Genomic DNA, 288,358 nt, shown 5'->3' with positions numbered 1-288,358 from the left:
TAAATATACATATACGTGTACGATACGATTATCTGAATTCTCAGTGTAACTGAGGGTTTTACGTTACTTAATAACACAAGAAACACGACAACTTTATCTTTTTCCGTCTGCTCCTTAACAATAAAAGCCCCGCACCGGAACACTGGTGAACTATTATCTTATATTAGGTTGTTCAGCTGTAGTAAGACGGCATTGAAGGCCTAGATAGAAAATGCACGGCCCGCCACTGCTCAAACTCAAGCATGTCTTAAAGACTTTAAGACATGCTTTAGAGCAACCTGATAATAAGGAGTTGCAGTAATCCAGTCTAGAAGTAACGAACGCGTGAACCAATTTGTTTGCATCTTTTTGAGACATGATGTGCCTGATTTTTTAAATATTACGTAGATGAAAAATGCAGTCCTTGTGATTTGCTTCACGTGGGAGGTAAAGGACAAGTCCCGATCAAAGATAACGCCGATATTATTTACAGTGGTGTTTGATACCAGGGCAATGCCATCTACAGAAACCACATCACCAGATAATTGATCTCTGAGGTGCTCAGGGCCGAGTAAAATTACTTCAGTTATGTCTGAGTTTAACATCAAGAAGTTACAGGTTATCCATGTTTTTATGTCTTTAAGACATGCTTGAATTTTACTGAGCTGGTTGGACTCCTCTGGTTTGATCGATAGATATAAATGAGTATTCAATTCAATTCAGTTTATTTGTATAGCCCAATTTCACAAATTACAAATTTGTTTCGGAGTGCTTTACAATCTGTACACATAGACATCCCTGCCCCAAAACCTTGCATCGGACCAGGAAAAACTCCCAAATAACCCTTCAGGGGAAAAAAAGGGAAGAAACCTTCAGGAGAGCAACAGAGGAATCAGAATCAGAATCAGAAAGGTAATCCAAAGACTGCAGATAAGATCCCTCTCCAGGATGGACACGTGCAATAGATGTAATGTGTACAGAAGGACAGTATCATCTGCATAACAATGAAAGTTTATGGAGTGTTTCCTGATAATATTGCCCAAAGGAAGCATGTATAAGGTAAATACAATTGGTCCAACCACAGAACCTTGTGGAACTCCGTGACTAACGTTGGTGGTTATCAAGGCTTCATCGTTTACAAATACAAACTTAGATCGATCTGATAAATATGATTTAAACCAACTTAGTGCGGTGCCTGAAATGCCAATCGACTGATCCAGTCTCTGTAAAAGGATGTCATGGTCAATAGTGTCGAACGCAGCACTAAGGTCTACCAAGACCATTACAGAGATCAATCCTTTATCTGATGCCATTAGGAGGTCATTTGTAATTCTCACCAGTGCTGTCTCGGTGCTGTGGTGTTTTCTAAATCCTGACTGAAACTCCTCAAATAAACTATTATGATGTAGAAAGTCACACAACTGATTTGCGACCACTTTCTCAAAGATCTTGGAGAGGAAGGGGAGGTTAGAGATCGGTCTGTAGTAAGCCAACACCTCTGGATCCAGAGTGGGCTTCTTCAGGAGAGGTTTAATTACAGCTACTTTAAAGGAATGTGGTACATGACCTGTTGGCAAAGACACATTGATAATATCTAATAGAGAGCTGCCAATTAAAGGCAAAACATCTTTAAGGAGCCTTGTCGGGATGGGGTCCAAGAGACAGGTAGACGTGTTAGAAGTAGAAAACATTGAAGATAATTGGTCAAGGTTGATGGGAGAAAAGCCATCCAAATATACACCAGGGCATACAACGGTTTCCAAGGCCACTCCACTTGAGGAAAGATTGGCACTGGTTAAGGGCAAGAGATTATTAATCTTGCCTCTAGTAGTTAAAATCTTTTCATTAAAGGAGTTCATTATGAGAGTTTCTTTGTAGTTTGTCTGTGCCCAATGGCCACCCGCAACTCTTTTTCTGCACAAACAAAGTTTGTGCCATTGTCAGAGCGCATGATGGAGACCTGGCCTCTTCTACTTGAAAAGCGGCGTATGGCGTTGATGCAAGAGCTGGTGTCAAGACTGTCTGCTATCTCTATATGCACTGCTCTAATGGCGAGGCAGGTAAACATGACACCGTACCTTTTGACAATGCTCCGGCCCCGTTTGACTTCAAAGGGGCCAAAATAATCTACGCCCACATTGGTAAATGGTGGCTGGTCTGATATTAGGCGATCTTCCAGCAGATTCGCCATCTTTTGCTCTCCCACTCTGCCTTTGACTCTCCTGCAGACTGCATCTTGAGATAAGTTTTCTGATGGCTGAGGTTGCTTTCGGAATCCAAAACTTTTGTCTGAAGTGCGACAACATATAGTTGCGCCCACAATGTTCAGTCTTTTCATGCAGATCGAGCAAATTGAGGGAGGCGACTCTGGAGTCTTTTGACAGAATTGCTGGGTGTTTGGCACCATCTGTCATGGTGGATTTATCCAGTCGTCCTCCAACTCTTAAGATGCCATCTTGCAAAGTGGGATCAAGCTTGTATAGCTGACTATTTCTCTTGACAGTTCCACTACCGTAGAGGGCCTTCGCTTCATCAGGAAACCATTGCTTCTGACTATATCGGATAACTTCCACTTCTGCAGCCAGCAACTGTTCCCAGCTCAGTGTGTTCTTTTCTATGTCAGATTTGACCTTTTTTATTTGTTGCTGCATGCGTAATTTCAGTCTTTGTGGATTTTCTTTGACCTGACCGATAGAGTGCTGTAATTCTTTTCTTTTGTCCCTCAGGTGGATCAGAGTTTCCTTGACTCTTAAAATCCATGCAACTGCTCTCTTCAAGATGGCGTCGCGACAAGTCGCAGAGGCTCACCGCTCTCCCGTTTGGTGTTTTTTTTATTTATTTATGTGTGTGTTTTTTTTCTCGTCCTGCTGGGCGAAATACAGCTATAATAGACAAGACCTACTAGAAATCGGATTACGCAGCAAAAGCACCGTCACAGCCGAGTTTATCCACGGAAATAACATCCCGGTAGACATCGCCAGGAGACCCGGTACTCCGTGGTTCAACATACCCGGAACCAAGTACCGCAGACGGAGGAAGGAGCGTAAGCAAAAACGAGGCTGCAGAGCCGGACTGCGAGAGAGGCTAAGGAAACGCCCAGACAAACCATCGCTACCGAGTATTTTCCTAACAAATGCAAGATCTCTGGCAAACAAGATGGACGAGCTGAGACTCCAGGTTGCAACTAACACCACGGTGAGGGATAGCTGTGTGCTAATAGTCACCGAAACCTGGCTCCACTCGTCCATCCCGGACTTAGCTATCGAACTAGCAGGCCGCACTCTCCACCGACGCGACAGAACAAAAGAGGCTACAGGCAAGTCGCGAGGCGGGGGCCTCCTAATATACACAAAGGACACTTGGGGGGAAAACACAAACATAGTGAGTAACCACTGTTCCCCAGACGTAGAATATATGACTGTTAAATGCCGGCCCAGATACCTACCAAGAGAATTTAATGTTGTATTGATAACCGCAGTGTACATTCCACCCGATGCTAACGCTAGCGTGGCGCTAGGTGAGCTGCACGATACAATTAGTAAACAACAAAACACATACCCTGAGGCTGTCCACATTATTGCGGGGGACTTTAACCATGCTAACTTAAAGGTAGTGCTTCCCAAACTCTACCAGCATGTTAGATGTGTCACCAGGGGAGATAAAACATTAGACAAGGTATATTCTAACATCAAGCTGGGCTATAGAGCCAGAGCATTAGCACACCTAGGCCAGTCAGACCATGTGTCCCTACTCCTAATCCCATCCTACACCTCCATCAGAAAAAGGGTTCCCACCACATCAAAGACAGTTAAAACCTGGCCTGAAGGTGCCACTCCACAGTTGCAAGACTGCTTTGAGTCCACCGACTGGGGGGTCTTAGAGCACGAGGACCTGGAACAGTACACTTCAGCGGTCCTGGGTTACATCAAGCACTGCATAGACTCCGTCACCGTGGACAAGCGTATCCGGTACATCCCAACACGAAGCCGTGGATGACGGGAGAGGTGCAGCGCCTGCTCCGAGAGAGGAACACCGCCTTCAGCTCCGCAGATGGGGAGCTATACAGCACGGCCAGAGCCGACCTGAAGCGGGGATCAGAAGGGCCAAGGCGGACTACAAGGCGAAGATTGAGGACTGCTTCCAGAGTAACGACTCCAGGCAGGTGTGGCAGGGGGTCCAACACATGACAAACTACAGACCCAGCCACCCCTCGGCCGACGGGGGCGACCCTCAGTTGGTGGAAGAGCTGAACTCCTTCTACGCCCGCTACGAGGTGGGACCAACGGAAGCAGCCACACCACATCCACCAGCCCACAGCAGCCTCATCCTCACGGAACACGAAGTGAGACGCACGCTGAAGGCCGTGAACCCGAGGAAAGCAGCAGGGCCGGACGGCGTCTCGGGACGGGTGTTGAGAGACTGCGCCGACCAGCTGGCGGGGGTCTTCACCAAGATCTTCAACCAGTCCCTGTCCCAGGCCACCGTCCCATCCTGCCTGAAAACCTCCACAATCATCCCGGTGCCAAAAAAGAAAACCATCAGCTGCTTAAACGACTACCGTCCAGTGGCACTCACCCCCATCCCCATGAAGTGCTTCGAGAAGCTGGTTCGTTCCCACATCATCTCATCCTTCCGCCTGCCTGGACCGTCACCAGTTTGCATACAGAGCAAACAGGTCCACGGATGACGCCATCGCCACAGCTCTCCACTCTGCCCTGTCTCACCTGGAGGGGGGGGGGAGCTACGCACGGCTGCTCTTCATGGACTTCTGCTCGGCATTTAACACCATCCTTCCTGACAGACTGGTGACAAAACTGTCAGACCTGGGATTATCACACTCTACCTGCCGCTGGATTAAGGACTTCCTGTCTGACCGCCCCAGAGGGTGAGGATAGGTCCCCACACCTCCACGGCCCTCAGCCTCAGCACCGGGTCCCCCAGGGCTGCGTGCTGAGCCCCTACTTTACTCCCTCTACACTAATGACTTCACCGCCCACCCCAGCAACTCCATCATAAAGTTTGCTGACGACACCACTGTGGTGGGCTGCATCTCCGGGTGACGAGACGCTGCATCCGACGAGGTGGAGCAGCTGTCTGTGTTGTGCAAAGCGAACAACCTGCAGCTGAACAAGCTCAAAACCCAGGAGATGATCATCGATTACAGAAGGAAGAAAACTGTCATCCAGCCCCTGTACATTGACGGGACTGTGTGAGAGAGTCTCGGTCTTCAGATTCCTGGGCGTTCACCTGGCTGAGGACCTGTCCTGGAGAACCAACACCACGGCGATCGTCAAGAAGGCACAGCAGAGACTCTACTTCCTGAGAATACTCAGAAATTACCACCTCAGACAGGATCTGCTTGTGTCCTTCTACCGCTGCTCCGTGGAGAGCGTCCTCACCTATTGCATCTGCGTGTGGTTCCTCAGCTGCACAGCCGCAGAGAGGAACGCGCTTCAGAGGGTCGTCAACTCGGCCCAGAAGATCATCGGGTGCCCCCTCCCCTCCCTGCAAGAACTGTACAGCTCTCGCTGCCTTAAGAAGGCAGTCAAGATCCTCAAGGATCCATCTCACCCGGGCAACGAACACTTTGTACGGCTGCGCTCAGGCAGGCGCTTCAAGACTATGTATACCCGGACCAACAGACTTAAGTTCAGCTTCTTTCCGAGGGCCATAAGCGCACTAAACGCTGCTAAGTTTTTAGAGAGTCAAATGTCGCATCCCCGTTCAATATGAGGAATCGTGCAATAAAAAACTTAGGTTTACACTAAGAAATATGCCTAGTTTACATACGTAGTTTATTATACTTATTTTTATATTTATATTTACATCCATAGATCTCATTTATACTTATGTATAGTTCCCCTATGTCTATTTATGATTCATTCTGGTTTTTATATTGTCTTGTTTATATTGTCTTGTTGTTTTTATATTGTCTATTGTCCTATTAGCACCTTGGGATTGCATCTAAATTTCGTTGTTCCTTTGCACAATGACAAATAAAGATCATTCATTCATTCATTCATTCATTCATTCATTCTTCAGTCCGTCCCAACTTGAGTAGTACTGAAGCAGTTTGTTCACAGGGTCAGCACTCTCCTCGGCAAGGATCATATACACAGCAATGTTTCTGACCTCTGGATCTTCCTGCGTGTCTTGCTTCTCATCATCTGGCCTCTGTGGCCATTCACTTTCTGGCCACAACAGAAACAGTGGTCATTTTTTCCACATATCGTCTTCTATGAAGCTCTTAACATTCATGCCTCTGGTGGCTTCATCAGCAGGGTTTTGTGATGTTCTGACATACCCCCACTGTGACTGTTTGGTAGCCTCTTGAATGAGAGTAATCCTGTTTGCCACAAAGGTTTTGAAGCGTGACGTCTGGTTGTCAATGTATCCCAGAACCGTTTCAACAGCTTCTGGATCTGCTGTGTCTCTTCTATCCTCCGTTGTTCTCATCAAAGCATAAGAAGCGACACTGGGAGACGAGGTGGCTCCAAAAAGGTGGACTGCCATCCGATACTCCTTTATCGGCGCACTCAGGTCGCCGTCTGGCCACCACAGAAACCTCAATAGGTCTGCATCTGTCTCTGGAACGCTGACCTGATAGAACATCGGTTCAATGTCCGCCATTATGGCTACTGGATTCCCACGGAACCTCAGTAAGGCACCAATGAGTGTATTGGTGAGGTCAGGTCCCTGCAATAACTGTCCATTCAATGACACATCTTGAAAAGAAGCAGTGCAATCAAAGACGACACACATTTTCTTTTTCTTCGGGTGGTACACCCCATGGTGAGGAACATACCACACCCTGTAGTCATCACGGTCAAGCTGCTCCTCAGGAACTTCAACGGCGTAGCCTTTATCCAGTATGGTTTTCATGAAGCCTTTATAGTCTTCAAGAAAGACATAATTATTTTTCAGTTTTCCCTTCAGGCTAGCAGCTCGCTGTACTGCCATACAGCGGTTACTTGGCATGTTAGCTGCTTCATGTTTCAATGGAAGTCCTAAGAAGTAATGTCCATCCACAAACTTTGTTGTCTGTTGCACTGAGTGCATACACTGCTTGTCTTCTTGCGACATCTCTTCCTTGTCATCATAGCGCTGTTATGGAAAGTTTGTGTTGTACTGCTGAACCATTAGCTGTTCTAGTTCCAACACTGAAATTCGGTTTACGCTGTAGTGAGCTGACTCCATCTTGGAATCAGTAGTCTCGTTCTTTGTGGGTCCACACACCATCCAGCCCAGGACAGTCCTCACAGCGTAGGGCCCATCATCCCGACTATTAATTATCTGCCCGGCTCCATTGCCTTTGGGATGTTAGCTCCAATGAGAAGTTCTACCTCAGCATCAATGTGTGGTAAGGTTACTTCATGCAGATACGGCCACTTTTGCAGATGTTGTTGAATCGGAATGTTTTCCTTTTGGACCGGGATACTGCTGTGCGTGAAGACTTTGGGTAGCTGGACGTACCTTGTGTCCTCAAGGCTGCACACCTCCAGTTCTGAGAGCATGTGACTGTTGATGAGCTTCTGCTCACCAGGTTTATCTTGAGCCATAGTGCTCAATAATATCTGAGTCGGTTTTCCTTTAATGTTCAGTCTCTTTCGAAGCTCGTCTATACAGAACGTAGATGTACTTCCAGGATCCATAAAAGCATATGTCTCTATACACCTTCCACCTTTACAGGATCTCACTTTCACTGGCACAATCAATAGCATGCACTCTGTGTTTCCTGTCCCAGCATAGCCAACTATTTCCGGTTTAACGGAGTTCTGGGCTCCTGAGACCTCTTCATTTGAAGTTATGTCCTCACTCGCCACTTTATATGAAATATTAGTGTTGGCTTCTTTCGCTATGTGAAGGATGTCTGGGTGTTTCTGTGAGCACATTGTGCACACCATCCTCTTCTTGCACGCTTTGCTAAGATGTCCACGTGTTAAACATCCATAGCATATTCCCTTTGTTTTCAAGAATTCTACATGATCCTTGTGCGCTAGCCCTTTAATCTTGCTGCACGATTCAATTCAATTCAGTTTATTTGTATAGCCCAATTTCACAAATTACAAATTTGTCTCGGAGTGCTTTACAATCTGTACACATAGACATCCCTGCCCCAAAACCTCACATCGGACCAGGAAAAACTCCCAAATAAACCTTCAGGGGGGAAAAAAGGGAAGAAACCTTCAGGAAAGCAACAGAGGAGGATCCCTCTCCAGGATGGATAGATGCAATAGATGTAATGTGTACAGAAGGACAGATTTAGAGTTAAAATACATTCAATGAATATGACAGAGTGTATGAATTGTTCATAGTAGGCATATTCCACGATGGAGACCTCCACGATCCATCAGGCAGATGGCGGTGGGGAGGAGGAGTGGGCGGAGTCTCAACAGTGGGCGGAGTCTCAACAGGACAGTGGCGTAGTCAGGAGCAGGAATTCCACGACCCAGACCTCGATGATCCATCAGCAGATAGGATCTATGCCGTCTCAGAGGGTCCGATGACCCCATGAGACGTGAAGTCAAAAGGACTCCGGGGAGAAAGCAGAGTTAGTAACGTGTGATTGAGAGATGAAAATTCATCCTTAAGGAGAGAAAAAAGAGGAGATAGGTACTCAGTGCATCCTAAAACATCCCCCGGCAGCTATAAGCCTATAGCAGCATATCAAGGGGCTGGACCAGGGCAAACCTGATTCAGCCCTAACTATAAGCTCTGTCAAAGAGGAAAGTCTTAAGTCTACTCTTAAATGAGGTGACTGTGTCTACCTCCCGGACTGAAATTGGAAGCTGATTCCATAAAAGAGGAGCTTGATAACTAAAGGCTCTGGCTCCCATTCTACTTTTTAAGACTCTAGGAACTACAAGTAGTCCCGCATTTAGTGAGCGTAGCTCTCTAGTGGGGCAATATGGTACTACAAGCTCCTTAAGATATGATGGTGCATCACCAATCAAGGCTTTGTACGTTAAGAGAAGAATTTTAAAAGTGATTCTTGATTTTACGGGGAGCCAGTGCAGAGCAGCTAGTGCAGGAGTGATGTGATCTCTTTTCTTAGTTTTAGTGAGAATACGAGCTGCAGCATTCTGGATCAACTGGAGGGACCTAAGAGATTTATTTGAGCAGCCTGATAATAAGGAGTTGCAGTAATCCAGTCTCGAAGTAACGAACGCGTGAACCAATTTTTCTGCATCTTTCCCTACCATCCAGCTGGTTATGGTCAATGTGAGTGGTTCAACCGCACCCTACATAACCTCCTCCGCACTCTGTCAGTTACAAAGAAGAGGGATTGGTCATGCTACCTGCCACAAGTGACTTTCTCCTACAACACCACAGTGCGACAGTCCAGTGGTGAGTCTCCATTTTCTTGATGTTTGGGCAAGACCGTCAGTTACCTGTCGATTACAATTTGGGCAGAGTTCAGTAACCTGTAGCGGGTAGCGCTCATGACCACCAAACCTGACTATGACATGCTTAAAGCATGCTACATAGCCCCTTGAGGTTATAGCTGCTCGCCGTAAGAAGAACTATGATCAACAGGTGCGAGATGTCCCTCTGCAAGAAGGTCAGTTGGTCTACCTCCGGGATGTTGGGGTTAGAGGCTATCATAAAATCCAAGACATCTGGAACTCGATGGAGTACAAAGTGCTGAGGGCCCCAGCAGTTGGAGGGTCGGTGTACACCATTAACCCACGATGAACGACCTTCAGAAGGTAAAACATGTCCACCGTTCACTAATCAAAAATAAATTGCCTCATGTTATTGACTGCTATAGTGAGCCAACCACAGAGACGGAACCCCCTCCTATGGATGAGTCTTCACTGGACAGTGAATGGTTTGCATTGGTCCCTGAACGTACTGCTGCACCAGTTGATCACCAAACAAATCTGAATGCTCACGCCTCGCTTCCAGCAAATCAACCATTGGATACAGTTCAGAATCAGAATCAGAATCAGAAACAGTTTTATTGCCAGGAATGTTTACACAAACGAGGAATTTTTTTTGGTGGAAGGTGCAACATTTGGACATGACAGACAAACAACAATCAACACGACAGAAAGACAACAAATAATGTGAAAGTGTTTGGGTGTGTGCTTCAAGTGGTGTGTTTTAGTTAAAAGTGTATGTTACGCGTGGCGTGTGTTTAAGTTAAAGTGCATGCAAATAAAGTGGCATGTGTGTGGAGGAGGCCTCAAGTTAAAGTGCATGTTAAAGTGACGTGTGTGGAGGAGGGAAGAAGAAGGAGGTGGGAGGAAGAGGGAGGAGGAGGAAGAGGAAGGAGCGGGAAGAAGGAGGAGAGAGGAAGGTGGAAGAAGAGGTGGTAGTCCTGGGGGTGACAGTCAGTCAGTCCCGGGTTCCATTGATGAGCCCGACCGCCGACGGGAAAAAACTTTTGGTGTGGCGGGTGGTCTTTGTCATGATGGACCGCAGCCTCCTCCCCGAGGGGAGGGACTCGAACAGGGAGTGTCCAGGGTGGGAGGGGTCAGCGACAATCTTTCTGGCCCGCTTCAGTGACCTGGAAGTGAACAGGACCTGGAGGGAAGGCAGATTGCAGCCGATAACCCTCTCGGCCGAGCGGATGATGCTCTGCAGCCTGCACTTGTCTTTGGCTGTGGCTGCAGGGTGCCAGACGGTGATGGAGGAGCAGATGATGGACTCAACGATGGCCGTAGAATTGTACCATCATTCTCCCTGGCAGGTTGAATTTCCTCAGCTGCCTCAGGAAGAACATCCTCTGCTGGGCCTTCTTGGTGATGGAGCCGATGTTCAGCTCCCACTTGTGGTCCTGGGTGATGATGGAGCCCAGGAAGCGGAAGGACTCCACAGCGCCGACGGGGGAGTCACACAGGATGAGAGGGCGGGTGGGGCTGCATTCCTCCTGAAATCCACAACCATCTCCACTGTCTTTAGAGCGTTGAGCTCCAGGTTGTTCTGGCTGCACCAGGTCACCAGGTGGTCAGTCTCCCACCTGTAGGCGGTCTCGTCCCCACCAGAGATGAGCCCAATGAGGGTGGTGTCATCCGCGAACTTTAGGAGCTTGACGGACTGGTGACTGGAGGTGCAGCTGTTGGTGTACAGGGAGAACAGCAGAGGGGAAAGAACACAGCCTTGGGGGGAACCTGTGCTGGTGGTCCGGGAGCCTGAGACGTGTCACGTGCTGCTTCCTGTCGGTCAGGAAGTCTGTGATCCACCTGCAGGTGGAGTCGGGCACGTGCAGCTGGGAGAGCTTGTCCTGCAGCAGGGACGGGATGATTGTATTGAAAGCAGAGCTGAAGTCCACAAACAGGATCCTGGCGACCGTTCCTGGGGAGTCCAGATGCTGGAGGATGTAGTGAAGGGCCATGTTGACTGTGTCGTCTGCAGACCTGTTGGCTCTGTAGGCGAACTGCAGGGGGTCCAGGAGTGGGTCGGTGATGGTCTTGAGGTGTGACAGGACCAAGCGTTCAAAGGACTTCATGACCACAGAGGTCAGGGCGACGGGCCTGTAGTCATTGAGTCCTGTGATCTTGGGTTTTTTGGGGACGGGGATGATGGTGGAGGCCTTGAAGCAGGCTGGAACGTGGCATGTCTCCAGGGAGGTGTTGAAGATGTCGGTGAACACCGGAGACAGCTGGTCAGCACAGTGCTTCAGGGTGGAGGGGGAGACGGAGTCCGGGCCCGCTGCTTTGCGGGGGTTCTGCTTTTTAAACAGCCTGTTGACGGCTCTCTCCAGGATGACGAGGGTCGTCGCTGAGTTGATGGAGGGTGCTCCAGAGGTGTGAGCCCCTGATGGGCTGGGGGAGGGTGGGCTGATGGTCTGTGGCTTGTTGATGGGGCTGTGGGGGATTGTCTCAGGACTGCGCCATTGTCTTTCAAAGCGGCAGTAGAACTCATTGAGCTTGTCTGCCAGAAGCACATTGTTCATGGAGTGGGGTGATTTGGGCTTGTAGTTGGTGATCTGCCTGAGCCCTCTCCAGACAGAAGCAGAGTCGTTTGCTGAGAGCTGCTGTTGCAGTTTCTCAGAGTACAGTCGTTTAGCATCTCTCACCGCCTTGCTAAACCTGTATTTGGACTCTGTGTACAGGTCCTTGTCCCCACTCCTGAATGCCTGGTCCTTCTGCAGTCTTAGCTTCCTGAGCTCCGCTGTGAACCAGGGTTTGTCATTGTTATAACTCACCCTGGAGCTGGATGGAATACACAGAAGCTTCTGTCCTCACAGAAGCTGATGTAGGAAGTTACAGCCTCTGTGTACTCATCCAGGCTGTTGGTAGCAGTCCTGAAGACATCCCAGTCAGTACAGTCCAAGCACGCCCGTAGATCCTCCAGAGCCTCACTGGTCCACTTCTTGAACTTCCTCACCACAGGTTTGCAGAGCTTTAGTCTCTGCCTGTATGAGGGAATCAGATGAACCATGACGTGGTCAGAGTTTCCCAGTGCAGCTCGAGGGACGGCGTGATAGGCCCTGCTGATTGTTGTGTAGCAGTGGTCCAGAATGCTCTTCTCTCTCGTAGGGCATTTAATTAACTGTCTATATTTAGGGAGTTCGTGGCTGAGGTTTCCTTTGTTAAAATCCCCGAGTACAATAACTAAAGAGTCCGGGAAGGTCCGCTCCACACACCGTATCTGTTCGGCGAGGGTCCGCTGTGCCTCTTGCACGTTTCCCTGCGGCGGCATGTAAACTCCGGCCAGGATGAATGAAGCGAACTCACGTGGGGAGTAGAAGGGTTTGCAGTGAATGATAAAAGATTCCAGGTCCGGCGAACAGTGCTGTAGAATCACCGTTACGTCGTTGCACCAGCCGTTGTTGAGGCTCTTCTGGTATCTCTGAGACATCCACGAGAAGGATCACACGCACCAATGCCGGGAGGCATCCTAACCTACATCACCTACCCCAGACCGCCGTGAGTAGGTCAGCGGGGGCTACGGACTCTCAGATATCTCTCCCTTGTGTTTCTGCCATTTTTAGGCCCTGACAGTAGGTATCAATCGTTGGGACGACGATTCAAAGACTAGGGGGTAGATTGTAGTGGGGAACGCTCCCCAGAGAAGAAAGGGTAGGCTTTTGAACCCAGCCCTTAGGCTCACCACACTCGGAAAATAAGTTGGAACGTTTTTCTTCCATCCATATGTGTCGGATTCAGTTTTCCTTCACAGGTGACACAAGGATTCACCTATAGGCTACATCTTCACACAAGTCCGTTTGACAAAATAGTGTCATCAAAATAATAAGGAAACTGTAACAGTCAAGAGTATTAATAACTGTATTTTGGCTTCTGAGCGATTAAACATCTCTCTTGTTCTGCCTGTTTTGTGATATACATGCCTAAAAGGTGCCTAATATTTCTAGACTGAAGTAATATCGGCATTATAATTATTATAACTATGAGGATTTTTTTAGTTGCCTATTTTGTGGAGCCCCCTCAGGACTTGGTGCCCTACGCACAGCGCGTAGTGCGCGTTATGGGAGCGACGGCGCTGGTCGTAGTGTATAGCATGCCGCACAAACAACAATGCAGCTAGTGGAGGCGGCAAGGTGCTCAGTGTTGCCAGATTGGAAATGGTGAAGTATCGTACCAAAGGCTCAAAATGGTCGTATTTGGAGGATAATTATCGTGTATCTGGCAACCCTGAGATCGATCGACCAATGACTGTTCTCTATACCGTCAGAGCTTGCGCAAGAAGGTGGAATGTAAGGGAGATACCATTTCCAAAACTTGTAAGGGGTAAAAACTTGTTTGTGAAAGACCCAGAGAAACACAAATATCCGATGAAGCAAAATCCCGGACGTTTTTGGAATCCCTGCCGGACGCATTTTTTAGGTCTCATAAAGAGGACATGTCCGGGGAAAAGAGGACGTCTGGTCACCCTACCTAATTTAACATTACTGTGGAATTCACAGTGTCGAAAATGGGCTTCCATAGCATGGAGTCTCTGAGGCAGAGAAAACAAGCTTCTCTGGTGCTTTGACAGTTGATACTATTGTATCTCTTTCCCGATGGCAGCAGGTGAACAGGCTGTGGCTATGGTGGGGGTCGTCTTTTATTATCTTTTGGGCTCTTCACAAGCTCCTCTTGACTTGACCATGATTTTTCTTTTTACTTTTTCAACATTAATATTATTTTCGATACACTTTCCAATGACTTTCTTTGACATACTACACTATATGGGCATTGTACGACCCCCGGTTCGTACCCAGTCTGTTGACTGTTGACGATCAGCCCACGGGAGGTCAAAGGGAAAGTAAGAATAAAACGTAAATAAGTGTACATCATACATGGAATACAGCTGTTACGTTAGTACGTTGGTTAATGTGGGAGAGCAGCAGCATCACTATAACTTGTTGGCAAACTGATGTTACGGGAGACGTGAGTTAGCTGTTAGCTCTCAAAACTGTCGGCCTATGGTAAAAAAAAGTAAGATTGATACAGAGTATAGTTTCCCCGCAATCATCTGTAAATACAGCATTTTAACTTCTTTTTTTTTAAGGAATTTTTTGAAATTCATAAAACTATATTTTCCCATAAACAAGTATGCATGGCTCTAGCTCAGCGGGGGATGGGTTGATTTCAGAAAACGACACCTCTTTGGAAACGTCAGAGCCAGTAGAATTGAGGGTTATAAACCAAGACAAGATTGACAGCACTGGAAGCCAATAGAATCCTGAAAGGCGTCGCGATTTGTGAAATGTAAAATCTGATAGGCTGAAAGTAACTTCCCTACACCTGGTCACATTTTACCTCTGCATGGCCAGGAAGAGTTGAATGAGGCACAGGGTAGAGTGAAACATATATCAGTGTGGATTTAGCAGGAAAACTGTGTTTTGATTGTCCTAATCAACAAAGTAAGAATAATTTACTGATTGTAAAAGGATAAAACAATTCATGTGGCTTTGTTCTTTGGCTGATATCTCGCTGATGCTTTGGCGTAGAGGGATTTGGAAGAGATGTGTGGAATCAATGTGGAATGGTCGTGCTTTTTGTTACCAGGCTTTTTCTGACAGCACCCAGCTAAGGGTCGCTGGTTCCGGAAACGTGGAGTTACAATATTGATTTCTCCAAGACCAAAGGAAAGTTAGTTAGTTAGGCCTTTGTATTCCTCTCGGAACATAGGCCATTGATGAATTGTTTCCACCCTCGTCTGTCCTGAGCCATCCTCTCCAGCTGTTTCCACGTCAGCCCCTTCTTCTTGAATTCCTGCTCTGTGCTCCTTCTCCAGGTGTTTTTGGGTCGTCCTTTACCCCGTTTGCCTTGTGGGTTCCATGTCAGTGCATGTTTTGTTATTGCTGTTGTGTTTCTTCGTAGTGTGTGTCCAATCCAGCTCCATTTTCTCCTTAACAGCTGTATATCTACTGTTTCTTGTTTTGTGCATTCCCATAGGTTGATGTTGCTGATTGTGTTTGGCCAGAAGACTCCCAGGATGCGTCTTAGTTCTCCAGGTTTCGGAGCCATAGAGCAGCACGGTTTTGACGTTGGAGTTGAAGATTTGAAGCTTCGTCTTGAGGGAGATGTTTTTACTTTTCCAAATTTTGTTTAAGATGTTAAATGCTGTTCTTGCTTTCCCAATTCTTGTCTTCACGTCATCCTCTGTCCCACCATCAACAGCTATCACACTTCCCAGGTAGGTGAATTTGTCGACATCTTTCAGCGTCTGGTCCCCGATGGTTATTGGGTCCGTGTTCTTGGTGTTTAGCCGCATTACTTTGGTTTTTGGTCCATTTATTTTCAGTCCAAGTCCAGCTGCCGTTCTTTCTAGCAGTTCAGATTTCTCCTGCATCTGTTGGTGGCTATGGGAGAGTAGTGCGATGTCATCCGCAAAGTCGAGGTCCTCCAGATGTTCTGTTAGACTCCACTGGATGCCAGTCTTTTTATTGTGGGTTGATTGTACCATGATCCAGTCAATGCACAGAAGGAAGAGGAAAGGGGAAAGCAGGCAGCCCTGTTTCATGCCAGTGAGTACTTTGAATTTTTCTTGTGCGCATCCCTGGAAGAGTAGGTTGCATTGCATGTCCCAGTACATGTTCTTAATGATGTTGGTATACTTTGGGGGGATTCCATAGTGTGCCATGAGTTTCCATAGCATTTCACGGTCTACACTGTCAAATGCCTTTGCAAAGTCTATGAAATTGACATGAACAGGTGTTCGCCATTCTATAGACTGCTCAATGATGATCCTGAGGCTAGCAATTTGGTCGGTGCATGATCTTTTATTTCTGAAACCAGCTTGGTTTTCTCTCAGTTCATCATCAACCCCCTTATGCAAAGGAAAGTTCAAGAGCAAAAAACTGTTGCATCATTTATTTTTTACAAATTATTGGGGAAAAAATGCATTATACACATCTATTACACACATTGCTTTGCTGCATCACCTTTCATGTTTTTGTGCAAAGTTTCTTGATCAATGTGCTGAACTTTATTTTTAAAAGATGCCTGTGTGGAATCTTCACCCATGACAGCTGTGTATTTACACATCTGGAAGCTTGGCCACATGGAGCTTAGAGGACACAAGTCCAGATGACACAGGGGAGAATGTGTTTGTGTGTGACCTTGACACTGACAGAGCTTTAGCCTCAGGCGTTTTTTTTATAGCTGGGGGGAACGCACACAATTAAACTTACACATACGTTGGTGATGCACAGATGAAACACTCACACACACACAAACACCCACATACACACACAAACACACACAAACACACACACACACACACACATATGCATCCACAGGGACGTGGATGAAATATGCACAGCTATTATTGGTTACACACACAGTTCCCAGTGTAGCAAGCAGGGCTGTAGATCATTAATATGGCATGGATTGGACAGAGAGGAGCAGCGGAGTGGAATAACTGTGTGTGTGTTTGGGTGTGTGTATATGTGGGTCCGGTTAGACAGGAGGGAGAGAGGAGGCGCTTTAGACAAACAAATGGAGGTGTGAGACGAGGACTGACAATGGTCCCTGTACCAATGTAAGCGTGTGATAAATGTCATGCAGGATCTCGTGTCAGAGAGAAGCTGCATTTGACCACAGTCTTAAATCTGGAAGTTAAATCTGACACACACTTTATGCCACTTAATTAAACCCAAGGCCAAAACGGCAAAAAGGGACACGACACCCGTGTATAAACTTTTGTCTGAATATGTAATAGTCTCAAGAATACAATTGATATTGTTTTTCAATAACATCCCCTAGTTCTCATAACATATTTCACAGGCTTCCGGAAAAGAATATTTATTTAGCATTTTTAAGCCCCACAGCACAGTTGTGGTGGAACTGCTTCGCAGTGCTGAAGTGGAGGCCCACACAGATTGCTTGTTACTGTGGCTTCATGCATCTCAAACTGCATGTTGGATTCAACTGCTTTGATTACCTACACTGTTTCAGTGTTCCTGTTGTTTTTGCCACAGCCTGAAGCCATATGTTCCTTTGCAGCTCCACTCTTTCTACTGCTATATACGTCTCTGTATATGATAGAATCTTCAGTGCATCATTGGCAGACTCATTGCGCCTATTCAATAACATTCATAGCCTAAAATCACGTTCTGTTTTTATATATTCTTTATTTCAGCATAAAAAGACTCTCGATCAAATTTGCCGTCACAAGATTTACCAAACTAATGTTCACACAGTTTTCCCTTTCCAATGCTGATTTGTCATTAATGAATGAGTTTAGCATAACTGAAACCTTTGATAAAACGGTTGAAGACATTTAGATCGTTATGCCCTTTTCTATATCTATCTATATAAAAGTCAATGTATAACTTTGAAGGATTTGCAGATCAACAAACAGTGTTTATCAAAAATCCCTTTGCTTATTCCTTATTTGTTTTAGTCTTGACATTAAATTCTTGGATAAAATAAAAAAAATGTTAGGACTTTATTACACAACAAAAACAATTGAGAAAATTAATAGAAATCATGAGACAGAAAGGGAGAAACAGGAAGGAAAGCAAACACTTCATGGAGAAGGTTACGATGTGAAAGACGAGCATGGGGAAGGAAAGAAGGAAAATAAAAAATGAGGGAGAAAGGAAAGGAAAGATGGAAGAAGATATAGAGCAAAGAGAAGAGAGCCAGATAAAAGGATGGATGGGTGCATGATGGAGGGAAGGGAGGTGAGAAGACAATTAAAACAGTCAACAGACACTTTGGATTCCCCCGACTGCATATCATCATTACACACACACACACACACACACACACACAAAACACAGTTTACAGGCGAAGTGAGACGAGCGGGCCAGACACGAAGCTCTTTGGTTGCCGCGGGAAACACTTCCTTGTTTGCCCTAACGCCCTTACTTCCTGTCCGCTGAGACGTTTAGAGAGCTGTGTGCGGGTGGGTGTAGTTTTTTATGTTGTATGGCTAATTTTGACAGCATGGGAATGATAAAGTAAGTAATGGTCCCGGCAGACTATGTGTGTGTGTGTGTGTGCCCAGAGAGTTCCATCCATTAGTGATAATGGGAAAACGGAGCTGCTATTAGCTGTTAATGGACAAACACAAAACCACACGACAGGCTTCCTTTCTCTCTTTCTCTTTCTCGTATGCATGCACGCACATGCGCACACACACACACACACACACACACACACACACAGATGACTGCTTCAACAGAGTGCTCATTCAAGTTAGTAGAAAGATGAACATGTGTTCCATCTCCACGATCTACTTATTGAGTAGCCATAAAGCCTTAAGACGGCATGTTCTCGACCTTTGTTGTGTATCCCATGCTCATTGATGAGCTGTTGCACTGATAGGGCCGTCTGGGTGAGAACAACTACAGGTTTCCCAAGATGCACGTTTGTGTCTCTACAAGTACTGCACTTTTACAAATCCACATTCAAGTTTCTTGCAACTTGCATTAAAATGCGTTTCAGAAACCGAGTCGCACTTCCGACTTGTTAAATACCGACGCTAGGTCACTTCCAATTGCAATTGAATGCTGATACGGCTTTCAGCGACCTGTTAACCACAGTAAGCCCAACCTAATGCATAACCTGCTTTATGGTCTATTTGAATCTAGAATGTACCATAATTTACCAAATCAACATTATGCTGTATTGAAAAAGACTTAAAACTAAAGATGGAGCCGATAAACTCACGTTTACAATTACTAAGGGAATCCGTTAAGAGAGAAGTAAACTTGTTTTCTCAGCCATTTTCATCAATTTTCAACTATTTTCAGCCATAGTGAGCTATTTTCAGCTGTTTTCAGAAATTTTAACAATTGTCTTTTATATGTCAGCTTCAAAGTTTCGATTTTTGGCAATCCAACCCATTTTCTGCAGGAAATGCTTTTTCCAGTTGTCATTTCTTCTTCTCTGCCCTTTCACCTCTTCATACCCTATTTTCTTTAATTCTCTTCATTTTCAACCTCCTCCCTCTTTCTATTTCTCTCTCAATCTTGACATATCCTCTTAGCCCCTTTCCCTCACCCATCCACTCCGGCTATTTCCTCACTGTCCCTCGCAAATTCCCCCATTTTTCCGTTGTCCATTTACCCCTTCTTGGTTCCTTCTCCTCCTCTTCTTCTCCAACCGCTTTTATCCATTCATGTTACTCTCTTCCCCTTTATGTCTTTGCTGCATACCTCTCTTCCCTCTCTATTTTCTCCCTCTCGCTTCTTCCTCCTCCCCTCCTACCCCCTTTGTGTTTTCCTCATTTTCTCTTTCACTACATATTTTCCAGTTTACCTACCTCCCTCACCTTCCTGCTTGTCATATTTTCATCCTTCTCTGCACCCTCTTGTGCACGTCCATCCTCCGTCCATCCATTTTCATCCTCTTTCCTCTCTACTTTCACACCTCCTGCTTTTTGTACTCTTTCTTCCCCCTCATCTTCCCTCTTTTCCTCTCCTACTTTTCTGAGAACATTTTCTCCTTTCTTTCTTTGCCTCTTCCTCCTCTCTGATCTGCTGCTTTTACTTTCTCTCTTTCCTCTCTTCTCCTCTCTCTAACTCCTCCACTGCAACTCAAAAGTTCTCCTTTCTTCACTTTTACCCCCTTCCTCTCCCTTCTCTTCGGCCCCTGATATAATCTCGTCCTTCCCCTTTACTACTCCTCTTGTCTGTCCCACGTTATACAGTACAAGGTGTTCTCACTTCTTTCCATGCTTGTTCTTCTCTCCCTCCTGTCCCACCTCCCTCCCCCCCCACACACACCTCCCTTGCTGCCCTGCTATTAAGGTCAGAATGGTGCTAAGTGTCTATCAGTGCTGATGAGGCTCAGGAGACTCCTTTGTTCTGAATGAGGGTAAAAATTTGAAACAGCCACAAAAGCAAATAGCATGACTCCCCCCCCCCCCCCCCCCGCCACATGTCCATCCCCTCCTCTCTTTCTTCAACCCGTCGTTGTTCGATCAATCGCTCCTTCTCCCTAACTACTCTATTGATCAGATGCTCTAAAAACATCTTTCATTTATTAATTATGAGAGAAAGTCTTCCTGGGATTTCTCTCTCTGTTTGGTCCTGACCCCCCCCCCCCTTTTCTCCTCCCCCTGTTCCATAAATGTCAATTCCTGCATTTTAGGTCTTATCTCAAAAATATATTTGACATTTTAGTGTTTTACTCACATTTTCTGCCTATTTTGACTAATGATTTGTTTATGTCAAATTTGTTTCATGTCAAATTAATTTGGTTATGGTACACGTTTTTCTTGGCTTGAAATAAAGGTAAATCGAGTTTTTCACAAATACAAATGAGTTTCCTCCGTAGGGTAGCCGGGCTCAGCCTTGGATATAGGGTACGAGCTCGAACATCAGGAGGGAGCTTACTCCTTCACGTCGAAAGGAGTCAGCTGAGGTGGTTCTGGCATCTGATTCGGATGCCTCCTTTAGAAGTTTTCCAGGCAAGTCCAACTGGGAGGAGACTCCACGGAAGACCCAGGACACGCTGGAGGGATTATATAATCCCGGCTGGCCTGGGGACGCCTCAGGATCCCCCAGAATGAGCTAGAAAATCTTGCGGGTGAGAGGGAAGTCTGGGTCAGCCTGCTGGGTCTGCTGTCCCCGCGACCCGACCCCGGACGAAGAGGATGAGAATAGATAGATGGATGGAGTTGTGTTGTTCCACTGAACTTCTTTTCTTTATGCAAACTCAGGACTCCTATGTTAAAGTCCTTGACTTTGTATGCCTACCATCCACCTTGTCCACCTACCTACAACTTCATTATTCAAGTTATTCTGCAAGTTCATTCATGTTTGTATTTGTTTTGTGATATCTCTGAGGAATCTTATTTTAAATATTATATAGGTGAAGACTTCAAATAAGCCCAGTTGTCTGTGATATTCATTTATCTATGTTGTTATGTTATATTTTATTGTTTGAATTATTATTAAGAATTATAAATTTAAAAAATCTATCTGCAAATAAACACCAAACCTGGGGATTTGCTTGTTGTTACTGGTCAGTGTGGCTATTTAGCTGTGAAGCGAGGTGTGGTTATAGAGTTAATGTCCCTCAGTGTTGGGCCGGCTGGCAAAGTAGAGGCATTCCAATCTGTGTCCAGGCGACAAAGGCCAGTATAGGCAGGAAGACAGGAGAAGTCAGTAAACCGTAAAGAAAAAACATGGACAATTTATTGTTTTTTTATTACCAATGTTGAGTGTTTTCTCCTTGTTGTCTCCTCCTCGTTGACCCCTCCTTGTTGTCTTCTCCTTATTGTTGTCCTCTCCTTATTACCCCTCCACCATTGTCTCCTCCTTGTTGGCATCTCTGTGTTGTCTCCTCCTTGTTGTCATCTCTGTGTTGTTGCCATCTCTGTGTTGTCTCCTCCTTGTCATCCTCTCTGTGTTGTCTCCACCTTGTTGTCATCTCTGTGTTGTCTCTTCCGCATTGTCTCCTCCTTGTTGTCCTTTCCGTGTTGTCTCCACCTTGTTGTCATCTCTGTGTTGTCTCTTCCGCGTTGTCTCTTCCGCGTTGTCTCCTCCTTGTTGCCATCTCTGTGTTGTCTCCTCCTTGTTGTCCACTCCATGTTGTCTCCTCCTTGTTGTCATCTATGTCTTGTCTCTTCCGTGTGGTCTCTTCCGTGTGGTCTCCTCCTTGGTGTCCTCCCGTGTTGTCTCCACCATGTTTTCTCCTCCGTGTTGTCCTCTCCATGTTTTCCTCATAGTTTCCAGAGTCGGTGAGTCTTCATTGATTGGGTACGCGAGCGCTGACAGACTGACAAATAGCCTTTTTATTAATGGCCTGTCTGTGCCTGGTAGCCAGAGATGGCAGAGAAGAACAATTCAATTCAGACTGTATGTCTCCCTGCTGGGCCATTTTCATTATAGGCATAAAAACACTGATTAAAGACAAAAAATAGACATCGCTCTCAAACTCACCCTGTACCACAGAGCAGTCTTTTCACGTGTTCATATTGTTTACAGTCTGTTTATGTACCAGGATGATATGATATGATATATAACAGATATATAACAGATTCGGGTAACATTATTATTATTATTTTTAAATAAAAGATAATAATAATCATCTGTTCTATATTTCATAGTGTCAAGTATTACCTACAAATGTAGGTACATGTGATCAAATGTGAATTATTGGAGATTGCAAGACTTTGTGCTTAAAATAGCTTCAAATGTACCGATCGCGTGTATGAATTGGCCTATATGAGTGTGTGTGTGTGTGTGTGTGTCTGTGTGTGGTTCACCCACACAATCTTGATTTTCTTTGTACATTATGTTTAATTCAATTTAGTTTATTTTATATAGCCCAACATCACAAAATACAAATTTGCCAGTCATTATGTGACGGCCTTTGTGTAGTCTGTAAGCTTTACGTTATTTAAATATGTGTTTTAGGCAATTCAGTGAACTCCAGTGCATCCAGGCAAGTCACATATTTTTCAGGCTCTTTTTTTGGACTGGAAAAATGCGAAATAAAAGTAATTGCTAAAACAACGATTGGATTCTGATCTGATTCTGATTCTATTTTATTAAATTAAAGTGATTAACTCAAGAAAGTAGCACGAGGTTTACACAAGGGTTATCATCAAATCTCACGTTTCAAGTGCTTCTGCACATATATATCTGGAGTGCCTCCCAACCTTTGCCAAGGTGGGTCTTAAAGACACAAGCGCTAAAACGGAGTGTTTCAAACAGAGTATATTAAGACAGAAATTATGAGAAAAATTTAGATTTTTTCAACATTCAAACATGTCAACATGTTCTACTAGAAACCCCAAACAAGTATGAACCTGAAAATGACCACAATATGTGCCCTTTAATGAAACAACTGTCCTCTCTGTTTCTGTGTAATGTTGTGTCCTTTGATACTAACACATTTTTTTTTAGTTATTCTCAAATACAAGAGTATACATGTGTGTGTTGGATTCTATTAGTGGTAATGTATTTGGTGTTTCAGATCGTATTTCCTCCCATAGAACACATGTTTGCTCTCTTTTTGTTGTCCTCTGCCTCACCCGACCCTCAGGGGTGCTGTTCCACGACAACCAATTAAGGACTAATTAATCAAGCTCCAGTTGATAGGTAATATCCTGAACCACTCGGGGTGAAACTGTGTGTGTGTCTGTGTGAGAGAGAGAGAGAGAATGAGTCAAATTGAGGGGGAGTGTAAAAGAGACTCAGCAAGAGTGAACGTGAAAAAGTGAGAGGAAAGATGTGATCCCCATCAATTTGTGGGAAGTGAATATGTTCATGACAATGTGACAAATAAAGGCAGGATAAAATCAGCCCCATTAGCTCCGTAGCTCTGGTCCATCATAACATTTTACTACTGTGGCAGTCCTTTTCATTTCAGGGACTTTGTCTCCTCAGTTCACAGTTCTGAACTAGTGTTTTCTTCTGTGGAGGCTGGAAGATCTGTCAGTTTACCGACAGTACTCATTTACCTCATCACCAGCTACACTAGCCGAGTTGAGTGCATCGCCGGGTCGAGTGGCCACGCTAACTTTAGACATTTCTTTAATAAGAGAGAAGAGAGAGAGAGAGCTGAATGTTGTCTATATATTTTAATAAAGCAGAGATCACAGTTTAAAGGTACGGCATCAGAGAGGTGGTGGATACTGTTGAACAGGGATGAACTGGGACTGAAATTAATGCCGGGATGCTGTTGTCTTTATGGTATAAAGAGAATCAAAAGCCTCTATTATGCAATTGTCAATTTGTCGAGAAATCTTTCGGTGAGCTGGGTTAATGGGTCCAACAAACTCATGACTTTTAACCACGATACCAGCATTCAACACTGTGTTGTTGTGGTTTTGTTGAACCCAATGTTCGTGACGTTTTTTTCACCACCAAACTAAGTTGGCTTTGTTCCCTGAACCGTTTCTTTTTGTAACCTATGTAGTCCTGAAAAAAAGTAGTATCAAGCAATACTTAAAAAAGTAGACTGTTCATCTCACTATATACAAAAGCAATGGACTAAGATTGTGAATAACCCCAAAGTGCCGTGAGACTATGTTTCATAACCATCTCCCTGAATCAAAACAAGACTCCACTTCTATAATTTCTTCGGGGATTTCCTAAAATGTCTGTTCTCTCGGATGGCTGTTTCCATCAGGAAAAAGAAAATCAACCAATTAGAACTTGGCTCCTGTGATTCTTTTTACATAGCTGACTACCTTGGAAACGGCTACAAGCAAACCATAATCCACAAAGTGTGGACAAAATGGACGCAGACTTAAAGGAAAATTGCATTAAATATTCCTTAGATTCATTAAAAAGGGTACGTACAGCCTGAGTGTGGAAAGGAGATGGCGGCCAACAAGGTCAGTTATGCAGTCTCTACTGATTTACTTCGGCAAAATAACACCCTGAACATAAAATAGCTCTCATTAACATAATGTAAATCAAAGTGATGTCAGATTAATACACTGACCGCAAACCCTGTCCGCACAAGCTTTTCTGCAGAGGTACAAATGAGGCATAATGAAGTGAAACGGAATAGTAACAAGAGCCGTGTCACTCTCACTGCTGTGTGGTGCTTTATTCGGTAATTGATGGATGCTGCATAAATACATCGGTGAGCTGCACGTTGAACATATACAGCAGTGCTGTGGTGCAAACACATGGAGCAGTAATCTGCCCTGCAGTGAAACTCTGTTGGCCCTCTAAAATTAAATGCGATCACCACGGGAGGGGGAAGTGGGGGGGGGGGGGGGCCTCCGGCTGACCGAGTGGAAGTATTGATAGAAGCAAAGGAAAGAGAAAAACACACATACACACACACATACACACATACAGAAGCAAAGTGTTAGAGCCGCTGGCAAGAGGCCACAGCAAGCCTATTGATCCATTGTTGTTTTCAGCCATTCTCTACAAGCACTGAAACACACACACACACACACACACACACACACGCACACACGCACGCACACATACACACACGCGAGGCCAGCGATGCTATTATGGTGGGTTCTGTTTGTTTTGTTTGGTGTTTTTCTCCATTGGTGTTTTTCTTCCATTTCATCATTTCTAATAGCTGCTTTCACGTGGACAGAACACACTTTTAGACTTGTTAAACACATCAAAACACAAGACGGTTGGCAAGCTGTTTGACTCTAAACATGTAATTCTGCTCTTTATCAATCATGTCTGAGGCTTTACTGATATTGGACTACTTCAGATGAGGTGCCTGAACACCTGTAAGTGCATTGTAGCTCATTGTAAAATCGATAGTTTCACCAGTGGGAGTTCACCGTCTAATTAGTCTGAAGGATCAGTATTGTTGCTATATTCTATACCTGCAGTTCAATGCACATTAATGTATCTTTAATGTGTAGTTTAATAGCTATATGTTTTATGCAAGAGAAAATATAGCAATTCCTTGACATTTTGTGTGTAAATCGCCTCCATGAATTGACCTCTGAGCCCATTCCCAAGATTACAAATTAAAAGTGTGGTTTCAGTGTTACAATTTGCAATTCCCCAGACAATCAGAAAAGCAGTATTTTCAGTGGCTTTGATTAGACATGTTGCAGCCTTTGGTCAAACAGAAATAATGCAAAATGCATTATTATCTGTCGAGGGAATTAAATGTGATTCTGCTAGTCGCTGTTTACATCCCCGGAATCCCCAACAACAGTGACAGAAACGAGGCACTGTATAGCTCACCCAGACGGCTTCAGCATCATCGATAGAGATTTCAACCTTGCAAACCTCAAGACTGTCCTTCCCAAACTACATCAGCATGTTGATTTCCCAACAAGAGGGGACAACATTTTGGATCTGGTCTACACCACCGAGAAAGGAGCGTATAAGACATCACCCCTACCCCACATAGGACTCTCTGAACACATCACCGTCATGCTAATGCCAGCATATAGACCAAGAGTGAAAGTCCCCAGACCGGTCCTGAAGCAGGTCAAGGTGTGGACAGAGGGGGCCTCCTCCGCTCTCCAAGACTGCTTTGAAACAACAGACTGGGGTATGTTTAAACAGGCATGCACATACAAACAGGCAGGCACATTCACTTCCACCTTTAAACAACTCCGTGTTAGCCCCTACCCTGACTGCCGGGAACCTCGGGGTGATACTCGACAGTCAGCTCTCCCTGACAGCCAACATTACTGCGACAACACGTTCCTGTAGGTACATGCTGCACAACATCAGGAGAATACATCCTCTGCTTACTCAGAAGGCGGCACAGGTTCTGGTCCAGGCTCTGGTCATTTCATGCCTAGACGACTGCAACTCCCTCCTGGCAGGTCTACCTGCTAAGGACATCCGAACTCTGCAGCTCATCCAGAATGCAGCAGCTCGACTGGTCTTCAGCCTACCGAAATTCACCCACTCTACTCCGCTCCTCCGCTCTCTCCCTCTCCCTCTCCTCCTCACTGCTATACGCCATTCAAGAGAGGCTACAAGGCTGTCTCTCTCCCTCCGTTAGGGAAATCAGACCATGCCGCCATTTTTCTGCTTCCGGAGTATAAACAAAGGATCGCGCGGGAAGCGGTAGTGACGAGGAACGTAATGCGGTGGTCTGACCAATCAGAGGCTGAGCTACAGGACGCTCTGAGTATCGTTGACTGGGACATGATCCAATCCAGTTCCAGTGACGTCAGCGAGTTTGCGGAAGTAGCAATGAGCCTCATAGCAACGCTAACGGACACCATCGTCCCCACGGTAAAAGTTAGGGTCTTTCCTAATCAAAAGCCGTGGGTTGATAGATCCATCCGTGAAGCTGTGAACGCCCGATTGCTGCCTATAACTCCGGTCTTGTATCCGCAACATGGACGAGTACAAGGCAGCGGTCTATGGACTGAGGAGGGCGTGAAGGACGCCAAAAGGAGGTACCGAGACAGAGTGGAATCACAGATGGAGCAGCGCGACACCAGGCGCCTATGGCAGGGGCTACGGACTATCACAAACTGCCAGAGCAGACCCCGCGCAATGGTGAGTGCCGACGCATCCCTAGCGGACGACCTGAACTCATTTTATGCACGGTTTGAGGCTAGCAACAACAGCGCTTGCTCGCCGGCTAACAACAACACCGTTAGCGTAGCCGAGGTGAGTTCTACCGCTGGGGATGAACACACACTCTCTGTGACCGAGCACAGTGTGAGGAGGGCTCTGTTGAGGGTGAACACCAGGAAAGCTGCAGGTCCAGATGGCATATCTGGGCGAGTACTGAAGACCTGTGCTAACCAGCTAGCTCCAGTGTTCACCACAATATTCAACCTCTCCTGGCTGAGTCGGTGGTCCCCGCCTGCTTCATGAGATCCACTATTGCGCCTGTGCCCAAGAATGCTTCTCCAGCATGTATGAATGACTGCCGACCGTGGCCTCACCTCGGTGGTCATGAAATGCTTTGAGAGGCTGATAAAGGACTACATCTGCGCCTTCCTCCTTCCTCCATGGACCCGCTGCAGTTTGCTTATCGCCCAAACAGATCCACGGATGATGCTGTCTCCCAGGTACTGCACACCACACTCTCTCATCTGGACAGCCAGAGGGGGCTATGTGAGACTACTGTTCATTGATTATAGTTCAGCTTTCAACACCATAGTCCCTCCAGACTGGCCGGCAAGCTGATTGAGCTGGGACTGAACACCCCTGTGTGCTTGGATCCTGGACTTCCTGACCGCCAGGCCACAGGTGGTCAGGGTGGGCAGACACACTCCAAATCCCTCACCCTGAACACAGGATCCCCAGGGTTGCGTCCTCAGCCCCTACTGTACTCCTGTACACACATGACTGTGTGGCCAGGTTCAACTCCAATACCATCATCAAGTTTGCGGATGACACAGTGGTGGTGGGCCTGATCTCACAACGACGAGAAGGCCTACCTGGAGGAAGTTGCTGATCTGTCACTCTGGTGCCGGGACAACAGCCTCATCATGAATGTCACCAAAACTAAGGAGCTGATTGTGGACTTTAGGAGGGTACAACAACAGAGGACGTACTCACCACTGGGGATTAACGGGACTACTGTGGAGAGGGTGAGTATAAATACCTGGGAGTCCACATCACCGAGGATCTGACATGGTCAACAAACACAGACACTCTGGTGAGAAGGCAAGGCAGCTCTACCACCTCAGGCAGCTGAGGAAATTTAAAGTTTCCCAGAGGATCCTTCAGTCCTTCTACTCTGGAGCTGTAGAGAGCGCCCTGACAGGAAGCATCACAGCCTGGTTTGGCAACTGCTCCGCTCAGGACAGGAAGGTCTGCAGAGAGTAGTGCTGCTGAGCGCACTATTGGAACTACACTCCCACCCTGCAGGACTTGTACACCAGGAGGTGCAGAACCAGAGCGGCAGGATCATGAAGGATCCTCACCACCCCAACAACAGACTGTTTCAGCTGTTGCGGTCAGGCAGGCGCCCCGTAGTCACGCTGCAAGAACAGAGAGACTGAGACGGAGTTTCTTTCCTCAGGCCATCAGGACTGTGAACCTGACCTCACCAGGACCCCCACATAGACCCACACAACTGCCCTCTTAGACACACACACACACACACACACACACACACACACACACACTTACTGTAAATATTGTGTTGTTTTTTATTTGTAAATAGTGTGTACTTGTTGCCCTTGCACATTCCTGCTGAGCATTGCCACTTTCATTTCACTGCACACCCTGTGTGTGTATGTGACAAATAAAACATCTTGAATCTTGAATCTTCACCGGTTACCGGTGGCTGCCCACATCCGCTTCAAAACACTGTTTTTTGCGTAACGTGCTGCATATGGATCGGGCCCCGTCTACATCCGGGATATGGTCAAACCTTACACTCCAGCCCGTTCACTCCACTCGGCAACAACCAATCGACTTGCGACTCCTGCAAAATCAAGATTGTTTGCTGTCCTGGCTCCTCAGTGGTGGAATGAGCTCCCCACTGACATCAGGACAGCAGAAAGTCTCCACATCTTCAGCCGGAAACTAAAAACACATCTTTTCCGACTCGACTATATCTGGATTAAAAAACAGATTTGCACTTCAGTGGCACTGAAATGGCACTTACTTACTACTTACTTACTACTTTAGTAGTTCGACTTTCTTGAAGAAATGTTACTTTCTGGATTATTATTGTTCTGAGTTTGTACTCTTGGTTGAATGCACTAAGTCGCTTTGGATGAAAGGGTCTGCTAAATGACATGTAATGGAATGGAATGCAACAACCACACAGACATTGAGGAGTACACAGACACTGTTACTTCCTACATTGATTACTGTGGCAGCTGTCTCTAATTTGGCCTCGGCTGCTGGTCATTGGCAATCAGTCAGCAGCCGAGGCCGCGCTCATAAAAGCTCCCAGTGGAGAGTGGAGCGGGAGGAGTGAGCAGAGGCGCATGTTTTGCGGTCTGCTCGGTGTGTGTGTTGCCGAAATAAACATGTCTTTGAGCAGAACCTCGTGGTGCTTGGCTGATCCTTGGTGCTGGAGGGGGAAACCCACGGGTAACGGACACGGTCCTGTTACACTGGAGCCCAACGTGGGGCCCCCTGGAACCCAGTGCCTGAAAGGGATGGAGCCAGACCAGGAAGAGGAGCTGATGAGCAGCTTGGGCCAGATGCTTGCCAGAATAGAGGAGATGGGGCAGGCACAGGCGGAGGAGAACCGCCTGTTCCTCGAGATCCTCCAAAACCCGCCGGCGCGGCGGCCACCTCCCATTCCCCAGGACCCGTCGGCGCTGCCGACTCCCGAACCCCAGTACCCGTCGGAGCTGCCGACCTCCGAGGCCCAGGAGCCGTCGGAGCTGCCGAACCCCGAGACCCAGGACCCGTCGGAGCTGCCGAACCCCGAGACCCAGGACCCGTCGGAGCTGCCGAACGCTGAGACCCAGGACCCGTCGGAGCTGCCGACCTCCGAGCTGCCGACCCCCGAGGTCCAGGAGCCGTCAGAGCTGCCGACCCCCGACGTCCAGGAGCCGCCGGAGCCGCCAACCTCCGAGCCCCAGGACCCGTCGGAGCTGCCGACCTCCAAGCCGTCGGAGCTGCCAACCCCCGAGGTCCAGGAGCCGTCGGAGCTGCCGACCTCCGAGGTCCAGGACACGTCGGAGCTGCCGACCTCCGAGCCGAGGGGCCCGGCGGCGCTGCCGACGACCCATGTTCCCCGGGACCCGTCGGCGGAAGGCCGACCCTGGTTCCCCGGGACCCGACGCCGCTACCGATCCCCGGGGCCCGTCCCCATCTCGGCTCCCCCAGAGCCCCCTCCTCCGCCCAAGCTCTCATGGGGGGGGGGGGGGGGGGGAGGGGGAGTAGGTTAGGCCGGATGGAGCCCCGGCCTAAATCTGGTGGTGGGGAGTGTGGCAGCTGTCTCTAATTTGGCCTCGGCTGCTGGTGATTGGCAATCAGTCAGCAGCCGAGGCCGCCCTCATAAAAGCTCCCAGTGGAGAGTGGAGCGGGAGGAGTGAGCAGAGGCGGATGTTTTGCGGTCTGCTCGGTGTGTGTGTTGCCGAAATAAACATGTCTTTGAGCAGAACCTCGTGGTGCTTGGCTGATCCTTGGTGCTGGAGGGGGAAACCCACGGGTAACGGACACGGTCCTGTTACAATTACATTGATTGATGATGGGAACCAGTCAATTCAGTTTATTTTGTATAGCCCAATATCACAAATTACAAATGTGCATTAAATGGCTTTACAATCTGTACACATACAACATCCCTGTCCCAGGACCTCAGATTGGATCAGGAAAAACTCCCAAGAAATAGAAAAAACCTTCGGGAGAGCAACAGAGGAGGATCCCTTTCCAGGATGGACCTTCTGTACACATGGACAGATGTCATGTGTACAGAAGGAAACATTAGAGTTACACCACATTTAATGTAAAACCCATGTAAAGACCACTCAGGCTAACCAGAAGCCATGGCTGACAGGGGAAGTCCATCGGCTATGAGGGCCAGAAACAACGCCTTCAGAGTCGGGGATGAAACTGGCCTGAGAAGAGCGAGAGCCAAACTGTCCCACAGCCTAAGGAAAGCAAAACAGGATTATACAAAAAAGATAACCTCTCACTTCAGAGACAGCATAGAAACACAGAGCCTTTGGTGGGGTATTCAATTCAATTCAATTCAATTCAGTTTATTTGTATAGCCCAATTTCACAAATTACAAATTTGTCTCGGAGTGCTTTACAATCTGTACACATAGACATCCCTGCCCCAAAACCTCACATCGGACCAGGAAAAACTCCCAAATAACCCTTCAGGGGGAAAAAAAGGGAAGAAACCTGGAGGAGAGCAACAGAGGAGGATCCCTCTCCTAGGATGGACAGATGCAATAGATGTAATGTGTACAGAAGGACAGATTTAGAGTTATTCAGACCATCACGGACAACAAACCCAAGCCACAGACCTGCGACAGCAACATCTCTCTGGTGAATGACCTCAACAGCTTCTTTGCAAGGTTCAAAGCACAAAACGACGCACGTCCATGTAAGACTCCGCCCCCTCCCCACGATCAGGTCTTGTGCATGTCTGCTGCCAGCGTGAAGAGGTGACTCTCCACTCTTGATACCCGCAAGGCAACAAGTCCAGAAAACATGTCTGGTCGTGTGTTGAAGGACCACGCAGAGGAGCTTAAGGATTTCTTCACATATGTTGTTAATACTTCTCTGAGACAAGCTGCCATCCCATCGTGCTTCAAGGCCACCACCATCATATCTGTGCCAAAGAAATTCACACTGTTCTGCATTAATGACTATCGCCCAGTGGCACTTACTCCCATCATCATGAAGTGCTTTGAACGGCTAGTCATAGCACACACAAAATCCATTCTCCCCCCCCACGCTAGACCTTTTCCAATTTGTAAACCGTGCCAAACGGTCCACTGAGGACGCAATCTGCTCTTCTCACATCCAGCCCTCGCACACCTAGACAAAAAAGACTCATATGTAAGAATGCTGTTCATTGACTTTAGTTCAGCATTCAACACCATCATCCCACAACAACTCGTCTGCAAAGTTGACCATGCAGCTGGGGCTCAGCACCTCGCTGTGTAACTGGCTGCTGGACTTTCTCAGTGATAGACCACAAGCAGTACGGGCCGGCAACAACACCTCGAGCAGCATCACACTGAGCACAGGGGCCCCTCAGGGCTGTGTGCTTATTCCACTGCTCTTCATCTTGCTGACTCATGACTACATAAACACCTAAAGCACCAATCACATGGTGAAGTTTGCAGACGACACAACTCTGATGACAATACCCCTATATTGGAGGGAGGTGAGCCTTCTGACCATGTGGTGCGGAGACAACAACGTCCTTCTCAACAACAGTAAGACCAAGGAGATTGTTGTTGACTTCCGGAGAGCCACACTGAACATCCACCGCTGACCACCAATGGTGCTGTCATAGAAAGAGTGAGCAGCACCATATTCCTGGGGGTGGCCACCACATCGTTGGCAAAGAAAGCCCAGAGGCCTCTCTACTTCCACCGCAAGCTGAGGAAGGAAGAACCCCTCCACCCATCATGTGCACCTTCTACCGTTGCACCATTGAGAGCCGCCTGACCAGTGGCGTGCTGTGGGCCTGGGGCCTGGGCCTTCAGTGAGGTCCTACACAGTCCCACCCGAATTAATCCACCTCTTATTACTATCATTATGATGCCATGGCTTTAGACACGATACAGTTAGACAGAGAAGCAGTATAACCAGACGTTGCGTCACCTTGAAATTGACATTTTTATTCAGAGAATTGCAGGGGAAGAGTACAATACAGTACAACTAAGAGGCAAGAACATACTTGAGTGCAACAGAGTTATCTTAATATTCTTCTTCTATCCATTTCTGGTCCACAAACTTTGAGCTTTAAGTCCAACTTTTTTTACAGTGTGTTCACTAAACAGCGCATTGTCACCCAAAGCAGTTTCACCGTGATGATGAAGATGAAAGTTCCTGTTTACCCAAACACATGACACAATTAATGAGTCTTTTCAATATTTCCCTCTTGTTCTTCACCTTTTCATTGTGCAGCTCCGCTGCCCTGCGCGCTTGTTCGTTGATCTGTAGATCCACTCGGGTGTCCCCAGAAGTTTTCAAAGCACCATTGCTTGTAAGTGCGCCGAGCCGTACTTTGGTGTCTCGTTGCTGCCTTGGTTAGACAACTCAAGTTTGCAAAGCCAGTGTGGCTCCAAACATCAAATCGACCACTTGCAAATAACAGGCATTCCTAGCAGTCCGGTGTGCAGAGCTTCTCGGAGCCTGTGAGCCATTGGTAGCGCTCGTAGTTGGAACTCTGAACGTGGCGAACGAACCCCTTCTGTGACGGGCTTTGTAGCGTCGTCGTCGGTCTTAAAGTTTGTCTTGAGAATGGCGTTATAATTATATCCTCGACCAAATCGATATCTTCTCCTCCTTCCGCCATTGTGGGTTGAAAAAACAGCTTAGTCGTACGCGAATTAATTCGTTTATCAAATTCAGTTTCCTAGTTCTGAGGTTCTGCATATACCTGCCCATAGGCCCCGCCTCTCAATATTGGTAATCCAATCAAAAGACGTGCACGCACTATGCCTGCTAGCTGGCTCCTGTGCCGGTTCCGGGGCCAGCTAGCAGGCCTTCAGGAGCCAACTCTAAAGCTGATTGGTTGACACAACATTTTCATTCCCATTCACTTTAAGCTATCAGCGCCCGCAATGTTGATTCTGAAGGCCTAAGTGCAGATTTTAGCCCCCTGGCAACACACGATGGCTGAATATGATTGGATAAAAGATCTAACGTAAAGACCAGCCCTCCAAATTTCAACCTGGGGCTGGAAGCAGTGCAACCAAGAGGAAAGCTATGAAATGAAGAGTATAACTCTTCCTATGGGGAATAATTGAATACATATTTGTGGGAACATTTATTTTAAAAAAAAATTATATTCTGATGATCTTTAGGCCAGCAGAGCCTTCTCTGCTGGCCCACCACTGCGCCTGACTATGCAGCTGCATCACTGTGTGGGGCGGAAGCTGCTCGGACTACAACCGGAAAGCCCTGAAGCGCATCGTGAATGCAACTTGACGCATAATTAGTGCCTCACGCCGCCTCCCTACAGGAGATATATAACACCCGCCTCACCCGCAAAGTGGCCATGATTGTGAGCGACTCCTGCCACCCCTCACACAATCTCTTTAGCCTCCTGCCCTCTGGGAGGAGATACCGGAGCCTCTGGGCTCGCACCACCAGGCTGTCAGCAAGCTGAACTCTCTCCCCACTCTCCCACTCCTACGCTATTAGAATTTTACTTTTACACTCAAGTCAAATGCTGCAAAAAAAAAACCTCCATGTCCGACTGCTGCTACTATACAGACACAATTTTTTTTTAATAGTTCTTAATTTATAAATGATACATTTCTAAATATTCTTTGTTGTTGTTAACTGTTTGCACTTTATGACCTTATCACTTTATTACTTGTATTACTATTATTATTACTCACGTTGGACAAGAGACAAACACTCTTTCAATCTTCTATATGTTCAACAAATGGAAAAGTGACAATAAAAATTACTTTTATTTTTTACTTTGAAAATGCAAACCAACATGTGTGTGTATGTGTGTGTATGTGTGTGTGTGTGTGTGTTGGTTGCCCTCTCTTCTGCTGTGACGTCAACCCGTATGCTCTTTTGCAGTGATTCTAGCACCCAGTTCCCATACCCCCTCTCTCTGATCGGGAATTAGATGATACGATGGGACACACACGCATACTTTCAGAGATCACACAAAAATCCATTTAGTCAGCCCTTGAGTCGTGTGTTGTACAGACCAATCAGCGAGCAGCTATTGGCAGCTACAGGGCGTGGTTTAGGTGTGTGTGACGCGCGGAGAAGCGACGGCCGTCAAACAATGCTGTACATAAACAGCGGAGTTGCACTGGGGCTAATAGTGCAGAAGGGGCTACAGAGAGAAGCACATCTAAGTGAGTTTGTAGCTACATAAACTATCAACAAACATTACAAAAAAGTCAACTAAATGCAAAATTACTGCAATATGCATGCTGCTGCCGTACAACAGGGGTATTCAACTAATGTTCAGCAAGGTCCAGATTGACAAAATGTTCTCATGCAAAGGTCATCACATCATGCGTTATGATTTAGGCGCATCTGTATTGCAGTCGTCTATCAATTATTTTAACATCTCTATGTTTGACCGTCAAATCAAATAAAGATAGAAAGAAATAATATCTCAACAAAATGTATTCTCAGTTTTCAAATTAACTGGATGAATTATAAATAATATATTCATCTTTATCTCTCATTTCAAAAAGATATGGCCTGGATTAGAAAATAAAAAAAAAAACGATACAGAACGGTTTGGAAAAATGTTTATCTTAAAATCAAGTACTACAAAAATATGTAACTTAATTATCTTTGCCCTGTAGCTTTAAATTCCGTTCATTCAGGTATCTAGTGTTAAACAAAAAATCCACGCAATTATAAAATGTGTGCGCAGGGACTAAATCTGTTTAAAAAACAACTTGTTTCATCTCTGTTCTCTCTGTTGACATTATTGTTGGACATCAATGAATGTGTTAGGATTCTCATCATATTGGGCTCTTTGATCGTTTATTTTTCTGTTCCTTCATTTCGGATGTGAGTTGGTACATTTGCTCCAAAGAGCTGTTCTTTGTCTAGTAGCCAAAGCTTTACATTGACACTTTTAATTATCATAGTTTTGAACTTTCTTTTGGAAGAATTAACATAGAAGAGTCTGGTAAAAGACTCTGTTTTTGCTGTCCACATTTCTCTTGTTGTAGAACAACATGTGAAATAACTTTTCCCATTCTGTCATTCTCGTTCTGATTGTTCGGCCTCTCCTCCTCAAGTCTCTCCCGTCTGTGTATGTCTCACTCAAGCTGCGATGGTTATCAGAATACGCACATTTGATTGGCCGAGTAGCATAACGTGATGTAATTTACAATGCGTGTAATTGGACAGTGTGTTTCCTGGACCGCTGAACGAGTGCCGTAAAGCTGCGTCGGTTAAAATATAAGCGCTCTTTCAACATTTATCAATCGGTTATAAGTTCAGGGTCTGTATCCGCATTCGGACCACAGTCCGCCTGTTATTGAACCCTGCTGTACTGTGCGGTCAAGTCGCCATCTGATCACATGACCAGACGAAAGGATACACGGTAGCTAGTTTAGGAACAAAATGCGTCAAGACAAGCTGAGCGAGCGGAGATGCCTTTCAAACATGAAAGAGCCAGGAAGGTTTTTCTTGATGGAAAATACCTGAATAAACTGGCTTCCCTGAAGAGTTTAAATGGACAGAGGATATGTCCAATCACTTGCCAAGTGCCTGCCCTTTTTCAAGCGGTTTCTGATGACACGTTTCACAATTCGCCCATTGTAACAAACCTTATGGCGCATCGGATTACCAGCTCACGCTGTTGTACAATTAACAGTGCTAGCTCATTAGCCATTAGCTAATAATAGCCTTCAATATAATAAGGGGAACTGTGAGAGCAAATTATTCTTGAATTGTTAGTTTTTTGCCGTCTGCCTGAAGCCATGTGAATGAAGCCAAACCGATATCCATACCCAAATCCAAGAACCCCTTTAAAGGCTGGAGGAAAGGGAAAGATCAACGTAGTGACAGAAGGACAGGAAACTGGTATGGCGAAAGTGAGTCTGTGAGCGAGCGACTGTCTCACTCAGAGATCCGTCGATCTAAATCACATAAATGGTTTTATTCATCTTTCTTCTTCTCTCCTTCGCAAATCTCCTCCATCATCTTTTGCTTCAAACATTCTTATTGGCCCTCCTCATCCATCCATTTCAGACGCACGCACGCACTTTAACATGGCCTCTGGTCTGTTCTCTACTCACAGGCCAATCAATGGAAAACATGTTGAGCTCTACACAGGCAGAGCTACTATGGATCCAAGGTCTAATTGCGTGGCTCCATGGAAAAATGGGCATGTGTACGTGTGTGTGTGTCGGTTAGTGTTTATTTTGACACCTGATTTTGCCAGCCGAGCGAGGTTAGTGGAACAGTCAGTGTCCATGTGACTCTGCTCTGCAGTAATGCAACAGTTTGACTCTGCTCAGTGAACAACTGAACCACTAACCTTCTGTTGTTCCTGCTCACCGAGTACAGCTAACTGATGTGAAGAGCAGCAAATCATTCAAACCACTAAAATGCCTTGTCTGGGTCGGAGAGGTGCTATAGCTAAAATGTTCTAGAACGTACAGTAGTGATATTTGTTTTGCAAACATCTAGAGGAAGACGTCGATGGTCAACATCCTATACATGAACTCAATCATTTTGATAGTGTCACTGTAACGGGTTTGATGTCGTCACCTGTGGGTTTCCCCCCAAAGCACCAAGGATTAGCCACACAAGGGATATAAAGGCAACACCTTTATTTCTCTTTAACGCTTCAGGATGCAGACTGCGCCTCTGCTCTGCTCACACACACCTTCCCTCCCCAGTCCCTACTGATCCTTGATAGGGACAGGTACACGCAAACCGAATCAGACACCCCCCACACACCTCCACAGGTGCCACACCCCCCCCACCACCCGATTTAGGCCGGGGCTCCATCCGGCCTAAACTACTCCACCTCCCCTGCATTAGAACGGGGCCAGAGGAGGGGGCTCTGGGGGACCGGGCTCAGGAGGAGGGGCCAGTCGGGACAGAGCCCGGGGAACTGGAGCCGCCGCCGGGTCTCGGGGAACAGGAATCGGCCTTCTCGCCGACGGGTCACGGGGAACAGGGGTCGGCCTTCGCGCCGACGGTTCACAGGGAACAGCGTTGCAATATGTTCACTCAAGTAGATCCCATGCAAAGTCAACGTACAGACACGAGTGGTTGTGATAGACGCACATTTTAACCAGGGCAGAATGTTTAACGCAAATTGGGCGAGTTGCAAAAATTCGCCTCAAGTTGAAATATTTCACCGTTGCCGAATATTCGCAACTCGAAAGCCAATCAGCTTTGAGACGCTACACCGTTGGTGAATCTAACTGGCTGCTGCTGCTCAATGGCGCTGGAAGCAGCAGTTATCCAGACGTAGTCGGTAAAAGTCACCGAGCTATGTGAGCCTACGGGTGATGTTAAGTATCAATATATATATATATATATTATATTAATGTTATGAACAAGTATAAAGCAGAACTAGTGGTTAGCTCTTCCGTGGTGGATAAAGGAAATGACAACGAGCCACAGAGATAAGCCCCGCCCTTCGCGAAGATTCGCAGCGCTTTTGGTGTGAACGCAGCAAATGGTCGATCGAGTCAACTCACGTGAGTCAGGTGTTGCAAATATTCGCAAGGCGTAACCTTCTGGAGTCAACCGACGCACCGGCACGTTTGAGACCATTTACTCATCCGTTTCCTTCCTTACCGTGAGCTTGTATGCGAGGGTGACGCGGTGCCGAAAGTACTTGTCATGCGAAGCCTTTCAGCGTGATTTTTCAATGCGTTTGTCTGTCAAAATTTTGCAGAAAAAACAACTAATGAACACTCAAGAAATCACAAAGAACCTACCCACCACACAGCTGAGGTTCATTAGCATGCTGTCAATCAGAGAAGCTGAAGAAAACATGGCGCGAACAGAGCTTCATAACAAGAAGCAGCTGCAGCAGTTTAGCGAGCAGCGCGGAGGATGACGGCAGAGCTTCAGAGCAACGAGGAGGAATATGCAGCCAAAAGAGACCATTTGAAGACGGGTAAGTGTATTTACTAAACGTTACGGTGTCTGTTACGATGTCCGTTACTGCGCGGTGCTGACTAGTAATGGATTTTACAGAGAGGATTCACCAACGCCAGGCCCTGCAACACAGCCATACACATCTGCCTGGCCAACAAAGAGGTCTCGTGCCCCGGAGGACCACCAGCCAGCACGACACGTCATTATAGTGAAGCCATATTGTAAAAATAGTTTTTTTCTGTTTTCTATTTCTCAACATGTATATTATGTACAATCTTTTAATTTTTTAAAATGTATAATACATATTTGAAATGTTTTCTTCTTCTGATTGTCATTTTTCATTTGCACACACCCCATGCAACTTTATCTGCAGTATGAAGTCAGTGCAATTTGTTATCATTTTTGAAGAATGGTGTGACAGACCACATAGTTTCTACTCAAAAAACAATAATACAAAATTTGGTTTTAGACATTTATTTACATGTATCTTCCATTTTATTTATTTCACTGCTTTTGTGAACCCAATACCTTTGGTAAACCAATTTCAAACACCGAAACACTTCGTCCACATGTGTAAAGGTATGTTTTCACAAGAGAAATGAAGAATTAAGGGCCATATTATCTCTTTAAGCTTGTGCCTTAAGACAACTGTGCCTCATTATATAGAGAGCTGAGATGGTTCTGCAATTGTTGATGTAAAACATTTTTTTGATGTGTCATATGCAAGTGCCTTTAAAAGGTTAATTTAATAAATTGTGTAAAATCGAGAAAATGACCCCAGAGGGTTAAGGCCAAAACGATAAACCAAATTCCCCACACTAGCTCGAAAATAAGGTTATAAGGCCTACCGTAGCAAAAAGAAAGACAATACTCCCTGACTAACCACAAAACAGGAGAAAACTAAACTAGTAGAGAACCCTCAAACAGCTTCCGCAAAATAAAGGAAAGGAGATAATGCCCCCACAAGTCTTTGCAACAGAGGAGGATCCCCCCCCCCCCCCCTCCTGGATGGACAGAAGCAATAGGTGTCATGAGTACAGAATGAACAGCATAACATGACAGCAGCTGCACGGTGAGATGGACTACACTAACATTCAACATGAGTGATGAAAGAGAGGGTTAGAAGGAAGACATTCAAGTGCTGCCAGGACATTCAAGTGCTGCTCGGAAACATTACACCTTCTAAATGACCCGTAAACATAAATGTATGTGTGGAAAAATACAAAATGTTGGCACTACTCAAAAACTGAAGGACATATAAGAACAACAATATAAGAGACTATGCACATATATATTAAACAGAAGCTGGAAGACACAGACAGGAACAGTGAGACACTAACACTGGACAACTGGTACGACAAGAGAAGCACTGAAAGACAGACAGCTACAGGGACAGCATGAGACAAGTAGACAGAGAGACAGGAAATAAAGACAAGGCAGGACAGTCAGAAAAAAAGAGGACAGATAGAAATGGACACAGTATCAGACGGAACACAGAGTCTCGTCATTTATCTGTTCTTCTTCGTCTCCATCCCCACAGATCAGCGGCAGGACGAGACACAAACTTATGATTTGCCCTCTCCATCCAGCTCCATAACTCAGCCCTACGCTTGCCGCTTGCTGTCATGGCGAGAAAACCCGAGCCGGTTTCCAGAATGAAATATGACCGCCTGTGCCGTCCCTGCGGCCCTGTCCAAAACAACGTTAGGCTGGAAAAATGGCAGGAGGAGGCACGGGGTTAATAGAGCGGTCCTCCTCTTTTAATTGAAAAAGTTAAACGAGGCGACAGGGGCGAGGATGTTATTACGGGGAATGAGACGGGAGCAGAGAGATGAATGGCGGCCTCCGATGTTGGGTTAATGAGGACACAGGGGAGCATGTAGCATACTGGACGTGAGGGTCAAATCTGTGTTTGTGAGTGTATGTGTGTGTGTGTGTCGAAAATCAGAGTCCACAAGGATAAAAGGCGGCATTTTGTAAACGAACACTTTTCATCTGCTCACAAGAGCTGATTGGATTTTTTAAATACTTTCATTGCATGCGTACGTGTACAATAAATCTATTTATTGTATACTGTCCTGTACTAACAGAATGGTGTAGGATGGGCCTAGATGAATGGCAATTAACGGCCCCTTCACACCTGCTTTGTTTGATCCAGACTTACTAACTCTTCAGTTTGAACCAAACCAAAAGAGGTGGTCTTGGTCTGGATCAAATCTAGCCGTGGTCCTTTTTATTTGTTTGGCTTCTTTTTTGGTCTGGATGGTTCACACATTCGAACCAATTACAGGACAGTCTGCAACAAAATGAATCGGCGCAAATAATTTGTTTTCATCCATTTAAACTGAGATAGACAACGACACGGTGAATTCACCCCGCTTAAGTGGTTCACTGTGATCTGGTGCTTGAGCTTCTCTCTGTATCTTGTTAACCTGTTTGCACTTCTCTTCCAGTTTAACATCCTGGATAAATCCTTCTTACTCATTTTGTAGATGCTGTTGTCTGCTTTTCTCTAAAATCATTTTTTTCAAGTTTTTTTCACATAGTGCAGTTAGTGACAGTGTGGACTCCATGGTAACGTAGCTCTGACAGCTTGACGGAGTAGCCGTTGGGGGTGGGGCTTAGTGAAGGGTCAATTGACAACATGCCAACATCATAAGCATGCCAAGTCTACAAACCAATCAATGGCAAATTAGTGACGGAGGACCGGATGTAGGTATGTCGTGTATTCTTCTTTAGTGTGAAACCAACTAACTGGATCAAATACAGACAATGTATGAAAAAAACACTTGGGAATATGACTTCAATCGTTACTTTGGAAAAACAAAGCTTTACAAAGAGAAAGCAACGTCGAGAGTCATTCTTGATCTTGGAAGTAGTTATCACGAACTGCTTTTTCGGAGCTGTGAATATAAGTGGATGGGGCTTGTTCAGATCAATTCAATTCAGTTTATTTTGTATAGCCCGTTCTCACAAATTACAAATTTACCTCAGAGTGCTTTACAATCTGTACACATAGACATCCCTGTCCCAGAACCTCACATCGGATCAGGAAAAACTCCCAAACAACACTTTTACGTTGAAAAAAGTAATGAAACCTTCAGGAGAGCAACAGCGAAGGATCCCTCTCCAGGATGGACAGGTGCAATAGATGTAATGTGTAAAGAAGGACACATTAGAGTTAAAACATGTAGTAGTAGGCATGGACCACGATCCAGACCTCCATGATCCATCAGGCAGATGGAGGTAAAGAGGAGGAGTGGTCGGGGCATCTGCAGGGCTGTGGATGAAACAGCCCTGCAGTTACCTTCCAAATACCTTTTGGGATACATTTTTTTTTTTCAGTTTTCACTTTTTTCATCCCATTGTGAGAATCTGTGAGGGCATACACATGACAAAAAGTACACTCTATGGTAAATAGGAAAGGATTTTAGAAACAGAAAATGTCAGTATTATGCAGCTCTTGTTCTCATAAGAGCTTTGCATTCACTACCTCCATAGAAATTCAGGAAATGGAGCAAGTGTCAAACCAAACATACCATATTTCCAATACTTGTCTCTGATCATAAGCAGTAATATACACATAGGTGTCTTTTGGGTAAAATGTTGTTAAACGACACAACCAGTTGTTTCCCAAAGTTAAGAGAAACAGTCTTACATGAAGGGAGATAATCTAATAATTTAAGGGAATAATAGGTCATTTGAATCTGATTTAGGAAAATGAGGGAACATTTGAAATATTTATATATATATAGTGTATATAATTTCACATTCATACTAAATTATACTATTTAGTACAATCATACTAAATTGAGGGAACAAGTTACGAGTTTTTCTTTGTAGAATTAGCATACATAAATCAGAGGGACTAGTAATATATTAATTCCCCACAGAATAGTAAAAAAATGTTAATTCTTGAGCACTCACAGATGGCAAAAACAGATTAATCACCACATTGCCACAAAATGAGACAAATCAAGCGCTCCTTTTATTTCTGTTTAATATATGAAACTGATCCAACTCCCCTCCCCCCCAGCCCCCTACCCCTTCCCTTAGGCCTTGTCAGCTCTCACAGCTGAACTGCCCCCTTTACACGCCATTATTTATTGATGGTAAGAGGTCTACATAAAGCATTAGCCATGTTTGTGATAAACCATTAGTGATATATTTCATTTCTCAGTAGGAAACTGAGGAGCGTTGGGGGCCGTTAATATCCGTTAATGTTGAGAGGCGGCGGAAGGGGAAAGAGGTTCCTCCCTCTGAGGTGATTAGACCCATCCATTTAGTTAGAGGACTCACACACACACATTTTCATCCACAGCCCTCTGTACATACAACAATACACACATTTGAACATGCAAACGCACTTGCATAAACTTGGGTATATGATTTAGTCTTTGTATTGCGCACACACATGCTCTTTTCTTAGTAAATGGAAAGTGACTACAAACTGAAATCGGTATTTCGGAAAGAGTAAGTGCATTTACTGTTTGACATACTTAACAACTGCCACACAACTGTGTTTCCCATTACAGAGGGTTTTTTAACAAGCAAGACACAGAAACAGTCCACTACTAAACACATAACCTAACCGCACTGTGTGAATGGCTCATCGATATCCCTTATCAATATGAAGCTTGACACAACACTATGGAGGACAGAAAATTGAAAATGGATAAATACAGGAATAATTAAATAAATGCTTAAATAAATCTATAAATAAATAAATACCCGAATAAATAAATACATGCTTAAATAAATGTATAAATAAATAAATCTATAAATAAATAAATACCCGAATAAATAAATACATGCTTAAATAAATGTATAAATAAATAAATACAGGAATAAATAAATATAAGTTATACCTAAACAGGACATCATTAAATAAATCTATTTCTTCGTTTCTGTATTTTTTCATTTATTTATGTCTCTATTTATGTGTCCACACGTATTTCTTCATTTATTTATGCGTGACATTTAGGTGTCCTTTTAGGTGTCCTTATATGCCAGTGAGCTGGGGCGGTCCCAACCTTCGTCTAAAGCATGATTGGTCACAGGAGTGTGATCGCACCTGGTATGTTATGCTCTACTACTTCTGCCTTGCACATGTTGTTGAAGTTGGCACGCTCACGCGAGCAGAAGTTAGTCTAGACAGCTTTTTTACTTCAGCCATTTATCAATTCCAAGTACACTATACGGCTCTATTTATGTGGACACATTAATAGAGACATACAATATTTATACATACACACATATAATATTTTTAATAATTATTAAATATATTAAAGTCCAGAGTTTTGGAGCCCTGGCCGAAAAAAAGACTGATTTTACAGTCATGCCCATATGGTGTTAACAGATCAACTATTTACTCTGGGGCCAGTTTAAGTTGTACTTAAAGGTGAGTGATAACATTTGTTAGGTGTGATGCGCTCCCTTTTGTTAATGCACGTTAAAAGCCCAGCAGCAGAGATCTGCTTCAGTCGTAGACAATTGTGGTAGTTGATTATCGTTGAATAGACTGGTCACAGATGAGGTTGGAGTCGAAGATCAATTTAGTATAATTATTTTTTGAAAATGAATCATGGGAGGAAAAGCACAGTTTGCTGGACTGCAGAATTTTGTCAACTCTCTGAAGAAAAGATATGTATACCCTAACCCGCCTAATAGAAGTGGGGGTGAGACACACATGGGTGTTATCGTTATGTCCATTTACGGATTTAAACCAGTTTAAATTGAGGTTTTAACCTAGAGGTCAGTTATTTACATTTCAGGGAGAGATGCTAAGCACAGCCATACGAAACATATACTGTAGGTCCATGTATGGAGATGGTCAGAATATAGGCATGCAAGACATTGATCTCTAAGTAGAAAATAATTTGACGCCACTGATGAACTAGCTACACCTGTTCGACTAGAATGTGTCCAGTCACACAGAGTTCATTTTATAAATATCAGTCGGTGTAATTCTACAACAAAGCTGGAAATATACAGAACACTAATACATTGTGTTGAGACCTATCATAAACTGCTAACATTACATACACTGTTATCAATCTTAACATGTATACAGGAGATATAAAATAACTCCACACCAGGAACGTTGCTTCTGTCTTCAAACTCGGAAGACATTATTGTGGAGTTTTCTTTGAATACAAGACAATTTCCTCTGTGACAATCTTAATCATTCATGAGGGAAGTTATCTGTCCAATACATTGTTGAAAGGACCGATCCTCATTCAATTCCAATGTCATTCCATGCTAGTCCCCAGTGCAACTGCACGGCCTGCAGTGTCTTTACATCCCAAACTAGACAGACTGGGAGTTGCTCCACTTACAGTAGGGCAAAAAAAGACATTAAGACAAAAACTGATGTCCGCGGATATAATCACCGCTCTAACACCTTCTGTCCAGTAAAACGCCCCTATTGTCAACCGGGCACTGCAGCTCGGTCATCAGTCATCTCTGGTATGGTATTCAAAAACAAGGCCACCTCATGAAGTCGGAGAGCAGTTTACAGAAGGGAAACGGATCCGACCCAAAGTCTTGGGAGAGCGATGGCCATTCCCATTGTCAGCAGCATCCGCAGGTAGACAATTTGAAGAGTGTATCATACAGTGGCGGGCCGTGCATTTTCTACCTACGTAGATGCCGTCTTACCTAATGTAAGATATTAGTTCACTAGTGTTCCGGTGCGGGGCTTTTATTGTGCAGGAGGAGACGGAAAGAGAGGAGTTGTGGGTTGTGAGTCGTATTCACATGACACTGCAACAAGTGAAATAAAATGTTACATGAAGAGCAACACCTACAAATACATAACTGCAGACTGCAGAAAGGTTACATCAAAACGCGCATGGCGGGATGCTGCGTCATTAACGGACAATGATTGTAGTCCACACCACCGTAATAAACACAATGACAAGAAACCATTTACAAGAACCAGTCACATTAATATATAACAAAACATGACAAAACAATCAGACAGTAGCACTAAAACCCCTCACACTCAATAGAATCAGAAATAACCATATAATAAAAACAACAGAGACCAATTGGATTGGATTCAATCTATTGTCATTGCACAGAGTACAGGCAACAAAATGTATTCTCTGCATTTAACCCATCCTTAGTTATTAAGGAGCAGTGGGCTGCAGTGATGCGCCCGAGGAGCAACTGGGGGTTCAGTGACTTGCTCATGGACACTTGCAACTAAAGCATAATAACTAGAGCATCTAACCCAGTGGTCACCAACCTTTTTGAGCCCAAGATCACTGACCTCCACCTTCATGACCGGCAAGATCTACCTATTGAGGCGTTGAGAGAAAACGACGGTCCAGACTGGACTTATGACTTGAGGCTTTTTATTTGGCCTAATTCTAATTGAATGAAATCAAAACACATTGGTCCAGCTTTCAAATTGATGAAACCAGGAACACAGAATTTAAGTGCAATATAAAAAGTAAGATATTTGTTCACTACACACAATATGAACAAGAAAAAACACATTTCAATGAGCAGCTGGATGAACTACCAATATAAATGTTGTATTTATTTACATTACAACACGACACTGACAACATGATCAGTCAGTGCAACTCATGTAAGTTCAGCTCTCATCATAATGCCATCAAGTCATGTGACTCCAGTCAGTGTGATGGCTGTGACTGAACTCTGTCTGTGAGCTTGTAGTTAGTTCATAAGCACAGACAGACAGTCTGAGGCCGTCTGTGAGCTGCTGTCAGTAATCCAGCTCCTGGTCTTTGATTTGGTGATTTTCTCAACTTCACTGACGAGTTTTGTGGTATTCATGAAAGTTTTATCATCTGGGACTGGTTCTGAAGTCAGCCCGTTGGTGAATACATTCACATCAGCTCTAAAGACATCCTCAGATTTAAATAATTATAATAATAATAAATATGAGAATCACCATTTGTGACTCCTGCATCTGTGCTTTTTCAAATAATAGAATAAATATAATTGCAATCACTTTCAAGTAAACCAGATTGCTCCATCAGACAAGAAAAAAAGATCAATGTTGAGCTTTTGTTTTGAAGGACAAAAGCAGAAAAACCGATCTCACGGAGGTAAAACCTGGCAAGTCGCCAATAATCTCCGCAGTTGCGCATGCGCAGGCGTAACCTGTAAATGCCGTAACGTAAACATTTACACTAAGGTACAGGCATTACAACATTTATTTATTGATGACGTAGTTGTATGTCCTTGTACTTTGAACTTGTGTAATATGTAAAGTTATGAATAAAGGTCTTTCTGCATTTCCCCTGCGCCTCACTTGTGGTACACTCCCCTCTTTCAGGAGCACAGCTGACAACACGGCTGTCAGAGAACCCGCTTTCAGGCGTTCATTAAAATCAGGCGGAGATCTTTTCTGACGTCGATGTTCCAGTCAGGAAGAAAATGTTTCAGAAGACACTTCAGAAAATGTTCGAGAACGAGGAACAATGTGTTTCTGATTTTATTTTCATTTTATTTTGGAGATCGACAGGGAACATCTCCGAGATCGACCGGTCGATCGCGATCGACGGGTTGGCGACCACTGATCTAACCGATGACCTTGGGGTTGCAGGACGACCCCCTTACCCCACTGAGCTACAGCCGCCTTTGAACACTACGCTCCTGCAGAACACTCACCAAACCTGACAACAAGTCCGCTTCTCCTCCTTTCCGCCATTAAAAGTTAAAAGCAAAAAACTTAAACTGTGGTGACTTCTTGACCCCCGCTAATCTATCTCCTTCTCCTCTCAGTTGAACTGCATGCGGGCCCACTAACCAATCACAACGCATGCTAATCTGACGTACTTTCATGAGCTTCGAGAAGGCCAGAAGACCTAAAAAAATACACCCAGTATGTCAAACTAACGATATGAATGGTTGAAGATTATGTCAATCAACGATAAGGTTCCCATGTACTTCAAGCAGGCTGGACTTGTCTTGGCCTGTGTGAAGGCCTGAGATGAGCTGTTCTTCTTCCATAGAGACTGTCGAGGAGAAATCTGATTGGATAAAAGCTACGGTTAAAATAAATTGCAGTGGAAGCAGCGCTGCCGGATGGAAGCACAGCAACAAAGGAAGACAGTAAAGTATCTCAGATATCTCACCAAATGCGAAAGACACGTGGTGCTACTTACTGAAACATGGTGCTACTTACTGAGGCTAAAGTCAAGGGGCCGTGTCTCTTTTGTTTAATTCACTCCATATATTAGATGAAAAACTTTAGTATGATTAACTGTGATCATGCTCTGCAAGATGTGTACTTATACCTATGAGTGTATCCATGGTTATTTTTTTAGGTAGGAGTGCACAATAAATCCCTCTGGCCAGTGGTGCGTTAACCTACACACCACCACACTCACGAGTTAACACAAACACAATGTCAATCACAATAAATTCAAGGAAGCAAATTGGACTTTGGGCTCTATGAACAGGGCTTATTCAGCACAGTAGGTTGACGTGTCCCAGTAGGAAAGGCACAAGTACGAACAATAAAATGGACGTACGAACAATAAAATGGACGTACGAACAATAAAATGGACGTTGGCTGATTTACATGTAGCTGCTTCGGTTTCTTAGTCCTGGTATTGGTCATTCTGTGCCACTGTCACGCTGTCAAGGCTTCGTGGAACAATGGGTCAAAGGGTTTGGGATTTTTTAAAGTGGGGTTGTATACATAGTCATTGTGTTGTCTACAGCAGAGGGAGGTCAACACTTATGGCGAAACAGACAGGAATATCAGCGCGGGTGCAAATCAGTGTGTTGCTGTGTACCTTGCGATGTAGATAGGGTCTTCATGTCTAGTGCTGTCCTCGGATCACGGTGACTGTATCTCCTCTAAAATCAACTCTGATTGTTGAGCACAACACAGGACAATTATCTTTGAAGCACAGCATAATTCCTCTTTAACCTCCGTCCTGTGTGTGTGTCTCTGGACTTTTGGCGGACAAGATCAGATATAAATTAGTAATGATGAGCATGCTATTGGTGTGTCTCTGTTACTACAATGTTCATCTTCACAGCTCATTCTCATCTTGAACCCCTTCAAAACCACAGAGAATGTGCTTACATTATAGTCCATCAAAGAAAAAGACACCTGCGAACAAAGTAGACATTGTATTGCACTTTCAAAAGATCAAGCATTTGATTAGATGCAGATTCATAAATCATAAACGATGTTCATACTGTCTTAATTTAACACCTAGAATTGTTAATGGGGAACGGACTGCAATTTTTCAGTTTGATGAAGTCAGACTCTTTTTAAGTGTATATATATATAATATAATCAAATATGCTGTACGTGCGTGATATAATATGGAATATATCCTGGTGAGTAAAATGTAACAACTTTTGTTACTTTTGAACTTTTCCTGCAGCGCCATCACCAGGTCCAAGCACTGCGTTCTCGCAGAACAGCTAGGACGGCTCTTTGTCTGAATAAACATGTTTAAAATCACAAAATCTTAATTTCATTCATTGTTCTATGAATCTGTGATAACATTTTTCATTTGTTTTCATGAAATATCTGTTCTTAGCAACTGAAGCCTGGCACAATTTGTAATGAAGAGGGCTGTTTGTCCTAGAATATTCTAGCATTGTTTATGTGTGTTAGTATTTCACCAAGAAAGAGCCACCTGATTAAATGCTTTTTAACTTTTTAGCTCATAGCAAGGCAATGGAAGAGAATCTCAAATATATATATTTTAAAAGCCCCAAATAACTCAAAGCATCAGTCAGCCTCTGCCTGGAGCTTTGCAGTGTCACTGTGTAATAAGTCAACTGCTAATTACTGAACATGTGAGATTACAACCTGAGTCTGTTCCAGTTGCCGGCTGCTTGTCAAACATGCCTTCAGCAGAAATCAAATGGTCATCATAATCTTTAAATATTACAACATCTCAGGATGAGAGAGGAGGAGAAAGAAGGAGGCTGGGAGAGGAAATCTAATGTTCATGTGTTCGTCATTAGGTACAATAACAAAATCTTGTCTTCAGGTTAATGTTAGGACGAAGTTTGAAGAAGGACCACAGAATTCCAACAACCCATGGAGCCAGTTAGCATTTAATCTCCATTAATCACTCCTGATCACTCATTGATACTGCATGACAACAAAAGCAAAGCTAGATTGGTTGATTGAATAAATATCACAGACAAGAGACAGAGAAAACAGAAAGTTATCTTCTTAACTGTGAGAATAGATCTGATCAAATATTTTACAACGCTGATCTATGTTAGCTTGCTGATGAAAGCAAATGCTCTTTCTTTTTTTTAAAGGTCACAATCTTAAAACGTTTTTCTAATCTCAAAGCAGCTATGAGAAATATATTTGTATTAACAATGGATTACATGACTAATGGTATGTAAAAAGGTTGAACTGCCAGATTCCTGTTCCCTTCACCTCAACAGTACATTGTCTTGTTATCTATTGCTTAGGTTTCCCATTCACAACTTTGCAATTTAGGTTTAGTTTTGCTGCCCCTATGGGTCATTTTTGGCCACAGCAGGAAGCTGTTTTCAATCGTTCGTGGAGACCAAAAAAGGAAGTGAAAATGGGACTTCACATTTGCCATTTGGCCCATGACACAACTCAACATAAATGTTAATTTATATATCTGCTGGACTGTTTGCTATAACAACTTAAATCTCAAAAGGTCATTTGTCAGGGCTTTTGTTAACAGCTTGTTTCTACTAGTTCTGCATGTTTCAGACTCACACATTCCAGTATTTAAAACAGAACAAGTGGGGTAGCTGTAGCATTTTTGAGATGTTTGTTAACATTTTCATTACTTCCTGACAGCAATCAATGGATACAACGCTCCGACAAAAGGAAATCGGAAATATGTGGCTGTCGCGGGACAAGCTCCTCCAATTTCCATGTTTTAAGCAGACCTATATGATTGACCATGCACATTTCTCGGGGTTGTGATGCTCAAAACTATTTTGATCCACCCTTTTACAGCCGCAACAGTCATGATGGAGTAGGCCATGACTGTATTTCCGCTGTTTTAAAGCTAAAAGGAAACAGATTTAAAAATAACTTAATCGAAAAGTAAACTCGCATTGTATCATCGTTATCGTGGAAGATATTATTGTGAACATTTTCCAGCTAGTTAAATCTCCAATTCTTACTCCAACCTTATATAGACTATATTAGCCGAGTCCAGTCCCCACAAGATGGATAAAAGGGTTTTGCTTGTTTTAATTAGTCTTGGGATTTCATCAAATATATGTTTTCTGAGCTGAGAAGATTCTTAGACTGCTAGCCAAGTAAGAAATTACCGAGAACAAAATAAATGGTTCATTAGAAAGATGATTCATCCCCCCAAAAATATATACATTTACCATGTTGAATTAGATGGAGAAAGCTGAATATCTCCAAAACTACCAGATGTTGGCGCCAAGCACCTAAAACTGGCCGCCACAGGAAATGTTGAATTCTACATGTAGAGCTGATAGTGGAACTCAGAATACATCAACCATTGGCCATTGTTCTAAAATAACCAGTGATAGCAACAATCAGTCAGTAAACAGTCAGGACATCAGTGCTTTAACTTGTTAAACTGTGAAGTTAAAAAGCAGCTACAGTGTGTGTCTGTGTCTCTGTATGTATGTGTGTGTATGTGCGAATCTATGTGTGCGTGTGTGTCAGCAGAAAGACACACCCTTCACTGATGTCCACTAAAGTATGTCGTTGAGTTGAGAGTAAATGATTAAACAATTCAGTCTGAAAGTTAGAGCAGCGATGTCGTGTGTGAGCTAATATTTGGATGGATATTGATTGTCATTTTACAGGTCATTTCCTCTGAAGATAATTAATATCTGTTTCTCATTCATGCTACAGCCCACAGTTTCTGTTGTTTAACCCCCAGGCTGAATTGGCCTTGTGCACGCAAAGGCAGACTGGTTAGCAGAAAGGCATACGTATGAATCCACTGGAGGACGTATCAAATACTGAGCGTATCCATATAAAGGTTCTGAGTACTTTAACAATAACCTTCTCTCCGAAAAAAGTATCTTTATATTATATTAATTCAATTCAATTCAGTTTATTTTGGATAGCCCATTCTCACAAATTACAAATCTGCCTCAGAGGGCTTTACAATCTGTACACATAGACATCCCTGTCCCAGGACCCCTCACATCGGATCAGGAAAAACTCCCAAACAAACCTTTCACAGGGGAAAAAGGAAAGAAACCTTCAGGAGAACAACAGAGGAGGATCTCTCTTCCCGGACTGACAGGTGCAATAGATAACATGTGACAGAAGGAGTCATTACAGAGTAACACCACATTCAATGAATATGACAGAGTGTATGAATAGTTGGTAGTAGGCATGGACCACGATCCAGACCTCCATGATCCATCAGGCAGGCGTCTGTTGTAAATATGAGTATTTGCAAGAGACGACATATATATATATATACTAAATTCTCATTGCTAATTAATTTTATTACTGCTATGTTTCTTTAGTGGCCCAGAACGGACGAGAAAACAGGTGTGTGGTTTTATTTGTCCCGGGTAACATGGAAATTAATATAATGATAGATTAATTCATCATTAAAAAATCCTATGTTTCCGCCGTTATTCATCAGTATTTCACAATTAACAGCATGTAAAGACAGCTGGCAGGAGGGAATAGACCCTAACGGGGCTGCCACGGGCTAGCTACCCGTGGTAGCGGGAACCAGCACGAACAGTGTATGAGTCCCACCCACCAATGGCTACGAAAAATTCTAAGGAAAAAATATCCCCTGAGTCAGCGAGAGCGGGGGCGGAAGATGACTCATCGGCGGATAACCCGGTTATTGACATAGGAACGGAACAGACTGCGAGTTTGATGATCAGCATACCCGAGACTGCAACAGCTACAGCAGGACACAAGCTCCAGAGCTGCATATGTGGCTGGGCAAAGGTTACTTCCACTAGAGGCCTAAAAATACATCAGGGCAAGAAAGGGTGCCTAAAGAAGGGTCAACAGGGATCTTGCATCGACAGCTACTTTCTGAGAAGCAGGTCAAGTCAGTCGACTGAAGTTCAGCAGCAGGGCCAAAACCACAGTCTGCAGGACATCAGCATCCCTGTCCCAGAAGAGGACGAACCTTGCACAGGAAACCAACCTGAACCCAGCCCAGCAAGACCTGCAGTGGAAAAGAAGATCCAGGGGCGAAGGCCACTGATCAAGTGGCCAAAATCCTGCGAAAAGGCACTGTGGATGGAGGTCTACATTGACCTCTGCAACATCTTAGCGGGGCTCAGAAGCACCACCAGGAAGAAGCTGGAAAAAATGAGAGATCTTATATACAGCTATGGATCGGAAAGGTTTGGAGCAGTTGAAAGAAAGAGATCTGAACCGACAAGGAAATAGATTGCCTAGTCAGAGAGAGAAGGCAGCTGAAGAAGCAGTGGAGGAAAGCCACAGATTAGGAAAAGGAGGGCATCAGCGTCTTGCAGGAGGAAATCCGGAGTAGATTTGGGACACTGAGAAGAGCGGAAAATCTAGTAAAGAAGCGCAAAAGGAAGGAACAGACAAGACCACGCTTCTACAAAGACCCCTTCAAATTTGTGAAGAGTCTCTTTACAGCGGAGAAGAGTGGAAACCTCTGTGTCAAAGGCAGACCTGGAAAACATCTGGAAAAGTCCTGCACAGATGCCAAACGCCACGAAGAGGTTATTCTCCCATCTGACATGCCACCAATCAATCCGCCAGAGCACCAGCTAGACATCAGCCCACCCAGATGGAGCGAAGTTGAGAAAACGGTGCATAGAGCAAGGGCTGCTTCAGCCCCAGGTCCTAACGGAGTTCCATACAGGCTCTACAAAAATGCACCAGATGCCCTGCGATTCCTCTGGAAGCTCATGAGGGTGGTCTGGCAAAAGAAGGAGATACCAACATCCTGGCAGAGAGCTGGAGGAATCCTTATCCCAAAGGAAAAGGATTCTTCAGAAATCGGCCAATTCCGCCAGATCAGCCTCCTAAACATCGAGGGGGAGATATTCTTCAGTGTGGTTGGTCACAGGCTGGCAGGACACCTGCAAAGAAACCATCTGATTGACACATCAATCCAGAAAGCAGACATCTCTGGCTTCTCCGGTTGTCTGGAACATGCGAGTATCATCTGGCATCAGATCAAAGTTGCCAAGAGGGAGGGAACAGATCTGCACGTGGTGTTCCTGGATCTCGCCAACGCCTTTGGCTCAGTCCCTCACAACCTCCTTTGGACCGCCTTTGACTTCTTCAGGGTCCCTGTAGCCCTAACAGGCCTTGTCAATGCCTACTTCCAGGACGTGCAGGTGTGCTTGTCAACAGCAGAGTACACCACAGCATGGCAGCATCTAGAAGTGGGAATTATGGCCGGCTGCACCATCTCCCCGCTAGCCTTCACAATGGCCATGGAGATGATAATTCGAACATCTCGGTGGGTGGTTGGAGGACAGCTTATAAGACCTGGCCTGAGGCTGCTGCCTGTGAGAGCTTACATGGACGACCTTACCACCCTCACTACAACCAAGGCTTGCACTGTACCAGGGCTCCAGACTGCGACCAAATGGTCGCATTTTGTGCCTAAAATTAGACACAGTGCGAGTACATTTTTCATCAACTCGCGCATGCGCGACCAGTAAATTAGCTGATTTTTTTGTTGTTGTTATTAAATATTTTTGTTGCTGACAAACTTGTTCTACACTTCAGCCCACTATAGTTAGCGGTAATGCCTGAATGACTGGTTTGCTAATCGACATTAACTCCAGAAGAAGAAGAAAGGAGACGAAAACCGAAGAAGAAGGCTGGCCTGTGTGTGAGAGGGGGGGGGGGGGGGGGGTGACCACGGTTATAGGCTAATGTGTGAAAAGAGGCGCATCGGAGCCGGCGAGGGCCGCAGAGTGAGAGGTCCACGAGGATCCTCACCAGCGGCGCGTCCCGTCCCGCGAGTTGAATCTCTGGGTCGACTCAGCCGACACTCACATGTCTGCCCCTAGAGACTGATGCTCACGCTAAACACATTCCATCGGGAGCGCGCGAGGGTTTTGATAAAGTTAGCGGAAGGATTTAAGTGACAGCATCCGGTTTTGCAAAGTTAGCGGAAAGAACCACGTGAAACAACATCCGTTTTTCAAAATAAGATGTCGACAAATCATACACGAACATATAAAAGTAAAAAATGAACTGATTTTGTATCTTTATAGATCATTTCTGAGATTTAGCTTAAATTATGCTAACATTAAAACATTTTTACTGGACCAAGGAAGAGTTTATAAAAATTAGTCAGTCTTTTGTATGTTAAGAAAAGTCCTGTTTATAGATTTCCCCAAGAGTTCCAGGAAATGAATGATGCAGATGTGTTCCATACATATCTGAAATCCCCTACAATAGCAATCAAACTATTTTAATGTATCAATTAGGACATTTTTCAAAGTGAAAGTCCTAAATGTTTAAAGAAATCGGTCATTTCTTTAATGTTTGAGTTGCTTTATATATGTATTTCCTCATAGTCCTCATAGCAATAATGCTACACAATAAATAGAATGCTTCAATCGACACCGTGATCGGTGATCGGTATTATCGGTGATCGGCAGATTCTGATTTCGGTGATCGGCACCAAAAACCTGATCGGTGCATCTCTAGAAACCAACAAATGTTTTGATTGGCCACATCGAAGTGCAACATGCACATGCTCAAGGTATGTTATCTCTTAAAATATGTTTAAACTCAATACAGTAACTTCTGAAGAGTTCTCTGTTGTGAATGTTTTGCAGTTCATGAAGGCAAACAGGCATAAGATTGTATATTGTCAAATTATTTATCAGTAATACAGTAAAAATGATGGGAAAACTTTGCAAGTCAATTTATAGTGTGCGCCCCTAAATGTTCTGCTTGCGCCCCTAAAATTTTAAGTTAGGGGCCACTGTGCTCCTAGTAAAAAAAGTTAGTCTGGAGCCCTGCACTGTACGGCTGCTGAGAAAGCTGCAAGATAACATCGAGCTGGCTCGGATGAAGATTAAGCCAAGCAAGTCCAGAAGCATCTCCATCGTCAAGGGGAAGCTGTCAGACCAACGCTTTCTCATTGGCGATGAGCCCATTCCAACTGTCTCTGAGAAACCTGTGAAGAGCCTTGGCCGATGGTATGATGCCTCCCTTAAGGACCAAGAGCAAGTAGTTCAGCTCAGGAAGGATAGCCAGCGGCCTGAAGAACATCGACAGAACCGCACTACCTGGCAAGTTGAAGCTCTGGTGTATGCAGTTCGGGCTCCTTCCACGCCTCTTATGGCCACTTACCATGTACGAAGTCCCGATCTCAAACATGGAAAAGCTGGAGAGGCTGGTCAGCACATATGCAAGGAAGTGGCTTGGGCTTCCCAGGTGCCTCTGCAGTATAGGGCTCTATGGCAAAGGAGTATTAGAACTGCCCATTTCTAGTCTAGCAGAGGAGTATAAATGTGCCAAAGTTAGACTGTAAATGATGCTATTGGATTCGAGTGATCCATTTGTAGCCCAAGCTGCACCCATCCTTGCTACTGGCAGGAAGTGGACCCCATTGGAAGCAACCAAGCAGGCTAAGGCAGCACTCAAGCACAGGGACATCGTGGGCCGAGTGCAGCACGGGAGGAGTGGTCTTGGAGCCGGAGCCAGTACACCGGCCTGGAACTAGGCTACTCCGTTCCAGAGACGCAAGCTGGTGGTCCAGGAGGTATGTCAGCAAGAGGAGGCAGCAAGGTGTGCAAAAGCTGGTTCACAGGCAAGGCAGGGGCAGTGGATGAATTGGGAGGGAGTGGAGAAGAGGAAGATCTCCTAGCAGGAGCTGTGGGAGATGGAGGCATTTAAGACTAGCTTCACCATCAGGGCCGCTTATGATGTACTGCCGTCTCCCAAGAATCTTAGCCAGTGGTACGGAGAAGACCCCACATGCTCCCTCTGCCCGACTCCAGCTACACTAAAGCACATCCTGGTGGGCTGCAAGACCGGCCTCACTCAAGGCCGGTACACCTGGCGGCACAACCAGGTGCTACAATGTCTTGCGGCAGTGCCGGAGAGTCGACGGATGAGCGTCAATGCCCTTCCTCCACCATCTTGTAGGCCAGCAACAACATTTGTCCGGGAGGGCGGGGGCCAAGCCACTCTCACCACTTCAAGACCAGAAACTGGACAGCTAAGTGGGGCACAGGACTGGAAGATGCTGGCAGAACTAGGCCAGAAGCTCCGCTTCCCAGCAGAAATAGTAATAACAAATCTGCAACCAGACCTTGTGCTTTGGTCGGCCTCACTCAAGCAGGTTTATATCATCGAGCTCACGGTGCCCTGGGAGAGTGCGGTGGAGGAGGCCTACGAGCTCAAAAGGATAAGGTATGCGGACCTTGCAGCAGACGCACAACAATGAGGCTGGAAAGCTAGGGTCTGCCCAGTTGAAGTAGGCTGCAGAGGATTTGCAGCCACCTCGACATCCAGGCTTCTCTGAGAGATGGGAGTTCAATTCAATTCAATTCAGTTTATTTGTATAGCCCAATTTCACAAATTACTAATTTGTCTCAGAGTGCTTTACAATTTGTACACATACCTGTCCCAAAACCTCACATCGGATCAGGAAAAACTCCCAGGGGGGAAAAAGGGAAGAAACCTTCAGGAGAGCAAGAGAGGAGGATCCCTCTCCAGGATGGACAGGTGCAATAGATGTAATGTGTACAGAAGGACATATTTAGAGTTAAAATACATTCAATGAATATGACAGAGTGTATGACTAGTTTGTAGTAGGCATATTCCACGATGGAGACCTCCACGATCCATCAGGCAGATGGAGGTAGAGAGGAGGAGTGGGCGGAGTCTCAACAGTGGGCGGAGTCTCAACAGTGGGCGGAGTCTCAACAGGGCAGTGGCGTAGTTGGTAGCAGGAATTCCACAATCCAGACCTCGATGATCCATCAGGCAATGGAGTGCGGGGGAAGGCCCACAGGCAGGCAGTCAAAGACCTTTCCAGAGCTGCTGAAAAGGGAAGTCAGTGGCTGTGGATTAAGAGGAAGGACTCCGCCTGGGCTGTTGGATGAGTGATGACATCTAGGGAGTGAGCCCGGGACGCCGGATCTCACTGCTGAATCCTCTGGAGATGTCGTTGGTCAATTAGCGAAACATCGAAGAAGGACGGTGCCCACTTGATAACCCATAGGATGCCATCAGTCATTCGACCAGCCCACGGAGTCTCTAGTATGCCGAAAGGGATATTAACACCTTGTCCTACATAACAGATCACTTTAAAAAGATGGTGTTTTAATTGCACTTTTGCCCCGGAGGCCACGTTGTGGGAATAGCCCCATGCCAACAATGCTAAGTCCCTCAAATGTGCTAAAACAAAAATATGCAAGCCCAAAGCATTGGCATAATTACACAAATTGAATGCCAAGTGGTTCTGATGGCTTGTTGTGGTTGTTTAGGCATGAGGTCTGAGAAGAGTTACATTTAAGTTAAGAATTGCAGGTTAAGCCCACCAGAGGCAGAGTAGGGCCAAAAAGTTGTGCTTTTTATAATAATTAGCCATTCACTCCACAGAGTCAGTATTCTCCGAGCATTTGTGGTTTGTTTTTGGGATGCTGACGGACAAATGGTTAATTTAGTTGAATTGACTATTGGACTAAATTTGGAATCAAGGGCCATCAGAACAATGAATACATCTTTTAAGTCTCGGTGCTACAGCCACTAGTTAATAGCTGGTAATAATAATCACAGATGTAAGTGGTTCTTCAGGAAATAAATGTCTAACTGCTAGCTTGTCAGAGAAGAAATGGAACCTGGTCAGGATCAAGTGTTCAGGAAGCATCACGGCATCACATTTCAAGAATCTTTCTGAAAAGATAATTGGATTTGTTTGCCAGATAGCTTGTAGTGGACATTTTTTGGTACATAGGTGTTTTTTATAATTATCAGCTATGTTAAACTATGTAATAATGTGAAGTAACACATAACGTAAAATTGTAAAATCAATACTCCCCAGTGCCACCAGAAAGATTGCTAATTCGGTGTGGCTTGCGAAGAAGCCAGGCTCATAGAGCCTTGCTGCAGCAAAGCCGCACTGACGGTTCTCTTACGGGCTTATTAGTTGGAATGCTTCAGCAGTCCAACTAATGTTCTTCTCTTCTTTATTAGTTGGAATGCTTCAGCAGTCCAATTATTGTTCTTATAATGTGTAGTAGTTGAAATGCTTCAGCGGCAGGCACGTGCACAGATAGACCCCTAGTAGTGCTCAAGCACCTGCCCTTTGGCCTGGATGAGAAAAGTACCCTTTCTGCTGGATCCACATTTTTTCTTCATTAATAAGTATTTAAGAATAAAAATTACTCTCTGTCATCAATTCCCCCCAAATGTGTTTCAATATCTGACGGGGCATTTATTTGAGTTCTTGTGAGAATTTCGCCCCGACGTGCTCCGCGCCGCTCACGAGCCCCCGCTGCTTACCTCCCTCCGCCTCCTCACGGCGCGCCCCCTCCACTTAGAGCGCAGTGCTCCTCGCGCCACGCCAAACGGGTCAGCCTACTTCTCCTCTGACCCGCAGCATCAGACAAACAGGTAATGACGGTGATTGTGCAACCCCAAGACGTTGTTTGGTGATAAATTAACCAAGTCGACATTAGCGCTGCTGAAAACATGACGTCGCAACTGGTCCGTCAGTTCCTAAAAAAATAAACAAACAAAAGACTCCCGAAATCCATGATTTCAAAGCCTTGTCCAGCTGTTTACTGACGTTAGTTATGTTTAGAGAATAGAGAGAGGGAGAGATATACAGGCAGGTATCTTCTTTGTGTTGTATAAATGCCATTTAGACAATTTCGAAAGTATGTTGAACTTAATAATTTATTTTATAAATGTCACAAGAATTCAATGCTAGCTCTGTCATGTTGTCGTCAAGACAAGACAGTGTTTCCCTGTGTTTCCTCTGTTTCCCTGTCCTTCTGTCTCCTGTGTGTTTACCCTGTCTGTCTAGGGCTCACCAAGAAGGTGTGGCTGTCTCCTCCCTCCCCTGGGCGGTGATTGCCAGAGCAGCTGTGACTGATCATCAATTAGGACGCTGGCTACTTAAACTGCCCTCATACCCCTTTATGTTGTTGGATCGTTTGTTTCTCTCCTGTTGCCAGACTGTGGTTCTGCTCAGTGAACAATTAAAAGAAACCTTTTTATTTGGAAAGAAAGACTCCTTGTGCTGCTTTTGGGTTCCTGCCTTGCTCACCCCTTAACAAGCTCTCGGTGTCATGCTATCCTTGTGCCACAATGTGTTATGTGGTAAGATTCTCTTTGTTTTGTTTGTTCCAGTTTTACAAAGATCAATCTTGTATGAGCATTGCAGAGGGTGAAAAGAGTAAACGCAAGAAAAAACAACACTTGTAATAACTACTTACTAACTGAGAGTGAGGTCATGCCCGGAAATATCAGACTGAGTCTTTATAACGTTTTTACAGAGGTTTAATATTTCCCGGCATTTCCCACATTTCCCAAGGGGTCAAGGTTAGTAAAGTTGTTTATTATATGGCATTTTTAAAAAATAAAAACAAATTGTGTTTCAGGTGTTGCTAGCAACCAATTACTTAACTTCAAGTTACAGTGATCAATAGAAAAATCATTTGCCGATGGTTGCCCTTTTTTTTTTTTTTAGCACCTGCCCCCAAAATGTCTGTGAATGTGCCTGTTCAGCGGTATTCATATTTTTAACTTTTCCATTTTTTAAATTTTTTAATCTTTTTATGTATTTTTTTATTTATTAGATCCAATGGAGAAAATCTTCAACTTTAAAAAGCTTACAGTATCTTCATACTTTCAGCTAATTAAATAGTTAAAGTTTTTAAATAACCTTCACCTATTACTGTATATTTTTTATTTTTTCAAATTTAGAAAATTAATGGTTCCACGGTTCCACCTTTACATTTTTTACAAAATTGTTAGCTACAACTTTTTGCTTCTGCTTGTTTTGATAGCTCTTATATTGAACTATCCCCGTTTGAGATGTGTTTTTCAGCTCGTCTTGCCGTTTTCAATGAGTGCGTGTGTGGTAGAGCTGTGATGTCTTCGCCAGAGTGCAGAGCCGCGCCAGGAAAAAAAAAGATTTTTATATCGTCATTACGACCGCAATTCTTACTCTTAAAAGAGTAAAAGGGGGTTCAAAAAAGTCTGGATAGAGCGATGTGTTTTGTGGACGAAGTCTCAACACTAGGGATGTATTTAAGAGTATTTATTTGACAGTCACTTCTGGTTGCTTTAAAGTTTCTGTCGACCTCCAATAATCAGACAGTCAATCTAATGTCTCGCAAATAAGATTAGTACTTACAGTCTCCATTCAGTGAGCGTAAAGCTCCCAGTTTGTGTGTTCTTAATCACCACCCCGATGGCGTGATCTCTCCTGCTCAGCATTTCAAAAGACTGAGCTTTGCACCAAGAGAGGCAACAGCTGCTTTCTGCTTCCGGTTTAGAGCCCCACCCCCAGTTTTAGACTTCAGAATAAGAGCCTAAACAGGAAACCAGCTAGGATCTCAAGGGAAACGCACCTCTACCACAATAAAACCAATCTCATTCATACTGTCCACATCCTACAGTTGTGATAACAATAAACCTCATAAAATCAACATTACAGTTACACATATAATACAGTGATCATACTTGTCTATGCTTCTTAATACATTAATCAGAATATTCCTCCCTAATATCCACTCTGTAAATTATCTTTCTATATGCATTATTTATAACATAAGACTTCCTTATTTACATGTGCAAGTGTACATAAAATCCACTACAACCTAACACTCTTTAGGCATTATTTACTGTAGAGTGGTATGGAATATTGTGCTTGTCGTAGACGTGTGCCAATGGAATTCATCAGTTTCCCAGATTTTTCTAGAAAAGCCTTAATGAGGGAGCAAGTCCACCTTTCTGCCCCATAGAGTGTCATTATAGCTTTCCCTCCAAAAAGATTTCTCACAGACAATCTAACCTTATTTCTAAATCACCGCTAGAAGCACATGTCTTACACTACAGTCCCACCATTTACAGTATCTGTTCATCAAGTCATCCTTCCTTTAATAAAACGGTTATCTGACTTTTTGATAGTTTGATAGCTGTTCGCTAGATTTAACTGCATGATTTACTGGCAACTGTCTTCCCTTTGAAGTTATCACTATGGTAACCTTTGCTGTTTGCAGCACCCAGGTGTTCTAATTATTGCAGTCTGACAGAACCAAATAGACACCAACAGATTCTTATTTTTGATATATAGAGCTGCGGAGGAGAGATAGAGACTATGCCTACTACAAACTATTCATACACTCTGTCATATTTATTGAATGTGTTGCAAATCTGTAATGATTCCTTCTGTACACATGACATCTATTGCTTCTGTCCATCCAGGGAGAGGAATCCTCCTCTGTTGCTCTCTTGAAGGTTTCTTCCCTTTTATTCCTGTGAAAGGGATTTTTATATTGTTTTGGGAGTTTTTGTGAGGTCGACAGGGATGTCGTATGTGTACAGATTGTAAAGCCCTCTGAGGCAAATTTGTAATTTGTGATATTGGGCAATACAAAATAAACAGAATTAAATTAAATTGAACTTGTTGCATGTATCGTTCGCATTAAAGGAGGCAGAGGAATAACTATACATGAGACACACTGAGCAAAAGGGGGCGGAAGAGAAGGAAGCCATCGTTAGCTGCTAAGCTGTCAACCGGAAGTGCTGCAATACGCTTACCGGAAGAAAGAGATGATGTGTATATATACAACTCTCGGTAGAAGCCACACCATCTAAATTTTATGCGAAATTTTATAGTTAGCAAATGTCAAAAAAAGTTAGCACATGTTAACATTGTATTGGAAAGCATGTTAGCTTGCTGATGTTAGAGCATTTAGCGCAAAACAACCCATGTAAACCGTCCGTAGCTACAAAGCTCTGTTTGTAACTGCATTTCAATTTTAAGTTGGTTAACATGTGCAGTTTGTTGTTTTATTACATACTTTATTCCTGTGGACCTATAATTAATATAAATAATAAATCAAGAGAGAAGTAGAGTACTTTTCTCATAGACTTTCTCAAGAGTTAGATAACACTTCCGTATCGGCTTCACTCAGGTTACCACATAATTAACCCCCGAGAGCCCTCCTAAATAGGGGGCTTGGGCAATAGCTTAGGATCGACCGTGATAAACAATGCACGATTCATGAACGAAATAATGATGTTCCACATCAAATTAAACAGCAAAACCTGGGCTACAGAACATATCATTCTCCAAACATAATTGAAACACCAACTTTATGACTTAGAGTATATCAATATTAATATCTTGCAAAAAGTATTGACCACTCGCCAGTTTGTGGCAATACAAGTGAAACGAATAGTCTGGTACAAGAACAAATTCAAATGGCACACATTATTCCAAAATGCCAGATTTGGAGATCTCGCCTAAACTGTCTGAACTATAACCTTTCAAATGTTTCTGCTTCCTTTTTATCAAAGTCAAACTTTGCAGAAGGACTGTTCACCTATTGATTTGGTTGATGTTAAAACCTGAGCTGCATCATTCCAAAGAGATAATCATCCTTAACGCGCTTCTTTTAGGCGAATCTGAAACATTTTTAACCTTTTAAGTCCTCACCGATTTTTTAGGTTTCTGCCCGAAATGACATACCCAAACTAAAAAGGGTGTAGCTCTGCAACCACAAAAGCTATTTGAATAATATTGGTGTTATAATAAAGGCAACCCATGTACGCTTTTGTTCAGATGTGTAAATATTCGTATATATGTTAATGGTTAAGAGTAAATAAAGATGAAACTTCTATTTTCATAGAAGTTTCAGGTTCGATTAGAAAAAAGCACTTTCAGGATGAATATATCCTGGAAGGATGCACAGCAAAGGCCTAAAATCACCCATATAATAACACAACTTGTGAACAGGCTCTCTGCAAAGTTTGACTAAGGAAAAATAAAGCAGAACAATAGTTGGAGAGTTTTTAATAAAGAGAATTTAGGCGAGGTCTCTAAAAGTTGCATTTGGGCACATTGGAGCACCATCTGTGCCATTTGACTTTTCTCATGTACCAAACCATTTATTTCACTCTCACTTTTACTTTTGGTGTTCCATACATCCAAATACATCATTCTGTGGCTTTAAAACAGTAAACCAAAGATAAAAAAACGATCAAACAAAGTGGTGCTGTGCGCGTGCGTGCTGCGCGTAAAGTCGGTTTTTAGATCTGTCACAGCGCAGCTGTTGCGCGCGCAGATATCTCCGCCGGGGAAGGGCGGATTTTAAATAACGACAGGTCTTTGGAATTCTTAGAGCCAATAGAATCGATTGATACCAAATATACAAAATTGACAGCACTGTGAGCCAATAGGAGTCAGAAAGGCGTAGCCATATTTGAAGTGTGAAATCTGATTCGCTGAAATTTAACTTCCTGACAGCTGACTATGACGCTTCCCCAAAAGTCCGCCTGGTTTTTAAAGGGACCTAGACACACACTGAAGCCATGCCAGCTGGAATGCAGAGGAGAGAAACGTTTTTTCTTCTTGGCTCATATCTCCGTGATACTTTGGTGCAAAAGGATTCTGTAAAGATATTTAGAATCTGTGTGACGTCCTCTTGCTTTCTAACATCTCGTTTTTTATGATTGCACGAAGCTACATGTCGCTAGTTCCGGAAACGTTATGAGAAAAGAGATCACATTACTCCTGTATTAGCTGCTCTGCACTGGCTCCCTGTAAAATCAAGAATAACTTTTAAAATTATTCTCTTAACCTACAAAGCCTTGAATGGTGATGCACCATCACATCTTAAAGAGCTTGTAATACCATATTGCCCCACTAGAGAGCTGCGCTCACTAAATGCGGAACTCCTAGAGTCTTAAAAAGTAGGAAGGGAGCCATAGCCTTCAGTTATCAAGCTCCGCTTTTATGGAACCAGCTTCCACCTTCAGTCCGGGAGGTAGACACAGTCACCTGTAGACTAAAGACTTTCCTCTTTGACAAAGCTTAGGGCTGAATCAGGTTCACCTGGTCCAGCCCCTGGATATCCTGCTATAGGCTTATAGGCTGCTGGGGGACATTTTAGGATACACTGAACACCTATCTCATCTTTTCTCTCTCCTTATGGATGAATTTCTATCTCTCTATTGAACAACATCAATGTATTTGCTCATGTTTATTATAATGTTATAGACAGTTTTAAACACAATATCAAAAATGCACCCAATTGGGTGCATTGGGGCTTTTAAAGGACAAATCTTGATCAAAAATAACTGAGATTATTTACGGTGGTGCTGAATGCCAGGAAATGCCATCTAGAGAAAGTATATCATAAGATAACTGATTTTGTAGGTGTTCTGGGTCTAGTAAAATAACTTTGGTTTTGGTCTGAGTTTAATATTAGCTTTTCTCCCATCAACCGTGACCAATTATCTTCAACGGTTTCTACTTCGAACACGTCTACCTGTCTCTTGGACCCCATCCCGACGAGGCTGCTTAAAGACGTTTTGCCTTTAATTGGCGGCTCTCTATTAGATATTATCAATGTGTCTCTGCTAACAGGCCACGTACCACACTCCTTCAAAGTGGCTGTTATTAAACCTCTCCTGAAGAAGCCCACTCTGGATCCAGAGGTGTTGGCTAACTACAGACCGATCTCTAACCTCCCCTTCCTCTCCAAGATCCTTGAGAAAGTGGTCGCAAATCAGTTGTGCGACTTTCTACATCATAATAGTTTATTTGAGAAATTTCAATCAGGATTTAGAAAACACCACAGCACCGAGACAGCACTGGTGAAAATTACAAATGACCTCTTAATGGCAGCAGATAAAGGACTCCTCTCTGTCCTGGTCTTGTTAGACCTTAGTGCTGCATTCGACACCATTGACCATGACATCCTGTTACAGAGACTGGAGCAGTCGATTGGCATTTCAGGCACGGCACTAATTTGGTTTAAATCCTATTTATCAGATCGATCTCAGTTTGTATTTGTAAACGATGACGCCTCGATAACCACTAACGTTAATCACGGAGTTCCACAAGGTTCTGTGCTTGGACCAATTTTATTTACCTTATACATGCTTCCTTTGGGCAATATTATCAGGAAACACTCCATAAACTTTCATTGTTATGCAGATGATACTCAACTATATTTATCGATAAAACCAGAGGAGAGCAACCAACTGCGTAAAATTCAAGCATGTCTTAAAGACATAAAAACATGGATGACCTGCAATTTCTTGATGTTAAACTCAGACAAAACCGAAGTAATTTTAATCGGCCCTGAGCACCTCAGAGATCAATTATCTGGTGATGTGGATTCTGTAGACGGCATTGCCCTGGCATCCAACACCACTGTAAAGAATCTTGGCGTTATCTTTGATCGGGACTTGTCCTTTAACTCCCACGTAAAGCAAATCTCAAGGACTGCATTCTTTCATCTACGTAATATTTCAAAAATCAGGCACATCTTGTCTCAAAAGATGCAGAAAAATTGGTTCACGCGTTCGTTACTTGAGACTGGATTACTGCAACTCCTTATTATCAGGCTGCTCTAATAAGTCTCTTAGGTCCCTCCAGTTGATCCAGAATGCTGCAGCTCGTGTTCTCACTAAAACTAAGAAAAGAGATCACATCACTCCTGCACTAGCTGCTCTGCACTGGCTCCCAGTAAAATCAAGAATCACTTTTAAAATTCTTCTCTTAACGTACAAAGCCTTGATTGGTGATGCCCCATCATATCTTAAGGAGCTTGTAGTACCATATTGCCCCACTAGAGAGCTACGCTCACTAAATGCGGGACTACTTGTAGTTCCTAGAGTCTTAAAAAGTAGAATGGGAGCCAGAGCCTTTAGTTATCAAGCTCCTCTTTTATGGAACCAGCTTCCAATTTCAGTCCGGGAGGCAGACACAGTCACCTCGTTTGAGAGTAGACTTAAGACCTTCCTCTTTGGCAGAGCTTATAGTTAGGGCTGAATCAGGTTCAACTGGTCCAGCCCCTTGATATGCTGCTATAGGCTTATAGCTGCCGGGGGACGTTTTAGGATGCACTGAGTACTTATCTCCTCTTTTTTCTCTCCTTAAGGATGAATTTTCATCTCTCAATCACACGTTACTAACTCTGCTTTCTCCCCGGAGTCCTTTTGACTTCACGTCTCATGGGGTCATCGGACCCTATGAGACGACATAGATCCTATCTGCCTGATGGATCATTGAGGTCTGGGTCGTGGAATTCCTGCTCCTGACTACGCCACTGTCCTGTTGAGACTCCGCCTACTGTTGAGACTCCGCCCACTCCTCCTCCCCACCGCCATCTGCCTGATGGATCGTGGAGGTCTCCATCGTGGAATATGCCTACTATGAACTATTCATACACTCTGTCATATTCATTGAATGTATTTTAACTCTAAATCTGCCTTCTGTACACATTACATCTATTGCATCTGTCCATCCTGGAGAGGGATCCTCCTCTGTTGCTCTCCTCCAGGTTTCTTCCCTTTTTTTCCCCCTGAAGGGTTATTTGGGAGTTTTTCCTGGTCCGATGTGAGGTTTTGGGGCAGGGATGTCTATGTGTACAGATTGTAAAGCACTCCGAGACAAATTTGTAATTTGTGAAATTGGGCTATACAAATAAACTGAATTGAATTGAATTGAAGTCGTTAGGTTCATCCAGGTTTCTATGTCTTTAAGACATGCTTAAAGTTTAGCAAATTGGTTGGTTTCATCTGGCTTGATTGATAGATATAATTGAATATTATCTGCATAACTGACAGTTTATCAAGTGTTTTCTGGTAATATTGCTAAAAGGAAGCATACATAAAAACTAAATACCATCTCCTCCACCGACCTGCCCCACCATTACCACTAGGCAAAAACAATACAAAGCCTTGGTAATAAGTACTACACTTGGCACTGAGGACAGATTCATTTTACATATATTCTATTGTATGTACTTGATTTAGCAAATTGTTACATTGCAGTTTGTATCCATGTCTGTCAAAAAAGTAATTTTGTCCTAAGAGACATGTGTGGTAAATTGGTCATTGAAGTCCTGTTGAGCGTTTGTGCCAAATTTTAAGAAATATTCGCTAAAGGCATTCCAAAAATATCAAACATAAAGCTGCAATAACTTATAAGTGAAGACTATCATACATTTCCATTAAAATGTTTTAAACAAACACACGTCACTATGCCATTTATCTCAACTGTATTGCCCAATGTGACCTACTACTGCTTCTATTTTTGCTGATGTCAGGTTGTTCTTTTTTATCTGTCTGCCATTCAGTAGATTATTTATGCATATTATTGTTATGACCGTGATTGATTAAATAACAATGAATATGTTTGTGGTGTTCAGCTCAATAACAGCAGTACATCTTTGAACACACATATCTGAGGCCTCTTCTTTTTTACTCTATTTCTCTCCCTGTTATGTTCACACATTTCTCTGTAATGAATTAGTTTTCCCCTGTGTGTGTGTGTGTGTGTGCGTGTATGTGGTGTGTGTGTGTGTGTGTGTGTGTTAGTGTGCACATGTGTGGTGTGTGTGTTAGTGTTAGTGTGTGTGTGTGTGTGATTGATGCTGGACAGCTCCAGTCACGCACCTGCTGAAATTGATTGGCCGGAGTAACTCCCGCAATCAGTAAACAGTGATTCCCCCCCTTTTTACTTCTTCCTCCTCCTCTTTCTCCCTTGTGTTGTCTCTGTCCTATTCCTCCCTCTGATTATATAGCCTCCTTGCCTCTTCTCCTTCCTCCCTTCGCTTCTTCCTTCCCATTCCTTCGTCTCCGCCACAATCCTCCTCCTCTTCACCCCCCTTCACTTTTCCACACCTCGTTGGTCAACCCAGGTTGCCTGGCAACAGCTGTTTTCTCTCTCTCTCTTTCTCTTTCTCTCTCTCTCTCGCCCAGGTACGGTGGATACGTGAAAAGGGGAGAGAAGAGAGAAAAAAATGCATGACAGAGGGCCAGAAGGGAGTGAGAGAGAGACAGAGAGAGGGAGGGAGGGAGGGATGGAAGGCTTGCTTGGGAGAAGAGTGAAAGGGATAAAAAGATAGAAAGTGGTCGGGATGGAGTGATACAATACAATGGACTCAAGTCTGTACATTTGCCAGGAGGTACTTTATAGGGAGCGATTAATGATGCTGTCTTCCGACGTCTGTGTGTTCATGAGATTTAAGTTGTGATGGGAACGCAAAACATGAACGTCACAAAAGTAATGTGTTTTGTGATTGTATTAGTGATTGTGTCCCTGATCGGTTGCTGCACCAGTAAGTACCTGGAACTAATTTTTCTGATTATTCCAACACCACAAAGATGCAGTATGAGTTACTTTTAAATTATAAAATATCACCATTTGGAGTCACACATATTTAACAGTGATTTAAAGTAAATGTCCTCGATCTTCCAACAGAAAATTACAGGCTCAGCTTTTAATGAGTTCATATGCTCCATACATCTGTTTTTTCCAGGGTATCAAAACATATTTTGATGAAACACTTTATTTAAAATTTTAGAGGAAAACACAACTCCAAAAAGCATTTCTGTTTTGAAAAAGAAAGACTTAATTACCTGCTTAGTTTCGTGTGAATATGTTAGACTTAAATATGGACATGATGTGGGAATATTTTTTGAGAACGCATATTCCTCTCTTTAATTTAGTATATATTGTTCTTGAGCAGAACTTTTTACATTTTCACATCACAGAATTTGTATCCTTGTAGTGTGGAAAGTTGGGTCTAACTTCAGACCAATATAGAAGAAGAGAAGAATAAATTGACGATTGAGCTGACCTGAAGGTTCTTTAAGCTCACAAACACACACACACGCACACACACGCATACACACGCACACACATGCACACACACAGAGAGGGCTCAGTCCATTGTTGGTCACTGTCTGAACAATGAGTGATGTACAGTCACTGCTGTCCTCCATCGATACAGTGGACATAACAAAGCACTGCAGTCATTTACACACAACACACACACACACACACACAGAGAGAGAGGGAGAGCTCATCTTCAGGGAGTAACAGCTTCAATCTGGAGGTTTCATGATGCATTATGAAATGTGTATCCTGAATTCCTCAATGTGACCTTGGATATTTAGCGCAGGATTCATTTACAGCTGTCTGTCTATTCTTCACCTGCTTGAGTCCAACCTCAACTCACGTCCACGCTCCAAAATAAATCAACTTCTACCGAGAGATTCCAATACCATGTTGCCATCCCGATAGCGTATCTGCAGATACACAGTACCGATACCAGTGCTCTGGGTAAGGAAACTGTTCCCGTCAGTGATTAAATATGTATGATAAGCAGGCGGAAACCTCCGGTTCTGTTGAGTGAAACCAATGCGGAAGTGTCTTAACACTTGCATTCTCTATACTGACCATAAAGGGGCTCTTTTGGTTGTGAAAATACGATATGATGTTATAATTTACCTTCACCCAATAAAAATGTGTACTAAATAGAGGCCAAACGCATCATGGTGTAACTCAACTCGACCTCTGCACTTTAGCTGTTATCCCCGGTAGTTAGCCATGCAGGACTGGGCTGCCCACCGGCTGCTAACAGTTAAGATTCGGTAGCTCTAAAAATAAATTAAACTACTCCCTCACACTTCATATACATTATTAATTCTGTTTGTTATATAATTTATATTTGATAATTTATATATATATATATATATATATAATATTGGGCATTTTTTTTCATGTAAGAACTTATCAATTTGAAGTATCTAATTCAAATAATATCTTTTAATTGTGTTGTTTATATCTAACCCAATTGGAAGACAAATTGGTTGATTCTGACCAGTTTGTGTTCGTTTTTTCAAATCTTTTTTTATAGTAGTTTTGTTGCTTAAAACTAATTGTATTATGTGTTCTATGGAGAATAGTTTTAGATCTGTAACATTTGGCAAATGCATGGCAGGTTAAAGTTGGAGGTTTGTTCCTTACCCACATCTGGTTATGAGTGCTTGTTTGTGTGTGTGTGCGTGCGTGTGTGTGAATATGTGTATTTGTTTGTGTGTGTGTGTGTGTAAAGTACATAAATTGCAGTAATTTCATGCTCCTCTAGCTTAGGCGGAGCTCAAGCCTCTGATCGTCTGTCCACCCGCCTCCCTCTGCTCTAATGACTATCGATTATTAATTGACTCTTTCATTAGAAGTGAGCGCCTCTGATTGGTTTCATATCACAGAGATTACATGAAAATATGATCAACCTGATTCATGAGCTCATTCTGCTTTTATTAGAAGTGTTAGACTGCTGCAAGTGAGCGAGAACAAAAGGAACACCGATATTTCATCCTCTCACAGTAGAAGTTGTATGTGTTTTTAGACAAATACACAATTATATATATAAAGATGTAGAATCCCTCGGAGATCAATTATCTGGTGCTGTGTTTTCTGTAGATAGAATTGCCCTGGCATCCAACACCACTGTAAAGAATCTCACCGACAAAGCCTTGATTGGTGATGCACATTTATATCTTAACCTTCTTGGGTCTGGGGTCATTTTCTTGATTTTACATAATTTCTTGAATTCACCTTTTAAAAAGGCACTTAACATAACCGTGTTTTACATACAAAATTGCAGAACCATCTCAGCTCTGTATATAATGAGGCACAATTGTCCTTAGGCACAAGTGTAAAGCGATAATATGATATGATATGATATGATATTCCTTTATTCGTCCCACAGTGGGGAAATTTCAAAAATCACAGCAGAAGTGCACATCAGAGCATCAATGAAAATAAATATAAAACACAAAACTAAATACTAACACTAAATATTAAATATACAGGGGGGAAATTAAGTAAAGTGCTGAGTATAGTGCCGAGTTTGCCAGGATCTCCAGCAATCTACTGCAGTTTGTTGTGCAGTCTGACAGCAGCAGGAAGGAAGGACTTGTGGTACCTCTCCCTCAGACACCGGGGATGAATCAGCCGGTGGCTGAAGGAGCTGTGCAGAGTGTAATATGGCCCTAAAGCTGAAAATGTAAGTTTGATTAAAAGAAAATGTTCATATCTCTTGTGAAAACACACCTTTACTCATGTGGACAAACAGTTTTGGTGTTTGAAATTGGTTTACCAAAAGGTATTGGGTTCACAAAAGCAGTGAAATATATTAATAACAAAGGTAGATACATGTAAATAAATGTTTAAAACCCAATTTTGTATTATTGTTTTTTGAGTAGAAATTATGTGGTCTGTCACACCATTAAACAAAATGATAAAAATGGAACTGAGAAATTATTTCATACTGCGGATAAAGCGTCATGGGAAAAATGACCATTAGAATTAATTTAATGTATTATACATTTTTTTTGTATTAATAAATTGTACATAATATACATTTGGAGAAATGGAAACCAGAAAAAACTATTCACACAATATGGCTTCACTATAATGACATCATGTCAAGCTGGCTGGTTGTCCTCGGGGGGCACACAACCTCTTTACTGGCCTGGCAGGTGGGGATGGCTGTGCTGGAGGAGATGGTGGTGGTGAATCCTCTGTAAAATACATTACTAGTCAGCAGCAGTCTTATGGACACATAACGGACAGCGTAAAGTTTAGTAAATACAGTTACCCGTCTTCAAATGGATCTCTTCTGACTGCATATGACGAGAACAAAACGTGGACCCAAAAGCAGCACACAGGAACGGTTCAGGTTTATGTTCAAAAAAGTTTTTAATCAATCCGAGAAGAAACACAGTCTAGGAACGGAACGGAAAACGATTTGACAAAATCATGCAGGAAGACCAAAGTTTAAAGAGGGCAGAGTCCTAATTGGTGGTTGGTTCCAGCTGCTCCAGAAATCACCGCCATGGAGAGGGAGGAGACAGCCACACCTCCTTGCCGAAAAACTAGGCTGACAGGGTAAAACACACAGGAGACAGAAGCACAGGGAAACAGAGGAAACACTGGGAAACTATTGTCTTGTCTGGATGACAACATGACAGCATCATCCTCCTCGTCGCGGGAGTCGAAGCCTTCGGGCTCTGAAGTTCTGCTATCGCCATCATCGCTGCTCACCAAAACAGCTGCAACTGCTTCCTTTGTTGTGAAGTCTGTCCTCGCCATGTTCTCTAGCTTCTCTTTTTCTTTGTGATTTCTTGAGGGTTCATTGTTTGTTTGTTTTACAAAATGTCGACGGACAAACAAATTGACAAATCCCGGTGAAAGATTCTTTGTGTGACGAGTACTATCGGCACCGCGTCACCCGACAAGTCCATGCCCCTATCCCTTTGTGTGAATCGCGTAAGGAAGGAAACTGAAGAGGAAACCCGACTGATTCATCTAGAATTTTAAACGGATTTCTGCTCTGTATTATCGCTGAGAAAATAAGATTTTGAAAACGTAAACAGTGTCAAACGCGCCGGCCCATCGGTGTAGACCCATATTACCCCACCAGAGAGCTGAAAGGACCATATTACCCTACTAGCAGTGGCGGTTCGTCCATAGGGGGCGCTAGGGCGCCGCCCCTCTTAAAATTTGGAGATGAAAAAAAAAGAAGAAGAAAAAAAAAATCTGTCAAAAAACATTATATGCCAAATCATTTAAATAGTAAATATACCGTGTTGACGCGCTAAATGTGTGTGGGAGACCGTAAGCCCCTGTCAACAACCACTTAAGTTAATGTGAAAAAATATAATATATCGCCATTATCACGGAGAGAAGCCCCTCCCCTTTTCCGAGGCGCTGGTCTAACGTGTGTCGCATCGATACAACATTTCAGTCGTTTTGGCAATGACCGGCTTCACATTGGCGGATGAAACTGGAATCTTGGGCGCACAAATGTGCGCCGCGATTGGATTATTCGGCAGATCAGAGACCCGTATGTTCCCTCAGCCCAGAGAGCAGTGTTGCCAGGTCCGCGGTTTTCCTGCGGAATCGGGCCACTTTTGAAGTGTTGCGCGGGTTGAATTTTTTGTCCTTGGTTCGGGTAGACCTATTTTGCATGCAAATTACATGAATATCTTTAAATAAAAATCCATATTTCAAATGAAATAATTTATTCATACCCAAATCCTACCAAACTGACTCCAGATCAGCACGTACACATTTTATTTATGATAATATACTGTATCTAATTACACAAGACCATTTTAGGACCTAGGTGAAATAACTTGAGGGAAAACTGCTTTTAATGCTGGCAAACTAAACATATGTTGTTACTTTGTAGATATTACAATACAGGGCTGGTTTTTGGGCTGGTTGTGTCACACAGACCTGGCAACCCTGCTGCCCAGAGCTCCACGGAGGTACGCGAGCAACATAGCTAGCAGAAGCTTTATGTTAGTATGGCGTCGGCGACTGAAAACTCTGGTATCTCTACACCAAACACCTTTCAATCGACGGTCAGATATTGACAAGAAGAGGCTGAAAGAGTTGGGACCCGAACATCCGGATTTAAAAATTCTGCAGCAAAGCGCTGACCACGGGAGGACGTACACCCGGAGGTTCTCCTCAAGCCTATATGCTAACCGGAGCTGGTTAGCTGAATGCTCCATGAGTAATTCGTTTTTTGTTTCCCCTGTCTGTTTTCTAAAGTCCTGGGACGGAAACTCTCTGGACTACAACGGGGTGAGGGATCTACAGAGCTTCAGACAAGTGTAAAGCACGAATCTTGCCGCAGTTATCTAGCTAAGAACATGGAGCTAACTCGCTAACAGCATGAAGCTAACCCTGTTTGCAGACCGAACTGGCATCGAAAACACAACGAAGAAGTTCTGAAAAACAGACACATTCCCTCCAGAATAATGGAAACAGACTGGTTACAGACATGATTGACTTTAACCAGAGTTATTGAGAAGTTTGACCACTTTAAAGAGAGGAGGCTACTTTTCTTTACATATAGTGGGTCTACTCTGTCAAACAGTTAGAAATGCACTCTGTCATTTCTTGTTTTCAATGTATTGTATTTTATTTTTGTTTGTTGTTCAACGATATTATTGAGTGTTTGTGAATTTTATTTTAATGAGCTATTTTTATTTAGCGTTATTTTTAAAAATCTGTTTCCTCGGAAATTGCTTTCCATCTGTTGCACTTCCTGCTCCTGAGTCCGTCTTTCCGTCACAATGGTTTTATATTGCCGAGGGTGAGTTGAGTGAAAAACGATTTTGCACTATTTTGGCTATATTCTTTAATAAAAATTAACCGTTTATGTTACATACAGTAATGGAATGCTAATACGATCCCGGCGTCCAGCTGTCGTGTCATTTAGACTGTCAAAATATACGTTTGGTGGCGGTTTCATTGAGCCACTTTCTAGCTCATGTAGTTATTTATTTTGTCCATTAGGGTCTCTGTTTTCCCTTGTATGTTACATGTCATGGTTTTGATGAGAATTGTTATTATTTAGATTTAATGTGGTCCTGTCTTCCATGGACAATGTTTTTTTATTGCTGAGGGAAGTGGAAGTGCAGAGACAAATCAGAAGGCAAATGTGTGTGTTCTGTTGTCTTCTGCAGAATAAATAAGTGCTGGGAAAATCCACCATCTGAGCCGACTTCTTCCATGCCCGTTCCACATCAGTTACATCTGCTCTGAACCTCTTTCATGTGAGGGTGAAACTCTTTTATTTTGCAAACCTCTGAAACCCAACCCAATGTTCCTTAAAGCTGCTCTGAACCTCTCATGCCCAAAGTCACAGTGTGTTGATAGTTGTTGTTGGACAGTGTTGAGCACGCTGTGTTCTTGAAATAAAGCTTTGTTTTTTACAATATTCTACTCAAAACCTCTCCTTCTCATTGTTGAGTGATATTTAAACCACGTCGCCCAACTGCGCCCCCCCCAAAAAAAATGTCACCAGCCGCCACTGCCTACTAGAGAGCTTATAGGACCATATTACCCCACGAGACAGCTGCGCTCACTAAATGCAGGGCTACTCGTGGTTCCTATAATCCTAGGATGGGAAAGTAGGATGGGAGCCAGAGCCTTAAGTTATCAAGCTCCTCTTTTATGGAACCAGCTTCCACCTTCAGTCCGGGAGGCAGACACAGTCGCCTCATTTAAGAGTAGACTTAAGACTTTCCTCTTTGACAGAGCTTATAGTTAGGGCTGAATCAGGTTTGCCCTGGTCCAGCCCCTGGATATGCTGCTATAGGTTTATATGCTGGGGGACGTTTTATGATACACTGAGCACCTATCTCCTCTTTTCTCTCTCCTTATGGATGAATTTGTATCTCTCTATTGTACATTACTAACTCTGCTTTCTCCCCGGAGTCCTTTTGACTTCACGTCTCATAAGGTCATCGGACCCTATGAGACGTCATAGATCCTATCTGCCTGATGGATCATCGAGGTCTGGATCGTGGAATATGTCTACTACCAACTATGCCATGGCCCTGTTGAGATTCCACCCACTGTTGAGACTCCACACACTCCTCCTCTCTACCTCCATCTGCCTGATGGATCGTGGAGGTCTCCATCGTGGAATATGCCTACTACGAGCTATTCATACTCTTGTCATATTCATTGAATGTGTTTTAACTCTAATCTGTCCTTCTGTACACATTACATATATTGCACCTGTCCATCCTGGAGAGGGATCCTCCTCTGTTGCTCTTCTGAAGGTTTCTTCCCTTTTTTCCCCATGAAGGGTTGTTTGGGAGTTTTTCCTGATCCGATGTTAGGTTTTGGGACAGGGATGTCTATGTGTACAGATTGTAAAGCACTCTGAGACAAATTTGTAATTTGTGAAAATGGGCTATACAAATAAACTGAATTGAATTGAATGTCATATTTATAAAATATGTTGTAACTCTTTAACAATGATCATTCTGTACACATTACATCTATTTCTTCTGTCCATCCAGGGAGATGAATCCTCGTCTGTTAATCTCCTGAAGGCTTCTTCCCTTTTTCCCTGTTCAAGGGTTTTTTCAGTTTTTCGGGGGGAGTTTTTTCTGATCCGATGTGAGGTCCTGGGACAGGAATGTCATATGTGTACAGATTTTAAAGACCTCCAAATCTAATTTGTCACTTGTGATTTTGAGCTATACAAAATAAACTGAATATTATGATTTTGTTTTTGTTGATGGTATATGACAATAGAGGCTTTTTAATTTGTTTTATTTATCTTTACTCCAGTCTAGTTTCTTTTCTCTCTGTCTCTGTCTTCTTTCATAAAAAACAAGTCTTGTGTTGTAGATGTCAAATCTGTGTGGCATTTAACTCCATCGTTGGCTAAACAGACACTTTTTGAAAAGTTTTGTGAGGCTAATTTAAGTACTTGTGAGAAACTCGTAGCCAGAGAGAGAGAGGACCCAAATGCCAACAACTTTTCCACAGAAAGATTTAATCTTTTATTCAAGACAGGTTACACACGCAAACTAAACAGCAGACAAACACTAACTAAACAGTAAAAACCTACACTAAGAAATTAAACAAACAGAGTTTAAATACACAGGGAAGGTGCAGGTGATTAGACACTGGGGAACGAGACACAGGTGGACACAATGAGGGCGGCGCTAGCAATCACACAGAAGGAAACAATCAGGGACTGGGCAGACAATCACAGGGACAGGAAATGCAAGGAAACAGATGACACGAGAGACAGGGACTTCAAAATAAGACACAAAATAAGAAGAAAAAAACTGGATCATGACAGTACTAACAATTGAAATGAAATGCAGCGACATCAGGCCCGTGCACAGACATTTTGGGGGGCAGGTGCTCAAACCAAAAAAGGGCACCCATCGCCAAAATGATTTATCCATTGATCACTGTAACTTGAAGTTAGCAAGTAATTGGTTGCGACGCAACACCTAAAACAGATTGTGTAGTGAGAGCTAAACAAAAGGATGTTTTCTATTAACAATTACAATTTATTTTCATTAACAAAATCATAGGAGTGGAAAAAAATACCATACAATATACAACTTACTAACCTCGACCGTTTGGTCATACGGGAAAATATCAAACTTCCGTAAAAACGTTATAAAGCCTCAATCTGATATTTCATTATTACTCATACAAGATTGATCGTTGTAAAACTGGAACAGACAAAAAACAAAGAGATACATACCACATACAAAAATGTGGCACAAGGATATCATGACACCGAGAGCTAGCATAGTTTAGCTGCTATTTTCTAGCTGTGAATTCTTGTGACATTTATAAAATGAATTAATACATTTAACATACTTTTCAAAATTGTCGAAACAGCATTTATACAACAACACAAAGAAGATGCCTGCCTATATGTCTCTCCCTCTCTCTCTCTTCATTAAACATGACACACGTCAGTAAACACCTGGACAAGGCTTTGAAATCATGGATTTCGTACGTTTTTTGTTTGTTTATTATTTTTGTATATGTGTGTGTATATATTCAATTCAATTCAATTCAATTCAGTTTATTTGTATAGCCCAATTTCACAAATTACAAATTTGTCTCGGATTGCTTTACAATCTAGACATCCCTGCCCCAAAACCTCGCATCGGATCAGGAAAAACTCCCAAATAACCTTTTAGGGGGAAAAAAGGGAAGAAACCTTCAGGAGAGCAACAGAGGAGGATCCCTCTCCAGGATGGACAGGTGCAATAGATGTAATGTGTACAGAAGGACAGATCTAGAGTTAAAATACATTAAATGAATATGACAGAGTGTATGAATAGTTCATAGTAGGCATATTCCACGATGGAGACCTCCACGATCCATCAGGCAGATGGCGGTAGAGAGGAGGAGTGGGCGGAGTCTCAACAGTGGGCGGAGTCTCAACAGGACAGTGGCGTAGTTGGTAGCAGGAATTCCACGACCCAGACCTCGATGATCCATCAGGCAGATAGGATCTATGCCATCTCATAGGGTCCGATGACCCCATGAGACGTGAAGTCAAAAGGACTCCGGGGAGAAAGCAGAGTTAGTAACGTGTGATTGAGAGATGAAAATTCATCCCTAAGGAGAGAAAAAAGAGGAGATAGGTGCTCAGTGCATCCTAAAACGTCCCCCGGCAGCTATAAGCCTATAGCAGCATATCAAGGGGCTGGACCAGGTGAACCTGATTCAGCCCTAACTATAAGCTCTGTCAAAGAGGAAAGTCTTAAGTCTAATATTAAATGAGGTGACTGTGTCTGCCTCCCGGACTGAAATTGGAAGCTGGTTCCATAAAAGAGGAGCTTGATAACTAAAATTTGTAATATATATATATAATATATACAATATATGTATGTGTATGTGTGTGTGTGTGTGTGTGTGTGTATGAGTGTGTGTTAAGGTAGCAAGAGCAACATTTGATTCAAAGCTTTAGGATCTTAATCTGTATGTCTGTTTCACAGTATTTACAAAGCCTTGAGATGTGTGTTTGTGTATGTATGTGTTTGTGTGTGTTAGGTCCTGCCAGGCCTTAAGACCAGTAGAAAGGTCACTGTTGAAATATCAGCAGTGATGACGGCCCATCTCTCTCTGTCTGGTGTCTTCATGTGTCCACAATCCTTACTATCCGTCTGTCTGTGTATCAGGCGAAAACATCATTTTATTGGGTAAAATGTCTGACAGTTTTAGTTTGCCACACTGGATACATTACTTATGTAATAATATGTTATGTATGTAACACAATGCTGGGACGAAATGTGGCTCAATAGAATGGTACTGCTGAGATAGGGAGAATTCAGCATTCACCAATTAACTTCACGGCGCTCTTAACTGAGCTGATAATCAACAATCCCTCAGGCCCTCAATTATTAGAACTATCAAGAAAATGGTCACAGACATCTATTAGAAATCTAAATATATTAATATTGATCTGCTGATATATTTACGGGACAATGTATACTGAGCTAGTCATTAGTGCAAAATGAAACCTGTCACGATGGGTTTGAAATGTTCCAAAGAACTGGTTCTGCACTACTTACAAATCATTTGGTGACAAACACGTATAAATGATGGGCATGTGCAACAATGAACTGATAACATAGCGTAAATTACAGCATTTACAGTGAAATACGTTTAATTTACCTAATCTAATGGTTTTTAGAAACAGTTATGGCTGCAGTTCATATTGTACTTCCAAACAGACATTTTATATAAAAGAACATATTATAGTCACATTTTGTTAATTTTTTTTTTACAGGAAACAATATATAGGCCTTTTGCTGTAGAAAATAAACAGAGCCCCCTCTCCCCCAACGTCTCTCTGACTCCGTCAGGATGCATGAGCTCCGCCTCGGATGCTGCTTGCTGCTGCGGTTCATCTGATTACCGCGATACAAGAACTGCGTCTACTTAAAGCGACACGCACGTCTTTCATTAATTAGACTATCGGAGGGGAGAGAGAGAGAGAGAGAGGGAGAGAGAGACTCCGGGGATGCAGATAAGGAGAGGGAGCAGCATCCGCCGGTCGCCACCATCTTCTCCGCCCTTTCGCCGCTTCGAGGTTATGACACCGGCTGTGATCTGAGCCTGCAGAAAACAAAACCAACCTCCAAGAACCCCTCCTCCTCCTCCTCCTCCTCCATCCTCTGCTCTCAACTCTGTGATGCGCGGATTGCAAATGCGTCACACTCTGCGTTTTTCCTGCGTGCGTCGTTTTCATCCGCCGACGTTTCGCAACCTCCTCGCCTCATTATATTCGGTCATGAGATCGGTTGCAAAACACGCGGCCTCCCGCGCTCCACTCCTAGATACACGCGTGGACTCTGCAGTTTCCGTGGTATCTATTACAACGCGTGTATAAACCCGCTGTTCGCACGTCCACGTTCGCCAGACCGACCTTTTTTGCATTTCTGCGCCCTCTGTTCGCCGCCTATGCGTTTCCGCTGTCGTGCCACCGCATCTCCTCCTCCTCCTCCTCCTCCTCACCCCCGCATGGCCTCTGAAATCCACGTGAAGCGCGCACCGTCGTCTCCGCGTCCACGACCCTCGTTATACCGCTAATGCGGTGCGCCTGGGTGCTCGCGGTCTCCTCGTCCTGGCCGGCCGGTGATCCTCTGGTCCGGCGGTGCCGGTTTCCGCAGAGAGGCAGGATGGTGCGGATCGTCAGCGCGCTGGGGCTAGCCATGTTCAGCGTGGCGCTGCTCATCCTGTCGCTCATCAGCTATGTGTCCATCAAGAAAGACTTTCTGCTCAGCACCCCGAGATATGGACCGAACGGAGGACCCAGGATGTCCATGTTCCACGCGGGGTTTCGGTGAGTGCCGGGTGGGGTGGGGGGACGCCCGGCCAGACTCTAGAGCTGTAGACATTTGAGAGCATCGCGTCAGCTGAGTGTTTGGATTTTATTTTTCGTGCATTCAGGTGTACACATGCTGACAGGGTAGAAAGAAACAGCTGAATGTGAGAGTTAAATGTGCCATTTCATTGAGCGTCTTAAATCCTCAAGAATGATGTTCTTTACTGTTTATATCTCTAGTTTCCCAGTTTGAGTTGGAAGATTACAGTAATCGAACCATTGAATACGTAAACGTTGCCTCTTGAAAAGGAGCAGCAGTGATCCGCCTCAGATGGAGACCTCTCTGCTGCCTTTGGCCTGGCAGCTCTCAGACTGCTGCTGCTTTTCATGCAGTACTTGTCTATCGTTTAATTAATCGACACCGTATTAAAATGCTCATTCTCATTATTTGCACACTGTGAGGCCAAACATATGCAGACAAAATACAAAAGTGTGCATTTGTTTCGGGGCTGTTTTTATGGTTTGAGCTACACCATTTCAGTAGTATTCTATGGTAATGTTGCAGCATATAGGGTAATCTATAGTACTTGATTAGACACAACAAATGAGCTTTCAACTGTGTTAATTATAGCTAGACAGAATAACAATGTTGTTTTCTACGATAATCCAATGATAATGTTTTGAGAACAATTTCTTAAATTCCGCTGCATCCTTTCCTAGGTCGGGGCCCTCAGATCGGTCGTAGAAGATCTCTATGTTCACACCAAAAGCGTTGCAAAGTTTTCGCGCAACGAAATCCCATGTAAAGTCAACGTGCAGACGCGTGTGGTTGCGATAGACGCCAAATTTATCGGGGCGATGCGTTTTAGGCGCTTTGGACGTTGCAAAACTAGTTTCATTTCAACTTTTGAAAGATTCGCAACACTTTTGGTGTGAACACGACATTAGGTTTGCCAAATAAATGTCTTCCATCATCCTTTTAGTTCAACATTCATATCTGCAGTTCACCTTTGAGCCACACAAGGAAGCCTGAATGTTTTTAGTGTTGCAATAATTATTAAAAAAATTCTAATATGAACGGCTATCGTACATTCAGTTTGTTTAACTTATGAGAGGAATAAGATATAATCAGAATCACAATCACAATCAGAAACATTTATTTGCTACGTGTGTTAGACACACGAAGAATTTGACTTGGCGGCTGGTGATGGTCATGTAAGCTCTGCTGTTATTTAAGGTTTAAACAACAAACCTGCTCTTGGCCTGTTTTGTCATGTTTAAAAAGTTGGTCCCCAATAAAGAAAAGTTTAAAGGTCAAGGAAAGGTTGTGCTTATGGTTTTTAACAAGATAACATGGTTTTCCGCCCGTTCACCATCACATCGCTCATACTCTGTTTCCTTGGCCTCGCTCCTTCATTAAACATCGGTACAGCAGTGAGCGTTAGTCGTGTGCTTTTGGCATCATTCATTATTAATTAGTTTCCTAGGAGGCTTGTGAAACTTTGCTGCAACAGTTTGGAAGAAAGTTCTTTGCTGAAAAAAAGAGCGTTGCCATGACAACACATCACTAGTTAAATAGGGATGGATATTGTTCGGATTTTATAAATACTAGTATTCTTTATCGATACGATTCAGTTCCATATCATGGCTGTAGCCTCAGTTCGACTATCTACAAAAAATTCCCAAATCCATAAACTCCATGAACAGTTAAACAAGTAGCTCAGCAATTATCTTTCATTGATTAGCCTGTTCTTCTGATCAAATTCTGTGTGACTTCCCTATGTTACCTGCAGTGGACGAGGACAGACGGCTGCTCCACAAACAGATTGATGTGTGTTAGTCACGTGTTGTGAAAAACGTCTGCTGTTTCCTCTGGTATACTTGTGAGGGTTTCATTGCGTTTGTGACAGCTATTCAAGTAAAATATAGCCATATTTTTGTTTTGTTTGTTTTTGTTCTAAATTGTATGACTATTTCACAACTGCTCTCCTTTATGTTGGAGAGGTTAGATGTGTCTTTCCCTTAAAATGCTTTGGAATACATCACAGACCATTCCATTTTCAAACGGAAAAAGTAGTTTCTGGGAATATAGTCTTTAGGTAGTGCACTGTTGGGGGTTCCAGGAGGAAACTAAATTCATGCTTTTTTTGTGATCTTAAAATATTATTTTGTACCTGATTTAGAATATTGTAAAAAATATCACTGCAGCCTCTTGCAGCGTAAGTGTGGATAATAAAGTTAATACAGATTTGTTTCGGGCAATGTTTGAGTCACATTCACCCCTTTTACAGTCTTGTCATTTAAGACTACTACTACTTACTTCTCCGCTACCAAGGTGATTCTTGCCACTCGATTTCAAAGTCATGGTTTGATTGACTTCTGTTGTGACACATCTTGTATCACTTCCTGCTAGCACACATGGTATCTGCACAGACTGCAAAACAAGTACACTATGAAAATTTGAATTTAGTGGAATTGGGTGACTGTGATTCTGCTGCACAATTGTTTTACACATATTTCAGTTGGGCCACGAGTAAAATTATTTAATAAATCTTTGTTGTTCTTCACTTGTTTGGTCAGATCCAGAGGGTGATACTTAAAACGGTATCGTTCTGATGAAGGTTATGAAGGCCAGCGAGCCGCCCTTGGATCTAATTTACAGTATAGAGCCGCATTTATTTTCTTCCCGCTTGTAATCATTTTCCTCCTCGCTTTCTGTCACCACTGGACCAAGGTCACACTCAGAGTGAGTTAGAGGTGAAGGAGGGAAAGACACGTTTTAAAGGGAAAACACTCCCATTGACAGATACCTGCTGCAGTTGTGTAGAATGAGAGTTTATGATCAAGTGGGGACATTTTGGTTTTGCTCTTAATGTGGTGCAGCCAGTTGATGGAGAGTCCATTTGATGGTCTGTCTTTTCTCTGATAAATGATTTTGGCCAGATTACATATACAAAGAATATATTCAAAATTATCTTGGTGACTCCCTTACCTGTAATCTAGCATCACCACCAGGCCCACATTTCCACTGGACTCTAAAAATTTGCATAACGTTTTATTAATCTCTTCATTATGAAAACTACAAGACAAAACTGAAATAATTACGTAGTTGTAAAGGATAACAGTAGTCCCAAGCTGGGCTTTATGAATTTAGTTATCAATGAGCTATCATTTAGCTGTCTAGAGCACAATCACTACTGTCTAATCTTTCCTACATCTCTCGTTTTGCGACCGACCCAGATTATAAGATGTTCTGCAATCACCTGCCACAATCTATCTTCTTCATTGCCTTATCCTTTAATTTCTTTATTGTAAAATATTTTTTGCTGGGAGACGAAGAGAATCAGATGCTATTTTGGATGATGATATTTGCAAGGACGCTGGTCAAAACACACAGTAGATTCACATAGATAAAGTTCCAAAAACTTTAATAACAGACAAATGTTTCAGAGATGATGTGTCCCAACCGCAATGTGAAGTTGCATTTATGAATTTGATAAGCAACGTGGTGCATTGAAATAAATGGTAATGCCAGCATGCTAACATGCTCACATTGACAATGCAGACATGTTGATGGAGCCAGGTGTAATGTTTACCTTGAACATCAATCTTTTTTTTGCATGTTATTTAGTATGCTTTTTGCAGGGAATTAATACAATAATTAATTAAACAAAAGTATTGGTCAAATCAACATTCATATCGAATGATGGTGCTGCATAAAACGTTAACAAATTATTACATTTCAATTGAATTCTGAACAAAATTTCATGCCATAAAATAGTTCAAAAATCATAAAAGCTATTATATTATAGGGTTAATGTTTCATTGTTACAATAATATAATATCAAGTAAGCATTTGAAATGCAATTTACGACTGCATGCTAGGTCTTTTTATAGTCTACTATAAACTATTTTAGGTATTCCTCTCTGTCAGATAAATGTAATTGTACTGGTGATAATAAAGATGCGAATGAATTTATTTTTTTGTTTTTGTTTTACCTTCCTCCTGCAGCCAGATGCCTCGCAAACCTGACCTAAGGTGAATACAGAGTGCTGACACTTGAATTTAAAACACAAGGATTTACTTTGTCTATCCTTTTCCTTTATTTAATATGAGAGCTTGATCTACTGTATATACAGGACTGCCTCAGAAAATTAGAATATTGTGATAAAGTTCTTTATTTTCTGTAATGCAATTAAAAAAACAAAAATGTCATGCATTCTGGATTCATTACAAATCAACTGAAATATTGCACGCCTTTTATTCTTTTAATATTGCTGATTATGGTTTACAGTTTAAGAAAACTCTAAAATCCTATCTCATAAAATTTTAATATTTCCTCAGACCAAGTAAAAAAAAAGATTTATAACAGCTGAGTGTTTGTCAAGGCTCAGGAAACCCTTGCAGGTGTTTCGAGTTAATTAGACAATTCAAGTGATTTGTTTAATACCCTACTAGTATACTTTTTCATGATATTCTAATATTTAGAGATAGGATATTTGAGTTTTCTTAAGCTGTAAGCCATAATCAGCAATAAATCAGAATAAAAGGCTTGCAATATTTCAGTTGATTTGTAATGAATCCAGAATGCATGACATTTTTGTTTTTTTAATTGCATTACAGAAAATAAAGAACTTCATCACAATATTCTAATTTTCTGAGACAGTCCTGTATATATATATATATATATATATATGTATATATATATATATATATATATATTTATATATATAGATCAAGCTCTCATGGAACAATCTTTTTTATCTATCTATCTATCTATTCTGATACTGAGCATCAAACTGTTTCTGTCACTAACAAGTTACAAAGGAGCAACAACTCCATGACCCTGATTACTCGGAAGGCTTTTGGTGGATGTGGTGTTGGATTTTAAACAGCATGAAATATAGAATTGAGGAGATTACTTAGAGTAAAAAAAACACATTTTCAAAATCTTTTTAAAATTGTTCTCAGATCTTAATTTGTGGAATATTTTTCAGAACAGAATACTGTGTCACATATCTCATTAATGCATGACATTATTGCGTATACAGTCTCAAATGAACTATGCAACTTGCTAAGATGGACAGAACACCTGCTACCTTATTGCTCATCTTCCCACAGAATGCTGGGTTGATTTGATTCTAGACAAGAGGCTGTGTTTACACTGAGCTCATAGTGTAAATATAAGTGTCAGAATCAGTTTTTCACTGCAGCTGGTTTCCTAAAGGAACAAACATATCTGCTGAATCAAACTTTTTTTGGAGTAATTATTAGTTTTTTAGTTTTGTTTATGGTTCTATTCTTTGATAATAACATGAATGATCTGCATATTTGTGGATTAATAACAACATTCTACTGAATCCTCAAAGGCCCCAAAAATGTGTTTACAAAAAAATCTTTTAAATCTTTTCTTCTGCATGCATATTTTGAAAATTCAGAATATATTCAAATAACCCATTTTTACTCCCAACTCGTCAAAATGCCAGTTTGGTTACAGTGGTAAATTACTCTGTTGCACCATTTAGCATCTGTGTGCACTCGGCACTCGGCTTTAAACCAATACCAATGTAAAACCATTGAAAAATATGTTTTTTTGCGAGAAGCCTGAAAAATACAGTTGTTTAAAGGAGATGTTTTCACAGTAACATTAAATTATTAGATGGTCAGAGCAACTGACGTAGTATAAAGAGCGGGACATTGTGCGTGTAGGTTGGACACATCCGACAAACACAGAATTTTCACCCAGGAGACAGCTATCCATGCTCCATGTGAAGCTAAGTCAAGGTTAATTTCTCTTACTTTAGGTTTATAAAGTAACTTGCGTACTGAAACTTAAAGCAAGTGTGTTTGTTTCCTTAGCCTAGCCAAGTCGTTTTTTCCATAAATAAACTTAAAAACTAAGTAATCTGACATTGTTTATTTTCCTAAAAGACACTATGCATGTCACGAGTGGAAACTGACACGCTATCCCTGACACTTCCAAACATGATGCTCGAGGTCTAACTGGAGCGTCATAGTTCAAGCCTAGTGTCGTACTTGACGAGTTGAAAGTGAGAATGTGGTCAATTTAAATGTCCAGCAAAAATATGAATTCAGTTCCAAAGTCTTGATACAAAGTGAAACCTTTCCCAAATGCAATGTGCTCAACTTTAGTATTCCCACTGTATTCTTCAGGAAAATTCAAGTTGGTTACTACAGTACATCATGCTGATTCCGGACTCAGCGCTGCACCTCTCTGGCTTCAAAAATGGCGAACGATGCAACAACAATAATAAGCTGCTGGTTGTCTGACTTGACATCAGATCCAGGTCAAACAGTATTTACGCATATTTTTTTAAGGTTTATCTTAGACTGGTTGGGCATCACAGAGGTGCTGGACAGTATACAGTAAATCACAGAATGTTGAAATGAACCTTCTCAGTGTTCTGACGCTGTCTGAATTGTCCTGATTGAGTAAATTCCACTTCGCTCTTCATGCGAAATGTACCAAACTGACTCGCAAAATACTATTTGACCAGCTGTGTCTGCCATAGCAGTCTTGTCCTGAAACTTGACATTTTGATGTTAATCCGAGGCAGAAGATTATGTTAAAGAGGAAAGACCTCTGTCTATATTCACTTTCCATTGTAGAAAATCTCTTGTTCATCTCTTCCAGAGTCGGATGCAAAGATTGTTTTCAGTGTTCAGCTTACCACAAAGACAAAAGACATGGGGAAATAAATACCTCCACAGACAACTCCAAAGCTGTCAGCCTGTTTTATCTTCTCAGTGAAGATACGTGTTACCCTTTGGAGTTCTAGGTAGCTTTAATACTGAGCGGGTATCACATGGAATCTGGACATTTCGGACACTGAGGAATTTCTAAAATACGTAATGAGATATAATGAAAACACAACCTCCCCATGTTTTGGGCTGTCGTCCTTAGTGTTACTGCCTAGATGACTGCAGGCAGATGAAAATTAAAAAACACAAATTACCTCAACTATGAGATCTTGTATGAACATCCCTACAAAGCAGAGCTCCAGTTGAGAAAAAGGGTCCTTAACTGTTTTTAAAATGTACATACCTCATATTGACTATAATGTCAGAATTTATTTTCTTCTTTTGTTGCTGATGTACCTGATGTATTTTTTTTTCCCACATTGAAACTCGCGAACAATATTTCCTACCTTTCAGTGAGTTTGTATTTTCACGACATACAACACTCAGTGACTATAATGTCCAGATTCCATCCACAATGCTAAATTACGAATTCTACTATGGTAAAAAATTACGAATCCTACTATGGTAAAAAAAAACAGTGTCTGCCTCTGAGTTTGAGACGGATCTCAAACTTGCTGATTCCACCATGAGGACAGGACTTTTGAGATGCTAGGAGTCATGTCATGTCCCCAGCAGTTGTTGGTCAACAAATGCCTAAGTGCTGCTTAAACGACAATGTTTCATTTTCAACATTATATTTCTACACCAGTTTAATAAACAAGATGCAAGTAAATCATTGGAGTTGTTGAAAGGTGGATTCTTTTGAATCTTTTGATCGATCGAGGCAATACGTTTTCCTCTGCTTCCACTCTTTGTGCTAAGCTAAGCTAAACACATCTTGAATCTTAGAGTGTTGTGTTGAGAGGAAAGACAGACAGACAGAATGTTGCTTCAGGAGACAGCAGTATGGACAAGAAAGAGTAAAATGCATTCAAAATGTCAAGTTTCCCATGGGAAAATCTGAAATATTGCTTGCGAAGTAAATGATTACACTGGTATTCTCCTGGTTAACTCTCAGTTTATATATTTTCACTGGAAGAGTTAGGTTTTAGTTGAGACTTCTTGCACTTAAAACACTGTTCATCTTATCAAGTAGGTCAACCTCATGTTTAGTCTTTAAAATTAGAACAAATTTACCAACGAGTGGACTTCATTGGATTTCTCATGGAATATAAATGTCTCGAAATGTGGTAAACAAGGTATCATTTCAAGATGTGGGCAGTTGTTTTCAAATCTTATCGAAAGTGAAATCAAATTAAACTAAATTTGGTTGAAGGGTCTATGTTTCACTCAACATACTGTCGTGATCATGCAGAGGTTTGGACCCAAACGCAGCAGGCAGAGTTTCAAAATAAAAAGGTTTCCTTTAATTGTTCACTGAGCAGAACCACAGTCTGGCCACAGGAGAGAAACAAACAGGAACAGGGACAAGAACCAGACAGGAACAAAAACGACCAGACAAAGAACAAGCAGAAAGACACAGGCTAAATACACTGGGGAAAACGAGACACAGGTGGAGACGATCAGGGCGTGGCTGGGGACAATCAGGAACGAAACAAGCACAAGGAAGGAAGCGCAGGGAAACAGGAAACGAGACAGGGACTTCAAAACAAAACAGGAAACACTCCAAATCATAACACATACAGTCTCAAATGAATTATGCAACTTGCTAAAATGGACAGAACACCTGCTACCTTGTTGCTCATCTTCCCACAGAATGCTGGGTTGATTTGATTCGAGACAAGAGGCTGTGTTTACACTGAGCTCATAGTGTAAATAAAAGTGTCAGAATCAGTTTTTCACTGCAGCTGGTTTCCTAAAGGAAGAAAGCCCCCAGATATCTGCTGAATCAAACTTTTGGGGAGTTATTTTTACTTTGCGAAGAGACCGTGGTACTTATTCTGAAATATCAGTTATCACTCATTTCCTGCAGAGCCCAGTTGAAGATGAACTGTAATTGTACAGTTTATCTACAACAGCATCAAGAAACACGAGTGGTCAGGTGATCTCACTACCAGTTTGAAAGTATTTCCACACCAAGTTTCAATTTACGTACAAGATATTTCAACAAAACCAAGCAGGTAGTTTTGTTTCAAATTTGTATTTTTGTAGTCTTTTTTGTTTGTTATCTTTGTCAATACTTTATTTTTCTTTTGTTAAGAAACATACAACAACACAATAGCATAATTGCTGCTACTTGGATGCAAGAAAAGTGTACAATCTTATATCTATTTAGAGTAAATTGTTGTACATTTACACACTTTTGTCCACAACTCAAAATAATGTGGTTACAATAATATTGCTATGGTATTGGCTTGTTTATAACCTGACTTCTTTTATTTCTTGGCCTGTCAAACAAATTACTTTCATGCTTTGCAATGCAGGTAAAATGAGGATATTTTTGCATTACCTTCAAACCTTGTTTTAAAAGAGCTAAAATGCTCAAAACATTTTAAAATGAAAAAAGATGAAGCCGACCATCTCTGAACATCTGAAGACTAGATTAACCTCTGTGTCTCCCCTTCGTCTCACTCGTCTGTGTAGCTCCCAGCTGGCGTTGAAGTATCTGGATCCGGCTTTCACTCCTTTGACCAACGCTCTGAGCGAGGACCTGCAGAACTCCTCAAAATGGACCTACAACAGTTCTGCTTTTCTCCAGCTGAAGTAGGTTACTCTGTCTGTGGTTAAGTCTCAAGTCAGTCAAGACAAGTCAAATTGGAGTCTTAGGTCTTGTTGAGACCAGTGTGTCATGTCGATTCTCCAGTCGTATCAAAGCAAGCCCAAGACAATTCTGAAGTAAGTCGAGACAAGTACATGTCTTCAGTCTTGACAAAAGCCAGTCTGAACTCAAGTCTACTGTCCTTGAGGGTTGGTCCAATTCAAGTTTCAAGTCAGCGTTGACAAAAATGTGTCCAGTCTCAAGTCTTTCGAGACAAATATATCTTGAGACTTTAGCCTTATCAAAGCTATTATAAAGTGTTAAGTCCGTAAGGGCAAGTCCTAGCCAAGTCCAAGTCAAGTGGAAGTTCTGGTAAAAGCAGACATATTTTTTATGCAACCAGGGAGTTGGGATCCTGTTCAGATAAACTGATTATCAGATGAGAGAAAGCATAACAAAATGAAATGCTCACACATGGTGTTTTATCGGTTTTGTGGGGGACAGATGGTGAAGAAACAGAGTAGCAACAATACAAGAGAACACCTGCATCAACATCAGTAGTCTAATTAATTTGCACATTAATCATTTTTAATGCAGTTTTAAATGCACAACTGATATTAACTGTGTTCATAGTTCATAAGATCTGTACAGTACTAACTGTTTAAACCCCCCATAGGCTTTCTTCCTTTAATCCACTATTTGTCATTATTTTTTAAATTTTGTTATGGTCAATGTGCCAACTGTCTCAAGCAGAGTTGTGACTGTACCATACACTGAACAGACCTGACAAATAAGCTTATATTCCTTGATAAGCAACATTAAAGAGCAGTCATAATTTAAAAAACTAAACATTCTAAATCTATTTTTATGGCTCAGTAGTTATTTCTGCTGTTCTGAAAGTATGCGCTATTATATTCTATTCATGCATACAATGATGCAAATATCTCAAATTGGAACATATAGTATCATTGTATTTATATATCGATATATATATATATATATATATATATATACATACAGTATATATATATATACACTACCGTTCAAAAGTTTGGGGTCATCCAGACAATTTTGTGTCTTCCATGAAAACTCACTTTTATTTATCAAATGAATTGAAAATTGAATAGAAAATATAGTCAAGACATCGACAAGGTTAGAAATAATGATTAATATTTGAAGTATTAATTTTGTTGTTCAAACTTCAAGCTCAAAGGAAGGCCAGTTGTATAGCTTAACCAGCATAACTGTTTTCAGCTGTGCTAACATAATTGCACAAGGGTTTTCTAATCAGATATTAGTCTTCTAAGGCGATTAGCAAACACAATGTACCATTAGAACACTGGAGTGATAGTTGATGGAAATGGGCCTCTATACACCTATGGAGATATTTCATTAGAATCCAGACGTTTCCATCTAGAATAGTCATTTACCACATTAACAATGTATAGTGTGTATTTTTGATTAATGTTATCTTTATTGAAAAAACAGTGCTTTTCTTTGAAAAATAAAGAGATTTCTAAGTGACCCCAAACTTTTGAACGTTAGTGTATATATATATATATATATATATACATATGTTTAGTTATTTTAGTAACTGTACTTTGTAACTCTGATATCTATTCATTCAAATAGCCAATATTTCAATGCAGGTTTCGCAAACTTACATAAAAAAATAATAATTAGCAGGACATGGTTCATGTTTTTTCTGTCCACCTTCAATACATTACAATCCAACACCATTATACTGCATAGGTATTGCTATTATTGAGTCTACAAAAATGTCTTGCAGAAACGAGATCTCCCAATACATCGACATTCCCCACAACTTCACACTGACAAGAGACTCAGTCCGAATCGGACAACTGATGCACTACGACTACTCCAGTCACAAGTACGTCTTCTCAATCGGCGAGAACTTCCGCTCGCTCCTCCCCGAGGCCTCTCCGATCCTCAACAAGCACTACAAAGTCTGCGCAGTAATCGGCAACAGCGGAATCCTGACAGGCTCGCACTGCGGCGCCCAGATCGAGAAGTTTGACTTTGTCTTCCGATGTAACTTCGCACCAACCGAGATCTTTAAGAAGGATGTCGGGCGGCGGACCAACATGACGACCTTTAATCCCAGTATCCTGGAGAAATACTACAACAATTTACTGACTGTGCAGGACAGGAACAACTTCTTCCTGAGCCTGAAGAAGCTTGACGGCGTCATCCTGTGGATCCCTGCATTTTTCTTCCACACGTCGGCCACGGTGACAAGGACGCTGGTCGACTTCTTCGTGGAACATCGAGGTCAGCTGAAGGTCCAGCTGGCCTGGCCCGGAAACATCATGCAGTATGTCAACAGGTAAAGCACCCAGTAAGACTGCGGAACATTAATAAATATCCCATCCATGTTTTGGTTCTCCTCTGTCTGCCACCACTAAGATCAGATCTCAATATGCAAAGTAGGTATGCTGAGCTATCAGACTGGTCTCTGTGCATCTCTAACTATGTTCATCTAAGTCAATGTTCTGCTTGTCTTGTACACAACTATACACCTGGTGAAGATAGGCAATGCTGTCTACAAAAAATGGTAGCACACATTTGTTTTTCAGTAAAAACCTGTTAGATTTTCCATTGGTCTCTCTCTTGCTCTATTTTTATGTGCATTTGATGTCCTCATCTCTGTCCTGTTTGTAGTAGGTTGTGTGGTTGCATTGTATTGTACAGCAAATTGGAGATTTAGGTGCCAAAGACAGATTATAAGGAAACAGCTATTTAGTGAAAGGTAAGGCACAGAGCTGGGACTGTGAGTGTGTATTTGTGCGTGTGTGTGTGTGTGCGTGTGTGGAGAGGGATTTAAGTCTGGTGCTTAGTGTTGTTGCAGCAGAATAGGCCGCTCGTACAGTAGCCTAATCTTCACCAATCCCATTAAACCTACCTGCTGGAAGAATTACCACATTCAAGCAGCTCAAGTCGGCTTTCAGCACCTCAAGGACTCTTTGGAGGTGGTAGTATTGAGGCCAGTCTGGAGAGGCCCCCCTCTGTGATTCTGCAGAGCAGGATTGTCTGGTCAGCGGTGGTCATATTAGTTTTTTTTTCTTCTTCTCAGATTCGACAATCTGAAATCATTGCTGTCAACAGTTTATTCTCATATTTTTGATCGTTGACTTAAAAATCTATTCTCTTTAGTTAAAAACTTATGGGAAAAGTACATGCTCTAAATCTAAGGAAACTGGAAGTTCTTATACCTGGTGTGGACAATGGACTGTGGATGGATGTAGTCATTGTGATGTCCCCCATTCGTTTGTGGACTGCAGTTCTGAGGCTTGGTGCCATCCTGGAACAAGGCCGTCGTCATGTTGTTTATTTTCACAACTGATGAACGAAAGTCAAAGTATTTGGAATGATGTGGAGTGACGTAGATATGTCGTATATGGCTCTGGTACAAACAGCGACCTGTCAATTACAATAAGACCACCCCGAAACATACTCCGCTTTATGGCCTATAATGTATGTGACCATAATTTACTAATTGAACATCATGCTATTTTGAAAAAGACTTGAAACGAGAGATTGAAACCATAAACTCATGTTTACAATGTTTACTGAGGAAATAAATCAAGAGAGAAGTACGATCATTTTCTCATAGACTTCAAAACAATCTGAATTGCTGGTCAGTGAAATACGTTTTTAGACATTTCTACATCGACTTCATTCGGCAGAACCAAAGGTTGCCGCATAGTATGGACAGACACTGCAAACCGTAAATGTCTGAAAGCTACAAAAACATCCAGAAAGGCTGTTCCATTCCATAATGTCAGGAAAAAAGTATATAAAGAGACACTATTTGTTGCGTATACCACCATATATTAATGTAAATTTAGATTAATAATGGCCAAAAATAGGAAGCATTCTGTAGAACCTCATATAATCCACAAAGTTAATTTATGTTCCTTTTTTTGAGTCACCCTGGAAATCCTCCGCCCCCACTCATTCTCTGGTGGGGGGTCTATGGAAACTACCCACATGCAAACGAATGGGAGGACTAGCATTTTTGCCACAATGCCTGATTTGGTGTGAATGCAATCTAACACTCCACGTTGGAAAATACAAGGTTCTATTAATGTGTAAATGTTCTCCTCACTTGTGCTCAACAGCTACTGGAAAACCAAGCAGCTGTCGCCAAAGCGCCTGAGCACCGGCATCCTGATGTACACGCTGGCATCCTCCATGTGCGACCAGATCCACCTGTATGGCTTCTGGCCCTTCGGCTGGGACCCCAACACTGGGAAGGAGCTGCCGTACCACTACTACGACAAGAAGGGCACCAAGTTCACCACCAAATGGCAGGAGTCCCACCAGCTCCCCGCAGAGTTCAAACTGCTCTACAAGATGCACACGGAGGGACTGCTGAAGCTCTCCCTCTCCCACTGTGCTTTGGGCTAAAAACTGCAGCAGGTGTGGCGCTCCTTTCGGATTTTCCAGCTCTTTTCGATGGGCGACAGTTGTCGAAATGAGGCAAACAAGGCTAGATTTCATTATGGTTTGTGGTCGGTACAATTGGTTCCTGCACCTTTTTCAGTTCCAAAGCCACCTTTGACTAACGTTTGTACAAACTGCAACTTCTCAAGTGACAAGGAGTCTATTGTTTTTTCTACTTCTCAAGAATCTAAAGACGACTATAGTTTTAGAAAAGGTGGCTGCGGATAGACTTTTGGGCAACGTTGTTTTTATGGCAGAATATCACAATCTTGAATTGCTTCATGGTGTTTTTAATTGCTCGTCATTCTTCGGACTGCGGCTACAAATCAGACCGACATGAACACTGCGTCAAAGAACGTAGAATCCCTTCTCCAGTTCTATGAGGTTGATGAAGTTTGGATTCTGATGTAGAGATGGTCTGAAAATGGAAAAGTTAAACCTGGCATAGTTTTTGTTGAAAATCTTACGCAGCTCCACGCAGCAACACGCTGAGTTGAAGCGACCGCCTACACAAGCCCGTGAGTTGTTTTAACGCAATGCTGCTTTCGGTCTGAACACCCAGTGAGACAGCAATATGGTTATTTGTGGTTTGATTGGCAGAGGTACTAAAACATTCTTATGCATCCAGCATTAGATATGTAGTGTGAAGAGGGAGAGCAGTGATATTGGCATATTTCAAATCAACTTAAATCTTGTCACTACTTTGATTACTACAGTAGAGGATGAGGGCCACGTTGAAAACTCTGAAATATTGTTAGTTTTTTTAATTCCGACTTCAAACTCTCTCATTAAGAACTAAAATACATGTTACTACTCATGTCGCGCTGATCCTCCTACATAGGTATAAAGACTATGAGTTTGTCACCTTTGTTAGATGTCAAAACATTGGGACCTACCAGGAACAGTACAGAGGAGGACAGGGCAGGAGTTGTGTTTGCTCCATTGCTCCATTCAATTTAGGCATGTGGCAGAAGCTTTATTTCCTGACGATTTGTGCAAAAATTTAAATAACTTAACACACATAAGTCACATGGAGAAACATCTAGTCACAGGTCTATCAAAATATTTGATTTGTCATACAGATATCAGTTGGTTTATTCTTAAATTTGCAGTTGAAACTTTTAACACCTTATGAATTTTCATATTTACACATACATCAGACACACAATTTGAGTTGTTTTTGAGTCCAGTATTTTCTCTCTTTGAGATCTATTTTCTGTCTCCACCAAGTCCTGAGAGAAATATATGTCTCTTTAGCTGCTAAATGTTCCACTTTCTTCACCAGCAAGTCATTAACTGTTTGCCATTTAACCCTTGTGTTGCCTTCGGGTCATTTTGACCCGATTCAATATTTAACCCTCCTGTCGCCTTCGGGTCAATTTGACCCGATTCAATGTTTAATGTCGGTGTTCTTTCGGGAGTCAACAAACAAACATAAAGTACCTCACACTTAAACTTGGAAAACAATATTAATTCTAATAATTTTCTGGAGATTTTAATAGCTGGGGTCATATTGACCTCAAGGGTAAAATATGTTAGTAAATATAAAGGTAACAGGAGGGTTCAACATTTAATCGGGTCATATTGACCCGAAGGCGACAGGAGGGTGAAACATTGAATCGGGTCAAATTGACCCGAAGGCAACACAAGGGTTTAAAGCCAAGAGGAGTGATGTTTCAGAAGAACCTTTTCTATGGCACTGCTCAAGAAAAAATTAATGTATAAACTTAATGACTAAATGTATGAATCAGAGCCAGGGCTATTCAACATCTGTTACAATTTAACACTTTACCACCGCAACATTTAGCACAAATCTTTATAAAGACCGAGTCAGATTGTGTGTCCATAAAACATTTTTAACAGACGAGAAGAAGCACAGAGAAGGATGTTGGATTCCACACCATACATGTCAAATGTGTGGATAAAGGAAGGGCTGCTTTCTGGATTCACAAACTGTACAAACTACCTTGGCAACAAATCTGAAGAGTCGATGTTGGAAAAAAGCAGAGGCACCACAAACAAATGCTACACTCAATTCTACAAATGCAGTTTAGGACAAAGTTGCATTTGAGTAAATGTTTTAAAAGTGAAAGCCTTACTTTGTAAAGAATACTAATGTAAGCTAGCTGGTACTATGCATCTTATCAGGAAGATTCACTTTCAGCCAGTTTGCTGCCAATTCTTTCTTCTACGTTGTGGTAATGTTTTTGATTTCTTTCCCCTCTTTTGTGTGTCTTGAAAATTAATTAGGGTTAGATGGGTTACTTGGTTATTTATGTTAGTATATAGCCTCACAGACCCATCAGTATACATGGTACTATGGTATACCCACCTTTTTCCAGTGGGTTTACAGTATACCCACTTATCAGCCATTGGAATAAATAGAAGATAATACTCACTTACTCTCCTCAGTAAATGACCCATCTACTTAGTATACCCAGCTCTTCTACACCATTGCCCATATTAATGATTTGCCACTTCAGCAAGGTGGCTCCATTCACAGTTATTCATTTTTTTAAATACATGTGCTGCTGCTAGGGGGCATTGGTGAGGGACTCTACTGAGTTTGAGAGGATTTGAACCTGGGAGGCCAGGGAAATTGTAGTTTCATGTTGCTTTGTCACTCATAGCGTGAACATAGCATTTCCACCTTGTTACAAAAATGGCAAGCTACCTTGGGAAGACTGGTCATCAAGAAGTTTGGGAAGAGTTCCAAATTGCTGATAAATTACAGGTCGAACAGGTTGGGTGTCATACAGTTATTATTTATCGGATGTCAATGGGTACAATTGGGACCAGAGCGCTGCCTGTCAGAGTGGGTCAATCTAACACTTTCAATATTGAGGGGGAGCGGGCCCTTTCAATTTAGACTGATCCTAGTTTTATGTAGAAATCTGATTGGTTATCTTGATACCACAATAACTGTATTGGTGTTCAAATTCTGCTCATGCCCCATAAAAGGCATCTCCCTATCTCAAAGTCTGCACTTTAAGTCCTACTACTTCTCCTGCTTCCTGTATTAGTATTGAATGATTTCGGTCAATAAGAACATCATACTTAGGGGTCCTGGTCTTTAAATTCAAGATGATAGTAAGTTAAAGGTACTATAGATAATGAAAATAGGAAATAGTTAGCTTTAAACAACGAATTTAAAGAACAATTAAAACACCTTATGTATGCCCCATACTGAATGAAGCACGCTGCTTTCATCTTTGAAGAAAAAACTAAATGTAAGCGTTAGATGTGTAATATGTCCAACACAAGACAGCGTGAAACAATGGGAAGCCATGTATTCTCACAGCCATGAATTTAAATTTGTAGATATTAACTACAAATGTTTTGTATCAAATTGTTTTTTTGGGATTGGTCTAAATTCTGGATAAAGTTATCCTGGTTGAGTCCACAATTGGAGCATTTTTGTTTTGTGGTATGAAGGTTTTTCTCGTCGATAAAGTATGTAATAAGTGGTTGATTAGAATTAATGATTTGTAATGCTCAATGATATTTGGTCCTGTGGGTATTTTTACTCATAGACACATGGTTTTCAGGCATATCAAATGTGAATTATCATATCTGACATGTGCTTTATTTTGTCATGTATTTACATATTTCCTGCAAAGTGTTAATGAGACAATAAAAAATGTGAGAAACTGGGACTATTTTTGTAATCTGCAGATAAACTTCAGCTATTTCACCTCCTGTTGTTTTCTAGGAATTGAAATGTCATTTTCAGGACAAAAAGATTGTTTGCATAAAGGTTCAAATCATTCTTTACTGGTCATGTTATTTTCTGACTTGAGCACAGTACTTAATTGACTTAGAGTTATTAGAATGTAAATACATTTTATTTTGGTCCTCTTTTGTCACATTTTATTTTTGTAATATACAATATCAGTCCGTATCAGGTAACATTTTTCCAGAATGCACTTTTTGCATTTTTAATGATTTTATTAAGGCTGGCTCCATCCATATCAATATGTCTGTAGAGATTACTCTATGAAGGGTAATATATACTAAAACCACATTTAGATATACACAATATGCTGTAGTTTAACAAATATATTTTATTCATCCAATACTTGAAAGAAAATATATATACTCTGTATTTATTTCATCATCTTGTCATTAAAATTAATGAAATGATTGATTTGAAAAAGTGAATCCTGTCATGTTTGAGTGGATGTTAACCGGAAAATGCTGTCCATTTTATATATGAAAATTAGTGCTGTGAAAAATAACGCGTTAACTCAGTTAATTCAATTACAGGTTTAACGAGTTATTTTTTTTACGCATTTAACGCATGCGCAGAATGAGCTTCCAATCCGTCTGTTGTTGGTCGTCGGGACGAAAAAAAAGTCACTTGCAAAATGAGCTTCCAATACACCACTTCAATCTGAACTATGTCCGCTCTCATGCAGACGGTCGTGCTGTTCATCGGTAATGATCCTTCCGCAGGTTCACCTACGGAAACCTTGTTACGACTTTTACTTCCTGTAGATCAGGGTCTCAACACGTCGATCGCGATCCGCCAGTCGATCGCGGCGTAGTGTTGGTAGATCGCATGACATTAAAAAGATTGGCCCGCCCCCTGACATGTTCTCTATCGCACGTCTTTGTTCTTTTATTAAACTAAACGTCTGTTGTTGATCGTATCTCCACAGCAGCATGTCATTTCTGTCTCTTCGCGTTGCGTTAACACTTATCGATCCCCGTCTCGCGCGCCACAGAGCTCCGTGCGCGCGCATCGGGACCGAGCAAAAAAAAAGTCACTTGTCAATCTGTCCACCTGTCCGGGCCGGTGAGGTTTCAGCTTTGCAGCGGTGTCCCCGCCGTCCCTTTCATCACGGCCCAGTTCATGAAGAAAACCCACACAGTCAGTTTGCCTCAGCAGCTGCTAGAGGAAGACTAGAGGCCTTTAGATTGTGTCATGGTGGAGTTAATGGTTGACAAACAAGAGAAAAATGTTCTGTTTAACCCTCCTGTTACCTTTACATTTACTAACATATTTTACCCTCGGGGTCAATTTGACCCCAGCAATTAAAACCTCCAGAAAATTATTAGAATTAATATTGCTTCCCAAGTTTAAGTGTGAGGTACTTTATGTTTGTTTGTTGACTACCTAAATATCCCTTTAAATAAATAAAAAAGTTGATATTTCTTATATGTTTGACACAGTGAAAAACAGCCTGGGGTCAAATTGACCCCAAAGAACACCGACATTAAACATTGAATGGGGTCAAATTGACCCGAAAGGTAACAGGAGGGTTAAACATTCTGTTTAGGATGAAGATGTATTAATGTTCCATATGGAAAAAAACTGCTAAGAAACTGCTGAGTTGCAGCACCATTGTATAGAAGAATGTATAAATGTATATATCCGTCTTTTGTCATAAATCTCTATGTTCTCACAAAATATACCGAAAATATCGGTAATATGTGATTAATCATGATTAATCCACAAAAACCTGTGATTAACTCGATTAAAATTTTTAATCGTTTCACAGCCCTAATGAAAATATTTGATTTTCTCAATACGGAATTAGGAGCATATATATTGCTGAAAGAGCGATCAGTGCTAACCTGAGGGTTGGGACAGCGACCCTCAGTAACCGTCATATGAGTGCAGTGAAGAGAGCTCCGCAGCAAGTGGGGCATGATCAGATGCATTCACGTGCACTAAAATAGCAAGTAGAAGCTCGGATAACAACACACAGGGAGGGAGAATGACTCATATGCTTAGGTTGACATTATTCCACGATACAAAGCAAATAGTTCCTTGATAAAATGAATGAATGAATAGAGAACATTTTTAAGTTTGATCCTTTTTTAGCCATTGCACTACAAGCCCTTTTATCCTGAAAAACCAATAGCCACTCAAATGCAGACATGGGGCTAAATATGCAGAATGCGCGACGTTGCCTTCTTAGGCCGGGCTAGATAGGATTAGGCGCTCAGGAGAGAGATTGTTGTTTGCTTACCTGTCATGAATTCTTATTTACTCCTATTGGTTTTGTTTGTAATAAGTCAGGGACTATGTTTATGCAGCCGTGGACCGTTTGACCGTACCAACACAGCCTTTCTCTCTCATTGCGTCAACCACCTCCATGAAAAGATCGGCGCTGCAATATTTGCTCATATCCAAAAACCTGATGACATCCAAGTCCTTGATAACGTTTCAAAGTAGGTTTTTCTCCTTCCGACTAGAAATCTGGTCTCTTCTTTGGGCCACACCAAAATGGAACACATGCTGTAACACATTTGGAATTTTCGAATAATTATTGTGCATGTAAATGTAGTCAAAATGAATAGGACTGGATCAGAACTAAAAGGCAACAGTGTATCAATCCCCTTTGTCTGGACCAAAGCAGTGTGTGTGTGTGTGTGTGTGTGTGTGTGTGTCTTCATATTGTATGTGAACAGTCAAATAGTGCTGTTTTTCTTTTTTCTTAATTCAATTCAATTCAATTCAGTTTATTTTGTATAGCCAAATATCACACATTCTGAATTTGCCTCTACATTTACAATCTGTACACATACGACATCCCTGTCCCAGGACCTCACATCAGAGATGTGACAACATGAGAAAGACAGACACACAAACAATATTTAGAACCTACTTTCTGACAATACTCCTCACTTTAAAAACTGAAACAACAAATATTTAAAAAACACAAGCGTGCATACACACAGTTATACACACTTTTTTCTGAAATGCAAACAGAGATGATGTCAGCCAGCAAGGTTGTTAGGGAGTGTGGTCAGAGGTCGGAGGTCAGGGAGCATCTTCTGAATTGTGTGGGGGTTCTGGGAGCAGTCAAATCGAGCATTGTCAAAAAAGTTGTTTAAAAAAATTGTTTTGTTTCATGAAATAAATAACAAAAACATGTACAACCTTAACGATACAAATAAATAATTAAATGCAAAATAAATAGAATGCCCAAAAAAACTAAAGTATATCTAAATCTGGGATATGATACTGTAAATATAATGTGTGTGTGTGTGTGTGTATGTGTGTGTGAGAGGGTGTGAGTGTGTGTGCTTGTAACTAACCTCTACTCACTTGCACATAAACTAATCATTCTTTTGCCTCCACAGTCCTAATCAATTACTAGCTCCTACTGTTGAATAATCTCATAATTTCTACACCAGTAGATCTGGAATATCAATAATGATCACAACGACATTTCAATTAACAACCAAAATTACAATAGCAACAAAAAAGATAATAACAAATAAAAAAATTAAGAAATAGGTTTAGAAATTATTTTATTGCCATATTTAAGGAATAGAAACAACCGTCACAAGAATGTAGGTCAGCGTGTATGTAAATGCGAGAGGTCAGATGGCGTGCGCCGTGGTCGGCTGACCTCTGACCTCTGACCCTGTTAGCTGTTTCAATTTTTTTGGGAACAAAAGAAAAGATGCAGGAGTCAAACACTGCATTTGAAATGGGCCTTGGTATTCTCACAGAATGGGATTATCCTTCATTTGAACAAAGCAATTTGTAAATGTTCAGACGTTTGATATTTTACAAGTTGATGTTTGGTACCGTTGAGAATAATTAGACAATGCTGTTAAACAAATATTGTGAGAATTAAAAAAGCATGTAATAATTTTTTTTTCCTGTAATGAACTTATTGTGTAATAAATGTGTTATCCTTTTTATAATATGTTACTAACGTATACTTTTTTAAATGTATAAAGTGTTTGTTGTGATTCGGCAACAAATGTTTAATGAGGAAACTTTATTGATTTGATTGACAATAATGCCATTTCTAAAAGAGGAGAATTAAAGAAATTTCCTAAAGTAAAGTAAAAACGAGCTTAGACGATTGAGAAAAGAAGTGACATGAAAGTAAAATAAAACAAATGGCATTTTGTTGTGTTTGTTAGAGTTAAAAGATAAAGAGGAACAACTTCATTGATTCTCTCAGAAGGAAACAAGTTCACTGCACTTAAAGAAGAGGGACAAATATTAAAAAATATAAATATAATACACGTTATACAAAACGAAACAACAAATAGTTCAGAAATAAAATAAAATAGATAAATCATTTTAACTGTAGAAATGTGTGTTTTGATGTTTCTTTGGGAAATAAATACTTTATACTCACTTGATAATCCAGCGACAACAAGGCGACATATGAATGAGCTTCATTCCGACACGTTGGTCTGGGATCTGCCACGTGTGACTTTATGAAATGAAAGAAAGGGTAGAAGACTCTGTCATATTCACTGAATGTGTTTTAACTCTGTAATGATTCCTTCTGTACTCATGACATATTGCATCTGTCCATCCGAGAAGAGGGATCCTCCTCTGTTGCTCTCCTGAAGGTTTCTTCCCTTTTATTCCCTGTGAAAGTTTTTTTTCTATTTCTTGGGAGTTTTTTCTGATCCGATGTGATGTCCTGGGACGTCGTATGTGTACAGATTGTAAAGCCTTTTGAGGCAAATTTGTAATTTGTGAGATTGAGCTCTACAAAATATACTGAATTTGACATGGGTCTCACTTGCACATTTTTTTTTTTCAAACAACAAAATAAATAGTCTAAAACGTTGTCACCCTTAGGCTGAATAAAATAACTCATAGTATAAGAGCAACTAATTCGGTCTAAACCCACAAAGAAGATAAAAAGATTCAAAGAAACAAGATCAGCTCGTAGTCTGAAATGAGAACTGACCACTTTAATCACATGGTGGCAATCAATAAGGTGCATCACTAACTTCACCATGATCAGAAGTGTAAAAACTCTGAGAGGAAGAAAAAAACAAGGCGGCTTCGGTCTGCAGCCGTCGTGCTGATTGTCGGTGCCGTCCTCGGAAATCAATAAATCAAATGTTATGATTAAAAGAGCAACATGCCAGAGGAAATTAAATAATCATGCGGGGAGGAGGACGAGGAGCAGGAGGAAGAGACCCCCCGCCCCCCCTCCCTCCTTCCTCCTCCTTTGGTCCTGTGGTTAATAAGTGATGACTCTGTGCTGTGATTTGGGGAATCACTTTGTCAACAAGGACATATATGATAAAGCCCTGTGCTTTGTGGCGTTTGGATATATTTGATGTGTGAAATAATGTTGACTGAGCAGTTTACAAGTTGGATTTAGAAATATTTTATGTTTGCTTTTTTAACTGATGCTGTGTCGTCATGATTTTACTAGCTAGTGTATTTACGCACCCCCGTGCATAAAACACGGCATAAAAAAACTGAATATATAAAAATACAACACAGTGAAACTGACTTTATTCCATCTTTAAAGCATCCAGTTCATCAAAACATCAAAATCATGGACAGGTCTTTGAGAAACCATTATGTGAAAAATACAAAATAATTTAAGAAGCTTTACATGGTGAAACTCATTACTGGTATATTGTTTTTCTTTTCCCCAAAATGTATTGTGTTTGGGATTTTTTGGGTGGGGGAAATTTTTGTTTCATTTGCATAATTATCTTTTTCAATAAACCATTGAAGTCATGTCTTGTACTGTCAGCATTTGGACAGAGGGACTTTCTGCAGTTAGAGAATGGAGCAACAACCAAGTCAAGATTAATATACACACAAAAAAGAGAATTTAAGAAATGATGGTGGAAGTCCTATATTTCCCCTTTAATGAGAGTTCGTTTCATTTAAGTTCAAGAAAAAAACTTTGCTCTTGGCCTTTAAATATCAAATGTACGCTTCAGGTCAGCGGCCTGTCCAAAATCACTCATGGTCTCTATACTGTATCATACCATACACACACACACACACACACACACACACAGGTCAGTGCTGTTAATGAATGTGTGTGTAGGAGAAGTAACGCTGCCCTCAGATCAGCGAGCTGCTTTTCAGAGAGGAAAACCGAGCTCACATTGAAATATATCAGTAATATTGATCTGAATTAGCATGAGCTGCCGCTGCCTGTGGCCATGTTCTCTCTGATGTTCGTTATAACATACAGCTGTGTGTGTGTGTGTGTGTGTGTGTGTGTGTGTGTGTGTGTGTGTGTGTGTGTGTGTGTGTGTGTGTGTGTGTGTGTGTTTGTGTGTGTGTTGATGTGTGCACTGAAACTGTAGGCTGCAGTGTGATTGAAGTGTTTTAATGGGCGACTGTGGGTCAGTGGTTAGCATGCATCGTCTTTCAATCAGGGGATTGGTGGTTCAATCCCTGCCCTAGTCAATGTGTCTTTGAGCAAGACACTCAACCCAGAATTACTGTGTGTATAGTGTACGAAAACATTGTAAGTTGCGCTGGATAAAAGCATCAGCTGAATGTAATGTATTGAAGGAAGCCGATGAACCCACTTTAATAGTGTGAATTGTAATATATATATATATATATATATATATATTCTCATTAAAAGGATGTTTCATACCTCATCCTTGTCTGATTTGAAAATGAAAACAACAACAAAAGTGTGTCTTAGATGTTCAGGGGTGAAATTGATTTGTATTAAGTAATTGTAAGTAATCTTTCTTACTGTATATCTCTGTGAACACCCTTGAACTATGATTATAAAATTAACAATTTGGGGGGAGATCTAAACTCTACAGCCCCACACACACTTTGTAATGGTGGGTATTTTATAGTTTAATTCCAGAATTTTCATATTCTAGACATTTCATTTCGAGTAATTTAAAGCCATTGAATGATTGGCACAAATTATTATTTTACAGTAAATTTAATTAAAAAGTTGACTGAGAAAACTCTAGACTTTGTTTTGGGGAATAATCTGAAGAGGTGGGAGGCACAGGGTATTTAAACTCATGACCTTAGTATTTCTAACTTCCTGATATCTTTAAAATTAATTATTTACATTTGCACATTTCATAATGTGCACTTTGTGTTAATGTCCATGTGTTGGAAATATATGAGCTTTTAACAATATGCTAGATTTACATTTCTGCAATGACTTATGGCGTTTGTTTCAAATGTTGTGACAACTGATTATACGAGCATCTTGGTAACAATGAAATGCACTGTTTAATAACATGTTAACATCATGTATATGGTTGTCTTTCCGCTCGTGTGTCACAGTCGGTGTGCAGCGGATGTCGTCATTTTATTATTTCGTCATTTTATTGTCCGACACATGTAGACGGTTGTGCTGCTCCACTCTACTCTTTTAGAACATTCCGCTGAAGGACTGCAGTTGAAAATTACACCGGCACAACTTGACTTTCTTCTTATAGGATAGAAAAGGCAATTCAATAAAATACATAATGCGAATTCATGAAGTCAACATCAATGTATTTTACTTGTATTTATTTTTTATTTCTTCTTTTTCTTTTTGTGTGTAATATCAAATAGTGATAATTAATCTGTTAAATCGTCAACCACCGATTACATTTGACCCTTCACACTGTGAGGCATTTTTGGTTGTCTCTTACGGGATTTAATTTAATTTAAACAGTCTGATTTTTATACAGTCTGATTTTTTTGTCATGGTGTTTGTTGTTGTCGGAGCAATGTGACAGTTGAAGAATGCACGGACACGAACACAGGTGCGAGATTAAAGGCTGTTCAATGGCTGTTTGTTTGGAGTAGCGAGAATGGCGTGCGCCCACATTTGAATACAGCGGGTCGACTCCGCACGCGCCATTGTGCTCCCATTAAAAGCCGGTTTCACGGCCAACAGAATCGCAACAATTAAAAAAAAGTTTCAAAAGGCTTGAAGGGAATAAAGGAGGAATAGAGGGCGGAGAAGGAGGGGGAGGAGGAAGAAAAGGAATAGACGATAAGGGGGAAGTGTGCTTTTCTTTTTTTCAGTTTGGTAACCAAATGGCTAAGAATAGATACAGCAGTATTATCATGATCATTGCACATCGGTTTACGATCTAAAAATATATTTATGTCATTTTTGTATTCTATTATATTTCCACCTGTCCCTCTCCTAACACATTTGTTTAATCTCCCAACTATCATCTCAGTTTACGTAAACCATTTAAAAAGCTGTATTATGTCTCCATATCCTTTAAAATAGTATGTATATGTTTGTGTAGGTCTATAATGCTCCCTACTATTCCTATATCACTGTATATGTAAATTGCTCCCTCATTTGTATATATTACATACATTATTTACACAATTACATATATAATCATATCTAAAAGTTTTATATGTAAATGTATTTTATCCCTATATATAATATATATATATATATACATATATTATATATATATATATATGTGTGTGTAAATTAAGTTGGTTTAGTCATATACATCTTCATAACAGCTGTATTAGAATTACATCCATATTTCTATTTATCTTAGTCTCTTATTTAAAAATGTGTTATCATACATTTCTACAATTATAATGTCCCCCACATGCCTGCATAACTAAGCAATATATCTTAGTTTATCTAAAAAAATCTTATCATGTCATTGTTTCTTTCAAAATATGTAACTCTATCATTTATTAATGTATATTATTTCTTTATATGTATGTCCATAAATCCCTATGTTACCACAAGGTTGAAACAAATATCTACATGTTGTCCAACATGTACATATTTAGATTAGATATATATATATATATCTTATATCTTATATCTAGATTAAACTCAACATTATATTATTATACTAGAATGTTAAATGTCTATGAATAAACGCATGTATCTTTGTAGATATCTGTATATCTGCTATATATGCGTGTCTATAAGTCTCTCTCAATAGGAGCTGTTATTGTATTCGCTGTTATTAACCTTAATGTATCTTCATTAAAATATATTTCTCAATTGTATTTATATAAATATAGCTCAATAATGGGATATACATTTAATTAAAACCCAATTTCTGCATCTCTCCTCTTAACTCGTCAACGTGTCATTGATGTCAAACACCAAACAGCTGCCATGGAACACCGAAACACACCCGCAACCAACCACTGCAGGAGGAGGAGGAGGAGGAGGAGGAGTTTACAGCCTGACAGATGGACCCCCGTTCAAAAACTGCTAGGTCATATAAAAAGAGAGCGAGAGAGAGAGGGGGGGGGAGGGGGGGAGGGAGAGAACGGAGACAGGGAGAGTCAGTGGGGCAGATGCGAGGCAAAGCGGAGCAGTGTTAGTCACCAACGCTACAGATTAGCATGTGGTCTCCAGCACAAAGCTGCAGATCAATACTGCTGCTCTGTACACAGCAGATGGCCCGGGACAGTGAGAGGGAGACAGAGAGAGAGGGAGACAGAGAAAGAGAGAGAGAGAGAGAGAGAGAGAGAGGCGTTTTCACAGTTATGAGTTTGTGTCTTTTCTGGAGAAGACAGTTCTCGTTTCTCAGTGTGTCTTTCAAAAATAATAATAATAATAATAACTGAAAGACTGAGAATCTAAATAAACAAAGCCCTTGTGATAGCAAAGAAAATGTCAGTATTAATAAGTTAGTAATATAACTAAATAATAAAGGACAACTTTAAATTGTGTTTACAAAAGATGCATTACATGTTAATTTCATTCCATTCTAAAGAAATATTTGTGAATTTCAGCTTTTTTTAAAAATACTTCTCAATGGCCTTATGGTTGAGCCTTTTTGACTTCTAAAAGGAAATACACAATATAATATTATTAGCATTTAATAAATGTATAGTTTAGTCTGAAATAATAGTCAAACATTATGCTTCAGCTTGAAGAAGAAAAATAATTAAACAATGAAAGAAATGTATATGGTTTTGCTGATAGCATAAACAAAAAGAAAAGAAATCCTGCAAATAACCTGAGAAATGTAATTTGTCACATCGTTTTACACAAAAGCGAGACTGAGTGCACAGAGCAAATAAACAGGCTAATGATTATCTCAGCACACAGACAGTCAGTATGCTACGGTGATGTCACAAAGGTATGCAAACAACTCGATGGCCAAACTTTTACTTCCAAACTAACTTTAAATGTTAAAATTAAATTGTAATCAGGTCCAGAGTGTTCCCTCTACACAGCGATACATTATTCAGTTTCATCACATTGGACATTTTAACCAAGCATGCAAGAAGTGCACAACACTGCAGTCTGGGCCTGGAGAACATACACAAACTGACTAACCTATGCTCACAATACATATCTTACCAACTTAAAAAGATGTTATTATTGTTCCTTTTTTTTCTTCTGAATGAACTGCATTGAGATACATTTAAGGTAATATTCGGTATGGGCAGACAGTGTTGAATGTACCCAAGTGACCAGCGTGTTCACGACCAGATCTATCTTCATTCTCTGTGCCTTTGAGCTCAGCTGTTGTTAGAAACACGTCAATGAGCCCTAATGTTACTTCATTACCATGAACACGCACACTGTAGTTTATTTTTCACTCAGTCCTATACCCACCGTCCTGCTGGCGCAAAATAATGGCTTGAGCCTCAAATGTGGAGTCATCCGCTGCTGAGAATAGTCCCAGACAAAAGTGCTGTTTCCTCCTGTCTGAGTTACGTTTGAGTGAAAATTCTTCAGTGCCCAGCTGTTTTAGGAAATGAATGAAAAATTAGATTATGGTGAGCCACTTTGAAGATGTGTTTCTTGACTTAGGGCTGAGAGCCACAGACAGGTTTCTGAGAGAGTCAGACTCTAGGACATTGCTGTTTTTGATTTGTTGCAGGAATGAAAAGTAAAAAAGTCCTTTAAATGATGTAACGGTCAGTTGTGTTTTTTCCAGTAAATCGAGATCTAACAACAATGTTATAAAAAAGTAATGAATCATTTTTCCACATGAGATTCCTGTCTCCTCTGTGTCTCTGTGTGTATGTATGTGTGTGTGTGTGTGTGTGTGTGTGTGTGTGTGTGTGTGTGTGTGCGTGGAATGATTTGTTGATAGTGTCTTTTGCCCTCTGAACACTGATGAGACTGTCATAACACTGAGGACACAATAATAACACGGAGGACACTGTAATACACCGAGGACACTGTAATAATACTGAGGACAGTGAAATAACACTGAAGACACTGTAATAACAATGAGGACAATGTAATAACACTAAGTTTCAGTGACTTCATGGGGAAAAGTGTTGGGAACTTTGAGACCTTGATAGCAAGCGTGTGGCCGCCAAGACTCATGGGAGTGAGGTGTTGGATATAAAGAAGTACTTCAGTTTAACCCTTGTTAATATGTCAAAATGTTGACATTTTAGTATAGTCCAAAAAATATGGATCATGTTTCTGCTTTTGTTTGGAAACTAAAACCTTCTCTGAGGGGGAGGAGCTATTATCTACTGACCGGCTCTGATGTCAGCATTTTGCTTACACCTCCGTATTGACTACAAACTCTATCATTTCCTCCTCCACCTCCTCTTCCTCTTCCTTCCCCTCCTCTCATCCCCCTGCAGCTGCTCCTTTACAGTCCCACCCACCCCCAAGCCCTCCTCCCAAGTTGGCCATTTCTTTATCCCTCCATTCCTCCACCCCCTCCTCCTCCAGAACATATCTTTATCATCTGGATCTTCGCCTACATCTTCACTTCCTAAAATCCACATTGTTAACCAGCCCCCCCTCCTTCCCCTACCCCATGTTCCCCATTATTTGTATGTATTCCTCCTCCACCTCTTTGCCTTCCCTCATCCTTCTCTCACCTCTAGTATCCTCCTCCTCCTCCTCCATCATCTCCTCTGCCTCCTTTCTATATTTTCCCTTATTTGGTCCTCCCACCTCCTCTCTGCAATGTTGATCATCAGGGGGAAACAAGAGAGACCATCAGCAAGACGCCAACAAGTTTTAGGAGACAGACAGTCGTACAGACGGATGGATGGAGAGACAGACCTCCCTCAGCAGACCCCCTGCTTGTCTTCCTGACAGCTGATCAAAAGGAGAAAATGGGTCAGGCTTCTGTTCTTCTGTCCTTAATTACACAACAGTCTTTAAACAAAGCAACATCTGCCCAACTACCCATCCCACCCACCCACCCTCCTCCTCCTCCTCCTTTTCCTCCTCCTCCTCCCCATCTCATCATTTCCCATCCCCTCTACCTTCTTTTCTTCTTTCTTCCATCCCTTCATCCTTCCGCTCATCACACAGGCTCAGTAAATTTGGCAACACTCTATTACACTGGTTCGTAATTTCACAAGTGTTTCCAAGAAATGTTCTCGGAAGAACTGTAAACTTTGGTTGGAATGATAAAGACAGTGGTTCACTTCCAAATTAATGAATTCAAAATGATTGTTAGTGGAGAGTCTTTTAGTCAATGCAAACCAGGTCAGCTGAACATGCACAATGTATATCTTACTACAGGCAAGATAACAGTTACATATACATATATGTACATATACACACATATATATATATATATATATATATATATATATATATATATATATATGAACATGAACCTGAATCTGTTATGGATGACTCCTTCAGTAGGTATCAAAGATTTTGGTAAAAAATACAGATGTTTTCTACAGCATCAACCTGAGCGTTTTACAGACGGAATGCTACATTGTTAGAAAAATCTTTATATATATATATATATATATATATATATATATATATATATATACACTACCGTTCAAAAGTTTGGGATCACTTAAAAATGTCCTTAATTTTCAAAGAAAAGCATTGTTTTTTTCAATGAAGATAACATTAAATCAATCAGAAATACACTCTATACATTGTTAATGTGGTAAATGACTATTCTAGGTGGAAACGTCTGGTTTCTAATGAAATATCTCCATAGGTGTATAGAGGCCCATTTCCAGCAACTATCACTCCGGTGTTCTAATGGTACATTGTGTTTGCTAATCGCCTTAGAAGACTAATGGATGATTAGAAAACCCTTGAAAACCCTTGTGCAATTATGTTAGCACAGCTGAAAACAGTTATGCTGGAGATATAAGCTATACAACTGGCCTTCCTTTGAGCTAGTTGATTATCTGGAGCATCACATTTGTGGGTTCTATAAGACTCTCAAAATGGCCAGAAAAAAAGAACTTTCATGTGAAACTCGCCAGTCTATTCTTGTTCTTAGAAATGAAAGCTATTCCATGCAAGAAATTGCAAAGAAACTGAAAATTTCCTACAGCGGTGTGTACTACTCCCTTCAGAGAACAGCACAAACGGGCTCTAACCAGAGCAGAAAGAGAAGTGGGAGGCCCCGGTGCACAACTCAGCAAGAAGACAAGTACATTAGAGTCTCTAGTTTGAGAAATAGACGCCTCACAGGTCCTCAACTGGCAGCTTCTTTAAATGGTACCCGCAAAACGCCAGTGTCAACGTCGACAGTGAAGAGGCGACTCCGGGATGCTGGCCTTCTCGGCAGAGTGGCAAAGAAAAAGCCATATCTGAGACTGGCCAATAAAAAGAAAAGATTGGTATGGGCAAAAGAACACAGGCATTGGACAGAGGAAGATTGGAAAAAGGTGTTATGGACAGATGAATCCAAGTTTGAGGTGTTTGGATCACACAGAAGAACATTTGTGAGATGCAGAACAGGTGAAAAGATGCTGGAAGAGTGCCTGACACCATCTGTCAAGCATGGTGGAGGTAATGTGATGGTCTGGGGCTGCTTTGGTGCTGGTAAAGTGGGAGATTTGTACCAGGTAAAAGGGATTTTAAATAAGGAAGGCTATCACTCCATTTTGCAATGCCATGCCATACCCTGTGGGCAGCGCTTGATTGGAGCCAATTTCCTCCTCCAACAGGACAATGACCCAAAGCACACCTCCACATTGTGCAATAACTATTTAGGGAAGAAGCAGGCAGCTGGTATGCTGTCTGTAATGGAGTGGCCAGCACAGTCACCAGATCTCAACCCCATTGAGCTGTTGTGGGAGCTATGGTCCGCAAGAAATGCCCATCAAGCCAATCCAACTTGTGGCAGGTGCTTCAGGAAGCGTGGGGTGAAATTTCAACAGATTACCTCAACAAATTAACAGCTAGAATGCCAAAGGTCTGCAATGCTGTAATTGCTGCAAAAGGAGCATTCTTTGACCAAAGCAAAGTTTGAAGAAAAAAATTAATACTTCAAATACAAATCATTATTTCTAACCTTGTCAATGTCTTGACTATATTTTCTATACATTTTGCAACTCATTTGATAAATAAAAGTGTGAGTTTTCATGGAAAACACGAAATTGTCTGGGTGATCCCAAACTTTTGAACGGTAGTGTATATATATATAGTTATCCCTTTAATTATGTAGTTTCGTTCCTGGAAATTATGAGTATTGGTAAATTGCAGATCCATAAAATATCGAACTGATTTGTAACATTCACAGAAAATTAATTATATAAAGATTTTTTAAAGATGTAAGCAACTTTACATTATCTCATTAAGTCATTTCATTAATTTTGGTTTCACCCCGGACATAAAAAAACAATGGTCTGCTGGGTGAAAGTCCTGTGTTTGTTTGGCCCATCCACCCTTCCTCCCATTTACGTGCACTGGTTTTATTTGCTTGACTCGTTAAACCACTTGACTTTCAATAACGATTGCTTTATGTACTTGCTTGCTAGTGGTGTAACGTATCATTGTTGATCAGTGATCCGTACGCACTCCCCCTTCGTGGTTCGGCTGTGGATTAATTACACAGTTTAATGTTAACCATCACAGTGGGAAATTAAGTTTTATTGACAATCGTTATCCGTCAATACTCACTTAAATATGCGATCAGGGCATCGACATTGATAATGTACTGGCCGATCTCTTTTAATGTTACATTGTAAACAACCAATTTGTGTTGAAAAAGACGGGTAACCGTGGCAGAACCGCTTACGGCCATCAAAAAAAGGTTCCATTCGGTTCCATTTGGATGCATTCAGGCTCTGTTCAGTGAAAATGAGTATTGTTTTTAATGTTGTGTTTACAACAAACATGTTTAGGGATCTCTCCAACAGTTATATTTGCTAATTTTTTTCTTTTGTGTCCAAGCTGTGATCAGATCTGTCTCTAATAATCCTTGATGCGATCCGTTGACCAAATGCAAAAAGACCCAAATAAATGAAGTCATTCAAAATGTCCCCGTAGGTTTGCAGGAATGTGCAATGCCAACATTGTGTCTTTTCTGCAAAAGTGTGTCAAAATATTTGAAGAACTTTGTGCTAGAAATATTTAAGAAGTGCTGCACACATCTCTAATTTGTTGAAGTGATTCTTGTGTTTGGTGTTGTGCTTATGAAACAGCTGTTTCCTCAGTTGGAGACACAATCCTCCTGTCAGAGTTTTTAGCATGGATTGAAGATGGGGATGCCAATCATAAAAAAAGATCAACTAGGAAAAGAAACAAAACCAGAAAGAGAGAAAGAGAGAAAATATGCTTTTGACTTAATAGAATACTGAAAAGATTGGTTGATCTAGGAAAAGGGCTTCTACACTTATGTAGTACAATCAATCCTGGTGTCATTGTTTGTTTTTGTGTTTTATCATAATTTTGATGACAAGGCAGGCAGAACTATTTGTAATTTAATTTAAAATAACTGTCAGTACGATTGCTTTTGTTGTTGTCTCCTCAGTTGTTACTTTGTGATGATGGATCGAAGCCAGAGAGACAGAGACAGGGGGAGAGAGGCAGGCAGAGTTATTTAGTAGTCATTTGTCCTTGGAAGTGTAATGAATTGTAAAGTGAACCGGCTACGGCCATAATGCTGTTTCAATGCAGCTCCCACGCTCATCACTCCAGCCAGAGACTGTCGATAACATCCCAACACACACCAACTAATCATTTACACTTCAGCAGTCTGCACTCAACGCTGTGAGCTACACAGCTGCAAACATCTGTCCAGCATCACACAGCAGACACAACTATACTCCTTTACCCTATTGTTGCTCATCTCCTATTATGTTTGATCAAATATATATATATATATATACATATATATGTATATATATATATACTGTAAATATATGTATATATAATGTTACATCGTGATACTTCACAGAAACCCTGACATGGTTATTTATGTTCACACATCTCTATCCTAAAACAAGGCTCAGAAACATCTGATTATGCATAACAAACATGACATCATGTCATGTTTATTATGTTGTTGTCATATTTGTTATGTTGTTGTCATTACATATCATATATGTTGCTATTGTCACGTTTTTGTCATGCTATGCCATTTTATTGTCATGTCATTTTACTTTCATGTCAGTTCATGCCATATGATGATCATGTAATGTTTGTTGTTGATTTATGTATTTTTTTTCATGTTGTTTCTGTCATATCTTGCCATACAATGATCATGTAATGTTTGATATTGTCAGGTGATTTAATTGATGTCTGTTTTTGTCGTGTCATGTCCATTTCATACAGTTTCATGAGATCTCATGCCATGTAATTAAGCTATGTTATGAGTGCTGTGTCTTCACCCGGTATGAGATGGTTCATGTCACGTCACACTATTACACAGAATTTTATATCAAGTCACATCACATCTTACATCATAACATATCAGGTTATCCTATTCAGGGTCTCTGGGGTGCTGAAGTCAATCCCAGCTGACATTAGGCGAAGGCAGGGTACACCTGGACAGTTCACCAATTTATCACAGGGCACATATAGAGAAGACAACGATTCAAGCTCACATTTACACGTATGGGCAAATTTAGAGCCTCTAAAGACATTAATGGATGCTAGAGCCATTTAACCTAAGCTGCAAATCTTTAGACTGTGGAAGAAAGCGGAAGCTGGAGAACCCGGAGGGAACCCGCTTCCACATGCGAAAACTCCACACAGAAGGACCGCCCGGGCCCCTCTTGTATGACAGGGCTAGCCACTACACCACCATGCAGGTTATGTTTTATTATATTTCATGTCATTTCAGTTCATGTTTTGTATGATTTTGTCATGTCATTTCACATAACACTCTCTTGCCATGTTATATCATGGCAATTCCGATACGATTCTGTGATAATGTCTTAAGATGTCACATAACATTATGTTGTTCCATATTGTGTCACGGCATAATGGCATAAACATTGCATGATGTGTTGTGTCTTGTCCTTTAACATGTTGTCCTCTTTTAGTCACACTGTGACCATCTCATGTAGCAGCAGATTGATTCACTATCTCTCTATCTAAGAAATTCATGAATGTATTAAAAAAAGGGATCAAATCATAACATTCCCAGCAGCACCGTCTCTGTTTATTCATTTTTTATAAATGATGCTGTCATGTTATCTTACATCAGTTGCTTCCTGGCATAATGCATCATATTGGGTTTTCTTGTTGTATTGTTCTGTAAAGTTGCTGGGGGGAAAGTCCAATATTCAAGACTTTTAAATTAAGCTAGTATTACAATTACTTGTTTGTTTTTTATATTGGGGGGGGGGGGGGTCAAATCTAACTTTAAAGACAAATGCTGACAGAAATAACCATTTTTAGAGGTTGGAGCTTTGAAAGTTAAAACACAAGAAAAAATGTTCCTCGATGTAGAGGAAGGTTTTGTTGTCAGTTCTGGTTTTATCATATGCTTATCATGTGTTATTTTCTGACACCTTAGTGGAGCAACAATTGGAGGCATGTGATGAGCTGAGAGATGAGATGTGATCAAATTTGAATGATTCCTTTGGGCAAATTGCTTCTTTGTAGCAGCAAAAGAGAAAAAAATGCATCCTCCATTAGAATTTTGCTTCACATGTCTGTCTTTACTTTTTCTTGTTGGTTTTATTCATAAGTAAATATAACTTCTTTATATTATATTAATGAAGCAGGAGCTTAATCTACTGGAGGATAACTTTGATGAGGACACCTTGAACACAAAGTACAATGTCTGTATAAAATGTAAAACAACTAAAAAGAGCAACCGCTCCAAATGGTCCATTTGGTGACTGTTCTGGAGCTATTGAACACATTAAATATAAATAAAAAATGGAAGCACTTTAAGGACTTTTTTTGGTTTAATTTTTGAATAACTAGATGATCCAACACCGAACGATGTGTCTTTTCTTTGTATGAAATTAGTTAAAGTTGGGTAAAGACACGTTTAACTGACTATTTGGTTCCATATCCACACAATAATTATTTTTCATAACGGTCGCATTAATAGCCTATTAGCATCGTATAATAATGATTTTCTTTTTCCCAGTTCGAATCCAGCACAGAGCAGCTGCACGGTCCCCGCCACAGCACACACTACTGAAGGCGCCCATTGCTCAGCTGGCCCCTTGGACCGCTCTCTCTCGATATCTATAGGCGCTCCTGGCCCCTCTGACTGGTCAGCTTCCCCGTCAGTCACGCGGGGGGTGGGGGGGGGGGGACGCCCCTCCAACCGAACCCGCCTCCTCCTCTCCTCCTCCCGTAGCAGGTTGGGTTGAGTGGTCGGCTAGGGGACCGTGGACAGCTCCCGTCTGAGGAGCAGAGTAACGCAGGAGGAGGAGAGGGATGGATATGGGGGAGCCACCGCACAGGCACGTAGGATCGAGATAAAAAAATAAAAACACTTTTTTTTATGGAAACCTACCGGGGGAAATACACAAAGACACGGAGCTGGAGAGGCCTTAGGAGGACGGGGAAACAACCGAGGAAGTGAAGGAAAAGGGGGAATACGGCGACTGACCCATCCCGGCGCATCAGGGTAGAAGCAGCGAGAGCAAGGAGGAGAAGAAGGAGACCTAATTCCGCTCGACCCGATGGACTGAGAGGACAGATGAATGAAGACTGCCTACACTAACGCCTACAGATGCCTGGCCAAGGACCTAGACGTCTATGCCATGAACACGGACATGACAATGGACGGGCTTGGCAGCCTGCATGGCGGGGTGGCCGTGGGCTCCATGGTCCCTGACGTGGAGTTGATGAGCGGCCACAGCCCGCACCACGGTCGCGGGAGCTCCTCGGGGGGACACGGGGCGGCGGCGGCAGCGGCGGCCACCCTGCGGATACACCAGGACCTGGCCGCCGCCGCCGCGTCGTCCCGCTCCGCCATGGTGTCCGGTATGGCTACGATACTGGACGGCAGCGGGGAGTATCGTCCGGAGCTGTCCCTGCCGCTGCACCACGCCATGAGCGTGCCCTGCGACACGTCGTCTCCCGGGATGGGGATGAGCGGCACCTACACCACCCTGACCCCGCTGCAGCCGCTGCCCCCCATCTCCACCGTGTCGGACAAATTTCACCACCATCACCACCACCACCACCAGCGGCTCTCGGGAAACGTGAGTGGGAGCTTCACCCTGATGCGGGACGAGCGGGGGCTGCCGGGCATGAACAACCTCTACAGCCCCTACCACAAGGACCACATGTCCGGGATGGGTCAGAGCCTCTCCCCTGTGCTGGGCAACAGCCTGGGTTCCATACACAACACCCAGCAAGGTCTCCACAATTACGGGACCGCGACGCATGGGGGCCACGACAAGATGCTGAACTTCGACGCGCACCACACCGCATCCATGCTGGCCAGAGGGGACCACCATCAGCACCGAGGCCTCGGTGGCCCGACGGCCGGAATGATGCCGCACCTGAACGGCATGCACCACCCGGGGCACCCGGCCGTGTCCTCGGCGGGCCACCACCCCCACGCCCACCTCCAGTCTCCACCCCACGGGCCCCTGTTGGCTTCCACCAGGGAAAGACCGCCCTCCTCCTCGGGGATTCAGGGGGTGAACAGCTCGGGGCAGCTGGAGGAAATCAACACCAAGGAGGTTGCACAGAGGATCACAGCGGAGCTGAAGAGGTACAGCATACCCCAGGCCATCTTCGCCCAGAGGGTGCTTTGCCGCTCACAGGGGACCCTGTCAGACCTCCTGAGGAACCCCAAACCCTGGAGTAAACTAAAGTCAGGCCGGGAGACCTTCAGGAGGATGTGGAAGTGGTTGCAGGAGCCCGAGTTTCAGAGGATGTCGGCCCTCAGACTGGCAGGTAAGAAGCCAATAAACTGCGCTGCCACGCTGGTGGGTTTGTTTGGTTTGTTGGGGGGGGGGGGGTTAGGACAAGAAAGAGAATCTAAATATTCCCCATTCAAAAATAAAAAAAAGAATCTAAAATGATTCCCACTATGACTTTATTTGCTGGCTTTGTTTTGGTGTTTCCTCACGGCTTCTTTCCCGCAATCCGATTCAGATGAAGGAAATGTATTTAGAATCACCAGTGTTATGATTACCATTATTGATCAATAACAAAAAGGGATCGATGGGAAATGACAAGGTCACGGGATTTCCCTCCAACTGTCCCTCTCTCTCTCTCTTTCTCTTTCTGCAGCGACCCAGATTCTGTTTCCCTGTCCTTGCATGTTAAGTGGGGAAACACATTGCACTTGTACTAAATATCAATTACATTATTATATGCTTTGCATTTTCGCCAAATAAAATATCACATGAGAAGAAACAAAGTGGGAAGATGGAAAGAACGTGCTTTCACTTCAAAATAATTTAGGAAACATTTGCACAAAATGTAGGAAATAATTTAATCGATTAGTCAAACTTCAGGCGTTCAAACGTTAGAGTTATTCTTTATTCTAGGGTGCAGGGGATTCTATTATTTAGCCACTGTCATTGGCCCATTGAAGGCTGCTTTTATTCTCTTGCGGTATTTTTTGCAGGCAGAGAGGTGTGATAGAGCACTCGCAACGGGCGGAGAGAGAGGGGGAGTGAGTTTGTGTTTGATCGCGAGGGGCGCTTGAGGCGATCAGACGGGCTGTGTGACATAAACATGACGATCTGCAGCATCAGTGGGTCTGCTGCCCCCTCTAGTGAGGAACGAGGACCCTGGTCCTCTGTCGTCGACCCCCTCATCCCCCACCCTGTCCCCACCCTGTCCCCACCCAGCCTCTATTGTCTGCAGGGGACGACAGCAGTACAACAAAATAATAATAATAATAATAATAATATATAGGTATATATATAAAATAGCAGGTGGCTTTTCAGATAGGTATGAGAGTTGCATTCTTCTCGTTGTTTCTTTGAATATTGTGTAACATGAAGATAGTTTTGTGGGGGCTTTGTTCGACTGCGAGATCACTATAGAGTTCTTTTGATGGCAATTTGGACATGTATTTATGGACGTATATATTTCACTTCAGTAGAATCCACAAGTGAGAAATGACTAGTGTTTACCTTCACCTAATTGTACGTGCGTATGTGTGTGTGTGTGTGGGGGGGGGGGGGGGGGTTCCACAAGTTCATTTGTGCAATTGAATATATTGCACTCTTTTCCAAATCCAGCCATTATCTAGCTGCCTTCTGATGTATGCATAAACATGTTCAGACATAAACGCAAATAAGAAAAAAAATCCATAGATTTCTTTCACAGCGGAACACAAGATGTATTATTTATTATCGAGACCAGTGTATGTCAAACTGACAACAAATAGAAATTACATTTCTACATGATTTAAAAAATATAATAAATTATACTACGATAATCTAGGTGGAGTTTCCTATAAAATCACTAAATGGAGAGTGTTCTTACTATGCCTTATTTCAAAAGTGGGAGACATTATGTCTGATATGTTTATAATTGTATAACGTTTGGCATATTGGCATATTGGCATATTAGCATAGTATGTATTCTATTTAGCATTGCATACTAAATGTATTCCTTTCATATTTTTATGGAGGGACATTTCAAACCCAAACTATGTATCGTACACTAAGTTAATGAACTCTGCGTTTGTATTCAGTAAAACTATTAGTTACAAAAAATATCTAGTAAGTGTCTCCTTTGTTTCCTATACAGAAATAATATGCACTTTATAATATTGCTAAATTATTCAGAAAACTACATAAAGTAATAATAATACTGACGGGAACTCAATAATAACTTTTTTGAACTAATTTGATTACCAATATCTCTATTCCTAATGTTTTTTGTGTGTTTTCATAGGGACCTTTATGGATATTGTATTGTATTCTAAAGTCACGTAGTTTCTCATATTTGATGGCTGGTTCGTGTCACAATGTTTGCTCTTAATATCTGTCAAGTCTCCTTTTAAATTTACTTTGGCTTTATTTACGATGTGAATGTAACATAGTTTCAAGTGGTTGAACAGTCTTTTCTGAATAGAACAGTATAAAGAATATTCTCTACTAATAGGTGCATGGTGTTTCCTTTTTATTTGTGAGTGACAGCTGATTCTCCAAAAACAATTGGAATTTTGCATTTAATTAGCCTAGATCCAGTGAGTGGATTTTTAATTTTACCATCCTTTTTTTTACCCCTATATTTTAAAAGTGTGTACATTTAAATTGGATTATCTCTGCAGGATTTGTCTGTTAATTGTCTGACGGAGCTGCGCTCATCGGCTTTCCCTCTCATATTGTAAAACACTCGCTGGCTGCTGTGTGTATAATACTGGTTTATTTTGAAAAGGCAAAGCATCAACAAATCAAACCTGAAATTATTACAAGTTTGTTTTAATAATACTAGTTCCAACAGTTGCAGTGGGCTACCCAGGTTTAGGTTGGTTAATACCAAAATGACAATTTCTTGGATTGAGGAATTAATATTTGTTTTTACTCCAAAACCGTTTTTTATTTTTCATTTAAGAAACTAGACAACTGGAAAGCTTCCTGATTGACATGCTGTATTTTCTTAGAAAGGTATAGTGACGAGTCCAACACAGTCCGTTTTGTTCAGCCAAGCTTTGTACAGTGATTTCAAAAATGTAAACTCCTACAATTCCAACACATTTTTAAAAGTAAAAACATTTAAAAATAAGACACTGCGGTTTGGTAAGAAGCTTGTTTGCTTGTAAGATACAGAAACATGCCTAGGTATCAGGAAGTAACATTGTCATTGTTCACGGACATGCTGAATGTCAACCTCTTTTACATTGGGTCAGAGCAAGTGATGAAGTATGTCACGTGACCGTTGTTGAAAGTAACGTGGTATAACAGATAAGAATGTCTTACTTAGAGTGGGTAGAAATCTTGGTGAATGAAACAAAAATTAATTTCACCCAGGAGACTGCTGCTCATGTTCCGCGTGACACCAAAAGTCAACATTGACTTTACGCTTTTTATGCACGGTTGCTGCGCTTGTTTCCTAATGTTACGTAAGAAAGTCCACTATGAGTGGATGAATGAGTATGCTTATTTACGTTACTTTGTTATGTTTTTTTCCGGCTGTTATGCTTCGTTGTTACATTATTATTCAAAAAGAAAACTTTGATATCAACATTTATTTGCAGGAACTTAGAATGTTAACTTCTTTCCACATCTAAGTGGCTAGCCGTTGTAAAGCTTTTAAATTCAGGAATTTTAATTAATTCACTTCTGTATTTTGGATCTGTTTTGTATGAATTAAGCATTTATCTGCCACAACATTGTTTCCCCTTATTTCAACTACAAGAGAACAAAACATGTTTAGCTTTCCTTCAAAAACATACTGGAAGCACTACTGGCAGCAAAACCAAGGTGACGACCAGAATGATTGGTGACTCGCTTGATCTAACAACAAACAGCATTTTGTAGGTTTTGTAGGTTTTCTTTCCTCCATTTTGATGGAACAAGGCAAGCAGTTTCCCATGCTTCCAGTCTTTTTGCTAGGCTAGGCTTCTTCATGCCAATTAAATGGCTTTGGAGATGTTGGAGTATGAATGGTTATGACTCAAACTGTAATTGCTATTCTGTTGTTTCATAGAGAATTGGTAAATATTGTCCAGGTTTTTACACCAGTAAAACTGTAAAATCTCTGGTGCAGTATCTTTTAAGTCATTGTAGTTTTTTTCTAAAGTTTTTTTTAGCCAGGCATTATATTTAGCTTATTTCATCACTCTCTCTTCTCTCTTTACAATGACTGTATAAACAGAGGGAGCCTCAAATCCTAGATCAACAATGCTACAAGCAACCAATAGAGTGGAGGTCAAAGGTCGGAGCTGCAACACTCTGACAATAGATGGAGCAAATATTCCCCTGACCCTGAGATGAGCAGAGGAGAGGGAGGAGCAGCATGCAGGGTGGAGAAAGAAATGAGAGAGCTGGGAGACTTTGTTTTTTACATTTGCTGTGACATTATTCACATTCATGTTCTGTACATTCATAAACGTGAACATATTTATGATTAGCCTTCCTGTTTTGGTTCTCTCTTTCAGTTCACTTCTTCCTCTCCACTTTTCCCCCTCAATATCTTTTTCTTCCTCTCTAAATTAATCACTTGATGTAGTCCTGTTCTGAGCTGAAACAATTATTTCATTCATTGATTAGTCTATTGCTAGAAAGGTCAAAGTAATATTTAAAGCAAACACAACAAACACTGTGTAGTTCCAGTTTCTTCATCTGAAGATCATGATGCTATTTGTCTTTGTATTATATAACAGTAAATTAGATATTTGAAGAAGACAGATTGAGCTTTAAGAAACTGATGGTCAGCTTTAACCATCAAGTGTAAACATTTCAAATGCAGCAACAAATTAGTCAAAACTTAAACACCAATTACAATTCAAGTATATAATGTACATTGTACATAAATATAGAACAACATTAAAAAGATCTGCCCTGATAACCTATCCAGCTTCATGATAAAAGTATTTTGCAGAAAAGAGGAGCAGCAGGTTAACTGTGAATGTGTTCCTTTTGTCAGAGGCGCTCCTGTCTTCAATGGGGGGACATGTCCCCCCATTGAAGACAGGAGCACAAGGAACTTCACCTATATAGGCATTGTGACAAACAATAGGAACTGATTAATTTCTTAGTACTTTCAATGATATAACATGTAATGCTTTTGTCTGAATAATTTCCCAAATAAGTTTCATAGAAAGATCTACACTAGTAGGATTCAACTGGAATACTCCCAGTTAATTAATTCCAAATAACTGCAAGTGTGTCACTAAATTTGCGATTTTTTTGATGACATTCTTCTATCATATAATCCAGGCATTCATTAAAATGAGTTTTGTTTCTCAGATAATCACATTTGACAGACAAGTACAGTATGACATCGTCTGCATAAAAGCAAAACTATGTGGTGATCTCGAATCAGCTAGTATTTATTTGTATTCATGTCATTTGCATGCAAAATAGGTCTACCCAACCAAAAAGGACAACAAAGCTAACACGAAGCATGATTTTAAAAGTAGCCCAATTCTGTGGGCGCAGACATGGCAACACTGGTTTGCTGGCAGAACACCTCGAGTTGAATATGACTATTGCCAAACAATGAACTGTTAAGACACTCTGTTGTTTATGGGACTGTTCTTGTCCCGTGTTTCTTTTTGTGTTCCTTATTTTTATAGAAATTGAGTCATAATTGCTGAATATTTATATTTGTTGATGGTTAGATGTGAATTATTTCCTGTCAAATTTAAACTACTAGTTTATTTAAATGACCACACATACACTATATGGCCAAATGTAGGTGGACATGAATGTCAATATTAGATTATTTTCATTGTTTGGGCAATAGCCCCTTTAATTTGGTTTCAGACCTCTATATCAGAGTCTGCATTAGTAATTTATTCCATGATTTAAAAAATCTGAGATTTAATGGTCATCTTCCTACAATTGTTATCTAACAACAAAAACTGCCACAAAAAATGTCGCCAAGCTTGTATGAAATCCATGTAACTGTACAGGTTTGTTAGTCGACATTCAAATTAACTACTCCTAGAAACCCCTATCACAGTTTCTGTGTCCACTTAAATTGTCAATGGTGGAACAAATCCGTCAGTCACTACTGATTGGTAGGGTAAAGCAAAAAGGTCGCTGCACCGAGGTTCCAAACTGATTAATGACACCTTCAGCATCTATCTATCACATATTGATGTAATGTTTGGGTGATTTTGGTCTTACATTGTTTTCCCTTTAAACCCAAACTGTCTATTTGTTGAAGTAAACGAAACCAAATTTGAGTGTCAGAATTCAGAATTTTGAAGAAAAAGAAAAAAAATGGTAAGCATATTACAAAACGTATTCTATGATAAAAGAAACACAAATGTGTCCGTCTACTAAATGTCTCTATGGAGCTTTTCCTCTTTTCCTTCTTCCCCTCTCCATTTTCATTTAGAATCTTTTTCTATCCCTCTCCTCCCTTGGACCTGTCTCTCTCTCTCTCGCTCTCTCTCTTTTGGGGGGAAGGTATTATGTGATCGTCGAGGGAATTGAACACAAGAGCAGAGGCAGCAGCGGCCCAATGAATTATTGATGGGAATCTCGGCGTGACCCACCTCGGTCTGCTCACTTCACTTCTTCTTCACCTCACAGCCGGGTTAACCAGGCAAAATAAAGGGAGGGAAGGGAGTGAGAGAGAGAAAGAGAAAGAGAGAAGGAGAGAGAGAGAAAGAGAGAGAGAGAAAGAGAGAGAGGAGGAGTCCATTGTTTGGTTGGAGGATGCTGCCTGCCAGTGACTCCGAGTGAATTATGGATGAAAAGACATCGATGCTCAAATCAGTGTTAGAATAGAATAGCTCATATAAAAGCTGGAGTACAAATAGGACCCATGGTCAGCACAAACGAGAAAACAAAGGGGGAAGTGCTCTTATAGTTTATATGGTAATTCAGTATAATGTGCATTTCCATAGCACTTATTCCATCAGTACGTCGACAGAGTCATGTCATACCAGCCCGGTCTCCGAAACATTATGTTCCCATACAACAAAACTGCATTGTGCAATTGAGAGAAACCTTTTTTTTGTGGTTTATGTTTGCATTTGACATATCAAGAATGTGTATAAAATAAGTCTGCGGAAGTCCGCGAAGGGACTTGGTAGGGGTGATAGACGAGTTAAAAGACACAGGGCTTTCACTCAGGAGTATGCTGTTGGTCTCTTCTGTGACTCCTCTGTGAACCAATAATTTTGGATTCCTACCTTTGGAAACCTTTTGTTTGGTTTGGTTCAATGTCGTAGTTATTGTAAGCCAAACAATGATAGGGTTTTTTCTTGGGAGTTTTTCCTGATCCAATGTGAGGTCCTGGGAGAGGGATGCCGTATGTGTCCAGATTGTAAAGCCTTCTGAGGAAAATTTGTATTTTGTGATAATGGGCTATACATAATAAACTGAATTGAATTGAATGTTCTTTAAACATAACCAAATAGTTTTGTCACCTCAACATAACCAAGTAGTTGTGTTTCCCTGACATAACCATGTAGTTTCGTCACGGTAACTTAACCAAGTAGTTTTGTCACACAAACACAACCAAGTAGCGTTTTATTTGTTTTCTTTTGTTTCAATTTACAATGCAATTGAGAGTGTTTGGTAGTTTTGGAGAGTGTGGGAACATAATTGTGTAGGACAGGGGGTTGGTCAAGCTCACTACAGCGCTGCTCTCATTGTCTCTTTTTAACACTCATCGACATTAATTCAAAAAAGCCCAGCCCGCCATGTTTGTATCACTTTTTGATCAGTGTCAATGGAAATCAACACACTACAAAAAGCCAACCAGAGAGGGGTTTATGCACGTTGAGTTGCTAGAAGGCTTATTGTGTTGGTGAAGAAACATGTTTTTAATAGCGTTTGGAGACTATTGCAGTTCTATGGCAAAGATGAAGATGTATCAGGCTTTGGATATACACACAATGCTAAATGAATGCTCAATTCATTGCCGGAAAAATATCGGAAGACCTATCCTATAATGTCTTTTATGTTACCGAACAGAAAGAAGAGAGTCCACTTAGAGTCAAATTGTGCTGAAAATTCGTAATGACTTAACCTAAATATTTTCCATTTCACGCATCCGGCTGCAGGCAGACACAGTGCATTATTTATGAGCCGGACCCTGCTTTATGACACAGATTACCAGCAGTTACTGCTTGTGTTTGTGTGTGTGTGTCTGTGTGTGTTTGGCTTTACAGTTTCAGACTGTGGGAATAAAGTTTGTTTCCGGTTTCAGGGTTTTTGTTCTGACCTCCTGCATATTTACAGGCTGCTATTGATCTGTATTAGTGGATTTCAGGCTGCTGAGAGGAGACTTTTGATGTTTGTTTGTGTGTCAACGTGAGAAGATTTGACAGACCCGGTTATTTCTGTTCGCTCCTGTCGATAGCGATGCTGGAGGCTGGAAACCGAGACATGATGAAGTGTGTTTACAGGTGTTGGGGAGTACGACTGCGGAAAACAGAAAAGTTGTAACAACTTTTGTCTCAACCGATGTCACTTAGGTCAGTGTTGGTTGGGGCTGAAGAATTTTGAAAATAAAATAAATAAAATAAAATTCCTTTGAAAGAAGGAATTTTACCAGACACACTGACAAGTTTCTTGTTTTATCGTTGAGGTGTTTGGAAATGTTGATACTTTTGTAATTGAACGACAACAAAAAAGACTATGGATCAGGAGACGCATGTGCATGTGAGAGTGGATGCACTCAGAATGTATTATTTATTAATATTTGCTGAATGAAATCAGCCAATCAACAAACATCTGCCCACTGGTGGGCCTCAGAGTGCGGAAGTGCTGCCAACTGGTTTTATGGAATTGAAATTAAATGTATTTTGGCACTATACAGTTATTTTTATGCTCAAGACGTCACATGGATGAAGGACATTAGATTGCTGTGCATGAGCTCAATGACCAATTATGTTTGAATATGACATCATCTGGTAAACACGTCTTTTACCAGTTTGCTAGCTAACGTCCCAGTGACACAAAATGTATCTGTTTTTGAACAGAAATGTGATGTGGGAGACAAACCTGCAACAGTAAAATCCCTAAAGCATGTGGTGGGGAAATATGATCCGGAATACATTACATTTGAATTCATAATGGCAGGCAGAGATTTGTAAGAGTTTGGGTTTATTTTGGTTTTATACAGCTGAATGTGGCATAACACATATTTACAGCCCAGTCTATTTGTTCACCTTTTTTCTTTTGCTAGGTTGGGTTTTTAGTTTTCTTGTTTATTTATTTGGGAAAATTATACTTTTTGAACAACCAGAAATGGGTCTTACGTTACAAAGATGAGCACCCCTGGCGAAAAATGATCACCTCTTACTGCAAAGTAAAAAGAAAAAAAGTAGAGCGTAGAGCCCACACAGCAGCATCGCTCTGAGAGACTCAAGGGAATTCTACCACATGCAAGATAAGGGTAGCTGAGCTACCACTAATGCTAGCGAGCTTCTTCTCTGGCTCTAATTGCCTTTTTATTTTATTTTTCCTTTTTTTACAGTAATTGTAATGTTAGCAAGTCCCAGTAAAATTAGCCTATTAAAGCCTAAGGCTGTCTCTGTCAGTCACATGACCCTCGCCGTGCAACTTGTAGTAGTCCCATGAGATCAGGCTATTTATTGTCCCAGAGAATCATGAGCACTTACGTATGAATACCAGTTGTAAATGTGAAGGCCTGAGATCATATGTCATTATCTACAAACCTTTACAAACCATCGCTGCAGCGCCCAATAAGAAAATAAGAGGAATAGTGTAGTGATTTTTTTGTTAAGTCTGTCCACACCAATCACGGCAAGCCAGCGAACTGAGTGGCTCGGGGTTCAGAGAAGAAAATGGTCCTGTCTCCGCTTTATTACGGCAGTCAAATCAAACGTGACACCGAAGCTTGTCGCACGATCACACACACACACAAACACACACATGCAGACACACACACACGCACACACACACACACACGAACGCACACACATACACAACCACACACACACACACACAGTGCAGCAGAGAGGACAGTATCACAACTCATATTCAATTTATATCACTTTTTTCCACATCATTTAACCAATGCATTTCGAAAGCAGTGGTAATATCTTTCCACAGTAGTAATTTTAAAGATCTGTCTGTCTCAAATTAAAGACTACATTTCCCATCACTACTGCTGTTTTGTGTGTGCCCCACACCCAACGAGAATGAACATAAGTAACTCAACTCATTTGTCTACATCTGTCTTTCTCTCCTTCCACCCAGAGCAATAATTGTACACCCTGCAGCTCAAGTTGCTGTTTCTTAATCTAAATACTGTATACATATATATATATATATATATATATTTATATATTTATCTTACCTTGTCGATCACATGACATTGTGGATCAATCTGCTGCTGAAAATATAGTCCCCAAACAATACACTTTCTTTGTTTTGTTGGAGTATTTTTTGATAAAAGCTACAGTGCCTAGCTGTTTTAGCGAATTAATTGAGTTTAAGATAATGCCATTGTGATCTTCAAATTTTAAATGGATAGCCAGAGTTAAACCTTGAAAAGTGGAGTTTCAGAAATATGGGTGTTTTACCAGCCACGGAGGGTGTAATGAAACATGCTTTTTCGGTAAGGATCCAGTGTTATGGTACTTGACTAATGATATTTGACTCTTAACCTTATGAAGGTGACATACTTCACTACAACACTTCTTTAAATGGTTCGTTCTGAACCCCAGTGTGTTGCCTCAATGTAAGCTACATATAAAAGGTCTGGAGTAAAGTGACGGGAGGCGCTAACACAGGAGCTAACACGGAACAGACTCTAGCTGTCACACAAAGAAAGACACATTATAATCACTAATTGGCTGCATCTTGATTGGCTGACCAAATCCAAAGGTATCAATACCACTAAAAAACAACAAACAGTTTACCAAAGCGCCGTAAAAAATAAAATACATATATAAATCCAAAGTAGCCCATTGTCATATCTTAAACCAAGTTGTTTTTGCGTCTTATGTTTACTTATATGCACATAATTCATCTTTTTCTGAGATGATTTCACACACAACACATGTGTACACACACACACAAACACGCACACACACCTACTGTATATATCCAGTAATGTACATATGGACACTGTAGGATCCTGGGCCATACTTGATTTGACAGCGATGCGTTTCAAGGCATCCTGTAAATACAAAATGTTCAACGTTCTACTATTTCAGAGTCTCGGGTCCAATCAATATTGGGGACTCGTGGCAATTTAGGTCAGACGTGAACTAGAATGGAGGTGCGCAAGAAAGTCCGAAGCTGGCTTGTTTGGGTCATTCTGGGTTTAGAAGCAATGTGTAGACCAGAGGCTGATCACTGTTATTAAAATATGTCTCAAATATTCCGTCGGATTAATTTGGTGTTTCCGTGAGGCACGTTAGAGCACCTTTTCAACAGACTAAGCCAACAGAACGTCACTCCCAAACCCCATTCATTCTTCTCTGTTGCTGTTTTTTTCTGTCTTTCTTAGTAAAGAAAATATATATCTTCCTCGTTTTGAATTCTCTCCCTCTGTCTACCTTTGCTCTGTTGGTTTCCTTCCTGTCATTGTGCCTCCCTCCCTCGGGTTTCATTAGTATTGGTGTCGCAGCCCTGCTGAAATAACTCTGTCCAGAGGCGTAATGAATGACGACAGGCGGGACGGAGCCGTCAGGCAGCATGGCAGGGTTTACAGCGAAAGACAAACAGTGTTTTTAAAAGAAGAGGGCAATAAACACAAGCTCCGCTTTGACCTTGTGCTTCACCAAAATCCTATTTTTCCCTCTGAGAATGACAAACAAACCAATAAATTAAACAAAGAACAACATTTAAATTATATTGTCGCGATTATGATGATTATTACTTTAATGGTTACTGCTATTATCAAGAATTACTATGTGTATTTATATATACACTCTAATAATAAAACAGATCTACTGTAATCTATATATAATTGAAATAATAAAATAAATGAAAAGTCAATTATGCAATTCAATTATTAGTCTCTGCCACTGTCCTCAGAAACGTTTGCGAACAAGACAATTATATTTATTAACACGATAACAGTTATTATGATCATTAATAACAATTAATAAATAAGATTCAATATACATTTACAAAATATATATTATAATAGGAAAATAAACTATATAAAGAATGATGTACTTTGAAGATGAAAATAAATTAGATATTACAAATCTATTTCCTATTATTATTATTTTTATTAATGCTGTTACTGCCATTGTTGTTAAAAGAGAAACAAATTCATAATAGTAAAATAATAAACAATGACATACCGAACACCATTTAAATGTTTATCACTTGTATCTATAGTCTGATGTGTCTTGTCTGCTGCTTCGGCTGACAGTCCTCTGTATGTAAATGTGCAGATGTTTATCTATAGCCGATCAATATTCTGATGGTCAGATGCAGAGACCGAACACAAACAAGGTAGTAGACACATATTCTGTTTGTTGTCCTTGTTGCACCGCTTCTCTGTTTGTGTGGTTGTTTTCTGTTATTTCTGTTTCTCTCTCTGTTTGGGAGTCAGTTTTTTTCTCTGAAGTGTCTGTGTGTGTGTCTGTGCGTGTGTGTGAAAACGGCAGTTTTGGGCTCTGCTGTGCATGCGGATAGATGATGTGGATCGATGGCTGTAATCCCGAGCAGATTAAAAGAGCATTAATACTGGCAACGATAACGTAAACGGTGCGGAGCCAGATCTCCATTGATCTGCAGGAACCTGATCCAGACCAGTTCCTGGAAGAGATGGGTGTGTGGGGGGAGCGGAGGGGGAAAGTGGGGAGAGCTGGCATTAGACAACAGAGAGAGGGAAACTGTATCTGAATGGCTTATGAGGATAATAATAACATGGTCACTTGCAATATTCTATGCAAGTAAATTTAAATACTATATGCCAATAAATCTCTAAATCTACAAATCTACATATGTGGATAATGTTTCTTGGCATCATTAGGATATGATTGGGGTTGCAGGTTTCTTTTTAAAAGTGAACATGGATTTCACTATTCTCTTGGGAATGTCGTTCTTTTTTTCAGTTGTGAAAAAGGTCAAAATGTTCCATTCATCTGTTTGTGTTTTGTCAGTTTTCACGTGCCTGTTGGGCTTTCAGGGCCACCGTACCAATCATGTTATTGAGGTGCACGGCCATAAAACAGCGTGCACAGGTATGGAAGCAAATTAGCTGGAAGCGAATGAGCAACATATGGATTTTGACAGCCAATGAATACTTTATAATGTAATTCACTGAGTTCTTAGCATTCAGGTATTTGTCTTTGACAACCATATCTTAGTTTATGTGTCTTCAATTCCCTCCAAAGTTGCTTCAATTGCATCCAGGCCGTATTGCCTATCCGGGTAGCTATGTGGCTTGTTTTTCAACCTGAACTTTTGGGTCTGACCATTCAAACTCAAGCAATCTGAATATATTTATTTAGAAATTCTGAATCTTGAATTTGTGGATTCAAATTAAAAAAGAAGAATTCAATTCAATTCAGTTTATTTTGTATAGCCCAATATCACAAATAACAACCCATTCAATGAATATGACAGAGTAGTTGGTAGTATATGCATATTCCACGATCCAGACCTCCGTGATCCATCAGGCATCAGTCCCAGCCAGGTCCAATGGTCCATTGGACCCAATGAGACATGAAGTCAAAAGGACTCCAGGGAGGAAGCAGAGTTAGTAATGTGCAATAGAGATGAAAATTCATCCATAAGGAGAGAGAAGAAGAAGAAATAGGTGCTCAGTGTATCCTAAAACGTCACCCAGCAGCCTATAAGCATATGAGAAGCATTCAGCTTTTGAAATTGCAACTTTAGAAATTAAAGTGAATGGCATGTCTGTAATATAGCCAATATGATAGCTTATTCTGTACATAGAAATTCACATTCATTTTTGACATTTTATAGAAGCTGAACTCATGTTTTTGTTCCAGCATTCTTTGCTATATATGGGTTTCACCTCCATTCTTTGATGGTATTGTGTTGACCTGTTGTCTTGTGGTTTGTCTAAACCAAAACGTGAAGCACTGTCTGATGATCAGATCGTCATTATTTTTTTTCTACTCCAGTTCACCTGCTGCAGATTTTCTAGGAAAAGCATTGAAAGCAGCCAGTGTGATGTGTGTCAGACAAATGGGTTTGAAGGGAATCCTCTATTCGATTGTGCCGCATAACTGGATTCATTAAGCGGAATCGGTCTGTTATTGGATTATGCTTCATATTGGATGGATGTCATCCAATTGTAGATATTGCGGCCTTTAATGGGGACAGGTTTGGTTGGACTGAGTGGGCGGAAACATGTCGGAAAAAAAGCTGAAGATGGGAATAAATACTCCTGGTGAAGGGAGCCGAAACAATTAAAACCACTTCATAAACGATAAACATAAGAGAAATAATACAATAGAGAGAAACAACTAAGCAATACAACTGAGAATGAAAAAGAAAACACACCAGGGTCATCTCTGAGCAGCTTTTTTTCTCTCAGAGCAGGAAACCGGGTCAACTTGTATCGTTGGCCACCGATCGTTTGGAGACAAACACAGCGGTGAGCGGATTGCCAGGATGTCTGTTTATAGCATGCCCTACCTCCTTTTGATCAATCACAGATTACAATACAATCTATTGATCAGAAAATATTATCTTTCTACCTGTGTTTGTTCTCTGGTGCTGTGAGACTTCAGGTTGCCAAAAAACATCACTGATAGGAAAAGGTACTGAGAGGCCAGTTAACTCATCATCTATTAGTCTCTCTCTCTCTCTCTCTGTGTGTATGTGTGTGTGTGTGTGTGTGTTTGTTTTACAAAAAGAGCTTCCCTCTGACTTATCAGTGAGGACTGTCAACATAAAGCAGGTTAAAGGTCAGTGAATGTTTTCCCTGAAGAAGTTTTGAAACTTTGTCTCCAAAGACTTTCGCTCTACAAATATTTGATTTTATTATGCTTTCATTAATTTGAACCCATTTTTAAAAAATTGCTGGAGTTTCCCTTTTTATTTCTATTTGGGGCAATTCCATCAGAGTTTTTTTTACTACATTTCCAATCATGCTTTGTTTAATTAAATTAGTAAGCATAAAGTTGTCTTGAAGTCATTGGCTGGTTCTGAAATCACACTGTGCTCTATTATAACCCTGCGTTATAAAAACAAAAACAACAACTTGCAAACAGTTAATACAACACTAACTCAACACTTGTTTCCATTCGCATATTGTATGTACATTTTGAATTTTCACTTTGGAAAAGCTTTATGGAAACGGCAAAATTCTGCAAAACCTCTTCAATTGCGCAAACAAAGTTTTTCAAGCGCTTGAGTTTTATTTTACCTTAATGGAAAAAGAGTGGCTGCACTTTTTTCGTCCCTGGACAGCATGAAATATGGCCAACACTCGCTGACATCGAAGAACAATTTGAAATGTTCCAATTCAAACAAAATCCTGAAAACTCTTCCTGTCATTTCTCATTGATGGGTTAGAATGTTTATCTTCTTGTTTCCGGTTTGCAGACTCTACTTCTTCTACTCTTAACTCTGGTTGATTACAGACATGCATAAAACGTAGTATACAACAGAAGTTTCTCATCAGATTACTCAGTAATTTTTCATCTTTCTTTTTTTTTCGACATTTCAAACGTTGGCTTCAAATGTACTTGTCAATCGAATGGCAATAAGGATACTGACCCATTATCATTTTCATAGTTGATATGTAGAGACTCTGTGTAGAGACATCTGTAGAGACTCAGCAACAAAAGTAGTTTCGTGGCTGTCGTGTTTGTGTCCACCTGTTGGAATAAAGTCTAACATGACTCTATTTTAGCTCTGTTTTTGGTCTCCACCAACTCCTTAGCAAAATGTATAGCTCTTCAGCTGCTGAATGCTCTGCTGTGTTCACCTGCTAGTCTCTGTGTCTGTCTGCTGTTTGGTACTGAGTAGATTGTGTACAATAGTTCTTTCTGGTGAGTGTTTTCTGAAAACAATTATGATGAGAGCAGTGAGAGTGAACCAGAACAGGTAGTTTGCGGGCCAGAAAACCAAAAACAATGAGCTGGAAGCAAAAGCTTTATAGAGATGCAGGGGTGGGGGGGATTCACTGGGTTTGTCACTATGAGCAGCCTCTTTCACATGAGTAGCCGTGTGATCCATCTCAAAAAAGAAGAACAAAAAGAGTGTAGTAGCCTTTATTAGCCCACAACCCCCATTATCGGGGGCCAATTTAGTTGATGTGGTCCCGTTTTTGTGTTCATGTGACGCCCCGTGACCTTCCCCTGGGGCAGTTTCGACTTACATGCTACGTTGACATATCTAATACTACGGGTCACAAAACTTGGTACTTGATTAATTTTGTGTCGCTAAAAGTGCTGTCAGTCTCACTTGGATGGCTTGAGACTGCTCCCATAGGCTCGCACGATTACAAGGAGGGTTCTAAGACTCACATCGGACTGTGTAAGGGACAGAGTTCTGAAAAAATATGATTCATATGATTCAATATTTTATGATGATTTGAGGGAACAGAGCATTATTTTGGTTTATTTTGTGTATGTTACTGCTGTATGTGGATGTATTGAATACCACTAGTAATATAAAAGTGTAATAAATTGCGTGTTACATGAGAAAATGGAAATATCACAAACAAATCCTATAGACCCTCAAGGTGAAAGTCCACATGACGTTGAATTTTAGAGGTCACAAGCCACAAAGGTCACAAGTCACGAAGGTCAGACACCGCCTGACTGCTTGACTTGCTTGATCAAGGCCTGTTTCTGGACCAGTTTATACACTAATCTTATCGACATCATCAAGATGGGGAGACAGATCAATTTATTTGTATTGATTAACAATGCAAATAAGAGCAAGAGTGCATCTTCGTAACTTGCACATTGATTTATACTTTATGTTATTTGTGTTGCTGTTTAAAACATTTTTTATATAAATGTCTGTTTGTTTTGCCACCTTAGAAATTCCTGAATGGTGAACAGAAATAGAGAGTGATTGAGACTAAATGGAAAATGAGAGAAGAAGACAGAGAGAGAGGTGGATGACATCAAACTCCTCTGAGGCCATTTCCTCATCAGCTCAATGACATCACTGAGCCATCGGGGGCCGTGATTGGTCAACCCATCTCTCCTGGTAAACAACTGGAGATACATTACAATGTGTGTGTGTGTGCGTATGTGCGTGCGTGCGTTCGTGCCTGCATGCGTGTGTGTGTGGGGGGGTGTTTGGGGGGGGGGAGGGGTGTAAGCGGTCACCGAGACCTTTGTCCGGTGATGTCACCACAGACTGTGTGGACATTCAGATTATACACTGATAAACCATCTCTCTGGACACACACACACACACACACACACACACTGAATACTCACTCGCTCTCTCAGCCTTTGTTCCTCAGTATAATCGGTCATAGAAACAGATTTATGTATTTGTCTATATTTGTGATGTAGTGCAGGATGTACTCAACCGGAAACTCTTAATATTATACTCTAAACCCTTCATATTTCAACTAAGTTTGCATGAGGATGGAATAATTAACTCACGATCCAATATCTTTTGTAACATTAAACATTAAACAGATAGAAGGCTGGTGTAATTTTCCTTTTCTTTTATTGTGAACAAGACTAAAACCAACAAGTCCCTCTCTCAATACTTTCTGACTTCCATTTGTTCCCACTGAAGATGTACAGTACATGCTCACCGATGCATAGTTATTTTTTTAATAAAGACATTTTCTAAAACGGCTCGTCCAACGTTGTTTTTAATCAGGCGTCGTTCACACAGACAATATGGTGTGTTTGTTGGGGACTATTTTCAGCAGCGGATTAATGCACATCCGGCGCGCCAGGGAATATTTGTGTCAGCAAGACAGCGTATGTGTAACTGTCAAAATAAACTACAGTGTTTGTGTTCATGGAGCTCTGTGGCACAAAGGCAAGAAGAAAAACTTATGACACCGGACATTTTCTTTTAATGAAACAGTGGTTGATTAAGCAATCAACAAGGATTACTATCATTGTGGTCATCAATTAATCACACACATATTTTAGGAACAGTGCGGCATTTAGCTAAATTCCATCATTTGCAAGCGAACATACTCAAAATGACAATGCTAACAGCAAGTACAATGTTTGAGTATGTTAAAGGCTGATTTTGGTATTATTCAACCACAAACCTTATTTCCCATGTTTTTGTGTCTACGTGACTAAGTCGCTATGGTCCAGTATTAAGGGAGAGCGCAGCAGCCAGAAGCCGTTAAACAGGCTGCAATGCAATTGCTTCTGGAAATTCAACTTTGTCAATGTACGTTTGTGCCACCGACAGACTCAGATTGTTATATAGAAGTGTCTGACAAAATTATGGAAAGAACCCTACGGATAAGCAAAACCTGTTACTGGACCTTTCACTTGATCTCGTCTGTTTGTTATTGTGTTGAACAAAGTATTGCACAAGGAGAAGTCTTGTTCGGAAAATTGCGAAAGGTGACTTGTTGCCAGAAGACAACTAAGGAAACGGGAGTGCGAGTCGGAGAGTGGAGTGTCAGTGAGTTTGTAATGTTGCCGTACTGAAAACATAGCGTGGTGTTATCCTATATACATCTGTTCAATGTAACAGCTCGATTTCCAAATGAGACTTCTCCTCGAGAGACACAGAACATTGCAGCCCATTTTGCGGGCTTCCGTCTTTAGCGTTCTCCCTCAATACTGGACCAATTTCAGAAATTGGTAACCCTGTTAGTCACTCAGACACCAAACCATTTTGAATAAAAAACTAAAGGCCCCTTTTTAAGCTCGGCTAATCGACGCTTAACACAAAGTACATCTGAGGGTGATGGGAATGCCATTTTTTTTTCACAATAATGTGTCCCTAGGGGAACATGAATAAATATTATGGTAATCCGTCCAATAGTTGAGACATTTCACTAAAAAACTAAAATGTCAACTTCAGGTGTAACTTTGGCCTCTAGAAATAGCGGCAACAGGAATTTGCAACTGTTTTGTAACACATCAGAAGCACATTTCATTGGTTAATTAGAAAGAAGAAGAAAAAATAATCAATAAGAAAGATCGACATCAGTCCTGCTTAATTTCTCGGCTGATAGACATACAACACAATACTGCTTTGTTAAAGGATTCTTTCAGATTCATTCATGCTCTGTTATTCTGTGTGTGTGTGTGTGTGTGTGTGTGTGTGTGTGTGTGTGTGTGTGTGTGTGTGTGTGTGTGTGTGAGGGAACCAGAGACAGAGAGTGTCTTTCGTCTGTTGTTCCATTTCCGGTTATCGTCTAAACACGGAGGCATCAGGGTGGTGCATTAAGCTCAACCACACACACACACACACACACACACACTAGCTTATAGTGGAGTGCTGATTGCTACGATGCTGTGTCTCTACTCTATACATCTCTGTGTGCGAGTTTAAGTGCTGAGATATGAATCCTCGAGTGTGTGTGCCAGGCTGCCATGTCGAGGTTAAGCATCTCAAGTCTGCACACTGTAATGTACTGCAATGTTCCTACGTCTAGAAAGGGTATTGTTTTTTTACATCCATGTGGTCATAGTTTTGGCCTTCATTTGTCTCAGTTATGGTAACTAATGAGTAACTCGCCAGCTCTATTGTAAACGTCTCCGCTTCAAACCAAAGCTCTGGTGATACAAAGTGTGCGTTTTGGTGCTAAATACTGTCTTTGGTGATGATTTTACTTGCTTGGTGGTAACTGTGCAATAAAGTGGTTGTTTCGACTAACTGACTGAATATTATATGGTGATGTGGCCTATGACCATTTTTAGACATTGATAGTGGAATCGTGTAAAGCTTGGAATCATCAGTTTAACTTTCGCAGTAGTTGAGTAATAAGGACTCCTAATAATCACTCAAATGACTCAAAGTAGAATCTGTGAGGCCGAAACTTTTCATTAAAGGACAAGGAAAACTAAACTAAACCAAGACATTTTGTTGCATTTTTGTGATGCTTTATTCAACAATAACCACGTGTTTAAAACGACATCCGTAATCCGTGAGAAAATACATGGACCATAAATGTAATTGAGAGTGCAGTCTAGTTATCGAAGGGACATAAATATGTATCACAGAGAGTTACTTGAGAACATGGATGTCTTTAGAGGGAATTACTGTGCTCTTGGTTGTTCTTTTGATGGTCCCATTGGTCCCCATCCTCGTATCCAGATTGTAATTTGGCTCTATTAGCGACTGAGAACATGATTTTACCTGCACAAAAGGCTTAAAATGGCTGATATTAAATGAACATTTGATTTACTTGCCAAGACTGAGGCCTTGCTGATTATTGTCCTCCCCAACATCCGGTTGTCCAAAAGAATGTTACAAGTCATTATATCATTTCCTCTACTCCATTGCATCCATTATTTCTTAAACTCTATGAACTACCATTAATAATATAATATAATTATTGTTGGATTACATTTTTTAATCAAAAAGAAAAAACCCTTAAAACTGGGCAAATAACAAAAAACAATCACCTGATGTATACCAGATGAGGGCCTTAAATTACTGGATACCTATAATGGTATTTGGTGAGATTTTACCCATTTCAACTCAAGTGTGCAGATGATCTACTAAAACCCATTATAATATGTTGTTATCCATTAGTTTACCCAATGGTTAACCCAAAATGTGCTGATGAACAACTGCATTAGCAAATATTCAGTTGTAAATTGTAAATATTTAGTATTTATTTTCCTTCTGCATGGATTATTTTCCTTCTGCATAGATTAGAACATGTTCTAATCCAGGCAGATAACTTCAATATAATACAATCTACTAATGTAGATGTTAATATACCACAAACATAGGGTAAACCTATTAATATGTAGATTGAGTTAAAGTCGTGTATGTGTAATTTGTTGATTAAGGGATTTAGGAACTTTTAAGGGGTTTGGTTTTCACCTTTTCAAATCAGTGGCTTAAATAAATTAACATTTGACCATATAATATTCAGAGCATTAACATAGCAGGAAACAAATATTTGCTCGTATGTAAAGACAGTTAGCAGTGATAACAATGTCGCTCCTGTCAGAACTGTTGCCGTTGTTTGCACTATTAGCGCTAACATGAGCCAAATCCTCATTCGTTGATATGTTCTGAATTTGTAATATAGCAAACCCTGAATTCCCCTTTGGGCTATTTTGTAGCACAATCTGTAAATTGAATTTATGTGGGGATGCTGACTATCCCCGATCATGTTGTTAAAACCATGAGGCTCAAGGTAGAAATGAATGACAGTTAACAGTCATGATTATTTAAGGGTCGGGAAAAGTCAGCGGTGACATCACAACGATATCACACAGTCGCTGTCACACAGCTGTAATCACGTCACAGCTGATTAATGATTTCATCAAAACATCGCTCAGCTCTGCCGGCACATGACCGAGTGTCGAAATGTGGCGCCACACACAAGCAGTGAAGTGTACGTTGAAGGGCGACTTTACTACTTACCCTGCACTTATATGCCCTCTGCGTAATGGATACCAAGGCTTAAGTGGTAATGGTGCAATAAAAAAATAAAAAAAGATAGAGAGAGAGAAGGAAGGAAGGGGAGCGATGTGGAGAAAGAAGAACGAGGGAGGGAAGAGAGAGACGGAAAGGTAGGAGGAGCGGGAAGATGAAGGAGACACAGAGTCAAGGAGACAGGAAGGAAGGAAAGGAAAGCATCAGAAGAAAGAGTTTGGGTAGAGCGACGGGAAAGACGATGGAAAGAGAGTTAAAGAGGGATAATGGAGACGAGAGGGGGACAATGAAAGAGAAAATGAGGAAGATGCAAAAGATACATTACAGATGAGAAGTAAGAACAACAACAGGCCAGAAAAAAATGATCGAAGACAGAGACGAAGAAGGCAAAGGGGGAAAAGATTACGATGGCGGAAATAGTAATTGGCCAGACAACAAAACAATACTAAATGACACACAAAGAGGCATAAGAGATGCTGTATAAAGAGAGAAACAGAGCTCTCCAGCTGATGGCGGCCATAAATGATTCTTTCTTTTCCAGAATGAAGTCTGTCTGGCTGAGTCTGTATAGCCTCCTGACAGACATCTAGGTTTATATTCAGCTATATTGATCCTCTTGCTCTCCCTCTCTCTCTCTCTCCCCCCCCCCCCCCCCCTCTCTCTCGCTCTCCTTTTAATCTCTCATTTCTTCTCAGTCTCTACCTCTTCATCTCCATCTCTCTCTTTTACTTCTGTCTGCGTCTGGCCATCAAAAAGCTAACTGAGGAAAAATGTCCAACATCTAGAAGGATGTTAGCTCAGAGTACAGAGTTAGATAGTTAGCTCAGAGTACATCGATTCTGGTGATCTGGTCCGAGCTCTGGACTTTCAGTAAAGCGGTAGCTATAGTTTTGCGCAGAGCCTGGTAATGAGGGAGCACCTGTTTTAAGGTCAGACAGCTGCCAATGTTACTGTGACTTTATGGCTGTTTAATGTTTGTCAGACTCTATGATTTGATGAACAGGTCAGGTTTGAATGTGAATGACTTGATGACAGCTATACATAATAATTAAAACGCCCATTTGTTCTACTTTATCCATGCCATGTGCGGTCGCTTTGTCATGATTCTATTTATTGTTTCTGCTCCATATCATGTGATCAAGGTCCTTCGCCACATACAGTATGTAAAGGGAAAACAGAAAAACAGGTGCAGAATGATAGCTTCACATAACTTTTCTAAGATATAAACATTCAAACAAGTGCGCATCTATTTCCATGATCCTGTGTAGTTAGTATATAATATGCATTGTACTTATTAAATACATATTAGGTATTAATGTCTATAAATAGATTCGGCCTTCATTTACGGATCGTATTTCAACAGGCTTCAGTTGAATGCACGTTAACATTTCAGAGAGAAAAAGAGGCAGATTTTCAATGTGTCATGGTGGGTTGCGAGAATGTCAAAGTGTGGCGTGTGGATTCCGAAAAACGTGTCTATATTTAGGTCAACAGACTGTCACTTGTTGTTGTGAGGAGCTCCTCAATTTCCATTGCATACTGGCATACATGGCGCTGCGCAGACTGAGGCTATCATGGTAAGGCTGCCAGGCGGTGATCTATCTTTGCGGTGAGGATGAAAACAGTCTCTAATGACTCTGCCGAGCTTCTCTTTCTCCTTTCCATCTCTGTAAAATGAAAGCAAAGCTTGCTGGCTCACTCATGTCTCTTCTTTAAACTTTTACTTTTAATATACTTAAGTTCTTCATCACGCCTCATGAATTAAATGCAACACAAAAGGCTTTACATAAAAGCAAATGTTCTCAGAAATATCATAAGCAATTCAATCTAAGTAAACAACATATTTACAATCATAAAAGGATTAATATAATCCTATTTATTTATGTATTGATTATATTCTTTATCTGTTAGCTGTCAGAAATCCATCCATTAGCTCACAAATTAATGCAATCAAGTTGTTGATATGAATCATTTGGACATATATAGATATACAGCTTGGTATCGTCTGAGTAGCTGTGGAATTAGATGTTGTGTTGCCTGATAAACGTTTGAAAAGAATTGGGCCCAAGATAGAGCCCTGAGGGACACACTTACATCTATTTAATCAAAGGGTGGACCATTCAACTATCAATAAACTATAATCACCAGGTAATGTGATAGTGAGGGATTCCATACAAGAGTTAAACTTACATTCTCATCATTGCTTTCTCATCTCGATTCTCTGCTGCTATAGATCTTTTTCTCTACATAACTAATTTCGCTGCCTAACCTCCCTACTCTGTTTGTTCTCTCTGTGTTTTACGTATTCACTTGAAATGGCTGCTTCAATAAAACATCACCTTGACGTTTCTATTGATGTTTAGCTGCCCTTGACTCTTAAAAACCTCAGTATAATACACTTGTGTAATTGCTGTGAGTGTTTTACCAGCTCTTGTAGCTCAGCGCTTGACTCAACCCTATTCAAGTGAATAGACAAAAGGTTTGAAGGTGGAATAATGCCTCTTGGCCGTCATATTGGAAAAGGCTTGACCCTTTGGTCAGCAGTAGGTGTTCACAGCTGATTATGTTAAAATGGAAGTCTCAAAAGTTGCAAATGGATGGAGGTCATTTTTTAATAACATATTTGGAATGCGGAGAAGTGATGTTTGGAACGGCCATGTCCATATCAATATGTTGATAGATTTCTTGATTCCGAACATATGGCTGATTAGAGTCCATGACTGTTCAGAGCACGCCCTTTTCACTGCACATCCTTGGGTCTCCAGCAACACAATTGTCAAGTGTGAAGCAGATTTGATGAACTGCGCTCGAGATATGCAAAGGGCACATACACACACATAGGCATACAGGGATTCTCTGACTTATATTTTCAAGGACCAGTACCCTCAAGGCAAGGAAATACTACATAAGGAATGTGCTTGTTGTGAATGGAGCTTCATTTTACATAACCTTCAACCCCACAAACTAATGTAGCTTGCTGTTAATATGCTTTATGGAACCCTTGGAAATAACGTCAGTCTTCACTGTATGTAGTAAGCTAACTAGTCTGACATGCTAACAATTGCAGCTTACGTTAAAGCCAGTGTTGGGAGTAACGCGTTACTTTGTAACGCGTTACTGTAGTTCCACTACTTTTAGCGGTAACGAGCGTGTAACGAAGTATTTTTTTTAATCAACTAACGCAGTTACAGTTACTGAAATTTAAATGAGTTTGTTACTCGCGTTACTCTCTTTTGTGAAAAATGAACACTTGCAGACAAGAAGACAAGCTAGGCCGACTTTAGCTGCTTCTGATCTGACATCGCAGGACCTTGGTGGCGCAATGATATTGTAACGTCTCGGACGTTATGGCACTGATGACACGGAGACGGGACGACGTTATTATTCCTCCCTTTATTGGGCATTCACAAACACAGACAGCGTGCTCCTCTCAGCTCAGCAGCTCGAACATCAACAACAACGGTACCGTCAACCACCCGTAACTTCCGTTTCGACAGGTTAACCCGCCTCCCTCTACTCCGCCAATCACAGGCACGCCTCGACCAGCACGCACGGTGCCACACTGTGATTGACAGCCACTTCCAGTGTTGCCAGGTCCGCGGTTTTGCCGCTGGTTGAATTTTTGTCCGCTGGTTCGGGTAGACCTATTTTGCATGCAAATTACATGAATATCTTTAAATAAAATCCATATTTTAAATGAAATAATATATTTATACCCAAATCCTACCAAACTGACTCCAGATCAGCACGTACACGCCTCACTAGCACCCCCTCAATTATATGCAGCACCTCAAGGCACCTTTGTTTTCTCTTTTAATTAGTGTTAATACTGTAGGCCAATCACTTTTATTTCATTGGGCCTAATGTAAAAAAACACTGTTAAATGACTGAGACAGTTATTTTGTATTAAGTTAAGTATTAAAAGGGACTTTTGTACTACTGCTTGATTTGAAGGCCTGTTGCCCTGTTGATTGCAATAAATAGGTCTACAACATATGTTTATTGTGTTTGACTGTTCAGTACTGTTCATTACATTAAAAAAGCAGACATAAAAGTAACTTAAAAGTTACTTTCCCGAGTAACTAATTACTTTTGATATACAGTAACTAGTAAAGTAATTAAATTACTTTTAAAAGAAGTAACTAGTAACTATAACTAATTACTAATTTTCAGTAACTTGCCCAACACTGGTTAAAGCAGATAAACACAATTGGCTCTGATTGGATGACTGCTGTTTCAGCAACGTGAAGCTAAGAACAAATTTGTATCAGTGGTGAGTGACTATTATTCACATGACCAACTCTGCAAGCATACAGCCATCTTGAATTCCCTGGCAAAAATGATGGACGTGAGCACGAGTGGATGATTGCAATACGACAATGGTGACAATTTTAATGGAGATGATTATGTTGGTGTATAAATGTGGTTATAAGAATGATGACTGATGAGATGGATTCTCGTCATGATTTTGACTGGTGTGGTGGAGATAATGGTGATGATAAGAGTGACTTTGAAAGTAAAGAGTGACGCAATGATTTTGAGGATGATGATAGTGGTGATTGTGATGACAATAATAATGAGAGGTGATGACATTAATTACAACAGATTAGGAATAGTTTAACATTTTAAGAACTGTGGATTTTTTGTTCTTTTCTTTCTGAGAGTGAGAGGAGAAGATTGATATCAATGTCATGTTTGTGCTTCAAGTACGGAGCTGGATTCAGGACATCGTTAGCCTAGTCTAGCTTAGCATAAATAAATAAATTCCCTTTCGGTCCGAGCCTCGAGTAACAGTGTTACGCTCAAACCTAATCAAGGGTGATGAGGTATCAGGCTTGGCCTGTCTCCATGACATGACCCGGGTAGGACTCAGACATTTCTCTGTTCATGAATACCAACATTTAAAAATAAATATCTAAACAAAGGCGAGGAGTTTGTTTCTAATGTTTTTCTCACTCATAAATAGGATGGCTAAGTATCAATTGACATTTTTTAAGACACAAGACTCAACACAATACCCCAGTTTTCATACAGATATAAAAACAATAATCACATATATTAATTTTATTTTTTTATTTAAAAAATGTGTTTTCTTCCTGTAAGTCCATTTCTTCTTTCAACTACAGAAGCCAAAGTTTTGAAATGTTAAATTTCTACACATGATGCGACCGAATTTGACCTCCAATATAAAACTGGCAAAATTAGGATAAGAATTATGAATACATACATTCTACACTTCCCTCTCATGGAGTGTAATTAATTTCAGTGAAAAATTATAATAATCATTTAATAATAATGAAATAATTGTTCTTAATATTATTATTATTTTATTGCATTTTTTTATTTTTATACAATGATTGTTTATTATTATTTAATATGTATTTATTATATTACTGTGATAACATTGTCATCGTGAATTCTTTTGAACAAGATAATTGTGTATCGAAAGTTGACTATTGTGACAGCCCTTTTTAGCATTTGAGAATCGGGATGTGGTTGAAAGATGGTTATATTGATGATGATGATGAAGATGATGATGTGATATTAGGGGAAGAACTATGACTTTTGTGATTGGAGTTTGCATCACTGTGATTGTGTTGAATGACAGACGAGGGAGGCTGTGACAGCTGAGTCACACCGAGACAATAAATTGAAAGAGACGACGAAGAGATTCTGGAATTCTCTGCTGATCTCGTTTGCAGAACATCAGCAACATACTGATGTCTAGAGAGAGCACGGCCGAGAGAGCTGATGAAAGACAGAGGAACCCTGCTTTATTGATCCTATTGACTCAAACCTTTACTTTGAAAGAATAGCCGCCGCCGCTCCCCCACCACTCCCTTACTCTCACCCCTCCTCAAACCGGTAAACCCCTTTTGAATAATATAATTGCGTATTTGATCCTCACTGTAACCTCGACTAGAGGGGGTAAAAAATCAAGAAAAAAAGCCTGATCGAATCACTCGACCGTGCTCTTTGCACATTGACGGCACGCTGCGTTTGTGGGTGAGGGATTTTGATTGCTCCCTTTTTTTAAACGTAGATGCGTCTGCACTTTTTTTGGTGTGGGGTGAACTGCTGGAGAGCTACTTTCCATCGCTCTACAGTAAGCAGAAAAGAGACAGACAGACAGAGGGAAAGCTGCACATTGTAAATCTATTTGTAGTATTTAAATTGTGAATTTACAACAAAAGCAAATACATGTTTCACTGTTTAGTTTATTTCCTTTGTGAAACATTTATTTATTTTTGTTGTTTGTTGAGGAGATTTTTTTACAAATAGGATAGTAGCAATGCAGAAAAAAAACTTTTGTAATCAGACTACTGCCTCACCATATTTTCAATCTTCATTCGTGCCAACTGCATGTTTGAAATGATCCAGCAAAATGGTGTACAGAGTCTGAACAACTTAAAGTATTTCCAACTTGATATCTTGTTATTCTGCACTTGCGCAGAGTCAAATATCCTTAATAAACAGCTGCCATGTCCGAATAAAGTAGTTCAAGAACATTTAAACAATATATAAAGACGAAACACACAGACGAAGCCAGCAATATTACGTGAGTACGAAAGAGCATTAGGGCCACATGGGGAAAATGTGTTTGAGTTCAAAGCTAATTCTAACTGCAACATCAGGCTTGAGTTAAACATTATCACAAAAAAATGACAAATAAATACAAAGATATGAATTTACTAAATTGTTATTTATTTAAAATAATGGTATCTGATAGCAGACCTGGTCGACCTATTTGAGTCAGTACAGGCCCAATATCTGATATCAGTATATGGACCTGTGCATCTCTATTCAGGACTCAGGATATTTTCAAATGTGGCCTAATGATCTTCCGTACATGAGGGAAATTCTTAAATTACTATGGGAATGATTTTAAATGATATCCAGCCTTAATTTGGTTGAACATAAAATGTGTTTGGGGTATTTTTGCCCTTTTTTATGGCGGTTTGCATTGTTTTTTAAACTGAAATGACGAAACAGTATTACAATACAATTAGATTTTTAGTTTTGTTTATAGTGAAAAACAAAAAAAAAAAAAACAAAATTCAAATCAAAACAAATTCAATCATGTTATTATTGCACTTCTGATTTGTTTTTGATATGATACATTAAAGAAAAAAACTCAAATCCTAAATAAAAATATTAGAATATCATGAAATAGTACTATAAAGGTATTAATAAAAAAACTTGAATTGTCTAATTAACTAAAAAACACCTGCAAGTAACTTTGAGAGCCTTGACAAACACTAGCTGTTAAAAATTTTTTTACTTGGTCTGAGAAAAATAAATATTTTAATTTTTTGGAAATATGAGTTTTTTTGAGATAGCTTAAATAATCAAAGCAATATTAAAATAATAAATAAAATAAAAATATAGTTGGTTTATTAGTTATGAGAATGATGCACATTTTTTTTTTTTTAATTTTAATTATTAAAGAAAAAGAACTTTATCACAATATTCTAATTTTCTGAGACAGTCCTGTATATATAATTTTTTTGTACATGTTTTTTACCAATTTTTGTTTTCTTTCTTCTCATTTACCAAAAGAAGCTGTTGTGTAATATACATATACAATTGCAAAATGTTTAATAATTATATGGATCTGACCAGACACACTTGTTTTTGTGCGGGGCCACCGGGAAATGTTAAATGAAATGTGTAAATCAAAGTTAAAACAGGGCAGCCACAGTCAGTTCAGAACTGTCGGCCATTGTGTTTCATATGCATGAACAAAATATGCATGGAAGTAATACTGAAAATAAAAACCTGTATACTCTTTTCTGTCAGGTGGAAGTACCTCCAGTTACTCACAGCTACCAGAGCTTCACGATGATCAACACAAGTCCAGTCAGGAAATGCCAGGTGCAAAACAAACACTACAAAAGTGCACAAAAGAAAAATCAAATGAATATTTGTTTCGGTAGTCTTAATTATGGAACTGCAACTATTGAAAGTGAATACACTGTTTTGGGTGTATTTTTTATGTATGTATGCACAGAAAGCATTCATTTACAAACAGATTTAGCACAGTGTTATCCTAGATTACCTCTACATATATTGACCTGAATTATTTTTATTATTATTATTATTAATATTATTATTAGTAGTAGTAGTAGTAACAGTAGTGGTAGAAGTAAATCACTTGTTAACATTTTTTTTCAAGAAAGTTTTTGTGAATATGTAATATGTCTCATGGTTGTATCATTCCATTCCATTTCATGCTTTCACCTACTTTGAACCTTATTTTTATAGTCTTGTGTTTTTAAATCTTTTTATCTAATCTATTTTTGTTGTAGTATTTTCTTATATTATTATCCTAATCATATTTTATTATTAAGGTGAAGATGGGATTTTCCTCCTACCAATCAAACAGAAGTAGTTCATTGGACAAAAATGTAAAAACTCAAATTTCCCAATAAAAGCCAGGTGGGAGGAGTGTTTTGGCACAGATTGAAATTATTGCTAGTTAACAAAAAAACACATTAGCAGCTAGCTTAAAGAGTTGTACAACGACCGTGATAATCTCATAGCAGGTGTAGGATGTTCACTACGAGCAGTAGAAAGGTAGTCGTGAACATAACACTGTTCAAGTTCATCATTGTTTAAATAATAGCTTTAACAGTTATTATTTCGGGTTCCGATAGAAAAAGAGGTTGACAGACATTGGCGATACCAGTCATTATCAGTTCAGTTGCTAAAAACACACTTTGGCTCACAGTCGGATGTGTAATCACAAAGATCAGCCAGTAAATAGTCAGGTCCAACGTCCAAGATCCTTTTTAGTTTAAGCTTTGACTAAACAAGAACAAAACTGTGAATCAGTTTTGGGTTGATAGTAATGTCTTTCTATATACACTATATTCTATGTCCTATCTCTATCAATATTAATATTAAGTTGAACAGCTCTTTTAAATCCAGTAATAATAATGAGAATAATAAGTGCTTGAAAAATAAACTCAGGTATAACGAGAGATTAAAAAAGATCCTATGAAACAGGTTTAATCAAAACAGGTTGAAAATAAATGGTGGCACCAGCAAAACATGTGTATTGACATGAAGTGTGTTTTATATAGTTTATTTAAAAGACCAGACCGATTTTGATGCTATCTATTGTTAATATTACAGTATTTTTTCAATTTGGCCTTTCATTCACAATGTTTTGCCATTTTACGCCTGATGATTCTAAGCAGATTTGTCTCTTTCGATCTCTGTTTGTGTTACGCATGCACACACACACACACACACACACACACACACACACACACACACACACACACACACACACACACACACACACACACACACACACACACACACACACACACACACACACACACACACACACACACAGTCAGGTTGCCATTACTTCAGAGAATATTACATTGACTTACAATTATTTCCTGGAGATTTACTCCTACCATAGAGATAGCACAACGAAAATGTCACCCACGATGTGACTGTAAACTGATTTAGGTCCCCACAATGCGATAATACAGAAAAGAAAGAAAAAATGTTTGCCAGTGTGTGTGGCTCCTCATATGCTGAGATCAGTAGCACCACCTGTCAGTCACAAATTGTATTACAATTCCTAACAGTTTAGAGGAAAACATGAATTCTAAAAAAACAGATGTAAAACATGTCCAGCCATGATAAAAGCATGTGTAAAGGTGAGACATGCGGACTGTTCATAAAGGCTAGAAAGACGCTAAACTCGACAGAGAGCAGCGGAGAAACAAAACCCTGGCCATCTTTCATTTGCATCTGTCGTCAGGTTGCTAAACACTGTGATAAGAAGCTGTGTGTGTTTGTTTGTGTGTGTGTGTGTGTGTGTGTGTGTGTGTGTGTGTTTATAGCAAGGATAGTTGTTTCTTAAGCAATAGTTGACGACTTAACCTGATTTATACTGAGTTCATTCTGAGAGGTGATCCAATTTGAACGCACCCAGATCTCTGAGATACTACAGAAAACAAATTATGAAGGTGTTTTCAATTAAATTATTATGTGTTGAAGGATGTCTTTTATGTTGTTGTTGTTTTTTAGCTCATGCTGATAAAGAAGTCAAAGAGAGCATTAATTAATTCACATTTTACATTATGGCCATATACTGCCATTCTAAATAAATAAAAATACCTCCAATTTGTAGATGTATTTGAATATTTATGGAGAATTAATTCATTTCAGAATTTGTTATGAATAAATTCATTGACTACAAGTACACGGTGGCAGTAAAAATCATAAGAGACCACATTTTAAAAAGCATGTGAAAGCCCAGGCAGAATGCTTTCTGACTTGTGAGATCCAAACATTTCCAATAACTCACAACGGAGCATTGTGAAGTCTAAAGAAAAGTACATTGAGAAGCCATGACTTTGTTTATGTCTTAAACAGCAATAGTTATGTTGATTACAGAAAGGTGGTTTAATAGAAGCTGACCAAAACATTTAAATTCTAAATCCCTTTATTGAAATTTAGGATTTTGTTCGTAGACATGACATTGTTTTGGGGGAGGGGCTTAACAAAACAAGTTGGGAACCAGTGCTTTATTGGACAGTTGGCTGGAAACAAGGAAAGAGAAAAGGGATAGTGTGTGCCTTAACTGCTCCTTCTGATAGACTTCATAGTATTTATCCTACACCCAAACTGTACCACTTTGCTTCGAGGTGGGGGTAGACCCACAGTTTTGAGGCAGTATCGGTCTAGTTGTTTAGTCTGCATCAGAGTTGGATTGACAGCTTTCACACCCAGCCCATAGACTGTATATAAGAAGTGGGCGTAGTCATCGTGACGTCACCCGTTGGTTTGTGTAATGCTGTTCTATTTCATCCTTCCTGACCGCCAGAGCCGGTGCTTAGCACTGGATATCTTCCGTCTTGCGCATAGCAGGTCGAGTATTGATAACGACAAAGTCACCCGTGACCTCGGATGACCCGCCCACCGGGTATAAGTTCCGGTGTCATCCCGAGATCAGTTCTTTTTCATCTTCTCGCAAACGCAGGCTAACGGGATTACTACGTTAGCATCAGCTAAAGCTGAAGTTTAACTGAAGCTCGTCGCGGGGAGCCTTGTGACCAAATGGTCGGAGTTGCGATCCGTCGCCCTCCAGAGGCTGCGACGAGCTCTCCTCTGAGGAGGAGGACGTTGCGTTTCTCTACGGCGGACCGTCGAGGCGGACCGGAGAACGCACGGGTTTTTCTCGGTCTTCACCAGAGCACCTTCACCGCGAAGCTTCAATCGGGTGAGATCGAATACAATTGTTGTCTATGACGGCATATCCCACAGGAGCAGAGCTCTCGTTCCTGCTAACTGTGTGCTAACGAGAGCGCGTCCGCTCGGTGTCGCCAGGCTGCTACACCGGCGCGACCGGCTCTCTGTAGCGGTGGGATAGCGTGTGTGTTGACTTTGGTAGCATTGCCGCCGTGCATAGCTAGCAGAGTGTGTCCACTCAGGCTAACGGAGCCTACGCTAAATCCGACAGCTACTTCCTGTTCCACAGGACCTCGGCCCAAGTAGCGGAGTGCTCTCGCGCAGGCTACTGTTGGGCGATTACAGCGCTAACGAGAGCGCGTCCGCTCGTTGCGGCTGGCTGCCACACTGCTACACTGCTACACCGCGACCGGCTTCCAGTGAGCAGAGCGTCCCGCTCAGGCTCACCGGTGGGACGCTAAGGAGGCTATAAGTCGATACTGATGCATACGTGCACATGTACCTCCATGACATCGCTGCTGTTGCAGCTAGCAGAGCGTCTCCACTCAGGCTAACTAATGCCACGCTAATGCTGACAGCTACCAGACGAGTGAAGTGTGTCCTCACTCTCTCATTAGACATGCTGGGTTCTGACCCGTGCTCACGGGATCAGCGTCTACAGTAGCGCAGAGCTCTCGCTCAGGCTTACTGGGAGGACACCAGTAAGTACAGTGTTCATACTAGTGGAGAGGGTCCTCGAAGAGACCTGCCCTCTCACTACGACTGTTTTCACAGGACCTGCTCCCCCGTAGCACAGGCTTTCGCCCAGGCTACTCGTGGGATGCTTGTAATTGCAGCTACTGTATTGAAGAAGTGTCCTCGCTCTGGACGGATTGTCTCCGTCCTGCTCGACAGGACCTGGGCCACAGTAGCGGAGTGCTACTGCTGCGACCCTAGCTGCTCCAGCTACCGTACTAGTGAGGCCAGTGGTGGCTCTACCCTCACTAGACGGGCTGTCTCCGTCCTGCTCCACAGGACCCGGGCCACAGTAGCGGAGTGCTACTGCTGCGACCCTTGCTGCCACAGCTACCGTACTAGTGAGGCCAGTGGTGGCTCTACCCTCACTAGACGGGCTGTCTCCGTCCTGCTCCACAGGACCTGGGCCACAGTAGCGGAGTGCTACTGCTGCGACCCTAGCTGCTACAGCTACCGTACTAGTGAGGCCAGTGGTGGCTGATACCCTCACTAGACGGGCTGTCTCCGTCCTGCTCCACAGGACCTGGGCCACAGTAGCGGAGTGCTACTGCTGCGACCCTTGCTGCTACAGCTACCGTACTAGCGAGGCCAGCGTCCGCGCTCTACCCTCGCTAGACGGGCTGTCTCCGTCCTGTCCTACAGGACCTGGGCCACAGTAGCGGAGTGCTACTGCTGCGACCCTAGCTGCTACAGCTACCGTACTAGTGAGGCCAGTGGTGGCTGATACCCTCACTAGACGGGCTGTCTCCGTCCTGTCCTACAGGACCTGGGCCACAGTAGCGGAGTGCTACTGCTGCGACCCCCAGCAGCCACAGCTACCGTACTAGTGAGGCCAGTGGTGGCTGATACCCTCACTAGACGGGCTGTCTCTGTCCTGCTCTACAGGACCTGCGCTGCAGTAGCGGAGTGCGCTCGCTCGGGCTACTGCTAGGACCCCAACAGACAGGTCAGGTCAGCTCCAGGCCAGCCGACCAGTTGCAAGCGCCGGCTAGGAGCCGCAGGGGCTCCCCTAGCAGTTCAATCGGGCATGCTAGCTTATAGAGTAGGTCTGCTGACCGCAGAACTAGCTCAGATAAGTCGCCACCCTAGTGCAGGGAGGACTGAAGCATCAGATCCACCCACGGCTGATCCATTCCCAAGGGAGGACATCCCAGTGACAGTGTCCACCAATCTCCTTACTGGAGGACGGGGACAAGCGGCCCACCCACGCTTCTGGGCCTGGTTCCCATTCCTCAGGCCATAGCCCCTTGTAGGGGGCAGTCGACGACCCCATCGGGTTCGTCATTCGCAGGGCACAGGAACTGCTGGATATACAGCAGCCGGAACCCCACGCACGCTAGTGCATTCTTCAGGGGCATTCCCGGCCCTGCCACCTTTTCAGTCTCCCCTCCAGAGACTGAGGGGTTACCATCTTACGACAGATCACCGAACCCCGGCGTCCATGCAGGACATGGCCAAATGTGGCCTTCGTCCCATGCCATCCATTGAGCTGACTATCGCATCCATCGGTTTTTTCCCCAAGGGGACTCCGAGGCCGGATGACCGGTGCCCTCGAGCCCAGTCGGTTCTCAGGTGACCATTTTACCGTGCTTACTACACGGCAACTCCCCCTCCTATGTCATACTTGACTACAGCCTCAGTGATGCTTCGCTGCAGGCATTTGCACTTACGTCAAGAGAACCTGGGCGCCTAATGCTCTCCAGGGTTCAGACCAGCTGTTTGGCCGGCGCAGGCACCCTTGTCGGAGGCATGTAGGAACAACCTCCCTACTGTCCCAGTGAAATCAGGGGACCTGCTCTACAGGCGCAGCAGCGCACGGTGCAAGCCGGTTAGACCAGGCAGCAGTTATCTGGTCTTCGCAGGACCGTGTCCACACCCCGCAGACTCGGGGGCGCCACGTCTTGACTTTCTCATGCTGAGCACAGCAGACATCCTTCGTGTGGTCTCCAGAGGAGATCGGCTCACGTCTGTCGACTCAAGGGAGGCCTTTTGTCAGGGTCCTAGAATGCTTCACAGACGGTTGCTCTGTTTCGTTTTCCAAAGCCGTTATTCCCAGGCTTCTTCCATATGGACTTCCCCAGGAGTTTTTACAAAAGGCGTTACTGCCGCCCTGCAATCACCAGGGCGTGAGGAAACTGCCATCCTGGACAATCTGGCTGATATGTGCGCCATACCCATTTAGGGCCACACAGTGCATTACTTGCACTCTCTCTCACGCCGCCCGGTTGGGCCTTCGTGAACAAACAACTGTCTGAGCCATTCTCAGAGCATAACCTTCATTGGTGTAGCTCTAGATGCAGCCAGTAAGCGGGCCTGCCCGTCACTCAAGCAGGTGGACGGCATCCTCCGCAGCCTTCCCCTCTCTGAGGGGGCAGGCAGTGGTCTTTTATCCTTTTTTCCTTGCCTACCGAGCAAATGCTTGGGCTGCTGTCGCTGCGCCCTTCTCATGGAGGGCCTAACAGCCTTCGCCAGGGGCCACAGGCACAAGATGGGTGTCACAGTGGTGCCCTCGGCTCTATCCCCGTAGAGGGTGAGAGCATACCCGTCAGGGGGTATCCCCAGGGAAGGGGTCCGCCCCACCGGGAGGTCGCCACAGCAGACTCCCGCCTCTCAAGGTGGGGCGCAGTCTGGCGGTACAGGACTTCCAGAGGACAGTCTATTCGCAACACTTGGGTCTGGAGCCACAGGCCATGCACCTAGCGCTCAAACAGTTCCTGCCATACTTGGGAGGGAATATGTACTTGTTGGGCGAGACATCGCCTCAACCACGTGTTGGCTTGAACCTCCAGGGGTCTCTAGGGCTGCAGAGCTGCTACGGAGCTCCCGTGCCCTTCTGACTTTTCTTACTCCGGTAACCCTTCACCTGACCAATTGTCGGGCGAGGTATCGACCAGGAGAACAGAACCAAGGCGTTCCCCACATTTCCGCTGATCTTGCCAACTACTCGGGGTCTTCAACAGGGCCACCGAATTTTGCTGGTGGCCCCCTTGCGTCCAGCCAGGACTTGGTTCCCCTGGCTGCACAGACTTCGCTGTGAGATGCCACGGCGCCTCGCTGACATGCGGGACCCCTAGCACAGCTAGATGGTGGGACCTGCCATCCCAATCCCGGCCGTGCCCAACAAAGGGCTTGGCCGCAGGAGAGCAGAAGCAGCTGAACAGAATCAGTCCAAAGGACTATTCTAAACGCCAGAGTGCCATCCGTCTACAAGACATGTGCAGACCGAAGCCGCTTCCCGACCGGCGGACGGAGGGACCCAGTACGGTGCCTCGTGCCTACGGTACTCACGCCTCCATCATCCCTTCTAGTTAAGGGCATGTCTGCCTCTATCCTGATGGCCTACATAGCTGCCATTTCATGGCAGCATGCTAAAGCCGACAATGATGCGGAACAGCCACAAGCTAGTGTCCCTCTTCATAAGGAGGGCCTCAGTGACTATCCCCTGAGCCCCCCCCCCCCCCCCCCCGAGGGCTCCTCCAGGGGACTCGCCCGTGGTACTGGACACCCTATGCTCGCCTCCCTTCGAACCCTTGGCAGAGGCAGAGCTGTGGTTGCTGTCGGCAAAGACCTTTCATCCTTGCCATAACTGCGGCAGAGCAAGTAGGCAAGCTACACGCCCTGTCGGTCAATGAGCCTTGTCTGAGGGGAACTCAGATGGCTTGGGTGTCACACTGCGGCCTAAAGCAGTGGCTTACCCCAAAGGTTCTGGCACGCTCGGGTCTCAACCAGCCTGTCCAGCCTGCACAGCTTGACCACCATAACTAGTCAGTTAGGGTGGATCTAAGAAGGGCTATGCCATTGCAAAACAGTGCCTGTTCCACTAGATGGTGGAGGCCATTGCCTGTGCATAGGTGGTGAACGTCCGTGCTCTGCCATCCGGAGCAGGGTGTTCTACCAACAGCGTTCCCACATCACGGGCGACCCTGAGAGGTATGCCCGTAGGGAATATAGGTGCATATGTATGCAACAGCCTCAGGGGCATCGTTGCGCACATTCACCAGAGACTACAGAGTGAACGGGAACACCCTCCATGCATTGCAGGTGGTTCTCCGTCCAAATCCTCTGCTTGAGTCATATGAGGTAGTTTCCTTGGGATTCCTCGTGACTCTGTTGATATAAGTCATCCAGTGCTAAGCACCGCCTCTGGCGGTCAGGAAGGATGAAATAGAATGCAAGTTACGTATGTAACTATGGTTCTATGAATCCTGGATGACCGCCAGAGTTCTTGGTCACTCGGAAACTCGTGAGTTCGCGAGAAGATTCCGTAGAACTGATCTCGGGATGACACCGGAACTTATACCCGGTGGGCGGGTCATCCGAGGTCACGGGTGACTTTGTCGTTATTAATACTCGACCTGCTATGCGCAAGACGGAAGATATCCAGTGCCTCTGGCGGTCATCCAGGATTCATAGAACCATAGTTACATACGTAACTTGCGTTTTGAAGCCTCAAGATGGGCAATTTCGCCGTTGCCTCGGAATACAGCAGTCGCCATGTGTTTTTTTTGGCAATCGAATGGAAATGGAAGTGAACATATTTGGAATGTAGAAGAGTTATGTAGCGATGCCTTATACGCCTGTCAATCACAGTAAGCCCACCCAAAAGCATGCTCTGTTTTATGGTCTTTTTGACTCTACTAAGTTATGTACTAAATTAACAGGATTTATTTATTTATTAAGACTTGAAACTAGAGACTGAGACTAAATACTCATGTTTACAATATTTACTGAGAGAATTCATTTAACAGATAAGATTCTCTCATAGACTTCTATTAGATTTTTGCAACCAGAGGAGTCGCCCCCTGCTGCTCAGTAGAGAATGCAAATGCAAGTTTTATGACACTTCATTTGGCAGAATCAGTAGTTACCGCCTGCGCCAGCCTATTAAAAAATAAATAGATCAAACGATAAAAATGCAGTATGTTTGCAATGAACCAAACAGATTTAGCGTGAAATAACTAAACATCCATCATTAAGCTTTACCGCTACATCTCAAACTTTCACATTGCATTCTACTTCTCATATGATTCTTATGATTTCAACGCCTGAGCTGTATTGATTAAATGGAGTAAAGGCACAGTGGGAAAATCAGAAATCAGATGAACTTCTGTCAATAAGATCATTAGTTTGTGTTTCATATCCTCCAATATTTAACTGTTGTTCAAATACTTCAAACGCATTAACACTTTTACTTTATGTCTCTTCCTCCCATCACCCCACTCTCCTCTGCTCTCCTCTCTCATCATCTTCTTTCCCCTCTGTCCTCTCTCCAACCCGCCAGCATGCAAACGTAAGGAGCAGGACACAGCGAAGGACCACAACAACACACCAAAGAAATCGCGGCTGGTCTTCACCGACCTGCAGCGGCGCACCCTGCTGGCCATCTTCAAGGAGAACAAGCGACCGTCCAAGGAGATGCAGCTTACCATCTCGCAGCAGCTGGGCCTCGAACTCACCACCGTCAGCAACTTCTTCATGAACGCCCGCCGCCGGAGTCTGGACAAATGGATGGACGACGGAGGCAGCCCCGGCGGCCAATCCTCAGCGTCCAGCACTTGTACCAAAGCGTGATAATAGGTGGCGATGAGGGGTAGGGGAGCGCGGGGGGGATGGGTCTCGGGCGGGACAGAGGGGTAAAGGGGAGCGGGTTGAGGTTTCGTCCGGTCGAAGCAAAAAACCTAACTTTTTACAGATTTTTTATTTGTTTGTCCGTTCTGCTTTCGTCAAAGGGTGACAAACTGAGAGAGGGGCTGCTCACTGCGACGCCTTATTTGTAGCCTAACCGCCTTTTTGCAAAACCATCGTGAATCCATAACAAAGCTGAAGGTTAAACTCACCTATAAAACATATAAAACTCCCGGGGGGCAACAACTTTTAAATCAAAGACTTTCACTGCTGATGTCTGCTTTAGGACAATAAGCTGACACACTAGCCCAAATACCAAAGACTAGAAAACGATATATGTTTTCTATTATGCAATATATAAGCTAGGAGCCAACCGACCAAACAAGAAACCAATGGAAGCGTAATGAAAAATTAGCTTTGAAATTGTATTCAACCTAATGTCCCAAAGTCTGGTTTTAGAGATCGCACAGTCACATTCAAAACAATAGGAGGTTAGTTTGTGCAGCTTAGGGTGAGGTGGGACTGTAGACACTTTTTTTTTTTAAACCAAACCAAAGATGTATCGGGGACATTTCCTCGGTCACAAAAAACCAAAGGATGTTTGACAAAATGCTTGTGTTGAGGGTGCTTAGTATGCTTGAGAAAAGCTAGTGGTTGTTATGTTAAAACGATTTCGTCAAATATTCAATTATTTATTCATTGAAATAAGTAGGTTCAGCTGTGAAATTTATGTATCTGCCAATTAATGGCTGAGCGATGGAGGAAAAAAACTGTTAACTGTGCAGTTCGTGATTTTTTTTTCCGATGAGAATTGAAGAGTTCGCTTCCAAAATCTTCTATATCTATCCATTTTTCAAAATGAAAATGTAAATCTTTTTTTTTAAACAATATTATTAGATTTCCGTCATTTTTCGGGGTCAGAATTCTTCATTTGTACCCCCCCCCCCCCCAAAGAGCAACATGTATGGTATTGATTAGACTCTTTAAGGGAGGGCACTGAGGATTCTTAAAGTTAGGAAATGGCAAAATATGCAAGCACAAACACACAGATACACGGTCGTTCACCGACACACAAGCTTTCTCCCTTAGCATTCTTCAGCGTTCAGTGGAGTATTGGTGTATATTATCTGAATATATACAACGTATGTGAGCACAATCTTGAAGCACATTTTCTTTGCAATAGAACCGGGCTCTCTGCCAAGCCGAGTGGTCTTCACATCTTAGAAAACTCAGGATACCATTTTTTTCTAAACAGTGGCTGAAATCCATTCGGCATTCTGTCACTGTCACTGTAATGTACAAATACAGGTGTAGACACATTGTTGAAGACAAGCAAATACACCTGCTTTACACAAAGACACACAACTTTGAAGAGTCATTTCCTGAAAGTTCCACTGGAATCCCCAAACTGACCGAAACGTTGTCAGCTAAACCAAAGCGAACCAAAGTTTACCCTTGCTTCACCCACCCATCATTTATGTTACCATGGTAACTCATCCATCAGGGCAGCGGTTTCCAGTCTAGCATCTTATACAATTGGAACAATGACACAAATTATTTTTTTAAACACTGTTGGTGTTTGACCACGACAGCCGTAACTGAGATTTTTCAACAATTTCAGCCAAATCTGTGGTCCTAAAGATGGCGAACTACACTGTGTGTAGATTTGAAGGCATATTTTCTATGCACAAACTCCCAACATGCATTTTCTCTCCAGCTATTGCTCTGTTTCAGAGACAAAAATCGTAACCAAATGTTTCCAAACAGAATGAAGTTTATTTCGACTCAGAACAACCAGAAAATCATCAATCCCTAACAAAGCATTAAAGCTTAAAGTTAAACATAATCCATGTTTAATCAAAATAGTGCTGAGCGGCATGCAAGAGTTCCTGAACTTTCAACAAATCAGCAGAAGCGACAAGACACTGTTGCTCATGTATTGGTTTCTTAAACCATTTCTGACAATGTTTTGTGAAATGAGCACGGACAGCACTACAAACAAGAGGTAGTTTACCACTTAAGGCCAAGGTATTCTCAAACATGTCGCCCAACTATATCTAAAGCCCTGTTTCAAATGGCCCCATCATAATGAGAGGCGACCCATACAATGGTCACAATCTGTCCTTGAAGGCATTTGTGGTGTTAGACCACACACCATGAGTGATGGAAGTAGTTGAGAGCTTCTAGAGTGAGAAGTTCTAACCTAGCCTACTGTCACACAACAGTACAACTGACCAATCACTGTGTAAAACTGTGTGTGTTGGATTGACTATTTCGATGTAGGAAAGAGACCAACATTTTTTACCTTACTCAACCCATTCAAGAATTGATACAATCTTCGAATCTCCATGTCCACAGTCCGTGCATATTTTACAAATGTTTGACTGTTGATTTGTCATTGCTGCAGGGGTTCTTGGGCAAAAGTTGAAATTTGACCTTTGGTGTAACTCCAGTAACTAAGATGCTTTCTGGAAGCCCCCAACTGCCATTACAGATAACCCGAATAACAAACCACAAACTCTTAACTTATCAAGTCAACAGCAGAACCAGTGAACTGTCTGAACCCGCGGAAGACGAACTGTCCAGGCAAATCAGGGCCTTTGTAACAGTTAAAGAGGACAATCTAAAGACGATGCCGGACAGGTCCGTCTCTTCCAGAAGGTCAGCGGGCTGGAAGATATTGGTATTATCGCTGCAAACGCTAAAAAAGTGAAATATTCAGACTTCAAATTGAAACTTTCTCTTCTTGTAAAATGTACTTGTTTCCTTGTCGATGGAGGTGACGTTTAGATAATTTCAATACACAACTTGAGATTGAACTCAAGATGGAACTTATTTGCAGCGTAGTAGAGTTGGATGCTTGTTAAAAAGGACAGATGGACTGATAGTTTTCTTTCCGTCTCTTTTGACTGTCTTAGTGTTTGTACAAACCTCACCAAACATCCATCGCTACCAAATCCTGCAACACCCAATGATTTTACTTTGATCCGTCACACTGTATAGCCTTGACACATGATGTAAATACTAGTGCACCCAAAAAACCTCAACCGCCACTACCGCCTACTCCAGTTCAAGTAGCCTTACTATCCACCTCATCAATCATCTTTCACTCAAGCTATCAAACCAAAAATAGAAAAAACCAAAGGAAAGGCATCAGTCAGCAGCCCCTGCTCCTTAGAAAACCCCAGGTACAGTCCCGGCCTGGTTAGAGGCAAGCCAAAGGCTTTTAGAAGGATTTAAAATTGAAAAAAATGGACTCTTGAGACTTTTTCTATTTATTGACAAAACGAAACCAAAGAAAACCTTTTTCTGCACCTAACTGTTCCACCAAATGGAAAAACTGAAGATGGAAGAGGATTATTACCACAAAAAAAAAACAAAAAAAAGAGTGGTGGCGACGATGTCCAGAATGGAGGATGTCGACAACAACGAGAAGAAGGATAGGAGAAAAGACGTCATCACGGGATCGGAGAAGTAGCTTTGTTCTGCCTGATATTGTGTCAGGCCATCTTTAAGGGGAAGCAAGTTGGGGACTGAAAAGGGTAAAACCACACGGGATGGAGGGAAGGAACCAACGGAGGACGACGTCGACCATTTTCTTCCCTCCAACCCCCCAAAAATGGCAGAACATTAATGTGTCTCTCACGGTTGAAGAGTGTCTTTAACGTGTGCCTATGCAGTTTTTCAAAGTAAAAAAACGGTTAAAAGAACAACAGAAACCTCATCAGCTAACAAACCAAAGAATCACTGTTAACTCCAGTTGCAAATCCTCCTCCCCCTAAAAAGGAAAGATCTGGACTTTTCACTCACTAATTATTATTCGACTACATCTGTTGCACGCAAAAGCTCTGGGTTAGCATGTAGTCTAATCAAGCCAGTCTATTCTTTAACGTTCAGACCTGACGCAGTGTTGCGTCCTTCTGGACTTTTAAGTTGAGAAAGGTCGCCAGGACTCTCAATCACAGTTTCTTTCAGGATAGCTAGCATTCTGCCAGCGAAATAGCGTTCTTAATTTTTCCTACGGCAGACACTCATATGGGTCTGTACAGTATTGTATCTTTGAAATGAAAACATCTGGTAATTTGGTTGGTCATTCCTCCAGCATGGCGTCAACACATGCAGCCATTATCGTTATCAACACCCACGAACATGACCAAACGCTCCCGAAAGTTTCGGGAGCTTCTAAGTTGGTTGTGTGTTCTTGTTTTTTTGGTTTGTTTTCACCACAAGTCATTACCTGCTCCACAGAACAAAGTCTACCTCCAACAATCTCCAGCAGTAGAAACAAAAGCTGCCAGACAACAGCACAGGGGCGGTATATTTCCCCCCGCTGCTTCACGTCCATGCGGTTTGACACAAGCAGCTTGGTGCGTTAGCAGCGGGAGAAAGAAAAAACATCAACTAGCTGTTGACTGTTTCTCAAAAGCTTCCATCTTCTATTTTGCTTCCGACTAGTCTGTGGATTCAAATATGCCACTTTTTCATGTTGAGCTGACTGTTGTCCGGCACACGTTCTACTGTGGAGAGAGTGACAATGTTATGCTATGTGAAACATACAGTACATACCAAAGATTTTCTGCTGTACAAACAGTAGCACACAGATACATTTTTCTTTTCTCAATACTTGGCTTAGGACAGAACATAGATCTGCAATCTACATCGATCAATGTCACTCACTGAGTTTTTACCTTTTCAACCCAAGGCTAGTAGGAACCCGCTGAAGCAGATGGACTCAGATGGTTTCAAGAAAATTATTTGGGCCGTGAAAAAAGTAACTAAATGAAAAACAAAATGTCACCCATTCTGAGCACTCATCTTCAGAAGGGTATAGAATAGAAAAGGCTTCCTTACTGTTCTTGTTTGAGATACGTCCAGTTTGAAAAAGTGAACAACCCACTACATTCCAATTTGATGTTTCAAAATGAATAGATGTGCCTGACACCAGACCCAATATTGAGGATTATAGAGGGGATGACAGTCTGCTTAGTTGAGTTTTGGCTAGCAAACAAGAGCACTGCTAGTTCGGGTGGAAAGGTTTTTAAAAAGTGGAAAGCAAATTTTAGAAATATCATTACACCACAGTTATTTATAGCCCACACTGCCATGCTGGAGGAGGACCCTGAGAGAGTGATAATTGGACATGCTAACTGTCCATTGCTAACAAACTCACGTTAGCGTGTTCTTTAGGGGGAGGAACTATGCTGCTGCTCCATATACACAACGACAATAAATGAAACAGAACCAAAAAACACTTCGCCCGCTGAGAGAAACTGCTAAAATATCGGTCAAAAAGCTTTATCCTTAGTTTTCTCTCTCTCTCTCTCTTTCTGTATGTAAAGCTTCTAGTCCAAAGAAATCCTCCGCCCACCTGACCCTCCAATCTTGCTGACCACGCCCAATGGAGGGGCGTGGCTTGTGGCTCAGGGGGGCGGCGGTCATTTTCCATTCCCACTTGCAGTTCTGTCTGGATGTAACACAGGCTAAACCTGCCAAACCAAAAATAGAACAAAAGATGAGTATGAAACCAAAAAAACTGTCCCAAAGAGGTTTTCATTGTTTTGTTTTTTAAGAACTTAAAAATGATTTGCCAATACTTGTCTACTCTTACTATTACGTTCCTTCCTAAGTTTTTGCAATATGCGATTTTTATTTTTTATTTAATGTAATTTATGTTTCATTTTAATTGTGAATTAATTTAAGCGAACATATTTGTTGCCAAATCTCCCTCTGAACCCTTTTTCCCTTGATGATTAGCTTTGCCAAAGTTTACATTGTATGTTCCCTTTTCTTTCTGTTCAATGCTGTATTTATTTATGAGGTGTTTTAGAACGCACTAGTTTTGTACTTAATAATTTAATGTTATTTAATTAGATGTAATTGCATTTTTTTATGGATATTTATGAGTATTTAAGAATGTTAGTTGCATCAAAGATGCAGTGCTTATGCCAGGCTTGTTAATTTATTCGTAGTTAGCTTTACTTAAAAAAGCAAATAAAATGTTGTTTCATGAATGTTTAGACTTAATGACAGAACAATGTAGGAACGTCAGATTAGACTTGGGTACTTCTGAATGTCAAACACTTGCTCTCACTTTTTAAACAATCTAGTTGTTCTTTTGTCCTGGTAATGATTTTTTTCCATTTTTGAAAATGAAAACAATCTTTTTATAACAAATAATAGCCTACCAAATAATGAGCATTGCATCTGTTTTTCTTTTCCATCTTGGAATTGTTATGGCTAATTTATTTGTTATTTGCTTTTAATTTCTTTGCCTCCTGCTGACCATTGTTGAACAAGCAATGCATTTCAGACTGATGTTCTAGTGATACTTGATCAGGGGAAGTAAGGGCCACGCGTTGACAGAAACTGATTCACCAAAGATAACTGGAATCCTTGAGAGGCCAATAAACAGTGTGTGTTTACATCTATGCAGCTCTACCCTGGTTAAGGTCGTATTCCTACATCAACTTATTACAAATTATATACAGTATATTCAAAAGCGACATTTTATGCCCTAAAAAGAAAAGATCGCTTCATTTCAGAATCAAACAGTCTCAAACATCTGCATAACTAAATTAAACAATATCAATAATGCTATAATATAGCCTATGTAAGGCTAAAAGGGACATGAATAAAGATCATTTAAATTATTTTCATGATGGAGAAGACCATTTTTACTTATATTTTGTGATCACAATCCAAAGGAGCCCTTGAGGGGCTCATGAGAACAACATTTTATGGTGTGCAGCATAGACTGTAAATTACAAAAAAAGACTGAGACCAAAAAGTCATGTTTAGGATTTACTGAGGTCATTTTCTCATAGACATATATACAAACAGTTATTCTATAAAACCAGAGAAGTCATCCCCATTAGAAATAAATGCAAGGTTCAGGCACTTCTGCATTGGCTTCACTTCCCAGAAGCGAAGCTTGTCACGTCATGGCTTGTCACCACACACTTTAAAAAGTAGCTTAACACTAATCCATTCATTAAATTACAAGTACTGCCACTTTATAAAACTTGATATCAATCATGGTTTGATTTGTTTGCATTTATTGCAGCATATTTTCCTTTTCCCAAAAACATTTTGATGATCACTAAATAAGTATGTCAAGCTACATTTGGAAAACTTCAAACTTTTTCTACAGTTCTGTATCGGTCGGTATAAGAGCTTATCCAGGGTTACTGTGAACAGAATGTGATGTTAACACACACTACCTCTACAGGAAAAATACCTGCTCTTTCCCATTTGTTCCACGAACATCGGTGTGTGTGTGTGTGTGTGTGTGTGTGTGTGTGTGTGTGTGTGTGTGTGTGTGTGTGTGTGTGTGTGTGACAGCGTGAATGCAAACACACCGACTTGTTAAGAAAGAAAAAACTGTGGAGTCCCTTAAAGCCGTAGCTGCTTCCAAGATTGACTTTTTGTGTGTATGTGTATAAAAAGAAAAGAAAAAACCTTTCTATTTCAATAGTGAGAACCAGAGAGTCTACCTCACTGACTTTCCATTTGTCCTTTTAATCGTGTTGATGAAACCAAAGAAACCAAAGATTTTGTTGTCCTCTTTAGTGCGGTCTGCGCTCAGCTCTGTGCATTTGCTCTCTCACCCTCTAATGGAGACGCCTCACGTTGTCCCCTATCCACATTCTCCTTTCCTTTTTCCCTTTTCCCTCCTTCTCTCTTGGCCTTGCATCGTCTCGTCTCCTCAAAAAGAATGCGCGTGAAGGGATCCTGCTGGATGCTGGATATCAGGGAGTGCATATGCATACATTCTAAATTCTACATTTTTCTGGGTGATGAGCCTTAGAGCAGAGTACTTTTGTATATGCTTCAACCAAAGCCATCATTACACCATCTGACAAGTTCTTTGTTCGAAGCATAATGACAACCTCAGACTTTGATCTGCAAAACAAAAATGCTGTAATGCACTGAAACATAAAAGCTGCACATTCATGAAGTTTTAATTAAGAAGATGAATCTCTTGGTGTTTTGTTCTAGACACCCACATCCTGTGTCTTCACAAACAAACAAAAAGTGTTCACTAAGGTTTATTCCCAACAACATGCTCCTCTTTCTTCTGTTTGTGCTCAACTCGCGACAGCAATTAGACAGCAGATTGGTACCAGCTTTGTGCTGCATAGCAACCAGTGATCAAACACTGCTCAGACCCTTTGAGTTCACGGCAGAACTTTCCTGTTTTATTGGTGGCAAGCCTGATAAACTACTTGTGGTCCCCATAATTGTCTGTAAAGTCAAATCAAATCGTGAGAGGATGCAAAACTGCCCTCGAATTGCCTTCGAATCACGGTCCTGCTTTCTCAAAAAGAGTGTACAAATTATGGATCTTGGCTAACCATCCGTCCAGCTCTAAAGCTCATGCAGGTCATGTACTTTTACCTAAGTCATCATGATATTCGGTTTAAAAATGCTGATGCAAAGCTGGCTAATGGTTTATCTGTATTTAGCATATTAACATTTTCTAATTGCCGTTAAACACAAATTCATGTCATCGGTTTTAAAGAATTTGGTCACAAATCAAAGTATTGGCCCAATAGGAAATTTTACCTGATGATGGCGCTGCATTAGTCACAGTTATACCAACTTCTTTAGATGTTATCCTGTTGGGGACTATGAATATCTATACCAAACCCAATAACAACGTTTATTTTTATATTTCAGTCTGTGTCACCAAAGTGGTCGACCGGCCAACCAATCGGTGAGCATGGTTAACATTCCAAATGTGATACTATACGTCATTGCAACGGGTAACCAGCCCAGTAGAGATCAGGGAGGGACACAACAATTGTCATCCGTTATTTCAGAGCAAATAATCAGCATCTTTTGTTTCAAAGTATGAGATAACCCTGGATGAGTGCCTTGAACCAAAGCAAAGTCTCGACCTCTCTGTTCTCTGCTCTCTGGTACTTTGCCATTCAATCAATGCAAAGAAATCCAGAGCGTTGACCAAAAGGCTTCCCATTCTGTTCAACTCTAATCTTTTACTTTCCCTTCTATTTTTATTTCTCTCTTTTTATTTCCGAGCTGGGTTTGGATCTGTTATTTTTTGTCATCATCTCACAGCTGTCCAAGGGAGACACCAAGTCAGTGTCATTTCCCTTGAATTTGTACACAGACTTCAGATGATGAGACTTTTTTGACAAATTATTTACTTTGCGATCATCCATGATCTTGCAATATTTCGAGCTGTGAAACCTGTTTTCTCACGATCCCCGACTGATCTTTCAACTCAACATATTATAAGATGCCATCACAAACACATATGTAATGTCTTGATAATGATACCTATTTACGTTTATGATTTCAAAAAAAGTATGTTTTCTTCGGATCACAGGAGTGTTCAAAACAAAGCGCATTTGAAAACAAATAGCTATTTGAACCCAGCTCCTTCCCCCCTTCTTCTCTTTCTTGAAACGGTTGCAAAGCTTTAAATGATGAAAAGAAACATCAGAGGCAAACTTGTGTGAGTTATACGCAGACCGCGCTCTCTTTACCAAACTGTTGCAGATATACCTCATAGACACTAGTGTTAGGATGATGTAATAATAGTAATGTCATAAATGATTCACTTGCTCTTCTTCCTTTTTTTTATGGTGACTGTAACTTTTGAAAACTAACAAATGTGGGGGGGTGGAAAAGCTTGACAAACTTTTAAGTTGTTTTTTGTAATCGTTAAAAAGGTGCGCTAAAACCAAAAATGAAAAAATGCTTGTCTTCTTCTATGCTCTCTTTCTTGTTGATGTATTACTGTTGTTTCTCTCCGTCCCATCTGCCGAGGACTGAGGGATTTATAGTTTCAGATATCTATATTTTTGTTGGTCTTTTGTTTTAAAGGGTTCATTGTCCCCTCATGTGGATTTTTTTTGGGATTGGGAACATGGTTGGAGTGATGCCCAGAATAATACCGGCTTCTTTGATCCATCGGTTTCGTTTAATATCCAGCCACATTTCAGTTGATTTTCATGCATAATTTCTTCTTGTTTTGGTGTCCGTTGTCTCCTTAGGCTAGCATCGCCGTTACATTACCCATACAGCAGTGCTCTAGCCCAGACTTTATGCATGAGTATATTCACGATTAGCTAGCCGTTTAATGCATTATGATACTTATTATTAACTTTACTATTATCATCCTCTCATTTAATTTCCTAGTGTATGCTATACACAAACGCAACTTCGGGTTCCATCAGGCATTAGTGTTACCTGCAAATAGAAATCTTGCAAACTATTTCAATTATTTTTACTGAAACAGAGAATCATCGCTACCGTGAAGTTTACCGCGAGCTACCGACAGTTTATTGGTACAATTGGACACCAGCCGTTGCCAGATACGTGATGCACAAATGCTTTTGCCGAAACTGAAAATGTGAGAAAGAAAAAGGTTGTTAGCTGCCAACTGACAGCGATCTTAAGCACCTGGTGGCGGCAGCGGCAGCTTGGCTCTGCTCTGTTGTACTTTCATTTAACCTGTCCATGCTTTAGTCAGGTTCTCTCCTGTACATACCATCTCCCAAACAACCCAAAAAGCTTTTTGTGAGATTTTATTAGTTCATGTTCATACATGTGATCTGAGTAATTGATTTTAAAACTACTGTGATTCACAAATACACGATGGACCCTTATGTAAGTGAGAGGGTAGATGTTTGCTAATAGATTTCAATCGGACAGATAAATGATGCATTTAAAGCTGAATTAAGTCAGCTGCAACTAGCTTGATCTTTGACTAAGAGTGAGGAAACAAATGGCCCAATGAACAAAATGAGTAAAGGCGAAAAACAAAGGAATCAAAGGTTTCAAAGCGACAGGAATGTCAAACAGTAAATATCAACTCAACGAGTTTGAAAGGCCAAAATAAGTGGGGGGTTTTGTACGTCTAGAGGCAAGATTTCCAGATATGTTTTGGCACAAAGATTAATGCGCTAAATGCAGAAAGATTGCTTCCTGTAAACCAATTCCTGTACATTATCATCAATATCATGTTTCGGGACTTTCGTTGCGGGGGATCCTTATTGAACAAATCAGATTAAATCAAACAGGATATGACGTTACAGTTCGAACAAAACTAACGTTTTGATTCAAGCATCAGCAAGACCAACAGATCAAAAAGCGACAGATCCATGACATCAGTTTTTGAACAAAATTACAATCAGTGCACTTCTGACGTCAGGCATCCAACATGCTACCGCTCAGCTAAACATGTATGGAACTGTCTCAGACTACTTATTCAAACAACTTCCTAAACATCAAGCTTGACCTTTCTTTTTACTTACCCTTTCTTTTCTTTTTGACGACCATTTTTCTTCAAAAATCAAATGATGCTTTTTATTTGAGACATTTGGTTGGAACAGAAAAAGAGAAGTGACTGAAAACTTGTGGTGTGGAATAAAACGATGATCAAACATGAAGGAGATATTGGGAGAATTTCTGTTGTTCCACTCTGTGTATAAAAGAAGAAAAAAAATCAATAAAGAAATCACGATGGTCTTATCCATGTACAACTCATCCTCCTGTTATTCTTTTCTCTGCTAAATATCCTGATGGGGAAACACAATCGCAGGTTCACTCTCATGCTTAGATTTCACATTTGGGGATTTTAATACAAAAGTAGCATATTTCCATTTGGAATGTGGTGGACATACAATTAGAACTCTCAACCAAAGTAGAAGTACCTCAAAACTATACACAAGTTGGTACCCAGAGCGAGAACGGGTTGAGTAGTCAGGATAATAACTTGTCTCTGGTGTCAAGATACTTTGCTTTGTATGCCAGCCATCCACTCTGACCACTATTTGTAGAAAAAATAAATATAAAAGGTTGTCTGATTTTGACATCAGAGAACACAATTCACATCCTGTCTCCATCCCAACAATCAATGTTGGTCGGTTTAAACCATTGTGACTCCAGGTCGTCCTGAGGTTGTCGCTCTGAGCTCAGTTTAGATGATATTTTCCCTCTCTTGTTTAGTTGACACTCATACATGGTCAAATGTAATCCAAAACACCAATAGACAAGGGCTGCACACTTGTTTGGGCTCTGCTTCTCCCTGGTATTTCTCTATAGTACATTTGCTGCAGAAACCTAATTTACCAGCAGAGATGTATAAAGTTCCATTTTCTTTTATAAGTCTGGTCAGTCGCTCCTCTCAACTGCTCATTGTCCCTCTTTTTTTTCAACCACTCCCTCCATCGATCCATCTAGTTTGTCCCGTCGGTCTTAAATGACTCTATCACCCTCTGTCTCTTTCTACATTTCTTGCCCCCTTAATTTTGTTCTGCTCTCTCTGTGTGTAATCATCCCAGCATCCATCTCCTCTCATCAATCCACCTCATCTCTTTTCTCCTTTAACCTCCCCCTCTCCTCTTTTAATCACTCTGTCCCATCCTCCTGCTCATCTTCCACGCTCTGTTGCCAGGGAAACAGCGGCCCACTCTGTGGCTGTTAATCTGGTGACATTGTCTTTCTATTACCCGTGGGTCCGACGCCTGATAAGAAGGACAAAGGGTGGGAAACCACAGGGCGACTCACGTTAAACGTTTGTAAAATGTTGGTCTTCATTAACAGAAGTGAGTTCTGTCGAAGGGATTTTTTTATTTTTGAAAACAGATATTTTCCTCACTGCCTTGAGTGCAGACAAACAAACTCTGCAGGGATATGAACACGATAATCAAGTACAGTAGACGTGCAATATATCCCATCTTTGTGAAGTTCATAATGTTCTGTTTTTATTCACACCCTCTGATTGATTCAATCGTGTGCTTAATTTGGTAGATGTTGTTGTTGTTGTTGTGTTCATGTCGCTTTTGCCTTGAAATACGCCATTGGTTTGTGGACTGCCGTTATGAAGTTGAGGTCTGCAATTTCTCCATCGCCATCTTGTCTTTTTTTTTTTACCGAGAAACGGAAGTTACCATATAGTTTTAAATGTTCCTTTTCTGCTTTCTTATCCCTTGCTTGTTGACATGTTTGATACCACACATCCTGATTCCTCCTTCCCACCTTTCCTCTGGAAAGTGTTCACTCCAGCTCCCTCCAGATTTTGCTGTGTTTTTATTTTGCTGACTTAGCATGTATGCCCTGATCTTTCCTTTTCTTTCTTTTTCCTGTCCTGAATTGCTTTTCACATTCAACTGTTTCATTATTGTCCATTCATCCTTCTCTCTCTACCTCCTCATCTATCATCCCTCCTCAACTCCTTTTTTCTCCTCCTTTTTCACCTTTTATATTTCACATTTTCCTCTGTCTGCCTCCTCAATTCCTTCCTTTGTCTCCACCCTTCTTTCACTCCCCGTCTTTCATACTTCCCAGTTTACCTCTTAGGTTTTCCTTTAGTTTTGTATCTAAATCACCTTCTGTCTTCCCTGGCCTCCCTTTCTTCTTCCTCTCTTTTCTCCAAATGTCTCCTTTTCTTTAGCCCTAGCTCCCTCCCTCTCTTTCCTTCTCTGTAGAAAGCAATGGTTGTCCTCTCAATAGGAGGTCATGGGGGTTGCAGTCGCTGGCGTCCCGGCTTTTCAATTACAAGCAGCCTGCAGTCGTCACCACACAGACACACACACACACACACACCTTTTCGTCCTGAATAGCCCTTCCCCCATTGAACTGACCGGCCACCAGACAGAAAAGACAGGGTAAACATTTCAGAATGAAAGGAAAGGAGAGCAGTTTTGTTGTTGTAAAGAGAGGGAAAAGAAGGGAGGACGTCAAAAGTTGGAACGAAGGGCAGTGTAGTACAAGGAGGAAGACTACAAAAAAGGAAGAGGAGGAGAGTGACGAGAAAAGAAGAACAAAAAGAAGAACAAAAAAAATTGATGAGGTGGTACAGGAAGAGGAACTGAGAAGAGGAAAGGTGAGATAGGAAATTGGGAGCTCAGGCAGAAGAGATGAGGACACAGTAGAGGTCTCCCTCAGTCAGTCTTCTTGTTGGTTGTTGTGTTCATCAATCATCAGTCAAGGCCAGGAGTGAACTCCAGGCTTCAAAACGTCAGTCAACCAACCAACGGGTGATGTCACGATGACTATCTCCTCTTCTTATGTCTATGGTCAAGGCTAAAACTGATGAAGGTTCTACATACCTTTAAGGTATCAGCTGAAATAGCCTAGCAAGTAGCATTGAAACTTTTCCTGTCAAACAATACCAGTAAATGATCACAGCGCTCTAGTGGCAATGCGATCCCGCGGCCGTGGGGCTTGGGTCGGTGTGCTCTGTGAGCTGTGCAGTGCTACGATGTTTAGCACACACAGTGGGACACATACAACTCCCATTAATGTAATGGGTAATGAATGAAGTACTTTGTTGGTATTGGTATCGCTTAAGAGTACTGGTATTGGTACTGGCAGGTTTTTTTTTTAAACAACTCCCTAGCCCATAAAGTCACAGAACAAGTTTCGTCCCTTATTCAAAGTCTGCATTCAGCCACTTTGGTACAAATTCTGGGAAGTAATCTTTGGTTGTTGACCAGTGAAACAAATGTTTGTTGACTAAAATATTTGGTAAAGAAGCCCTTTAATCGCCCTTGGTAGAATTACCGATAACTGACATGAGGACCAGGGGCGGAACCAGACATTGTAAACATTCAGGCCTCTGTCCAAACCTAGCAGGGGGTCTGAGGACATCCTCCCCAAGGCTGATGTTTTAATCCATTACCGCAGCTATATAACTTTCATTGCTATGCAGATGATACTCAACTATATCTATCGATAAAACCAGAGGAAACCAACCAACTAAGTAAAATTCAAGCATGTCTTCAAGACATAAAAACATGGATGACCTGCAACTTCTTGATGTTAAACTCAGACAAAACCGAAGTAATTTTACTCGGCCCTGAGCACCTCAGAGATCAATTATCTGGTGATGTGGTTTCTGTAGACGGCATTGCCCTAGCATCCAACACCACTGTAAAGAATCTCGTCGTTATCTTTGATCGGGACTTGTCCTTTAACTCCCACGTAAAGCAAATCTCAAGGACTGCATTCTTTCATCTACGTAATATTTCAAAAATCAGGCACATCTTGTCTCAAAAAGATGCAGAAAAATTGGTTCACGTTCGTTACTTCGAGACTGGATTACTGCAACTCCTTATTATCAGGCTGCTCTAATAAGTCTCTTAGGTCCCTCCAGTTGATCCAGAATGCTGCAGCTCGTGTTCTCACTAAAACTAAGAAAAGAGTTCACATCACTCCTGCACTAGCTGCTCTGCACTGGCTCCCAGTAAAATCAAGAATCACTTTTAAAATTATTCTCTTAACGTACAAAGCCTTGATTGGTGATGCACCATCATATCTTAAGGAGCTCGTAGTACCATATTGCCCCACTAGAGAGCTGCGCTCACTAAATGCGGGACTACTTGTAGTTCCTAGAGTCTTAAAAAGTAGAATGGGAGCCAGAGCCTTTAGTTATCAAGCTCCTCTTTTATGGAACCAGCTTCCAATTTCAGTCCGGGAGACAGACACAGTCACCTCATTTAAGAGTAGACTTAAGACCTTCCCCTTTGACAGAGCTTATAGTTAGGGCTGAATCAGGTTCACCTGGTCCAGCCCCTTGATATGCTGCTATAGGCTTATAGCTGCCGGGGGACGTTTTAGGATGCACTGAGCACCTATCTCCTCTTTTTTCTCTCCTTAAGGATGAATTTTCATCTCCATCACACGCTACTAACTCTGCTTTCTCCCCGGAGTCCTTTTGACTTCACGTCTCATGGGGTCATCGGACCCTATGAGACGACATAGATCCTATCTGCTGATGGATCATCGAGGTCTGGGTCGTGGAATTCCTGCTACCGACCACGCCACTGCCCTGTTGAGACTCCGCCCACTGTTGAGACTCCGCCCACTCCTCCTCTCTACCTCCATCTGCCTGATGGATCGTGGAGGTCTCCATCGTGGAATATGCCTACTATGAACTATTCATACACTCTGTCATATTCATTGAATGTATTTTAACTCTAAATCTGTCCTCCTGTACACATTACATCAATTGCACCTGTCCATCCTGGAAAGGGATCCTCCTCTGTTGCTCTCCTGAAGGTTTCTTCCCTTTTTTCCCCCTGAAGGGTTATTTGGGAGTTTTTCCTGATCCGATGCGAGGTTCTGGGGCAGAGATGTCTATGTGTACAGATTGTAAAGCACTCAGAGACAAATTTGTAATTTGTGAAATTGGGTTATACAAATAAACTGAATTGAAAATTGAATATGCATTTTTCAAGCCATTTGAGATAATAGAATCCCCTCAAATATGTACATAATTTAGGAGAAAAAAACATTATCAATGCCAAGGAAAATAAATTTGTTCTAAAGACTCTAAATTCTATTACATATGCAATTTCATCTCCAATTGTCCTAATCTTTCTGACACCGTGACATAACACATTTTGAGCGTGACACATTTTCACTTCTGCCAATGAGGCAAAAAACTAAAACAAATCTGTTACTATTGAGTCTACTTCCCCAGTAATATAAATTTTGCTACATGAATTTGCTGGTACAGTCAGAGAGACTGAGGGAAAATGTCACTCACGTTAAGGGTTGATATAATATCTTGGGGTGAAAAAAGAAAAAAAGATGAAACATGACAAAAACATGAGACGAAGAGAGGAGAGAAAACCAGGTTGAAAGAGAGGAGACAAGGATACAAGAGGAAAGGGAAGAGAAGAAACAAGAACAAGAAAACGTTCTAGCGGGTGGTGAAAGGAAAGGGAAGGTGCGGAGAGAAAAAAAGAAAGAAGAAATGAAAATGAAAAGGGGAGATTGCAGCTGGCTCAGATGGGGTGAAGAGAAGGGGAGGACGGGAGGGGGCGCCTAGCCCAGAACCCTCAGGGGTTATTGGGTCGTAAACAGCCAATCTCTCTCAGCTTAATCAACAGCAGCAGAGACGATTGCAACACCGCAGGGGGACTGCTTTGAAAAAAAGAGAAAAAAAGATGGCGGGAAGGGGAGGAGGAGAGGTTGAGGTGGAGAGAACGAGATAGGAATGAATGGGAAGGTGGGAGATGAGAAAAATATTGAAAAGGAGGGAAAACAAGAGTGAGGAACAGGAAGACAGGGAGGAGATTCGTTCCCCAAGTGAAACTACATTCATTTATTTGTCACGTAACTTCAACTTCAGTACGACATTTCCATTGTTTCTTTTACCCAAACGACCATTTCTCCTAAAGCTAAGTACTCACAATCTTGTTATGAAACCAAACCAATTTGTTTTCTTGCCTATATCTAACTTAATTCTTTCCTGTGAACACAGACATTTATTATGAGAAGACATGTGAAGAGCGGAAATTAAAGCGTGATCTTGGACTTTTTATGAAAAAGTCATCATTTTGGGCATCTGTAGCCCATGGGGAGAGTGGTCGTCCTGTAATCAAAAGGTACCCGGTTCGATCCCCGCTCTCCCCATGTTGCATGTCGAAGTGTCCTTGAGTAAGACACTGAACCCCCAGTTGCTCCCTGGGCACTTCACTGCAGCCCACTGCTCCTTAATAACTAAGGATAGGTCCAATGCAGATAGGAATTTCCCCACTATGCGATCAATAAAGGATACATTATTATTATTATTATTATCATGAGGATACTTTGCCAAACCTTCATTAAAATGTCATTTATGTTGGCAGACAGTGCATATTAAAAATCATGGTCAATCCCATCCACTTTTGGTGGAGTCCAGATGTCCCTCTCCCCAGCAATGTGTTCCAGTTCTTCCTGGGAACCCTGAGGCATTCCAAGGCAAAACAAGATATTTGATCTCTCTAGCAGGTTCTGGGTCTACCCCGAGGTCTCTCACCAATTCCATGTTTCTTACGCAAAATAAAAAAGGCATCCTGGTGTTGGATCTACCTCAGCTGGCTGCTTTCAATGCGAGAGAGCAGCGGCTGTACTACGATTTCCCCAAATCTCTACCCAAAGCTCATGACCCTAGTCATGAGGGTTTGGAATGTAGAGTTTTGCCCTACGGCTCATGACAACCTACCTATCCATCTCATGCGCCACTTTAACTTCACTCGTGAAGAAGTCTTTGAGAGACTTGAACTCTCACGCTCGGGGCGGTGACTCACTTCCAACCCGGAAGGCAAGATATTTTTTAACTGGCAGAGACTCTTATCTAGCTCGGCTGCAAACCTTCCCGGATCTTGCTGAAGATCCCGGTCTGATGTTACACCCCTGAAAAGAGAGGATATATAAGCACGAGAGTGATATTGTGTCTTTTCCTCAGCAAGGGCTTTACTGTAAGATCTTATTTGTACAAAACAATTATTTAAGGAGGAAAATATCCACAGAAGAGTCGGTAGTACATACCCAATAAACATTACCAAGAGTATTTAAAGTATTACCTGAGATACTTCTCATTTATCTAAAACATATATACATACATATATACCTAAACACAAAATAGCTTGATCTGTTATTCACAAAATGGTGACTACACTTGACACAACTAGCTACAATCACACCATCAACAGGTGGGAACTCATGTACATTGCGTTACACACAAACTTCAATACTTACAGTAAAACTCAACTCTAAAGTAACCCAAATAGAACAATAACATTCTCAGGAAACATCTTATATCAATACTGACACATTAACTTCATTCATAATCGACAACATACCTGAAAATAATCACGATATGAGTGATATGTTGTCTTTTACTCAGCAAGGGCTTTACTGTAATGAGGGGGAAAGATCGCAGTTTCCCCCCCGAGGCATGTGGGCGGAAATTCTCAGACTCAAGGAATCGGTCTTAGACTCAAGATCAATACCACTATGTAGATCACAGTTATTTATATATACATACACTACCATTCAAAAGTTTGGGGTCATCCAGACAATTTCGTGTCTTCCATGAAAACTCACTTTTATTTACCAAATGAATTGAAAATTGAATAGAAAATATAGTCAAGACATTGACAAGGTTAGAAATAATGATTAATATTTGAAGTATTAATTTTGTTCTTCAAACTTCAAGCTCAAAGGAAGGCCAGTTATAGCTTATATCACCAGCATAACTGTTTTCAGCTGTACAAACATAATTGCACAAGGGTTTTCTAATCAGACATTAGTCTTCTAAAGCGATTAGCAAACACAATGTACCATTAGAACACTGGAGTGATAGTTGATGGAAATGGGCCTCTATACACCTATGGAGATATTTCATTAGAAACCAGACGTTTCCACCTAGAATAGTCATTTACCACATTAACAATGTATAGTGTGTATTTTTGATTAATGTTATCTTTATTGAAAAAACAGTGCTTTTCTTTGAAAAATAAAGACATTTCTAAGTGAGCCCAAACTTTTGATCAGTAGTGTATATATATATACACACTATTATATAGTACATTGGAAAATAAACAACAAAATAACAATGTTAGAAAAAACATAATATTTTCGTCCACACCAAAAGTGTTGCAAATATTCTACATCTGGATAACTGCAGCTCCCAGAGTAGCAGCAGCCAGTTTGATTCACCAACGGCACGACATCAGTGATGACGGACGGAGCATCTCAATGCTGATTGGCTTTCGCAACTCAGCGTTGGGCGAATTTTTCTGCAAATTTAGTATATCCATTAGCATGCATTGACTTTGCATGGAATCTACTAGCGTCATTAGTCTTTTAAACTCTTATCTAAATGTTAATCATAAACAATCTCTTATATCATATCAGAGGATGGAACAGGAAATTACCTTTTTCTTTAACTTGCTGTGCATATAAGAGTGCATATTTTCCAACTTGTCACACTATCCTACAAAATTAATGTTGTCCAGGCATTCACTCAAATATGTTCTGCCATTAAACAGTCTCTTGTGAACTCGTCACTGAAGATCGTCTTCTGAAAGTTGGTGCTTGACCAAAGGTCAAGGGTCACATTCACAATTTGTGTTTGTTGACTTTGTATTATACAGTCCATAAATTGTCCCTGGAAACAATTTTAAATAACAGTACATACATACATACAGGGTGGCTGAAGGTAATATGGATATAAAAGTGGCAACCATGGGACCAGTCCTGGTGTAGGGTCGAGCGGTAACAGCTAGGGTGTTAACTGGATGCTGTAGCATGAAGGGATACCAAGCTGATCCTGTTCACACGCTATACTATCGAGTGATAATTCAGTTTATTTAGTATATCCCAATAACACAAGCAACAAATTTGCCTCAAAGGGCTTTACAATATGTACACATACGACATACGGGTCCCAGGACCTCACATCGGATCAGGAAAAGCTCCCAAGAAATAGAAAAAAAACTTTCACAAGGAAAAAAGGGGAAGAAACCTTCAGGAGAGCCTTCATAAGGGGTCGTCCTAGATTCCCCCCCCCCCCCCCCATGACACTGAGCTTTTTCAACTGTGTGAACAACTGGTTTCCAAATGGTGGAACTTCAGGGAAAAGTCATTGAAGATGAGATTTGCAGCAGTTTATCCTGACTTTGATGTGGTCAATAGGGGCTCAACTAACACTCAAAAACACATCTTTTTATTTATTTGTATTTTTAAAGAAGACTCATTATGTGTAACGCACTGCTAATACCATGCGTCTCAAATATACATATAGAAAACGTGTTATAGCAGCAGAGACAAGATGATTTGTTTGGTCTGGAACACAATCAAAAAGACAAAAAGAAATAATGAAAAAACAATAGAGTATACCAAAGCTGCAAAAAATCTGTCAGTGTCTTTATTATGTGTAAAAAACATGAACCCTGCTAAATGCACACAGATTTGTCAAAACAGAGGATAATTAAAAAATAAATAAGAAGACATGTCGGGAGGGAAAACCCGGCCTTCACAGACATTAGCGTGTTCGTGCCCTGAGGTGAACATTTTGCCATCCCTTGAGCTTTAGAATAATTTTTCCTTAGTCCCACGGTATCATATCACAACGAGGTTAGCTTAGCTTAACCTAATGTCGGTTGGATCAGGTAGCATCTCTACACAAAAAAAGGGACAAATGCTTCTTTACACAGAGCTCCCACTAGAACCCACTCACATCCAGTAATTGAGCTAAGCTATGCTAATGCCACCATAAGAATACCTTCAGCTGTGCATGCAGATACCTAAAACAGAGAACTTCGGGTAAAGCATTCTTCAAAAACAAAATCATCTCCTTTCAAACTTGTGGAAGAGCATTAAAAGCACAAAGTAACAATATTTGTATTGAGTGCGAATATTAGTTGCAACAGCAATCTCATCTGAAAGCACCAATGTACGCTGTCTGTACTGACTGGAAAAAAAGGCAGATCTGAGTGAGACAAGCTCCTGCAAAAGTAAAAGCTAATTTTTCTCAATAATTCAAAAGCCCGTGGAAAAATCTCACTGGCTTTCTGTTGAGGGAACCAGGGCGCTGCTAACTCTTTAGCAAAAATACAAGCAGCCGATGGCTAAATTCACAGCAGGAATATGTCAATTCAGATTTCGAGATGTTTTTTCCCCCGTCAGCGTCTTGGTTAAGCTCACGAAAAAAAGAAGAAAATAAAATCCAGTGTTTCTAAATAGCCAGTGTTAAAGGCACATTATCATCGCATAGGACGACGAAAACAGTAAAGGGAGAAAGGGCCAGAGGTCAAAACTCAAGTTACCCATAAATAGTGCACACTTCATTAGGGAGTCCTATCCCCGAATGGGACAGCGGATGGGATCCAACTTTTTAGCTGTAGCACCAATCAACTAATTCGATTAGTTTCTCACATTTAGTGCAATCAGGGAAGTGTGAGTGGATTAAAAAAGCCTGCATTGAGGGTTTAGGCCGATCCAAGTCAGAGTCAAACTACGTTAAAATTATAATCTTGAAATTTAACACATACTGCATCTTGCTATTTAATGACAATTCCAGCGGCATTGTCATTTTATGCTATTCTACTCTTTGTCTTCAGTGACATTGTTTCCTGCTCTTACATCTTGTATATGGAAAAAGAAAAAGTAAAACAATAACATGAACATGCTTTTGATTTGTTAAGAAAAATGTGTTCTGCTAGCTTGTAAACCATCTCACAGTATCCCACACAATATTTATTGCCACTTTATAAATTTGATTAATTTAGTTATCGTAGATGGACTACAACTGCACAGTTTTACTGTCATAGAATAGATGCAGGATTAACCAAATAACTAATCCTTATTTATAAACCTTAAAGAAAACTTTCTTGAATTCCTAAAGTAGCTATCTTTCAAGACAGCGATTTTAATTTGTTACCTTTCTCCAAAGCGCAGGGGTATCCACTTATCAGGCAGCAGCGTTTTGAGCACCAACATCCTCCTCCAATCACATTGCGAAGATGGCAGGCAGGGGGTGGGGGGCAATGATGTCAAGTGGCGGAAGAGAAGGCAAGGGGAATTTTTCCTTTTAAAAAAAAGTACTTGCTGTGGTTAAACTCCCAAGCTTTCACAAAAACCATTTTGTCCCGTTTTCTAACTAACTGACCCTCCAGCTGGAGAGAGAGAGAGAGAGTGTGTGTGTGTGAGAGAGAGAGAGAGAGTCATCTGTTTATCAGAGAAGGCCTTAAGTTTCTTCTCAGGTAGCTTTGCTGCATGAAGGGCACCTGAGTGTGTGTGTTTGTTTCTATGAGAGTATCTGGCTGGCGAAGAAGGCCTTGGTCTCTCCACATGTGGGGTTGGTGCACAGCGGGCAGCGGAGGGTCAGCTGACGAGAACAGGGCTCGTTGGACTTCAGGTGGGACTGGACCAGGTCTGCCAGAGCCTGGAGAGGACAAATGGCATAGTTAGTATTGAGACAGAGATCATAATGCATTTCTCTCTTCTTTAGCTCAGTGGTTGTGTTGTCAGACAAAGGGATCAGTTCATTCCCTGATGACCACATACTGCTTTTATTCACTCGTTTTATACAGTCCCTTCTACTTTTCAGAATGTTCTCCAATCTAAACATGCAGTAAATAACACTTCCTGCACGCATGCGTTGACAATTAAAAGTACCCTGATGATTTTTTGACCGATTGATGTTGTTCTTCGATGAGTGGATTGTTGCGTTGGTGTAAAGCCAGTCATCAAACCGGTTTAAGCCAGCAATCAACCAGTTCTATGAAGTGGGTCCCTTTTTAGTTTTTCTCATGCACTCGCGAGAGGGTGACGTTATATGCACATATACTGTACTTTCGTTACTGTGACGTTACACGTTGGTTTGTGGATTGCCGTTTTGAAGCCTTGAGTTAGGTCTTTTGGCTGTCGCCATCTTTTCTTTCTTTTTTTTTGCAATCAGCAAACAGAAGTTATCATATTTGGAATGCGGAGGTACACGAGTCGCCCCTGATGGCCATTAGAGAAAATTCAGGCTTGAGACATTTTAGCATCGACTTCAGTTTTCTGGATACACATTCATTATCAACTGATCTTTGGCAGGCACAGTAATGAGGCAGCACAAAGCAGGAAATAAGACTGCTTTAACCACTTTTGTTAGACCTTAAGGATAGACACTATGTATTTTTAGTAGTTTAGTCTGTCAACAAGAAACCTGTACAGTTCCCCTGTAAAAGCCTTTCAGTTGCTCAAGGAGCCCGATCCTTCGGTTTACCAGCAGGCTGCTATTTTGAAATATCTGCATGTGTCGAGTTTCATTTACAGAAATGTAACCGTGTTCAGAGAAACTGCTCAGTGTGAAGCAACTGGAAATAAGTAGTGGATAAAAACAGCACTTGTGTTAAAAGGACTACTCTGGCATTCTGGTAAATATACACATAGCTTTCTTTCTTGTTTAGCTTAGCATTAAACTGGAAAAGGGATCAAACAAAAAAGGGATTAATTAGTGAGCTTTCAAATGTGCTGACAGAGCCAGGCTAGCCGTTTCATGTCTCTACGCTAAGCTAACCAGCTGCTGGTTGTGGCTTTACATTTACCTTAAAACCTCAGAGTGGTATGACCCTTCTCATCCAATGTGTCTCAACGAGAAATGTAAGAAGTGTTTTTCCCACTTATGTTGAAGTATTCCGAAACTAAGAGTATGACATGACTGTTGTTGACCTGTTGGAATTAGTATGACTGTGGAAATGTGCATTATTATTTAAGTGCAGCTAATTGAACCACCTCTCATTGTTTTTATCCTGATCTTTATTAGACATGACATTCACTTGTTTGTGCTGGTCGTGGCTATTATTCGATTTAAATTTATCTTCATTCTATGTGCATATACTTGATGTATTTTTTTTATTTTTAACATGCGTTATCTTCAAGCCAAAAGAAGAATCGGAGAGAATTTAATGGGAAGTTTAAATTTAAAAAAATTAGTTAGTAAGCTGTTGGTAAACCATTGACACTGCAGTTTTAAAATTGTGATGAATGTATTTTGCTTTATTTCCCAGCTGTCTGCAGCTAGCAGACGGCAGCAGACTGAAACAGCTCACTGAGAAACTAAAACCACATGAAGGAAACCATCCTTTAGTAACTACCAACTAATCATCCTCTAGATATTGATTAATACACTCTTTCTATCTCTCTCGCTCTCTCTCGCTCTCTCTCTCCCACACACACACACAGAAACACACTCAGCGACTTGGCGAGGGGTCTCTGAGCGCAGCAGGTTTGACCAGTCAGCCAGCCGGGCGGTTCAGTTCTACTGTAGTCAGCTCTAAAGGTTCCCATTGATCTGGCCTCTTCCTTTAATAAACCCTGCATGCACACGCCCGCAACTGGAGGAGTTGAATGTTGTGAGAAAGGTTGCGGGGTTGAGGGTGAAGGGAGGAAGGGAGGTTGGACAGGGAAAGGAGGGATGGATGTAAGAAAAGAGAAGAGGGAGAGGAGAGAGAGAAAAGAAAGAAGGAAGCCATTTATTAACCATCTCCTTCGCTGAACCTTCTGCCTCTGACTCCTTTTTTTTATTACCAGAGCCCTTCCTGCCTTTGTATAGTCTTTTTTTATTTGAATCCTTTATTTATTTGTCAGTATTTGCTTTTCTTTCTTTGCATTTTAATCATCTCCCCCTTTATCCTAACTTTCTTAACATTGCATGTCTGGATTCTCCTCGCGAGCTGAAAGTCTGTTATTGTTTGTTAAATACAGATGTGCTCACATTTAATACACTTAAATCTGCTACTTCATTTAAAATTCTATATACATCCAGTTAAATGATTGGATAGTTACCTACTTTGTGCGTTGGCCCATATAATTTTCGGCGACATGATGAAGGAGCCGAGTGTGTATGTGTGTCTGTGTGTGTAGCGTACCTCCATAAAGAGAGGGTTCCCGTTCAACGACTCCGCTCGTCTGATGTTCTCCACCCCACACTGAAGAAAAAACGGAAAGACGGAAAGGCTGTTCATATGAATTAACTCCAACAGGTGTAAACTAAAATATGAATTAACTCAAACAGGTGTAAACAAAAAAAAAGACTTATTTTAAATCCGCATTGGGAAAAGAACAAAAGTCATTATCAATATAAAAGATAATTTTTTTATTAATCGGGGACTTCAAGAAACAGAATAAGTGTCTTTGGAGTGTATTCATTATTTTCAGCAGCAGGTTTCATTTTGAGGGAAGCTACTCTCACGTGTGGACAGCGAGGACTTGTGAATAGTGGGGACATGTTTGCAAACTGAGAACATGTTTGGACAGTATTTTCAAAAAGTGAGGACATTTTGGCCCAATGAATTTCCGAGCCTTAATGGCTCGGAAATTCATTATGAATAATGTCATAGTTATAAACAAGTATATTGGTACAAACTAGTGTGGGTGTTTTTGTGCCACCTGTCACATTGAGTGGAGGTCACTTCATTGGTGCCTTTACACTCACACACACACACACACACACACACATGCAACCATCTTGCTAATCGTTGAGCATCTGCTCTTCCTTACCTCCTCCCCCAGCACCTGTCCATACTCGATGTCCAGCTCATGTAAAGTCTCTATGTGGTCGGAGGTGAAGGCGATGGGCACCAGCAGGATGTTCTTCTTCCCTCGCTCACACAGGCCTTTGATCACGTCGCCCGTCTGGGGGCCGAGCCACTGCAGGGGCCCCACCTGAATGACCAAACACGAGACAACAGCTCAGTCCCAGTGGGGTAGAGGATTGCAGGTTACACTTTTTGCGTCATCATCATAATGCAACAGTTCGTCCATCGGTTTCCAACCTCTTAGACTACATTTCAACTGTCCGTGGTCCCCAGACAGTGTTTTTTCTCTCAATTCTTAACAAACGCATGGCCTCTCCTCTACTGCCACCTTTAGGACAAACTTTCAACTACGCTACAAGGGAGGCTCGAAGAATATTGCTAAATCATCAGTGTGTTTGTACTGTCCAAGATATGATGCCCTTCAGCAGCGAGGAGAAAAACTTGTGTCCATTTTTACAGTTAGTACAGTTCGTTTAGGCTGGCGTAGAAACTGCAGATGGAACCCTGGCGCGGTCGAAACAGCCGAACCAAGACTACTGCTGAGGTTTAACACGATTTTATAATGGCAGCTATAAGATTTTAGCTTGATTTAAAAAAGCTAAACTACTAATATAAACATCTGGTGATCACGTCACCTGCGCATGTTGCAATCTTTAAACTAACACATTTGCCTCAGAGGGCTTTACAATCTGTACACATACGACATCCCTGTCCCAGGACCTCACATCGGATCAGAAAAAACTCAGAAACAAAAACATAATTTATAAGGATGTGTAGAGAACCTATTTATGCAAACACGTATGCACGTCAACAAAGTTATTCTCCATGATTGAAGCTGTTGACACACGGAATATTACCGTTAGTATTCGCTGCCTCTACCACACATGGGCATTAGATTGCTCCGCTACCACTGCAAAATGGCGATATGCAACTCAACAGAGCCTTCGCGTACATATGATGAAGTTTACATCACGCGGTTCTTCTTGAACTGGCTTTTGTACCCAACTACAGGTGTTAAAAGTCATGCTGGAGAGGTGTGATTTAGAAGAAGTCACACCTCAATGTCTCATCACTGCTACATAAAATATTGTCGCTGGAAGTCTCTTGTTATTTTAACGAGGAAAATGTTAGTCTTAAAAGTTAATTCAAAGATGCCGTAATGGCACACTTATGCATCCGGTGTTACGTCCGGAGTCTTTAAACATAATGTCTGGTTTATTTTTGTGCTGAACAGGTAGCCAGCAACACATCCCAATCCTCCTTTATACACAGTGACCTGAGGACTAAGAGCTTGGAGGGTTCCTGCTCTAAAGCAGCTGGTAGTATCAGATGGACGAGTGGCTCCATCTTGTGGCTTTCCAAGCAAAGAAACATCCTGTGATAGAAGCACTGAACTCCACTCCAGGTCCTCAGCCTGACAAAGTTGTAGTTACATGGTTATACACACATGTTACGGTCTCTGCTCACTAGCAGCGATGTGCAGCATCAGTGTTTGTGAATATTAATAATCACAAGCTGCAAAATCCTTTTTAACACCTGATGTCTGACACCTGGAGAATTCACTTAAAAAAGGTAAAATGTCAGGTGATGTTGGATCCGTCAGTTTATAGTGTCATTTTGTTGAAAGAATCAGGTACCAATGCAACAGCCACTTGTTCCAGGTTCCTGGTGCTCAAATTTACTTTAGAAGCACAGGAAGAATCAGTCAATATTTTTGAATCAACAATGTGAATGTGATAAAGTGAAAGATGCAGCTCGTTCTGACGAACATACAGATAATCATCAGCTTTAAGTGAGCTCATTGTTTAGATGTCGGGCTGCGACTTTACTGTTCTGGTTTTCTCTCAGCGCTCTCATTGTATCATTATCAGCCACAGCAGGTAGCTGTTTCCAGAGAAAACGCTGTAAAAAAAGCCACTGTACTGTTTACACTAGCTGGTGAAGATAATGGATATAATATGATTATATATGTCCCTCATTTGTGAATCACCAACTGATGATATATCCTCATTGTGTTCATTACCTGTTTCTACTACCGGTGCGGTACTTGGAAACAAAACAGATAATAACATTTAAGTACCAGTCAGAACTGGCAAGTGTTTTATTAGTACCCAATTCATAGAATGAAGTAGCAGTGTAGACTGTTGGCTGTCTCGGTGCTGTAGAAAACACCACAGCACCGAGACAACACTGGTGAAAATTACCTCCTAATTGCATCAGATAAAGGACTCATCTCTGTACTTATCCTGTTAGACCTTAGTGCTGCGTTTGACACTATTGACCATGACATCCTTTTACAGAGACTGGATCAGTCGATTGGCATTTCAGGCACCGCACTAAGTTGGTTTAAATTCTTTTTATCAGATCGATCTAAGTTTGTATTTGTAAACGATGAAGCCTTGATAACCACCAACATTAGTCACGGAGTTCCACAAGGTTCTGTGCTTGGACCAATTTTATTTACCTTATACATGCTTTCTTTGGGCAATATTATCAGGAAACATTCCATAAACTTTCATTGTTATGCAGATGATACTCAACTATATCTATCGATAAAACCAGAGGAGATCAACCAGCTCACTAAAATTCAAGCATGTCTTAAAGACATAAAATCATGGATGACCTGCAACTTCTTGATGTTAAACTCAGACAAAACCGAAGTAATTTTAATCGGCCCTGAGCACCTCAGAGATCAATTATCTGGTGATGTGGTTTCTGTAGACGGCATTGCCCTGGCATCCAACACCACTGTAAAGAATCTCGACGTTAGCTTTGATCTGGACTGGCTGCACACAAGTCTATAGGTCCTGTGTGTGTGTGTATATATGTGTATGTGTATGTGTGTGTGTGTGTGCTCACCCTGGACTGCCACACTAGTCTGTAAGGGTTACAGTGTCCCAGTCGATCCATGACTCTCTGAACGGTGGCCCCCACTTCCTGAGGATACGGGTCGCCTCGGTTTACAACCTGCACACGGAACACAGCAGCGTCAGTGTAAATCTTCATACAAGAGGTGGACGAAGCCCTCGTGACGTCACTTTTTGGTTTGGATTGCAGCCGTTGCCATGTTGGTTTTAAGCAACCAATGAACGTAAGTTACCATATTTGGAATGTGGAGGAGTGATGTAGAGAAGCGGTATACATCTCCGATAGTGATAGCGACTTGTCAATCACCTTAACCCTTGTGTTGCCTTAGGGTCATTTTGACCCGAATCAATATTACACCCTCCCCCCGCCTTAGGATTAATTTGACCCCATTCAATGTTTAATGTCGGTGTTCTTTCGGTAGTCAACAAACAAACATAAAGTGCCTCACACTTAAACTTGGAAAACAATATTAATTCTAATAATTTTCTGGAGGTTATAATTGCTGGCGTCAAATTGAACCCAAAGGGTAAAATATGTTAGTAAATATAAAGGTAACAGGAGGGTGAAACATTGAATCGGGTCAAAATGACCCAACGGCGGGGGGAGGGTATAATATTGATTCGGGTCAAAATGACCCTAAGGCAACACAAGGGTTAAGCCCCACTCTAAATCATACCCTGATTTATGGTCTATTTCACTCTAAAAGGACCATCATTTAAACTAAATAAACATCATGCTGTATTAAAACTAGAGATTTAGACCATAGCATAATGTTTACCGAGGGGATAAATGAAGAGAGAAGTAGAGTCATTTTCTCATAGACTCCCATACAATCAGACCAGGGACGTGCGGTCAGGGAAGGCAGGTGAGGCAAATATTAATATAAATTTGATGTTATCACTATTTATTTTTTTATTATAACTTTTTTTACTCATGACAGGTGGACAAATTTCAAACATTTTATAGTCAAAATCGCTGAATTTGCCTATTTCCTGTTCAAATACAGGATGAAACGAGAGTTGAGGCAGCGACGAGTCGAGCCTCACCTCTGATTGCGCAATCCATCACAAGCTGGGTTGAGACATGCAATTGGCCCGTGCGGGTTGCCGTATCTCTGCATGTCGCCAATATAATGTTTGCAGATATGTTTATTTGCCCTAATTTTCCACAGTCTGGCTAAGGTCTTTAACCATTACAGTTTAATGTTTGTAAGTAAATTTAGTTTTGCTGATGGGAAATAAAACCGCAGTGAAAATGCGCCGGGTGAGGCAGGTAATACTCTGCCTCACTGAAGGGGGCGCTCCTGAGCCAACGGGTACTTGTTGCTGCTTCTTCTACGCTGAGGCGCCAGGCGAGTCAAGTCCGTTTGTTTTTGTATTTTGCTACGTCAGACTGCCAACATGGAAGAGGATTATATATCTAAGCATAAAAATGTCTCAAAACTGGACTTTCAGTCAAAAGTGGACGTGATTAACACAGGTAGACCAACGCCGGAGCTAAAAGGTTTGCTTCAAACTTTTTCTTACGTTTATGTATCTGTAATATGTACCGTGTGCATGTGTGCGCGTGTGTGTTGTGTGAAGAATGCTGATGAGACATGAAATAACCAGTAGCCAATTGAATAAGCTACCCTTTTGGGTTTATATATTTGTACATCTGACACTAAAGGAGTCAGTGCCTCACCAACCATAAACCTCACGTCACTGAATCAGACGTCTTTTTGCAACCAGAGGAATAGCCCCAGGGTGGTCAGTTGAGAGACTGCAAGTTTTAAGCTTCACTCGGCAGAACAGGAGGCAAAAGGCTCTCTCTGGAATCAGACTTCCTGTGTAGATATAAACGGCTCATTCCTAGAGAACACAACGATTCCTCGTTTCAAGTGGTTCTACCCAAAGACACAAATACTATATTCCATTTCAGCTAAAAAACCCTCACCGAAATCCTACACACTGCTGCTTTAACATTTATATCTGCAGTTCAATTCAATGCAGTAGATTTTGTATAACCCAAAATCACAAATGTGCCTCAGAGGGCTTCACAATCTGTACACAACATCCCTATGCCAGGACCTCACATCGGATCAGGAAAAACTCCCAAAGATCACGAGTTACGGTGCGTTCACACCAAAAGCGACGCGATTTTTTCGCGCGACCGAATCCCATGAAAAGTGAACGTACAGACGCGCGTGGCTAACATTTTTCCAGGCGGCGCGTTTCGGGTGTTTCGGGCGAAGCAATGTGGGCGACGCATTTACAGCGCCACGTTTTGAGCGGTGCAATTTTCTCCCCAAGTTGAAATATTTCAACTTTGAGGTGATAATTTCGCAACTCGGGCCAATCAGCTCTTGAGTTGCTCCGCGCGTCATCGATGTCCCGCCGCTGTTGAATCAAACAAGAAGGATAATAATGTAATAAACACAATAACATATAGTATATATTATAATGTTATGAACACAACACGCGTTTAGATGTTCCGCTCTCGTAGTGCTGGAAGCGGAAGTCTTTCAGACGCAACAGTTAACTTCATCGGTGAAAGTGACCGAGCTGTGTGAGCCTACGGGTGATGTCATGAACCCAAACACGAGGGCGTTAGATGTTCCAACGTGTGTGGGATGTCCACAACAAGTAGAAAGCAGAACTAGTGGTTAGTTCTTCCGTGGTGGATGAAGGAAATGATAACAGTCATTATGGAGACGAGACACGGAGATAAGCCCCACCCCTAGCGGAGCGTCGCAACGTTTTGGACGACGCGACAAATCGTGTCGCTTTTGGTGTGAACGTACCTTTAGGGCCACGGGGGCAGGATTGGAGCCTGAATGTTCCAATTATTCTGCCTATTGATACGTTTATTTATTGACAAATTCGCTCACGATGTATAGGAACTTCTGTCATGAATTGGGATGCAACGGTTCGTCATTTTCTGGGTGTCCTAAGAAATTAACATTTGGTAAACACTAGGCGATACTGTAATCGTATCCCGTTGGTTGATCTCTACGTGGAACATCTATTACACATCCATCCGTCCAGTGAGGGAGGAGGGATTGCTCCTTGGTTTCTTTTCCAGAGGATCCTCTTTTTCGCCCTTTTAAAGTTTGTTTTTGAGGGGAGACTTTTCCCAAGGAGGGTCCAAGGACAGACAGAGTTGTATGCTCTATAGATTGTAAAACCCCTGGAGGCAAGTTTGAAAAATGTGTGGCATCAGGCTGTAAATTTTACTTGACTTGAATTAGAGTTCAGTCCAAGAACTGTCCACACTATGTCTCCCAGAGCCGGAAAGCCCGTGAATCCAGGACAAAACACTCCCGAAGTCATGAGTCATGCAGGCTTGTGATTATTAGTGCCGACACTACTTGTACAAATATACTAGTACTTCATGGTACTTACAGCCATGGGGATTGAGTGTGCCGAGAAGAGAATGACAACATCGTCCCTCTTCTCTTCTGGAAACTTCAGCAGCTCGTTACGGACGTGATCTGCAAAACACTGCACACACACACAATATTTGTTGTACTTAATGTACTTTTTTTATTTTCTGTTTTATTGAAATACTGAAACTACAGTAATTTTCCTCAAATTAATTTGAGTTTCTAAATAATGACTGCTTCCCACCACGAAGCCATATGCCAAGATCTAAAAATACAGACAGACTTGTTAGTTGCTATGATGACCCAGCACGGCCACTTTTAGCTCATTTGTTGCTGTAACCACTTTTTCCCCCTCGGCAATTATCCAAAATATATTTCTAGGTTTGTCTCTGAGAGAGGTGTGTGTGTGTGTGTGTGTGTGTCTAACCTCCACCAGCAGAGGGTGTGTGGGCCAACGGTCAATGACACTCCAGCGCATTTTTGGCCTGTCGCCTCTATTGCTGTAGTAACGGTAGATGGCATTCAGACTGCTGCCTGTTTCCACAAACAAAAAAACACACTAATATTAGAAGCATGTTCCGTTAGGCAACAAGCAGTCCTCACTTTAAGAGAGAGGGTTTGGAATGAGGTGCCTTGCTCGTAGGCACAAACCAGAGCTGGAGAGGGAATGAATCTGCGCAGACAAGACAAGCTGTTGAAAATGAAGAAGCATCGTCTGAGTTTCTTTATCCACCAACGATCAGAGGGAGAAGAGAAGCAAATGAATACACACTAGACTGAAATATTGTTCTCAATGGTGCCAAAATAGGTAAATCATGCAAACTATATGCATCTTTATAGAGGTAATGCAAGATTGATGTGCACAGTAAAACCTCCCTTAAATGATCAATAACTTTTTTGTGCCCATTCCTCTGATGCTGTTTTTGGCAAAGCGGGGCCTGTTGAACATGAACACCTGTCACAGACTGAGTAGGTAGAGCACTGGTGTTTCCTCATTGGCCGCCGCACTTTCAAAATGGAAACGTATAGTCACGTATTTGTAACCACAGAAAATGAAGGCTAAAAGAAAATCACATAAGAAAGAAACCTATTTTGTCCTGCCGTTTGAGTTAAAAAAATAAATAATTGTTTCATACCGCCGGCTAGGGCTGGGCAATATATCGATAATATAAAGAGATTGTGATATGACACTAGATATAGTCTTAGACTTTGGATAACTTAATATTGTAATTTTGCATAGGTGTTGTCCTTCCCTGGTATTTAAAGGGTACCTGTAGTGCAAAACAACAACGTGCTACATCCATTCGGCGCATCAAATAAATCATATTTACCCCGCCGCTATTGTCAACAAGTCACGCATAGCCCGAGGATTTACATTTCTTTGTCAACATTCCGAGTCCGTGAACGCTTCAGGGCGCAGCCATTTTGCTAGTTATTTACTCATGTCAAAGCTAACTATGACGTTGAGTCGTTGAAAGGAATTCAGCCAATCCGGAGTATGCAGGCAAATGTTAGGCCTCTCGCTTATGGGAGAATAAAGGTGAATATATTCAGAATATTAGTAATAATCACACCAACTCTGGTGATCGCAAATTAGCCTACATGAAACAACTGGCAAACTTACCGATTTGACAGTTCTCCCTCGGGTGCAGGCCCCCGAACATGTCGGCCGAACATTGCATCAATGAAAGACATCTCCAGCGCTGGCTTATGCGCGATGTAGCTATCAAGCTCACTCTTTTGTGTGAAGCAGATGAGGTCTAATGGCACTATATCATCGGACATAAGTTCGTGCTCTTTACAACAAATGCACTCTATGTCTGTTTTTTGTGGCACACATTTCCCACAACTGCACCAAACGTCCGCCGACTTGCGTGCACGGTCCGCACGGTGAAGCATCTGGACCGGCGGTCCTTCGGCATCAACTTCATCAGAATCATCGCCATCATCGCTGTCACAATTCACTAAATGGGGATAGTCTGCTTTTAAAGGTTCAAACAAGTATCCAGTTGCTGAATCAGACAATCTTTCATCGTCCATATTATCAATCTCTCAGCATTTGTTTGCGAGCGCTCGACGTTGTTTATATTGGTATCTGAACACATCCGCTGTGGCTGGCTGTCGATCTCTCAACGATTTGACGTCACACCACCCGCGACATATTCAAGCTCCAGTGCAATGTCGCATGTCGGAGTTGAGGACTTTGAACAGCCTAAACTACGTATTGTTATTGAATACTGGACCGTCAGTGCATGAATAACCTTTAGAAACACATTATCTTTTGATCTGGCTACATATTCGCTTTCACTACAGGTACCCTTTAAGGCTGCCTGACAGTTAAACAATTTAATTTTCTGAATGTAGCAGGACTTCTTAATATGTTTTATTAATTGCCTTTACCCACTTAGTTATATCGACAATACTTATTGTTGTTTATGAAAACTCTCATTGTGCAATTGGTCGAAAATGTTGTGCTATTGGATTTGTTGTGTGTGACTGTCACCTGTGGTGGAGCAGCTGTACTGAGGGTACTGAGTGAAGGCCACGGCTCGCTCCACTCCATCCTTCTCCATCTCCTCGATGGCCTCCTCCGTCAGCGGCTGAACGTACCGGAAACCGATGTAGAACTTGTGAGGAGCTGGACAGAGAGACCAGACCGTCAGTCAGCAACTGGCAACCAGGTGAATTAGACTTGTTACTATTTGAATAAGATTGGCTACGGAAAAAACTAAAAGCACAAAATCTAGTGTTTGCAGTTTAACTGAAATAATCAATTAACTACAGTCAAGAAATAAATAATGGGAAGTTAATAGTTGTTACTAGTTGTGATCAGTTTCTAGACCGCAGTTTGGGTGGTTATCAGTGAGGTGTGTGCAGGCGTGTGAAGTGACACGCCCTCACTTTGTCCCTATCTACTCCTCACACCCAAACAGCTTCCAACAAGTGAGACCACCAGCAGGAAACACAACAGCTCTGTTTTTTTTGCAGGGAATTTTTAAAGCGCCGTTCGCACGACGATACATCCCCTCTGATGATTAGCACCTACACTAAACAGAGATCTGGGACTGTCTCACCCGTCTCGGGACTCATCTCATCCAGCAGCTTCACCATGCCCTCCCCCTGCATGGAGGTCCAGTATTTGATGGGCGAGCCTCCTCCGATCTTGCTGTACTGCTCCTGGATCTTTGGCGTGCGACGCATGGCGATGAACGGGCCGAGCTTACTGCAGATCAGAGGACAGATTGTGATGCCAAAACTCGTAGTCTAACAGTACAGTACTGCCTCTATTGATGTACAAGCAGCCATTTGCACGTTGTGTTCGGTAAAATAACTTGAGCTCAAGCAGGTAATGTTGGTTTGTAGTGCAGCTTGTGAAATGAACAGTATTTGTATTTGAAGCTAACGTTGTCAACAAGTATAAAAGCGACATTTTTAGCAAGAGAAAACGCATTGTTGAACTGCTCATAATGTGTGTCTGTGAGTGTGTTTGTGTGTGTGTGTATACAACCTATGGTTAATAGAGGTTGTGCTTTCCAGACTGATTAGCGATGTTATTTTTAGCTTAAAAACAGCGTATGCAAGTCCCTGGCCAGGGTTTGTATTCCCCAACAAACACACACTAAACTAGAATGGGCACTCGGTAGAGCGCATACCTTCGCATATCACAAGATTGGGCATTGAATTATGAACATTTTGGCATTAGTTGCATGCCAATTGGATAAAAATTGACCGTGCTATGGTAAAAAGAAGAGTTTGACCTTTCCATGACCTTTGACCCGATTGATCCCAAAATCTAATCAAATGGTCCCCGGATAATAACCAATCATCCCACCAAATTTCATGCGATTCGGTTTAAAACTTTTGTTATGCGAATAACAAGCATACAAATAAATAAATACACGGCGATCAAAACATAACCTTCCGAATTTTCAATGCGAAGGTAATAAATGTTATACTTGTTTATTGACCAACTACTGATAACTTGATATTGTTTTACCATGAAACTGGCAAAGACATGCAGCCGTCAATGTCTGAAAGACATCAACTGTGTCGCAAAATGGTCAAATAACTGATTTTTAAAAGTAATTTGGTCAAATGAAGGAAAAATTACAAAACTGACGAATGACTGCTTTCCACCATGGAAGCCATATCCTGAGATCGGAAAATACAGAAAGACTTGTTAGTTGCTAAAATGACCCAGTACGGCCACTTTCAGCTCATCAGTTGCTATGACGACTTCCTGCCCTCGTTAATTAATTATCCAATACATATTTCTCTAGGTTTGTCTGAGAGGAGGAGGAGCCTGGAGGGCGCTTTGGTGTGTGTGTGTGTGTGTATGTGTGTGTCCACGGCTACATACCTCTGTACGGGGAGTTTCATCAGGTCTGTGTCAAGGAACAACCGCAGCAAGAAGTCGTGCACGTCTTCTAGTTTCTCAGGCCCTCCCATGTTTAGCATCAAAATGCCCGTTTTAGGTTTCCTGCAGGCACAAGGGATTCATAATAAATTTTTCATATTTAACAATGCTTTGGATTCAATAAAGGAAAATGTATCCAATTGATTATAAATTAAGGTTAATAAATATCTTTCAACAATGAAATCTCACAATATATAGAATGTTCTTTCTTTGTCTTGGTGCCCAGATAATTTTAAACTATTGTTTGCCAATGCCATCATGCCAAGATAAAACACAATCAGCAATATATTTATTTGTACAAATATATAGTTTATTGATAATTAATACCACGGTCTGTGTTATAAACTTAACTTAAATACTTTTTGGGAAATGTGGAACTACTGAAAACCCCAGATGTAAGTGACATCAACGTTAGCTAAAGCAATTAAGCATAAAAGTAAAGAAAAGCAGAAAAGACTAAAATAACAAGTTAGATAAGTTAAGGAGACATAGAAGCTAAACAACAAACCTCTTTAAAAAAAAATTTATATATATATATATAGGGTTAAACAAGAAAATGAAAAATTATATGTATAACATTACACAAACACAGAACTCCAGGAGACCAATGTTTATTATGAATAACATAACAATGCCAGTCGCTAATGTTTGCTTGTCGGGCAGCTCGTGAAATGAACGTGCACATGTGTATGTGTACACTGAGTACATTTAGTCTAGAAGCCAATAATAGCTTGTCATGTAAGTCTATACAATTAGTGTAAGCTCATGTAGCCAATGTTCGCTTGTTGTGTCATCATGTAAAATACACCTTAGCTCAAGCAGCCATTTGCTCATTGCGTACGGTAAAATAACTTGATCTCAAGCAGCTAACATTGGTTTGTAGTGCAGCTTGTGATTGAAGCTGATGTTGGCAAAAAGCAGCTAATGTTAGCTTGTGTCAGTCCATTAAATTAACATTAGCTCAAGTAGCATATGTTTGCATGTTCTGTCAATTTATTAAAACCTTTTAAAGACCAATGTAGTGTTAGGCCCCTGCATGAAAGTTGCATGCACAAACAAAAAATACTCTGCAACCACAAGAGGTATTTGAATACGTGTGGTGTTAAAATAAAGGCCACACATGTGATGTTGTGTTTAGATGTGTAAATATCAGTCGATGTTACTGGTTAAAGAGTAAATGAAGATGGCACACAGCAGACCTTTTAAAGTTTAATTTTGCCTTTAAAAAAGCACTTTTAGGATGATTATCTTTTTGAAATTATGCAGTTGAAAGGTTTAAACTTCTCAATAATATAGCGCAATATGTGAACATTCTCTCTGTATTGTTTGACAAAGTGAAGCGGAACAACATTAGCTACGTTGTAGTACAGCTATGTCTGGGAACATGCAAATAAACTCACTGCTGGCGAATTATGGTTATTATATTTTTATAATAATTTTTCTTGCTGTTTTAGTTGCGTTTGAAGTGGCTGACTTATTCTCGTAGTCCAGGTCCTGTTGTTTAATTGAATGTGCAGCATGATGATATTTGATCAAAATTATGTAATATTGATTCCCTAATTATGCCACTAGCCCCACATGGTGGGTGTCCATATACTAATGTCAACTTATGTCGCTAATTTTCCCTAGTTGTGTCTAATGCTAAGCCAATTAAAGTTAGCTCAAGTAGCGAGTGTTCGCTTGTTCTATCACCTTGTAAAACCTCAGCTCAATCAGCCATTTGCACAGCAGCTACTGTAAGGTTCTTATGTGCGCTTGGGAAGCCAACTTCAGTGCCACCTGTTAATATTAGCTTGTCGCCAAATTCTGATGAGTGCTGTAATCTGCACCTACATTCTTTAATACAGTGGTTCTCAAATGGGGGTCCGCGTACCCCTGGGGGTACGTGAAGGCACTCCAGGGGGTACGTGAGATTTTTTTTTAAATCTATTTAAAATTAGCATCCATTCAAAAATCCTTTAAAAATAGTTATTTAATAAATATTCAATAAAACACAAGTGTAAGTTCATAAACTGAATTGTATATTAAGTAGGCAATTTAATTTAATTATCCTAAAAACCCAGTCTCCCCCATATCAGGATGGTTTGACCCAACGTGGCACACGCTAACGGTCATGACCCGTCTATCACTGCCGGCTTATAAACTCAAATCATGAAGTCGTGGTTGAAGCGTAGCAGCAATGCTGCTGAAAACACGGAGGGACAAATGCCAAAGAAGGCCAAACCAGAGCCGGCAAAATCCCGTCAGTTTTCAGACGACTATGTTTTAATGGGATTTACGTCCACGCAGCGCCGCCACTCCCATAACGCGCACTACGCGCAGGGCACCAAGTCCTGAGGGGGCACCACAAAATAGAACAATATATATATTTAATCGCTCAGCACCCCCCGTTAACACTTCTCGGGTCGCATCTCTCTGCCGTGATGCCCGCACACAGGTGAGCAGTGAGCACACTCTCACGAGCACCCCCCCCCCCCCCCCCTGCACGGACGCAGCGGCCTCAATGACGGGCAGCGCAAGAGGACTCATAGCGCGCAGTAAAAAAGAAAACCCCGACATGAAGTGGACTCACTGTGTCACACAGGGAAGCGTTGGCGTGCAAGAAAATGAGCCCTGTGTTACATGACGTTTTGAACGACAGCGTCAAAGTGATCAACTTCATAAAGTCAAGGCCACGCAATGCACGCCTGTTTCGCCGCCTCTGTGAAAACATGGGAGCTGAACACACTGCTGCTGCACACAGAAGGACGCTGGCTCTCTCCAGGGAGAATACTCAACCGGCTGTTTTTTCTAATTAGGATCTGAAGTACACACCTTTCTGATCGAGCACAGGTCTCCCCATGCCACCTTGTTCCAGGATACAGACCGGCTTGCAAATCTGTGCTATCTGGCAGATATATTCAGCAAACTGAACGAACTGAATGTGTCTCTGCAGGGCAAGGAGACCAGCATTTTAAACATGACAAGGTGGGTGGCTTCCTGAAGAAAGCAGAGCTGTGGAGAAGGTCCTCTGCAGAGGGAGATTTCACCTGCTTTTCTCTCTCGTGAGGATGTGGACAGAGCTCCAGTCAAGTCGGTCATAGTGGGACATTTGACCAACGTGATTAAAGATTTTCATTCCTACTTTCCTGACATGGAGGATAAATCTGTACAGCTGGATTGGGTGAGAAACCCATTTCTCTTGTCTGAAGCAAACAGAAGCAAGCTACCTGTCACTTATCAGGAAAAACTCCTGCTGTCATGTGACCGTGGCCTCCAGATGAAGTTTGCCACATCCACACTCACACAGTTGTGGGTGTGTGTGAAGCAGGAGCACCCTGACCTGGGACAGAAAGCTTTGGAGCAGCTGCTGCCCTTTGCCTCCACATTTATGTGAGGCCTCCTTCTCTGCAATGACTGTGATCAAAACAAAGCAAAGAAACGGACTGTGCCTGGAGAAGAGCTTCATCACAGCAGTGGCCTCGCTGCCACCAAGACTGACAAAGATCCTCAGTGAAGCACAAGCACAAGTTTCTCATTAAAATGTAAATGCTAAAGCATTCAGTTTAATGCAATGTTCATTGTTGACAGTTTAATAAATCCGACACTGATGGCACAGTGCTGTGTATTACTACTTTTTTCTTACCAAAGATTATTTGCGCTGGTTAGGGGGTACTTGGCTGAAAAAAGTATTTCACAGAGGGTACATCACTGAAAAAAGGTTGAGAACCACTGCTTTAATACACTTTATGAGAGAATGAACCCGAATGGCCCTGAAGAACCTGCTATCTCATTCATGATTATGGTTTTGCTGTCATCTTCAGAGCACAGATAAGAGCCAGACAGGAAGGATTGTGCAACAAGACCTTGACTGAAAGCAAAAGGTGCCTTCATACTGCTGGCAAAAAGCGACAGAAGTCACCTGTCTGTATTGCAATAAAAACAATGTTTAATGAGGATGAGCACTATCTTGCTTTACTTTTCTTCTTCTCTTTTTGTTAATTTCTGTCTTCTATAATATCTAACCAATTGGCTTAAACCAGTGATCCTCGCTGAATCTGTGACAAATCTATTATTGTAGCCTGGGACACATCACACCAGGCACCTTCAACCAACTGGGAGCCATAACAGGACACAGAGGCTGGACAACTGTCAGCCACAGACGCTCAACAAACGGCCAGACAGCACAATTGATCGCAGATGGTTGACAGCAGACCACTTAGTGTAAAACTGCTAAGCAGTGTGTTGCCGGGCGGTGGTTTTGTGTGGGTGCTTGTGCGTGTGTCACCTGTTGTTCTGTGTTACTGGAGTGGACGTCTGGGCTAAAGCAGCGGCAGTGGAGTGTCTCCTCACACCCAGACCGACACTGCTCCTGGCAACTAAAGCAGGAAGAAGGAAAAACATGTTCATCACTCACACACATTCATTTATTGGGTGAGTAAATGGTACTAGGCATGCACACAAAGATGTCCTCACAGATTCTTAAGGTTACAAGACAGTCAAGAAAATGCATCACAACTTACATGAAAACAGAGTACACCAACAGCACACTCAAAGCTCTTTTAACAGGCACATTGCACATTGACTTTTTTAATATACTATATTTCTTTGTTGTCATTTTCCCCGTGCACTGCATCCTCGAGCCCTTCTTATAATTAGTGGTAAGTCTGGTTTTGGGACACAGTATGAGTCATTATAGTGGCTGCACCTGCAACCATTTCATTAACTTAAAAAACGTTCTATGGGTCATGTGCGCACACCAAAATTCGTCCGGATGCATTTAGCATCTTGGAAGGTAGGGGATATTCTTCAGACATGATGCAGATGAATAATGTCCCCGGCAAGCAGGAGTTCGCAAAAATAAATGCTTAAAAAAGGAAAAGGCGTGTTCCACATTTTCAGACTGAGTGACCTTAACTTTACCAATTAGCACCAAACCAAAATACATTAGGACACTAAACCTAATATGTGCTGATTGATGTAAGTAAACATACTGACACCGTATTTACGGCCAGCTTCACTTTCATAACCTGGGCTGCAGTACCCAGAAAGCCCCGCCAGGAGGCCCACTGCGATTATGCAAGTTCAAAATGCTGGAATTGTGTAACTTCGTGCAAATGTTTAGTTCCTTCTCGCGGGCCGTTAATAACCACGTGCATTGTTCGCAACTTATACCAAAAGCAGCACCAGTACGGAATAAGTCCATGATGTAACGTTAACATTCAATTGAAAGCCACAGTAATGTTGGGCTTTGCTTTCCGGGTATCTGCGGAACAGCGCTATTTGTCTACAAAATAAAAACGCATGTACTGTCACGTCTCAGCAAATATTAGGTATTCGACTGGACTAAACGGCAAACATGAAAGAGGAATACAACAAGCAACCCTTCCAAGCAAGAACAAATAGATGCCGGCGATTAAAGAGTAAACAATACAAATAATTGAAAAGTAACATTACGGCAAGGTTGGTGTTGTGAAAGTTCCTGCCGGAAGTTGTACTTCCACCATCCTCCATGGCTTAACGTCACATTACGAAATGTTGATGCCAATGTCAGCGTGTTGCTGAGTTTACACTCCGTTAGACCGCGCACCGTCGCTCTGTCACTCAAAACTGCACTCAAACTGGATCAAAACGGCGCTGGGGCAGTCTGCTCCGTGACACTACATGCTCAGCTACATCGTGAAACTTGAAGGTATCCGTGCGCAGCTCTGTCCTGGCTAGGATAGCTCAGTCACACTCACGTTGGATCAAGCGACCGGCGCTGCCCAGGACTGCCATCATGATAACGTCCTGTTTTCCCTGCCGACGAAGTCTCTGTTCCCGCTGTGGTGAAGGCTGGATATTTGTGCTCTCTGCGGCCTCCTCCACGAGTGTGTTTTTTTACTGAGTGACTCGCTGGTCACACCGACGTGTCAGCCAGATTCCTTCAGCTACCGCCGGGTGGCTGTTCGGACTCTGTCAAGTTGGTCAACGATGGCCAACTTCACTTCCGGTTTCTAAATTCAAAATATAACCCTCCACCTGGGACGGTGAAACGTTTTACGGTGAATTACGTTTTTAACACTTTGATTTGTTGTCATTCCAGGGATTATTTTATTTCCTATTTATCATTTCTATTGTCATCTTATTACTGTTTTAAATAGACTCGTTTTTTAATCTGTGGTCTGTTTTAATTGAGAAAAGCTTGAAACTCAAATGATATGTCTATCCAAATGAAGTGAGACAATTGAAAAAGCTCTAATAAAAATGTACAGGGGAAAAAAACATTTTAATATGAAAATGCATTCTGAAAATTGAGCATTAAATCATTGTTTAAGCATAAACAACATACTTTATAGTACTCAAATATTATATAAAATGCTATTCTTGATATTGCGAGAATGCAAGTATAGTCAATGCCATAGCTTGAACGTAGTTATTGTATTAATCATTTAAAAATATGTATTTTTCATACATATTGTTTTGGAAATACGAACGATTTCATGCTTTTCTTGTGGAGACCACTTCGCTACATTTCCGGTCTGAAGCTAGCGCACTGGTTTTCTAGATGCAGAACAGTTGTCTTTGTATGGCGTCACGTCAACGTTTGACTGCATTCAAGATAACCACGCCCCCGCTCGTGCCGGTCACACCCACTTCAGAGAATTGTGTGCGCGCGTGTGTGTCCCTCTGTTCTGAGATAGTTTATCAGCTCTAACCAGCGGGGTTTATCAGTTGCGGTTTAACCCGCTGTCTGGTTCCAAGGAAGCCATTCTGACAGCTTCATGGAAAGAGAGAACACCACTGAAGCCACACGAACTAACACAACCGCCCGCTCAAATACAAAATAAAAGAATTACGAAAATAAAAACTGCAAGATCAATTCAATTCAATTAATTGTTTCATATCAACTCCAAAAACGTGCAGGACACTGCACCCCATCCCTGGAAACCAGGAGTACCATTACCAGTGTCTGTTGCTATTTTTAGGTTACATATAGGTAAAGAAATACCTGCATTAGCAATAGCATGAGCAATTATATTAATGCATAAATGGCCTTTATTTAATTTTAAAAATTTAGACGAAGACCTTAAAACTGCAGCTGTTTCAAGTCAAAAGTTTCCAGAACTAGCTTTTCAGCTAAACATGTGTTATACACTTTGCTATTATGTGTGTCTTTTAACTCAAGTTTTTGTCTTATAAGGTCCAAAATCCTCCTGAGCACAAACATCTCTGTTGTGTAAATAAACACTTCCTAACATTTTCAATGCATCCTTTGCGTTGGCATTGCCCTGTTTAGTTGCTTCTCTATGAGCATTCCCCAACAATAATCCCATCTCCTTTTCGGCCTTTGAAATGTAGGAAATGATATACACAACGCAAGCATATGCATTAACAACATACTGAATATCCATGTTGGCGTTCCAGCATTTTAACAATGGCCTGTTATATTGATTAATCCATACTTCATCAATCTCTCTTCTCAATACGACGTGTGTGTTTCTGGCAATGCATTTGTATGCATCCTCAAAGAGAGTTTGATCTATCTCTAAAGTATGAAACAACTGCTCCACACAACCACAACTAGCAGTCACCTCTGACAGAGGCAATTTTATGGCTTTCATAATCGCTACTGCTCAGTCCCTCTTCACTTTATCAGCCAAAATCTGTCCTTACTGTGCACATCCACATAGCGTCAAATTACTTTTATCATTTACATTACATGCACATTTTTTTCCCCATTCCTCATAATTGCTGCAACATAAAAGTACAAGTGGATGCTGGCCTGGGAAAGTTAATCCTTCAAACTGGGTTTTTGAATGTCTTTTAGAATGTTGCTGCACAGACGTCACAATGTTCCTTAAGGGCTCATCGTCTGATGGCAATTCACAAATTCACATGTCATTGATCAATGAAGTGAGTGACTTACTTCTTCATCTGTGGCTTTATCAATTTGAGGTGCATTCTCAATCCAAAACAAGCAATGCACATGAGGTGAACCGCGCTGTTGAAATTCCACGCGGTAAAAATAGTCAACAATCTTTCCAATTGGCTGTGATAGATATATCAGTAATTCTCTCCGAAAACAATGCCATCTAAAATCAAACATCCTGGCCGCAGTGACAGGATTACGGCGCAAGAGTTCACATCTATCTGCCCATTCTAAATCCTCAACAGTCTGCGTTCTACCGTCCTGTTTCCAAATGCTATGGACAAGATTTGTTCATCGCAAATCTGCAGAAGAAAAAGAACAAAACCACCAAGCTGAGGCACACAGGCTAATAGGTCATGCTGTGCTCGCTGCCAAAAAGATGGAGTATCTTTGAACCCATCATCAAACTGCAGCAACTTTTTTACAGATTCTTCTTCTTTTAACACTTCGTCAACTTTCTTCTTTATATGTTAACTTATGCATTCATTTTAAACGCAACAGAAACCCACCCATCTCTGAACGAGGAAGCAAATGACTAACAATAGTGGCTCGGACACACGTCATCGGTCCATGAACTCCATTTTGACATCCGATTGGGTAATGCCAACATCTTCATGAAAGGTATATATAAAGCTTTTAAATGCTGTTCCAAGCTATTTAAACGAGCTATGGTTCTGGTGGAATGGGATGTACTGACCCATTGTCCAGTACACATTCAGGTGGCATTACATCTCTCTTAACTTTAGAGTGACAAGTGTAACAGATCCACAGCTGTACTCTTGTAATGGAGGTTTAATAGGAGAAAAAAAGGCTTAAATGATGACTCCCTGCAACACGTTTCAGATGACCCCAGGTTCCTGTTTATTGTAATGAACTAGAACCAACGGCTACCAGAGGGTAGAAACACATGTAATTTGTGAGAAAGTAACTTGTGTGAGTTCAGAGGAGTGTTTGTGACTGAACATCATGCAGTCACTTCTCTGTGGTGTGCTCTGTAAATCAGATGCAATTGGGAAAAAGGACTGTGTCTTTCCTCTCAGTTAAAGGCCCGATCTAGGTCTCTTCATTGTTAACTGACTGTGGGTCAGTGGGTAGCAGGTCCGTCTTTCAATCAGGGGGTTGGAGGTTCAATCTCCCCGCCCTAGTCTATGTGTCCTAGAGCAAGACACTTTACCCTGCATTGCTCCCTGTAGCTGCGTCTACGGTGTATGATTGTAACAGGATTGTAAGTCGCTTTGGATAAAAACATCAGCTAAATGACATGTAATGTTAACTTAAAATTTGCATCACAACAGAAAAGCACAGCAGCCTTAGTTATCCTTAACTATTAGCCTAATTAGCATTCATTAATAAACTCATCAACATCCATCTGTGTGTCACAAAAAAGACATTTGAAAGAAAAAAATCTAGGCCTAGTAGAAATCAGAATACTCACAGCATGGAGGAGCAGCATGGTGTGGCTATAGTGTCATAGTCATAAATACTTTATAGTAGTGTGTCGTGGGATTTTGGGCTTTTTCCACATGTTTCTGTTATCAGGACATGATTATGACTGATTAAAACTTCAATCAGCGTGCAGGGAGGAATCATTGCATTTCGTCCTGGAGAACTCTTGTTTGACCAGAGCAAAAAAGGGTTTATCAAACGGCTCAGGTTGCTGTGAAATGAGAACATTGTTTCTAGATCTGAGATCTAAGGCTGCATTTCAAAATGATTTCGAGAAGGAAGCAGAGGGGAAGAGAGGGAATGAGGAACAAGGAAGTGGATTCAAAACCACACACCAAAGGAAACACACCTGCTACTGATGAAGGAAATTCCTGCACACACACACACACACATCAGTCTGTCTTCTGTTAAAGGCAAATTCTAATAATGCAAACAGGATTTCTGAAAAATCTTTATAAAAACATATTTTATATTCTCATAACACTTAATTGGAACTTTGAAATGACAATTTCCCCCCATAATAGTTTTACCATCGTTTTACTATGCTTACCATTGTAAGCATAGTACACAACACACTTCCCACTCAGTCAGTGGGTTTACATTTGAATAAACAAAACGTAAACATTTTAGTGCTTTCATAGCTAAGTGTACTTAGCTTTAACTATATCTGTCGCCTATTTATTTTTATTTAAGTGTAGGATGCCTGTCCTGGTGATGTGTAACCCAAGTGTTACTCTTTAAACTTTCCTTTCTAAATATTTGGTCAATTTTGACCAGTTAAACAAAAAAATGTGTATGTCCAGTTCCATGAGTTACGCTGTTTGTGAAGCACTCCGAATGTTGAGGATAAGTCAAAAGATTAAGAGAGGAAAAAAAACATTAAATTGAAAGCTGTTTATGAAATGAAATACTCGGTGAGTGATGCGTTAGTGGTTCAAGTCTGAAACTGATCCAAACGCAGATGTTGTCAGGTTTTCACTACACTTAAAAACAATATTACAGGGATAGCTATACAAATAGTAAATTCATCAAATCTGTACTAGGATGATTCCTAAAGAAAATCCTCACCACCATGTTTTGGAAACACATTTATTGAAGTGCAGTTTATTGAGTTGAGGAGTATCTTCTGATAAAAGCATAGCATAGAAACACAAAGGTGACCAGTCCCCGAGGCCAACGCCCACACTTTTCTCTACCTTCTTATTTGCATACACAGAAAACGAAGATGAAACTTTTCTCCTAAGCAGGGAATTCTGTGATTGAGTTGGTGCGACTTCCTGCTCTTCATCTCAAATCAAGCTGAGACGCAAGCTGGATTCAAGATCTTCGTACCGCCAGTGGCGATACAAATAACAGCAGTTTTGTTTAAATATTTTCAAAAGGAATCTGCAAATATTAACTTAAAAATGTAGGGGTTTTTTTTCTTTAAAATGCCAATGCATGTTTAAGTACTTTTTTCCTTTTTACAAATTTCTTAGGCAGAAGAATCACAGGAAACTATAGTGTTCATCTAAAACCAGCAAAACAAGCACAAGCTGAAGCAGAACGGGTCAGATTCAGGCGTAGACAGAACAGACAGGAGAAGCTGTAAAGTTTGAGGCATCGAACAGTCATAATTTGAGCTCATCAGAAAACACAAAAATGAAACCAGCAAAAAGGGGGAATTCCTAAATTCCTTAGAATTTCTTAATGTTGGCGCGACACATTTCACATTTTATAGCAGACAGGGTGCTGCCACATGCCTGGGTCCGGATACACCAACAGAATGTGTGTGTGTATGCAAGTGTGAGTGTGTGTGTATGCGAGTGTGTGTGTGTGTATGTATGCATGTGGCTCAGGGGCGGCAGCGCTGGATGAAGCGAGGGTACAGGCAGACGTCTCTGATGTGATGTCTGTTCAGCAGCCAGGTGAGGAAGCGCTCCAGGCCCAGTCCGTAGCCGCCGTGAGGACACGTGCCGTACTTCCTCTGAAACACAATTACAAGCCTGTCAACGCACACGGACAAGGCCTCGTCCACGTCCCGCTCTCCATGGTTCTGGTTACCAGAGCTGCCACTCAGTCACCTGTACCATATTTTTGCTTCATCATCAGAAAGGACTATTTTACATCAAGTATTACCTTGACTTGAGGAAAACATTGTTGCGGACTCATGCAGCATAATACGCTCACTACTTCACAAAAATATCCCTATTAAAACACGTACGCCACCACCGCCCGCTCTAGTATGAAAATGTAGCGGAGGAAGTCTTTTGAAAAAAAACCAAGTTGAGTGAAAAGTGAGGGAATATGTGGAGATTTTCAACTGACTGCCAGATGATGCGAAACAACGGGCAGCGCTTTACCAGCCGTGGGAGCGAGGAGCTCAGGTGCTGGCAGCATGGATGATGGTTAGTGATCTGGACATAACGCTAAACAAAGACCGCCCACTTGTTAGCGGTCTAATAAAAAGCCACGGATGAATGGATGTGAATGGGTAAATGATGTCATGTGGTCAGAAGACTAGAGTGGTCAGAAGACTAGAACAGTGCTCTACAAGTAAAGATCCATTTACCATACGTTCAATAACTTAGTTTCACTGGGAAATATGTCACAACACAGAAGCTAGACGACAGCGTACCTCCGCTTCCCCTTGAGACTTTAAATAGTGAGGTTAAAGCGAACTTTTTTTGTGGCGTAGTGAGCGTACGTACGACTGGAGTAACGAGACTTGGATGATACTGCACACGTTTAAGTTGGAAAACAAACGTTTTACTATATTGAAACTTTTACTTCAATTCATCAAGACTTTTCTTTAGTTCTTTCAGAGTTCAAGGGAACACCAGGTAAAGTTTTTCATAAAAACATTTTCCAGAAATGCTCTTCCTTTCCGGCCCAAAAGGTGCCACAAAGAAAAAAGCTGCACTTAGTTTTCTGTTACCTGGTCAGTGTACCAGTAGTACGGGGTGGGGTCAATCCCCTCCCTCTTGTATCCCTCCAGCAGCTCTTCAGCATCCCAGATACGCATCGAGCCTCCGAGGATCTCGCCCACATTTGGCATCAACACGTCGACCTGCGGCACACACCAACGAATCAATGTATCTCGTCGTATTAGACCACAGCAGGAGACACCAACCACCCAAGTACACCTCCACGTTTTGCACCCACAGTTTGACCCGTGAGGTTCGTACCGACTCGGTGAGGCGCCTGTCCTCAGGGCAGCGCTGCATGTAGAATGATTTGATCGCTGCCGGGAAACGGCAGAGCAGGATGGTCTCGTTGAAGGAGTCAGTCATCAACCTCTCTGGCGCCTCGGGGATGTCCTGAGTGTGGCAACATAAACAATTGAAATGTAAAAGTTTATCAAATTGTCTAAATTTTAAAAAATTATAATAATTTAAAGTACTTTTTCAAAGTATTATGAATTATGACTGTAAACAGAACACTGAATATGCTGACAAACATCTTTAACACAGATCAAAGCAGTAGTCCATATAGAGCAGCCCTGCCCTCTACAGGAGAGCCTGAAAACTGCAGATGAGCCGAGCTTCGTTCTAAACTGGCTCTGATGACCTGCACTCCACCAATTCTACACGCCAAGTTCAGTTTACTCGTCATGGAGAGCACCACCCAGAACTTGCCAAACAGTGGTAGAATGCCTTCTGTGGCTCCGGAGGAGCTTGTCAAGTCCTGGAGTTTAGCACGCAGGGAGGGTCTAATGAAACCATGCTGCTGCGTTGCCTTGTGCGAAATGTAAGATCCATGCTAGCTACTAAAAAGCAGCATTTCAGCCCCTGCATCTTTGATTTTGACCATTTATTTCTGTCTCGTTTAATTGATTTTCTTCAATCCAAATGTATTATTTAAAAAATTCAATAATGTAAGGTTTTGTTTAACTTCCACGAGATGACTGCTGATGTGAAATAAAAGTGAATTCTGGACTACGTTGTCACAATGAAAGCCTTGTGCACCAGAACTCATTCGGAGAGCGCTGTGTGCGTTAATATATTCAGACATGTTCACCTCTCCAAACTCGTAGTAGGAGCCGTCGTCCTTCTTGACGTCATTCTCTCGGAGCCACTCGATCGCTTCGGTGTAGTCCATCCGCTTAAACGGCCTCTTTGGGGGTTTGAAGTTCTGGGGGGGTGGTAAAAATATCAAAGTAAATGTTAAGACGACAGTAGGCTTCATGTGCTTCTGACGTATGATGAAATGCTAAACCATTAAACGTGCAGCTAAACATTGTCCCCACTGTTAATCAATCATCTACATGTGCAATGGATGAACCTTCTCTATCATCAATGCATTTCGGCACGACTTAACTATTAATTGGGATGAATAACTGAGATGCAGCACCTTGAACACACTAACAAAACAAAAATAGATTAATTTCAAATGACTTGACGTACGGGGTTGATGTCGTAGAGCAGCTGCGCGGCGGGGGATTTGAGCACTCGGTCCACCACGTCACACACCAGATCCTCCAGTCTGCCCAGCAGATCCTCAAAAGACATGAAGGGACACTCGGCCTCGATGTGAGTGTACCTGAACACAGACGACAAGTCAATGAATCAACATGCAGGATGCTGAAGAGGCGTTCAGTGCTTCTGCTGGGGTTAACATTTCTCCTTAATGCATGGTTTTATTAAATTCATGTCCAAGGTCCTGCTCTTGATTTGATGTTGAAGGAAGAACCGTCCACCATTTATGTGGACGTCTGATCGGTGGTGATGGTAAATATAGTTGATTGAAGCAAAGTCCTCAGTGGGACACGTCATGCGACATATAGGTTGATCGGGGGATTCATTTAATTAAACGAGCAGTGTGATGCGAAAGTACAGTGACGGGATTAGATCGCACGCTGCTTTACAGCAGCCATTTTCATTCCTAATTCTCCATCATGTTTAAATTTGGGTCACAATCCAGAAATGTAAACTTCCACAACTGTAAAGCCGTGACTACACAACATTTTACACTGAGATTCCGCAAAGTTTTAGAGCACCGAAGACGAAGGAGTTTAAAACCGCTGCGCGTACAGATATGTCTGAAAAACTCCGGGGTTACGTTCAAGTGAGGACGGACGGAAATGGATAAGTTTGACATCCGCGCTCACTACTTGATTGGGTCTTATCGGTCACGATGTGTCCTTTCCTGATTATTCACGCCGCTGTCACACGACCCTTTTATGGAAGGACCCAAACAACTTTGATTTTGGATCGACTACCAGGTTAATCCAACATTTTCAATTCATTTTCAGGCGCATTCGTATGGACAGAAATTATTTCGAAAATGATGCTGAATCAACAGTGTGGACGGAGATGGCATTCGTGTGGATGTATCCAGAGGGGCCAAAGACCGCTGCACATTGACCCATCAAGTACTTTTACATACTGTGAAAGCACAAAAGCTGCACTGTCATCATGGTTTAACATCAAGATATGGTCAAGATTTGGCCTCAACTCGCACTGTCCATTAAAGGAGTAAGCTAATATTTTAGCATTCCTAAAACATACTCCCCATTGTTAAAAAAAAAAAGAGAATTAAAAAAGGGATACAACTTTATGCAGCAGGAATCTAAAATATAATGTTCTTGATTCCATGTGATCTTCTTCCTTGTCAAACCCGAGTTGCCACATCACCCACAATGCAACTCCACCTCCAGTTGAGAGGTGTTCTGTTATGCTAGCAGCCCGAGCCGCTAACCTCATGTAGAGAGGAGCAACCTGGTACACCTACTTCCTTCTCACTACGACTAATAGATTATATTAATTTTCACGCAGCCAAGGTTTGTTTATCAGACTGAGGACAAACAAAAATCCTTTATACAATTTTTTTCCCTCAGTCATGTAGGAGTACTCCTTAGTAGTAGTACTCATCGTTGTCCCCACTGACACATTGATCATCTCTGCCCAGAATCATTTAGTTGGAATGAGAGTTCAAACCTGACAGGTGCCTCCAAACCCATTTAGTGGTCACACTGGCTACCCACAAGAGCTGTACTGATTAACAAAGTATCTCTGGGAAAATATTAGCAGTAATTCACAGCTTGAATAAGTATGTATCCGCCCACCCCTCCTTGTTTCGCAGTTCCTACATGGGGCGGCGAGTGCTTAGTAAACGCGTTGGACGGCGTGCTTACTCTGAAAGGTGTCTTCGGGTGCGCGACTGCTCAGCCCGGTACGACTGAGCGATGCTGAAAGTGTCGCCTAGTGCGGGGATGCAGGTCTCCAGGTAGAGCTGAGAGGACTGTGTCAGGTACGCCTGCTCCCCAAAGTAGTTGAGGGTGAACAGCGTGGAGCCGCCCTCCACCTGTGTCTGCACCAGGGTGGGAGGAGTGATCTACAGCCAGGAAGAAAACAAAATCGAAACGATATGGTAGTTAAGATATGAAGAAAAGTCTTAGCACCAGGAGTGCTTTCAATTTATTAAAGTAACAGTCAAAACTTTGACTTTGCGCAACCCTGCATTTAAAAAATAGAATTATATATATATATATTGGTGCTGGCTACAGCCGATATAATCTGCCATCATGTCAAACTGTGAAAGCAACACTTGTACCGGATAAAATCAATTTATTTATTTTTGCCCTTTGCCAAGGATGTTGTGCGTCACCTCGTAGTATCCGAGGTTGAAGAAGTGATCCCTGAAGCACTGCGTGACGGTGGACCGGACACGGAGGATCTTGGAGACGTTCTCTCCTCTGATCATCATGTGTCTGTTGTTAAGCTGGACGTCCACGTCCGACTCCTCGTTCACTAGGTTGTCGGCGCCGCCTGCCGGAGCCAAGCCAATCAGCTCCCAGAAGTCACAGTGCAGCTCATGGCCTCCCGGCGCCTTGAAAAGGAAGACAAGAACTCACTGAATACATGTTTTAATTGTTAGTATTTCATGGGCATTTCCCCTTCTACTAATTTATATATCTATATAGCTTTTATAATTATATATATATATAGGCAGATTTACAGTTTTCGTGTATTTATGTGTAGATTAAATGTGTCCCAAACTTCATTCGACAACCCTCACTCAGCCATTAACTGGATCACACATAAGGACATACACTTACTTAGACACAATTAAAAAAATAGAAATATGCTGCATCTGCTTATTATTTTACAATGCAACGAAAAGGAAAACATTCGGTCTCAGAACCATCTTTCCAGTTGTGGTTTGATTTAGTGCGGCGGCAAATTATTGTTTCCACTATAGAGTTAACCTTTTTAAATTAAACAATCAATTGCCTGTCTATTCTTTCACAGATATATTTTTTCATGAATAACATTTTTGAAAGAGAACACAATGGAATAAAATATCTCCAGATGTCTCGGAAAAATAAACCTGGTTCCAGAAAAACAATTGTCGCTTTTTTCGCTGCGTAATAAATCACGTTAGTGACAAAAAACAGATCGAAGAATATATATGAACCCTCAAATTAGTAGGATGATGAAATGTAACGAATGACAACCGTCTCAAGGCATCAATAAAGACATTGAAGTCGACAGTTAGAAGAAAACCGTTTCCATAATGACGGTAGGGTTTTTGGGGAAACCTCATTTCCCAGCTCGAGTTTCTTCTGGAGAATTCTGGCCATGTATACACATACGCTGGGGCTTTTGTACATGTGAGCCTGTGCAGGACAAATATTTCAAAGTACATCCCAGTGTGTCTGCCAGCAGAGTGGATGGATCAAACTTGTATCACACTGAATGAAAATGAAAAAAAAGGTTCAGTTGAGTATTAACAAAAGTCTTATTACCACCCTGCTGTCCGTATACGTGGATCTTACAATGACAGGTTAATGCAGCTCAAATAACCGGGTGGACCGATTTCCTGTTCAACCTGATTTATGAGACTCTCAACGCACAGCACATTTTTTTAATGTATTTTTAATAGGGCTGTGAAAGGATTAAAATTTTTAATCGGGTTAATCACAGGTTTTTGTGGATTAATCATGATTAATCACATGTTACCGATATTCTCGGTATATTTTGTGAGAACATAGAGATTTATGACAAAAGACGGATATATACATTTATACATTCTTCTATACAATGGTGCTGCAACTCAGCAGTTATTTAGCAGTTTTCTTCCATATGGAACATTAATACATCTTCATCCTAAACAGAATGTTTAACCCTCCTGTTACCTTTCGGGTCAATTTGACCCCATTCAATGTTTAATGTCGGTGTTCTTTGGGGTCAATTTGACCCCAGGCTGTTTTTCACTGTGTCAAACATATAAGAAATATCAACTTTTTTATTTATTTAAAGGGCTATTTAGGTAGTCAACAAACAAACATAAAGTACCTCACACTTAAACTTGGGAAGCAATATTAATTCTAATAATTTTCTGGAGGTTTTAATTGCTGGGGTCAAATTGACCCTGAGGGTAAAATATGTGAGTAAAGGTAACAGGAGGGTTAAACAGAGCATTTTTCTCTTGTTTGTCAACCATTAACTCCACCATGATACAATCTAAAGGCCTCTAGTCTTCCTCTAGCAGCTGCTGAGGCAAACTGACTGTGTGGGTTTTCTTCATGAACTGGGCCGTGATGAAAGGGACGGCGGGGACACCGCTGCAAAGCTGAAACCTCACCGGCCCGGACACGGGGACAGATTGACAAGCGACTTTTTTTTTGCTCGGTCCCGATGCGCGCGCACGGAGCTCGATAAGTGTTAACGCAACGCGAAGAGACAGAAATGACATGCTGCTGTGGAGATACGATCAACAACAGACGTTTAGTTTAATAAAAGAACAAAGGCGTGCTATAGAGAACATGTCAGGGGCGGGCCAATCTTTTAATGTCATGCGATCTACCGACACTACGCGCGATCGACTGGCAGGTCGCGATCGACGTGTTGAGACCCCTGATCTACAGGAAGTAAAAGTCGTAACAAGGTTTCCGTAGGTGAACCTGCGGAAGGATCATTACCGATGAACAGACCGTCTGCATGAGAGCGGACAGAGTTCAGATTGAAGTGGTGTATTGGAAGCTCATTTTGCAAGTGACTTTTTTTTCGTCCCGACGACCAACAACAGACGGATTGGAAGCTCATTCTGCGCATGAGTTAAATGCGTAAAAAAAAAATAACGAGTTAAACCTGTAATTGAATTAACGCGTTATTTTTCACAGCACTAATTTTTAACCTTTATTTAACCACACTATTAGGCAGCTGGAGTGTTTACCTGTTTGCCTTCAGGAACTGGAGTGACGGTCCCGTACAGCGCGACTGTGCTTTCGGTTGACAACACCAAGCCATTGTAGCACTGGCACTGGTGGAAAGAGTGAGGAGACGAGTGTTAGTTAGCATCAGAATGTAGGTACGGACCGTTTACTGGCAGCTTAAAAAATAGATTCTTGAACTTCTGAGACATTCATTACTTGAGTTTGAAACGCTTTCCCAGGCGATCAAATCAAGTGCTCCCTGCTCACAGGTGTGTTTTGAGCCATTTTGATAAAAACAGCGCTTTATTTTTATTTAAAACCAGAGATTATGAAGCTTTTAAAATCATAAGTGTTTCTCAAACACTAAAACTAAATGAAAAAACACAAGTTTGGTGTGTGGTAGTGACTTCATCAACAAACTAATACTCATACCTGCAAACTCATGAGGGGTGAAAAAGTTGACAACGGAGTGGGGGGTGGGGGTCCTCTGCTCTGACTAAGTCAGTGCCCACAAACCCTTCTAATAAGAATATATATATATATATTTTAATAGAATAGTTACAACACCTTGAAAGATGATGGTGAACCCGGTAAGATGGCCGCCACACCTTGAAATATTCAGTAATATTTATTTAGCATGGGCCCAGGTGTGAAGAGGAGCGAGGCCCATTCAGAGAAATCTCTACGGTCCACTTGAGCGACAATCACACAGGTTAACAAGTCCCACGTTACACTATTTTACAAATCAAGTAACTTCCTGAATTTTGTGCACTTGAACACTTTTTTAATTTCTTTCATTTCTAAATTATGTAAGAAATTAATTCCTTTTGTTCCTCTTTTATCCAATAACATATAATAAACCTTCCCACCCACCCTTTCTGTGATTTCTCAGCAGAGGCCCCCACCCTGGGAAGTGGCTGAATGGAGAAGGGGTGGGGGGGTTTCTGTGAGATTCACACACTGAATTCCTGCTGGAAATCACTCTATATATAGACTCTGGTTCGGTGCTCTGTGACATCACTAGCGACGTCACAGCACAGAACCAGAGTACATGTCATGTGACAATGTTTCCATGGTGACGGACAAGGTCACGGAGATCGAAGGCACTGACAAGTGACTTCCACCAGGAAACCTGCTTAAACTTTATATGCATGTACACGTTGTGTATTTATATATGTACTTATTTGTGTGCATACTACTGTTTATATCTGTCACGGGACACAACATGTAACTATCTAATCTTTCATGGAACAATGTAATGCTCAGGCCAGCAGACCATTGTACAATGGTGCTAAAACGCTACTGGCAAAACCGCTACTGCCCCCTACTGGCGAACACAAGTATAACAATATTTTAAAATCATTCAAATTAGGAAAAATAGCAAATTGTCAAATTTAAGAAGCTGGAACCATAATTTTTGTTTAAATTATTTAAAGTGAAATTATTATCAACAATTTTTTTTTTTTGCTTAATTGATTAATCTAATAATATTTTTAGCTGAACTTTGGTAGTTTTGCAACAAGATGTATAAAGTAAAATTATTATTAATGATATGATAGAAATAAAAAATATGCATTGTCATTATATATCATATGGTTAGAGTCATTCATAAATCAACTTCCCTTTCTTTGGCCTGAACAACAAGGACTCGTGAGCTCTGCTGAGCCATGACTCTGTTCCTTGAGTCTGTTCTGCCTCTACCTGGCTGTCACTAACATTATACCTTCTATACCTTACCTGCCATAAATATCATGATACCAGAATTCGATACAAAACCATAAAAAACAATATATCATAAATACGATACTGGAATATTTATCTATAATAGTAATAAATAAAACATCTGTATGGTTAACTTTTTACCAACTTTTTCAACACTTAACAAATGGCAGTAATATTAGTATTAATACAGCCAGATATTAATGAAACTACATGGTTCCATCATAGAATTGATTATACACTATGAGGCCTTTAGTCTGTATCTGACCAGATGATACAGAGTTCATCAGGATGAGCAGCTGTAGAGTTACATAACTTTACAGACTGTCTGCCTTGCAGACAAAGAACTTAAACATTTCACTTCTGGATTCATCTTTTTTTTAAAGCTGAAGACTTTAAGTCTCAAAAGCTCGGATCTACACGATTCACTTGGATGACCTATTTTGATTTCAAAACGGTGAATTTCACCTAAAGGAGACAAGTTTGCAGGTATGAATACCTGAACAATTGATTATGTCTTCTTTCCGTTTTGTTAGTTTAATTTGATCCTATGTTTCACATTCCTGGTTTTGTGTTATTTTCATTTCAGAATAAAATCATTTGTTTGTTTTGTTATGCTCGTCTCACTGCAAAAACAATTAGGGGGGGGGAAGAGAAAAATAAACACTTCTCCCCACACACTTTTTTTTTTAAATAGATAAAACATTTCTCTCAGCTTGAATTGCAATGAACAAAAACATTTCAGCACCATAATGGAACACTAAAATGGGAAAGCTTTACCAGTTTATCAGACAGGACACACTGGAGGAAACCAGTACCATCTCTCAGCACAATAAACATCAGGTTCTTTCCTGTAGGAGACAAAAAAACACAACACAAATCACGTTAAAATTCTAGGCCTTTTACACACTGGCAGCGCAACGAATAAACTAGACAAAACCTGAAATTCTCGCTTTCACAATTGCAGGGATGTTGACTTTGCAACAGCTGCAACCCTATTTCAAGGAAAGGTTTAGTTAAGCTACTGGAAGCTAGTTTCCAGTTAATTTAAGGTTCCACTGGCAAGCAGCTACACAGAGATTTTATTGTGAAAGGTAATAAAAGTGGATCTGCCTTAGTCAAGGTTGATAGTAGACATAAGGACAGAGGCACTTAAATAGACCACACAAAACTGTCTTGAAGCACAGCAGTTGTATTGAGGTTTTAATTTATTTTTTTGTCGAAGTCCTTACCCTGTCTCCTGAGGCGATGAACCCATCCGAACACTTTGACTCTCTGACCACGCTTGCTCTCCAGAAGGCGGATTTTAACCTGCAAGACAGTCCACACTCCTCTTTAGCTCATTAGCAAAAGGGAAAAACTGGATTTAGGGTTTGAGTATCAACAACTCTGAAGCATTGACAGTTTGTACTGAATGTTGAAGTGTCTTTGAGCAAGACACTGAAACCCTAGTTGCTCCCCGAGACAGTTTCTGATTTAAAAATCCATGTTGTGAATGTTAGACCGCTTGTGCATCTTGAACACCTAGGCAAGCCCAATGCAGCTGAAGACGATTGAATGGTTCCATTCTTATGTAAAAATCAAAGGGGATTATATATGTCAACAGGTATTATGGCTCCAGCTCATTGTTTTTTTGACATATTTACGCTTTGATTTTTTATGTTATTAAATAAACTCGATTTGTGAGTTTTATGGGCACCAATAGACAGATTTAAACATAAATGTACAAGTTCACAAAATGACGGTCAGATACACAACCCGGTTTAAAATACAACTTTGTGAAGGATATAATATTCCATATCTTTGTACTTTCCTTATCTCTTTACAGCTGAGAGAAGAAAAAAACTATCCCATCTGCTTTACAACATGCAGCACTATGTAAACCAGCATAACCCACCAACCACTGCCTCCAGCACAACTGTGGGTATAATTTACAGATGATACAGTTATGAACTACATTGCATCATCAAGCATTCATTAACTGTTTACTCACCAGTTACCAAGGCTTTATGTGTAGAGTTGTGATTAATGACAAACATGTTCATAAACCCTTAGATTTCAGTTTAAAATCCAAGTGTTTATGCAACATTCAATTGTGTGTGTGTGTATATATATATATATATATAAGGGTGTAAACAATATGGCTGACCGTATCAGGCTCAGGCAGACTGGTGTCATTTTCAATGGTGATCTTTTTGGCGTCTTCTAGGTTCTTCTCCCTCCTCTCGGTATCCTCTGCCTGCCACATGAAGCAAACATTTTAAGACACTACATCTGCCCCTTGACAAGAAGTATGGCTCAAGTATGCAAAACAAAGGGGTTTTTTCTGACAAAGAGAAAAAAAAGAATAGTTTATGTGAAATAAATGGCATACAGACCTCCTTCTTTTCTTTGGAGTCGCACTTTATCTGCTCACGGTTGAAGGCTTTCTTTGTGTTCTTCATCTGCGTCTTAGAGATCACCGCCCAACGCTAAGGAAGACAAAGATGACAAACGCATACATGAGGGGACGCGGAAAATTAACAAAAAAGCGAGTTAGAGTTTCTAATCCTGCAGGTTTTATGTGGTCAAACACTGGGGGGGGGGAAACAACCTTTGGTTGAAATATGGTTAAACTAATTAGTGAAAACAGACACTACAGCTGTGGTTGGAATAATACCTGACAAATTAAAACAGCGTAGAAAACAGTAAAGGAAATATTTAAAAAATTGAGGACATTGAGAAAAGCTTTTAAACCAACCTCTCCCTCCTTCTGTGATTCGACATAGATTGTGGGGAATGGCTCTTTTTCAGCAAACATCAGAGCCTGCAAGAATTTTTGGATATAAACACAATGAGATGCTGACGCTACATCCTGTAGGATTTGTGATTTTAAACAACACACAGATGAAAACAATTAAATTACAGATGTTGTCAAAGCCACATGACAGTTTACCTGGAGGGGAGTTTTAAAGGGTTTCTGGTCCGTGCCATCCCCGTGCTGGTCGCTGCCACATTTGTCGGACACATACAGCTCACCTGTGAAGTAGAGGCACACACACACGCGCGCGCACACAGACACATAGAGACATACGCTTATAGTGAACACGTTAGGAAATTAAACTGAAATGATGAATAAATAGAAAAAGATACCTGGTTACAGAGCACGACCTTGCAGACGAATTTACGCTATCGGCTGACAGTCAAATTACAAACCAAACTCACAGCGGGTTAACGATCGGTGGCTGACGCGGCCCCTCGGCTGTTGCACAGCAGACTGAAAGCTGTCCTCGCTACACCTTGAGCCGGCAGTTCGCTTTTCTGCGACTCAGTTTTTATTCACAACTTCGGTCAGTATCCACTCAATAACTCAGGGACTTTTGCAAAGCAGCTCTCCGTATCGGATTAGAGAGTTACCGATTCATATATCGCTATTAGCTAGCATGCTAACTGCTAACATCACCGCAAATGATGCAATAAGCAACATAACATAACATGACGCGCACGCGCACGCGCGCGCACGCGCACGCACGTCTTTGGGCGCTAGCTAGCTCCCTAGCTAGATCTGGCTTGCAGTTTATTTTTAATTTACCGACTGTTACTTGTCCCACGCCTTTCGTTAACTCCGTCGCCATGTCAGCACAGGTGCTACGGCAGTCCGCTGAGGAGGGGAAATAAAAATGTGTTTGTATTGGAGAACACAAATGAAAACCAAACCCCCAGAAGAGAGTGTCAGCTGCGGAAATGCAACCTTACGTCAGCGTTCTGTGATTGGTGATCGACATGGAGAAGGGAGGTGAGTCCGGTATATTTCACCGGCGCTGATTGGCGAGCGTTAGAACATCACTTTCGTACTGCAAAACCAATTGGCCTGGTCAGTTAACTCCGATGGCTAATCGAAGTAAAGAATAATTTAAACTCATTAACAATGGACTCAATATCAGGAACTGGATATTGACCCCCCAATATTTTCATGTATTTCTTATTTTTATTGATGGTTAATTGTTTAATTTATTCACCTAGCATGTGTGTGTATCTGCAATCGAGACTTGAATTGTGTGAGAGGTTAATGCTGGTTACGATGAGTAAAGCTCATGCAGGCACTTAGGTCAGATCAGGGGTCCTTCAGAAAGAAAGGGAGGGAAAATGCTACGCTAGTTGTATTAACTAGTAATAGACTAAAACAGTCTTCAGCATGCAGTTGCGTTACTGATTGTGATGTATTTATGCGTTAAACACTATTTTCAGAAACAGTGACAATGAAAATATTATACCATGTTTATTCCAAAAAAGTAGCCGGACACTTCAGGGAATCGAACCCCATCCCCATACCTGCAAACTTGTCACCTTTCGGCGAAATTCGCCGTTTTGAAATCAAAATAGGTCATCCACGTGGATAGTGTAGATCCGAAGAGTTTTTGTTTTGGGGTAGGCGGGGGGGAGCGAGGGGGTACATTGGACGGCCGGCGTTTATGAGATTGGAGTGAGACACGGAGAACATGCGATGTGGTGATCTTCGCAATAAAACATCTTTGATGGGACACGTCGAAGGAACAGGCTCCTGGAACAAAGTCATGGAACAGCAACAGACTCATGAACAGGCTCCTGGAACAGAATTATGGAACAGGAAAAGACTCGTGAACAGGTTCATGGAACAGAATCATGGAACAGAATCATGGAACAGACTCATGGAACAGACTCATGGAACAGGCTCAAAGCTCAGCAGAACACACAAGTATTTTAAAAAAGGAAGTTGGTTCATGAATGAATTTAACCATATTATATATAATGATAATTTAAAGTTGTTATTACTATTATTAGGGCCTGATCACTGAATTATTCAGAGGACTTTTTTTCTTAAAATGCTTGGTATTATTATTTAGATTTGCGATCAGAACATTTAAAAGACCGGAGTTAGAAAAGCTTTGAGGTGTCATCAAACAATTGTCGATGTGTGGAGAAAAAAGTCCCCCCCCCTCTTTCTTGTGCGATACCGGCAGCTGCTTGTGCAGCATCCACCGGTGTTATTGTGGAGGATTCCATCAGCAACACACATTTATATGCAGAAAATATCAAGTGTTGAGCAATCTAGATACCAAAGAAGGCCGTGAAGATCTTGCTCTTTGACCTTGGAAGCTAACTTTAGCATCAGAGCACGTCTTGAGAATTGTGCCACACATTCAATTCAATTCAGTTTATTTTGTATCGCAAATTATGAATTTGCGGACTTTATAGTCTGTACAAATACGACATCCCTGACCTTTGACCTCACATCGGATCAGGAAAAAGTCCCAAGAAATAGGAAAAAAAGTGAAGAAACTTTCAGGAGAGCAACAGAGGAGGATCCCTCTCCAGGATGGACAGAAGCATAGAGGTCATGTGATCAGATGAACATCAGGTCCCACGTTATCATGCATGACTCAAAGAAGTCGAGCATAAAAAAAGACCCTTTGCCGTGTGTTATGGCAGATAACATGAACGTGGATGCTGGGAAACTGCAGTCCGGATGGTTCATATCACATTTAAGACATTGTTTATTAGACAAATGTTAAGAATATACGAAGAAATATGTATTCATACCACGATGTTGCTCTTGTTTGAGCGTAAATCAATGGTGGTAGCGAGGAGGTAACTTAATGAATCCTTCTTTTAAGCCCCGCCCACCCCGCTTCTATGACGTCAGTAACAGCGCTCCACTTTACAATATGCATTTGAAGGATGAATCAGCGTGTCAAACTAATTCAGTGATGAAAACAGGTAACGGTAAAGATGGAAACTAAAGCCTACAGTGTAACGATTTGGCTGGGAGCCACGGGAAGTAGGACTCAGTAGAGACAGTAGAGACGAGGTAGTCGGATTCAAGAAAACAAGCTACCTGTTCACAGGAAGTGTTCTCGACATCCTCCCACCACACAACACGCCTCGAGCTGTGATCTGAGTCCCCAGGATCTGTGGGCTTTGGGCGCAATAAGTGTCGCACCAAGTAAACATATATTTATATTTCAATCTTCTGGTTCAGCACCAATCTGCCTTATACTGGTAACGTCTCATTTCTTTGATGCTGCGGTCAAGTGTGCATGCTCTGACTAAAGCCCGAAAAGAAACATATCCTGGAGCCCCTGGAGGAGGTCCTGTCTGCTCTGGTGCACACCAACAGGAAGCATGTGTGGACCTCCACCAGTCACATTAACCGTCTCACACATAGCAATACATTCATTTCACGTCGCTGTATGTGTGTGTATGTATACATATATATATATATATACAGTATATATTTATATATATATATATAACGAAATATATATCTATATATGGAAATATATAGATATATATACCGGCCCGCTACATCTACTGCTGTTATGTTGCACGGTGTATCGAAACTAACAAGGTATCCGTAAGTTAAAAGCAATATGATTTTTCATATTTTTAGTATCGATACTTAATTAAAAGAGCCATCAGAGCGCACGTGCTGCTGCTGTCAAGCGGTCTGCACTGCGCTCTCACAGCGAGAGGGGTCAAGTGGCGGAGCTTTTGAGACCGTCTTCGGCTTTAAAAAAAGAAGAAAAAGATGATTCCAGAAGTGAAATGTTTAAGTTCTTTGTCTCCAATGCAGACAGTCTGTAAAGTTATGTAACTCTACAGCTGCTCATACTGAAGGAACTCTGTATCATCTGGTCAGATACAGACTCAAGGTCACATAGTGTATAATCAATGCTATGATGGCTCCATGTAGTTTCATTCATATCTGGCTGTAGGCTAATACTAATATTACTGCCATTTGTTAAGTGTTGAAAAAGTTGTTAAAAAATAATACCATAGAGATGTTTTATTTTTTAATAATATAGATAAATATACCAGTCTCGTATTTATGGTTTCATTTCGTTGTTATGGTATTTTATCGAATTCTGGTATCAGTATCATGATATTTATGGCAGGTATCGTATAGAAGTTATAATGTTAGTATCGTGACAACCAGGTAGAGACAGAACATACTCAAGGAACAGACTCTAGGAACAGACTCAAGGAACAGAGTCGGGCCGTGGGCCTTAGTTTGAGAGGGCAATACGGATCCGTGTAAGACAAGCGAGGAGGGCAATATGTGCCTGGCATGACGACCCATTAGCCAATCAGAACGCTTGTACTGTTGTTGCAATATAATAATTCATCTTTATTCATAAAGAAAATGTAAGCTAGCTGTCTAATCCTGCCCAGAGGAAATGCAAGTCGAGGACAGCATCATCGGTGTATTGTTGCTTATGCTTCAACTCTGTCAGAATTTTTTTTTGCCATTGGGTGCCCTTTTTTTTGGTTTGAGCACCTGCCCCCCAAAATGTCTGTGCACGTGCCTGTGTGTATATGTATATATCTATATATCTATATCTATATAGATATAGATATATGTATATATGTATATGTGTATATATGTACAGTGCATCCGGAAAGTATTCACAGCGCTTCACTTTTTCCACATTTTGTTATGTTACAGCCTTATTCCAAAATGGATTAAATTCATTATTTTCCTCAACATTCTACACACAACAACCCATAATGACAAAGTGAAAACTGTTTTTTGCAAATTTCTGCAAATCTGTTAAAAATAAAGAACGAAAACATAACATGTACATAAGTATTCACAGCCTTTGCCATGACACTCAAAATTTAGCTCAGGTGCATCCTGTTTCCACTGATCATCCTTGAGATGTTTGATTGGAGTCCACCTGTGCTAAATTCAGTTGATTGGACATGATTGAGAAAGGCACACACCTGTCTATATAAGGTATCACAGTTGACAGTGCATATCAGAGACTCTGAATCCAAACTCCAGCTGGAGCAGACGCGTGGAAGCGTGACAAACGACAGAAAGTTTGGAGGATTAGTTCCAGCGGAGTGTACATACACTGACCTGTGACTGGACTAAGGATGGGAGGCTATAGTGATGGAGAGGGTGGGAGTGAGGATATGGATTATAATAGCTGGACTGAAGTGGGGAATAAGAAACGAGCCAGGAGTCGTAGCAGTAGATCTGGTAGTAGTGGGGACGGGAGAGAGAAAAGCAGGAGGATGAGGGAGAGGATTGCAGAGGAGGGGTTCAAAATAATTGTGAGATTCAAGGACGGAAATGACATTCGGAAAATAAGCCCGGTGGCGCTGACTCGCGGGTTGAAGGAGAAAGTTGGCGAGATTGTGATGGCGAAGGTGCTGGCTGATGGCGGATTGTTGATCCAGTGTAAGGACGAGGGGCAGAGAGGGAAAGCAATGAAGCTGAAAAAAGTGTGCAATATAGTGGTTGAGAGCGTGAAGAAGTTAAATGATGGGCCGTTTGTTAGAGGCGTGATATACGGTATCCCAGTGGAAGAGAACGTGGAGGAACTGAGAGCAAGTATTAAAGGGGGTAAAGTTATAGGGATTAAACATCTGCAGGCAAGACGAGGTGGAGAAAGGGTGGACAGTTTGTCAGTGCTGCTAGATTTTGAAGAAAGGGTGTTGCCTGACTCAGTTACGGTGGGGTATTTAAGGTATAGAGTAAGAGCATATGTCCCACCACCTTTGAGGTGTTTCAAATGCCAAAAGTATGGCCATATTGCGGCAGCGTGTAAAGGGAAGCAAAGATGTGGAAAATGTGGAGGGGAACATGACTATGGGAAATGTGAGGCTGGGACAGAGCTCAAATGTGCAAATTGCGGAGGTGCACACAGTGTGGCCTATGGTGGGTGTGAAGTGAGAAAGAAGGCAGTGGTAGTGCAGCAGCTGAAAGTGAAAATGAATATATCTTATGCAGAAGCAGCAAAGAGGGCTCAGAGGGAAAGTGGGGGGGAAAGAGGGGGGGGGAGATGTAGTAAGGAAGGAACCGGCTCAACAGCCAAGTGAACAACTATCGGCTAAGAGTCAAAGGGGAGATGAGAATATAATGGCAGTAAATAAGGAGAACTTTGTGTTTTTCATGGCAGAAGTTGTTAACTGCACATTCCAGGCAAAAGCGAGATCTGAGAAAATTGAAATAATAGTAAAAAGTGCAGCAAGATACTTAAATATTCACGGAATAACTGGGATGGCGGTACAGGAAGAGCTTAGAAAACAGGGGCAGTTAACCAAAGAATCATGCTCACAGGATTAATCATCATGTTAATTCTACAATGGAATGCTCGGAGTTTGTTGGCAAATGGACAAGAATTAAAAAAATATGTTGGGGATATGCCAAGTAAGCCAGATGTCATATGCATACAGGAAACATGGTTAAAACCAAATTTGGACTTCAGACTAGCTGGATTTGTGTGATAGGGAGGAGGATGTGCCACATTTATTAGTGAAGACGTCACATTTAGAGAGGTGAAGATAGGGACCGAGCTCGAATATGTAACTGTGGAGATCTGGGCAAGGGAAGGAGAGGTCATAGTTGTACATTTTTATAATACCTGTAAAAAATTAGAGGTGAATAGATTGGCACAAATTGAAAGGATAGGTGGCAACAAGGTGGTGGTATGTGGAGATTTTAATGCACATAGTACATTATGGGGTGGAGCAAGAACATATCTCAATGTGGAGGTAATGGAAGAATTACTAGAGGAACACAATTTGGTTTGTTTAAACGATGGCAGAGGGACTAGATTAGATGTGCACACAGGGAACATGTCGGCGCTAGACTTAACCATTTTATCTAGGAGTTTAGCAGGGATATGCGAGTGGGAGGTAGAAGAGGAAACATCAGTGGGCAGTGATCATTTTCCAATAAAGTGTAAAATAGCATTACAAAGGAGTAAGGAACAGGGAGAGTGGATAGGTAAGTGGGTGTTTATTTGGGCAAAATGGGAACTTTTCAAATATAAATGCGAGCAAGAAATGGATAAAATAAAATGAAGATATTGGGAGATTGATACAAAAATGACAGTTACAATACTGGAAGCAGCTAATCAAACAATTTCTAAAAGTAAAGGAAGGATGAAAAGAAAGGCAGTCCCCTGGTGGCCTGAGGAGTGTGGGAGAGCAGTAAAAGAAAGGAACAAAGCTCTGAAGGTATTAAGAAGATCGCATAATTTCGAAACTTTAAAAGAATACAAGCAAGCACAAGCAAAGGTTCGTAGAATCATTCGTAAAGCAAAAAGGGAAAGCTGGCAGAATTATTGTAGCAGAATTGGAAGAGCAACACCTGTGGGAGAGATTTGGGGGATGATTAGAAGCATGAGAGGAATTAGGAAAGTGTGGCAGTATCCAGTGTTGAAGAGGGGGGAGGAAACAGCAGCGTCAGATGGGGAGAGGGCAGAGATGATTGCAAAAGCACTAATAGAAATCCACAGCTCTGACAACCTGACGGTAGAAGGTAAGAGAGGACGGGAAAGGATGCAATCAGCTCACCCCGATATTCTTGGAAAGAGAGATGATACTAATAGTCCTAGTGATGCCCCATTTACCTTAGAGGAACTGAAAAGAGCAATAGAAAGAGGAGGACTTACATCACCAGGAAAGGATGAAATTTGTTATATAATGCTTAAGCATTTAGGTAGTATAGCAATGATGAAATTGTTATCTTTTTATAATAAGGTTTGGCAAGTGGGGACACTACCTAGGTCTTGGAAAGAAGCTGTGATTAGCCCAATCAGGAAACCAGGTAAAGATTCATCAAACCCAATGAATTACAGACCCATAGCATTAACATCCCATGTAGGTAAAATAATGGAAAGAATGATTACAGATAGATTAGGATTTTATATGGAGTCCAGGGGAATGATATCACCTTATCAAAGTGGATTTCGGAAAGGTAGAAGTACTATGGACCCAATTATTTGTTTAGAAACAGAAATCAGGAAGGCCCAGGTGAATAAGGAGTCAGTGATGGCTGTGTTCTTTGATGTGGAAAAGGCTTATGATATGGTTTGGATGGAAGGGTTATTGATAAAATTAAATATGATAGGAATAGGGGGGAGAACATATAATTGGATTAAAGATTTTTTAATAAACAGGTTTATTCAAGTCAGAATTGGGGCAGCACTATCTAGACGATACCTGGTAGAGAATGGTACACCGCAGGGTAGTGTCATTAGTCCGATACTGTTCTCCATCATGATAAATGATGTTTTCCTTCAAGTCCAGGGTGATATTGGCCGATCTCTATTTGCTGATGATGGTGCACTGTGGAAGAGGGGGAAGAACATAAATCACATTAAAGGTAAAGTACAAGAGGCTGTGAAAGTGGTAGAAAGATGGTCTTATTCATGGGGATTCAAATTTTCTGTGGGGAAAACTAAAACAATCATGTTTACTAGGAAAAGAGGAGTTGATGCTCAGATAAAGATGTACGGACAAAAGATTGAACAAGTGAGAGTTTTTAGGTTCCTTGGTGTGTGGCTTGATGATAAATTAACATGGAATGAGCATATTCAGAGGATAGTAAAGAAATGTAAAACGATTCTAAATGTAATGAGGTGTCTAACAGGGTCAGAATGGGGAGCCAGCAGGGCTGCGATTAAAAATATTTATATCGCTCTGATGAGGTCAGTCCTTGATTACGGCTGTGTCGTATTTGGATCAGCTGCAAAAACTTCACTAAAGAAGCTGGAAGTGTTGCAATCCCAAGCTCTGAGACTGTGTTGTGGTGCTTTTAAGACAAGCCCTGTGGCTGCTCTGCAGGTGGAGATGGGTGAGATGCCGCTGCATTTGAGAAGCAAGCTCCTAACTATAAATTACTGGGCCAACCTGCAAGGGCATTCTAGAGAAAATCATCCAACAAAAAAAGTACTTCTGCCATGTTGGGAAAGAGACAGGGCCAAGCAGGAGTGTTTCGCATGGAGCAGTGAAAAATTAGCCAAAGATATGTCATTGGATCAGATAATATTCACCCCTGCAATACCGCTATCAATTACACCACCATGGCTATTTCCCTCAGTGTCAGTTGATCTTTATTTTTTAGACAAAGGCCAAGCATTTGAAGACAATAATAACGTGGCAGGAATGGTGGAGGATAGACTGGAAACGACATACTTATCATTTATTCCAGCATTTACAGACGGATCAAAAGACCCTGATACAGGGAGAACTGGGTTTGCAGTCACCATACTGTCCTTAAGATATGAAGTTAAAAAGAGAACCTCAGAGCATCTGTCTGTGTATACAGTGGAGACGTTGGCCATTTTAACAGCACTGCAGTGGGTAGAGGAGGTTCGGGTTGAAAAAGTCATTGTCTGTTCAGACTCTAGTTCAAAACTATCCTCATTACAATCATTCACTTCACATAGCAGGCAGGATTTAATTAATGAAATATATGAAACACTGTTCCGTTAAAAAATATATGGGTATTGTCGTAGCATTTATGTGGGTACCAGCACACAGGGGGGTGCAAGGAAACGAAAGAGCAGATACACTAGCAAAACAAGCGTTAGAAAGGCAGCACAAGATGGACATTTTACACAGCAAAGCAGAAGTTAAAACAATTATCAAAAGAAACATTAAGGAATGGCAGCATAGTTGGGATGTAGGGGAAACAGGAAGACATCTGTATGCTGTGCAGAGGGAAGTTGGCAAAGGGAGGCCAGCTAGAAGAAGCACCGTAGAAGAACACATAGTAACCAGACTGAGGATTGGGCACACAAGGCTCTCATGAAGGTTTCTTCCCCCCCATAAGGGTTATTTGGGAGTTTTTCCTGGTCCGATGCGAGGTTTTGGGGCAGGGATGTCTGTGTACAGATTGTAAAGCACTCCGAGACAAATTTGTAATTTGTGAAATTGGGCTATACAAATAAATTGAATTGAATTGAATTGAATCCTCGATGAAAACATGCTCCAAAGCGCTCTGGACCTCAGACTGGGGCGACGGTTCATCTTCCAACAGGACAACAACCCGAAGCACACAGCCAAGATAACAAAGGAGTGGCTTCGGGACAACTCTGTGAATGTCCTTGAGTGGCCCAGCCAGAGCCCTGACTTGAACCCGATTGGACATCTCTGTGGAGATCTGAAAATGGCTGTGCACTGACGATCCCCATCCAACCTGATGGAACTTGAGAGGTTCTGCAAAGAAGAATGGGAGAAACTGCCCAGAAATAGGTGTGCCACGCTTGTGGAATCATACCCAAGAAGACTTGAGGCTGTAATTGCAGCCAAAGGTGCTTCAACAAAGTATTGAGCAAAGGCTGTGAATACTTATGTACATGTTATGTTTTCGTTCTTTATTTTTAATAAATGTGCAAAAAACAGTTTTAACTGTGTCATTATGGGTTGTTGTGTGTAGAATGTTGAGGAAAATAATGAATTTAATCCATTTTGGAATAAGGCTGTAACATAATGTGGAAAAAATGAAGCGCTGTGAATACTTTCCGGATGCAGTGTGTATATACATATATGTATATTATACACATATACACACACAAGCACACGACTTCCATGCTCGAGTACCTCAATCAATGCTACCGTTACTGTCCTCCACCACCATATACGCACACACAGAAAGCAGACACAACTCACATGCCTTTGAAAAAGGATTGTGTTTTATTTACAGTCATTTTCATTACAAACGTTTTGTAGACCGAGTCTCCACAGACGGAGAATTCACTCACAGCTTGAGTAGTTCAACTGGAGGCTGTGTGTATGTTTATGTGTGTGTGGCAACTTTGGCAGAGGGAAAGTCCTTGGATGCATCTGCAGCCTTCTATTCCTCTTCTTCTCACCGTCCCCTTGGTTCTCCTGCTCAGTGACTCTCTCCTTTCTTTCCCACGACCTACATGGAGACAGAATGAAATGATGGGTGACTGAGTAGACAAAGCTAAATATTAATGAGCGGCTAGAACTGTCCTTACCCTCTTGAAGTCACTCATGTTGGTGGCCTGTACTGGAGTGCCTATGAACGTCAGGTAGTTGATTTTTGTCGTCTCCTCGTCTCCTTGGTTTGACTTGATGAATAACTGGTAAGGAAAAAAAGACAAATGGCGTCAATAAAACACACTAACCAGTCAGGCTGCTCTCATCCGGCATTCGTAGCCAAACCTATGAGAAATAGATAGGAAACTATTATGCAGTCTTGCATTAGTCTATGAAGACGGAAGTTTATTTTGCATGTAATGAGTCGAAACGGAGATGCGTTGCAGGCTTTGGTGGGAGAACAATTTTCTTTGTAGGATGTCATCTTAATCGTCGTTTAAGGAAATGACACACCAGTTAAATCAGTTTTATCTCTCTCCCCAAACAATAATGGTTGAGATCAGCTTATCGATGGCCCCGTTTAATTCAGCCTCCCAGAATTTCAGAGTTGCCTCCGCTCTCTTTACCGGTGAATTTCCAGTTCCTGGCCCCACTCCAGAGCTTCGCTGTCGCCGTAGCAATCGACAACAATCGACATTTTCTTTAGCGCTACTCGACTGACCAATGGGACGCAGCTCAATGTCCATTCTGTTCTTATAGTATTGTCTATAAGACAATTGTCCATGATTTTTTTGCGCATACCTCTATCTGAAAATCATCTTCTTATGAGAGTCCTGCTAAATATTAGAGGAAAATTACAAAACACGTTCCCTTTATGCGTTTTATGAATAGGGCCAGGACCAGATCGGCCATTGGTCAGATTCTCTACTCGGAAACCGCTTGATACTTACGGGGCCTGGCTCCCTGGTTGATCCACACTTATCTTATACTCAATAAGACATTTGGTCTCAGGCCTGACCACGGCTTTGTCGCTGGCAACCTGGCCCTCACCGTGACGCTCTGCACGTTCTGAAACTTGACGTAGCGCAGCGGGATCAAACCCTCGTCCTTGTAGTCTTCCTCCGACAGCTCTATGCTCTGAGTGGCTTCGCTCCGCTCGGCGTCGTCGAAGCCCATCGACCGGGGGAGGTTGATGAACACCTTCACCACCTTGGGTGCTTGGGCTGACGCGGAGAGAAGCAACGTGGAGGGGAGGGGACAAAGAGGGGAGAGAAGGGAAGGAAGGAGGAAAGAGCAACGGATAGGATGTGAGCTGTCAGAAAACAAAGATGTATTCTCACTGCAATAACTCCAGATGGGAGTTTAAGATAATTAAGTGCCGAGCGCCATTACAAACTAGCGCCATTAAAAATTAGCGCCATTAAAAACTCACCAAAGTCTGAGGACAGGAGCTTCATAGAGAAGAGCTTGACAGGCTGGTTGAAGGCGATAGTTATCAGCAACTAGACAAGATCACGGGATGGCAACACAATAGACAAAATGATCATCAAATTCCAATTAAAGTGAGTGATGAACTACTAACAAGCTACAGTATGAAAAAAGGTGTTTAGCTTCGAGGACGCAGATTGACTGACTATGTGTGAGGTGGCAACGGCTCACCTTTAAGACCCCGAAAGAAAATGGAAACATTCTTCCAATTTAAAAAAGGCAGACATATAATGGCCGAACAGACCGAGTTCTCCGTTGTTCTTTTGATTGCGATACCGCACATTTGGGTGGCGAGGCGCCGTGAGTGAGCCGCTCGTACCTGCCCATCACAGTCAGACTCCATGTAGGTGGAGTCTTTGATTAAGCAGTTATCGAAGCCACAGTCGTCGCTCTCGTTGAGGCACTCGCAGCCAGCTTTGCTGACAAAAGGCATGAGGTCCATCTGCAAACCAAAACAAAACGGAAATCAACTTTTCTGCCTTTTTCAATGTTTATTTCTTTTAAAAACATGTAGAAATGTCCTTTTAAGGCATCTGGCTGACATGCATTCTCTCCGGTTCACAGTAATTCTGCACATGCATCTCTTCTGTCTCCAACTTTGCAACACATACTGTGTGTTTTCTTGTTATTTTTTCCCCCTTCTGATGTAATTTCTATATCTAGATTCCTAGAAAAATGGCTTATGGAGTGGTAGAGTTAATATTAAATCATGCACACATGCAACCGAAGTCCTTCAATAACGCAGTCAACTCACGTATCCCTTTGGAATATCGGAGTCCTCGCTGTTTCCCGGGTCGTTCTCTGTGTGCTGTTTGATCTTCTCCTCCACACCCGCAGAGTCTGCCCCCTGATACTGGTCCACCCGAACCCGGTTCCTGAAGAACAGGAACGTCGGCGTGGCTGAGATGTTGTTGGCGGCCGCTGTTGCCTGAGAAAGAGAGAAGTGGGCAGCTGTAGCTCAGTGGGGTAAGGGGGTCGTCCTGCAACCCCAAGGTTGTCGGTTCGATCCCCGCTCTCCCCATTAGTTGCAAGGCACTGAACACCCAGTTGCATCACTGCAGCTCACTGCTCCTTAATAACTAAGGATGGGTTAAATACAGAGAACATATTTCGTTGCATGTGTACCTGTTCTCTGTGCAATGACAATAGATTGAATCCAAAACGGTGTTGTAAAGTTTTAGCTGAAACTTTGGTCTGAAACTACAGCTGCACTATTCGTTACAGGTCTACTTTCTGTTGCTTTGACTTAGCCTGCAACACCCAGACACACATGAAAGTAGAAATGTTGTGGTCCAAATCAATCCCACATCCAGCTGTCAAAAAAGAAAAGAAAAAAGAACGACACTAAAAACCAAACGGGAAAGTCATTTGTCTAAATGGATCAACACAAGTTTCCTGACCTAACGTGAGTCTGATCTGACACAGCTCAAAATAATTACAATCTTATAAACCAGCTACACCTGGAAAGTGACTAATCAGCCATTGCTCTGCTTAAATCATAGACACTCACCTGACAAACGTGAACATCTACTTCGAGGAAGACGACCTGTGGGTATTTGTTACTCAACGTGTTGAAGGCGGGAGCTATTCTGACACAAGGCCGACACCTGAGGGGAAGAGGGGATCAGAAGACAGTGTGTGTTAGTGGCCTGCTCCGGTCTCTCGGGTAGTGCTGAAACCGTCACTGTTAATCAACGAGTCAATTGGTGTTAATGAAACCCACAACACTTTAATAAGCAACGGTTTCTGTGATAGTAGATACTGAATAATGCACTGGTGTATGAAAAAGTAATATAGTACTTGGCAGTACTCTATGCTACAGACACAACTTTGTAACTACACAGAAAGAACTCGGTAAAGTATTGAGGACAAATTCTGTGTCTATAGACACTAAATGTTTATGGAGTGGATTAGAAATATAATATATTGTCTAATATTCATTTTAATACAGTACCATTTAAAGTTTGGACACACCCGCCACACAAGCTTGATCCACTACAGCCTTGTTCTGCTTTCAGCCACTACAGGATGGCTGAGAGGACTGCTCTGTATTTGTCATGCTTTTAGGTTGTAGAAAGTCCTCTTCACAAATATATGTTACCTTTTGTAGTTTATAAAAAAAGTTCTGTTTTGTACATGGAGAACAAAACGCTGTACAATGCCAGACTAACTATTGACAGGGCAGAAAGAGAAAATGATCCCTCTTCGCAACAGTAGCAATAAGAATAGAAGCAATCACCCGTCATTAGTCAAATGAATTGGAAGCTTAGTATAAAATGTGCGAATTTAAATGCCTGTAAAAAGATGGAACAGTAACAGGTCTGTTTAGAATAGTTTAGTTGCAATAGTATTCTCCCCTGGCATACAATACTGTGGGGACACACGTTTTATTAAAGTAAGTATTCGTCTTCTTTTAGAAAACTATTACAAAGGTAAATAATACATTTAGTGTCTGAATTACACTATTTTTGTCTGTAAAATAGTCATGATTGAAGGAAAGTAAAAAACACCAGGTGACTCACAAACCTTTGTACATTACAGTACATTAAAAACTTTTTTTTTTAAAGGATGCCCTAATCCCTCTCCGGTGGAAATGTGAATGAGAGACATTAGTCTCTGAACTAAAGACATCGACAGCATCATTGTAAGGGTCTGCTTGAGCGCGTGATGCTCGATACAACCCGCAGCATGAAGACATCTTTGGTAAACGCCCATCACAGTATTACCATAGGTCACAATTGGATCTCGTAATGGCTTGAATTGCTCGCATAAATCTCACGGGGCACTTCATTTTCCGACTTGCATTACAAGCTAGCCCTGGATCCAGAATAAAAATCATATTTCGCAAGTTGTAAATGGATTAGCTAGGTATTGTTCAAAAGTCTCCAGAAACTCCTGTAACGACAGCTACTCAGACTAAGTTATCGTGTAACATCCTTTCGGTTAAAGTGGAAAGACAACGCTCACGTTATGTGGAACCCCGACAGTCGCGAGGGGAAATATTAGCTTTTGGATAGGGTACTTTCGCTGTTTTCTTCATTCAAATCTTACGAACTAAGAGCAGCCAAGTCCCTCTAATAGTGCTATGTCATTGTAAGCAACAGAGCTAACGTTATTGAGCTAACAGCTGCTACAGATAGCATGCTAACCTTGCTTTCTTGGCAATAAAAAACAATCTAGGTTACAAATAACGTGGCTATCCGGATGGTGTCAACTCCCGAAACCCGCGGAACGAAGATCTGCAAACGCTTTCCAGTTCAACGATCACGGGACAGACTAAAGTGCCCTGCGCCGCAAGCAAGCTGGGCCTCGGAAGCTGGGTCGGTGAGCTTACCCAGCCATTGTAAACTTCACCACGGCGAGCCTGGAGCCGGCGGCCGCTAGCTCCGGTTGGAAGTCCGGGTCGCTGGCGATGACTTTAACACCAACCATGTTACCGGTGTGCGCTGCAGTGTGAGTTGGTACCCGGGTATGGTTCAGGACAGGAAACTGAGTGACCAAATAAAAATAAAGTGCTATGTTTTTAGCTTTCTGACAGTATGTTAGCTAACTAGCTGCTTTCAGAACCACACCACAGGTACAGGGAGCTGTTTCTGGATGGGGACTCCTGATTGGCCGACTGACAACCGGAAAGGCGGAGTTATTGTTTCTTCTTCTGCAATTTGTTTGTGCGAGCTTTACGCGCTTCTATGCAGTTTGCTGCCCTCGACAGCCGTTTTCACAACTGAGGGACACAACATCACCCCTAAATGACAAGCCACGAACCAGATCGAGGAACATTTTCAACTTCTCAAATTGATTTAATGAAAAGATGGTGCAGTTTGAACCTGAGATAGTACAGAATATCACAGTATGCCAAAACGAAAAAACTAGTTAGAAAACTAGATGGAAAAATTATGTTTTACAGTCAATTAAACTAAAGGACACAAGCTAATACAACATTAAACATACTGTACATAACAATTCAGTAATTTCAGCCTTTTTTAAAAGACTCAACAGTACTTTCATGCACAAACATGAAATAAAAAAGTACTGAGAAGCAGTTTAAAAAAGACTCAAATGATGAAACTTCGCCGAGAATACTCACTCACTGAATCTATGACAACCACTGCACTATGGAAACAAATCAGTGTCTTCAGGAGCAGATTTTATCCACAAACTCTAAATAAATTATACCAAAAGTTCAATAAAAAAAGTGTACAACTCAATATAATAGCTTACACCAAATGTACTTTTCTTCTGATTACATTATCAATAGGTACATACTGAACAACATTTTGCTTTGAAGAAAATGAAGCAGCACTCGATTCCCTTCATTTGGAGGAATTAATAATGGGAGAACTGGGAATGTTTTTTTCTCCCGACAAGTCTCAAAGTCAGGAGTTAAAGTAGACATGGCCACTCTGAGGTCATAGCAGTGTAGTAGTGAGTATAGTTCATGCTCAATGTCCAGTCTGTGTTTAGTCTTCAGAGCTGAGAAGCCACACTTATAGAGATAGGTGGTGCTAAATGCGAGGAGGGCTTTTACTGCCCATCATTACTGATGTGCTGCCATTGTTGAATCAGAAACTATGGAGAATAAGTTGATAGTCTGGAAGTGGCTTTCATCCAGACACAGTTCCTGGAGAAGCTGTGTGCGGCTATACGGATAATATTATGAACCCAGACACAAGGGCGTTTGATGTTATGACTTGTGGGACTTCCACAACACATACAGCAGAAATAGTGGTTATTTCTTCCACGGCGAAAATTAACTGTTTTAATGGGGATAAGCCATTTCCGTTCTCCACTGCGGTTATTTGAACCGGCATCGGCGGATACTCAGTCAAGTTAGCCGCCATTGAAATGTAATGCACCTCTATTCATGGGGTTACGTTACAGAGGCTTGTACAGCCCAAAAGCACAGAGATAGACCCTTATTTAAGCAATGATTTGTCCAATTTGATATAACAATAAAAAAACTTGAACCCCTTTTTATTTGCTCTGTCACTTGAACCACTTGCTCAAACTCGAAGAGAACATCCATATCTTTCCAATAAATTCATAAAAATGTCCTTATAACATTTTACTTTACTAAATCAGGGGCAAGGAGTCAGGAGCCAGGACCATTTTCAGACAAAGCCAGGTCCAAAGGCACCTATGAGACGAGAATGCACAAATACTCCGGGGAGGAAGTAAAGTATAGTACTGTGCAATGAAGAGATGTAAAGGAGAGAGAGAAGAGGAGAGAGGAGCTCAGTGTATCCTAAAACATCCCCCAGCAGCCTATAGCAGCATATCTAGACCAGGGCAAATCTGAGTCAACCCTAACTATAAGCACTATTAAAGAGGAAAGTCTATACTCTTAAATGGGGGAGACATGGAAGCCATAGCTGCTACGCTGGCAACCGGAAGTGACACAATACGCTTACCGGAAGAGAGAGATGATGTGTTCCATATGATGGATATTGTATTTCTTTTTTAAATCATACAATTTTAGAACAGCTTGCCATAACACCAGTTACTCCCACCTCGTAGCAGAAATTGGAAGGACTATTCAGGTGTTTGGGGAATAACCCCATCACATATTAGGGAGAAATATATTTTTTAAGTGTGATCTTCGTAGTTTAATCTCAAAGACACAAAGCGTGTGTGTTTGTGTGTGTGTGTGTGTGTGTGTGTGTGAAAGCCCATTGAATGTTGGTGAAATTGTTTTCGATGCAAGGGGCACCAGCTAAAATCTTGGGCACCATATTGATCGGTCAGACTCACCCCATAATGACTTTGAGGGCAATTATATTTCACAATGCCATTTGTCAATCAAATAACTTTCCTACAACATTCCTGAGAATTCATAGATCATTGGCAGAAAAAAAACACAACCCTAAAATACAACTATTATTCCAAACACTATAACTTAATTATTAAATGTCAATATCTTCTGTCTTTCTTTGTTCAATCTGGGACTATTTAGTCATGCTTTTTTAATATGTTTTTTTCTTATTCAATGTCATTTTTTTCTATTATATTATTTATTTAAAAACACATTCATATATTTTGACACATTCAATTTGACGTCTTAATCTTTCACTTAATCATTCATAACTTTATGTGGCACACTTACTTTTAAAAACCGTAAGAATACCTTTATTATTATCACTCTTTAATGCCTTGATAATCTGATGTGTTACCTTTTAATAATGCAAACAAATATTCATTACATTGTTATTATCATGTATTATCATGAACATTCTTATGTTCATTTGAAGAATAACTGATAAGAAAACAAGCAACATCTTTAACTTTTTCACATTTTAAATAAGTGTAATGTAAAATGAAGGTAAACTACTGTTTCTTACGCAAAACAAACCAAATTACTTTTATTTAATTTCATTATTTGAATAGAATCAAGAAAAAAACATGTAAAAGCACAGTGACAGCGGCAGAGGGCAGGCAGCATCCCCCCATTAAAGGGCCACAATTAAGAATTCAATTACGCACCATTTACCTGTGTGTCACGTGACCATGCAGGAACTCTTCCACGCCCTCCCACACTGAGCTTGTTGTCGCCTCGCTAAAGGCCACGCGTTGTGTTTATTTTAAGGAGCTATTCGTTGTTGTTGGAAGCATTTGACCTCTCGGACTGGTCCGGCAGATTTGTCCGCGGGCAGAGCAGGTGAGGCGAGGCAGCGGAGGGGGTGGAGGAAGAAGAAGTAAAAGGAGGGCGGGGAGCCAACACCACCGCCGGTTTCTACAAGCAGGAAGAAGTGAAAAACATGGTGCGGTGACAAAACGCCCGGGACACCGAGTGAAAGCCGCGTTCACCTATTTAAACAACAAACAATACAATAAATCTTCCAAAGGATACGCGGTAAGTCCAGTTAAATGTGGGAAGGTTATACTTTGTGTTTCTTTTCTTCTTCTTTTTTTCCAAATACTTAATGTCGTTTAATATGCACAGAGGGCAGGTGAGGGTTTCACCTGGGCGGCTGCTGCTCCTCTCTTTCTTTCGCTCTCTCTAAGGAAGCGTTGTTTGTTTGGAAATACTTAGTTTGGCGGTTAAAATGCTAGCGTGAAACGCTGACATGAGCCTATATATTCTTGTATTTTGAGCGTTTCAAGTTAAACGTGGAATGTAGGCTACTGCAATAGTGTCTTTGTCCATCCCCATAGATGAATGAATGTCGTAGGCTGTGTTAATACATTCAAAATTAGTAGGCTACATACCTGCAATCTGATTATTCAGGCAGCACCTTTTAACTTTCGTTAAGCTGAACATTACAGTATCAGTATCAGTTTAAAAAAAAGTTATAAAACTGCCTCAGTTTTAGCTATATGTAACACACTTACAAGAAGCCAACGATACAAGTTGTGAGGTAGCTGTAATCCTCATTGGTTTTTAATTTATTTAAGTCACTGCACAGTAAAAAATAACCTTTAAAAAAAAAAAAAAAACTGGCCTACAAGGTACATACAACATCTTCCAAATTCAGACTTTTAATCATTTTACATCAACTGTTATAGTATTGCACAACCCTAGTTGGTATATCAAAAGCATCGAATCCAATATCTGTATCACTAAGTGCCTCACGCAACACAATATATTACGGTACTATATATATTGTAATAAATGGAGCTAAAAATACTAATTGCTGTGTACAACCTGAATAGTCTAATGCGTAGATCACATATTGATAACTCAGCAGTCAAATTGCATCAAAATTACTTCGAAAATAATTTATGAGATTCTTGTGTAGAGTGTAACTCTATCGTGTCACAACACAAACCGGAGCTGGACAGGTTGTGAAACACGCCCACACACCGCCGAATAGCTGCTGTTGCTATTGTTGTCTGAACATAGTGATGTCTGCTTTTAATTTAATTTATTTCTATTTCCATAAACAAACAGCAGAGTTCTCCTTCTGCAGCCGAGCAAGTCCGAGTTATTTTTCCTTAAGGAAATGTTTGCCTCCTTATGGAAATAGTTTTGACCGCCAGACTAGTGACTTAGATTTTTGAATTGCAATTTGAGTCAAATTTGACTCGATGTTTCACAAGAGACGACGTCACAGTCTCTTCTGTATGTTTTCGTATCCGCTGAAGCTCTTTGACGACGGTGACATGTTGTTCTTTTTTTGACATCAGTCACCTAGAGAGGAATCGAAACCCCTAACTCTGGCAGAGTTAATGCCTTGCTCAGGGTCTGTTTATGGATTTTTCAGGACTCCGCTGTAAGTGAAAAGCAGAATAATCTCAATGGATGTACGACTCATTAGCCTTCATTAATCAAAACCCCCGAGAATAATAGATCATCACAATTGTCAGTCAAAGTGGATTTACTGTAACACGGCTATAAAGCACATTTGTAGCCCCAAAAACAAGCCAAAGTGAAGGAAAAGGTGCTTGTTTCCTGTCACCTGGCAAGTTGTTTGTAGAGCCGATTAATTCTCGTTGTAAATAAGGCAGTTGGTTCCCCTTTGGAACAGTGCATTTGCAGCTTCCACAACATAGATTGAGCTTCTTTTGTTTTTCCTAATAAAATAGTTTTCTCTACGCCCGCAATGTGAACATTAGGAACATCTCACACATTCTGTGTGTGCGTGACACTGTACATTTGATAACTTAAAGCTAATTTCCTCACATTAAAGCTTTACACAATTTCAGAGTGTGCAAACGGTGTCATTGAAACTGCTTCTTGATTCCTTTTTTCCTCTTGATTTTTTTCACTTAAGAAAAATGGAAAAGAGGTTGTGTAAAGCCAGAGAGTGGCACCTTGTGTACTGCTCTGTGTGCAGACTTCAGTGGTATTCCAGTAGAGAACAGGCAGCCTTTTATTCTTTTTGTTTCCCACCTGTTTTGTTACAGACTCGTGGCGTATACCCAAATCTTCTCCCGTGTCCTCGAAAAAGGGCTTCTGTCTTGCACCGAGATTTTTGCGTCTGCTTTTATGTCTGGTCAGCTTTTTTGTGTTCACGAACTGAAGATGATCCTTCGTCCTGAAATACAGACACAACCTCATATGAAGCAAATATTAAAGGTATATAGTATAGCTCAATATAGTAGTAACTGGTGGTGTCTGCTATTTATTTATAGGAAAATAAATAAACCCAGAAAGTTGTGTTCGTCCTGGATATTTGCTTCCCAAATACCTGTATAATGCAGTTCATGTTGTTGAGAAATATCGATATTGGTTAAACCATAGTTTTATGGTCGCACAGACCCGCAGACCCATTTCTGTTTTTTTTCCTGTGTAGACAAAGATTTCAGAAGTCTGATCTTGAATATTTGCCTCAAAGACATGGCACAATCATGGAAATGAATTGGTAAAATTGTGTAGCAACCCTGTATTTTCCCCTTTTGGATTAGTTATCTATTTGAGTTGATCCTTTCTTTCCAGTAAGAGCGGGAAGACAATAGAAAACTAAACGAGTATTTCTACAGATCCTCGCTGCGCTTTCAGGGCGTGTGTCACCAGCGTTGACACAAGGTTATCAAATGAATGTTTTTTTATTTTTTTCAAACCTCACCTTTTGAGCGAGCGCTGCACCTCCTCCCCTCCTTTCTCAGGTTACACTGTCGTCGCTCAGGTATGCTCTTCTACACCCCCCCACTTCTGTGAATCCCTCCCTCTTTGCTCTTTGTTGTTGCCATAGCGATGCTTGGCACATAACCTATTACCGATAACCTGTTTTCCGAGATGGGCGATTCTCGCAGACCTGCTGCTGTTGAACATTGTTCTGTATTTTTTTGTATTGGTAGCAGCAGAAGGGCTGATTTTTTAAAGTTCTCAATGTAACGGTAGCATACTTTTGTACTTCCTGTAGACGGTGTTTCCGTTCCTGACTTGCAGCTAGAGCATTCATCAAATTGTCAAAAGAGTAACAACCGACATGGAAAGAATCCGTCCCTTTTTAAAAAGTTAGACTCCTAACAGGAACATGTTTGAGTAGAAGTTAAGTATGACTCCCAAGCAGTGGCGGCTGGTGAATTTGGGGGGCGCAGTTGGGCGACGCGGTTTAAATAGCACTCAACAATGAGAAGAAAAGAGGTTTTGAGTAGAATATTGTAAAAAAACAAAGCTTTATTTCAAGAAAACACCGTGCTCAACACTGTCCAATAACAACTATCAACACACTGTAACTTTGAGCATGAGAGGTTCAGAGCAGAATGCTTTAAGAAACATTGGGTTGGGTTTCAGAGGTTTGCAAAATAAAAGAGTTTCACCCTCACATGAAAGAGGTTCAGAGCAGAATAGAGTCAGAAAGAGATGCAGCACATGTTACATTGGGTGTTTGACAGAGTAGACCCCACTACGTGTAAAGAAAAGTAGCCTCCTCTCTTTAAAGTGGTCAAACTTCTCATTAACTCTCTGGTTAAAGTCAATCATGTCTGTAACCAGCCTGTTTCCATTATTCTTGAGGGAATGTGTCTGTTTTTCAGAACTTCTTCGTTGTGTTTTCGATGCCAGTTCGGTCTCCTTCTGCTGCTCTGCTCTGCAAACAGGGTTAGCTTCATGCTGTTAGCGAGTTAGCTCCATGCTCTGAGCTAGATAACTGCGGCAAGATTCGTGCTTTACACTTGTCTGAAGCTCTTTAGATCCCTCACCCCGTTGTAGTCCAGAGAGTTTCAGTCCCAGGACTTTGGAACAACAGACAGGGGAAACTAAACAGCGCATTACTCACTGAGCTCCAGCTAACCAGCTCCGGTTAGCAACCTGCTCCCGTAGCTCCGTGGAGCTCTCTGGCTGAGGGAACGATACCGGTCTCTGATCTGCCGAATAGTCCAATCACGTGAAATAATAAAACGATGTCATTGGCCAGAGCGCACATTGTTGTGCCCCAAGATTCACGTTTCATCCGCCAATGAGAAGCCGTCCTTGTTCATTTCATATTTCAGCTATTTTCAGTTCTTCATTTAATATTTCAGCTATTTCCAGATATGTTCAGTTATTCATTTCATATTTCAGCTATTTCCAGACATTTTCACTTATTCATTTCATATTTCAGCTATTTCCAGACATTTTCAGTTATTCATTTCATATTTCAGCTATTTCCAGACATTTTGACTTATTCATATCATATTTCAGCTATTTCCAGATATTTGCAGTTATTAATTTTATATTTCAGCTATTTTCAGACATTTTCAGTTATTAATTTAATATTTCAGCTATTTTCAGCTATTTTCAAACCTTTTTCAGCAATTTAGTTTTTATTTTTCAGCTTCAAGCTTTCAGATGTTATGCATTTTCAGCAGGAAATGCATTTTCTAGTTCTCATTCTTCCCCCCCCTAAATTTAGAAATGTTCGGTTTCCACCCCCTTCTCTCTCACATTTTCCTGTGTGGACTTGCGGGACCCGCCAGAGCTCATTCGGTCACAGAATACACAAAGAAACACGCCTCGACTGATCTAGTAAGTAGTATAGAAAAGTATCTAAAACTTTGCTATACATTGCATGTATAGTAATAAAAGCAGAATAATATACTTTTATGGGGCATTCTGCATAATAAGTACTTAACCGTTTCATACTTTTAAGTATATTGTCCTGATAATATTGATGTACTTTAAAAGGATCTGTGGCAGCTGTCTCCAATTTGGCCTCGCCTGCTGGTGATTGGCAATCAGTCAACAGCCGAGGCCTCCCTCATAAAAGGGCTCAGTGGAGAGTGGGGAGTGTGGTGTGTGTGATCGGAATAAAACATGTTGTCAACCGGAACCTCTATGTGCCTGGCTGATCCTTGGAGCTTTTGGGGGAAACCCACGGGTAGAGGTGTGAGACCTGCTACAGGATCTTAACCAGAATCCACAGAAATGCTATCAGCCCTGTGAGGTTGTACTTGGGGCACAGTTGTGCGTTGAGCAGAATGTTATTGTTATTAACTTATAAACTAAACAAAACTAGTTCAAATATTTAGCAATAAGTAAAATACACTGCACATGTTCTCAAAATGACAATGAAGTGCAACCTTTGCAAAACAAAATTATTGCAGAGATTTGCAGGCTCAATGCAGCCACTGATAAAACGTGATGTTTTATCAGTGGCTGCATTGAGCCTGCAAATCTTTTTAAAACGGGGTTGGAGACTTGATACGGCCGCTCTCAATATTCATGCTCAATGTTGAGCTTTTGTTTTCAAGGACAACAGCAGAAAAGCCGATCTCACGGAGGTAAAGAATCTTGGCCGCCCCACATACGCAAGCGTAACCTTTTTAACGCCGTAACATAAAAATGTACGCAAAAGTACAGACATTTTGCCATGTATTTATTAATGACTTAGATTTATGTCTGTGCACTTTGCACTTTTGGAATATGTGAAGTTTTCGATCAAGGTCTTTTTGCATTTCCTCCTGTGCCCCACCTGTAATACAACTGTGCCCCACTAGAGGGGGACACCATTTGAGAACCCCCGGATCTAGTGAGTGTTTCCTGCGGCAGGAATGTGTTAGCCTGAGTCCAGATCTCCTTGAATCTTCCCTTCCCACCAACGTTTCAGTTGCTGCTGTTTTTTTTATTACTCTGCTCTCCTCAAATCTTGAAAAACTCTGGCAAATCCAGTATGTTGGCGTGATTACGCGTCAGTGTCGACTCACAAGCACCAGTGGATTCCGGTGGATATGTTGGTCAAGGGTGAAGGGGAAATCGCACAGTCAAGAAGGTGCTGGCACATTCTTCAGTCACAGATGTGTGCAGATTCATTACACACTTTAACACACATACTGCAAAGTCACATGAACCATCACATGACATCAGGAGCTACATCCCAACTGTAGCTTTCTTTTTCTGTATTTGTTTATTGGGTGCCAATGGCTGTACATAATGGATGTATGTCTATAGATTGTAAAGCCCACTGAGGCTAATTTGTGATATTGGGCTGTATAAAATACACTGAATTGAATGTAACTGATCTATCAGGTGGATTGTAAAGTTAAGACATATTGAGCCAGATGACTGTCTGGCTCGTTTCTGAACAGCTGATTCAAGTAGCATCCTTCCTTCCAGGCTCACTGCATCTGCATTCAAATTCTGTCTAAGCTCTTTCTTGGCAGTCGGGTCTTTCCGGATATATTTTTTGTCAAAAGCATAAAGTCACGATGTGTCAACAAGTTTGGCTGGTCGATGTAGAGAAAGTCGCTGCAAATGTTGGCAGACTGTCTGAGCATTTCTTTGCTTCTGTCCCCTTTTTTATGTTGAGTGTCTCGGTATTCTATAATGCAAAACGTACATGCACTTGTTTTTTTGCCTACCATACATCTGCTATGCCCATACAAACATGGCCGCCCTGTAAGTTTCTGTTGGGGCTTTTCCAGCGCTGGCCTTGGCTCAATGCCATCTTACTGAAACCACAAAATGCCAAAGCCCTCGGCAATGAACTGGGTTAGACTGTCTAATTACCTTCGCATTGGAAATGCCGGAAGGTTATGTTTTGATCGCCGTGTATTTATTTATTTATTTATTTGTATGCGTGTTATTCGCAAAACTCAAAGTATTGAACCGAATCGCATGCAATTTGGTGGGATGATTGTTTATTATCCGGGGACCAGTTGATTAGATTTTGGGATCGATCGGGTCAAAGGTCAAGGTCAAAGGTCATGAACAGGTAAAAATCGTTCGCAGAACTCAAAAAGTATTGAACCGAATCGCATGGAATTTGGTGGGATGATTGGTTATTATCCGGGGACCATTTGATTAGATTTTGGGATCAATCGGGTCAAAGGTCAAGGTCAAGGTCATGGAAAGGTCAAAATCTTTTTTTTTACCATAGCACGATACATTTTTGTCCAATTGGCATGCAACTAATGCCAACATGTTCATAATTCGATGCCCAATCTTGTGATATGCGAAGGTATGCGCTCTATCGAGTGCCCATTCTAGTTTTAGATGCATTCTTACCTGCTTCAACCGGCAGGGATGCAGTCAGTTTCCTCATGATAGCAACCATCATTCATTAATCATTTGTATTGCGTGGTGAGTTTTTAGGCAAACAACCACTATAGATGACGATATACATTTTTAATTTCTGACGGTTTACGCTGACTTTGGGGAATTTAAAGATTTTTTGGATGATGGTCAAAAAAGTTATTCTGCAGCCTGGCTGTAATATTTCTTAGAAAGAAACTTGTCAGGTCGTAAATCACAATCGTCCGTGAGAACTTCAATCGGAGATAAAGCCTCTAGATTAAATGGCTAAAGGGGATGTGAAAATCTACAAAAGGGAACGATGCAGCCCTTCCTCCCCCCTTCTTTTATGGCTTAAAAAAGCTGTCGTTACATTCATTCATGAACTGAAAATCTTCATTCTCAGAGATACTGGAGGTGCCAAGATGAGTCGGCATCGTGTGGACTCCGATGGTTCCCTGGGGCCTGATGATGAGGTCATGCCATACAGTGACGACGAGACGGATGACGAATTGGAGGTGAGCTCTGAAGAGGAACCAGAAGTGCCGACTGGAGCCCCACAACCCCCGGTGGAAGATAGACCCAGTGGTGAGAGGCCATAGACACACTTCTTTTAATTTAATCTTTGAATTAACTATACACACAAGAAAATGTATCACTTTCAGTTTGTGCATCGTACAAACATTTTGTTTCTGTAGTTTACGTATTACATTTTAGTAAAGGAATCTATATTCAATATTGTTTTCTGTTTCAGAGATGCCATGGAAGGTGAAAGCCAACGACCGACCTTATCACCAATTGCCAGAGTTTCAGAAAAAAGTCTTCCTATGCATCAAGAAGAGCAGATACTCTGTAAGTTATATCATGTCTTACATAAAACTGCTTTTTAATTAACTTTAATTGTCTGAAGATGCCTATATCCTCCCCCTTGTTGGTCCTGGTAGAAACTAGTGCAACTGAGCAAAGCTGACACTCTGGTCCAAGATACTTTGGGTTTGGAATGTTTTAAATAAGCTATTCATCGTGCTGTCTTTATCAAATCAGTCAGCAGGTACAGTTTCTTCCTAAAGGCTGTCACTAGTTTCATTTCATTTTAGTGGTGCAATGGATCCTAAAACCCACGGTTCGGATCAGTCACGGATTGGTTCATCACAAAAGAAAAAAGGGAGCAAATTACTTTCACAGATCCCTGATTGTGTTTTTTGCCGCCAATACTAATTAGTGATCATTGATGATTCATATTTGTAGATGGAGATCACTGTAGGAGCCATTAGTTATGTCTGTTTCTTATATGTTCGAATGTGAAACCTATCTCAGGTTGACCATGCAGGTTGACTACGGGTGGCAGTGTGTTTTAGAGTGGCAGGTAGTTTATACAGGACTGTCTCAGAAAATTAGAATATTGTGATAAAGTTCTTTATTTTCTGTAATGCAATTAAAAAAACAAAAATGTCATGCATTCTGGATTCATTACAAATCAACTGAAATATTGCAAGCCTTTTATTCTTTTAATATTGCTGATTATGGCTTACAGCTTAAGAAAACTCTAAAATCCTATCTCATAAAATTTGAATATTTCCTCAGACCAAGTAAAAAAAAAGATTTATAACAGCTGAGTGTTTGTCAAGGCTCAGGAAACCCTTGCAGGTGTTTCGAGTTAATTAGACGATTCAAGTGATTTGTTTAATACCCTACTAGTATACTTTTTCATGATATTCTAATATTTAGAGATAGGATATTTGAGTTTTCTTAAGCTGTAAGCCATAATCAGCAATATTAAAAGAATAAAAGGCTTGCAATATTTCAGTTGATTTGTAATGAATCCAGAATGCATGACATTTTTGTTTTTTTAATTGCATTACAGAAAATAAAGAACTTTATCACAATATTCTAATTTTCTGAGACAGTCCTGTATATGGGGCACAGGTGCAACTGAGAGATGTAATGATGCATGGGTGACGGGGAGATCGCACGTTTTTACCGCAAACAAGACACACTAGAGGGAGACCAGTGCCCCTCTCCACGGACCTGGTTAACTGAGTTAGCCAGATAATTTTCAGGATAAGATAAGTCAGGCTTTTCGGTTCCACAAAGTAAGTTTGGCAAAATCACCATAGCAACACATCCATAAACTTAAACCTGCTACAGCGCAGGCTAACTTAAGTTCGCTGGATAAGCTTGTAGCTTCCCTGGAAATAAATGGCAGCTCTCTTCCTCTAAAAAATAGATACCATTGATAAAGAAGTGATATTAGTTTATTAGCGTTTTATAGGAAGAGGATTCTTCGAGATCGCCAAGATCCGTTATCACATAATGATGACTTCGTATACGAGCGCTATCGATTCCGCCTACCTAGAATCATTTATTTTCAGACCTTCTCGAGCCATACATTGATCACGCTGCAACAGCGTTGACTGTCTCACAGACTGTATGCAGAGCCTTACGGTACATACAGTGTGGTACATTGTGGTACAGTGTTGGAGATGCGGAGAACATCGGGAAAGCCGCTGCATGCCATGCTGTTCGTAAAGTTTATTTGGCGCATAAACTTATTGATGTGTTCATTACATTCCCTGGCCATGTCTGAGTAAATGCATCATAGAGGGCTTTTATTGAATTGCAGGTAATTGAGTTATTTAATAATTTAATGAAAATGCATTCCTATCACTATTTATTACGAAGCTTATCATTGTGATCAGCACAATCTTCTTAGGTCCTCCCACCATCTTGACCATATCAGCCCTCTGTTTGCTCAAATATGAAGGATATGACACTGACAAGCTTTTCAATGCATTACCATGGCACATATTGTATTGACCCACCATTCTGTATCATGTTTTCGTGCTTAGTTTTTACTTGCTCGCATGCCCTTGAAGGCTGAGTTCAACCTAAATGGGGGTTGAAAGCACTCGTCATTATATGACAGTGTTATTAGTACACCACAGCATATCATGTTTAAGGTGGACTCGGGGAAATAAGAGAGAATCGCACACAATTTGGTTTCACAGCTTTAATTGATTGAATTTCTGATTATGAATAATACATACATACATGCTGATCCGCCCATACACAGATTTAAACTCCTAGTTCTATATGATAATCTACACATACACATATAGTACATGAAACATAACCCATACAGTACATACATCCTCATAAGTATCTATTAATTTGTTTCAATGAGATACTCTTTGGGCTAGTTTGTATCTACTTATGCTGAAACAGTTGAGAGAATTATTTTAGATCTCATTGGATGATTCATTCCATTAAGCCGACTACCAGCAGGCACATTTAAAGAAATATAATTGGATTGATTGTTGTGATGAGGCACTTAAAATTAGCCAATCCATTTTTCAATCTTTTCCCCCAACATTTACACATTTAACTGTGATATTTTACCATGCTTCTTGTCTAGGCCTTGCAGTGGTGCCGGTGTTAGATTTTGCCATGATTATGGTCTGGAATTCCTCATATGCGTTCATGATCATCTCCTGCCCGTAGAAAAAAATAAGGCTCTTCCTTTGAGTTCATTAGCCATTGTGCTGTTAGAAAATCACGGTTTCGGTGATCGACGCTTCCCCCTTTTTGAAGTAGGACGGGCACACGCAACTATCCTGATTACTGAAGTCTGGTTCCAATTAACGAGATTGTTTGAGCGAGAGCCAGCTTTTGAGAAACCCACATAGCCTGACTTCAATCATCGGGTTAATTGAAGCTGGCTAGTAGGACATTTGATCGACTTAGTGGAACCACGTACAAGGAACAGGCCCAGGAAACTAATAGATATCAAGTTGTATTGTCAGTTGTGAACTATAATTCAATGGGGAACCTCACCCAAAGATAGATACAAACGGCCTGGAATCTCTTTTATGAAAGAGAGTAAGGAACATGATCTTCTCCCGAGTCAAGTGGCTAGTCACTATCAGTCACGATAATGACTTTGTTGTTTGATTATAGCAGCTGGTCTACAAGTATCCAAGTGATATCCTTTTACTTTTTTATTTGAATTGTGTGTTTTTATGATTAAAGAAAATACTATCACTAACAGACAGTATTTCTATTCATGAAAACAAAGAAGTAGTTTTAATGATTTAGATATTAGAGCTTAGTGTAAACGGTTCATAATTAATCTCTAATATCTATTTATGTTGTTGTAAAAACATTTCCTTCAAACAACTGTATTCATTCAATTCTCGCACAAACGCACTTTTCAAGATTACATGTGAACACATCACAATAATGTTATAATCGACAGTTGCTCAATAATTTTCTCTGAATAGTCTGAACGCAGCATAATGTAACTGAACATAACCGTCGTTCTCCTCCTGTCAATTTGCATCTACACCCCTAATTAATGTCACAAATTTAAACTGCAGATAATTGCATTTGTAGTAGAGATGTTGTGACCGTGTGGATAAGTCTGCTACATGCGTGGAAAAGAAGATGAATGTGCTTTTTCTTTATTCAAAAGTAACATGGTACACTTTAAATCGTATGAATGTTACAGCTAGCTGGTTATCAATGTGCCATTGTTGGTCACTTAACGAGACAAAGTGATCTCTTTATTTTTTTACATTTTCTTTTACCATTGAGCCCTTTTTAATAGAAAAATAAATTGATGCATCATAAGTGATATTAGTTTTACAGCAGCTTTTAATACTGCATTTATCGTTAACTGAGCAAACATAACCATTTGTAAAATGGGCATCGGGACACTTTAATCTACCTCATACTATACATTTTATGAGGGATTTTAGGTCTGGTACACCATTTTTATATAATTCCCCAAGAAAGGTGAGTATAGAACATGAATCCCAGGTTAAACTTGATGTACAACACCAACAAGGAAGTCAGCTGTGTTTATTTAAAATTAGTTTTTTTTTCTGCCTCCTCCTTTTTGCTGAGTCATTTGAGTGTTTCTGTGTCATCTGTCTTTCCGGAGGCTGAAAGCTGATCGCCCAGCTGATCCAACCTGGATGTCACTTATAGACACAGCAAGACTATGTGGAACTGGAGCCAGAACATGTTTCTAGTTTCAAGTTTCGGGAGACATTGCAGCAATACCCTTAACCCTGTCACCTGTCTACGTACTTTTTTTTAGTCTGGGGCTATTTTTCCTGGTTTGGGCTAGTTCCATTGTTGGTTATAAAGCAGCCAAGGATATTTTCGACTGTACATTCAACTTTATCCTACTTTTATGTCCGAACTTGTGGACAAAGTCCGATCCATAAAGAAATAAAATGGGTTTTCCCAGTTTAGTGTGGAATAACTTGATTGTCCTGCGGAAAGCCCTGACCTCAAGCCCATCAACATATTTTGGGTCAAGTAGAGCACTGACTGGCCTCCTGGCAGCATAGTCAATGTTATTTTGTGAAACAAAAGTCTCGGAACAGATCTGGAGTTGGTAGGGCTTCCGTGTCTTGGTCGGGGACACTGTGGGAGGGAAGGACTCTCTGCTGAGTGGAAACCAGACTGTTATGTAAAAGGTCAGAGGGTTATCCTGTGCTGAAATGCAGCACTGCCTCTACTACAGACACCATGGCACCTGCCGATTTTGGACAAATGATGCATTTGGTTTTCCGAATCAAATGCATGCAACAGTACGTACTATGAGAAAATGACTACTTCTCTGGATTTATTCCCTCAGTAAACATTGTACACATTAGTTTATAGTCTCGAGAAAAAGTTAAATCAGGATATGTCTTAGGGTGGGATTACCATGTGATTGACATGTCGTAACCAGAGCTTTGTACAAGATTTCTACGTTGCTCCGGCGCAGTCCAAAAAGGATCACTACCACTCACTGGTTGCAAAAAGAAAACACAATACTGTGGCCAAAATTCAACATGGCGACTGCCAAATTGCCAAACTCAAGGTTTCAAAACCACAGTCCGCAAACCAATGTGCGACATCACCACGACTGGCTTCTAGATGGTCTGAGTTAAACTTGCTCGAAATCCGAGTAGCAGAGTTTATTAGCCTGTACCAAGGGTCAAAACTGTCTGATTTTGAAATGCATTATTTCTGAAAGGTTAACTGACTGCTTGAAAATGTTAACTGACTTTGCACTCATTTTATCATTGTGTTTCTCCTCGGCAGGGGAACGCCATCAAGACGTACAAGTACAACGTCCTCACCTTCCTCCCGCTGAACCTGTACGAGCAGTTTAAGAGAGTGGCCAACCTCTATTTCCTGGCTCTGCTCATCTTGCAGGTACTTCTGAAAAAGAGATCAACCCCCTGTCTTCTGATTGATGTAGTAGATGCAACAATAATAGGACCAATAAGTGCCATTGACTGTTTTTTATTTTATTAGATTATTCCAGACATTTCTACTCTGCCCTGGTACACCACACTGATTCCTCTGGTGGTGGTGCTGGGAGTCACTGGCATCAAAGACCTGGTGGACGATCTGGTAATAAAATAAATGTGATACCAGTCCATTTTAATTTAGCCAATGCACAAAAGTATGTACCTTTTTTATTTTTATTAGAAAATGTAATATTATTTGCAACATTTTGTAAATTTTGCTCAATCAATTTAAGACAAATAATTAAAAAACGATTGATTGCTGTTTAAGCGACAGCACATTGACATGTGATTACATAAGTATAAAATTATCAGGTTTGTCCTGACCTTTTTTTAATTAAAATGGTTCCAGGCACGGCACAGGATGGACAAGGAGATCAACAACAGGAAATGTGAAGTGCTGCTGGATGGCGGGTCAGAACAAAACCTTTTCTACTCTTTTAGTTAGAACCATCTTTAAAAACTGAAGCCATTTTTGATAAATGCCAGTAGCTCAAGTTCTCGGTTGACAACGTGGTTTAGATTCTTAACAATAAACCAAGAAGTATATTTAGCATTTTTAAATTAATCCACTTTAACATCTGATGCATATCAAGGCTTGTTTGTGTTGTATTTGAGGTTTGTTCCTGTACAATGTGGGCCAGGAAGTAGATGCTCCCCAAAATGAATTGTCCACCCATTAATAAGTAATGACAATATACCAACTCTGCTTCAGGTTTAAAGAGTCGAAGTGGAGCGACATGCAGGTTGGAGATGTGGTTCGTCTAAAGACGAACGACTTCATTCCGGTATGATGACTCATGATGATGTATTTCTAAAATGTATAAGAGCTGACAGACTGAAGCACGAGAAAAGATTGTTAAAATGTGCTTGTGTGACTTCCTGCCATTTCCAGCTGACCCAAAGGGCCACCTTGAAACCATCAGAATTCCATCAAAGAAACAGGTTGCTAACTTTGAGGAAATTATTATTATTTTCTATCTAATTGTCATCAACTTAAAACTATTGAACTGTTCTAAAAATAATTGTAATACCTGGTTACATTTGTCAGACTGGGTGTCCTGTATCCTAGTTAGCTAGCAATAATGTGGCTAACTGCTGTAGATCTGTTCAGTAAGTAAGCCCATATTAAAGCCGGGGTGGGTAATAAATAAAAGTGTTTTATTTGTTGAAATTCTCTTTCCAGCCCGACAACAATCAGTAAATCAAATGATCTGACAATTAAAAAAATAATAATTATTGCTGTGGCAGGACTGTAATAAGCCCGTCATTTCATTCGGCTTCAATGAAACAATTGGATGGTTTATCTCGCTGCATGTGTTCTGCCCAAGACATCCACAAGCTGCGAGCTTGACAGCTGTGAGTGCTATCCGTAGCCCTGTTTGTTGTTTATGTTATTTTGATGATTTTGGTCATGTAGCTTAGTAGGCCCACTTTAATGGTCAAGACCCAGTTCTGTTGAGATGAACAAAGTACCAGGGTCTGTTAGCTTGGAATAAGAAGAGATCAATTGGGACATATATTAGCAGTACTGTACTACGAAGCTATATAATAACATTTAGTTGTACAATCAGATGATTAACAACAACAGTGGTGCTCTGTGGAGAGGACCCGCTACCAATGTACATGGAACACATTTGTAAACATCGTTTTGAAGATTATTTTCTATTTCGGCTCTAAATCCTCCACACTGGCCCCTTTTTGAAGCAGGGCAGAAATACACCAGAATGCAGAAATGCACCAGAAGTTGCTGATTTTTTTAATCGGAATGTGTGATTCTCTATTATTTATTGTGTGTGCATTTTTATTATCTTCTTCAGGCTGACATCCTGCTGTTATCCAGCTCCAACCCAAACAGTCTCACCTACGTAGAAACAGCTGAGCTCGACGGGTAAGACCATCCAACCTTTTTTCAAAGTTTGACCAATATCTCATCATTGTTATCATATTTTTATGTTATCGACAATTGTTTTTGAACTGTGATTTTCAAATTGAGTAATGGAATACATTTTTGTTAAGAGTGACGGCTGCTCAGTGTTCTTTGCTCTGAAAAGTTTTGGTTTTGAGTCGTAGTTTCCTCAAGAGTCAACACATTACTCACCGATAAGAGCAAACGTGTAAAGAGCTTAATATACCTGGCCGTGTGACCGTATGTTGAGTGAGACACGCCTTTAAAAAAAAATCAAACGCAGGCCTGCGAGTGGCTCGACTGGAACTATTAACTAGCTTTGTGGCATAACGCTTGCATCATAACTAAGCTTTATTTATCCTGACAAACATGGAGATAAAGGAAATCTTTCCATTATCCAAACCGCTTGTCCTATTTAGGTTCTCGGGGGCGATGTAAACGATCGCTTACATTGGGCAAAGGCAGGGTTCACCCTGGACAGCTCGCCAGTTCATCGCAGGCCACATTAACAAAAACATTTTTTCATTTAAATGGTAGAAATAAAAATCCATCCCCCTAAATCCAACTGTTAGGTTTTTTGTCTGTTTGGCTGAGATTCTGCTTTCCTCAGAATTTTCAGTCCGTGTATGTTTTCTTTTTTCCCTGCAGGGAGACCAATCTGAAGTTTAGACTGGGCCTCCGAGTGACTGATGAGAAGCTGCAGGAAGTTCATCAGCTGGCTGTGTATAATGGTAGGCAGAGTTCACTCCTACAGTCACTCAAACCAACTTTCCTGAAAACAAAGTTTTGAACAAAAGTTAAAATATAAATATTTTTAGGAATGCAAAATTGTTTATTTTAAAATAACACTACTTTGTGTATTGAGAGGAATATAAATTGTAATGGAAAACATTTTCATCCACACCAAAATGGAAGAGCTAGTGAATGACTAATATTAATAAGCACATTCTGTGTTTGCACTACGCAGCGTAATGGAAAGCCGTCCTTGTGTCCTGTTCGTCTCTCCCAAAGGTCTGATTGAGTGTGAGGAGCCGAACAACCGGCTCGACAAGTTTATGGGGACGATGATGTGGGAGGGGGAGCGCTACCCTCTGGACCTGGACAACATGCTGCTCCGAGGCTGCAAGATCCGCAACACAGAGGCGTGTCACGGCCTAGTTATCTTCGCAGGTGTGAACCCCTCGACTTGAAATGTCTTTGGATGTTCTCGCGTTAGGTGACGCCTGATCTATAGGCAGGGACAATCTACATTAGAGCTGAAATCATTAATCATACCTGCAAACTTGTCACCTTTCGGTGAAATTCACCGCTTTGAACTCAAAATAGGTCATCCACTTGAATCGTGGAGATCCGAAGAGTTTTTGTTTTTTGGGGGGGGGGGGGGGGGGGCGCTGCTGCTGCTGCCGCCGTTGAGATTGCAGTGAGACGTGGAGAAAATGTGAAGTGGTGCTCTTCGCAATAAAACATCTTTGATGGAACGTGTCGAGTCTTGGCCAATCCGCGTTAAGATGTCCACAGCATTTGGGGGTTCAGGTTAGCTTGAATGTCAGCCCGCTACATCTACTGCTGTCACGCTGCACGGTGTATCGATACTAACAAAGTACCCGTACGTTAAACACGATGTGATTTAGCATATTTTTAGTATCGATACTTCATTAAGAGAGCGATCAGAGCGCACGCGCTGCTCCGTGTCGAGCTGTCTGCGCACACTGCGCAGCGCTCACAGCGAGAGAAGTGGCGCAGCTTTAGAGACCGACTTCGGCTTAAAAAATAAAAAGATGCCAGAAGTGAAATGTTTCAGTCTGTAAAGTTCTGTAACTCTACAGCTGCTCATGCTGATGAACTGTGTATCATCTGGTCAGAGACTAATGGCCTCATAGTGTATAATCAATGCTATGATGGAACCATGTTGTTTCATTAATATCTTGCTGTATTAATACTAATATTACTGCCATTTGTTAAGTGTTGAAAAAGTTGGTAAAAAGTGATCCATACAGATGTTTTATTTATTACAATTATAGATAAATATACCAGTCTAGTATTTATGGTACCATATTGTTTTTATGGTATTGTATTGAATTCTGGTATCGGGTATCATGATATTTCTGGCAGGTATGGTATAGAAGTTATAATGTTAGTATCGTGACAAACAGGTAGAGACAGAACAGACTTAAGGAAAAGTCCATGAGGACTGTTCAGGCCAAAAAAAAGGAATTTGGTTCATGAATGACTTTAACCATATTATATATAATGACAATGTATATTTGTTATTACTATCAATATAGGGCTTAGTCAGAGCGGAGGACCTTTTGTTCTTAAACTGTTTATTATCATTATTTAGATTTGTGGTCAGAACAATAAAATGACCGTAGTTGTGGTTCTAAAAAGCTCCTGCACCCACCCCCCCCCCCCCCCCCCCGTTGTCACCTTATTCACCTCATGAGTTTGCAGGTATGATTAATACATTGTTGATTTAAAAAGAAAGGACTCTGCAGACATTTTGATAATTGATTGCTTACTTTCTTTGTCTGACATGATTGTGAATAGTTTTGGCTGCTTGGCGCCACAAAGGAAAACATTTGAAGACATCTTCTGCAGTTCTCATGCTTTCTTTAATTTTACACTAAACTATTTAGGGGTTGAGAATTAAAATAATTGTCCCTTGCAGCCCAAATCACCATTCATTCCTAATTACCAAATTCAATTTAATTGTGATCGTAAATAATTCAAACTATTATTGATGATCGACAACTATGACTATTGCTGGCCTTCACCATTTTGATATATGATGTTGTAGGCGCCGACACCAAAATCATGAGGAACGGCGGGAAGACGAGGTTCAAGAGGACCAAAATTGACGAGCTGATGAACTACATGGTTTACTCGGTAAGACGAGCAGGAGGCAAAATGCATCACCATAACAAACCTTCTTGATATTGTAAATACTTGGATTAAAGTTGTGATTTACGAGAACAAGATTGCACATTTTCAATAAAAACCCAACTTGAATATGGCTTGAGATTATAAAGTGTCCTGCCACTTTGCTAGGTTTAATCGACTTCACACCACAGACGCCACCTTTTTTAAAGACTTGCCGCCGAGTGCAAACTTTTTTCATTGTCGGTATTTATTTATGATCGTGAACGATCACAGAAAGAACTTGAAATAAAACGTATGTTTCTTCCAGGAACTTTGCCTCCTTGGCAATTCCAAAGTCAGATGATAGGGTGGCGTTACAATGGTTTCATAACTCAAGTTACAGCAGTGTTTACGGGTTGCGTCTGGTGTGTGACAAGGTTGATCTAACTTCACAAAGTGAAGCGATGTGGTTCTTATAATATTACAGCATTTTTCTTGAGATATTATCCCCTTGCCTCCATTCTAATTTTTACCTAGAATGGCCCTAATATGCTGTCATAGTCAGCTACATGTTCTTAGTGTGGTTCACCAATTATACCAGGTCTGTTTCATAGCCACCCATTGTGTAACTGTTACTGTTTCCTGTAGATCTTCGTGCTGCTGATCCTAGTGGCGGCAGGTCTGGCTATCGGGCACACCTTCTGGTACGAGGAGATCGGCGCCGATGCCTGGTATCTGTTCGACAACAAAAACCAGGGCGCCTCCTACAGAGGCTTCCTCAGCTTCTGGGGATACATCATCGTGCTCAACACCATGGTGCCCATTTCGCTCTACGTCAGGTGAGTAAAACTCCACCCGCGTCCCGCTTTTTGTGTTTACTTTGAATTTATTTATCTGGTTGATGAACATGTTTTTGTTGTTGTTGGGATAAGTAGTGTCAATGATACTTGGTTTGAGTTTCAATGTTACATTCCCCTTCCCTTTTTAAAAGTGAGATCTTTTTGCTCGTTAACGTTCTGGCTGCAACAACTACTTATACCACAAATACTATACTATGTCTGCAAAAAGACATGGGTGAAATGGAATAGGTACCGTTCTACAGAACCCTTCGCTTAGTCCCTCCCCTTGATGCAGACCGGCTAAACATAGCGTATCACCGGCTGTGTAGACTCTCGTGCAATCGAGAGTTTCTTTCGTTTTCAGGCTGGTTTTGTATATTTGGAGCTGGTCTCACGACGTCTAATAGTGACGCTCGCTACCTGCAGAGGTCGGAAGTTTCTATGCCATGAAAATAATGTATGGAAATTCTTAATCTAAAATGTAGGAAGAAAAGAAGAATGGGTTTGACCCACATTCAAAATACTTTTGACCAAAATATCTACTGTTCTTTTGAGAGCTATTAAATGTTGAGAGACAGATGTGATCAACATGGCTCAGAATTTAACTTTTATTAGCTTTCATCTGGAAAATGTTTGTAAGAAATTAATTTTTCTATTAATGCTCTTTTTTAACTTTGCTTCCTGGTTGGGTTTGATATCAAGTTGGCAGCAGAGTCTTTATGGCATTGGTTTCCTCCTCTTTACCCTGCGTCACATTTCCTCTCGACTTCAGCGAGAACACCTGAGTTCTGACCCACTGTTGTCAGAGAGCAGCACCACCTCCAAGAAATAGTTGTCCAAGTCCAGACTCAATCTCCTGTTTGTGTGCTTTGTTTTTAGTGTGGAGGTGATTCGGCTGGGCCAGAGCAAGTTCATCAACTGGGACATGCAGATGTATTACCCAGACAATGACACACCAGCTAAGGTACATTATTCCTGCTTTTTAGAAGTGTTTTCATATTCTAAATGTAACACGTGGCACATCCAGATTACTTTTTTCAAAGAAACGGAAAGAACCAATGAATTCCTGTTGACAATGTTCCAGTCCATAGATCTTGATCAACTAAAAATGCATGATGTACTGAGCATGACTCGTTATCACAGTTCCCCTCCCAGTCAAGAGTTTTTATTTGAATAATTCATATATTTTTCTGAAAAGTGTTAACACATGCTTTAGATGTTTTTTGCTCTAAAGCAAGTTTAACACATGGAAATTCTTAATATGGTTTGTTGGGCAAAAAAACAGTTGAGTCGCTAAATGGATTATGGAAACGCCTTTGCGAAACAAATCTCTTGTAGACTATTTGTTTTCCGGTTTGCAACCCCTACTTCTTCCAATCCGTTTACCGACGGATTACATCTATGCGCTATGCCTAAACTATAGCGCCAACCTCTCTGACCAGACTACGGTTTGCATAGTCGAGTCGATGCACCCTGAATCCGTTAAATGCACCCAATTCTCAGATTTTCAAAAGTTTGCTTAAAATGTGTTTTCTTGGGATTTAAATGGAAATGCCACTTTTGTCATTTTATGATATGTTGTTAAACAAATGGACAACGAGTGGTAGAATGGCAAATTAATCTTCTCTAACCATAAATGGGTTCACTGTTGTGCTTAAATCGTTTGTGCACAGTAATAATTATTTATAGGAAACGTTAACATCACTTTATAGAGACCTCTTTTCTGAACAGATTCGGCCAGCACTTTATCCTGCAGATGTTTTTCTGTTTTAATTTAAATAATTCAAATTGTATAATGACGCAAATAAAATATGTGAATATTATTAATGGGGACCTTTTGCATTAGACCCTGAGGTTTATGTTGTATTTTGTAGAAAATTGTAATAATCTGGCAGTTAAGGGTTCCCTCACAATGATGAGGCATTTAAAGGGTACCTGTAGTGAAAACGAATATGTAGCCAGATCAAAAGATAATGTGTTTCTAAAGGTTATTCATGCACTGACGGTCCAGTATTCAATAACAATACGTAGTTTAGGCTGTTCAAAGTCCTCAACTCCGACATGCGACATTGCACTGGAGCTTGAATATGTCGCGGGTGGTGTGACGTCAGATCGTTGAGAGATCGACAGCCAGCCACAGCGGATGTGTTCAGATACCAATATAAACAACGTCGAGCGCTCGCAAACAAATGCTGAGAGATTGATAATATGGACGATGAAAGATTGTCTGATTCAGCAACTGGATACTTGTTTGAACCTTTAAAAGCAGACTATCCCCATTTAGTGAATTGTGACAGCGATGATAGCGATGATTCTGATGAAGTTGATGCGAAGGACCGCCGGTCCAGATGCTTCACCGTGCGGACCGTGCACGCAAGTCGGCGGACGTTTGGTGCAGTTGTGGAAATGTGCCACAGAAAACAGACATAGAGTGCATTTGTTGTAAAGAGCACGAACTTATGTCCGATGATATAGTGTCATTAGACCTCATCTGCTTCACACAAAAGCGTGAGCTTGATAGCTACATCGCGCATAAGCCAGCGCTGGAGATGTCTTTCATTGATGCAATGTTCGGCCGACATGTTCGGGGGTGCTCGTGACTTTTTCTTTGCTCCGTCCGTCCCGATGCGCGCAAACCGGTGTCGGGAGCTCCGCGGCGCACGAGACGGCGGGCAGAGGACTGTTAACGCAACACGTAGAGACAGAAATGACATGCTGCTGCTGTAATGTGGCGCTATAGAGAAAGTGACAGGGGGGCGGGCCAATTTTTTTTAATGTCATGCGATCTACCAATACTACGCCGCGATCGACTGGCAGGTCGCCGCGATCGACGTATTGAGCACCCCTGATATAGATTGTGTAATTCTTGAGGCCACCGATCTATCCCAAGAAGCAACGCGTGTAGAAGTGGCTCCGGATTGGCTGAATTCCTTTCAACGACTCAACGTCATAGTTAGCTTTGACATGAGTAAATAACTAGCAAAATGGCTGCGCCCTGAAGCGTTCACGGACTCGGAATGTTGACAAAGAAATGTAAATCCTCGGGCTATGCGTGACTTGTTGACAATAGCGGCGGGGTAAATATGATTTATTTGATGCGCCGAATGGATGTAGCACGTTGTTGTTTTGCACTACAGGTACCCTTTAACAGAGGAAAAGTCTGTATGTACTCCCACCTCACTAAAACAGCCATCGCTGCAAAAGCTCATATTCATGTAGTTGTATTACTCCACACAACCTACACTAAATGGATCAATACAGTTTATTAGACAATCATGTGTATGTTCTAACGGTGTCACTTTTTACCGCTATAAACAAAATAATAATAAATTCTCAACTCAAGGTCCATTTAGTCGCCTTTTCTGAGTTTTCTCACTGCTTCTCACTGTCTCCAACCGCAAATTTAGTTTTTCAATGTTTCGACTGCTGATCAAATGACCAAAGATCAATTTTGAGATAAGTAACGACCGGAGGAATGCAGTTGAGAAAAAAGGTAGCAGATTGGCAGTGATATCTTTGCCCTGATCATTTTCTCACTTTTCACGAGTGCAGGCTAGAACCACCACCCTGAACGAGCAGCTCGGTCAGATTGAGTACATCTTCTCCGACAAGACGGGAACTCTCACACAGAACATCATGGAGTTCAAGAAGTGCACAATCGCCGGCCGCAGCTACGGTACCAATCTGCTTTATTTCACTCTGAATCTTTGACATTTTAGTGAGGACTGAGACAGTCTCCCTGTTTTTTTGGGGGGAGTTGATCAGATGTGAGGTCCTGGGACAGGGATGTTGTATGTTTACAGATTTTAAAGCCCTGTGAGGTAATTTTGTGATTTTGGGCTATACAAAATAAATTGAATTTAATCTATAGTGCAAGTTAAAGCAGACCAGATGCAGAGAATGGGACAGATTTTTTTTTCTTCACTTTGACTCGAGTCCCCTGATCTCAAATTACTTGATAATAGTCACTATTTTGTGGCCTTCATTTGATACGTTTTGCATTTTTTCTTCGACCAAGATGTCAAACAGTCAGTCGTCTCCAACCAATGTTAACCTGTTGCTCACCTGTGTCCATGTCAACAACTGCCCGCGCAGGCAAATGGATTAAGTTTTTACAGCAATAGAACCGCGTAAGAGTTTGCTTGGAAACGGTTCAAATCAACTGCGGCACAATCCACCCAGTTGTTTTGGTCCGCACCAGAGTATGATTACTGCGTTTCACAACCGACTCAATACTTCTTGTGAAAGCGCCCCACGTTGGCGCCCCAGCATGGAAAAGAAAGCATGTACAAACATCATGGAAATCCGAGACAAAACGTATGTTCTTGATGTGTTACTTTTTCTGTGCCTCTGTCCATGTTTGTTCTTTATGTGTTTTTACTGCCATGACTTGTTCCAAGTTTTTGCTCTCCTGTCCACAGGTGACCCGACCACAGCAGAGGGAGTGTCGCTGGACCGAGGAAGGGTAACGTTTAAATATATATTTTGTGTTTAGTTCCAAAATAACAAGATTCACGTGTAAAATGTGACAACACATTTGAAGGTTTATCAAATTGTCCTTTGCATGAGAACATATGACATGGACAAATTATATTTCCATACTTTAGATTGTAAATAGATTTTCAGCTTCATACAAAATCATGATGATATGTAACGTAACTAATCTGAATTACAATTTGTATTTCACATCAGTCTTGTTTCCACAACTATACAACCTTTTGTAACCCATGTATGTAATATACAACGTGTAGAGCACATTTTTTATTTTTTAGTAAAGCAGGAGTTGTTGGCATTGTTTGAAAAATAATAACATGGAAAAATACATAAATCACAAAGCGTATAACACTAATGATCACTGAATATTACAATGATGCACAACAAGTGTAAATGTAAATGTCTTGTGTAAATGTTTTGTGTAAATGTTTTGACTGCTTACCTGATGAAGAAAAACAAATATTACTCGCAAAGAAAAGTGCTGTAACTCACCGGAATAATCCCTGACTATTTCTACTTATTTTCTCCGCCCTGTTAGCCGGTGGACTGGAGCTGGAACCGGCAGGCTGACAAAAAGTTCACGTTCATGGATCATTCTCTGGTTGCCCGCATCCGATCCGGGAAGGATAAAGACGCTAACGAGTTCTTCAAGCTGCTCTCTCTCTGCCACACCGTTATGGTGGAGCACAAAGACGGTAATCCCCAAATCCTTTCGTTTGGGGCACAGGGAGTGGAGCTAATTAGTAAACCGCAACCAGCATAAGCACCTGTCTATCAACCCTAAAGAGAATATTTGAGGTGCATAGTCAAGATTTTTGTAATTTACAGTAGATGACGTTTGGAGAAGCAGCACAAGAGGAAAGCGATTTGCTGCTGTGGAAGTATTTTAGACACCTGAGGGAATATACCAGTTCATGTGCACGCTATATTTAGAATATTTGCACTTCTTTACCTCTTCTTCAGAAACCCCTTTCTGGCGGGGAACTGCAGCCGTTATCTTTGCTTATTTCAAAGACACCAAACTCCATGATCAAAAACAGTCATCTTACCACACAGGAGTTGCTGGTGTACCGCAACTACCTTGATTGGTTGGTTAACTTGTGTTAAGTATAACTTTGATGAATCTAACTAACCCTTTTTAAAAACACCAGTCACACAAAAACCATCAAACAAATCGATCGAGGCGACAGAAGAGCTGTGAGGTGAAATTATAGAGCATAGATGGATATAACTGCTTCAGCATCCCATCGGAAAGGGCTGTCTGATGGTAAGATGAAGCTGGGAAAATATACTAAATGTAGGATATAATTTTCGGACAACACTTTTTTTTAGTTTTTGCTGATGTACCCGACCACAGCAGTCCACCTGTGCTGGTACTCTAAACTGGAGGCATGCAAACTGTCATCTACTGTAGGTTACACACTGGCTATGAGTAAACAACTCCTGCAACACATCCAAACTATCCTTCTGAAGCTGCAGTAAGCAGTATTTTCGAGATTGTCAATGAATCAAAATGTATATGAAAAACACTGCATAGACTTGGCATCAGACAGGGCCGCCTCATGTATGGGTTCACATCTTCCCCTTAGGCGAGCTGGTCTACCAGGCGGCGTCTCCCGACGAGGGCGCCCTAGTGACGGCCGCCAGGAATTTTGGCTTTGTGTTCCTGTCTCGCACGCAAGACACCATCACCATCAAGGAGATGGAGGAGGAGGAGAAGACCTACGAAATGCTGGCGCTACTCGACTTCAACTCCGACCGCAAGCGCATGTCCATCATCTGTACGAACACACACGCACACCATAGCACATACAAATACACATATATTTCTGATTATATTTTGGTACAGCAGTTATAATAGTGACATGCCAGCTCTCAAAAATACTGTTTGCCAGTTATCCGTGACATTTCGACCAATACATCCAGCTTTTACGTAGAAGTTTTGGGACTGGCATACAATCACAAGGCATACGTCCGGAAAACATTGGAGCTGCTCATGTTGTGCTAGCTAGCATAGCGTCAAAACATGCACAGTCTTTCAGATTTAGCTTCGCTCGACTTCAGCTCGGACCGTAGATAAACTACTTTATCAACGAACATAAACGTGCGTGTCGCATCCATAGCCGTGAACTACTGTCGCAAATATGCTGACCTGCGATCTAATGATCCAGTATGTAGCATCTATTGGCAGAACATGGATTATCATATTCATAACTACGTTGTCATTGGTGTATAATCACCTGAAGCTCAGAATAATTGTCCGTAAGCTTAGAAGGATCCCTTCATATCTACATAGGGAGCGTGCCAAATAGACCTCTTAGGAACTTGGCTACGAATTATTGACTTCAGTCCAAAAAATTACCAGTCCTAAGCTTTGTGTGGAGGCTAAATACTCTTGTTTACTCTCTCTGCTCTCTTAGTGAGGTTTCCTGACGGTCGCATCCGTCTCTACTGTAAAGGAGCAGACACGGTCATCTACGAGCGACTTTCCCCAAACACCAAGCACAAGGAAACCACCCAGACTGATCTGGACGTGAGTCTATAGAGCTTACCTCTCATTTACACTGTTGGATTTCACTGCCGTGTACAGCTCTACGTATGTAGAGAAACCACAACATGCGTGTACGCAGCTGCTTCAGCTGCTTTGAAGGAAACGTGGGCTGCATCTTTTTGTGCTTCAGGTCTTTGCCAACGCCACCCTGCGGACGCTTTGCTTGTCCTACAAAGACATCACCACAGCGGAGTTCGACACCTGGTCCCGTGCACACAAGGAGGCCAAGGTGGCCATGTCCGACAGAGAAGGCGCCCTTGATCGCGTGTACGAGCAGATCGAGAGCAACATGATGGTGAGTGGCAAACAACGGACGTTTCTTGTTTGTTTTTTTCTTCCTATTTTTGCTGTCTACCTGGAACGTGGAGTATGTAGCATTCTGGGGATTTATCAGCAAAAATGGAATTTAATATTCATGTTCTCATGAGCATAGAATGCCCGTCATATCTACATAGGGAGCAGGTTCTCATCATAAATGTTACACCTCAATCTTTCTTCAGCAGCTCCAAACACTGGCTCTAGAGAGCCTTTTGCTTTTATACATTGCCTAATATATGCTTGGAAAAGGGAGGGGTGAGCTTGTTTCAGTCTGCAACCTCACCGACGGGGTGCCACTATATCCAATACATTTTAGCTCTCTTTTTCATTATTTGATCTACATCTGCTGTGTGCCTCTGTCCAGCTGATTGGGGCGACGGCCATCGAGGACAAGTTGCAGGACGGAGTACCAGAGACCATCGCCACACTAGCCAAGGCCGACATTAAAATCTGGGTCCTGACTGGAGATAAGAAAGGTACCATCAGAGTTGCACTGTGATCTTACCTGAACTCATGATGGCAGTAAGAACCGCTGTCTGAATGGGGGGGGGGACAATTGTTAATTGGTTGATTTATGAATTAACCTGCCCTCTCTATATAATAAGACATGACACTGGATCGACACCAATAATGAAGCTGCTTACTCCTTGGTTTTGGTACACAGGAAGTGAACAGTGGAAATGCTATTTTTACCTTCGCATTGAAAATGCTGGAACGTTATGTTTTGATCGCTGTGTATTTATTTATTTATTTATTTGTATGCGTGTTATTCGCAAATCTCAAAAAGTATTGAACCGAATCGCATGAAATTTGGTGGGATGATTGTTTATTATCCGGGGACCAGTTGATTAGATTTTGGCATCGATCGGGTCAAAGGTCAAAGGTCATGAACAGGTCAAAATCTTTCGCAGAACTCAAAAAGTATTTAACCGAATCGCATGAAATTTGGTGGGATGATTGTTTATTATCCGGGGACCAGTTGATTAGATTTTGGGATCGATCGGGTCAAAGGTCATGAACAGGTCAAAATCTTTCGCAGAACTCAAAGTATTGAACCGAATCGCATGACATTTGGTGGGATGATTGTTTATTATCCGGGGACCAGTTGATTAGATTTTGGGATCGATCGGGTCAAAGGTCAAAGGTCATGAACATGTCAAAATCTTTCGCAGAACTCAAAAAGTATTGAACCGAATCGCATGAAATTTGGTGGGATGATTGTTTATTATCCGGGGACCAGTTGACTAGATTTTGGGATCGATCGGGTCAAAGGTCAAGGTCAAAGATCATGAACAGGTCAAAATGTTCTTGAATCGCATGACATTTGGTGGGATGATTGGTTATTATCCGGGGACCATTTGATTAGATTGTGGGATCAATCGGGTCAAAGGTCACGGTCAAGGTCATGGAAAGGTCAATTATTTTTTTTACCATAGCACGATACATTTTTGTCCAATTGGCATGCAACTAATGCCAAAATGTTCATAATTCAATGCCCAATCTTGTGATATGCGAAGGTATGTGCTCTACCGAGTGCCCATTCTAGTTTTAAGATGCGTTTAGAAGCATTTGATTGTCTGATCAGAGCAAGCTGCGGAATCTCCTTACATTAATAACAACATCTTCTGTAATGATTTCTCCCCTTACTTGGAATGTGTTCCATCTTTCTCCCCAGAAACGGCAGAGAACATCGGATATTCTTGTTCACTTTTGACAGACGACATGCAGATCCACTATGGAGAAGACATCAAGTGAGTTGGTTTCAAAAGTCACTGCTTAAATAGTAACGTATCGATTTCTAATAAAGCCCTTAAAATCAACTGAGAGGAGTTATTTAAGTTCCAACTGTATAACATTAGAAGACAGGCTTGTTGGTTCCATGTTGATGTATTTATTCATAAACTATGTTCATATTTATCCCTGGTCAAATGCCTTGCTCTCCAGAACTCTTAGATGAATTATATTATTAATCAAATTTGTTTTGCTTTTATTAAATTGTTCTTGTATTCTTCAAATACATCTGCTGCTGTTATTAGTATTATTACCTTCGCATTGAAAATGCAGAAGGTTATGTTTTGATCGCCGTGTATTTATTTATTTATTTATTTGTATGCGTGTTACTCTCATAACTAAAAAAGTATTAAACCGAATCGCATGAAATTTGGTGGGATGATTTGTTATTATCTGGAGACCATTTGATTAGATTTTGGGATCGATCGGGTCAAAGGTCAAGGTCATGAAAAAGTCAAAATCTTCTTTTTTATCCAATTGGCATGCAACTAATGCCAAAATGTTCATAATTCAATGCCCAATCTTGTGATATGCGAAGATATGCGCTCTACCGAGTGCCCATTCTAGTTACTACTGTTATATGTATGATGCAAAGGTTCTATGACAGAGGATGTGGTGTGCTGTACATATTATGAAGCCCTCTGAGGCAAATTTGTGATAGTGGTCTATACAAAAAAACAAAATAAAATGTTAAATTGAACCGAGCCCTTAACATCAGGGCTCAATGTCTTTCCCTTCTATTCGTTTAAGCGTTTGTCTGCTTTTCCTGTGTTTGCAGTGAGAAGCTGGGGAGCCGTCAGGCCCACCGGAGACAGGGGCCTCAAACTTCACGTCACGGAAAAAAGAAACCCGCAGAGCCTTTCTTCCCCGCGCCGGGCAAAAATGCTCTCGTCATAACTGGAGGATGGCTGGTGAGCTCCATGTCAAGATATACACCATTTTCAAATACCGATAGGTTTTAAATTTGGATTTCCGGCTAACATGATTAATTGTGATCTATTTTTAAAAAAAAATTATAATTCAGAACGAGATTCTGTACGAAAAGAAGAAGAAGCGCCGTCGCCTGCGCCTGCGTCGTCTGGGGAAGCGGGCGCCTCCCATCAACCCTCAGGACGGAGAGCCGATGGACGATTGGGAGAAAGAGATGAGACAGGTGCAGCGCCGTGAATGTTTAAAATGTTCGATTCAATTGCACCGATGGTGCCGTCACACGGCGAGTTGACTCTATAACAAATGCGGTGGGCTGTCTCTGCAGATCGACTTTGTGGACATGGCCTGCGAGTGTGAGGCAGTCATCTGCTGCCGCGTCACACCCAAGCAGAAGGGCAACGTGGTCAGTTTGGTGAAGAAGTACAAGAAGGCCGTGACACTGTCCATCGGAGACGGAGCCAACGACGTCAACATGATCAAGAGTGAGGACGTCAACAGAATTCCCAATAAAAGACAAACCGCCTCCTGCGTGCAAAGCATTCCAGTGACTAACTATTTCTCCCCCCCCCCGACCCCCAGCTGCAGACATCGGGGTGGGCATCAGCGGCCAGGAGGGGATGCAGGCCGTCATGTCCAGCGACTACGCCTTCGCCCAGTTCCGCTTCCTGCAGCGCCTCCTGCTGGTGCACGGACGCTGGTCCTACATCCGAATGTGCAAGTTCCTGCGTTTCTTCTTCTTCAAGAACTTCGCCTTCACACTCGTCCACTTCTGGTACTCCTTCTTCAACGGTTTCTCGGCACAGGTCAGCAGCATTTTTAGATATTCCTACATCATTCATTTGAATTGACCATTTGATTATGTTTATTTTGTATACCGTGAAATATTGGCGTCTAAGTGAAGCGAGAGGGAATGTCTTTCGATAGCCATCCTTGTGCACCACACTTATCTACAGCTAATTCCTATTAAGTCCACTTCCTCACAACTCGCCGTGGAAATCAACAAACGTACTGACTATTGTTCCCCTGTCTGCAGATCGCCTATGAAGACTGGTTCATCACTCTCTACAATCTCGCATACAGCAGCTTACCTGTTCTGCTAATTGGACTTCTTGACCAGGTAATGAACAGCCTCTGTTGTGTACACAAAGTACAGTCCAGATAAAGGTCATTAATAGGGGGTGCACTTTGGATTTTACACATACAAATGTTTTTGCTCATAAATCTTTGTTTAAATAATATCAATATTGTAGTTGGTGAAAGTTTAATGTTTAAGATAAAACGCAGATTAATGTGTTGGGATTAGTTAAGGTAAAAACTAACTTTTTTTTCTACCTTCCTCCTCCCTTTGCAGGACGTTAACGACAAACTGTGCCTGAAATTCCCCAAACTCTATCTACCTGGCCAGCAGGGGTCCTTGTTCAACTACAAGAACTTCTTCATCAGTTTGTTCCACGGCATCTTCATCTCGCTCATCATCTTCTTCATCCCCTACGGAGCCTTCCTGCAGACCATGGGGCAGGACGGAGAGGCCCCCTCCGACTACCAGTCCTTCGCCGTCGTCACCGCCTCGTCGCTCATTTTTATCGTCAACCTGCAGGTGAGCCGCGTCCAGTTTGAGAAATGAGTACATACGATGGTCCTTTAGGTATAATTGGGGTTTTCCAACCTTTGTGGGGCGGCTTTAGCTCAGTGGGGTAAGAGGGCCGTCCTGCAACCGCAGGGTTGTGGGTTCGATCCCCGCTCTCCCCATTAGTTGCAAGTCGAAGTGTCCTTGAGCAAGGCACTGAACCCCCAGTTGCTTCCCGGGCGCTTCACCGCAGCCCACTGCTCCTTAATAACTAAGGATGGGTTAAATGCAGAGAACTAATTTCCCCTTGGGGATTAATAAAAGTGTATATTCTATTCTATTCTATTCTTAAATCTACTTAAGGAAAAGTACGAGGTGGAAGTTTGATTTATTTAGCATGAATGACCAGCTGACCTTTGTCATCTCCCTCTCTTGTTCTTCAGATCTCTCTTGATACGTCCTACTGGACCTTTGTGAACTGCTTCGCGGTCCTGGGCAGCATAGCCATCTACTTTGGCATCATGTTTGACATCCACAGCGCCGGGATCCACGTCATCTTTCCCGCACCGTTCACCTTCACCGGTCAGTCACCAGCCGCCCACCACAGTGTGGCACGGCTAACTCTGCTTGTCTGGCTTTTATATTCTCCTAAACACTCAAGAGTTGCTCCTGAAACAAAAAATAATTTTGGTTAAAAAGTATTAATTATTTTTTGACAGAAAATAAATAAATAAAACAAATATCTGCCCTATTACAAACCAGGCAAAGCTTTTTGAAGCAAAATCTGCTATCTGTGAATGACGAGTAGTGTTTTAGCCCTTTGAGCGGTCTGAAGACTAGAAAACTGTTTGTTATTGCTCACATGCTGCCGTCAGCCAGAAAAAAGCACACAAAGACTGGAGGCACTGCTACTTGCCTACTTCTTGCTCGTACAAATATGTAAATTACACGTTGAAACAAGGGTTCTGTTGGAACAACAAAAAAGTCGGCTCTGACATTTTCCTTATAATAACATACAGGGACTCGAATTCTTGAAGTTTTTTTTTGCTGCTCTTGTCCGCTCAGTCTTTGCGCTGATAACTCAACCTGGTGTTTTACGGTAAATGGTCACATCAAAGCCCGCCGTCTTCTCACGGCGCGTGTATTGGATTGTTTGCAGGTGCAGCGTCAAATGCTCTGCGTCAGCCCTACCTGTGGTTAACCATCATCCTGACTGTGGGCGTCAGCTTGCTGCCCATCATCTGCATCCAGTTCCTCCATAAAAGCATCTGGCCCTCTGTAGGCGATAAGGTACAACAAACATGCTGCTGAGCCTATCTTTAAAATGAAATGGTCATAAAATGTCACTTCTCCCAACACAACAGTGTTTCGCTAATGTTCCCATCTCATCTTTCCAGGTTCAGAGGAACAGGAAGAGGTACGAGATGGAGATGGAAGAGGAGGAGAGGAAAAAGCCACCAGCCTTCCAGCGTGGCCAGCGTTCCCGACGCTCCGCCTACGCCTTCTCTCACTCCCGCGGCTACGCCGACCTCATCTCGTCTGGGCGGAGCATCCGATTGCGCCCGTCGGCCCGCGGCGGGACCCAGGGGCCCATCAAGGAGGTTCCCCAGAGAGAGGCCGAGAACATCTGACAGAGCTGAGCGGTAGATGGAGCAGAACTGTATCCAGAAATAGTTTGAGGAGTGCTTGGTTCGTCTTAATGTTGGTCTGTGGAGTCGCTGCTTAAGTGGTCAACATCGGAAACGGCAGAAACAGCCTGGTGGGAGTTTAGAACGACCTCTTCCTGTGGTTTATTGAAGTCTCGTTTAGGGAGACTTTGACTCCACTGCCTCCAGTTCCTCCTCTATTCACAGATGGCCGCCGTTATCCGGTTTTAGGTCATGCAGTGATTGTGTGACTATGTGGTTTGACTCAGGATAAAAACATTTAAAAAGATACAAGACTTATTTTTTAGTCAGTTTGTTGTAACGTTATTTAATATGATGATCATTTTTGGCATTCATAGTTTTAGCCAGAGGTCTGTGGAGCACTTTACGTTAGTGTTTTATTCAAATAAAAACTAAAAATCTATTTATGCCAGTTGTTATCTGCATGAAAACAGACATCTGTTTAGTTTTACTTCCATCCGTTGAGACGCAAATCCAAAGATTTGCTTGGACGCTCTCAAGCTGAACATATCAAGTATGCTCTTTTAATGTTTTATTATAAATAATGGTGGGATGTTACGATGACGGGCTATGCAAGGTGGTTGGATATTCTAAAGTGTCTTAATTTAAAAACTACTTGTAAATAGTGCTCTTTTCTCCTGTGCTGCATCACATGTCCAAAGTGACCTTACAGATGGATATTGTCGTCACTACTTTAAGGGACCTCAACCTTTTTTGTTTCTGCCTTGAAATCTTTTAAATACCTCTTTCAAATCCTATCATTTATTCTATACCTCATCTTTTTGTTCTTTGGATATATATACCCTGAGGTACCTGAAGCTGCAATTTGTCTTCCTTCAACAGCAGTGCTGACAGAATGTAAATTCAAGCGCTCTTTCCTTCCAATGGAAATAAATGCAGCAATGAGGTCTAGGATTATCTTCATTTGATTATGTCGAAGTAGTTTGTTCTGTTTCTTTTTTGTATTTGTTTTTCTTGGAAGTAACATCTCATGTGACACAATAATGAGGATTCACTGGTTGTCTACAACACACCCAAAAGGTGACAGTTGTCTTTTTCCAGTCCTGATAATCTGATTAAGGACGTTCATAAACCGCAATAAGCCAAAACTGACAGTTCTGTTACTGTATCCCCTCATGTTCCTGTATGCCGACGATGTCTTTTTATTACTGAATGGATGGAGGCTGCTAGTGATTGTACCGGCAACTGTTTGGTCTCTGTCATGTGACTGTATTTTATCATGTGATTGTTAATAAAAGCCAAGGGCACATTTGGCTATCTGAAACAAGTGTTTATTTTATTTTATTGTGGTGATTCATGCCTCATTTTATGTGGTGGTTTTATTTTTAAATGATTTGGGAAATATTAAGAACTACCTATGTTTCAGCAGGACCATGGCAGGAGGCAGGGCCATGGGTTGTAAAGTGTATTTATGGATACACTTGTAATAACCATATTAAAAAATCTCCAACTTATTGTAGATTTAAAGAATGTAGAAATTGAACCAGGATTTCAATAAATAAAATAGATATGCTTCATTGAAAATTAAATTGAGTACAGCTCATAAACACATGGCATTAAACAAACCTCTTTGGTTCTGCTGCGATTGATTAAATACAAAAATCACTGGAGAACTCTTGTAAACCTAACATTTAATGATCTCAGCTCAAAGGTCTACTCAACAAGCTCTTCAGAGCTCCAAGCTTTATTGAGATACACATCTAATCTTAATTCAATTCAGTTTATTTGTATAGCCCAATTTCACAAATTACAAATTTGTCAGTGCTTTACAATCTGTACACATAGACATCCCTGTCCCAAAACCTCACATCGGATCAGGAAAAACTCCCAAACAACCCTTCATGGGGAAAAAAAGGGAAGAAATTGTAATGTCTCTTTACAATATATGTATTTTGTTAATATCCATCTATTTTGTATCATATGTATGGCTAATATTACACACCAGTTATTATATGATGTGTACAACACTGATACATTACCCTTAACTATGATGGGTCTTTACATCTCTGATCATGATAAATCAACCTATATTTGAAATTGAAATGGTACTTGATTTTGTAGCAGAGTAGTAGTTGTAACAGCTGTCGTGACTAAAGACACAACAGGACTAAGGACACAACAGGACTAAGGAAACAAACAGCTGTCGTGACTAAGGACACAACAGGACTAAGGAAACAAACGGCTGTCCTGACTAAGGACACAACAGGACTAAGGACACTAACAGCTGTCGTGACTAACGACACAACAGGACTAAGGACACTAACAGCTGTCGTGAGTAAGGACACAACAGGACTAAGGAAACAAACAGCTGTCGTGACTAACGACACAACAGGACTAAGGACACTAACAGCTGTCGTGAGTAAGGACACAACAGGACTAAGGACACTAACAGCTGTCCTGATAAAGGACACAACAGGACTAAGGACACTAACAGCTGTCGTGACTAAGGACACAACAGGACTAGGGACAATAACAGCTGTCGTGACTAAGGACACAACAGGACTAAGGACACTAACAGCTGTCGTGACTAAGGACACAACAGGACTAGGGACACTAACAGCTGTCGTGACTAAGGACACAACAGGACTAAGGACACTAACAGCTGTCGTGACTAAGGACACAACAGGACTAGGGACAATAACAGCTGTCGTGACTAAGGACACAACAGGACTAAGGACACTAACAGCTGTCCTGACTAAGGACACAACAGGACTAAGGACACTAACAGCTGTCGTGAGTAAGGACACAACAGGACTAAGGAAACAAACAGCTGTCGTGACTAACGACACAACAGGACTAAGGAAACAAACAGCTGTCCGGACTAAGGACACAACAGGACTAAGGACACTAACAGCTGTCGTGACTAACGACACAACAGGACTAAGGACACTAACAGCTGTCGTGACTAAGGACACAACAGGACTAAGGAAACAAACAGCTGTCGTGACTAAGGACACAACAGGACTATGGAAACAAACAGCTGTCCTGACTAAGGACACAACAGGACTAAGGACACTAACAGCTGTCGTGACTAAGGACACAACAGGACTAAGGACACTAACAGCTGTCGTGACTAAGGACACAACAGGACTAAGGAAACAAACAGCTGTCGTGACTAACGACACAACAGGACTAAGGAAACAAACGGCTGTCCTGACTAAGGACACAACAGGACTAAGGACACTAACAGCTGTCGTGACTAACGACACAACAGGACTAAGGACACTAACAGCTGTCGTGAGTAAGGACACAACAGGACTAAGGACAATAACAGCTGTCCTGACTAACGACACAACAGGACTAAGGACACTAACAGCTGTCCTGATAAAGGACACAACAGGACTAAGGACACTAACAGCTGTCGTGACTAAGGACACAACAGGACTAGGGACAATAACAGCTGTCGTGACTAAGGACACAACAGGACTAAGGACACTAACAGCTGTCGTGACTAAGGACACAACAGGACTAGGGACAATAACAGCTGTCGTGACTAAGGACACAACAGGACTAAGGACACTAACAGCTGTCCTGACTAAGGACACAACAGGACTAAGGACACTAACAGCTGTCGTGACTAAGGACACAACAGGACTAAGGAAACAAACAGCTGTCCTGACTAAGGACACAACAGGACTAAGGACACTAACAGCTGTCGTGACTAATGACACAACAGGACTAAGGACACTAACAGCTGTCCTGACTAAGGACACAACAGGACTAAGGACACTAACAGCTGTTGTGACTAAGGACACAACAGGACTATGGAAACAAACAGCTGTCGTGACTAATGACACAACAGGACTAAGGAAACAAACAGCTGTCCTGACTAAGGACACAACAGGACTAAGGACACTAACAGCTGTCGTGACTAATGACACAACAGGACTAAGGACACTAACAGCTGTCGTGACTAAGGACACAACAGGACTAAGGACACTAACAGCTGTCGTGACTAAGGACACAACACGACTAAGGAAACAAACAGCTGTCGTGACTAACGACACAACAGGACTAAGGAAACAAACGGCTGTCCTGACTAAGGACACAACAGGACTAAGGACACTAACAGCTGTCGTGACTAATGACACAACAGGACTAAGGACACTAACAGCTGTCGTGACTAACGACACAACAGGACTAAGGACACTAACAGCTGTCGTGAGTAAGGACACAACAGGACTAAGGACACTAACAGCTGTCGTGACTAAGGACACAACAGGACTAGGGACAATAACAGCTGTCGTGACTAAGGACACAACAGGACTAAGGACACTAACAGCTGTCGTGACTAAGGACACAACAGGACTAGGTACAATAACAGCTGTCGTGACTAAGGACACAACAGGACTAAGGACACTAACAGGTGTCCTGACTAAGGACACAACAGGACTAAGGACACTAACAGCTGTCGTGACTAACGACACAACAGGACTAAGGACACTAACAGCTGTCGTGACTAAGGACACAACAGGACTAAGGACACTAACAGCTGTCGTGACTAAGGACACAACAGGACTAAGGAAACAAACAGCTGTCGTGACTAAGGACACAACAGGACTAAGGACACTAACAGCTGTTGTGACTAACGACACAACAGGACAAAGGACACTAACAGCTGTTGTGACTAAGGACACAACAGGACTAAGGACACTAACAGCTGTTGTGACTAAGGACACAACAGGACTAAGGACACTAACAGCTGTCGTGACTAAGGACACAACAGGACTAAGGACACTAACAGCTGTCGTGACTAAGGACACAACAGGACTAAGGACAATAACAGCTGTCCTGACTAAGGACACAGCAGGACTAAGGACACTAACAGCTGTCGTGACTAAGGACACAACAGGACTAAGGACAATAACAGCTGTCCTGACTAAGGACACAACAGGACTAAGGACACTAACAGCTGTCGTGACTAATGACACAACAGGACTAAGGACACTAACAGCTGTCCTGACTAAGGACACAACAGGACTAAGGACACTAACAGCTGTCGTGACTAACGACACAACAGGACTAAGGACACTAACAGCTGTCGTGACTAAGGACACAACAGGACTAAGGACAATAACAGCTGTCGTGACTAACGACACAACAGGACTAAGGACACTAACAGCTGTCGTGACTAAGGACACAACAGGACTAAGGACACTAACAGCTGTCCTGACTAAGGACACAACAGGACTAAGGACAATAACAGTTGTCGTGACTAACGACACAACAGGACTACTATAGCGGTGAACACAAGACAGTTGGCTTCATGATACTGATACTGGGTTGTAAAAAGGCAAATATGTAATTAATTAAATGGGTGTGTAAAACAAATGTATTGTGTCATGACTCATGCAGCTGCTCCACACAAACTAAAGTGTACTGAAGGGAGAAAAGACATGTCAACACATTCACACACAACTGACTTCTTCTCTGAGCAGAGTCATTTGAGGTTGTTGTTTGTAAGCAGGATGTATTTTCAGTTGGAATTCATCCAAATTGTTGTGGCAAACTCATCATTGTTGTGCCGTCAGTTACAACATCACATGTTTTAAAGAGGAGAATCTAAACATGCTTATTTGCTTTAATCACTCCTCTCCCCGGAATGTATCAAAGCCTGTGTGGTGGCAATTTTGCAATTCCACTTTGACTAAGCCACAAGACAAGAATCACTTACAGCAGTGGTCACCAATATTTCTAAGCGCAAGATCCCTGACCTCTGCCTTGGTGACTGGCAAGAGCTTCCTATTGAGGCGTTGAGAGAAAAAGACTGTCCAGTCTGGACTTACAACTTGAGCCCTTTTATTTGGCCTCATTATAATTGAATGAAATCAAACACGTTGGTCCAGCTTTCAAATTGATGTGACCAAGAACACACTAAATGACTTAATTTCAGTGCAACATAAATAGGAAATTATTTATTAACCACAAAGAATATGAACAAGAAAAAACACATTTGCAATAAGCAGGATGGATGAACTACCAATATTAACTGATGTATTTATAAACTGAAGTTACAACACAATATTGACAAAATTCACAGTCAGTGTAACTAATGTAAGTGCAGCTCAGCACTGGGTCCCATCACGATGCCATCAGAAGTCATGTGACTCAAGTCAGTGTCATGGCTTTAACTGAACACTGTCTTTGAGCTTGTAGTTCGGCTCATCAGCACAGACAGCCGGTCTGAGGCAGTCTGTGAGCTTCCTGTCAGTTATCCGGCTCCTCGACTTTAATTTGGTGTTTTTCTGAACTCCATTTATACGGTTTTTGGGACAAATTTGGTATTCATGAACGTTTTTTGATTTGGGATTCGTTCTGAACTTAGCCCGTTGGTGATTTAATTCACATCAACTCTACAGATATATTCAGATTCAATATTTGTATCAACAATTACGTTTCACATGTATAGTCATGATTCTACGAGGCATCGTTATATAATCAAATAAACAAAAGCCCTACATGAACACTGCAAATGAATAAATAAGCGCTATATAGCCACAGTGGAATCGAATGGACACATCTGGTGAAGTTGGGTCTCAGTTTACTTGCTCAGACATGATTTTAATCAGTCTGAAGTTGCTTTCACGTTGCCTGTGGAGTCTGTCGATTGTGCACACGTCTCTACAGTTGCATGCCCTTATAAGGAGCTGGCGGGGCATCTGTATGGAAATACAGGTGCAGGAGAACTTCATTAGGGGGAGCTTAGCTGAGAACACTATGCCTGTGTAAAAACCCATTTGCAGGCGTTCATGAATCAGGCAGAGATCTTTTCTGAAGTCCGTGAGAAAACATTTCAGAAGACACTTCAGAAAATGGTCGAGAATGTGTCTGAATTTATTTGTTTTTCATTTTGGAAAGCGACAGGGAAAGTCTCCGAGATCGACCCGTCGATCACGACCACTGCCTTACAAGTATAGTCACACTTTATTAACGCTCATGGTCCACTAAAAAAATGTGAGTTCCCAATGAGCTGCACCAAGAACAAACTGTTTTCTACTTTCAGACCCAAGAGCGGCCTTTTCCTTGACTCCTTTACTGTACATGCTCCCTCCTACCAAGGCTTTTTCTACTCACAAAACATCCTTATCTGGGTTTGTTCTCTTTTTAAAGCTATGTTGCAAGTTGCTCACATCCGGCAAACTATCAGCCTTGGCATCTCTGATGATTACCATTTAGCAAACCCTTAACTAGTACAGGTTAATGCTTAACCCTTTTGTTAGAAACCAGATCAATGGTTCCCCCGAAATGCTACAAATGTATGGAGATCTATTGGCAGGAATATGATATGTTAAGTATTAAGTTTGTTTTCTTTTGTGTACAATCACCTAAAAATATGTTTGACAAACCAAACACTGACTCTAAATAGGACCATTCGTGTTTTCGCTTCGAGCACCACGTTTCAACCACAGCGCTCTGCCAACTGATCCTACAAACTAGTTCTTTTATGTTTTCACGACACAATCCTTTCCCATGTCCTTCTCCTAGTTCTTCTACATGACAAAATGTTACATATTCTTGTGAGGGGGAACTCTAAACAAAGCTTTCTTAGTCATGATCATTCCATGAACCATTATGGTACATTAATGAAACGATCATGAAATAAGATTCAAAAGGATCAAACATCGCAGAAATGAATCATGATATTCAAACATGATTATATGTGTAGGATGCGTAATGTGTCATTTTAATGCAACCGTCGCAGTTTTAAACACAAAAGGATGAATTATGCAACAAAGCTACTTGCTTAGGTTGAAGGAAAGATCATGGTAAATATAATAAATTTAAATATGCGTCCTAATATACAGTTTGCACAAATGCTCGATGGGGTTGTGCTCTGAGAAAGAACTGGCTCTATAATTTATCTTATGCCTGAACACCTCTTTCTTCTCCCTGCTCTCAAGCTCCACTTCCAGTCAGTCCTTGCGTTTCCTGCTTACTCCGCCCCTCACAGGTCTGCAAGTTCACATATGGGTGTAACCAACATGAGGTGCAAGTGCTGACGCCCTTTTCATGCTGGCAGATTTTATTAGAAGAAGTGAAGAGGACGGGACTCCAAGCGGCTCCTGCTGATCACTGCTATGCTGGACCTGAAGATGTGGCCTGTGATTTCTGCACTGGGAGAAAACTGAAAGCAGACTTACCGACTACAAATACTAGTCCTCTGAGGGACTATGTTCCAGCATCTGTGTCAGAGGCCAATAATAAACTACAGGGCATTCTTATGGAGGAGTGGACCAAGATCTCATAGACATTGACCACCCTGGATTTCTTACTGCGGCGAGCAGAAGTAAAGGGCGACTATGGGTCAGTGGGTAGCAGGTCCGTCTTTTCAATCAGGGGGTTGGAGGTTCAATCTTCCCGCCCTAGTCGATGTGTCCTTGAGCAAGACCCTGCATTGCTCCCTGTAGCTGCGTCTACAGTGTATGAATGTAACAGGATTGTAAGTCGCTTTGGATAAAAGCGTCAGCTATATGACATGTAATAATAATAATGTAATAAAAAAAGACCAGAGATGAATTGTTCAAATATTCACAAAGACTTACACTGGATCCAAACACAGCAAATCCCCCGGCTGTTTATAGCAGAGGGGAAAGAAACACACGGGAGTAGAAAATAGTTAAATTCTAGTCAGATCGATTTCTAACAGGTCTCAGGTCCTGAGTCAAGAGTCTGATTGGAGGTCATTACTGGGAAGTGGAGTGGAGTGGGTTAGGAATCATAGCTGTCATGTGCAACGATATTAGCAAAAAAGGAGCAGAAAGTGAATTTGGGAACGACAAGTCTTGGGCTTTAGATTGTTCAATTCAATTCAGTTTATTTTGTATTGTCCAATATCACAAATTACGAAGTTGCCTCAGTAGGGCTTTGCAATCTGTACACATAGACATCCCTGTCCCAGGACCTCACATCGGATCAGGAAAAACTCCCAAACAACCCTTCACGGGAAAAAAGGGAAGAAACCTTCAGGAGAGCAACAGATGCGGATTCCTCTCCCCGGATGGACAGAAGCAATAGATGTCAATTGTTTAGTTGACGGTTATGAATTCAGTCATAACCAAATAGCTACTTCCCTCTCAGGCCCTCAGTCCTCCAGAGTAGGGGTGAACCAGGACCACAGGGCAGGTACTCTGTGTTTCTACAGCATCTGTGAAAACACGAGTCTCCTCCACAGAGTCCAGACCACATTCACTCAGCCTCTCTACGCTAGATTTAGAATTCATGGTCTTTTTGGTTTTAGATCATTTGCTGAAATTTGTGAGACAAAAGACAAAAGCTAGAGACCAGTGGGTGAGATTCTGCTGTCAGTGTGTACATAGATGTTTATCTTTCTTTGTTGTTTCTATGTTTTTGGCTTGATTACAATCACTAATCATATAACCTTGGTTTTTTAAATGCAAATAATACATTTCTGGTTATTATTTGTATTGATAAGAGAAACAATCAATCAAACAAATGTATCATTTTACAGAGTTTTTTTCTTCTTTTATCAGGAAAAGTACTTCTGATTTCTAAAATAAGGTACAGAGAGCAAGAAGGAGATTTAAAATGCAAATGTTAAGTTTTGTTATTGTATTAACTTTTCATTGTTTGATTTATTGGTAGACACAATTAATTGTTGCCTGCTCTCTATACAGTAACATAACCAGTCTTTTACCATGTTTACCAGGATTTACTGATTGATTATGTGAATGACATAGATCAAGATGTTTTTTGCCAAAATGTAAACAGTTTAGCTCCCCACCTTCCTTTTTGCATTAGTTGTTTTCATCCGGTCACTAACTATCCTGTCATTCCAGATCCTGCTTCCCATCTCGTCAATCCAACTCCCTTCACCTGCCTCTGATCACTCCCTCGTTAGTCCCTCATTCCCTTCACCTGGCTCTCACGCCCTTCTCACCTGCAGCCCATCCCCTCATTAGTCCCTCACTATTTAGCTCCCTCACTTCCACTTGTCCTCTGCCAGATTGTTTTGTGTTTCCAGCTCAAGCCCTCAAGTGTTACTTGAGTCAAGAGATTTCGTAGTGTTCTTTTCTGAATCACGTTCTAAGTAAAGAGAATTATTGGCAGTGCTGTCTCCGGAGTCGTGCTTTTGGGTTCACCCTTGATCCCACCGTGACATTACAACCTGGCCAAATCATAGACCCAGCACACCCTTCTGCAGCGAGCCGGTTTGAGAGGATTGAGGAGGTCCTCCAGCAACAGCGAACGCAGAGGGTCAGCTTCGCCGACGAGACACGGCAGACTATGGCGGCGATGGCTAACCAGATCCAAGCACTAGCTACAGCCCTGACCCAGCACGGAGCCTCACCGTCGTCTCCTGCTTCACCTCCTCCTGCCTTCCTGCCTCCTGTTTCACCGCCACCTGCGCCAACACCCGAGCCTCGGGTGGGAACCCCGGAGCGCTATGCTGGAGAACCGGAGGGCTGCAACCCATTCATCATAAACTGCTCCATCCTGTTCTCCCTGCAGCCCCACACCTTTGCCGCGGAGGAGGCTAAGGTAGCCTTCACCATAAACAACTTGACGGGCAGAGCGAGACTGTGGGGCACCGCGGAATGGGAGAGACAGACGCCAGCCAGCACTTCGTTCCTGCTGTTTTCGGCGGAGCTTCGCAAAGTTTTCGGAGAGGTCTCCAGGGGCCCAGATCCTAGCGGGGGACTGGCGGAACTGTGCCAGGGGGACCGAACTGTGGCAGATTATGCCCTGGAGTTCTGTACGAGAGCACGCCTGAGCAACTGGAATGAGGCAGCTCAGTGTGAGGTGTTCTTGATTGGACTAGCAGATTATGTCAAGGATGAACTGATCTCTTTTGATTTGTCTGCCAACTTGGATGGCCTAATTGAACTGACTTCGAGTGGACAGACGCATCCAGGCAAGGCGACAGGAGCGACGCAGGGGTGGGCCACTTCGTATCCCGGTGTCCAGTAAAAGGCGTGGCTCACCAGTAGCAGGAGAGGTACTGGTGAGCCGAACCACAAGACTCTCTCCCAACCAAAGATCCCTCTTCCACGCTCAACTGCTGCTCGCAAACGGGCCACAGACCCTCGCTACATTCATTGACGAGGACCTAGTTCGTCAGCTGGGGATCCAGCAGGTACTGCTTCCATGCCCTGTTCCGGTCAACGCCCTGGACGGCCACCTACTGGGGACAGTGACTCACCAGACCACGCCAGTCCGTATGCTCCTGTCCGGTAATCACCATGAGACCATTCGGTTTCTTATCCTGCGGTCACCTCAGCATCCACTCATCCTGGGGCATCCCTGGCTCCGCCGCCACAACCCCCACATTGACTGGGCCACAGGAGCCATCCTGGGTTGGAGTGCATCTTGTGACCTGATCTGCCTGAAACAGGCTGCTGCACCTCAGCAGTCAGTGTGCCCCAGCTCTGCTTTGGACCTGTCAGGAGTACCTACGGAATACCATGACTATAAGGAGGTATTCAGCAAGGTCAAGGCCTCATGTCTGCCACCACATCGACCGTACGACTGCGCCATTAACCTGCAACCAGGCACCACCCCACCCAGGGGCCGCCTGTATTCCTTATCTGCTCCTGAGAGAGAGGCCATGGAGGCATACATTAGTTCCTCTCTAGCTGCTGGGCTCATCCGCCCCTCTTCTTCACCTGCAGGGGCGGGGTTCTTCTTCGTAGGGAAGAAAGACAAGTCACTTAGTCCTTGCATTGACTACAGGGGACTCAATAACATTACCATAAAGAACCGCTACCCACTCCCACTCATCTCTTCTGCTTTCGAGTTGCTGCGGGGGGCTACCATCTTCACAAAGCTAGATCTGCGTAACGCCTATCACCTAGTCCGGATCCGAGAAGGGCATGAGTGGAAGACGGCTTTCAACACCCCCACTGGACATTATGAATACCTCGTTATGCCCTTCGGTCTTACTAATGCCCAGCCGTTTTCCAGGCCCTGATAAATGATGTGCTCAGAGACATGTTAAATAAGCAGGTGTTCGTCTACCTAGACGACATTCTTATTTTCTCGAGGTCCCGAGAGGAGCACATTCACCATGTCCAAGCAGTCCTTCAACGTCTTCTGAGGAATTCTCTGTTCGTTAAGGCAGAGAAGTGTGAATTCCACGCCTCTTCTGTCCACTTCCTGGGCTACATCGTGGGACAGGGGATCGTGCAGATGGATCCTGCCAAGGTGGAGGCAGTAACGTCCTGGCCCATCCCTGACTCACGTAAGCAGCTACAACGATTCCTGGGGTTCGCCAATTTTTATAGGAGGTTTATCCGCGGTTATAGCACCGTAGCTGCCCCACTCACGGCCCTTACCTCATCTAAGGTCCAGTTCCGGTGGTTACGCTCGGCTGAGGGGGCCTTCCAGGGACTTAAGGCCCGGTTTACCTCTGCTCCTATCCTCCAAATTCCTGACCCCGAGCGACAGTTTGTAGTTGAGGTAGATGCCTCCAATGTGGGAGTGGGGGCCATCCTTTCTCAGCGTGCTGCCAGTGACCAGAAGCTTCACCCATGCGCCTTCTTCTCTAGGCGACTCTCTCCTGCTGAGAGGAACTATGATGTTGGTAACCGAGAGCTGCTTGCCGTTAAGCTGGCTCTTGAGGAGTGGCGACACTGGCTTGAGGGGACCAGTCTGCCATTTTTGTGTTGGACTGATCACAAGAATCTCGAGTACATTCAATCCGCCAAGAGACTCAACTCTCGGCAAGCCAGATGGTCTCTGTTTTTTACCCGGTTTAACTTTTCACTCTGTTACAGGCCTGGTACCCGTAACGTCAAGCCAGACGCCCTGTCCCGCCAGTTTGTGGACAAGGGGGATTCCACCGCTTGTGATGACAACATCCTTTCTGCCCCAGTCTTGGTGGCCGCTATCACCTGGGAGGTAGAGGATAGAGTCAAGGCTGCCCTGGAGGCTCAGCCCGGCCCGAGCTCCTGTCCCCCTAACCGTCTGTTCGTTCCCCAGACCCTGAGGTCGGAGGTCCTCCAGTGGGCCCATAGCTCCAAGCTCACTTGCCATCCCGGGAGCCAGCGTACTAAGGATGCCTTGCAGCAGAGGTTCTGGTGGGCTACTTTGGAGAAGGACACCCGGGAATTCGCCAACGCCTGTCCTGTCTGCAACCGGCACAAACCTTCCCACCAGGCTCCCGCTGGTTTCCTGAGACCGCTGTCTGTGCCCCATCGGCCCTGGTCTCACATCTCCCTGGACTTTGTTACTGGTCTCCCACTGTCCAACAATCACACTGCCATCCTAACAGTGGTAGATCGGTTCAGCAAGATGGCCCACTTCGTGCCCTTGCCCAAGCTCCCCTCGGCCAAGGAGACTGCTGAGCTGGTTCTGCTGCACGTCTTCCGGCTTCACGGTCTTCCCACAGACGTAGTCTCTGACCGGGGTCCTCAGTTTACATCCGTGTTCTGGAGGGAGTTCTGCACTTTGATCGGGGCCACGGTCAGTCTGTCATCTGGATTCCACCCGCAGTCCAACGGCCAGACTGAGCGCAAGAATCAGGAGATGGAGACGGCCCTACGGTGTTTGGTTTCCGAGACTCCAGCATCCTGGTCCCAACAGCTCCTGTGGGTGGAATATGCCCACAACACCCTGACCAGCTCTGCTACTGGCATGTCCCCGTTTCAGTGTGCCTACGGATTTCAACCTCCATTGTTTTCGGCCCTAGAGAAGGAGGTTTCCTGCCCCTCAGTCCAAGCGTTCGTCCGCCGCTGCCACCGTACCTGGGCCAAGGCCAGACTGGTGCTTCTCAGCTCGGCCGACCGTTACTCTACAGCAGCCAACCGGCGCCGCTCTAAAGCCCCCATCTACCAGGTTGGCCAGAGGGTGTGGCTATCAACCAAGGACTTACCCTTGCGAGTGGAGGCGAAGAAGTTGGCACCCAGGTTCATCGGACCATTCGAGATACTAAAGGTCATCAACCCGGCAGTAGTCAGGCTCAAGCTGCCCCGGGCCATGCGGGTCCATCCGGCGTTCCACGTCTCCAGAGTTAAGCCAGTTCGGGAGTGTCCACTGGTCCCTGCTGAACAGCCCCCACCGCCACCATGGTTCATAGAGGGAGGTCTTACCTACACAGTTCGTCGTCTGCTTCGTTCCCGCCGCCGTGGAAGAGGGTTACAGTATTTGGTCGACTGGGAGGGTTACGGACAAGAGGAGAGAAGCTGGGTCCCAGCCAAACACATCCTGGATCCTTCTCTCATAAGAGTTTCACCGCAGCCACCCTGACCAGCCCTCCAAGGGTCCTGTGCCCACAAGGGCTACCAGGCCAGCCCCTGTTCCCTCCCTCCCTTCGGCAGCATCAGACATTGGGGAGGAGTCAGCCTCTGACGAGGACAACTCACCCACCGATCAGGAGAGGGGGGAGATGTCTGAAGAGTATTAGTCCTCCTCCAGATCCCCTCCGCCCACCCGGCATAGTGATTTTGTTTTGGGACGTCAGGAGCCGTCCCTTTGAGGGGGGATTCTGTAACAGTTTAGCTCCCCACCTTCCTTTTTGCATTAGTTGTTTTCATCCGGTCACTAACTATCCTGTCATTCCAGATCCTGCTTCCCATCTCGTCAATCCAACTCCCTCGTTAGTCCCTCATTCCCTTCACCTGGCTCTCATGCCCTTCTCACCTGCAGCCCATCCCCTCATTAGTCCCTCACTATTTAGCTCCCTCACTTCCACTTGTCCTCTGCCAGATTGTTTTGTGTTTCCAGCCCAAGCCCTCACGTGTTACTTGAGTCAAGAGATTTCGTAGTGTTCTGTTCTGAATCACGTTCTAAGTAAAGAGAATTATTGGCAGTGCTGTCTCCGGAGTCGTGCTTTTGGGTTCACCCTTGATCCCACCGCGACAGTCCTTGTGTTTATTCTAGAATGCATTAAAGCTACGGAAGGACATTTGTCAGTGTTTTGACAGTACAACATAACACAGGGCGGTAGTGGAATCCAGACTAAAAAGAAGCAGCAGTGTTATCAAAGTACTTGGCCAGTAGAATTTCTAAATGAGTCCAATCTGCATCATTTACACAATTTAAAAAGAACAAAGGGAAAGAATTGAGGAACACACAGGAATTAAAATAAAAACCTGGAATCCTGACCAGATAATAATTCTCTCTAACTGCTGCCTGACGTGATTTGGTCCTTTATAATGTAGAATCTATAGTATAATAAAGGAAAATTGGGGTTGATCTATTCTACAGTGTAGATCAACCCCAATTTTTAGAGGTGAGATAAAACAGGTTTAGAAACGCAAACATATGAAACTGGTTTTACTAACATGACAGTTTTCCATAGAATTCATTTGGCAAAGTTAAGAATTCAAGCAATAGCCCAAAAAGCTAAAAACAGGAAATAGAACAGAAGAAAACTGGAACGGGCACTCGGTAGAGCGCATACCTTCGCCTCAGCCACTTTTTTTGGTACCTTTTTATGACCTTGATCTTTGACCTGATCGATCCCAAAATTTAATCAAATGGTCCCTGGATAATAACCAATCATCCCACCAAATTTCATGCGATTCGGTTCAATACTTTTTGAGTTATGCGAATAACACACAAACACACATACAAATAAATAAATACACAGCGATCAAAACAGAATGCGAAGGTAACTAAAGACATTTATATTTGAAGAGATACAGAAAATAAGACAAGTCAAAATGTCTGCTGTGAAAAAGGCCTTTTAAAGTCACCCAGGGAAAACTAGGGCAAGGTGGACACCTCGTGGTGAAAAGGTGACATGAAAAACAAATCCAACCAAACTGAAGCGGGTAAGAGTAAAGGGGCAGGGAGTTGAGACAGATATATGAAATCAACATTTTACAAAAAAACATTTGCTCCTTCCCTGTCCGACTTCTTTTCCTGACAGGCTGCCTTTTAAAAGACAGAAGCAGAACATTGTGCTTTCTAACACCAAATTGTCCATCTTCTTCTGCATGAGCAGGTTCATAATTAATGAAATGGAACTTAAAAAAATAAATAATGTGTACTTCGATGTGAGGTTTTGGGACAGGGATGTCTACTAAATTGAATTAAATTACTAAGGAAGAGAGGACGAGGTCAAAATATCAACCTACAACTGACTTCTTCTCTGAGCAGTGTCATCTGAGGCTGTATATTGTGAGCAGGATGCATTTTTTTGATGGAATCTATCCCTTCTGATGTCTCAAACACTTCACTTTATGTTCGAAAGAAGGACTACAACACTTTAACTAGAATGCATCAGAGCCTGATAACTCCTTGTGTTTCCTTATTCCTACGCCCCTCACAGATCTGCAAGTTCACAGATGGGTGTAACCGACATGCTGTGAAGTGCAAGTGCTCATGCCCCATTCCATGCATGTCAGTGAGTGAACATTAAAAAGGGAACTCACCATTGAATTGGATCAGTTCCCATCTTTTTGTCTTGTACGTGGAAGTGAAACTATCTGACATTCTCTGAGAGGTGAAATGGCGCAGCGAGGAATTCAGCTGGACCAGGAAAAGCTTTGTTGTTTTATCTGTCTGGATCTACTGAGGAATCCAGTGACTATTCCCTGTGCTCACAACTACTTCATGAGTTGTATCAAAAGCCACTGGGACAGGAAAAACATCCACAGCTGTCCTCAGTGCAGACAGGCCTTTACACCAAGGCCTTTGCTGGTGAAAAAAGCCATGCCCATAACATACCCAAACTGAAAAGGGCTATTTGAATAATGTTGGTGTTATAATAAAGGCAACCCATGTGAGATTATGTTCAGATATGTAAATATTAGTATTCCTGGTTAAGAGTAAATAAAGATGAAACAGGAAAAATAGAAGTTTCAGGTTCGCCGATGATTATCTCTTGGAAGGATGCAGTGCAAAGGTCTAAACCCCACACAGATCATATCAGAATGTTTGAACAGTCTCTCTGCAAAGTTTGACATTGAAAAAGTGTAGCAGAACAAGAGAGGTTTTAGTAAAGATAATTTAGGCAAGGTCTCCAAAATGTGGGCTCATTTGGGCACCATCTGCAATTTGAATTGTCTCATGTACCAAACCATATATTTCACTTGTATATTACGTATGGTGTTCAATACATCCAAATACAGCAGTCTTTGTCTTATGTATATATATATATATATATATATATATATATATATATATATTTTAAAGGCATATATATATATATATTTATTTATTTATATATATATATATATTTTTATAAATGCATTTTTCTTCTACTAATTAACAAAGGTAAGCAGAATTGGCTGACTGTAAAGTGATGACGCAATTCATGTTGCTGTGTTCTTTGGCTCATATCTCGGTGATGCTTTGGTGCAAAATGGTTTTGTAAAGATGTTTAGAATTTGCGTTAAATCATCTTTCTCTTTGTTATCTAAATTTTTCTGATAGCACCGAGCTACTGGTCGCTAGTTCCGGAATTGTGCAGAGTGGGCTGACTCCTGACAAAATTATGATTATGATATTTTAATAATTCTTCTAGTTGGTGTTTGAGTTGTGTTGAAATGGCTTACTAATTATTGTAGGCCAAATTATTTTGTTTAATTTGATGTACAACATCAATATATTTGCTCATGTTTATTGTAATGTTTTACACAATTTAACCATAATGTGTCAATTTTACCCCAAGATTTTTTGAAAGGTTTTAATTGACAGCAGTGATTGAGTATTTATAACTGTAGTTCTTGGAAGAATGCTGAAAACATAAACCAACCGGACATAGCTGTGAACATATCTGCACCTACAGCTTTGTGTGTAGTTGTGGCCCTGACCTCGATCCAGCGTCCTCACATCCCGGTGATCCGTGCTGTGTATTTTAGTGAAGCAGTACCGTTTGGAGCCTCTGGGCGTCACTGCAGGACTGTGTCTGTATCCCTCAGCTCTGCTCTGATTCGCTCGCAGTGTGTGGGTGTAGGTCAGGTGCAGGAGTTGAGGACCGCAGCTCGCATAGCACAGACACATCTCTACTTTTTTTTTTTTTTTTTTTCACTCATAGTCATAGATAATTTAGTTCCGCTATATGTTCCTGCAGCTTCCTTTGACTTTGCAGTTTGAGTTCCGTTCAACACATTTCCCCCCAACATAGCCCCCATTCCCTCAGTGAAGAATACATCCAGCTTGGCAAAGCCACACTGGACACATTATGTGATTCTTAATTTATTACATGTCTTTGATTTATCGCTTTCAATGCAGACGTTTATTTTTTTATCCAAGCAATCAATCACATATTTCTACAAGCTTAGGCATTTGTTTAGTTTGTGCTTATTTATCTTATTTCAATTACACTACATAAAATAATCACTCTCAGGTCATCATTTCTGCTCTGGGAGAGCTTACAGTGTTGGAAAATATAAAGCATTCATTTGCATACACGTTTTTGGGAATCTACCTCAAAACATTTTTGTATCCATCAATCCATAGATGAAAGTCCAGATTAAACCAGCCGGCAGCAGGTTTTTTATGTGACACTTTATTAAAGAGTGTGATTCCATCGAACATTCAATTTCATTTCATCGTCTTTATGGTCTCGGAGAGGCCGTCAGACATATAGTCATGTACTGTGTGAGAGGAAGGCTCGTTGAATGAGAGCATCCGACTCTTTAACAACAGTCATCGATAACGTTAGTGAATATAGGTTCAGCATTATTTTCCCTTTTGATGATGAATTTCTCTCAAATAGAGACCACTTATTTACTCCATCTCAAAACATATACATGTTTACAATGTCATTTGGTTGATTTGAATATTCTATGACCTGCTTTTTATCTTCTCTGTTTGTTTATTTATTGTATTGCACCATTTTTTACTTTGTATTGTACTTTGCTCTTTTAACTGTTGACATGTTTTGGCCCCTGTTATTGCCAAATTGACTACTGTACTGCACTTTGTGACACTTTGTCTGTGATAAGTGCAATGTAAATAAACTTTACTCACTTACTTACTTTCATGCTGCCAATCGGAGGCAGATATAATACAAAATGTAGGGCGTGCTACATGGCAGGTACAATAATTAAAAGACAAACAATAAATTACACATTTAAAATAAAAAAGGGGCTTGAAGAATATCAGTTGACTGTGTCCACATCAATGTTTCTTCCCTATAAAAAAATACTTATGCATGTAAAAAATCCTTAACAAAGTAATAGACTGCTTCTTTATCAGGACTGTGAAGGAGTGTCTGATTTTGCACCCAAAAAAAGAGCTCAAATTCTAATAAAAATGTTGCTAAACTCTGATTTGTGTGTGGAAGTTTGTGACATCCCTTTTTATTAAAATGAAGTCCCGCCCACTTAAATCCATTAGAAGAGTAAAATATTTGTTTAATCTCTCATGAGAAATAACCAAAACTGAGGTATTTTCAGGGCTTTTTACTGAATTCAAGTCAAAAAATAACTCTCAAATCCAATACACATTTATACATTTACATACAGTATAATGGTTTCTCCTGGTTGAAGTAATCCTGCATGAATGACATCAGACCCCATCTGGGTTTAAAAAGTTAAGATTCTACTCAATTCATCCCGGCAACTAATAAAACGACTGCTGTAACAACGCTAACAGCATGTTAAATCATCTTTTTTTTTGGCTGCTATCTCTCAGTCTCTCTGTCAAATCTGCATCAGTTCCATATCGGCGGCCTCCAGGCAGACTTAGATAATGCTCTCCATATTTACAGTGGCAAGAGGATTGGGAGTTTTTTTTGACTAGATCCCATTTGTGTGAACCTATTAGCGCTGAGCTCCCTCTGATACGCCTCTGAGATTAGGCAATGGTATTACTGTAAGAGGATCGACTCGCCTCGAGGTGAGGGCCGAGGATACAAAGAGAGAGAGAGATAGAGAGAGGGAGAGAGAGAAAGAGAGAGAGAGACGTGCTCACACAGATAGGACCACACACTCCCCAGGAAAAAAATCAAGACCTGGCAGTGAGAGTGGGAAAGAGACAGAAGGAGGAACACACACACACACACACACACACACACACACACACACACACACACACACACACACACACACACAC

The 288,358-nt window shown here is 41.7% G+C and overlaps 6 protein-coding genes across 11 annotated transcripts; 3 read left to right on the top strand and 3 right to left on the bottom strand.

The window, feature by feature from the left end:
• The first annotated feature begins 80,029 nt into the window (after positions 1-80,029).
• st8sia3 (ST8 alpha-N-acetyl-neuraminide alpha-2,8-sialyltransferase 3) lies at positions 80,030-98,753 on the top strand. Of its 2 annotated transcripts, XM_056432787.1 has the most exons (5): positions 80,030-81,114; positions 85,109-85,135; positions 90,404-90,523; positions 92,308-92,865; positions 94,661-98,753. In XM_056432787.1, the coding sequence occupies exons 1-5, from the start codon at positions 80,861-80,863 to the stop codon at positions 94,947-94,949; spliced, it is 1,248 nt and encodes a 415-aa protein (XP_056288762.1). In that variant the 5' UTR covers positions 80,030-80,860; the 3' UTR covers positions 94,950-98,753. The 2 variants fall into 2 exon arrangements, with proteins under 2 accessions (XP_056288762.1, XP_056288763.1); XM_056432788.1 differs by lacking the exon at positions 85,109-85,135.
• Positions 98,754-117,298: 18,545 nt separating this feature from the next.
• onecut2 (one cut homeobox 2) lies at positions 117,299-157,434 on the top strand. Of its 2 annotated transcripts, XM_056432621.1 has the most exons (3): positions 117,299-118,729; positions 147,712-147,786; positions 157,145-157,434. In XM_056432621.1, exons 1-3 carry the CDS (start codon positions 117,523-117,525, stop codon positions 157,432-157,434), a joined length of 1,572 nt encoding a protein of 523 aa, XP_056288596.1. In that variant the 5' UTR covers positions 117,299-117,522. The 2 variants fall into 2 exon arrangements, with proteins under 2 accessions (XP_056288596.1, XP_056288598.1); XM_056432623.1 differs by lacking the exon at positions 147,712-147,786.
• Positions 157,435-177,566: 20,132 nt separating this feature from the next.
• Positions 177,567-200,124, bottom strand: fech (ferrochelatase). 3 transcript variants are annotated; one of them, XR_008833868.1, is made up of 12 exons: positions 199,696-200,124; positions 198,243-198,333; positions 193,919-194,038; positions 192,633-192,781; positions 192,062-192,196; positions 189,986-190,092; positions 189,578-189,676; positions 186,186-186,293; positions 183,289-183,453; positions 182,658-182,717; positions 181,980-182,123; positions 180,094-180,184 (listed from the first exon to the last, which is right to left on the bottom strand). XR_008833868.1 is itself a non-coding variant. In XM_056432129.1 (11 exons), the coding sequence occupies exons 1-11, from the start codon at positions 199,733-199,735 to the stop codon at positions 180,047-180,049; spliced, it is 1,212 nt and encodes a 403-aa protein (XP_056288104.1). In that variant the 5' UTR covers positions 199,736-200,111; the 3' UTR covers positions 177,567-180,046. The 3 variants fall into 3 exon arrangements, 2 of the variants coding, with proteins under 2 accessions (XP_056288104.1, XP_056288105.1); XM_056432129.1 differs by lacking the exon at positions 181,980-182,123 and having other exon boundaries at positions 177,567-180,184; positions 199,696-200,111; XM_056432130.1 differs by lacking the exons at positions 181,980-182,123; positions 199,696-200,124 and adding an exon at positions 199,412-199,564 and having other exon boundaries at positions 177,567-180,184.
• A 4,373-nt stretch (positions 200,125-204,497) lies between these two features.
• Positions 204,498-217,902, bottom strand: nars1 (asparaginyl-tRNA synthetase 1). 2 transcript variants are annotated; one of them, XM_056432792.1, is made up of 15 exons: positions 217,742-217,902; positions 217,106-217,188; positions 216,911-216,976; positions 216,549-216,641; positions 216,320-216,409; positions 215,403-215,481; positions 214,951-215,021; positions 212,472-212,558; positions 209,901-210,122; positions 209,428-209,627; positions 207,698-207,833; positions 207,312-207,425; positions 206,480-206,611; positions 206,230-206,361; positions 204,498-205,278 (listed from the first exon to the last, which is right to left on the bottom strand). In XM_056432792.1, exons 1-15 carry the CDS (start codon positions 217,782-217,784, stop codon positions 205,147-205,149), a joined length of 1,680 nt encoding a protein of 559 aa, XP_056288767.1. In that variant the 5' UTR covers positions 217,785-217,902; the 3' UTR covers positions 204,498-205,146. The 2 variants fall into 2 exon arrangements, with proteins under 2 accessions (XP_056288767.1, XP_056288768.1); XM_056432793.1 differs by lacking the exon at positions 217,742-217,902 and adding an exon at positions 217,303-217,724.
• Positions 217,903-227,602: 9,700 nt separating this feature from the next.
• Positions 227,603-232,841, bottom strand: txnl1 (thioredoxin-like 1). Its single transcript, XM_056432449.1, has 8 exons — positions 232,598-232,841; positions 230,774-230,870; positions 230,018-230,191; positions 229,583-229,705; positions 229,208-229,277; positions 228,826-228,998; positions 227,934-228,038; positions 227,603-227,854 (listed from the first exon to the last, which is right to left on the bottom strand). The coding sequence occupies exons 1-8, from the start codon at positions 232,693-232,695 to the stop codon at positions 227,825-227,827; spliced, it is 870 nt and encodes a 289-aa protein (XP_056288424.1). The 5' UTR covers positions 232,696-232,841; the 3' UTR covers positions 227,603-227,824.
• A 2,920-nt stretch (positions 232,842-235,761) lies between these two features.
• On the top strand, positions 235,762-269,651 carry atp8b1 (ATPase phospholipid transporting 8B1). Its single transcript, XM_056433232.1, has 30 exons — positions 235,762-236,113; positions 243,543-243,724; positions 243,891-243,988; positions 249,236-249,349; positions 249,452-249,550; positions 249,797-249,858; positions 250,160-250,232; positions 251,265-251,335; positions 252,002-252,084; positions 252,365-252,523; positions 254,151-254,239; positions 254,861-255,051; positions 255,931-256,015; positions 258,604-258,727; positions 259,473-259,516; positions 260,084-260,240; positions 261,135-261,326; positions 261,966-262,078; positions 262,227-262,391; positions 262,779-262,890; positions 264,090-264,165; positions 264,984-265,116; positions 265,230-265,358; positions 265,461-265,617; positions 265,715-265,938; positions 266,169-266,252; positions 266,487-266,732; positions 267,146-267,284; positions 267,862-267,992; positions 268,100-269,651. Exons 2-30 carry the CDS (start codon positions 243,562-243,564, stop codon positions 268,331-268,333), a joined length of 3,747 nt encoding a protein of 1,248 aa, XP_056289207.1. The 5' UTR covers positions 235,762-236,113; positions 243,543-243,561; the 3' UTR covers positions 268,334-269,651.
• Positions 269,652-288,358: the final 18,707 nt, after the last annotated feature.

The sequence above is a fragment of the Pseudoliparis swirei genome, chromosome 15 (assembly GCF_029220125.1).
Source record: "Pseudoliparis swirei isolate HS2019 ecotype Mariana Trench chromosome 15, NWPU_hadal_v1, whole genome shotgun sequence".
Lineage (NCBI taxonomy): Eukaryota > Metazoa > Chordata > Actinopteri > Perciformes > Liparidae > Pseudoliparis > Pseudoliparis swirei.
The sequence above is the reverse complement of the archived record's forward strand: the minus strand, read 5'-3'. Positions and strand labels throughout refer to the sequence as shown.

Coding starts and splice junctions, on each gene's coding strand:
- txnl1 (XM_056432449.1), bottom strand. CDS start 232,695: ATGGTTGGTGTTAAAGTCATCGCCAGCGACCCGGACTTCCAACCGGAG. Junction 230,871..232,597: donor GTGAAGTTTACAATGGCTGG/GTAAGCTCACCG, acceptor TCTTCCCCTCAG/GTGTCGGCCTTGTGTCAGAA. Junction 229,278..229,582: donor AGTCTGACTGTGATGGGCAG/GTACGAGCGGCT, acceptor GATCTTGTCTAG/TTGCTGATAACTATCGCCTT.
- atp8b1 (XM_056433232.1), top strand. CDS start 243,562: ATGAGTCGGCATCGTGTGGACTCCGATGGTTCCCTGGGGCCTGATGAT. Junction 249,350..249,451: donor TGGCTCTGCTCATCTTGCAG/GTACTTCTGAAA, acceptor TTATTTTATTAG/ATTATTCCAGACATTTCTAC. Junction 250,233..251,264: donor AGACGAACGACTTCATTCCG/GTATGATGACTC, acceptor TATCTTCTTCAG/GCTGACATCCTGCTGTTATC.
- onecut2 (XM_056432621.1), top strand. CDS start 117,523: ATGAAGACTGCCTACACTAACGCCTACAGATGCCTGGCCAAGGACCTA. Junction 118,730..147,711: donor GTCGGCCCTCAGACTGGCAG/GTAAGAAGCCAA, acceptor CTTTTCTGTCAG/GTGGAAGTACCTCCAGTTAC. Junction 147,787..157,144: donor GTCCAGTCAGGAAATGCCAG/GTGCAAAACAAA, acceptor CCAACCCGCCAG/CATGCAAACGTAAGGAGCAG.
- nars1 (XM_056432792.1), bottom strand. CDS start 217,784: ATGGCGACGGAGTTAACGAAAGGCGTGGGACAAGTAACAGTCG. Junction 212,559..214,950: donor GTGTCCTGTCTGATAAACTG/GTAAAGCTTTCC, acceptor TCTTTCCACCAG/TGCCAGTGCTACAATGGCTT. Junction 207,834..209,427: donor ACCCGAAGACACCTTTCAGA/GTAAGCACGCCG, acceptor GTCTGTGTTCAG/GTACACTCACATCGAGGCCG.
- fech (XM_056432129.1), bottom strand. CDS start 199,735: ATGATGGCAGTCCTGGGCAGCGCCGGTCGCTTGATCCAAC. Junction 194,039..198,242: donor CCAGTAACACAGAACAACAG/GTGACACACGCA, acceptor TTGTGCCTGCAG/GAAACCTAAAACGGGCATTT. Junction 189,677..189,985: donor CACACCCTCTGCTGGTGGAG/GTTAGACACACA, acceptor GTGTGTGTGCAG/TGTTTTGCAGATCACGTCCG.
- st8sia3 (XM_056432787.1), top strand. CDS start 80,861: ATGCGGTGCGCCTGGGTGCTCGCGGTCTCCTCGTCCTGGCCGGCCGGT. Junction 81,115..85,108: donor ATGTTCCACGCGGGGTTTCG/GTGAGTGCCGGG, acceptor TTCCTCCTGCAG/CCAGATGCCTCGCAAACCTG. Junction 92,866..94,660: donor ATCATGCAGTATGTCAACAG/GTAAAGCACCCA, acceptor TGTGCTCAACAG/CTACTGGAAAACCAAGCAGC.